The sequence below is a fragment of the Cydia strobilella genome, chromosome 9, assembly GCF_947568885.1.
Source record: "Cydia strobilella chromosome 9, ilCydStro3.1, whole genome shotgun sequence".
NCBI classification, from domain to species: domain Eukaryota; kingdom Metazoa; phylum Arthropoda; class Insecta; order Lepidoptera; family Tortricidae; genus Cydia; species Cydia strobilella.
In genome coordinates, this window is record NC_086049.1 from 15,831,431 (window position 1) to 16,119,788 (window position 288,358).

A 288,358-nucleotide genomic window follows, 5' to 3' on the forward strand; every position below is an offset into this window, starting at 1 on the left:
GGAATTATGTAAAGATGAAATTCCTCGTTTTTAAAGTTAGCTTTCTTGTTGCTAAGAAATACAACGACCAATCTTGCTGATTCCTAAGAAACAACAAAGAAATTCCCTAATGTACAATTTCATTCATAATTGCATGATATTGGTTAATGATTTCAATGTTAAACCCATACCGGCATAATATTTATGTAAACCATCGACTACAAGTCCAGTTTGTCGTATAAGTTCCTTTTAGGATTATGAATAAATAAATTCCTTGTTTTAATGTTAGAAGTATACATAAAGAGTGTAAATGGGTATAATACAACCCACTTACTAGGTTAGTAACTTGGAAACTCTTATAAAGCGTAAATAAACATCCGCCATTATTCCAACAATAATCTTTGTGAATTTTACTCACATGTACAATTGAATATATTTCACAATCTCTTACCAGAACCGCTATTCACTTATTTCTGGATACTCTTGCCTTCCACCATAATTTTCCTTAAGAATTAATTAAATCCGTTTACTAATAAAGAAGCTTGCTTATATTTTAATTTTCCGTTCCTTGAACTTGACGACATGACGACTTACGACAATAGATATATAATTACGATGGATGGATGGAGCTAAAGCTCGCTGTGAGCGTCGTCTCACTCTTTCCTTGAACGTCTTACTCTCACCGAAATGCTAGTATGAGATGTCAGATTTCTTATAGCCGTAACAAATAATCGACCGCCATCGAACCAATCGATCAAATGAACGAGTCCATTCTCTATGTAAAGGTTGTACGCACGACACAATTTCAACAAAATCGTATGCGATTTATTGTGAATGTCGTAAGTCCTCTCCAGACTACGCTCCCGAGTGTGGAGGAGACTTTAGACCATTACGTTTGTTCCGTGTCTTTTGCAATTGTTTTGAACATGATCATTAGCTTTTAAACGATTACCATGTAGTATAAAATATTAAGTTATATATTTATTCATCACATGAACACATTCGAGAACATTTTATAACAGATAGGAGTGACCAAGACTTCATTTGATCACCAACACTTCCTTACCTATTTCCGTTCACCATTTCGCTTCCTTTTAATTTAATTAACTTTATTTAGTCATAAGTAACACTTAAAATCATAACAGAGAAATTTTATTTTAGTTATATTGTTTTTTATGAAGTTGATTTTCAAATACAAGTACTATATATCATTAAAAGATCACAACTGTATCGATCTGACACCTGTGATTCCACTTACCGCCAACAGATGGTGCCACCATCCTATTAAATCATGAAAAATTTCTATAATATTTATTTTTATTATTTGCACAGACAAGAGTTAATAATAGTTAACAGCTTATATAAAAACAGCCGTATGAATCACGTCTCCCTGACTCCGAACCTGACACCTTTGTTCAAACACGGTTTTAAGTAAATTATGGTATTTAGTATGATCAAACTATATTTTTGAGTTTAATTTTACAACCAGCAATCCTGACAACACCTTCCCCAAAGTGCTGCCAAGATCCCTGCATCCTCACACCAATTTGTGCCCATCGCTGGGGAAAGTACGATAGCCACAAAATGTATATCTTGCCTAGATTCATCTGATGTAACTCAACTATCTTAACATCACTAATAAGGAATCTATTTACTTCTATTATTATGCCGATATGTGTCAGTTCAGTAGCAAAAGGACATGACTCATACCTGATAATTTTACTTCCACGGCTGCAATCTCCATGTGCGCTCCTCTTTGTACTTTGTGATGACCATATTAGTAGAACAGCTGGGCCTGTATTGTAAAAGGTACACATTGACTCCTCAATAGTCACTAAGTACATCACGATTTTATAATTATAGATGTCTCAGAATTTATTATTATACCAAAGCACATGTATTAACAGTTTATGTATGTACATGACTCAATCAGGCACCTTAGTAGTGCGTGACCCATTCATGTATTTGATTATTGTAATATACACAGTAACTTGTTTGTTACAATGTCCCATTTATTGTGCTGGACTCCACACATCGTCTGTTCATAGCTCGTCAGCCATGAGGAGTAGCGCTAGCTCCTAACAGAAACTATTATCATTAACCTCTCCTCAGAGCAGGTTACCATCATTGAATTAACTTTCTTATAGTCGGCGGACTTCTATGCCCCTTACCCGACAAAACCTCGCAAGGCATCTCTGATCTAACGCTGTCAAGACCGACCGAATCTTTATGTCTTCGACCCCGACAGCGCTAGCAACAGCATCTCTGGTCGAGCGTTCTTATGGCCGGCATGCTTTTCCTCCGACCGCAACAGCGCCCGACCCAGAGGAAATCAGTAAAATATTGACTTGAGTCTGTCCACAACCAGACTCCTTTATTTGATATAAGCAAGATTATCATGACAGCCTTCCCGCAGACAAGGCGTCTTATGCTAGTACATGGCTTTATCATTCGATTTTATTGAAACTATAATGTACTTGTATATCAACGTCAAATCTTTCATAGGGAATCATATTTGTTTTATTTCCCTTGTGACTTATATTATTATCTTTTTTACTAATTATACTTAGCTCTCAATTTGCAGTGTAGCGTCTTGTACTTTACTATATATTTATTGACACACTCAAAGAAATACTTTTTCATAACAGCAAGTAGTTGTACACCAGTCGCAACAGGAAAAAGCGTCCTTTATCATAGATAATATAACAGAAGGAAGTCTTACCATAGACAGTGTGAAACGGAAGGAAGGTTTTTTATAGTAGGTGATTCGCGATATGTCGCGACATGTCAAGTTGTTACAGTTGACACCTACTTGTGAAATAACGAACTTATATTTTATTTGGCTGGATTATATTATAGAACCACATAGGACCATTTGACATTTCCCTCAGTTCATCTTATGACAATACTGAAAAAAACGAAAGAACTTGCGGATTGTTGTCTCACTCACTCATAGACAAAAAGTAATAACGTGTTGTGAATACGATATCTTTTACCAAGCTTTTATTTTTGCCCGGCTTCTTTGCTTTAGTCATTATTCTGAGGTGCTAGTACTAGTGTAAGACAAAGATAGTATGATTCTCTCCGTCTATTTTTGAAATGAGACAGTCCTTTGACAAACTATAGTTTGCTATTTAAAAAAATCTAAAAAAATGCCTTCGTGAGTGTCACTGTCAGTTCTGTCACTTCTGTCAGAGTCAAACAAAACTCGCGGCGCCTTCGCCTTTGTTTATCCGTATTCTGCTTATTTTTATGACAGTATTTAATTTTAGTATTAAATTTAAAGATCTTAACTAAACTTGTATCTTTATTGATAGTTTCTTAAGAATAATTTGATATTGGTTACGTCATAACTATACAAGTTATACGAAATCCGCTCTGTGGCGAACCGGTGGGGCGGTTGGGAAAACAACTTTTTGAACTATTTAGTGTATGCTGCGACCTTGGTCATTATCATACTTATCGTATATTTTACTGTCAACTGTTATTTCATATCAGATTCGTCGTTGTCCGATATACTGTGTTTTATCTTCCTGAAACATGTCAGCAGGCGGCCTCTTAAAATCTACAAAACTAACTTGTAAGTATATTTCGGAAATTTCATTTTTCTTCCTCAGACATTTATCTAAATATATATCCTTTAATTAAATACTAATAAATTTTAATAACATTTACAGTGCACACTCTCTTTTCTCTTTATCATTAATTAAAATGATCTTAAGGCAAACTTGATAACCCAAGTTAGCCCAGTAGGCACGTATACATAAACATACATAATTATACTACAAACACAGAGCCGGTTATGTCAGAAGGGCGCATAATAATCATGACCCAAATACTTATAAATTCTGAATGTCAGGTTGGAGCTTAAATTTATTCTTAAATTACCCGAACTTACAAGATTAATTTACATGTATTATAGCTTGTTTAGTTTAGTTGAGAATGTTGGCATTTGAGTAATTAGTTTTTTATTTATTTTGAGCACAAGGGTTCTGGTAAGATTTCCGTCAAAAAATAAAAATACTGGCTGTGTCTGTGGCTCTGCTTGTGTGAGAATTGGTCTTTGTCATTACCCCTCAATTACTAGTTTGATTGTTATCCCATTATCTGTAATAGCAATAAGCGAGTCAATGACAAACATATGTATGCCTTATTTCAGTGATATAAGGTGTCATATACTAATACTGTCTTTATGTCATGCTTACTAAACACTGTTGTCTATAGGCATAATATTACTGGTTATTTGAAACAATTACTTGGACTATTACTTTAACAATCATGTGGTTGTAAATATTTTACACAAGGATGTCTATTCACCTTACTAAAACATGTGACGTTTTCAACTAAAAGGTACCACATTGTCTGTTGTCGATGAGGTTGATTTCTAATTGAAGCTATATGGAAATAGTGCCTTACTGACAAGCGACAATAACTACCCTTTTGGTTGAAAATGGCACATATCATGCTCAAAGAAGAAATTTAAGTATTTTTTCCTGACTACTATTATATTGCACATAGCTGTACATTTGAATGACAATATTAATAATATTTTTTTCCAGTGTGCTCTCTCCAATCGGCGAAGGCAGCAGCATCACAATGCCGAGCCTTCACTACTCAGCTGACGGAGCAGCAGAAGGAGATCCAGGCCCTGGCCCGCAACTTCTCCAAGGAGAACCTCAAACCGCAGGCCTCCCAGCTTGATATAAAAGCCAGGTTTCCGTTTGATCTTGTAAGTACACTGCACTAGTGTATGATACTCAAAAGCTGAAGGCCCTGGTTTGAACCTAGTCTTAACCACTGGAGGGCTTAGTCACTTTTTAGGGTTCCGTACCCAAAGGGTAAAAATGGGACCCTATTACTAAGACTTTGCTGTCTGTCTATCTGTCCGTCTGTCACCAGGCTGTATCTCATGAACCGTGATAGCTGAAATTTTCACAGATGATATATTTCTGTTGCCCCTATAACAACAAATACTAAAAACAGAATAAAATAAATATTTAAGTGGGGCTCCCATACAACCAAAGTGATTTTTTGGCCGTTTTTTGCGTAATGCTACGGAACCCTTCGTGCGCGAGTCCGACTCGCACTTGGCCGGTTTTTTTCTTTAAGTATATTAATTGCCATTCATCTATTGCGTAAGACGATTTTTGCTAGTTTTTGACCCCTCCCACCCTATAGGCAGAATCACTCCCGCGTTTTTTTAAAGTAAGAATTTAAAGGAATGAATACATACATGTAATTTTTATTTTTTGATAATAATCTAATTTGGTTTTATTTTAAAGTTTTTCTTACGTAAGAATTATTAAGGCTCCTTCCCATCCCTTTGTAAGAAAAAATAAAACATGATCGACCAACCTCCCCCCCCCTTATTCACATGTAAAATGCTTATTTTCTTACACTTACATATATTATTATCTGTGATCTATCAATGTTTTTATCTCAAGTCATAACTTTTATTACTGTTGTTATTACTATCATCCATGGAAAGATTTTTTTTTCAGATAAAAAAACAATCACAAAGATAAGGCCCAACACTGTTGTGTGTATTAAGTACATTAAAAACTTGAAAGAATTAGTTTGAAACGAAAACGGGTATTTTCAATACAATTTTTATTAGTATGCTGTATGGCTGATATTTTGCCAGCATTTATTTTCGATTAAGCCGCTCCTTATAACTCTTATCAGTCATACGTATCTTGAGTATGTATGTAGTGTGATCTGTATTTGCATTGTCTTGTTTGTTACATAAGCCCTTATCTATTTTCCGATAGATAAAATATAATTATAATATTATATAATTATATTTTGTGGTGGTAGTTGCTATAAGTCCAAAAAATTGTCCAAATTTGCTTAATAAGATCTCTTAATGTTCCGTCAAGGACGTTTAGGCATTTTCGTCCCATCAGTAATTACCAAGCTATTACTAGGTATAGAATAAACAGTTTCTTATGCAGGGCAAGCATGAGCTTAAATAAAGCTTTTATAAATTGTAATATCGACATATTTAGTGATAGCATATCAATAATAAAAAATAAATAAATTAGATACTTTATGGGTGACAATGATTCTGGCGCAGGTCAGGGCTAATGTACTGTGGCTAAATGTACTACCTAATAGATTTTACCTTCTTTTCTACTTATTTTTTGTAATGATCGATCATATTCATATCGATCCTCTGTTCTTGTGCTGTATGAACTTGTACATGTGTAATTAAGTCGGCCAATAAGCTTGTTATATTTTATTCTGTTTCTATAAGTGAAAACCTATAATTGGCTTTCTAATTCTATTATAGTTTTCTGATATGTATAGCGCTGTTGGTTTTCCATTGTACCAAAATAAAATAAATAAAATAAATAACTTTTCCTAATTTTAGGTATCTACGTCAAACGATCTTTGAGAAAAACGCATTTATCCGATTTACAAAACGAAATTATTCCATAAGTGTTCCGTGAAGTCTTGGAGCACTAAAAATAGGCAAACCATTACCACTGCTATTTACTCAATATAAATAACAATAAATTATTTGACGCCCTTTATATTTCAGATAAAGAAGTTAACAAAGTTAGGCCTCATGGGGGCCTGCGTGGACTCCGAGTACGGAGGCCTAGGCCTCGACTACTTATCCCTCGCGCTCGCCGTTGAAGAGATCTCTCGAGGCTGCGCCAGCACGGGCATGATACTGTCGATACACAACTTCCTTTATGCGAACTTGGTTAACGAGACAGGGACGGAGGAACAGAAACAGTTGTTTTTGAAGAATTATACGGCGGGGAGTATTGGGTGCTTTGCGCTGAGTGAGCCAGGTGCGTTAAAGTTCAGTTTGTATTGAAACAGAGATAGATAGGGTCCAAAATCATAACATTTGGAGACTCCAGAGAATAAAATGATTAGAATGCATGTTCTCTAAATTTTGTTTTTGGTCATTCTTTACATTCTTATAGCTGGGGAGCCGGCGATGCTTAATGTGTAGTTACTCGAGCGTCGTAGAGACCTATTAGAATCGAAAGATTAGATGATAAGAAGAAAAAAAGGTTATATAGTTTTTTTTCCCGCGAGCAGGAAACCGTCTACAGTTTTTTTTTTCGGGGGGTTGGTGGAAGGTTAAAAAAGTTTTTTTTTTTTTTTTAATTTATTGAATAAGGAAGCAAATTACAGTTTTTTTTAGATCATTACAAGACCCATCGTAGGCAAAACCTTATGGAGGTTTGTGTGCCGATGGGGAGTTCGAGAATAACATAAAGAAAAACAATATTATATCCTATATCTTATCATAAATATGATTCTTAGTATACATAGCTTGTGTCGTTAGTTTTTAATAAGTGCATTTTAACGACATTTTTTATATGTTTACCATTTAAATATTTAGCACAAACAACTTCTGGCAGATCATTCAATATTTTAGGTAATATATATGTGTACAGCCTAGTGCCATATATGTTGTTATATTTGGGTATACAATATTTGTTTTGGTTCTGTAGACATCTTAGTTTTGTACATCTTTTGTGTTCTTTTAGTTTAGTAACATGGTGATATTCTTCTGTTAGTATGGCTAGTTTACACATATTTTGAACTGGGAGTAAATTACAGTATTTGAAAAGTTGGGAATAGTCTGTTTCGTACTTCTTTTTGATATGCTTAGGTACAAGTGTCTTCAATAATCTTATTTGTAAGTTATATATTTTTTCTATATATGTTTTATAGGTTTTACCATAAGTACTCAGAGCGTAACCGATCACAGAGTCAGCAAGGGCTAAGTACAACATACGTAGGGTTTTGTACGGTAACTTATATCTTAATGTTGACATTTTACTTAGGATGGCTCTCAACTTATCGCACACATAATTAATGTGTGGTCCCCAGTTGAATCTGTGGTCGATTATTAACCCAAGGTACATGTGCTCTGTGACCACTTCAATTTTTTCACAGTTACACGTTGTGATATTATGCTGGTGCAGGCAGCTATGTTGGTGTGCAAATACAGTAATATTATGAGTAGTTTTATTGTGAGCTGAACGAATATGCATTATCTTGGTCTTTTGGGCGTTAATTACTAAACCGACATCGTGCGCCCATTTGCAGAGGGTGTTAAAGTTGGATTGCATTATGCGTTCTGCGGCAGCTATGTCACGGTCGGCTGTGATAATGCATGTGTCGTCCGCGAACTGATAGACAGAGCCCTCAGTTATTATGTTGCACATATCATTAACATATAGCAGGTATTCCGTTGGTCCAATTATGGATCCCTGCGCCGTGCCTTTTTCGGTTTTTATTTCGTCACTGTATGTATTGTTTATTTTTACTCGTGTATGTCTATTTTTATGATAGCTTTTCAGCAAGTTAACTAGAGGACCCTGTATACCGCTCTGCTCTAATTTGTAATATAACGTTTCATAATCTAGCATTTCAAAAGCTTTGCTGAAATCAATGAAAACAACGAGCACATGCCTTTTTTCATGCATGTGCTCGTTGATTTCATTGTTGAAGTCGCGAAGTAGCTGAGAGGTACTTCGATTTTTTTGAAAACCGTATTGTTTACTGTTAATTATATTGTTTTGAGTCAAAAAGTTACTGATTTCGTTACCGAGGTATCTCTCAATTATCTTATCGATACACGACAATATAGTAATTGGTCTATAGTTATTACAATCACTATGCGCTCCTTTTTTATAAATAGGGCGTATTATACCCGTTTTGAGTTCGTCGAAGTCGTTAAGTAGATTGTGGATTTAGTAGTTTTGGGTCTCAACTCAATCCGCTAGCGTCTAGTCCGCAGCCATACCTTATGGCGTTGCCCTGGAAGCGAGTTTTCATAGGCTACGCAGCTACGGATCTAATTTCCAAAATGGCTTCCGTTTTTGTACATGACAATTTGATGACAATATAAATATTTTAAACTTCATTCTATTAATATTTTATTTTCAGACGCAGGCAGCGACGTCGCCAACATCAGAACAACAGCGAGACGGGACGGTGACCACTGGGTGCTGAACGGCAAGAAGAGCTGGGTCACCTCCGCCATAGAGGGCCACGCTACGGCGGTGTTCGCTACCTTCGACCCCGAGCTGCGCCATAAGGGATTGGCTTGTGAGTACACTCGACGTTTTTACGGTTCCGTACCCAAAGTGTAAAACCGGCCAAGTGCGAGTCGGACTCGCGCACGAAGGGTTCCGTACCATTACGCCAAAAAAATCACGTTTGTTGTATGGGAGCCCCACTTAAATATTTGTTTTATTCTGTTTTTAGTATTTGTTGTTATAGCGGCAACAGAAATACATCATCTGTGAAAATTTCAACTGTCTACGGTTCATGAGATACAGCCTGGTGACAGACAGACAGTGGCGTCTTAGTAATAGGGTACCCACAACACAAGCCTTCTTGAGCTTACTGTGGGACTTTGTCAATTTGTTATATGTTATTAAGCTTTTAGCTAGATGTTCTTTACATGGATCTGGGAGAATATGCATAATGACTGAATGTTTCAGGTTTCCTGGTGCCGCTGGACGCGGAGGGTGTGTTCAGAGGAAATAAGGAGCCCCTAATAGGCGTCAGGTATGTGCTAGTTGTTTTGCACCAATGTTATGTACGGTTTCCACCGACCGGACGGCGTCGGAGCGCGTTTCGCATTAGTACGGCCGCAAGCCGGTCAGCTCCTCGCGGACGCGGACGGCTCCGGACGGACTCCTTCGCGTCTACCATACATAATGTATAGGCACATTGTGAGATGCCTATGTGATAAAACAACGCAGCCAAATTGTATTTGGGTTTATTAGAATCGTCTCTGAACTGAAGAAAAGTACAGTCATTGATAAAAGCTTGTATCAAAAATGAAGTGTTTGGCAAAAAGCTTTTTTTATTTTATTTGGTGTAGGTTGTTTAGCCCAAGATTTGCAAATCATGCTTATTTATTGCTAAATTCTTGTTTTTCCATCCTTATCTGGGGCTATAAATTGTATGCCCGAAAAGGGTAAAACTGTTGATACTCATCAAAAAATTTACCTAGTTATACTTCTTGTACCTACACAGTTTACACAATAAATATTTCTGATTTTATCCTTAGGAATCTAATAGAAGTAGCGACAGGTACTCAGCGTGAGGTTTTAAGTATTTATATATTATATATATCGTTGTCTGAGTACCCATAACACAAGCCTCCTTGGGCTAACCGTGGGACTTAGTCAATCTGTGTAAGAATGTGCTATAATATTTAATATTTATATTTCGGGGATCTCGGAAACGGCTCTAACGATTTTGATGAAATTTGCCATATGGGCGTTTTCGGGGGTGAGAAATCGATCTAGCTAGGTCTTATATATATCTGGGGAAACGCGCATTTTTGAGTTTTCATATGTTTTCCGCGCAAAGCTCGGTCTCCCAGATATTTATTATTATTTATTTATATGTATCTTTTGGATACTAATACGCCACAACGAAAAAGTAACGAGATCACTAATATAGCTTTCCAAGCTTTCGATGGCCTCACTGTGATCGTAGTTTCTATCTTTTGTATCGTCCCTGTAATGTATGTACCTACTTACGTACCTAACGGTACTTGTCATGTATCGCGGTGCATTCGGATGCGCCCTCTGCAGACCATTTAGTCTCGCAATAAATAGCTAAGTGAACGGACGTGCGTGTTTCTTTTATGCATATACCTCAGTGGCGAACGAGGATTGGATTTAATTTCAAGAACCGAGAATTGGCTGTTCGTATAAAAAATGTCCGTGGGAAAAATAAAAGCGTTCGAGGTCTCGGCGGGCAATTGGAGTACTTATGTGGAGCGTGTGAGTATGTATTTCAAAGCCAACGACATCAAGGCCGACTTGCAGCTGCCGACCTTGATTGCCGTTATGGGAGAAGAAGCATATGAGCTCCTCAGGAACCTGACAAGTCCAAAGAAGCCAGCAGACATGACTTATGCGCAAGTTGTGAAGATAATGTCTGAACACATCGAACCCAAACCATCTTTCATGGCGGAGCGATACCGGTTGCGTCAGAGGCGACAGGGAGATAAGGAAACGGTCGCTCAGTATCTAACGGACCTTAAAAAATTAGCCAAGCATTGTGAATTCTCCACAACATTAGAGGACAATCTGCGGGACCAATTTGTGTGCGGGTTGAAGAATGACACAATTAGACAACGCCTTTTTGCTGAGACTGAGTTAACCTATACTAGGGCCGTACAGCTAGCCTTTTCGTTGGAAGCCGCCGAGAAGGACGCAGCGATGGTAGAACGCCCGAGTGTGAGCGAGAAGGGCGATGCGGGAGAGAGAGCCGAGACGGTACATGCACTCACATCGTGGCAGCCGCGTGGCGGTAATGGCGCTAGCAATGTAATTTGTGCAGTGTGCGGAAGGTTAGGTCACCGTGACGTCCAATGTCCTTACAAAGATTTTCAGTGTAACAAATGTGGTAACGTAGGTCACTTAAAACGCGTGTGTCCGGCAAGGATGGCAGGTGGTAGTGGCAGCGGCGCCCGTGGCTCGGGCGGCGGCGCTCGTGGGGCGAGCGGTAGCAGCGGTGGCGGCGCCCGGCGCCGGGGCACCGGCGGCCGCAGGGGCGCGCGGCGCCCCAGTCGCGCCCTACACCATGTCCTGGCAGAGGATGGCGAGACTCAGTATGAAGGAGAGGGTACGTCGGGGTCCGACGTCGAAGAAGACCTGTATCATCTCTGCCTAAACGATTATAAATCGGTAAGCCTATCGTTATGTGTAGATGATGAAGTTTTGTCTATGGAAATCGACACAGGGAGCGCGGTGTCGTGTATAAGTAGTGATACTTATAATAAGTACTTTAAATACAGACCGTTGGAACAGTTTCCTTTGGTGTTAAAAGTTTATGATGGCCGCCGTGTTAGACCCCTAGGGGTCATAAGGCCCGTGGTTAGATTTGAAAACCGATTGAAAAAGTTAGAACTGTTTGTTATTGAGGGTGGCAGTACCCCACTATTAGGCAGACACTGGCTAACAGAGTTACAGATTCGGGTTCCTAGGTTTTATAAAGAGTATTTATTTAACTTTAACGAGTCCCTTAATAATGATTTATGTACTTTGCTCGACAGATATAAGGAGTTATTTAGCGGAGGACTCGGGCGGTTTAGTGGTGGAAAAGCGACACTCCGAGTGCGTGAAGGGGCTACGCCGGTGTTCTGCCGTGCGCGGCCGCTGCCGTACGCGCTCCGCGATCGCGTCGAGGCGGAGCTGGACGAGATGCTGCGCTGCGGCGTCATCGAGCCGGTCGACACGTCGGAGTGGGCCACGCCGCTGGTACCGGTACGTAAAGCTGATGGGAGTTTGCGAATCTGTGCAGATTACAAAGTGACCTTGAACCCCGCCTTGCTGATTGATAGGTATCCGCTTCCTAAGATAGATGACCTTTTAGTGAGACTCAATGGTGCCCGCGTATTTTCAAAAATTGACCTGACGCAGGCGTATAATCAGGTGGAGTTAGACGATTCTAAAAAGTATACCGTCGTCAACACGCATAAGGGATTATTCAGATATAATAGACTTGTTTACGGATTGTCTTCCAGCCCTGGTATATTCCAGCGAATTATGTCCAACTTGTTGAAAGATCTACCTCAAGTAGAAGTATTTCTCGATGATATAATTATTGGTTCCGCGGACATAAATTCTCATTTGGGGACATTAGAAAAAGTTTTGAAACGGCTTCACGGTCATGGATTGAAATTAAAGAAAAGTAAATGTTCTTTCTTATTAGAAGAGGTACAGTATCTGGGATATGTAATTTCAAAAGACGGAATTAAAGTAGATTCCACCAAGATAGAAGGTATCCTTAAGATACCTCGACCTCTCAATGTGAAAGATGTAAGGTCATTTTTAGGGGTAGTTAATTTTTATGCTCGATTTGTACCGCATTTGAGTACGATTCTATCCCCTTTGTATGACTTACTTAGGAAAGGTGCCGTATGGAATTGGAATGAACGATGCGAAAAATCATTTAAAAGTATTAAAAAACTGTTAGTGAGCGCGGAGGTGTTAAGTCATTACGATCCCAACAAACAGCTGACGCTGACCACTGACGCGAGCAGCCGCGGAATCTCCGGCGTGCTGACACAGCCCGGGGACAGCGCGGGCGCGGGCGCGGGCGGGGCGCGCGAACGACCAGTGGCTTACGTCTCGCGTTCTTTAAATGAGGCGGAACGTAATTACTCGCAAATAGATAAAGAGGCGTTAGCAATCGTATTCAGTTTACAGAAATTACATCAATTCCTTTATGGCAGACATTTCACATTACGAACGGATCACAAACCGCTCGTTAGTATTTTTGGTTCCAAGCAGGGTATTCCCGCGATGGTGGCTAGCCGATTGCAGCGGTGGGCGATTAAACTTTCCGCATATACTTATGATATAGAGTACGTACGCACCGATGCAAATGGCGCAGATGGCTTGTCGCGCTTGCCCGTGCCGATCAAAAATGCCGAGTCGCTAGACGGTCCGCCGCCCGAGCAAACGTATTTACATTTCGCCCACAACGAATTGTTATTAGATTATCACGATGTTAAAAAAGAAACACAACGCGACCCGACTTTGAGCAGAGTGTTAGGATATATACGGTCCAGTTGGCCGACGGAAGTTGAAATGCGAAATTTACAACCGTACTTTAACCGTAGGCTAGAACTGTACGAAGAGTTAGGATGCGTAATGTGGGGCCATCGCGTGGTTATACCGGAAGGTTGCCGAGATAGGGTTTTAAGCGTGTTACATGAGAGCCATATGGGAATCGTAAAGACAAAAGCGTTTGCCCGGAGCTATGTGTGGTGGCCGGGCATAGACGAGGCGGTGGAGCGCACGTGTCGCGAGTGCGGCGTGTGCGCCGCCGAGGCGGAGGCGCCCGCGCGCCACGCGCCGTGCCCGTGGAGCTGGCCCTCGCGCCAGTGGACGCGGGTTCATTTAGACTTTTTAGGACCTCTTTATGGAGTAACGTATTTGGTTATGATTGACGCTCGAACAAAGTGGCTCGAGGTATTCCCGGTAAATAGTACCTCGGCTAATAACACCATTGAAAAGTTGTGTGAAGTTAACGCTCGATGGGGTTTCCCTAGACAAATAGTTTCGGACAACGGCCCTCCGTTTACGAGTACACAGTTCGCGACCTTTTTAACAAAAAACCGTATTGAACATGTACACTCAGCTCCATATCACCCCGCGTCTAATGGAGCCGCCGAAAATGCGGTTCGAATAATTAAACGGGTTATAAAGAAAGCCGTGCGACAAAAACACAATGTTAATTTAGCTATCAGTAATTTCTTATTACATTACCGAAATACGCCACACTGCACAACAGGAGAAAGTCCAACTACGCTTATGATTGGCAGGCAGGTTCGTACCCAATTAGATGTACTGCGTCCAGATTGTGAAGATAGGGTTCGTAAGGCACAGAGGAAACAAGCGGACATACGATTAAGCCCTAATCGGGTTCTCCAATCAGGAGATAAAGTATGGATAAGGCAATATCAGGGAGATACGAAATGGCTTCCTGGTCGTATTACTCAGAGGACAGGTACTACGGACTATACAGTGCGCGATAACTTAAATAGGGAGGTACATAGGCACGTTGATCAGTTAAGGCGGCGATCAAGTATGTTAACCTGCCCAGGTGACTCATCAGCTTTGCAGGTACCTCGGCCCGAACCAGTGCAACATACTGGCGATGCCATCCCTGACCGTCCCGATACACCGATAGCCACAAGTACGCCGCAGCGCAGTCATCAAGGTCGACCGCCCACTTCGAGCGGAGCGAGTCCAGGTCCGAGCCGGCCGGCGGACGCGCGGTCCGTAACGCCGCAGCCCTCGCCAAGGTCAGACGGCAGTGAAGACCTCTTTTTGTCGCCTACAACAATTTCCACCCCACCATCTAAACCGCCCCAGTTACCTAGACCTGTCAGAGAATGTAGAAAAAAAAATCCACCAAAATATAAACTTTAAATTTTTTTTTTGTTAGACTAGTCACTGTAAATTGTGCCATGTAACGTTTTGGTATAGGGTTGAGGATCACTAGTGCCATATTAAACTGTTCTAAACAAATGTACTTAAGCATAACTTGTGAAAGACTATAGGTATTGTACCATTATGATCGTAGTGTTAAAAAAAAAAAATAGAAGCTAATTTTCTCAGGTATTTCTGTAACTGTATGGATTATATCATTCATAATTAGATATCTAACTATATTCTTGATATTGTTATCATTAATAAAGAAAACACTAATTAGTGCCAGAAATGCCTATGTAATTCGAGTGCGTAAACATTTACATAGTTCGCGAATTATATTTAGGCTCTAAGACTGTAAATAATTATCGTAATATAATACTTGAACATCCGATAACTCCCTTATTCATATTCCCAGCAACATTTTAATGGTGTCAATTAACGCTCCTAATGACCCAATCTCAAATAAACAATATTTTTGGTAATTAGATAAAAGAAACCAGTTATAATATCCTTCACTTGGAACAAGAAAAAAATATCTAGATATTGTAGATGAACATATTTTATGAATGACGGCGTTATCGAACCTTTTTTTTATAGTAGGTAGTTAAAGTTTTCCTCATATAAGGCATGCTATTTTTATACCTACTTACCGTAGACTTAAGATTCACCTAAGAATATTGTTTGGTTTACTGTTTCCCTTGAAACATAACAGTAGTGTTGTGCATTCCTTTTTGTTATATATAGTTACTTACCGAGTAGGTACTTGGAAAGGAGAAGGCATGGTGTTTAAAGTATGTAGTATTTAAATATTTAAATAATGTTTAAGAAGAGAGTGATGTAATGTATGTACCTACTTACGTACCTAACGGTACTTGTCATGTATCGCGGTGCATTCGGATGCGCCCTCTGCAGACCATTTAGTCTCGCAATAAATAGCTAAGTGAACGGACGTGCGTGTTTCTTTTATGCATATACCTCAGTCCCCAATCCCGCATACAAAAAGAGCTTATAAAACAGCAGTGAAGCGTATGTCACAGAGCGGCGACTGCCTGCGACCTGACGCTAGAAGACGTGCGAGTGCCAGCGACGAGTCTGGTGGGGGAAGCGGGGGAGGGGTTCAAGATAGCCATGGCGCAGTTGGACCAAGGCAGGATTGGTATCGCGGCGCATGCTGTGGGTAAGTGTATAAACTTCTGTGAAGCATGTGAACTTGCATTAGAAGAAGTGCGGGTCCCAGCCTCCAGTCTATAGGGGGAAGCAGGGTTGAAGATAGCCATGGCGCAGTTGGACCAAGGCAGGATTGCCATCGCGGCGCATGCAATGGGTAAGTGTATAAACTTCTGTGAAGCTTGTGAACTTGCATTAGATGAAGTGCGGGTCCCAGCCCCCAGTCTATTGGGGGAAGCAGGGTTTAAGATAGCCATGGCGCAGCTGGACCAAGGCAGGATTAGCATCGCGGCGCATGCTATGGGTAAGTGTATAAACTTCTGTGAAGCTTGTGAACTTGCATTGGGTCCCAGTCTATGGGGGAAGCAGGGTTTAAGATAGCCATGGCGCAGCTGGACCAAGGCAGGATTGGCATCGCGGCGCTTGCTATGGGTAAGTGTATAAACTTCTGTGAAGCTTGTGAACTTGCATTAGAAGAAGTGTGGGTCCCAGTCTATGGGGGAAGCAGGGTTTAAGATAGCCATGGCGCAGCTGGACCAAGGCAGGATTGGTATCGCGGCGCATGCTGTGGGTAAGTGTATAAACTTCTGTGAAGCTTGTGAACTTGCATTAGAAGAAGTGCGGGTCCCAGCCCCCAGTCAATAGACCCCCAATAGGGGAAAGCAGGGTTTAAAATAGCCATGGCGCAGCTGGACCAAGGCAGGATTGGCATCGCGGCGCATGCGCCGCGATGCCATAACATGCCATGGGTAAGTGTATTTAAACTTCTGTGAAGCTTGTGAACTTGCATTAGAAGTGTGGGTCCCAGTCTATGGGGGAAGCAGGGTTTAAGATAGCCATGGCGCAGCTGGACCAAGGCAGGATTGGTATCGCGGCGCATGCTGTGGGTAAGTGTATAAACTTCTGTTAAGCTTGTGAACTTGCATTAGAAGACGTGCGGGTCCCAGCCTCCAGTATATTGGGGGTAGCAGGGTTGAAGATAGCCATGGCGCAACTAGACCAAGGCAGGATTGGTATCGCGGCGCATGCTGTGGGTAAGTGTATAAACTTCTGTGAAGCATGTGAACTTGCATTAGAAGAAGTGCGGGTCCCAGCCTCCAGTCTATAGGGGGAAGCAGGGTTGAAGATAGCCATGGCGCAGTTGGACCAAGGCAGGATTGCCATCGCGGCGCATGCAATGGGTAAGTGTATAAACTTCTGTGAAGCTTGTGAACTTGCATTAGAAGAAGTGCGGGTCCCAGCCCCCAGTCTATTGGGGGAAGCAGGGTTTAAGATAGCCACATGGCGCAGCTGGACCAAGGCAGCATTAGCATCGCGGCGCAAGGTATGGATAAGTGTATAAACTTCTGTGAAGCTTGTGAACTTGCATTGGGTCCCAGTCTATGGGGGAAGCAGGGTTTAAGATAGCCATGGCGCAGCTGGACCAAGGCAGGATTGGCATCGCGGCGCTTGCTATGGGTAAGTGTATAAACTTCTGTGAAGCTTGTGAACTTGCATTAGAAGAAGTGTGGGTCCCAGTCTATGGGGGAAGCAGGGTTTAAGATAGCCATGGCGCAGCTGGACCAAGGCAGGATTGGTATCGCGGCGCATGCTGTGGGTAAGTGTATAAACTTCTGTGAAGCTTGTGAACTTGCATTAGAAGTGTGGGTCTCAGTCTATGAGGGAAGCAGGGTTTAAGATAGCCATGGCGCAGCTGGACCAAGGCAGGATTGGCATCGCGGCGCATGCTATGGGTAAGTGTATAAACTTCTGTGAAGCTTGTGAACTTGCATTAGAAGTGTGGGTCCCAGTCTATGAGGGAAGCAGGGTTTAAGATAGCCATGGCGCAGCTGGACCAAGGCAGGATTGGTATCGCGGCGCATGCTGTGGGTAAGTGTCTATTCATGTAGTCTTACGTACCATTTTCTTTTAATTTTTCTAGTTGAAGCGAAGTTCAATACTTATTTTTAATTTGCCACATGTTTTGTGACGGAATTGGTTGGTTGCATTCTTGTCAGTCACAATGGATGAATTATATTTAAATCTGCGATCATAATCCAATATCTTCTAAGAGGGGCACATGTAGATAATTGAGAACCTCTAACGTCAATTGTGGTGATAGCCTCTGAACGGGTCTCTATTGTTTCCCATATTGTTTTAAGTCATAATGTATTGTTTGTCCTCATTTTCGTTAGTCATAATTTGGTTTTTCTTAGAAACGCGTAACTTTTCAGAATTGCCATAAAACAAACCTAACTTAACCTAATTTATCTATAGGATAACCTCGGGAAAATCCTAAAAGTCAACGGTTTCAGAATTATGACTAATGATAATATGACAATCATTACATTATGATTATGACTTTCAATAATTATGTCAAACAAAGGGACCCCCCTCTGAACATGTTATGCTTTTATTTTTCAATGAACTTGTCTCAGATAAAAATGGATTTTTAATTTTGTATTATTTCACAGGCATCGCACAAGCCGCATTAGATACGGCGATCAACTATGCTAAAGAAAGGGTGGCATTCAGCAAAAACCTCACGCGACTTCCTTCAGTGAAGGTAGGCTAAAAGTTTGTATTCACTCAATAATCTACACTTTCTTACAATTTTTTGCCAACGGAACCCCATTAAAATTCCTTTTCTTATTAAAATTGCAATCCATTTAAAAAATCTATAGGCTGAAATATTTTTTCGTCATTGTCACGAGACGAGGCTTGTGTTATGGGTACTCAGACAACGATATATATAATATATAATAAAAAAAATGACGAAGACTGTTGCGGATATCATCATTGGTATTTTTGGGACGAAGCATGCTCCTGATTTGCATTTGTAGCCACCTGACGAAGCCTGCGTTGCGGATTTTTTTACATGTAACTATATTATTTTTTAAGATTTTCTCAAATTCTGTATTTTATTTTTTATCTAGTGTGCATATATAAATACTTAAATACATATAAAACACCCATGACTCAGGAATAAATATCTGTGCTCATCACACAAATAAATGCCCTTACCGGTATTCGAACCCAGGACCATAGGCTTCACAGGCAGGATCAGGTACCCACTAGGCCAGTCCGGTCGTCAAATCCCGCTTTATTTGTTTCAGGATCGTCTCACAGACATGTGCATCCTAGTAGAGACCGCGCGTATGCTGACATACCGCGCCGCGACCGACGTGAGCACCAAGAACAGTTCTATGGCGAAGTACGTGGCCGGCCGCAACGCCGCCGCCGTGGCCGACCACTGCGTGCAGATCCTCGGCGGACGCGGCCTGTCCACCAACTACGACGCCGAGCGACACTTCAGGTATGTTTTTTACCAGTGGTAACTTCTGGGATTTTTTTCCCCACCTTTTACACTGTAACTACTGGGAAAAACAATCCCAGTGGATACCACCAAACCAAGTTGGTGAAATACTAATTGACTTATATAATTATTGATTAAAGCACTCTATATTTATACTGTTTTTATTAGTATTGAACGCTAACAAAATGTTGGTGGTAACAACTGAAAAAAAAACACCTTTTACCAGTGGTAACTACTGAACCAACTCGGTTTGGTGGTAACTACTGGGAGTTTTTTCCCAGTAGTTACTAGAGGTAAAAGGTGGGGAAACAAATCCCAGTAGTTACCACTGGTAACAACTTGGTGACAACTAGTGGGAATAACCCAATTTTGAGAGCAATCTGTTCTCTATAATTTGCTACACTATGTTTATTATTAGATCTTTGTGGCCAGAAGGGACCGGCCAACAAATATTTGGGTAAAAAAAGTAACCTATTTCTATTTATTATTATTTATTCTATTTATTAGGGATGCGCGCGGCACGCAGATCTATGGCGGCGTCACGGACATCCAGAAGCGGCTGGTTGGACATTTCCTGCTCAAGGAACACGACGCACTCTGATACTGTTACTAACACTCCTAAACTGATCCCATTTAAAACTATTAGGGCCACTTGCACCATTCACTAACCCGGGGTTAACCGGTTAAACCTTGAGTTACAATGGTTACCAGTGCAATTTGACACTGGGTTAACGATTTGACCGGTTAACCCCGGGTTAGTGCGATGGTGCAAGTGGCGCTAAGTGTTCGACTCAGTGGCGAGCGACTAGCGGTGCGTGCAGCGTTGCTCGCGCTGACGACTCGCATACGTTTGCATTTGTTTAAAATGGACGCCGCGCCGCGATCGTTTACAGTTCTTGTATATATATATTACAGTACATATGGTGCTACTTTACCGCACTAGTGCGATAATTAGCACATTACGTAACTATGTCGAAAATGTAGAGGAAGTAATTCGCACTAGTATCGTAATGTACTATTGCGTTTTACTTGAAAAAAAAAATGATATTAAGGCCAGTGAATCCAGTGACTAATGTATTTATTATACCAGTTCATTCTAGTTTCAAATGCATATCGTTTATAACTTTAACATTTTCATTTTAGTACGTCACGGTCTTGAATCGTTGTGCCATTTTGGATTTAACTAAGCCAGATTGTTAACCCCTCGTATACTTGGACACAGATCCGTGCGTGGGAATTTAAATCTATGCGGACTAATAATGCCTGATCTGAAATGTTCAATACAAAGAAAACCTTGCTTGATATTTTAAGTACGTGACTGTACTTATGACTACAGATGTAGTGAATAATCCTATCCCATCGTATTTTCACGGAAACGTATGAACGTGTTGTGTGTATTTCAGTCAGTCTCAGTACGAAAAATACTGAGGTTGATTGAAGTAGCATGACAAATACGAACGATTCCGAGAATATACTATGGAAAAGGATTATTTACTACAGATGTAGTGCATAATCCTTTACCATCGTATTTTCACGGAAACGTACGAACGTGTTGTCTGTATTTCTGTCAGTGTACGAATACGAAAAGTACCGAGGTTGACTGAAGTAACATGACAAATAAGAACGTGCCTAGGAAATACGATGGAAAAAAGGATAATGCACTACATTTGTTCATCTGTACCTATGTACTACATCTGTAACTCCGTAAGTGTAAGTGTGATGATGTTCCAATCAATGCTAGATCTATGCCATAATAATAATATGTGACGTTTACAATCAAAAGGTACCACATTGTCGCTTACCATAAGAACGAAAATTGCTTGTATCTTTATACGAAAAACGACAATGTGGTACCTTTTGCTTGAAAACGACACATATATGCTATAAGCAATCCATAGATTTAAGCGTATTTGAATTTTATTTCATTAATCATTTTGTGGCTATTTGAAAAAGTGTGAATGTTAGTATCTTTTGAAGTATTGCTATTCTTTAAGCTAGTCGCAAAAGTTACATATGAATTATGTATCTCTTTTTATTAAAGGTTCTCAAAACAGTTTTTGCACTTGTTAAAAATGAACTTATACTAGTTAACATTCCAAAAATTATGTTATAAAAGTTTGGTTGGTATATAAATAATTGTATTATTTCAATACATATTTTATGTAATATGTCTTCCAAGTCATTTTAGTCGTTTTGGTCTCGCTTGTATTGTAAATACATATAAGACAGTTCTTTTTTATATAAAAGTTGGTGAATATTTCGTAAGCTATATGAGAAATATTTGCCAAACAAAGACAATAATCTATAAGATATAACTGTGTTTATAAGCATTTGTATTCCAAAATGTTATTTAAATATATATCTATTTTTCCCAATATATTTTTTAGTATTATCCAATTCCCGCTTCGTATCCTTGTTCGTAAAAAAAATATGAGTTGAGAAGTTGACAGCCTACCTAAAATATGAGTTGAGAAGTTGACAGCCTACCTAAAATATGAGTTGAAAAGTTGACAGCCTACCTAAAATATGAGTTGAGAAGTTGACAGCCTACCTAAAATATGAGTAATACTAATAGTAATAATACTTTTTGATCTGGTGCCATCGTCTCGTTTCTATCACCGCACCTCCCGCCAAAGGAGCAAAGCTCATCCTCACTTCTTAGACACATGGCACACCATGAATAAGCGGGCATCCCGCTCGTTTCTTCCCAGAACGTGCAGAATGTGGAATGAGTTGCCTCCTGAGGTATTTCCTTTGTGCTACGACATGGGATTCTTCAAGAAGCGGGTATTTAGGGTTCTCAAGGGTCGGCAATGCTTAAGTGGCTCCTGTGATGTTGCTTACGTCCATGGGCGACGATGACTGCTTCCCATCAGGCGGCTCGTCTGCTCGTTTGCTGAATATCACATAAAAAAAAAAAAAAATGAGTTGAGAAGTTGACAGCCTACCTAAAAAAAGAAAAATTACACAATCAGAATAACCAAAAACTAGGTATCTTTAATATGTATTCTTGGAAAGCTAATTTATTTTTATCATGGGTCTGATTTGATTGACTCTAACATTCATTAATTCTGTTCAACAAAAAATATATCTTAGTAAACGTTGTGCTTTGTTGGCGAACAGTTTTCATAATAATTGTGATTGTGACTCAAAATGATCGCATGTCATGCCGAATATTCGGCGCTTCGGCCGAGAGAGATGCCGAATATTCGGTATTCGGCAAACACCACTATTCGAGGCATCTCTAGTATGGACACGAACATTAAGCGGTGCCTCATTAGGTTGATGCGCTAACAATCCAGTTACCACCTACATAAGGATAAATTTGCAACAGCAATATATTAATTTCTTTAGGTTTACCAAAGATAGATATAACTCCGTAATAGATGGATACAGTCTAAGGAAAAAACGTGTCTCGAAAATCACGAAAATTTGATTCTCGATCAGATGGCGCCACTAGTTTTGGCCAACTCTCGTATAGAGGGCGTTGACTGTTTCGTTTGTTATTTATAATTTTAACGCATACCAGTGAAAGAACATGGGTCAAAATCATATAAAAATAATTAATGCAAATAAAAAAATCTTTTATCCATATTTAAATACATTTTAACGTATTTTTATAAATCTTCATTCTTAGTTCTACAGTATGTCGATAGATGGCAGTGAATTTACAGTGGTTACAAAATTTACTATGACAGTACCGCTCTATCTTATTATATCCTCATTGGGTTTACTATGCAATTCAATTCAATATATTCTTTAACAAACACTTTTAAATGAACAAGTATCATCATCATATCAGCCAAAGGACGTCCACTGCTGGACATAGGCCTCCCCCAAAGAGTGCCACAATGACCGGTCTTGCGCCACCCCCATCCAGCGGACTCCCGCGACCTTTACCAGGTCATCAGTCCATCTTGTGGAGGGTCTACCCACGCTGCGCCTTCCGGTACGTGGTCGCCACTCGAGAACCTATCTGCCCCAACGGCCATCGGTTCGGTGAACAAGAATGATTTAAAGTTAACTGGTTCCCTAATTTGATTAATCCAACTGCCCCATATACACACGTAGAATCTAAAACCATATCGAACGTGGTTAAGCCGATTGCTTCAATTGAGCGTGGTTCCCACTGCGTTATCGCGCGGGATCATCTGTTCGCGAAGCTAACGAGTGCGATTCATGTTGTGGGAAATGTGCGTAGTGTTGCACCTATTGTGCAACAGGTAAGGTATGACCAAAGAGGATATAATATGATAGAGTGGTACTGTCATAGTAAATTTTGTAACCGCTTTAAAATTTTTAAATTCACTGCCATCTATCGACATACTTTAAAACTAAAAATTAAGATTTATAAAAATACGTTAAAATGTATTTAAATATGGATAAATGATTTTTTTATGTGCATTAATTATTTTTATATGATTTTGACCCATGTTATTTCACTGATATGCGTAAAAATTAAAAATAACAAACGAAACCGTCAATCCGTCGTATAAAGGGCATACGAGAGTAGGCCAAAACTAGTGGCGCTCTCTGATCGAGAATCAAATTTTCGTGATTTTCGAGGCACGTTTTTTCCTTAGACTGTATCCATCTATTACGGAGTTATATCTATCTTTGGGTATGACATATTATAAAGGTTAGGTATATGATATAATTCGCCATGGTTTTGAGAGCGGTCGCAAAAACGTTGATGGCCTAGCGGTAAGGAGAGTGGAACCCCAAGGGGACCCGGGACTCTCGGCTCTGGCTTGCCATAACTGGCCGTTCAGAGAGGAGTCGTTAGAGCTATATGCTTCAGGGGTGGAAGTGAAAGATGCATAAGACGCGAGTTGGCACAGTGGCTGTTGACAGCAACAGCCACTGGGTAGAAAGCGGCGCGCACCTCACGACACCCCTGAGCCGCTCATAGTTGCTCCTGGTCGTCTTTATCGTCGGACCTCTTTGCAATAGCCCTCCGGAATAATCCGGACACCTGCCATAACAATGTTTTACACGTTATCGAGGCAGGCGATGACTTGCCGCCCACTAGATGGGCTCCTAAAACTGCCGTCGTGAAGACGACCAGGAGCAACACCGGTGTGAGCGGCTCAGGGGTGTCGTGAGGTGTGCGCCGCTTTTTACCCAGGGGCTGTTGCCAGCCACTGTGCCAACTCGCGTCTTATGCATCTTTCACTTCCACTCCTGGAGCATACACCTCTAACGACTCCCCTCTGGACGGGCAGTTAAGGCAAGCCAGAGCCGAGAATCTTGCGGATCCCCTTGGGGTTCCACTTCGACCGACGAAGACACGCCGCGGAGACGGAGACCCTGATCAACTCTCTGGAGCACTCGGGTCCGTGGGGTCGTTACTCCCCAACCCCCACCAGCTCGCCACAAGCTGCCCTGCGGGCTTATTATTATTTGTATCTCTTATTTATAAACTCACGGATACCCGTGATACATCCCAGTCATTTGTTTATTATTATTATACTAGTGTTAGACAAAGATAGTATGATTATCTCTGTCTATGTTTGAAATGAGACAGTCCTTTGACAAACTATATTTACCAATAGCTAATGACGGCAATTCGTAATGTTGTCATTAGATCCCGGCACTCGCCGCGGCTCGCGTTACACGGCTCATTTTACACGTCACTGTCATAAACACCTAATCATTTGTAAATCTTATTGCATTGAGATAAGGTGCAAAAACGAATACATATTAATGAACTTGACCGTCTATTGAACGGTAGCCTATGAAGTATGAATACTACGTTACATGATGGTCATTGAATCTACGCGACTGACGCGCTCCGGTCCTGTTATTGTTTAGAATTTCTCATCAATATCTTGTTATGAAGTGTTTTAGACCGGCTTTCGGAATTTCCTTAAATGGATCATGTTTGTGTATATGCGTACCGTAGAACACTCACCAGTTCCCCTTAATTCAACATTATCTATCGTCTGCGTCACTTTCAGCAATGTACACACCCGATACAAAGATAAGGCCACGATAAAGAACCTTATCATTCCACCTCGATCGAAAGTCGAACGCGCATGCCGCGCCGCGAATTAAAAATAAAACAATGCGCGCCAAAATATATTTGACGTTTTTCTTTTTTCTTTTTAAATTTACAAGTGGCCAGGATTCCGTTACGGAAAAGGAGAATGTAATCAAATTGTGTGCTGTTTGCACGTGCAGTGAGATACCTGAAATCGATGGTACGGATTTGGTGTTCAATATACAATGTTCGGAGCTGGACATGATTGAAAATGTCCCGGATTTGGATAAAATCGAGTGGCCGGAGAATCCTAACGGGCTGAAAGTGTCCGCGGCATTCGAAGGTTTAGGCCTTTCGACTCTGAGCAAGTAAGTACAATTAAAAAAGTATTACTTGTCATTGTCACTTGATTTGTCTTAGTCGCTTATCGTTATTTACTAGGCCTTTAGGGCTCGTTTCGTTGTTTATTCGTTGATAACTTTTATGTAAGTATTATTTACAAACCATGAAATATACTTTTACGATCATTAATGTGCCTAGAGTTACTTTGTTATTTGATCTTTATAGTCTGTTTTTTGGTTTATATAAATCATAGACAAGACGAACTGTACCTACGAAAAAGCACATCCATACCGGTTAGTTACACAGATGAGGGAGTTTTTGTGACTGTTGAACAAAAAAGGTTTAATTGGTTTGAATCGTAGCGGTCGATATATTTCATTGTCAGGTTTAATAACAGGCTAGGTAATTTAGAGACTATCATTGCTTATAACAAGTCTTGTTTCACCAAACTGCGATGCTGCCTTGTATAATAATTAGGGTTATTTAATAGTTAACAATTATGGAATTATTATGACATGGTTCTATAAATCGTGATGTGAAAACAGGGCAACGTTAATATACACTACTTATACATTTCGCCGTTCTTCAATATGGTCCGTCGAACCGGACTTCTGTCCGTAGTACATAGTGTAAGTATAGATGAGTCAAACATTTCACAATGCAACTAGATTAAAAGTATTATTATCTTTACACACTGTTGTCTACAATCACAATTATCAAAGACGTATCCATATCCACCACATAAATAATATAATTTTGCTACTTTTCAGTTAACTCTACCTGATTATTCAAGCGTTAATAAATATACACTCAATACAAGATATCTGATAATCTAATAGCGCTGATAGTGTGTCCGAAGCTATTTTAAACACCAGTTGATTCATAATATAAATAAAAATCCGGACAAGTGCGAGTCGGACTCGCCCACCGAGGGTTCCGTACTTTTTAGTACCTATTTGTTGTAGCGGCAACAGAAATACATCTGTGAAAATTTCTGTCTAGCTATCACGGTTCATGAGATACAGCCTGGTGACAGACAGACGGACAGCGGAGTCTTAGTAATAGGGTCCCGTTTTTACCCTTTTTGTACGGAACCCAAAAAATATTTCATTTTTAATTATCTCCGCCGGGATTACCCTAGTTCGTTTTTAAGCTCTCTTTTCGTCAAAGAAATGTCTTATTTTAGACTAAATGTGACATTTTCAACCAAAAGGTACCACATTGTCGCTTGTCAATAAGGTTGATTTCAAATTGAAGCTGTATGGAAATATCGCCTTATTGACAACCGACAATAAGTACCCTTTTGATTGAAAATGGCACAAATGTTCCAATCTTTGGATATTAGATGGTTTTTGCCGTTTTTTTTTCATAAATTATATTTAATGTCACCATTCGTACCAATTAGTCAAGGCGAAGTTATGCACTGAATACGAAATAAGGGTACGCAGTATAGCATTCATAATAATTGTATTTGATTCAATTGTGAGATATCCGGCTCGAAGGACCACCTAAATTAAAAAATGAAACATACATTACTGGCCTGCTTCTCAGTGCTTATCTTCGCAAATTTCCTAATGATTTTCGAAGCAAGGTGAATGTCCCATATTATCTGGAGCCATGGCGTGTTTGCCTGTTTGCCCTCCTGTCTTTCATCAATCACGTCAAGCGTTAACGTGTTGTTTGCGGTTGGCCGCAATTGTTTTTTAAATTACAGACTTTTTTTATTTAACAAAATAGTTGATTATCAAACTATAAGATCAAAGAGCGACAGACAAAATATCCCGAAGTAGCGGACGAAGTGTTGAAATCACGTTGAAATGATCAGTCAGGGTTCTGGACTTTTGAGGGAGTAAGAGCGAGTGTAGGTGATTTTAGTTATTTCACATACATATTCTCATTCGCGCGTAAAATCTTAAGAACTGCATTGAAAGCATCAAAATAACCTTGTCAATTTAACGGATTTAACCCATTTATCAAGTTGAACTATCTCACGACTGTTACTCATTACTTTTAGTTTATTAATTCAATTTATTCATAAATAATCAAATACGAGTACAAAGGTCCGCCGCATGAATTATACTTTGGTGAAAGTCGCTTGTCAGTGAAGCAAAGGCAAAGAGAATCATAATGTCTTTTACAGTACATATGGTGCTACTTTCTCGCACTAGTGCGTAAAAGAGTAGTTTTCGTGCATATGTCGAAAGTTTAAAGGGCCATAATGTACTGTAACGTTGTACGATACACATGCGAATGGGTAATTCGCAACTCGTGTCGATTTAAAACACTCCCTGCGGTCGTGTTTTAATTTATCACAACTCGTTTCGAATTTCCTCTTTTCCGCACTTGTATCGTAAATAACTAATTTCTTATGCCAGTATTATAACATTTATAACCCCGAAAATAGGGATGAATATAGTCCTTTTTCTACTGTTACTGATAAAATTTGTTGTCCAGGCTATAACATAATTTGACAAGATCCAAGCCGTCTTAGCTTCACGCGACATTTTGCAGGAAATGACGGAGATTATCCAATGTCAGTCGTTAGGTATTACACGATGAGACGGAGGCGTTTTTATAGCTAAATAACTCGCCTACTTGAGACAATAGGAAAGAATGTCGGTTTGATTAACCAAGTGTCTGTATTTAATGCTAATTTTGCTCTTAATATTTGCGGAATTGCAAGCTTTGGTGTGTAAATGCTAGGTTTCGCTGAATGCTAATAATCTTAATTTACAAATAGGTAGGTAAATGAGACACACTTAAGTAAATATGAAGTTTTAATTTTTTTTATTTTGTATATTCACATTTCAGTTGCATTTTTTAGGACACCCGTGTAATTATTCAGGTAATGAGGGCTAACGCGTATGAATTCGCCGCTAGGGGCGCTAGTGTAGATGGTGGTCTTTTCCATAGTTCGAAATGTCAAATGTCACTTGTCACTTCAATGACTGACAGCTGTTCTTTAGTCTTTTGGACCACCATCAACAGAGGCGCCAACTGGTGAGCGAAAAAACGATAGCCCTCATTAATACTTACTCTAGAAATGTTGTACCTACTATGTACCTACCTATTTTACTGACCTGTAAAACATTAACTTTTACCAATAAATGTCTTGTATCCTGTATACCAAAAACCACCTACTTTATCTTGTTAATGAGGATTATTTGTTCAACGATGATACATCGATATAGCTATGACGTATGAATAAAGGCAGGTTTGGAACTGTGGCTAAGTAAACCATCAGAGTGCCTAGCCGGCATCCAAAAAATGGATTGTGAAACCTAGAATACCTACATACATAAATTGTTCCTACACTTACCTAATCTTCGAGTAAAATACCTATCAGAAAGGCAGCTCGCCAAAAATATTCATAGAGAAGTCTGAGATAATTTGGCTTTCCTTTTCTTTATGAGCCTTCAGTAGAACTAATCTACTCTACTGGCTGAAAATTAGGCAAGCTGGTAAGAAACGAGTTCTATGGACGCTCCGCTATACTATGAATAAATGAATTTTATTTTTATTTATTCTATATTAAAATCTTACATTAAATCACACAGAAAAGTGCCGTGAAACCCTATCGGGTTTGTATCGACACTGAAATTGTATTATTAAGTAGGTATATGATATGATTCAGAACAGCCCGTAGTAGATATATAAGTAGGTATATTGAATGGTAATTTGTATCTAGATTTATGTCTTGACATGGTCTTTTCATTATGCATTAAGTAAAACAACTTTCTACGAATTTATTTCAGGCTACCATCGAATACGCAAGTAGAAACCCTGCGTTTCAGCAATAACGCGATTCAAACATACTGGCCGGATCCGTTTAGCGAGGTACCAAATTTAAAAAAGCTATCGCTATCCCAAAACGACCTAACAGAAATCACCCCCGATCTCTTTACAAAGATACGAGCTTTAGAAGAATTAGATTTGTCGTATAACAAGCTAGCTGATTTTAATACATTGGATTTTAAATCTTTAGCCCATGTCAGAAGGTTGAATTTGCAAAGTAATCAGTTGAAAAAGATACCCGTACGTGCCTTAGACCCGATGTCCGCATTAGAAGACTTGGATTTGAGTAAGAATGGCATATACGACGTTTTACTGCAGAGGGTCGATGGGAACACTATGAAGGGTTTGAAGCGGCTTAATTTGAACGGGAACCGAATAAGATCTATTGTGAGGGATTCCTTTCCCACTGATAACAGCATGTAAGTAATTTGTCTAAAAGCTTTTTCAGATCAATACAAAGGTTATTTAAATGTTAATATTTTTTTCACGTAATTGGGAACAAATTATAAGTCATACGTATTATTTTACAGTGAACTCCTCGATCTATCCAACAACGTAATCGAAATGGTAGAACCAGATGCATTTTCCACGTATACGAGTCTACGCGAACTGAACCTTGCGCAGAACAACATAACGTTCACTTTCGCACTGCCGCCATCTCTTCAGATCGCCATCCTGAAGATCAATACGTTGTATCATTGGCCATCGTTCCCTAGTGGGATTACGTACATAGATCTCTCATATAATAGGTTATCGGAAATGTATGATGAGATTGAAGCTAAATTCGAAAATTTAGAGGTGGGTCGAATTTAAACTGAACGTCATTGGTTTAAAGTTCAATTTGTCTAATTTCTTAAAATGGCTTAAAAAGTACGATTATTTTACTTTCTTTTTTTAACACTGGCTCGTCTATAAACACAGAAGTCGTGATGAACCTACATGAATTCAGTCAAATAAGTTATTTAAATATCCACAGTTGCGAAAACGATAGTCTTTTGTTTGTTTGTTGTATGCAAGATGACTGAATAATTTGGCCCCAGACTAGATTGCCATATGACATTACACTATGAACATGAGTATGATAATCTAAGCTTGAGTTGAAAGAATCAATAGATTAAATACTTATTTCATTTCAGGTATTAAACATCGCTGGCAATCAGATAAAAGAATTGAACATCGAGAAAAAACTACCCAAACTATTCAGTTTAGACATCGCCTATAATCAATTCACCGAAATACCAAAGAGTTTAAGCAGACTAAACCTCCCTAATTTAGAAGAACTACGCTTAGATGGCAACCCTTTAGAAAGCGTTTATTTTAAAAATATAATCGCTGTAAAGAGTTTGTACATGAATGATATGGTTAAGTTGGTAGTAGTGGATGATAAAGCTTTTAGCAATGTGGTTGGTCGCGGGATAGATGGGAGCGATGAGAACTGTTTCTCACTCTTTCTGTCTAACTGCCGGCATTTAAGCGAGATAAGGGATGGAGCGTTTGATGCTACAACGTTGTGTATGGTAAGTGAATGTTCCTTATTTAAATAAAACTAAAATCATGTAATTTTTCTACCGAAAAAGTGTCGACGAAGGTGCAACGAAGCAAAGTTTCATAGTAAATGTAGCTGCAAACCGATGGATCTTTGATAGCTTAGTTTCTCGGTATGGCAGAAGTTTGTTGGATCGAATTCTTTTCCCTACCTGCCTGAGCGTGAATTTTGTTACAATTTTTACTTTCCTAATACGTTTCGTCTACTTCGGGCCCTAAATGTGTGCATTAGATTTTTTTTCGCAATTTTGTGGTCAGTCCTATAGAGGAATTTGAGGATTTGATTAAATATGACCATTTTAACACATTTTTGACATTCAGGATTCGATTCGTGATTTTGGGGTCGTGACCCCAAAATCACCCAATAGTTAAAAAGCAGGTACATACATTAATCCTATTGTAAATAAAATAAATAAATAAATATTATAGGACGTTCTTACACAGACTGGCTTAGTCCACAGTGAGCTCAAGAAGGCTTGTGTTGCGGGTACTCAGACAACGATGTATATAATATACAAATACATAAAGACATAGAAAACACCCAAGACTCATAAACAAATATCTGTGCTCATCACACAAGTAAATGCCCTTACCGGGATTCAAACCCAGGACCAACTACTTCATAATCAGGGTCACTACCCACTAGGCCAGACCAGCCGTCAAACTCTATCATCTGTTATCTGTATTGTAACTCTTCAGTTGGACGTAAGCAAGAACAACCTAACGAGCCTCTCGAAGGACCTTCTGGATTGGTCCACCATCTCAGAGGGCATTGACCTCCAGCACAACCCGTGGGACTGCGCCTGCGACCTGCAGTGGTTCCTTGATGATCTGCTGCCGCAGATGTATGTGAAGCATTCTAGGCTGTTGGCTGAACTTCGGTGAGTGCTTCGTCCGTCCTTGGATTCCTTGCTTAAACATGTCTTTAAACCTTGGACCCGGTTACCGAACCAAAACATTCGAGTATTCCTAAACCTAACTAAAGAGGTCCTTCGAACCGAGTCGGGATACTAGTGCGGGCCTTCGAACCGAACGGAACAGGGAAAAATAACAAGATTGCTCTTTCGAACCGGATCCGAACTAGAAACACTTGTCACTTGAGTCCATAACTCTAGTGGTCCTTCGAACCAGATGTTCGAACCTTTAACCCGGACAGATCAATAAAGTGGTCCTTTTAACCAGATAGCAAACTATCAAGAGTCACCTTGAGAACCGAATAGTCATCATACGACTGGTCTGTGGTACCTACCGAATTTTCTTCACTAAATTCAAACAGTGGGATCATCACTGGAGTAATCCTTTCTCTTTTCTTTCTTCTCTCTGGTTACGGTTATGGGTTACTAATAATTGTCTCGTTTTGAAGCAAAAGGTACCACATTGTCGCTTACCATAAGGACGCTCTGACGGGTTATTCATATAAAGATACAAGCAAATTTTGTCTTTGTGGTAAGCGACAATGTGGTACCTTTTGTTTGAAAACGTCACAATTTACGGTAGATACATATCCTAGAAACTTAGTATAAAAAATAATGGTATGATTTCAGATGCGGCTCTCCACGCGCGCTTGAGGGGCTCCGCCTGGTGCACTGGTACAACTGGACTGAGAAGGCCTTCTGCGGGGACAATTACATGCACAGCACTTATTTCGTAAGTCAAAACATTCTTAATAAGTGTTACAGTGAACAGCACAATTTTAACTACAAACTTCCGTGAAACTCGGAATTATAAATTCAAACGGGACACTCATGTTTTTTGATTCGAAGAGTTGCTCAACTTGTTTCGCTCCATAACGAGGAGCTTTACCAAAAGACACACGCGTTAGTTTATCCATGCAGTCTGCGTCGGCCCCGTTAATATATTTAATATGACAAATAACAGTTTCTAAAAGAGTCCAGCATGTTGTTTTCTGAGTATGTTGAGGCAATCTTATTATGAATACCTCCCTACTGTCGTTCCAAAGCACAAGATACATTATTATATCCGCCATAAATACTTTTAACCCTCAAATGCGGACGTCACTTTTTCCATAGGTTTTGAACCTTATCACAAACACATAAAGTTCAAAATAAAATGGTAAATTTATTCCCCTTGTCCTAACTTTAACATTAACTACTTTCCTTTCAGCTTCAACCATCGACCGAACATGTCCCAACCATCAGCCGCCTCGGTATCATATTGGGTTCCTGCGTCATAGTATCCCTACTCATAGCCATAGCGCTATCCGTGTACTTGGTGAAGAGTAGGAAGAGGTACCGAGTGAGACAGGCGGCGCTGAAGAGAAAGAGACAGAGCGCATATGATGCAAGGAATAGTAAGGAGCAATTTAAGGCTTTGAACAAAGCATAGTTTTGATAGTTGAGGTATTGCTGTGGTATGAGGTATTAAGGTGTTCTGAGAGTAGTTTACCGAACTGTAAGGAGTTTCTGATATTTTATTAGCATAATTATTCAACAGCCTTTACGTAAATATACCCTAATATAATACCCGGGTACTAAAACGACACGAACAATTGCCAATCTACACAATTTGCCCCAATCTAACTGTCATTTTTAGTATTGTTTTATATTGAGTAGTTTATCAGCCGGCATCATACTGGGCTGCTGCGTCATAGTATCCCTACTCATAGCCATAGCGTTATCCGTATTCTTGGTGAAGAGTAGGAAGAAATACCAAGTGAGACAGGAGGCGTTGAAGAGAAAGAGACAGAGCGCGTATGACGCCAGGGTAAGGAACAGTTCAAGGCGTTGAACAAAGCGTAACTTATAGAAGATATGAATTATGTTTTGGAGTTACCAAAGGTAAATAATCAATGTACCGCCCACCGCTAAACGTTAAGTGTTAAGGTACTAATTACTCAGTATAAAAGTGCGCCACGAGGGAAAGTATTTGTGACGTTTGCAAACAAAAGGTACCACATTGTCGGTTGTCGATAAGGTTGATTTCAAATTGAAGCTATATGGAAATAGCGCCTTATTGACAACCGACAATAAGTACCAATAAGTAGAAACGCAAGCTTATGGTCGGTATTACCGTAAATTTTGTAAGATTAGTCTGTACATAAATAAGTCATAGTTTAGACACAACTGTATGAGCAATATTTATTTTTGTATAGATATTTTCTGTAAATAAAGACAATTAGTGTTTAGGTAGGTATAAGATTAAAAATATTTTATGTAGACAGGTACCAATATCAAGATAAAATAGAGTTAGTTTCAAACCAAAAGATCACAATTATATTATGTATGTAAGTTTAGATATTACCTACATATGTAAGAAATTACTAAATATAACACAGTTTTAACCTTTTTGTAACTATAATAGGTACTGTTACTATTTTTTGACAATATTTATTAAAAGGCAAAAACCTTAAAAAACATACTGAGGTTTTATTTCTTCGTCCGAAAAGGGTTACTCAATCTGGGTAATTTTTTAGGTCCGTTCCACTTTCCTTTAATGATCTTATTCCAATAAAGATATGGGAAATAATCTCGTTTCATGTAGTAGAACAGTTTTCGCTCTTTACTCTGAAACAATACACTATAAAGTAGCAGTTTTGAATGATTCCGGGTTAGTTTCACTATATCGACAATACAAAAGGTAATCACACATGCGGAACTCCTTTTCTTATAAGTGAAATTAGAAATCCTTTTCTGTTCCGCTTGTTTAGTTGTAGTTTATTATGCAACACGGCCCTAGTCGAATGGGATAGTTTCACAAAGCTCCTTAATTCGACTTCTTTGTCTGTCCTGTCATCCTAATTTGAACTTAAACGTGCTAGTAATAAGGGCTACCTGGACGAACGGCAAGGTCTCACAAGGCTGCTTGTCGTAGCACTCGTAGCGCAATCATAGCACTCGTAGCAGTCGTGTCAATTGTCAGTCATTATATTTTGAACTTTAACGCGCTAGCACTAAGGTCTACCTGGTCGAACGGGAAGGTTTCACACGGCTGCTTATCGTAGCGGAACTCGGCCAGGATGCCGGTGCGGTATGACGTCATCATGGCGCATGCGCCGTAGCCGTCGTACTTGGCTGACGGCTGGCGGCCCTGCATGGTGGCCCAGAGGTTTTGTTCTACCACGTGGCTTTGGCGAGCTGAAAACGAGAATTAGAAATATTGGTCAGTTGTCATTAAAAATAAATCTACGACTTACTTGTATGTTTAGAAGTGTTGAGGTTCTTTTGGACGTTATGAATATATTATGTATCATAATAAGTGATGCAAATAGGGTCATCATCATATACTTAAGAGTAAGTCTCTTGTCGGTGGAGCAATTTCCATGTTTCGCGGTCCTCTGCCTTCTCTTTGACAGCCTGATACGACACCACGTTGAGTTTTTCCTTTATCTGATGTATGTACGCTCTCCTTGGTCTTCCCTCCTTCCTCTTTGCTTCAACTTTCCCTTCTATGATGTTTTTGATAAGGTAGTTGATAAACTTTTATTAATGGTATCAGTCGATCAGGTTTGTTTTGAGGATCAAATGTCGGGACCCATTGCTGCTATGCTAAAAGCTGGAGTTGCAGGCGTACATAGGATACGGAGACTGCTTAACACCAGGCGGGCCGTATGCTTGTTTGCCACCGACGTAGTATTGTAAAAAAACCTGCCAAGTGCGAGTCGGCCTCGCGCACCGAGGGTTCCGTACTTTTTAGTATTTGTTGTTATAAATAAATAAATAAATAAATAAAAAGCCTTTATTAATTCTCTACATATTTTTTTTTAAATATGTTTATAAAAGTAAAAAAAAAAGTTTTCTATTGTGTAGAGACCCCTCTACGGGTGAAGGCCTCCTCCAGATTCAGCCAGTTTTTTCTGTCCTTGGCCTTCTGTGACCAGTCTTGACCGGCTGTAGCCACGATTTCGTCGAGCCATTTTTCTTTAGGTTTCCCTTTGTTTCTTGTCCCCGAAGGGCCCCACCATAGGGTGGTTATTTTTGCCCATCTGTCCCTATGCATACGTGCTGTATGGCCACACCATTTCCATTTTATTTAATTTTATTTGTTGTTATAGCGGCAACATAAATACATCATCTGAGAAAATTTCAACTGTCTAGCTATCACGGTTCATGAGATACAGCCTGGTGACAGACAGACGGATGGCGGAGTCTTAGTAATAGGGTCCCGTTTTTACCCTGTGGGTACGGAACCCTAAAAAAGTAGGGTAACTTACCAACGGCAGCAGCTGTTTTGCTATTAGGCGTATTAGTGCAGTCTCCTAAGCCGTACACGTTGCTGAACTGGCGGTGCTGCAGGGTGTACTGGTCTACATCAAGGTAGCCGGTTTCGTCGGCGAGTTGGGACTGCGCCAGGCCGGTGGGTGGCGACATGCGAGGTGTCACGTGGAGGAAGTTGTACGGGAGTGTTATGGGCTGTGGAGGAAGGAACATCTGTGTATCAGAATTAAATATAACGAGCTTTTAAAGGCTGTTCTCAAAATATATGTTACGGTCGGGTGCGGGTAGTTACAACTTAAAACAACCTTACCTTATCACCTTTTTAGGGTTCCGTACCCAAAGGGTAAAAACGGGACCCTATTACAAGACTCCGCTGTCCATCTGTCTGTCTGTCACCAGGCTGTATCTCATGATCCGTGATAGCTAGACAGTTGAAATTTTCACAGATGATGTATTTCTGTTCCATTCTGAGAGAACTAAAAATCACCAAACGACTCTCAACAATCTGCCAGGAGAGGGCTCTCAGATTCTTTGGGCACATAATGCGATCGCCACACTACAGCCTCGAACGTGACATCATAATGGGGCAAGTTGAAGGCAGGCGCGCTAGAGGAAGAGCCTCTGCAAGATGGTCGGATTCCATTAGACAAGCATGTGGTTCCATGCAGAGGGCAGCCCACATAGCCCTTGACCGCGTTAAATGGAGGGATATAGTTGTTGGTCACGATCCTCAGTCATGAGGGAACGACGAAGAAGTATTTCTGTTGCCGCTATAACAACAAATACTAAAAACCGAGGTTTTTTAAATACATTTTTTATGAACTATACTGGTAATATCAATCAGACTGCCGAAATTTTTTCTGTTAATGACCGTTTGACTAATGAAATTGTTGTCGTCTGTCGACTGTCGTAAAATGAACTCAACTAGAGGAAGGAGGAGTAGGAGATGTAGTGTAACACTTATTCCTGCCATAGGCATATCTCTTCGTTGGGAACAAATCCGCCGCCGCATCAAATTAACTACACAGCAACAGCGATGACGTCCACCGTCAAGTCACCGGACCAGTTAGCCGGCGACGGGCCCGGAGGCCGGTTTGCGGGGGGACGTCAGAATCGAAAATAACGGCTCGCGGAACGCACACATATCGCGTCGCGACGAAATAAATTAAGATTAATTATTTTGTAACTACTGCACTTAAAATTAGTGTTTAGTCCCCTATCGTTTTATTCCGCAGTCTAGATCTCCTGGATTCATTAAATACGAACTAGGCACTAGACGCAACATCATCTTTGAAGTATTGAGGATGAAGATGTGGCTTGACTTTTCAACCTTTAAAACTCAGAAAATAAAGCATAAGATGCCTACCATTCCAGAAGCGTCCACAAAAACAGCATGTTTCGGCGTGACCTCCACCAACTCGCAGCACGTATTAACGGCCACGGTACGCGCACTGGCTACGCGCTCTAGCGCTTTGGCGTATTTCGGGACGCCGAAAATGGCATCGGAGCCAGTGTTGTAGGTTATGTTTAGAAGATCGCGTTTTTTGTTCTATAAATACAGAAAGAGTGAGACATTAAAGTTAGGTACATATGTCAGCGACAAATATTTTCATCACTGACTCCTGCAACTTAGAAGCATGGAGAGAGCTACTAAAAAGAAGATGAAATTTACAATTAAGGGCATTCCATATAAGTTTGTAGAGTTGTTAGTCTTAAATATGTCCATTGGTAAACGGGGGCAGGTCTGATCCTTTTTGCTTGTGGTTCCTGTAGATATTAGGTAGGTACACTTTTTTACGTGTCGTAACGTAACCAGTATTTTGCTTCATCAACTTACGAATGGCGTGACAGGTCTTCTGGCAGTACTCCGGTGAGTGATGAAGGTGGATGTTGACAAATCTTCCTAAATAAAGTAGCCATCAGGTACCCCTACGAGTACATGATTTTCTGCGCGGCTTCTAAGCATTTCGCCCCGTCTCGAGGGAATGTTAACATAGCCAATGCACCTAATGGTAAATTTTGTAACTGAGATGTTGACGAACCTTTCTAAAGTAGTCATCAGCGAGGTACATGATCTTCTGCGCGGCGCCAGAACATTTCGCGCCATCGCGTGGGAATGTGAAGATGGCATGACCCCCGGCTGTACGCTGAATGGCCGACCATGTCTTCTGGCAGTGTTCCGGAGAATATATTGTGGTTACGCAGCTGCACGGGTCGTCCAGCGCTGCTTTCAGGCCGCTTATCTGAAGACAGGTTCATATTAGCAAGAGGAGTTACTATTACCACGAAATAACTAAATTACAGATTCTCTGGCATAGTACTAGGTACAAATAGAGTTGGAAGAAGTAAACGTCAGTGCTGCACAGTAAAGAGAGGCTTTGTTTCATGTTTAGGTATCTGTTACCTGTGGTTAACACGTACAAAGCATATAATTTAAGGATCCTAAAATAACACCACGATCATGGCAATAGAAATGCAGATTTCTCGCAGTCTACAAAGAAAATATGACAAACTTAACTGCGATTCTCTGAAGAGCCAAGGAGCTTCCTTAGTTAATCTACACCGAATTTGACAGGTAAAACTTGCTGTGTCTTACCTTGTAATAATCATTAATAAGCCCCACAGATACCACCAGGAAGTCATAATAAATTTCATCCCCACCATGCATATGGACAACGTGGTTGCATGGGTCGAAATGCCACGCGTAGTCTTTGATGCAACACACGCCGGGCGGCAACACGGAGCGGAGGGGTTTCTTGCTTTGATCGAACTCCTTGATACCGGCGGCCACCAGGGGGAAGAGGGGTTGGTAGTAGTGGAACTGGATAGTTTAAGTTAAAAAATAATTAATATTGCAGGCGCCTTAAATGTATGGCGTTAAAAAGCCATATAAGTGAGAAATGTGCAGTTTTCAAGGCGAATAAGAAATCTATTAGGGGCGCCGACTAGTAGTTAAGGTTAATGTTCAGATTGCCATATTTTCATTCCATGCCATTCCTACCTTCAACCTTAGCAAAAAACTAAGAAGCAAAAAGCAAACATGTTTCTAAGTGAAATAAGATTCGAAATTGAGTGTCTTGATTAAAACGGCAAAATATATAACGTTTATATTACTTACTTCTGCTGGGTCTATGACACAAATTTCACTGTTCTTCAATTTGTTGGAGAATCGCCAGGCGACGCTACAGCCACCCGTTCCTCCCCCCACTATCAGTAATTTACATCTAAAAGCACAAATTAGATAAGGTACCTGATGTAGGAACAAGTAAGCCTATCGCACAAAAAAAAAACACGTACCTGAGTTGGTATTCAGGCCGATAACAGTGTATATTTACCCTGATATTAAAATTACCATTGCCATTTTAAAATAGGTACTATTCAAAGCGTTAAAAAAAGTGTGTGCGTGTAATATTTACGCGCGATTGAAGTAAAACTTCTTTGACGATGACGTTTATCGCTATGTTGGCACTTTAACGTGTGTCCTGATCCCGCCCGCTTTAAAGGCAATTTTAGCGTGCTACACATAGGGCTCAAATTTAAGTAACAGTTTTTTGCTGTCTTCAAAATCTTCGAATATTCTTACACGTCGTCCTACATTACCCGTGTTAGCTCCGAATGCTGTTATCTGAATTTGAACCATAGAATTAGAACGCTAAAATTGCCTTTTAACCGGGCGTGAGGCGTGATCTTTTTCACTGATGAGTAATGAGGTAGCCACCGCGGCGCTCAAAAGAAACAATGCCTTTTGTTTAACAGCTTAAGAATTTGGGCGAAAAAATAATTTGAGATAATTCATACTAGTCATTATTGACACTCAAACATAAATAAAGTACTCACTTGTATTTATTATTACTAGTGCTTGAGGCGAACCTGTAGTGCAACTGTGACGTCACATGTCGGTAAACATTCAGCTTGTTCAGAACGATGGCCATTTGTAAACATCAGCTATAACTATTTATATAAATTTGTGTTTGTCATTGTTGATTGCGTTTAGCTGAAATTTTGACGGCGAAGCCAACTAGATTCATGAACATAGGGATTATGGGGGATTAAAATCAAGGTTGCACACGTTACAGTTACTTAATACAGTTTACAAACCTAAAAATGTGTTCCAGGTACTAAAGATTCAGCCTACCTAATACCACAGAATAAATAATAGTACTAGGTACAGAAGATTCACTCTCTAACAAAACGGTAGCGGTGCGCGGCAACTACTATGGCTAAACACCAAAATTGGTGTGAGCCGCATGTACTTGTAGCGACGCGACCAAATCGCGGAGTGAGCCACGCATAATACCTAAATACGGTGTTCTGTACCGAAACGCAATAATTTGTCATCAGAAATGTACAGGAGTGGTATTTGATATAAATCTGTCATCAACTGCAATGAATCTCGTTCGTTTTTATATAATAATATTGGTGCGAGCAAAATGCAATGCGACAGCTGTGTGATGAGATCAAATGTAAAATCTGAACGCCCCTCCTGTCGATTCACCAAAGCTGGCGTGAATTGAACACGTGACAGAAATTTTATACTACAATGAAACGATAGGTTTATGTAAAAATATATATTTTATTAGAGCATCTGATTATGTACATAACATGCCAAAAACGTAATTTAAATTGATATAATATAGTTTAAGGCGGTTCCCTGAGCCAGAAGGCGAAAAATCTCCTTATATGATCCTGTTTTTCTAAGAGGCGTTGATATTAGCTTCCGATACACGAATTATGACACTTCGCTCGATACAATTAATTCCCAAAGTAACCTCTAACTCGGACTTTTAATCCAACTTTACTCGGTTATTTATTATGTGATACTATAAATAAAAAAAGAAGAAAAAACAATCTTAACTTAAATAATCATTTCATAGCTTTCGAATTTCGATATTGTAAGGTAACGTTTTTAAAATAAATAAAAATCGACAAAATTCGATCAAAATTGACACTTGGCGCGCTTGATCTTTCCCGTTCTTTCTTGCGAAATGTGACAGAGACAGCGGCAAACCGACGGAACGGCCTTAAATAATTTATTAAAATTGTGTTATAATTCACTAGTTGGTGATATAACATTAAAAATGTGAGTATAGAACGTTAATCCAAAATTTACAGTTAAAAGCGGTGTACAGACTACACAACAATCATAAAATAACAAAAGTAAATATAATATACATGTATACAAATTCGATGACTTTCTAGTAGAATGAAACTATAACAAAATATTATTTAAATTCACCAAAAAAAAGTCAAAAATATTGGTAGAAATATTTACACCAATTGTAGCAAATAGACAAAGTAATAAGTTTGTCGATCAAAATAAAAATGGCAACGTTAGTTAATTCACGCGATAACGTCGACATCTTAATATCTAAGTATGCTCGTTTCAACCTTCCAATATAACTAATAACTTAAAATAAATCCGATATATACATACTAAATTATGTAATTTCAACCATTTGCGCTCTTCTAAAAGCATAATATTATGCTTTGAACTCATAGTCCTAACTTTCTTATTTTGTTGCGAAGTTTTTAAAGCACCATCATGTAATTTTTCCTAATCAAGCTTTGCACCAATTCTTACTTAGAATTTGCACCAATTCTTACTTAGAAGAACTCTGCAAGCTTTTTGTGCGTAGTGGGCATTAAATCAGGGCCGTGTCAAAATAAGAGTTAAAATCATTCGCACACCAATAAACTTCTTAAACATTTCCACCAATAAAGTACATTATAAACTTTATAAATGAGTAAAGTTCCATCTAAAAAAACATTATTAAAAAAATATCACACCCGGTGGCATAACTTTAGGGCAGCAAAGTGGCCAAAATGCCAAAGCCTTGGCCCAAGAGGATCCCCAAATTGTCTGAAATGACGTGAGCTTTGCCCGCATTGCCTGCCTTCGATGAATTTGCCACGGTTCTCAGTATAATTACGACATGATCATATATCGCGTAAGAAAAATTTAACCTTAAAAACTGCAACTCGACTAAATTGCGCTTACGTTACCTTCTCTTACGGACGTTATGGTAAACTTCCTAATGCTCGACATTTTAATGCCCGGTAGATGTCACCTGGGGGCTGAGCACGGTCGCATTTTTATCGCCTGTCACCATGCCTGTCACGTTCTAACAAGTATGGAAGTGCGAAAGTGGGAATAGTAACAGGCGATAAGAATGCAACCATACTGCCACCGCTGGAACGATCACGACGACAACTGGTGGCGAGCACTTGGACGTCTACCTTACTTGGCGAACGGGTTGACGATCTTTCTGATGAATTCGGGCCCGTGGTAGTAGCCCTTCAGCATAAGGTTCCAGTATATGAAGGGGAAGAGGTGGCGTTTCATTTGGTACGCTAACCGGCTTTCCGTTGCCTGTGGAAGTGTAAAACAAATATTAGGAAAGGGAATAATAATAATCCATACCAATATCCACACTAATACTAAAAATGCGAAAGTCTGTCTGTGTGTTACCTTTTCACGCTTAAACCGCTTTAGTTGAAATTCAGCATAGAGATAATTTGAGTCCCGGAGAAGGACATAGGAGTTTTTATCCCGAAAATCATCCCTTAAGAGGGTCAAAAGCGGGGTGGAATTGAGATAATTAATGAATTGCCTGAATTTGTGTGCATATTCAATGATTGCCATGAGACTTTATTCAGGCGCTATACTTACTTTAGCTGCTGTTACTAAGTCCACGCAGACGAAGTCGAGGCGCGGGCAAAAGTTAGTAAATAATAATTCAGCCTATATACGTCCCACTGCTGGGCACAGGCCTCCTCTCATGCACGAGATTGAGCTATAGTCCTCACGCTAGCTCAATGCGGATTGGGGACTTCACATACACCTTTTGAATTCCTTCGCTCGCAAATGTATGCAGATTTCCTCACGATGCAAGAAAGGGAAAGTTGACAAAATGAACAAAAAATGACGGATAAATATTTAAAGTAGCTATTTTTAATCACAGTAGCTCTGTATGTAAATTGTAATGTAATAACTTTTATAGTTTAACGTTACCGTAAATCCAAAATTTTAACGTTATATTTGCATCCAACAGCCGCCCATTAGCGTTCTGTCAATAAATGAACTATAAACAAATATTTGCTTTGAAAAAAGAAGAAACTAAAGGCAGGGATAGGTAATAAAATACTGAAAATACTTCTATGGTATGGACTATCATTACAAAATTATGAATACAATTAACTACAAACAAACTAACTTTTTATGTACATGCAGTTATCATCAAATGACTACTTAATTAGCAAAGTATCAAAGTAAGTAATTTTATAACCTCATATACTTACTAAGCATACTTAGAGCTGTTACGCACTGTCGACTTGTCGCCCGCGACTTAGTCGATGGCGACTGTAATTCTCTATATATTATACTAGCGACCGGCCCCGGCTTCGCACGGGCAGTTCAACTAATTTACACAAAACCTTTACAAATTATACTGTATAAACCTTCCTCTTGAATCACTATTTAAAAAATCCGCATCAAAATCCGTTGCCTAGTTTTAAAAATCTAAGCATACATAGGGACAGACATACAGACAGAGCGGAAAGCGACTTTGTTTTATACTATGTAGTGATGGGCGTTTACGCACTACGCACGTCGCGTTTACGCACGCCGGTCGCCAGAGCGACTCTACGACTCGCTGCGTAGCGGCGACGCACAAGCGGCTGCTGGTCGCCGGCGACCACTAGGAACACGGGTTCAAATGGAAGCGTTTACACTGCGAGGAACTGTCGAGACGACCAATTTGTATCGGTCTCTCTCTTAACCTTTTGGACGCCAATGACGGATATATCGGCACCATAGGTCCAATGCCAACTTACCAATGTCATAGACCACACAGCAACATAGACCTACGTGCATGTGCATAAAGTTCAATTTCAGTTTTGACACTTTGGTGACGTGACGTCCGAGTGACAGCTTTTGTGTTTGACACGGCGTTGAAAAGGTTAAACATAGCTGTGAAGAACACAACATATTTTAGTAATGCTTGAGCTCGGTTTGGTCCAGGGATCGTTACCGGTATAACTTAAAATCATAATATCACGTAGCATTTGAAATATTTCTTTGATATTGTAGAATGGTGTTTAAGTAAGAACAATGAGATCAGATTACCTAAATGAAATGGAAAAATATACATAAACAACCGAGATACCGAAATTGAATACCGGTTAATTTGTATGAAAAATATACCGGTATTCGATCCCTGGTTTGGTCTCCTGGCCCTAGTTGCCTATGTTTTGGTCGCCGAGAGACCAAGTCGCCGAGACTAGTCGACAGCGCGCAACGGTTCTAACTAAATATACCTCTAGGCGGCTACCCAACTGTCAACTTACTACCTGGTTGAACGGCATGGTCTCATGCACAACGCCATCGTACAAGAACTCAGCCAGTATGCAGGTGTTGTATGACGTCACCAGCGGGCAGGCGCCGTATCCGTCGTACTTCTGTTTCGGGTTGTCCTTCGCCATCGTTGATAAGAGGTTGTGCTCTAGGACGTAGCACTGTTTCGCTGGAATTAAGGGAAAATGGGTCTCTTTTCTTTCACATAAAGTTTTAAGTCATAATGTATTGTTTGTCCACACTTTCGTTAGTCATAATTTGGTTTTTCTCAGAAACGCGTAACTTTTCAGGATTTCCATAAAACAAACCTAATCTATCTATAGGATAACCTTACGAAAATCCTGAAAGAATTATGAATGATGATAATCTAACAACCGTTACATTATGACTTTCAATAATTATGTATAAGGGACCCCAGGGAAAATTCATATTATAGGAAAAAAACCGGACAAGTGCGAGTCGGACTCGCCCACCGAGGGTTCCGTACTTTTAGTATTTGTTGTTACAGCGGCAACAGAAATACATCTGTGAAAAATTCAACTGTAGCTATCACGCGGTTCATGAGATACAGTTTGGTGACAAACACACAGACGGACAGAGAAGTCTTAGTAATAGTCCCATTTTTACCCTTTGGGTCCGCAACCCTAAAAAGAAAGTAAAACGGGCGCGAATTTATTATGTTTTTCGACGGCAGAAGCAGCATTAAAAAATCTTGAAGCAGATAGGGAATGAAAATATGGTACATTAAAATATGACTGGTTTGCGGTATAGCTAGAAAGTCGCGGATCGTGCGTAAGGAGTTCATTTGTCTATTTAGCTGATTATTATTTATTTAATAAGGATGAATGTATTGTTTTAAAAGAGCGGGACCCAACACTGAGCCCTGAGATACTCCGCGTCATTTCCAAGACTTTAGAAGGTGGCCTGACAGACAAAGTTTAAATTTAAATAAAGTAGATATGGAATAGGCATGTGCAAATATTCAAAGTAGTCCTTTATTTGTGTACTTACAACTATAAAGGTTACTCAGTCATAATCCTCTTCAATATCTACGACTCACCAATATCAGCAGCAGTTTTGCTATTCCGCGCAGTCTCCGATCCCGTAAATGTTGGGGAACTTGGTGTGTTGTAGAGTGAACTTACCGACAGTTACAAGCAAGCCGGTCAATTGTGTAAATTACATAGAACAAAGGCCCCAATACTGAACCCCAAGGCACTCCGGTTTTTATTTACATTGAACCCATAAGTCTTGTCAGTTTACGTAAGTAGTACAAAGTGTCATGACAGATAGGATTTACACAAGTTAAAGCAGATATAGGACAGGTATGTGTGAGTCCGCAAAGTAACAATTTGTGAAAAATTACTTTATCAAAAGCCTATTGAAAGTCTACAACTTACCAATTGCAGCAGCAGTTTTACTATTTGGCGTATTAATGCAGTCTCCGATGCCGTACATATTGGGGAACTTGGTGTGCTGTAGAGTGAACTTGTCGACCTCTAGGTAGCCACTGGCGTCGGTGATGTCCTTGTTGTTATGGAGGAAATCCGGCGTCTTCATTGGAGGCGTGACGTGGATCATGTCGTAGGGCTGGACAAATGTCTGGGGGAAAATAATTTATAACGAAATACACATTTTTAAATTATGTGTAGGTATAGAACATATTTGTCACCAAAGACTATTTGAATGTACCTTCGCAGAAAGCGCACAAAGATTCGAAAGTAAATAAAATTCTTATACTACGAAGAGAAGACGTTGGTCTTACTATGCTTTCTTGGGCCGCTTATATTAAAATGACATTAAGTCTAAGTCCTCAATTGAAGAATAATAAATAAAAGTTCCCGATACCTTACTCTTATCCTTAGTGCTCACAAATACCCCTTCCTTCTTGTCTACATGCAGTTCCTTCAGCACCGTGGTGTAGTTAACCTTGATGTTCTTCCGTTCCACCACCTTAAGCAGCACGTCTGCGTACTTTTTCACGCCGAATATGACGGGCAGGCACGTGTTGTATGTTATGTTGGTTTTTGAACGGACGTTGGCCTGAAATATGACGATTGTAGTGTAGAGATTATATTTTCTTTACCAAAAGTACCTGCTTCTTTCATTGGGGGTACTAACAGGTCTTTACTGACTATTGTCATTGCAATAAGATTAACAAATTGTCAGTTAACAGTTTCGTCGATGGTACATTAGTTAAACATATTAATAACGGGTCACTCGCGTATTTTAAGTCTAAAAACGCTCGACATGTTTCACTCCGTACCGAGGAGCATCATCAGGAGCTTGCGTTGACGGTGACGGACCGGCGCAGACTGCGGGCCGCAGCCGCGTGAGTGACCCGTTATTAATATGTTTAATATGTCTGTGTCCCACGGAAGTTTTGGTACATTAGTTACACTGCATTTCAATTATGACGACCGCTGAATGTCATTCTGATTTTATTTAGCGTTCAAAATGGCGCGACGACTTCAAATCAACATCATTGTATTATAGCTAAATAATTACGCGTTGTTTTGAGACAATGGTGATTGTTGACGATTTTAAACAATGGTTAATAGTTGTAAATACTCTAAGTCTATATTATAATAGATCATTGCAGTTTCCATATCTATATCTATTAATTTTTTTTTTGTTAGTTCGGCCTAAATATAGTGTGAACTGATTATCAATTTCTAGTCAAAGACGACCGTTCTAGATATAAATATGTATACATTTTGGATGACTATTCTAATTTGAAACCCTAAAATTGGCAGCAAGTTTGAACAACTTTTATCTCTTGAAACGTTCTACGTTTGAGAAAAGATAAAAATAAATGAATGATCGCCGAATAAGATCCACATTCCCACAAAACAACACATAACAATATTTTCGCGACAACGCAGGCAGAGGCAGAGGCAGAGGCAGAGGGAGAGGCGAGAGGCTTTCTCGAGGCAGAGGTGTAGGGTTAGAGCCGGCGTAGCTTCATTTGACTTTCATAAGCGCATTGTCATAACTAATATGCCTACTTGAATAATAAACTATTATCTTTAACGGTTCAAGAAAAACCGGCCAAGTGAAAGTCGGACTCGCGCACGAAGGGTTCCGTACCATTACGTAAAAAAACGGCAATAAAATCACGTTTGTTGTATGGGAGACCCAATTAAATATTTATTTTATTCCGTTTTTAGTATTTGTTGTTATAGCGGCAACATAAATACATCATCTGTGAACATTTCAACAGTCTAGCTATCACGGTTCATGAGACACAGCCTGGTGACAGACAGACGGAAAGCGGAGTCTTAGTAATAGGGTCCCGTTTTTATCCTTTGGGTACAGAACCCTAAAAAGTATACCTGTCGCTGTCGTCAACGGCACTGATTACATTGCCGGTCGATTATTTAGCCAAAGACAGCTGTTATCACTGAACGAGTTGATAAACTTCAGGCCGCAAGCCTCGTTCAAGATTTAACCGAAAAAGTAAACGTTTTGACTGAATTGAGAATTTATTAAACAATTCACTTATAATTTCCAATACTTTACTATATCATTTACCAACTTTTATCTTATAAAGTTACGATTCAGGGTAACAACATTCGGCGTACCTACACTTTCCTTGTCAAAATAAAAAACATCACTCCGTGTTTTTCCGCAGTTAGAGAATATGGCTACTGGATTTGGACTTATAAAAGGAGTGCCTCAGGGAACTGTCATAGGTCCGCTATTATAAACAATTTTTAATACAGTTGCTCAAAAAGTGGTACTTTTTGTGGCTGCGTAGCGTGCGAGAAGCTCAATTTCTCGAACTAGTGCTTTTTACTTTTTAGTTCCAAACTATACTTTCGAAACGCAGTTAAAATGTAATTTAGCTTGAGCAGGTACCAGGGCCTCATGAGTTATGAGGAGGTGTCGTTGACCAACCCGCGCCGGGCCCGCGGCGGCCGCGGCCGGGGCGCGCACGAGTATGAAGGTATCGCGGGCTGCGGCAGCTCGCGTATCGCGGGCTGTATAGGTACTTTTGGTTTTGGTTTGGTTTGGTGGTATGATTCTACTAATGATATATTAATTTATTATTTTTTCGCAATTGTATTAAAAAACGTCGTTTACAACACGTGTGAAATGTCTTTTCACACTAGTTGTAAAATGTACTATTACCTTGTTAAACCAGGAATCAGCTAGATACGCGATCTTTTGCGGAGCTCCCGGGCATTTGATGGGTGTGTCCGGATACGTGAATATGGCCTCGCCTCCTTTGAGCTGTCGCATGTCACTCCATGTTTTTTCGCAGTAATCCGGGGAATATATTGTGGAGACGCCGCTGTCTTTATGCTGGAGCGCTTCGCTAAGGCCAGGGACCTGTAGAAGGGTTTTTATATAATTAGTTGAAAGTTCTATGTGTAACTTGTGTGTTTTATTAATGTTAAAGTACTAAATTATACATAATTCACGTTCCATAAGTATTTACATTGTTACAGTTACGTTGTTACTTGGGGCTAACAAGTCTCAAGACTTATGACACAAGTGATGGTAAGCGGACTATGCAACCTATGGACGCTTACAATTTTAAGGGTGTCACATGCGTGTTTCTGTAAGAGGTGTTGCATAGTCTTTAAACGTTTTGCAGCAGCTCTGGTTACCTACTTTTTGTTACGGCGCCTATACTAGCGTCCTAGTATAGTAGATAGGTGTAGTGGGTGGTAGTAAACTGACAATGCACCGTTTGTACCCTTACAATTCAAAGGGTGATACATGCGTGTTGCTGTAAGAGGATACGATAGCTTATGAACCCTTATGCGTAACAGCTCTGGTAACCCTAATTTTTTTAATAGAATGGTAAAAACAAGCACACAGCCCACCTGAAGATACAGTAATCTAAGGACGCTTAGAACAGAGGTGTCACAAGCGCGTTTCCCTTCACAAATCAGTGTATTCTTGAGGAAATCTGAAAGAGAATTTCACTAAATGATTAAAATTATGACTAACCTTGTCATAATCGTTCTGCAGCCCGACAGAGACCACGATGTACTCATATCTGATCTGGTCCCCATTAGCCGTGGTGACCTCCTGGTTCTTAGGGTCGACGCATGCAGCCGAGTCCCTCAGCCACCTAGCTCCTGCAGGGAGGACGCTGGACTCGCTTCGACGAGTGCTGGCTACGCTGGTGATACCGGCGCCAACTAGCGTCCAGAGCGGTTGGTAGTAGTGGTCCTGCATAGACGGTAGAAGATGAAACTTAATCTTAAGGCCGGTAATGAAAGCAGGAAAAAGCACAGTGAGATATAGGTTCTAACAACAACAATGTTTAAGGGGCAAAACACAATTACACGATACGACTTCGTGTTGCGACGTCGTGTCGTGGAAATCTATGTCCGTAAATTACTGATGAAAAATCAAGTCTTTGTCATTTCAATTGTAAGTTTTTATAGAGTCCAAATGGGAATGTAAAATGAGGGAAATATACAGGGGTAAACTTTGATTTTGTAAGTGTTATTAAATTATTTAACGAATCATTGCTAATCAGAAGACCTTGAAACAGAATTATCTGTTGACGCGCTGTAGGTACGACATAGGTTTATTTATAGTTATTCTTTATTATAATATACATATACCTAAGTGCCTAGAAATAAGTTATTTATAACAATAGTAATACTTAACTTAACTTTCTTGTAGTGTGTATTAGCCAAGCAGGGTTCATTTATTATAACCACTGTAGGTCTGTTGGTACATACAGGTAAAAGAAATACAAAATTTAGACCCCACAAAACCGGCTGCACTAAACCGGTTGCAGCCGGTTTTACAGTTCACTTTCGATAATACCAATAATGACATGTAATTCGGTCATAAAAAACCAATACTATGATTAAATATTCGTATTTTTAGTAATGACGTAACCCCTCTAACTCTTATCACTCCTATACATTTTGGCGTTCAAAAATGTATTTGCTTTCCTTTTTGATTTGAACGCGTTTTTACTTAGCTTATTTATTTATATCTTTATTGATCCCTCTTGAATAACAAGAACAGGCCACGTAGCCAAAATGGAAGAGTGGTAGAGGGACACAAAGCGTTTCGTTGTCGAAGCGATAGCGATTGTCACCTTGGCTAGTCCGGCAGGCCTGCTTATGGCCTGCTTAGATTGCTTGATATTCTAGGAAACTTACGCAACTTGGTTCCAGTACAATGACAGCATCTTTCCCGAGTCTCCGAGCAAATTTGGCTGCAATGGTGCAGCCTCCGGAGCCTCCCCCCACCACTAACAATTTACATCTGCAACAAACAAAATCAGAATTAAACATTCAAACCAAATTGTCAGTAAGTAAGAACAAAAAAAAACTATAGTCATCCTTTCGTTTGGGTGCTAGTACTAGTGTAAGACAAAGATAAGTATGATTTTCTGTCTATGTTTGAAATGATACATCCTTTGACAAACTATATGCTCATTTTTATTATCTTAATTGAATTTACCTGCAAGAGATTACTTAACTGCTGTGTGCAGAAATACAAGGGCAAAATTCAAACGAAAAGTTATTATTGTATACAATAGTAGCCAAAGCTATAACATCCAACTAAGTGTTACTAGGCATTCACAAATACAAGTAAATATGATTGCTCAGTAGTCATAAAACAGTATTGTAGTTATACTGTTTTATGACTTCTTAAAGATGATAAAATTCCTAAAGCGAATATCCTATATTTAAAAACTTTTACTTACGAATGAGTGGCGTTGTCTGGCGCCGTAACAGAGAAAGACCTTTGCCATCCAGAGTTGAAACATTTTGACCGCAACGAACGAGTTACGCTATTCATTTTTAGGACACAAAACACAAAAACGAGTCTTGGTGAATAGATTTCAAATTCGAGTGTGCAAATGACCGCAGAGACCGGCGGGCGCTTAGGAAGTAACCAGCCACCTTATTCGCAATTTCTATTTTGTGTTTTGGTAATGTACGTAGTGCGTACCGGAGAAATCAGCTGTGGAAATGTGATGTGAGAAAATAACAATATCAGAATTAACTGTCATTGTCAAATGTGTTATGTCATATGGAAACGTCAATGATAAGGGTTTGTATCTGGCGTTTTAAAAGGTATCTTGATTGATAATATTATTTCAAGACAATCTGTAAAGTACAAAAATATTGTATTATTTTATATAGTGATTATACTGATTATTTTGTAAATATATATAACTGCTATTGGCTTGTTAAAAATACGTATTTCGTCTTTAGATGAAGTACAACGTTTTTAAAAAAGCTTCAAACAATCTGAATTGTACTGACATTGACAGATTTGTGTGTCACTGTCATTTATTGTGTTTACATTTGCATTTGCTGAAACAATGTAGACTTTATAGCAAGGTAATAGAGATTATTTTGTCAATGAACCTCATTTCGATATTCTCAAGCGCTCATTACATAGACCTAGCATTAATTTATGTTTATTTTATGTTGTTTTGCAGATCGCAGTAATATGTTATGGCCTAGTTATGCCAATTATGCTATTGTAGCAAGTGTTTTGACTTTTGCTTTTATCTAAACGTTGTATAGTAACCTTCAAGCACCTTGATTTCATTAGCCGCTATGGTGTAAAATGTGTGTAAAGTAGGAAATACAAATTTATTAAAAAAATGCGCTGTTTGCCACCAGTAAAGGTATGTATTATGGTTTATACTGATCTTGGCGTGTTCTAGAAGTTTTTTCTATATACTGGTTATTGTTATGTTTGAACCGCCTTGATGCATCAATGTCATATCATCTCTGAATACTTGCATAGAGTAACTTATACTAGAGCGGTACTGTCATAGTAAATTTTGTAACCCCAGTAAATTCACTGCCATCTGTCGACACACTTTAAAACTTAAAATGAAGATTTATAAAAATACGATAAAACGTATTTAAATATAGATAAATGTTTTTTTTATTTGCATTAATTATTTTTATGATTTTGACCCATGTTCTTTCACTGATATGCGTTAAAATTGTTAAATAACAAACGAAACCGTCAACGCCATCTATACGACAGTAAGCCAAAACTAGTAGCACCCTCTGAACGAGAATCAAATTTTCTTGATTTTCGAGACATGTTTTTTCCTTAGACTGTATCCATCTATTACGGAGTTATATCTATCTTTGATACTTGTCAAACCGAACATTGCAGTAATATCCTCTATTAAATAAGCTGACATATGTTTTTTTTCTTCTGTAGACATTCTACATCAATGAGTCGAGTAATATGCACCAGTTTGGACGCCAGACATCCTCTTACTCACCGTCTTATTAGTTTTTGCCTCCATAGGCCATATCTATAATACGACTGAACTCTACGAAACACGTTACAGACGTTACAGTACAGACGTGATAAATATTGCACGTGAAGCCTTGCTTGCCATTGTATTACGTGAACAGAATGTGATCCATCAGTATTTACCATATATCAAAGTATGTATGATACGTCTAGCCTTCGCCAGTCTCAGCCCATATTGTACAAGGAGCCATGCAGCATGCTGTATATGTATAGAATTATGCAATGTACCCTACTACCTAGAGTACAGTCGCCATCAGATATATCGGAGCGGCCGAGAGACTCAAAAATTCCGAACACGCACCTAGCGCCATGACAATAGAGGCGTGTTCAGATATTTGTGAGCACCTTGGCTGCTCCGATATATCTGATGGCGACTGTACCTAGCATAGCTGGCTGGCTGTAGATGTAGCTCAATTTATCGTCCTAGCAAAACGTGACCTGTTTCCAGCAAAACCGATCGTGCAGTTAACCTGATCAGTATTACAAAGGATTAAAGTCTAATTCCGTGTAATATATTTTGTGGTGGGTTGCAGTGTCGCGAGCATTGATTGAATAGAATGAGTAGGTACTCTGCACGTGCAGCGATGGAAATAAATTTGCTAAAACTGCGTGTTTTCATTCCTTTTTATGTACATACTAGCTTTTGCCCGCGACTTCGTCTGCGTGGAAGTAGTAATTTTATACCGCGAACACCGAAGTACGCAAATTTTTACTCCAATTAAGGCGTAATAACAGCGACAGTTGCTCGAAATTTTCAAACTTCGATTTTCGCGGTTGTAGCCCTGTAATAAGATTGACGATTTAAGCTAAATACTTGTCATACGCAACGTAAACGCATGACAAGTATGTTTCTAAACATACACAGGGTTCAGATTGTTATAATTCATTGCATACGTTGAGTACGTGGGGACGTGGGCTAAGTGTGTCCCTGCTTTTACTTGATCGGATTACTCTTAGTGACAATTTCTAAAACTTGTATGAATTGGTTTTCACTTCTCATACTCTAAAAGTGCTTCATATTAGAGGGCAAAAATCGTATTTTTACATCACCAATTCGAAAAAGGGCTTTTTCTTCCCTGCTAGGAGGGATCAAAGTGGCACTTTTCTTCCCTGCTAGGAGGGATCAAAGTAACACTTTTCTGTTCTAGGACACTATTTCAACATTTTTTTGCGCAGTATTTTTTTAGCTTAAATAATATTTTTAAACATTATAATTACCTCATAGGTGATGTGAAAAGCAATATGTGTCACATGGCAGCAAAATTATTTCCATCTTGGGCGTAACACACTTGAATCCCTCGCTACTCTCGGGATTCTATTATAGAATCCTTCGCTTCGTTTAGGATTCAATTGTACGCCCTCGCCATAAATATGTCATTTTGCTCCCTTGTGACACAATCTACTATTTAGTCGCTAGGGAAAATATGTATACATATTTTTGATTTCACCTACATTTATTCCCGAATCGAATCAGAATTCAATAAATCTGCCCGGAATACCTCTTTCGCCCCCCCAATTGACTCAGAATACAATTAATCTACCCGGGAAAACATAGCTCTACATATTAAATATTGTAACAATTGTACTTTTAATATTTCATAAAATATAAAATAAGTACCTACTTAGAGTTTTGAATGATTCACGGTTAGTTTCACTAGACTTATATTGAGCTTGGTTAGTTATTGGGGAGCTCATAAATAATACAAAAGGTAATCACGGTCTATATCCCGGTCAGTATAAGTCAAGTACCTACTTACCTGTTGTTTTTTTTTATTTAAAGTAAAAGTAGATTGTATAACTCGGTAATAAAACCCATTTTAACCTCGCTGTGCCTATCGACCCTCGCCGTTTCGGCTCGGGTAAAATGGATCGTTTTATTCCCTAGTCATACAATCTACTATTACCTAACCATTAACTACCGACCGACCGACATTAATGACCGGTCTGGCCTAGTGGGTAATGACACTAGTGACCCTGCCTGTGAAGCCGATGGTCCTGGGTTCGAATCCCGGTAAGGGCATTTATTTGTATGATGAGCACAGATATTTGTTCCTGAGTGATGGGTGTTTTCTATATATTTAAGTATTTATATATTATATATATATATATATCGTTGTCTAAGTACTCATAACACAAGCCTCCTTCGGCTTACCGTGGGGGCGTGGGACTTTGTCAATCTGTGTAAGAATGTCCTATAATATTTATTTTATTTATTTATTTATTTATTAACTTGTTATGTGGTCGTCGACGGCTAAAGAAGTATTCTCTCGAGGATTTTCCAATTCTAGAATGAATACGTAACAGTCGGGAATAAATATAGCCCTTACATTTATATTGCAATGCAATGGAAAATTTTCTAGCTTCACGTAAACGGTTGGTGAACTTCAGTTATGTAAAGGTGATTGTGATAAAAAACCAACCAAGTGCGAGTCGGACTCGCGCACGAAGGGTTCCGTACCATTACGCAAAAAGCAGCAAAAAAATTACGTTTGTTGCATGTTGTATTTGTTAGTATTTGTTGTTATAGCGGCAACGGAAATACATCATCTGAATTCATCTGTGAAAATTTCAACTGTCTAACTATCACGGTTCATGAGATACAGCCTGGTGACAGACGGACGGATAGACAGACAGCGGAGTCTTAGTAATCGGGTCCCGTTTTTACCCTTTGGATACGGAACCCTAAATATAACGCTTATGTAGGTATTATTTTACTTATTTTCGTAGCGACATTTACTTAATAAAAGCTCCCAGAATTGAAAAGGTACAATATTTAAGGGGTCCTTTTATACTTGTTCAATTCTTTCAGAGGCCATATAAAGTAGGTACCCAATGAATGGTCCCGTAAAGTACGCTCATTGGGCCCTATTTTTGCAGAAAAGGTACAACTGCTGTCTTTACGACCGGTCTGGCCTAGGGTAGTGACCCTGCCTGTGAAGCCGATGGTCCTGGGTTCGAATCCCGGTAAGGGCATTTGTTTGTGTGATGAACACAGATATTTGTTCCTCAGCGCTCTACCTTTCTGTCAGAATCAGAATTATGTAAATACTAGCTTTTGCCCGCGACTTCGTCTGCGCGGACTTAGTAACAGCAGCTAAAGTAAGTATAGCGCCTGGAAAAATTCTCATAGGAATCTAAATTTCAGCATATTATGCACACAAATTAGCAGGCACTTCGTTAATTATCTCAATTCCACCCCGCTTTTCACTTTCTTAAGGGATGATTTTCGGGATAAAAACTATCCTATGTCCTTCTCAGGGACTCAACCTATCTCTATGCCAAATTTCATCTCAATCGGTTCAGCGGTTTATGCTTGAAGAGGGAACACACAACCGGCGTGAAGTTAGCAGCCTAAAGCTGGCAGCCCAAGATAATCCAACCAAATTAAGATGTCATTTTATATACCTCCTGTACACTCACATATTAAGCATTTTCAAGAGCATATACAACATGTTTTTAAAAGAAATTTGACTTTTTTATCACAACTGAAAGTGTTAAGCCCAAAAAGGGCCAAATTATTCACAAAACACATAGGGCAGCTAACTTCACAAACAGGCAGCCTACAACGTTTCTTAAATGGTTTCGTTATTTTTAGGGACACTGTCCAGATTACACATTGCTTCTAGTATCGTAAGAAGCGTCATAAAAAACTCTTTCAAATGAGGTATAAGTCGTGAACATTGAAAGAGTATGGCTACCTCAAAATCCAGAATAACACCCAGCAGCCTAAAACTTTTTCAGAGTTTGTCAAGATTTCGATGAGAAGCTGTCTAGATTACACTTTGTGTCTAGTATCGTAAGAAGCGGCATCAAAAACTCTTTCAAATGAGATATAATTCGTGAACATTGAAAGAGTATGGCTACCTCAAAATCCAGAATAACACCCAGCAGCCTAAAACTTTTTCAGAGTTTGTCAAGATTTCGATGAGAAGCTGTCTAGATTACACTTTGTGTCTAGTATCGTAAGAAGCGGCATCAAAAACTCTTTCAAATGAGATATAATTCGTGAACATTGAAAGAGTATGGCTACCTCAAAATCCAGAATAACACCCAGCAGCCTAAAACTTTTTCAGAGTTTGTCTAGATTTCGATGAGAAGCTGTCCAGATTACACTTTGTGTCTAGTATCGTAAGAAGCGGCATCAAAAACTCTTTCAAATGAGATATAATTAGTGAACATTGAAAGACCGTGGCTACCTCAAAATCCAGAATAACACCCAGCAACCTAAAACTTTTTCAGTTTGTCAAGATTTCGATGAGAAGCTGTCTAGATTACACTTTGTGTCTAGTATCGTAAGAAGCGGCATCAAAAACTTTTTCAAATGAGATATAATTCGTGAACATTGAAAGAGTATGGCTACCTCAAAATCCAGAATAACACAAAGCAGCCTAAAACTTTTTCAGAGTTTGTCAAGATTTCGATGAGAAGCTGTCTAGATTACACTTTGTGTCTAGTATCGTAAGAAGCGGCATCAAAAACTCTTTCAAATGAGATATAATTCGTAAACATTGAAAGAGTATGGCTACCTCAAAATCCAGAATAACACCCAGCAGCCTAAAACTTTTTCAGAGTTTGTCAAGATTTCGATGAGAAGCTGTCTAGATTACACTTTGTGTCTAGTATCGTAAGAAGCGGCATCAAAAACTCTTTCGAATGAGATATAATTCGTGAACATTGAAAGAGTACGGCTACCTCAAAATCCAGAATAACACCCAGCAGCCTAAAACTTTTTCAGAGTTTGTCAAGATTTCGATGAGAAGCTGTCTAGATTACACTTTGTGTCTAGTATCGTAAGAAGCGGCATCAAAAACTCTTTCGAATGAGATATAATTCGTGAACATTGAAAGAGTATGGCTACCTCAAAATCCAGAATAACACCCAGCAGCCTAAAACTTTTTCAGTTCGTCAAGATTTCGATGAGAAGCTGTCTACATTACACTTTGTGCATTACATTACATTACATTACAGTACATTACAGTACATTACAATCAATTTTTTTTTTACGATAAGCAATTGAAATTAGAGTTTAAATGGATTTGTTATACAATTTCCATTCTGATATTTGACTCTCCATTCCATAAATAAAGATTCTTTTGCTTGAATTGTTAATTGAAAGTACCCTCAACATATACTATAAAAATGTATACATAGTCATGTTTTTAAAAAAACATGCATTTTACTTTCCTCGTATTCGAAATGAAAAGTAGAGTGTTTAACTCGGGTGAAAGGCATCCTTTCTGCCTCGGACTATTGGCGCTCTCACTGCGTTCGAGCGCCAAAATACCTCGGTAGAATTTAATGCCTTTCATCCCTTGGTTAACAATCTACTATTCTGTAACTCTTTGAACATTTCATGATTTACATTTAAACGAGGAACGTACCCGCAGAGCTTAGACTTGTCTCGCGCAGTCATTGTACGTTGAACCTTCTTATCCAAGCTTGCTACGGTGAACTCGTAGGTATAAAACAGTTCCTTTTTAGTTTCGATCCCGACAAAAAGACAATTCGACACGATTTCTTTGCCAACAGGCTTCAAATTTAAACTTTCTATTATATCGCGACGTAAATAAGTCTTCTGTGCGCCCGAATCAATAAAGCATCGTACCGGTATACATTTCTTATCGTATTCCTGGGTTCGAATCCCGGCAGAGGCATTTATTTGCGTGATGGGCACGAATATTTGAAGGGTACACGGAAAGAACATGTCTAGTCACTTTTTTCGGAAAATGAGATTTTCATTTCAAAATGTAGAGCTCTTAATGAACTATTAGTGACATCTTTTGCTACCACTGTATAATATATGTAACACAACTTTTTTTTTAGTTAAAAAAAACCTGGTCACGGAATTACCATACATTTTGACATGGTTCCAAATTTTAAAACCGCGATTACTCAACATGTTACTAAATTGACTAGACATGTTCTTTCCGTGTACCCTTAATTTGTTCTTGCGTCTTGGATGTTTTTTATACAAATTCATTTGAAGTAAGAAGCGGCATGAAAAACTCTTTCAAATGAGGTATAAATTCGTGAACATTGAAAGACCGTGGCTAGCTCAAAATCCAGAATAACACCCAGCAGCCTAAAACTTTTTCAGAGTTTGTCTAGATTTCGATGAGAAGCTGTCCAGATTACACTTTGTGTCTAGTATCGTAAGAAGCGGCATCAAAAACTCTTTCAAATGAGATATAATTAGTGAACATTGAAAGACCGTGGCTACCTCAAAATCCAGAATAACACCCAGCAACCTAAAACTTTTTCAGTTTGTCAAGATTTCGATGAGAAGCTGTCTAGATTACACTTTGTGTCTAGTATCGTAAGAAGCGGCATCAAAAACTCTTTCAAATGAGATATAATTCGTGAACATTGAAAGAGTATGGCTACCTCAAAATCCAGAATAACACAAAGCAGCCTAAAACTTTTTCAGAGTTTGTCAAGATTTCGATGAGAAGCTGTCTAGATTACACTTTGTGTCTAGTATCGTAAGAAGCGGCATCAAAAACTCTTTCAAATGAGATATAATTCGTAAACATTGAAAGAGTATGGCTACCTCAAAATCCAGAATAACACCCAGCAGCCTAAAACTTTTTCAGAGTTTGTCAAGATTTCGATGAGAAGCTGTCTAGATTACACTTTGTGTCTAGTATCGTAAGAAGCGGCATCAAAAACTCTTTCAAATGAGATATAATTCGTGAACATTGAAAGAGTATGGCTACCTCAAAATCCAGAATAACACCCAGCAGCCTAAAACTTTTTCAGTTTGTCGAGATTTCGATGAGAAGCTGTCTAGATTACACTTTGTGTCTAGTATCGTAAGAAGCGGCATAAAAAAACTCTTTCAAATGAGGTATAAGTCGTGAACATTGAAAGAGTATGGCTACCTCAAAATCCAGAATAACACCCAGCAGCCTAAAACTTTTTCAGAGTTTGTCAAGATTTCGATGAGAAGCTGTCTAGATTACACTTTGTGTTTAAAATCGTAAGAAGCGGCATCAAAAACTCTTTCAAATGAGATATAATTCGTGAACATTGAAAGAGTATGGCTACCTCAAAATCCAGAATAACACCCAGCAGCCTAAAACTTTTTCAGAGTTTGTCAAGATTTCGATGAGAAGCTGTCTAGATTACACTTTGGGTCTAGTATCGTAAGAAGCGGCATCAAAAACTCTTTCAAATGAGATATAATTCGTGAACATTGGAATAGTATGGCTACCTCAAAATCCAGAATAACACAAAGCAGCCTAAAACTTTTTCAGAGCTTGTCAAAATTTCGATGAGAAGCTGTCTAGATTACACTTTGTGTCTAGTATCGTAAGAAGCGGCATCAAAAACTCTTTCAAATGAGATATAATTCGTGAACATTGAAAGAGTATGGCTACCTCAAAATCCAGAATAACACCCAGCAGCCTAAAACTTTTTCAGAGTTTGTCAAGATTTCGATGAGATGCTGTCGAGATTACACTTTGTGTCCAGTATCGTAAGAAGCGGCATCAAAAACTCTTTCAAATAAGATATAATTCGTGAACATTGAAAGAGTATGGCTACCTCAAAATCCAGAATAACACAAAGCAGCCTAAAACTTTTTCAGAGTTTGTCAAGATTTCGATGAGAAGCTGTCTAGATTACACTTTGTGTCTAGTATCGTAAGAAGCGGCATCAAAAACTCTTTCAAATGAGAAATAATTCGTAAACATTGAAAGAGTATGGCTACCTCAAAATCCAGAATAACACCCAGCAGCCTAAAACTTTTTCAGAGTTTGTCAAGATTTCGATGAGAAGCTGTCTAGATTACACTTTGTGTCTAGTATCGTAAGAAGCGGCATCAAAAACTCTTTCAAATGAGATATAATTCGTGAACATTGAAAGAGTATGGCTACCTCAAAATCCAGAATAACACCCAGCAGCCTAAAACTTTTTCAGAGTTTGTCTAGATTTCGATGAGAAGCTGTCCAGATTACACTTTGTGTCTAGTATCGTAAGAAGCGGCATCAAAAACTCTTTCAAATGAGATATAATTAGTGAACATTGAAAGACCGTGGCTACCTCAAAATCCAGAATAACACCCAGCAACCTAAAACTTTTTCAGTTTGTCAAGATTTCGATGAGAAGCTGTCTAGATTACACTTTGTGTCTAGTATCGTAAGAAGCGGCATCAAAAACTTTTTCAAATGAGATATAATTCGTGAACATTGAAAGAGTATGGCTACCTCAAAATCCAGAATAACACAAAGCAGCCTAAAACTTTTTCAGAGTTTGTCAAGATTTCGATGAGAAGCTGTCTAGATTACACTTTGTGTCTAGTATCGTAAGAAGCGGCATCAAAAACTCTTTCAAATGAGATATAATTCGTAAACATTGAAAGAGTATGGCTACCTCAAAATCCAGAATAACACCCAGCAGCCTAAAACTTTTTCAGATTTTGTCAAGATTTCGATGAGAAGCTGTCTAGATTACACTTTGTGTCTAGTATCGTAAGAAGCGGCATCAAAAACTCTTTCGAATGAGATATAATTCGTGAACATTGAAAGAGTACGGCTACCTCAAAATCCAGAATAACACCCAGCAGCCTAAAACTTTTTCAGAGTTTGTCAAGATTTCGATGAGAAGCTGTCTAGATTACACTTTGTGTCTAGTATCGTAAGAAGCGGCATCAAAAACTCTTTCGAATGAGATATAATTCGTGAACATTGAAAGAGTATGGCTACCTCAAAATCCAGAATAACACCCAGCAGCCTAAAACTTTTTCAGTTCGTCAAGATTTCGATGAGAAGCTGTCTACATTACACTTTGTGCATTACATTACATTACATTACAGTACATTACAGTACATTACAATCAATTTTTTTTTTACGATAAGCAATTGAAATTAGAGTTTAAATGGATTTGTTATACAATTTCCATTCTGATATTTGACTCTCCATTCCATAAATAAAGATTCTTTTGCTTGAATTGTTAATTGAAAGTACCCTCAACATATACTATAAAAATGTATACATAGTCATGTTTTTAAAAAAACATGCATTTTACTTTCCTCGTATTCGAAATGAAAAGTAGAGTGTTTAACTCGGGTGAAAGGCATCCTTTCTGCCTCGGACTATTGGCGCTCTCACTGCGTTCGAGCGCCAAAATACCTCGGTAGAATTTAATGCCTTTCATCCCTTGGTTAACAATCTACTATTCTGTAACTCTTTGAACATTTCATGATTTACATTTAAACGAGGAACGTACCCGCAGAGCTTAGACTTGTCTCGCGCAGTCATTGTACGTTGAACCTTCTTATCCAAGCTTGCTACGGTGAACTCGTAGGTATAAAACAGTTCCTTTTTAGTTTCGATCCCGACAAAAAGACAATTCGACACGATTTCTTTGCCAACAGGCTTCAAATTTAAACTTTCTATTATATCGCGACGTAAATAAGTCTTCTGTGCGCCCGAATCAATAAAGCATCGTACCGGTATACATTTCTTATCGTATTCCTGGGTTCGAATCCCGGCAGAGGCATTTATTTGCGTGATGGGCACGAATATTTGAAGGGTACACGGAAAGAACATGTCTAGTCACTTTTTTCGGAAAATGAGATTTTCATTTCAAAATGTAGAGCTCTTAATGAACTATTAGTGACATCTTTTGCTACCACTGTATAATATATGTAACACAACTTTTTTTTTAGTTAAAAAAGACCTGGTCACGGAATTACCATACATTTTGACATGGTTCCAAATTTTAAAACCGCGATTACTCAACATGTTACTAAATTGACTAGACATGTTCTTTCCGTGTACCCTTAATTTGTTCTTGCGTCTTGGATGTTTTTTATACAAATTCATTTGAAGTAAGAAGCGGCATGAAAAACTCTTTCAAATGAGGTATAAATTCGTGAACATTGAAAGACCGTGGCTAGCTCAAAATCCAGAATAACACCCAGCAGCCTAAAACTTTTTCAGAGTTTGTCTAGATTTCGATGAGAAGCTGTCCAGATTACACTTTGTGTCTAGTATCGTAAGAAGCGGCATCAAAAACTCTTTCAAATGAGATATAATTAGTGAACATTGAAAGACCGTGGCTACCTCAAAATCCAGAATAACACCCAGCAACCTAAAACTTTTTCAGTTTGTCAAGATTTCGATGAGAAGCTGTCTAGATTACACTTTGTGTCTAGTATCGTAAGAAGCGGCATCAAAAACTCTTTCAAATGAGATATAATTCGTGAACATTGAAAGAGTATGGCTACCTCAAAATCCAGAATAACACAAAGCAGCCTAAAACTTTTTCAGAGTTTGTCAAGATTTCGATGAGAAGCTGTCTAGATTACACTTTGTGTCTAGTATCGTAAGAAGCGGCATCAAAAACTCTTTCAAATGAGATATAATTCGTAAACATTGAAAGAGTATGGCTACCTCAAAATCCAGAATAACACCCAGCAGCCTAAAACTTTTTCAGAGTTTGTCAAGATTTCGATGAGAAGCTGTCTAGATTACACTTTGTGTCTAGTATCGTAAGAAGCGGCATCAAAAACTCTTTCAAATGAGATATAATTCGTGAACATTGAAAGAGTATGGCTACCTCAAAATCCAGAATAACACCCAGCAGCCTAAAACTTTTTCAGTTTGTCGAGATTTCGATGAGAAGCTGTCTAGATTACACTTTGTGTCTAGTATCGTAAGAAGCGGCATAAAAAAACTCTTTCAAATGAGGTATAAGTCGTGAACATTGAAAGAGTATGGCTACCTCAAAATCCAGAATAACACCCAGCAGCCTAAAACTTTTTCAGAGTTTGTCAAGATTTCGATGAGAAGCTGTCTAGATTACACTTTGTGTTTAAAATCGTAAGAAGCGGCATCAAAAACTCTTTCAAATGAAATATAATTCGTGAACATTGAAAGAGTATGGCTACCTCAAAATCCAGAATAACACCCAGCAGCCTAAAACTTTTTCAGAGTTTGTCAAGATTTCGATGAGAAGCTGTCTAGATTACACTTTGGGTCTAGTATCGTAAGAAGCGGCATCAAAAACTCTTTCAAATGAGATATAATTCGTGAACATTGGAATAGTATGGCTACCTCAAAATCCAGAATAACACAAAGCAGCCTAAAACTTTTTCAGAGCTTGTCAAAATTTCGATGAGAAGCTGTCTAGATTACACTTTGTGTCTAGTATCGTAAGAAGCGGCATCAAAAACTCTTTCAAATGAGATATAATTCGTGAACATTGAAAGAGTATGGCTACCTCAAAATCCAGAATAACACCCAGCAGCCTAAAACTTTTTCAGAGTTTGTCAAGATTTCGATGAGATGCTGTCGAGATTACACTTTGTGTCCAGTATCGTAAGAAGCGGCATCAAAAACTCTTTCAAATAAGATATAATTCGTGAACATTGAAAGAGTATGGCTACCTCAAAATCCAGAATAACACAAAGCAGCCTAAAACTTTTTCAGAGTTTGTCAAGATTTCGATGAGAAGCTGTCTAGATTACACTTTGTGTCTAGTATCGTAAGAAGCGGCATCAAAAACTCTTTCAAATGAGAAATAATTCGTAAACATTGAAAGAGTATGGCTACCTCAAAATCCAGAATAACACCCAGCAGCCTAAAACTTTTTCAGAGTTTGTCAAGATTTCGATGAGAAGCTGTCTAGATTACACTTTGTGTCTAGTATCGTAAGAAGCGGCATCAAAAACTCTTTCAAATGAGATATAATTCGTGAACATTGAAAGAGTATGGCTACCTCAAAATCCAGAATAACACCCAGCAGCCTAAAACTTTTTCAGAGTTTGTCAAGATTTCGATGAGAAGCTGTCTAGATTACACTTTGTGTCTAGTATCGTAAGAAGCGGCATCAAAAACTCTTTCGAATAAGATATAATTCGTGAACATTGAAAGAGTATGGCTACCTCAAAATCCAGAATAACACCCAGCAGCCTAAAACTTTTTCAGTTCGTCAAGATTTCGATGAGAAGCTGTCTACATTACACTTTGTGCATTACATTACATTACATTACAGTACATTACAGTACATTACAATCAATTTTTTTTTACGATAAGCAATTGAAATTAGAGTTTAAATGGATTTGTTATACAATTTCCATTCTGATATTTGACTCTCCATTCCATAAATAAAGACTCTTTTGCTTGAATTGTTAATTGAAAGTACCCTCAACATATACTATAAAAATGTATACATAGTCATGTTTTTAAAAAAACATGCATTTTACTTTCCTCGTATTCGAAATGAAAAGTAGTGTTTAACTCGGGTGAAAGGCATCCTTTCTGCCTCGGACTATTGGCGCTCGAACGCAGTGAGAAAAAATTGATTGTAATGTACTGTAATGTACTGTAATGTAATGTAATGTAATGCACAAAGTGTAATGTAGACAGCTTCTCATCGAAATCTTGACGAACTGAAAAAGTTTTAGGCTGCTGGGTGTTATTCTGGATTTTGAGGTAGCCATACTCTTTCAATGTTCACGAATTATATCTTATTCGAAAGAGTTTTTGATGCCGCTTCTTACGATACTAGACACAAAGTGTAATCTAGACAGCTTCTCATCGAAATCTTGACAAACTCTGAAAAAGTTTTAGGCTGCTGGGTGTTATTCTGGATTTTGAGGTAGCCATACTCTTTCAATGTTCACGAATTATATCTCATTTGAAAGAGTTTTTGATGCCGCTTCTTACGATACTAGACACAAAGTGTAATCTAGACAGCTTCTCATCGAAATCTTGACAAACTCTGAAAAAGTTTTAGGCTGCTGGGTGTTATTCTGGATTTTGAGGTAGCCATACTCTTTCAATGTTCACGAATTATTTCTCATTTGAAAGAGTTTTTGATGCCGCTTCTTACGATACTAGACACAAAGTGTAATCTAGACAGCTTCTCATCGAAATCTTGACAAACTCTGAAAAAGTTTTAGGCTGCTTTGTGTTATTCTGGATTTTGAGGTAGCCATACTCTTTCAATGTTCACGAATTATATCTTATTTGAAAGAGTTTTTGATGCCGCTTCTTACGATACTGGACACAAAGTGTAATCTCGACAGCATCTCATCGAAATCTTGACAAACTCTGAAAAAGTTTTAGGCTGCTGGGTGTTATTCTGGATTTTGAGGTAGCCATACTCTTTCAATGTTCACGAATTATATCTCATTTGAAAGAGTTTTTGATGCCGCTTCTTACGATACTAGACACAAAGTGTAATCTAGACAGCTTCTCATCGAAATTTTGACAAGCTCTGAAAAAGTTTTAGGCTGCTTTGTGTTATTCTGGATTTTGAGGTAGCCATACTATTCCAATGTTCACGAATTATATCTCATTTGAAAGAGTTTTTGATGCCGCTTCTTACGATACTAGACCCAAAGTGTAATCTAGACAGCTTCTCATCGAAATCTTGACAAACTCTGAAAAAGTTTTAGGCTGCTGGGTGTTATTCTGGATTTTGAGGTAGCCATACTCTTTCAATGTTCACGAATTATATCTCATTTGAAAGAGTTTTTGATGCCGCTTCTTACGATTTTAAACACAAAGTGTAATCTAGACAGCTTCTCATCGAAATTAGAGTTTAAATGGATTTGTTATACAATTTCCATTCTGATATTTGACTCTCCATTCCATAAATAAAGACTCTTTTGCTTGAATTGTTAATTGAAAGTACCCTCAACATATACTATAAAAATGTATACATAGTCATGTTTTTAAAAAAACATGCATTTTACTTTCCTCGTATTCGAAATGAAAAGTAGAGTGTTTAACTCGGGTGAAAGGCATCCTTTCTGCCTCGGACTATTGGCGCTCTCACTGCGTTCGAGCGCCAAAATACCTCGGTAGAATTTAATGCCTTTCATCCCTTGGTTAACAATCTACTAATCTGTAACTCTTTGAACATTTCATGATTTACATTTAAACGAGGAACGTACCCGCAGAGCTTAGACTTGTCTCGCGCAGTCATTGTACGTTGAACCTTCTTATCCAAGCTTGCTACGGTGAACTCGTAGGTATAAAACAGTTCCTTTTTAGTTTCGATCCCGACAAAAAGACAATTCGACACGATTTCTTTGCCAACAGGCTTCAAATTTAAACTTTCTATTATATCGCGACGTAAATAAGTCTTCTGTGCGCCCGAATCAATTAAGCATCGTACCGGTATACATTTCTTATCGTATTCCTGGGTTCGAATCCCGGCAGAGGCATTTATTTGCGTGATGGGCACGAATATTTGAAGGGTACACGGAAAGAACATGTCTAGTCACTTTTTTCGGAAAATGAGATTTTCATTTCAAAATGTAGAGCTCTTAATGAACTATTAGTGACATCTTTTGCTACCACTGTATAATATATGTAACACAACTTTTTTTTTTAGTTAAAAAAGACCTGGTCACGGAATTACCATACATTTTGACATGGTTCCAAATTTTAAAACCGCGATTACTCAACATGTTACTAAATTGACTAGACATGTTCTTTCCGTGTACCCTTAATTTGTTCTTGCGTCTTGGATGTTTTTTATACAAATTCATTTGAAGTAAGAAGCGGCATGAAAAACTCTTTCAAATGAGGTATAAATTCGTGAACATTGAAAGACCGTGGCTAGCTCAAAATCCAGAATAACACCCAGCAGCCTAAAACTTTTTCAAAGTTTGTCTAGATTTCGATGAGAAGCTGTCTAGATTACACTTTGTGTCTAGTATCGTAAGAAGCGGCATCAAAAACTCTTTCGAATGAGATATAATTCGTGAACATTGAAAGAGTACGGCTACCTCAAAATCCAGAATAACACCCAGCAGCCTAAAACTTTTTCAGAGTTTGTCAAGATTTCGATGAGAAGCTGTCTAGATTACACTTTGTGTCTAGTATCGTAAGAAGCGGCATCAAAAACTCTTTCGAATGAGATATAATTCGTGAACATTGAAAGAGTATGGCTACCTCAAAATCCAGAATAACACCCAGCAGCCTAAAACTTTTTCAGTTCGTCAAGATTTCGATGAGAAGCTGTCTACATTACACTTTGTGCATTACATTACATTACATTACAGTACATTACAGTACATTACAATCAATTTTTTTTTTACGATAAGCAATTGAAATTAGAGTTTAAATGGATTTGTTATACAATTTCCATTCTGATATTTGACTCTCCATTCCATAAATAAAGATTCTTTTGCTTGAATTGTTAATTGAAAGTACCCTCAACATATACTATAAAAATGTATACATAGTCATGTTTTTAAAAAAACATGCATTTTACTTTCCTCGTATTCGAAATGAAAAGTAGAGTGTTTAACTCGGGTGAAAGGCATCCTTTCTGCCTCGGACTATTGGCGCTCTCACTGCGTTCGAGCGCCAAAATACCTCGGTAGAATTTAATGCCTTTCATCCCTTGGTTAACAATCTACTATTCTGTAACTCTTTGAACATTTCATGATTTACATTTAAACGAGGAACGTACCCGCAGAGCTTAGACTTGTCTCGCGCAGTCATTGTACGTTGAACCTTCTTATCCAAGCTTGCTACGGTGAACTCGTAGGTATAAAACAGTTCCTTTTTAGTTTCGATCCCGACAAAAAGACAATTCGACACGATTTCTTTGCCAACAGGCTTCAAATTTAAACTTTCTATTATATCGCGACGTAAATAAGTCTTCTGTGCGCCCGAATCAATAAAGCATCGTACCGGTATACATTTCTTATCGTATTCCTGGGTTCGAATCCCGGCAGAGGCATTTATTTGCGTGATGGGCACGAATATTTGAAGGGTACACGGAAAGAACATGTCTAGTCACTTTTTTCGGAAAATGAGATTTTCATTTCAAAATGTAGAGCTCTTAATGAACTATTAGTGACATCTTTTGCTACCACTGTATAATATATGTAACACAACTTTTTTTTTAGTTAAAAAAGACCTGGTCACGGAATTACCATACATTTTGACATGGTTCCAAATTTTAAAACCGCGATTACTCAACATGTTACTAAATTGACTAGACATGTTCTTTCCGTGTACCCTTAATTTGTTCTTGCGTCTTGGATGTTTTTTATACAAATTCATTTGAAGTAAGAAGCGGCATGAAAAACTCTTTCAAATGAGGTATAAATTCGTGAACATTGAAAGACCGTGGCTAGCTCAAAATCCAGAATAACACCCAGCAGCCTAAAACTTTTTCAGAGTTTGTCTAGATTTCGATGAGAAGCTGTCCAGATTACACTTTGTGTCTAGTATCGTAAGAAGCGGCATCAAAAACTCTTTCAAATGAGATATAATTAGTGAACATTGAAAGACCGTGGCTACCTCAAAATCCAGAATAACACCCAGCAACCTAAAACTTTTTCAGTTTGTCAAGATTTCGATGAGAAGCTGTCTAGATTACACTTTGTGTCTAGTATCGTAAGAAGCGGCATCAAAAACTCTTTCAAATGAGATATAATTCGTGAACATTGAAAGAGTATGGCTACCTCAAAATCCAGAATAACACAAAGCAGCCTAAAACTTTTTCAGAGTTTGTCAAGATTTCGATGAGAAGCTGTCTAGATTACACTTTGTGTCTAGTATCGTAAGAAGCGGCATCAAAAACTCTTTCAAATGAGATATAATTCGTAAACATTGAAAGAGTATGGCTACCTCAAAATCCAGAATAACACCCAGCAGCCTAAAACTTTTTCAGAGTTTGTCAAGATTTCGATGAGAAGCTGTCTAGATTACACTTTGTGTCTAGTATCGTAAGAAGCGGCATCAAAAACTCTTTCAAATGAGATATAATTCGTGAACATTGAAAGAGTATGGCTACCTCAAAATCCAGAATAACACCCAGCAGCCTAAAACTTTTTCAGTTTGTCGAGATTTCGATGAGAAGCTGTCTAGATTACACTTTGTGTCTAGTATCGTAAGAAGCGGCATAAAAAAACTCTTTCAAATGAGGTATAAGTCGTGAACATTGAAAGAGTATGGCTACCTCAAAATCCAGAATAACACCCAGCAGCCTAAAACTTTTTCAGAGTTTGTCAAGATTTCGATGAGAAGCTGTCTAGATTACACTTTGTGTTTAAAATCGTAAGAAGCGGCATCAAAAACTCTTTCAAATGAGATATAATTCGTGAACATTGAAAGAGTATGGCTACCTCAAAATCCAGAATAACACCCAGCAGCCTAAAACTTTTTCAGAGTTTGTCAAGATTTCGATGAGAAGCTGTCTAGATTACACTTTGGGTCTAGTATCGTAAGAAGCGGCATCAAAAACTCTTTCAAATGAGATATAATTCGTGAACATTGGAATAGTATGGCTACCTCAAAATCCAGAATAACACAAAGCAGCCTAAAACTTTTTCAGAGCTTGTCAAAATTTCGATGAGAAGCTGTCTAGATTACACTTTGTGTCTAGTATCGTAAGAAGCGGCATCAAAAACTCTTTCAAATGAGATATAATTCGTGAACATTGAAAGAGTATGGCTACCTCAAAATCCAGAATAACACCCAGCAGCCTAAAACTTTTTCAGAGTTTGTCAAGATTTCGATGAGATGCTGTCGAGATTACACTTTGTGTCCAGTATCGTAAGAAGCGGCATCAAAAACTCTTTCAAATAAGATATAATTCGTGAACATTGAAAGAGTATGGCTACCTCAAAATCCAGAATAACACAAAGCAGCCTAAAACTTTTTCAGAGTTTGTCAAGATTTCGATGAGAAGCTGTCTAGATTACACTTTGTGTCTAGTATCGTAAGAAGCGGCATCAAAAACTCTTTCAAATGAGAAATAATTCGTAAACATTGAAAGAGTATGGCTACCTCAAAATCCAGAATAACACCCAGCAGCCTAAAACTTTTTCAGAGTTTGTCAAGATTTCGATGAGAAGCTGTCTAGATTACACTTTGTGTCTAGTATCGTAAGAAGCGGCATCAAAAACTCTTTCAAATGAGATATAATTCGTGAACATTGAAAGAGTATGGCTACCTCAAAATCCAGAATAACACCCAGCAGCCTAAAACTTTTTCAGAGTTTGTCAAGATTTCGATGAGAAGCTGTCTAGATTACACTTTGTGTCTAGTATCGTAAGAAGCGGCATCAAAAACTCTTTCGAATAAGATATAATTCGTGAACATTGAAAGAGTATGGCTACCTCAAAATCCAGAATAACACCCAGCAGCCTAAAACTTTTTCAGTTCGTCAAGATTTCGATGAGAAGCTGTCTACATTACACTTTGTGCATTACATTACATTACATTACAGTACATTACAGTACATTACAATCAATTTTTTTTTACGATAAGCAATTGAAATTAGAGTTTAAATGGATTTGTTATACAATTTCCATTCTGATATTTGACTCTCCATTCCATAAATAAAGACTCTTTTGCTTGAATTGTTAATTGAAAGTACCCTCAACATATACTATAAAAATGTATACATAGTCATGTTTTTAAAAAAACATGCATTTTACTTTCCTCGTATTCGAAATGAAAAGTAGTGTTTAACTCGGGTGAAAGGCATCCTTTCTGCCTCGGACTATTGGCGCTCGAACGCAGTGAGAAAAAATTGATTGTAATGTACTGTAATGTACTGTAATGTAATGTAATGTAATGCACAAAGTGTAATGTAGACAGCTTCTCATCGAAATCTTGACGAACTGAAAAAGTTTTAGGCTGCTGGGTGTTATTCTGGATTTTGAGGTAGCCATACTCTTTCAATGTTCACGAATTATATCTTATTCGAAAGAGTTTTTGATGCCGCTTCTTACGATACTAGACACAAAGTGTAATCTAGACAGCTTCTCATCGAAATCTTGACAAACTCTGAAAAAGTTTTAGGCTGCTGGGTGTTATTCTGGATTTTGAGGTAGCCATACTCTTTCAATGTTCACGAATTATATCTCATTTGAAAGAGTTTTTGATGCCGCTTCTTACGATACTAGACACAAAGTGTAATCTAGACAGCTTCTCATCGAAATCTTGACAAACTCTGAAAAAGTTTTAGGCTGCTGGGTGTTATTCTGGATTTTGAGGTAGCCATACTCTTTCAATGTTCACGAATTATTTCTCATTTGAAAGAGTTTTTGATGCCGCTTCTTACGATACTAGACACAAAGTGTAATCTAGACAGCTTCTCATCGAAATCTTGACAAACTCTGAAAAAGTTTTAGGCTGCTTTGTGTTATTCTGGATTTTGAGGTAGCCATACTCTTTCAATGTTCACGAATTATATCTTATTTGAAAGAGTTTTTGATGCCGCTTCTTACGATACTGGACACAAAGTGTAATCTCGACAGCATCTCATCGAAATCTTGACAAACTCTGAAAAAGTTTTAGGCTGCTGGGTGTTATTCTGGATTTTGAGGTAGCCATACTCTTTCAATGTTCACGAATTATATCTCATTTGAAAGAGTTTTTGATGCCGCTTCTTACGATACTAGACACAAAGTGTAATCTAGACAGCTTCTCATCGAAATTTTGACAAGCTCTGAAAAAGTTTTAGGCTGCTTTGTGTTATTCTGGATTTTGAGGTAGCCATACTATTCCAATGTTCACGAATTATATCTCATTTGAAAGAGTTTTTGATGCCGCTTCTTACGATACTAGACCCAAAGTGTAATCTAGACAGCTTCTCATCGAAATCTTGACAAACTCTGAAAAAGTTTTAGGCTGCTGGGTGTTATTCTGGATTTTGAGGTAGCCATACTCTTTCAATGTTCACGAATTATATCTCATTTGAAAGAGTTTTTGATGCCGCTTCTTACGATTTTAAACACAAAGTGTAATCTAGACAGCTTCTCATCGAAATTAGAGTTTAAATGGATTTGTTATACAATTTCCATTCTGATATTTGACTCTCCATTCCATAAATAAAGACTCTTTTGCTTGAATTGTTAATTGAAAGTACCCTCAACATATACTATAAAAATGTATACATAGTCATGTTTTTAAAAAAACATGCATTTTACTTTCCTCGTATTCGAAATGAAAAGTAGAGTGTTTAACTCGGGTGAAAGGCATCCTTTCTGCCTCGGACTATTGGCGCTCTCACTGCGTTCGAGCGCCAAAATACCTCGGTAGAATTTAATGCCTTTCATCCCTTGGTTAACAATCTACTAATCTGTAACTCTTTGAACATTTCATGATTTACATTTAAACGAGGAACGTACCCGCAGAGCTTAGACTTGTCTCGCGCAGTCATTGTACGTTGAACCTTCTTATCCAAGCTTGCTACGGTGAACTCGTAGGTATAAAACAGTTCCTTTTTAGTTTCGATCCCGACAAAAAGACAATTCGACACGATTTCTTTGCCAACAGGCTTCAAATTTAAACTTTCTATTATATCGCGACGTAAATAAGTCTTCTGTGCGCCCGAATCAATTAAGCATCGTACCGGTATACATTTCTTATCGTATTCCTGGGTTCGAATCCCGGCAGAGGCATTTATTTGCGTGATGGGCACGAATATTTGAAGGGTACACGGAAAGAACATGTCTAGTCACTTTTTTCGGAAAATGAGATTTTCATTTCAAAATGTAGAGCTCTTAATGAACTATTAGTGACATCTTTTGCTACCACTGTATAATATATGTAACACAACTTTTTTTTTTAGTTAAAAAAGACCTGGTCACGGAATTACCATACATTTTGACATGGTTCCAAATTTTAAAACCGCGATTACTCAACATGTTACTAAATTGACTAGACATGTTCTTTCCGTGTACCCTTAATTTGTTCTTGCGTCTTGGATGTTTTTTATACAAATTCATTTGAAGTAAGAAGCGGCATGAAAAACTCTTTCAAATGAGGTATAAATTCGTGAACATTGAAAGACCGTGGCTAGCTCAAAATCCAGAATAACACCCAGCAGCCTAAAACTTTTTCAAAGTTTGTCTAGATTTCGATGAGAAGCTGTCCAGATTACACTTTGTGTCTAGTATCGTAAGAAGCGGCATCAAAAACTCTTTCAAATGAGATATAATTCGTGAACATTGAAAGAGTATGGCTACCTCAAAATCCAGAATAACACCCAGCAGCCTAAAACTTTTTCAGAGTTTGTCAAGATTTCGATGAGAAGCTGTCTAGATTACACTTTGTGTCTAGTATCGTAAGAAGCGGCATCAAAAACTCTTTCAAATGAGATATAATTCGTGAACATTGAAAGAGTACGGCTACCTCAAAATCCAGAATAACACCCAGCAGCCTAAAACTTTTTCAGAGTTTGTCAAGATTTCGATGAGAAGCTGTCTAGATTACACTTTGTGTCTAGTATCGTAAGAAGCGGCATCAAAAACTCTTTCAAATGAGATATAATTCGTGAACATTGAAAGAGTATGGCTACCTCAAAATCCAGAATAACACCCAGCAGCCTAAAACTTTTTCAGTTTGTCAAGATTTCGATGAGAAGCTGTCTAGATTACACTTTGTGTCTAGTATCGTAAGAAGCGGCATCAAAAACTCTTTCAAATGAGATATAATTCGTGAACATTGAAAGAGTATGGCTACCTCAAAATCCAGAATAACACCCAGCAGCCTAAAACTTTTTCAGTTTGTCGAGATTTCGATGAGAAGCTGTCTAGATTACACTTTGTGTCTAGTATCGTAAGAAGCGGCATAAAAAAACTCTTTCAAATGAGGTATAAGTCGTGAACATTGAAAGAGTATGGCTACCTCAAAATCCAGAATAACACCCAGCAGCCTAAAACTTTTTCAGAGTTTGTCAAGATTTCGATGAGAAGCTGTCTAGATTACACTTTGTGTCTAGTATCGTAAGAAGCGGCATCAAAAACTCTTTCAAATGAGATATAATTCGTGAACATTGAAAGAGTATGGCTACCTCAAAATCCAGAATAACACCCAGCAGCCTAAAACTTTTTCAGAGTTTGTCAAGATTTCGATGAGAAGCTGTCTAGATTACACTTTGTGTCTAGTATCGTAAGAAGCGGCATCAAAAACTCTTTCGAATGAGATATAATTCGTGAACATTGAAAGAGTACGGCTACCTCAAAATCCAGAATAACATCCAGCAGCCTAAAACTTTTTCAGTTCGTCAAGATTTCGATGAGAAGCTGTCTACATTACACTTTGTGCATTACATTACATTACATTACAGTACATTACAATCAATTTTTTTTTACGATAAGCAATTGAAATTAGAGTTTAAATGGATTTGTTATACAATTTCCATTCTGATATTTGACTGTCCATTCCATAAATAAAGATTCTTTTGCTTGAATTGTTAATTGAAAGTACCCTCAACATATACTATAAAAATGTATACATACATAGTCATGTTTTTAAAAAGCATGCATTTTACTTTCCTCGTATTCGAAATGAAAAGTAGAGTGTTTAACTCGGGTGAAAGGCATCCTTTCTGCCTCGGACTATTGGCGCTCTCACTGCGTTCGAGCGCCAAAATACCTCGGTAGAAATTAATGCCTTTCATCCCTTGGTTAACAATCTACTATTCTGTAACTCTTTGAACATTTAATGATTTACATTTAAACGAGGAACGTACCCGCAGAGCTTAGACTTGTCTCGCGCAGTCATTGTACGTTGAAACTTCTTATCCAAGCTTGCTACGGTGAACTCGTAGGTATAAAACAGTTCCTTTTTAGTTTCGATCCCGACAAAAAGACAATTCGACACGATTTCTTTGCCAACAGGCTTCAAATTTAAACTTTCTATTATATCGCGACGTAAATAAGTCTTCTGTGCGCCCGAATCAATAAAGCATCGTACCGGTATACATTTCTTATCGTATTTATTGTAGTATATGTTGAGGGTACTTTCAATTAACAATTCAAGCAAAAGAGTCTTTATTTATGGAATGGAGAGTCAAATATCAGAATGGAAATTGTATAACAAATCCATTTAAACTCTAATTTCAATTGCTTATCGTAAAAAAAAATTGATTGTAATGTACTGTAATGTAATGTAATGTAATGCACAAAGTGTAATGTAGACAGCTTCTCATCGAAATCTTGACGAACTGAAAAAGTTTTAGGCTGCTGGATGTTATTCTGGATTTTGAGGTAGCCATACTCTTTCAATGTTCACGAATTATATCTCATTCGAAAGAGTTTTTGATGCCGCTTCTTACGATACTAGACACAAAGTGTAATCTAGACAGCTTCTCATCGAAATCTTGACAAACTCTGAAAAAGTTTTAGGCTGCTGGGTGTTATTCTGGATTTTGAGGTAGCCATACTCTTTCAATGTTCACGAATTATATCTCATTCGAAAGAGTTTTTGATGCCGCTTCTTACGATACTAGACACAAAGTGTAATCTAGACAGCTTCTCATCGAAATCTTGACAAACTCTGAAAAAGTTTTAGGCTGCTGGGTGTTATTCTGGATTTTGAGGTAGCCGTACTCTTTCAATGTTCACGAATTATATCTCATTTGAAAGAGTTTTTGATGCCGCTTCTTACGATACTAGACACAAAGTGTAATCTAGACAGCTTCTCATCGAAATCTTGACAAACTCTGAAAAAGTTTTAGGCTGCTGGGTGTTATTCTGGATTTTGAGGTAGCCATACTCTTTCAATGTTCACGAATTATATCTCATTCGAAAGAGTTTTTGATGCCGCTTCTTACGATACTAGACACAAAGTATAATCTAGACAGCTTCTCATCGAAATCTTGACAAACTCTGAAAAAGTTTTAGGCTGCTGGGTGTTATTCTGGATTTTGAGGTAGCCATACTCTTTCAATGTTCACGAATTGTATCTCATTTGAAAGAGTTTTTGATGCCGCTTCTTACGATACTAGACACAAAGTGTAATCTAGACAGCTTCTCATCGAAATCTTGACAAACTCTGAAAAAGTTTTAGGCTGCTGGGTGTTATTCTGGATTTTGAGGTAGCCATACTCTTTCAATGTTCACGAATTATATCTCATTTGAAAGAGTTTTTGATGCCGCTTCTTACGATACTAGACACAAAGTGTAATGTAGACAGCTTCTCATCGAAATCTGACAAACTGAAAAAGTTTTAGGCTGCTGGGTGTTATTCTGGATTTTGAGGTAGCCATACTCTTTCAATGTTCACGAATTATATCTCATTTGAAAGAGTTTTTGATGCCGCTTCTTACGATACTAGACACAAAGTGTAATCTAGACAGCTTCTCATCGAAATCTTGACAAACTCTGAAAAAGTTTTAGGCTGCTGGGTGTTATTCTGGATTTTGAGGTAGCCATACTCTTTCAATGTTCACGAATTATATCTCATTTGAAAGAGTTTTTGATGCCGCTTCTTACGATACTAGACACAAAGTGTAATCTAGACAGCTTCTCATCGAAATCTTGACAAACTCTGAAAAAGTTTTAGGCTGCTGGGTGTTATTCTGGATTTTGAGGTAGCCATACTCTTTCAATGTTCACGAATTATATCTCATTTGAAAGAGTTTTTGATGCCGCTTCTTACGATTTTAAACACAAAGTGTAATCTAGACAGCTTCTCATCGAAATCTTGACAAACTCTGAAAAAGTTTTAGGCTGCTGGGTGTTATTCTGGATTTTGAGGTAGCCATACTCTTTCAATGTTCACGACTTATACCTCATTTGAAAGAGTTTTTTTATGCCGCTTCTTACGATACTAGACACAAAGTGTAATCTAGACAGCTTCTCATCGAAATCTCGACAAACTGAAAAAGTTTTAGGCTGCTGGGTGTTATTCTGGATTTTGAGGTAGCCATACTCTTTCAATGTTCACGAATTATATCTCATTTGAAAGAGTTTTTGATGCCGCTTCTTACGATACTAGACAAAAAGTGTAATCTAGACAGCTTCTCATCGAAATCTTGACAAACTCTGAAAAAGTTTTAGGCTGCTGGGTGTTATTCTGGATTTTTAGGTAGCCATACTCTTTCAATGTTTACGAATTATATCTCATTTGAAAGAGTTTTTGATGCCGCTTCTTACGATACTAGACACAAAGTGTAATCTAGACAGCTTCTCATCGAAATCTTGACAAACTCTGAAAAAGTTTTAGGCTGCTTTGTGTTATTCTGGATTTTGAGGTAGCCATACTCTTTCAATGTTCACGAATTATATCTCATTTGAAAGAGTTTTTGATGCCGCTTCTTACGATACTAGACACAAAGTGTAATCTAGACAGCTTCTCATCGAAATCTTGACAAACTGAAAAAGTTTTAGGTTGCTGGGTGTTATTCTGGATTTTGAGGTAGCCACGGTCTTTCAATGTTCACTAATTATATCTCATTTGAAAGAGTTTTTGATGCCGCTTCTTACGATACTAGACACAAAGTGTAATCTGGACAGCTTCTCATCGAAATCTAGACAAACTCTGAAAAAGTTTTAGGCTGCTGGGTGTTATTCTGGATTTTGAGCTAGCCACGGTCTTTCAATGTTCACGAATTTATACCTCATTTGAAAGAGTTTTTCATGCCGCTTCTTACTTCAAATGAATTTGTATAAAAAACATCCAAGACGCAAGAACAAATTAAGGGTACACGGAAAGAACATGTCTAGTCAATTTAGTAACATGTTGAGTAATCGCGGTTTTAAAATTTGGAACCATGTCAAAATGTATGGTAATTCCGTGACCAGGTCTTTTTCAACTAAAAAAAAAGTTGTGTTACATATATTATACAGTGGTAGCAAAAGATGTCACTAATAGTTCATTAAGAGCTCTACATTTTGAAATGAAAATCTCATTTTCCGAAAAAAGTGACTAGACATGTTCTTTCCGTGTACCCTTCAAATATTCGTGCCCATCACGCAAATAAATGCCTCTGCCGGGATTCGAACCCAGGAATACGATAAGAAATGTATACCGGTACGATGCTTTATTGATTCGGGCGCACAGAAGACTTATTTACGTCGCGATATAATAGAAAGTTTAAATTTGAAGCCTGTTGGCAAAGAAATCGTGTCGAATTGTCTTTTTGTCGGGATCGAAACTAAAAAGGAACTGTTTTATACCTACGAGTTCACCGTAGCAAGCTTGGATAAGAAGGTTCAACGTACAATGACTGCGCGAGACAAGTCTAAGCTCTGCGGGTACGTTCCTCGTTTAAATGTAAATCATGAAATGTTCAAAGAGTTACAGAATAGTAGATTGTTAACCAAGGGATGAAAGGCATTAAATTCTACCGAGGTATTTTGGCGCTCGAACGCAGTGAGAGCGCCAATAGTCCGAGGCAGAAAGGATGCCTTTCACCCGAGTTAAACACTCTACTTTTCATTTCGAATACGAGGAAAGTAAAATGCATGTTTTTTTAAAAACATGACTATGTATACATTTTTATAGTATATGTTGAGGGTACTTTCAATTAACAATTCAAGCAAAAGAATCTTTATTTATGGAATGGAGAGTCAAATATCAGAATGGAAATTGTATAACAAATCCATTTAAACTCTAATTTCAATTGCTTATCGTAAAAAAAAATTGATTGTAATGTACTGTAATGTACTGTAATGTAATGTAATGTAATGCACAAAGTGTAATGTAGACAGCTTCTCATCGAAATCTTGACGAACTGAAAAAGTTTTAGGCTGCTGGGTGTTATTCTGGATTTTGAGGTAGCCATACTCTTTCAATGTTCACGAATTATATCTCATTCGAAAGAGTTTTTGATGCCGCTTCTTACGATACTAGACACAAAGTGTAATCTAGATAGCTTCTCATCGAAATCTTGACAAACTCTGAAAAAGTTTTAGGCTGCTGGGTGTTATTCTGGATTTTGAGGTAGCCGTACTCTTTCAATGTTCACGAATTATATCTCATTCGAAAGAGTTTTTGATGCCGCTTCTTACGATACTAGACACAAAGTGTAATCTAGACAGCTTCTCATCGAAATCTTGACAAACTCTGAAAAAGTTTTAGGCTGCTGGGTGTTATTCTGGATTTTGAGGTAGCCATACTCTTTCAATGTTCACGAATTATATCTCATTCGAAAGAGTTTTTGATGCCGCTTCTTACGATACTAGACACAAAGTGTAATCTAGACAGCTTCTCATCGAAATCTTGACAAACTCTGAAAAAGTTTTAGGCTGCTGGGTGTTATTCTGGATTTTGAGGTAGCCATACTCTTTCAATGTTCACGAATTATATCTCATTTGAAAGAGTTTTTGATGCCGCTTCTTACGATACTAGACACAAAGTGTAATCTAGACAGCTTCTCATCGAAATCTTGACAAACTCTGAAAAAGTTTTAGGCTGCTGGGTGTTATTCTGGATTTTGAGGTAGCCATACTCTTTCAATGTTTACGAATTATTTCTCATTTGAAAGAGTTTTTGATGCCGCTTCTTACGATACTAGACACAAAGTGTAATCTAGACAGCTTCTCATCGAAATCTTGACAAACTCTGAAAAAGTTTTAGGCTGCTTTGTGTTATTCTGGATTTTGAGGTAGCCATACTCTTTCAATGTTCACGAATTATATCTTATTTGAAAGAGTTTTTGATGCCGCTTCTTACGATACTGGACACAAAGTGTAATCTCGACAGCATCTCATCGAAATCTTGACAAACTCTGAAAAAGTTTTAGGCTGCTGGGTGTTATTCTGGATTTTGAGGTAGCCTTACTCTTTCAATGTTCATGAATTATATCTCATTTGAAAGAGTTTTTGATGCCGCTTCTTACGATACTAGACACAAAGTGTAATCTAGACAGCTTCTCATCGAAATTTTGACAAACTCTGAAAAAGTTTTAGGCTGCTTTGTGTTATTCTGGATTTTGAGGTAGCCATACTCTTCCAATGTTCACGAATTATATCTCATTTGAAAGAGTTTTTGATGCCGCTTCTTACGATACCAGACACAAAGTGTAATCTAGACAGCTTCTCATCGAAATCTTGACAAACTCTGAAAAAGTTTTAGGCTGCTGGGTGTTATTCTGGATTTTGAGGTAGCCATACTCTTTCAATGTTCACGAATTATATCTCATTTGAAAGAGTTTTTGATGCCGCTTCTTACGATTTTAAACACAAAGTGTAATCTAGACAGCTTCTCATCGAAATCTTGACAAACTCTGAAAAAGTTTTAGGCTGCTGGGTGTTATTCTGGATTTTGAGGTAGCCATACTCTTTCAATGTTCACGACTTATACCTCATTTGAAAGAGTTTTTTTATGCCGCTTCTTACGATACTAGACACAAAGTGTAATCTAGACAGCTTCTCATCGAAATCTCGACAAACTGAAAAAGTTTTAGGCTGCTGGGTGTTATTCTGGATTTTGAGGTAGCCATACTCTTTCAATGTTCACGAATTATATCTCATTTGAAAGAGTTTTTGATGCCGCTTCTTACGATACTAGACACAAAGTGTAATCTAGACAGCTTCTCATCGAAATCTTGACAAACTCTGAAAAAGTTTTAGGCTGCTGGGTGTTATTCTGGATTTTGAGGTAGCCATACTCTTTCAATGTTCACGAATAATATCTCATTTGAAAGAGTTTTTGATGCCGCTTCTTACGATACTAGACACAAAGTGTAATCTAGACAGCTTCTCAACGAAATCTTGACAAACTCTGAAAAAGTTTTAGGCTACTTTGTGTTATTCTGGATTTTGAGGTAGCCATACTCTTTCGATGTTCACGAATTATATCTTATTTGAAAGAGTTTTTGATGCCGCTTCTTACGATACTGGACACAAAGTGTAATCTCGACAGCTTCTCATCGAAATCTTGACAAACTCTGAAAAAGTTTTAGGCTGCTGGGTGTTATTCTGGATTTTGAGGTAGCCACGGTCTTTTAATGTTCACGAATTATACCTTATTTGAAAGAGTTTTTCATGCCGCTTCTTACGATACTAGACACAAAGTGTAATGTAGACAGCTTCTCATCGAAATCTGACAAACTGAAAAAGTTTTAGGCTGCTGGGTGTTATTCTGGATTTTGAGGTAGCCATACTCTTTCAATGTTCACGAATTATATCTCATTTGAAAGAGTTTTTGATGCCGCTTCTTACGATACTAGACACAAAGTGTAATCTAGACAGCTTCTCATCGAAATCTTGACAAACTCTGAAAAAGTTTTAGGCTGCTGGGTGTTATTCTGGATTTTGAGGTAGCCATACTCTTTCAATGTTCACGAATTATATCTCATTTGAAAGAGTTTTTGATGCCGCTTCTTACGATACTAGACACAAAGTGTAATGTAGACAGCTTCTCATCGAAATCTGACAAACTGAAAAAGTTTTAGGCTGCTGGGTGTTATTCTGGATTTTGAGGTAGCCATACTCTTTCAATGTTCACGAATTATATCTCATTTGAAAGAGTTTTTGATGCCGCTTCTTACGATACTAGACACAAAGTGTAATCTAGACAGCTTCTCATCGAAATCTTGACAAACTCTGAAAAAGTTTTAGGCTGCTGGGTTGTTATTCTGGATTTTGAGGTAGCCATACTCTTTCAATGTTCACGAATTATATCTCATTTGAAAGAGTTTTTGATGCCGCTTCTTACGATACTAGACACAAAGTGTAATCTAGACAGCTTCTCATCGAAATCTTGACAAACTGAAAAAGTTTTAGGCTGCTGGGTGTTATTCTGGATTTTGAGGTAGCCATACTCTTTCAATGTTTACGAATTATATCTCATTTGAAAGAGTTTTTGATGCCGCTTCTTACGATACTAGACACAAAGTGTAATCTAGACAGCTTCTCATCGAAATCTTGACAAACTCTGAAAAAGTTTTAGGCTGCTGGGTTGTTATTCTGGATTTTGAGGTAGCCATACTCTTTCAATGTTCACGAATTATATCTCATTTGAAAGAGTTTTTGATGCCGCTTCTTACGATACTAGACACAAAGTGTAATCTAGACAGCTTCTCATCGAAATCTTGACAAACTGAAAAAGTTTTAGGCTGCTGGGTGTTATTCTGGATTTTGAGGTAGCCATACTCTTTCAATGTTTACGAATTATATCTCATTTGAAAGAGTTTTTGATGCCGCTTCTTACGATACTAGACACAAAGTGTAATCTAGACAGCTTCTCATCGAAATCTTGACAAACTCTGAAAAAGTTTTAGGCTGCTGGGTGTTATTCTGGATTTTGAGGTAGCCATACTCTTTCAATGTTTACGAATTATATCTCATTTGAAAGAGTTTTTGATGCCGCTTCTTACGATACTAGACACAAAGTGTAATCTAGACAGCTTCTCATCGAAATCTTGACAAACTCTGAAAAAGTTTTAGGCTGCTGGGTGTTATTCTGGATTTTGAGGTAGCCATACTCTTTCAATGTTCACGAATTATATCTCATTTGAAAGAGTTTTTGATGCCGCTTCTTACGATACTAGACACAAAGTGTAATGTAGACAGCTTCTCATCGAAATCTGACAAACTGAAAAAGTTTTAGGCTGCTGGGTGTTATTCTGGATTTTGAGGTAGCCATACTCTTTCAATGTTCACGAATTATATCTCATTTGAAAGAGTTTTTGATGCCGCTTCTTACGATACTAGACACAAAGTGTAATCTAGACAGCTTCTCATCGAAATCTTGACAAACTCTGAAAAAGTTTTAGGCTGCTGGGTTGTTATTCTGGATTTTGAGGTAGCCATACTCTTTCAATGTTCACGAATTATATCTCATTTGAAAGAGTTTTTGATGCCGCTTCTTACGATACTAGACACAAAGTGTAATCTAGACAGCTTCTCATCGAAATCTTGACAAACTCTGAAAAAGTTTTAGGCTGCTGGGTGTTATTCTGGATTTTGAGGTAGCCATACTCTTTTAATGTTTACGAATTATATCTCATTTGAAAGAGTTTTTGATGCCGCTTCTTACGATACTAGACTCAAAGTGTAATCTAGACAGCTTCTCATCGAAATCTTGACAAACTCTGAAAAAGTTTTAGGCTGCTGGGTGTTATTCTGGATTTTGAGGTAGCCATACTCTTTCAATGTTCACGAATAATATCTCATTTGAAAGAGTTTTTGATGCCGCTTCTTACGATACTAGACACAAAGTGTAATCTAGACAGCTTCTCAACGAAATCTTGACAAACTCTGAAAAAGTTTTAGATTACTTTGTGTTATTCTGGATTTTGAGGTAGCCATACTCTTTCAATGTTCACGAATTATATCTTATTTGAAAGAGTTTTTGATGCCGCTTCTTACGATACTGGACACAAAGTGTAATCTCGACAGCTTCTCATCGAAATCTTGACAAACTCTGAAAAAGTTTTAGGCTGCTGGGTGTTATTCTGGATTTTGAGGTAGCCATACTCTTTCAATGTTCACGAATTATATCTCATTTGAAAGAGTTTTTGATGCCGCTTCTTACGATACTAGACACAAAGTGTAATGTAGACAGCTTCTCATCGAAATCTGACAAACTGAAAAAGTTTTAGGCTGCTGGGTGTTATTCTGGATTTTGAGGTAGCCATACTCTTTCAATGTTCACGAATTATATCTCATTTGAAAGAGTTTTTGATGCCGCTTCTTACGATACTAGACACAAAGTGTAATCTAGACAGCTTCTCATCGAAATCTTGACAAACTCTGAAAAAGTTTTAGGCTGCTGGGTGTTATTCTGGATTTTGAGGTAGCCATACTCTTTCAATGTTCACGAATTATATCTCATTTGAAAGAGTTTTTGATGCCGCTTCTTACGATACTAGACACAAAGTGTAATGTAGACAGCTTCTCATCGAAATCTGACAAACTGAAAAAGTTTTAGGCTGCTGGGTGTTATTCTGGATTTTGAGGTAGCCATACTCTTTCAATGTTCACGAATTATATCTCATTTGAAAGAGTTTTTGATGCCGCTTCTTACGATACTAGACACAAAGTGTAATCTAGACAGCTTCTCATCGAAATCTTGACAAACTCTGAAAAAGTTTTAGGCTGCTGGGTTGTTATTCTGGATTTTGAGGTAGCCATACTCTTTCAATGTTCACGAATTATATCTCATTTGAAAGAGTTTTTGATGCCGCTTCTTACGATACTAGACACAAAGTGTAATCTAGACAGCTTCTCATCGAAATCTTGACAAACTCTGAAAAAGTTTTAGGCTGCTGGGTGTTATTCTGGATTTTGAGGTAGCCATACTCTTTCAATGTTTACGAATTATATCTCATTTGAAAGAGTTTTTGATGCCGCTTCTTACGATACTAGACACAAAGTGTAATCTAGACAGCTTCTCATCGAAATCTTGACAAACTCTGAAAAAGTTTTAGGCTGCTGGGTGTTATTCTGGATTTTGAGGTAGCCATACTCTTTCAATGTTCACGAATTATATCTCATTTGAAAGAGTTTTTGATGCCGCTTCTTACGATACTAGACACAAAGTGTAATGTAGACAGCTTCTCATCGAAATCTGACAAACTGAAAAAGTTTTAGGCTGCTGGGTGTTATTCTGGATTTTGAGGTAGCCATACTCTTTCAATGTTCACGAATTATATCTCATTTGAAAGAGTTTTTGATGCCGCTTCTTACGATACTAGACACAAAGTGTAATCTAGACAGCTTCTCATCGAAATCTTGACAAACTCTGAAAAAGTTTTAGGCTGCTGGGTTGTTATTCTGGATTTTGAGGTAGCCATACTCTTTCAATGTTCACGAATTATATCTCATTTGAAAGAGTTTTTGATGCCGCTTCTTACGATACTAGACACAAAGTGTAATCTAGACAGCTTCTCATCGAAATCTTGACAAACTCTGAAAAAGTTTTAGGCTGCTGGGTGTTATTCTGGATTTTGAGGTAGCCATACTCTTTTAATGTTTACGAATTATATCTCATTTGAAAGAGTTTTTGATGCCGCTTCTTACGATACTAGACTCAAAGTGTAATCTAGACAGCTTCTCATCGAAATCTTGACAAACTCTGAAAAAGTTTTAGGCTGCTGGGTGTTATTCTGGATTTTGAGGTAGCCATACTCTTTCAATGTTCACGAATTATATCTCATTTGAAAGAGTTTTTGATGCCGCTTCTTACGATACTAGACACAAAGTGTAATCTAGACAGCTTCTCATCGAAATCTTGACAAACTCTGAAAAAGTTTTAGGCTGCTGGGTGTTATTCTGGATTTTGAGGTAGCCATACTCTTTCAATGTTCACGACTTATACCTCATTTGAAAGAGTTTTTTATGACGCTTCTTACGATACTAGAAGCAATGTGTAATCTGGACAGTGTCCCTAAAAATAACGAAACCATTTAAGAAACGTTGTAGGCTGCCTGTTTGTGAAGTTAGCTGCCCTATGTGTTTTGTGAATAATTTGGCCCTTTTTGGGCTTAACACTTTCAGTTGTGATAAAGAAGTCAAATTTCTTTTAAAAACATGTTGTATATGCTCTTGAAAATGCTTAATATGTGAGTGTACAGGAGGTATATAAAATGACATCTTAATTTGGTTGGATTATCTTGGGCTGCCAGCTTTAGGCTGCTAACTTCACGCCGGTGAACACACAGACAGAAAGACAGAGACTTTCGCATTTATAATATTAAGTATGGATAAGTACAGTGATATCACATAAACAATTAGTCAATTAGTTCTTAAGTAGTATTTAATTTTGTACGCAATATGGGTAAATGCCTGAAATAAAAGCTTTTTATTTATTTATTTATTTAAAGCGTTCATGCACCCCTGAATTGGCTAAATTTTAGGCTGTGACCAGTGTAACCATACTTAACTATTTATCATGATGCCGAATTGGTTGTATCGTTCGTATAGTATTGTTCATAATTCCGTAATTACGGGATTGCTCCTTTTAATTACGTAGTTCAATAGTTATACGGAATTACGTAATTACGGAATGGAAGCCGTAATAATGCCGATTGTCGATTGTACATTTGTTTTTGTATAAAAAACATTTTATAACTTACATATAACTGAAACCTTCTAACCTTCGAATAAACAAAGACCTCCTTGTACAATGTACAGCTTGTATAAGTTCTGGAGGATTCAAGAACTTACTCGAAAGTAGCGGAAAATGACGACGCAATTTCACTGTACCCGCGGGGCTTGAGACGGCCAGTTGTGCTTTGATTTTAATTCCATGTTTTATTTCCAAACCAGTGTTTGTCGATCATGGTTTATAGTGAATTTAATTAATTAAGGCAATTTATTGTCTTGAGTTTTTTGTATCGCTGATTTGGAGTAAGCATTTTGAATTTTATTTAATCGTATGGCATACATTGAGGGCAATCAGAGTGTAGCCTTGAGGTTGCCAAGCCAAACAACCAACTCAGGTGTCACGGTGCTCAGATCCTCAGCAGGCCTGCTGAGGATCTGAGCATTTTGAATTAATATTTTGGATAGGCTTTTCCGTTTCTACATGTGGATTTTTCCGATTCGTGGAAAATCTTTTTATTCCAGTATTTGTTGTTTTGAAATATGAATATTTTTAAAATTGATATTTAACATATATAAGGTTATTTATAAAGTTTATTATGTTAGTAACATCTAATATAATTTAAACTGTTCTGAATCATGTTAATAACATTTTGTTAAACAAATTTAACGTATTAATTCACGTCTTTTTATGCTCAGCACTGTTAGTGCTTGAACCTATAAACATATCGCGCGAGTGACTAAAAATCCGTGAGTTCAACCGTAAATTTAATTTCATACTACCTACTACTCGTACCTACTTTGATCTTTTATTCAGACCTAGTGGCTCGATCAGTATTAAGTGGTCTTGTCGTGGTCTTGTCCAATATAACGCGTTCTTGAGCTGAAATAAAGCCCAGTTGGTCATTGTCTAGACGACATACAGTTTATCTGTTGACTAAATTGTTTTTACGCTTAGTGTTTCTAAACGAATGGGTTGTCATAAACTGTTTTCATCGTTTCTAGTAGGTAATCTAATTGTGATGCGGTAATATATGACCCTTAAAACCTAATAGGTCTGATTGGGTAGCTACTCGCCAAGTCACCACGCACATTCAATACTTATATATAAATTATACTGCGTGGTGACCTGGTGACGGATTATAATGGCTTCCTATTCGCAAAACAAATGATTTCACAATAGTAGGTGCACCTAACACCTAACCAATCATTGCGGTGCTCGCCATTGTAATTCTCTGTAACATCTCGGTTATATACACAATGTGCCCTATGATTCCAAGTATTATTGCAACCGCATTAACCGACAATCACAATAAAAATTCCTAAGTCTACCATGTGTAATTTTAAGTGCAATTGTATATTGTGAGAAAAATAAATCATATCATATCATATCATTTTTTGAAAAGTAAGGTTTAGATTTCAACACCGCTCTAAAGTTTAGGTAGGTATGACGATAACTTCATAGAACGTTTTATCGTCTTTTGCTAATTTATTAAAACCGTGGAGCAAAGTCGTTTTTGTAATGGCCGTGAAGATGCACTCATAAGCATTTATTTCACTTATTTTCCTAGTGTAAAACCATTGATAAGTATAAATTTTACAACTGTAAACAAGGTCAGTATCATTACCTGTTACGTTAGAGATTAGTAAGCATTAGATGTAAGAATATAATCTGTAAGGTTTAGGTTAGGTAATGTTACAACTTGGCAACGTTGGCAACTCATTTATGTTTGTGACAGTGACGTCAATGACAATAGGTACCGATATTTATGTAACAAGATAGGGAAAGGTGGGGTGGGACTATCGCCGGGATAAGACTATCACTTGTATGGAATCCTTATATTGTTTGTCTCGACCCTAGCAAAATAAACTATGTTAGTCTTACCTCACCTTTACCTTACTGGTTATATTCGCTGATGTCGGGCATCAACAAGATTTTAATATTTATGCCATTTACTTCAGCGGTTAGATGCCTAGATGGGTGCCTATATTACCACGAAACTTATGTGAATATGTACTTTACGTGAAACGAGGGATGAATAAAAGGAAAGATAGATACTTAAAGTTTAGTAGCTATAGTATACGTTACGCAATTTGCCTCGTCGTCGTAATTTAAACGGGGCAGCAAAGAGTTATGTACGTATATAGAAACAGGGCAGTCTGGGGTCCATTCTAGACATCGATATATTAGCTTAGCTATAGAAATTTTGAGATCTAAAAAACCTAAACCATGCCATGGCCATGCACTGATTGCCAAATTAAAAAGCTTCTGAAATTTAAATCGCATAAAAACTACTATCTCATCTCATAGTATCTTTCTTCTTCAGAACTGCTGATAAATGATTGGTGGAAGCGTTCTCTGGTTCCGCCATGGCTTGCGGCTACACGACAACCCGGCGTTGCACGCAGCCCTGGAGGATCATACTGTACCGTTCTACCCTATGTTCATCTTCGATGGGGAGACGGCAGGTACGTTAGGACCATTGGCTGTAGAATGTTGGGTGGTTGTCAGGCACCCAACATTCTAGTCTGGTGGTCATCTTATGGTTCTATAATATGCGTCACTCCGAGTTCACCCGGCCTTATCTCACATTAATCTACGGTACGGGGACGGGGGAGCATGAAGGATTCTAGATCGATGGCGAAATATGTAGTTGGATGATGCATTACTTTAGTTATATAGTTTACTAATCCTATCTTTATATTTAGTTAAGATAATCACTAACAATATTCTATGGACTTTAATGGTTCGAAATAAAGATTTTATTATTATTTATTTAACTTCTGCCTGATTTTTGAAGCGATCTCATATCATTATTTATCATAGTTTTGAGACTATTACCATTGGCTACTCTGAGAAAAATGTAGATCTGAACAAGTTTTCCGCCACCATGAAAACATATAAAATATATCCTTTCCCTCAACAATGCAAATCTGCAAATGTCTTGGTAATTTGTATAAGTTTACGCGTCTGAGATACGTTTTATATCATATTTAGGAACAAAACTGGTGGGCTATAATCGCATGCGGTTCCTACTGGAAGCCCTGGACGACCTGGACCAGCAGTTGAAGCGGCACGGCGGGCGGCTGATCATGCTCAAAGGCCAGCCCAATGTGGTGTTCCGAAGGCTCTGGGAGGAATTTGGTAAGTTAACTTATTGTGCTATGTTATATTTCCACGGATTGGTATCGAATATTTGTATTAATTAATATACTTTATTTAGTCGTATGGCATTTTTTTTACAAAATACGCAATTACATAGATAAATTTATTATAGATATTACTGTCTCCCAATTTGTGCCGCTGTGGCTCTAGCTGTTAAGGTACAATTGTCAACTTAAATAATAATAAACAACAAATAATAATAAACAAATAAAATTTTACAGTTTTATCGCGAAATCTAAAAAGTTATAGGTCAACATTTAAGCAGTTGAGCCACGCTGCTGCATCGGGTCTTGCAGCAGGTCTTCAATTAATATACTGAACTGGAATCTAATTGTATTCCGAAGTAACTCTTTCTAATTTACTTTATTCCATCCTCTAATAATCCAAACTCCGCCAGGCATCCGCAAGATCTGCTTCGAACAAGATTGCGAGCCGGTATGGCGCGCCCGCGACAACAGCGTGAAGCAAGCCTGTCGCGAAATCGGCGTGACCTGTCACGAACACGTGTCGCACACGCTCTGGGAACCCGATACCGTCATCAAGGCCAATGGGGGGATACCACCACTCACTTACCAGATGTTCTTGGTAAGTTAACAATATCTACTACAGCTCAGTCAGCCAAAGATCGTCAAGATGGCGTGTCGTGAAATCGGCGTGACCTGTCACGAACACGTGTCGCACACGCTCTGGGAGCCCGATACCGTCATCAAGGCCAATGGGGGGATACCACCACTCACCTACCAGATGTTCTTGGTAAGTTAACAATATCTACTATAGCTCAGTCAGCCAAAGATCGTCAAGATGGCGTGTCGCGAAATCGGCGTGACCTGTCACGAAAACGTGTCGCACACGCTCTGGGAGACCGATACCGTCATCAATAGACCTGTACCGCTGGCTATATTTTGACCCCTAGGTTATAAAAATATTAAAGTCAATTCTGTTTTCGCTTATGAATACTTTGTTAAGATGTAAATCTTACATTTTGTTTTGTGTCATATATATAATTTGCTTTTCTAGTAATTTGTTATTTTGTGGTAATTATTTTTTATTTTGAATTATTTTGGAGAAAAAAATATTCGAGAGAAAACATGTAACTGTGTTGCATTTAGGATAGTGTTTTTAGTGTGAAAACATAGTTTGTGTCAATTACGTCCACTGCAATCTGATACTATGTCATAATATTCTAAATGACACAAAAAAAAATAGTTAAAAAAAATTACTTAGGTCGAATTTAATCGTTTAAATAGGTCCATTAAATGATTTTGTGTCTTATTAAGGCATAGCTTCATAAGATATTTGATGATTTTGTTGTAACAGGCTGTCACCGTTACAAAAGAATATTAAAGATATTAGAGTTTACATCTTATTAATTTGAAATGCGGGATAAATAAGATGTATGAATTTGTGTCACTTGCATCCACTGCATAAACAAATATTACAAAAATATTATTTGCGTTCAAACGAAGCTAGCGGGCCGTCTGAATGGGCAACGGAGGCCGTGCAGGGTGGGGCCGCGGCGTGACCTTGCCGTACGCAACCCATGTTTACTTCGCCTGTGCGCCAAATTAACGCAACTTATTCAAAGAAGTTACGCAAACAACACAACAAGCAACAAGCAAACAAAGAATGCGTCGAATTATCTTTTACCTATTTAAAACTCATAGATATTGTACAATGTAAGAAGAAGTAGGAAATAGGATAAGAAGTAGTAGGTTAGCGTGGTATGGGCATGTGATGAGGAGGGATGAATGCCATATAGGCAAAAGAATGTTAGGGATGAATGTTGATGGACGGAGAGCGTATGGTAGACCCAAAAAGCGATGGATGGATTGTGTAAAAGAGGATATGAGAAAGAAAGGAGTGAGTGCTGAGGTGACGAAAGATAGAGGAGAATGGAAGAGAAAAACATGTTGTGCCGACCCCACATAACGTGGGATAAGGGTAGGAAGAAGAAGAAGATTGTACAATGTCACCATTATGCAAAAGAACTGTAAGTACATGTTTGATTTGCGAGCGAGCTGGCAACATTGCGCAGGGAAATCTTAAAAATATCGCGTTTACGTGAACGCCACATACATTTGTGACAGTGATAGGGAAAAGGTACCACTAAAGTAAAATTTGGTTATTAATACCGTGACTTTCTTTCATTCTTTGATAAAAAAAAATGCTATTTACGCAACAAGTGCGGAAATCATCTTTACGCACGTGTATCATACAATGTTTTACTATGCATTGTGCGAGTAAATAAAAAAAACATATCATGGCAAATAAGTTTACTTATTAAAAGGAGTGTTTTAAATCGACACGAGTTGCGAATTACATTACATGTTTTACAGTACATATGGCCCTTTAAACTTTCGACATATGCACGGTAAGTGCTCTTTTCCGCACTAGTGCGAGAAAGTAGCACCATATGTTCTGTAAAAAAAAAATTGAAAACAAAAAGCACTAGTGCGGAAAAGCAGTACTTTCCGCACGATATGGCTCCGTAGGAAAGGCACTTTTCGAGCACATGCATTGTAAAAAAATATATAGGACTGTATCTCCTAAACCATGCGTCGTAGCGCAAAAATAATAAAATTTTCGTTCCCCTTTATGTAACCCAAAAGTAATACATGAAAAATACAATGAAAAAAAAGAAACAAAATCTTTATAGGGCTGTATTAGCTGTATCTCCTATATCGTGCATCGTAGCGCAAAAATAATCAAATTTTCGCTCCCCTTTAAGAAGCCCCTAATTAAGATTTAAAAACGCAAAAAAGAAAAAAAAGAGGAAAAAATCTTTATAGGGCTGTATCTCCTAAACCGTGCGTCGTAGCGCAAAAATAAACGTTTCGGTCCCGTTTATGTAACCATTAATTTATATTAAAAAAAACGCAATAAAAATCTTTATAGGGCTGTATCTCCTAAACCATGCGTCGTAGCGCAAAAATAATAAAATTTTCGTTCCCCTTTATGCAACCCATAATTTATATTTAAAAAAAAACGCAAAATTTTAAAAAAAATCCTTATAGGGCTGTATCTCTTAAACCATGCGTCGTAGCGCAAAAATAATTTAAAAAACCCCTTTAAGAAACCCGTAATTAATACTTTAAAAAAAAACAAAAAAAACCAGGAAAAAAAACTTTATAGAGCTGTATCTCCTAAGCCGTGCGTGGTACCGCAAAAACAATAAAATTTTCGTTCCCCTTTATGCAACCCATAATTTATATTTAAAAAAACGCAAAATTTAAAAAAAAAATCTTTATAGGGCTGTATCTCCTAAACCATGCGTCGTAGCGCAAAAATAATAAAATTTTCGTTCCCCTTTATGAAACCCCAAAGTAATATACAAAAAACACAATGTAAAAAAGAAAAAAAACAATAAAAAATTCTTTATAGGGCTGTATCTCCTAAACCATGCGTCGTAGCGCGAAAATAAAAAAAATTTCGTTCCCCTTTATGCAACCCATAATTTATATTAATAAAAAACGCAAAATTTAAAAAAAAAATCATTATAGGGCTGTATCTCTTAAACCATGCGTCGTAGCGCAAAAATAATTTAAAAAACCCCTTTAAGAAACCCGTAATTAATACTTAAAAAAAAAACAAAAAAAAAAACCAGGAAAAAAAACTCTATAGAGCTGTATCTCCTAAACCGTGCGTGGTACCGCAAAAACAATAAAATTTTCGTTCCCCTTTATGCAACCCATAATTTATATTTAAAAAAACGCAAAATTTAAAAAAAAAACTTTATAGGGCTGTATCTCCTAAACCATGCGTCGTAGCGCAAAAATAATAAAATTTTCGTTCCCCTTTATGAAGCCCCAAAATAATATACAAAAACACAAGAAAAAGAAAGAAAAAAATAATAACAAAAAAACCTTATAGGGCTGTATCTCCTAAACCGTGCATCGTAGCGCAAAAATAATCAATATCCGTTCCCCTTTAAGAAGCCCTTAATTAAGATTTAAAAACGCAAAAAAAAAGAAAAAAATCTATATAGGGCTGTATCTCCTAAACCGTGCGTCGTAGCGCAAAAATAATCAACTTTTCGGTCCCCTTTATGTAACCATTAATTTATACAAAAAAAACGCAAAAATAAGAGTTTTTTTTATAGGGCTTGATCTCCTAAACCATGCGTCGTAGCGCAAAAATAATTAAATTTTCGTTCCCCTTTATGAAACCCCAAAGTAATATACAAAAAACACAATGTAAAAAAGGAAAAAGGAAAAAAAAAATAAAAAAAACTTTATAGGGCTGTATCTCCTAAACCGTGCGTCGTAGCGCAAAAATAATAAAATTTTCTTTCCTCTTTATTCAACCCTTAATTTATATTTAAAAAAAAAACGCTTTCACTAAACTGCTGTAACTCGGAAAGTTAGAATCCACAAAGGGGACTTTACTAAATTATGACACATATTAAAGCCTGACCAGTAATATATGATCATTGTCAAGAGGGCGCTGTTCATTCTCATGTATAGGGTGACAGTTCAGTATAGTATGAAAAAATATTGTATTTAATGAACATCATCATCAATGTAATTAATGTTGCTTGCCACGCTTAAACATGACAAAAATCACAATAAATTGCGTCTTAAAATAAACTTAAAAAGTCTACTAAAAATTGAAACAAAAGTAATTTTTAAGTCGCTGATGTGACATTCTCAATCAAAAGGTAGGTACCACTTTGTCGTTTACCATAAAGACGAAATTTGATTATATCTTTATACAAATAACCTGTCAGAGAAAGTGGTACCTTTTGATTAGGAACGTCACAAATGTTGGTCAGTATGAGGAGTGCAGCCTACAGTTTATTTTTAATTATATTTATATACCTACTACGGTAAGATTGATAAGACAATGTAATTATGCCTCCGAATGAAATAAATACACTGTATCGCAAAACTAAGTGGCGAGACAGCTCATAATGCCATCTCTTGGTTGGTCTTAACAAGGGTAAAGGAGATAGATAGTATTAAGATCTCAGTCGCCAGCTGATATTGCGGCAAGTATAATAAGCACCCCACCCGCGTAGGTACCCTTCCCCGCGCACGCCCTTCTTGCTCAATTGAGTTTTATTTTGCCAGATAGTAAAAAAACCGTGGATCAAAATGACCCAAATTATGAATGATGTCTCAATGTGGTATTATAATATTGTAGACGTAAACTTAATAATATGTTTTTTTTTTGTGGCAGATACAGGTTGTTAATTAGAAAAAAAGTTTTTTTAAATAAAAGCGGTGGATGAATTTGACACAGATTTGTTTGAATAACATATAACAATGTTCTGTAAAGTACAACACTTCACTTACCGACTCTAATATTTTTTTAGGCGTTTTAGGATCAATATTAGGTATTTATTAAATGCCATTATACCCGTGGATGAAAATGACACAAAATGCGTGTGTACGTCGGAAGCCACTTTGCCTTTACAGGGAAACAAAGAATTTCGTCTCTAATATTTTTTTACAGAATGCTGATTGAAAAAAGAAATACCTAAATTTCTACCTAAGCAAATACCTAGGATGACACAAAATATTATTTTTAGGTTTAGTATATGGTCTGGAAACTATATATAAAAAATAAGCAACATTAATATTCTTATAACCTCAGAAGTTATTGGTACAGGTCTACAATGCCAATGGCCACCACCACCACTCACCTACCAGATGTTCTTGGTAAGTTAACAATGTCTGGAGCTCGCATACGCTCTAGGAGCCCGATACCGTCATCAAGGCCGATGGAGGGATCCCATTGCTCACCTAAGAGATGTTCTTAATAATGTTTTGTCTCGAATTTCTCGGCCTAAAATGTACACGCTTTTAACGTCTGGTCATCGCGTTCTAACAAGTATGTAAGTGACACCGACACCGTATGCCGCATACGTTTTGGTAAATTACCAAATGGTTTTGGTAAGTTAACAATGTCTCAAGTTTGCACACGCTCTGGGAGACCGATACGGTCATCAATGCCAAAATGCCACTCACACCAGATGGTTTTGGTTTGTAGTTTCTCGAGTTTTTCGGCGTTAAAATGTGCGCGCATTGAGCTTCTGTCCTCTTGCCCGTCACGTTTATCCATTTTAAGAATAAAAAAGTATATCTAAAGGCGTCCGTTAGCAGGCGCGGAATGGGTGAGCGGCTTAACGAAAAATAGTATGAGCAACGCTAACTGGCGCATACGCGTTCTACGGATTTTACCTACAATGGCACCCGCGTGCGTGCGCTTGCTCCGTGCACCCGCGCCATCAATCCTATCAGTCATCTGCGAGCATACCACACGCATTTGACTTCTGGTTTCAGGTTTTTTTTAAACTAGGAGTACAGGCGTAATTTAGTATAGACTTCCAATACAAGTTGACGTTAGTGCATTCTAATTTCTATCTTGTGTGTTCCTCCTACTGAAACCTGCTGCAAAATCTAGTCCTTTTTTTCTTCCATTTTACTTAATATTATACTAAGTATGTAACTTGTAAAATCTATGTTATAGCATACGGTAGCAACGATCGGAGACCCGCCACGGCCGGTCGGGGATTTAGATCTGAGCGGCGTTAAGTTCGGCACCTTGCCGGAGTGCTTTTACAGCGAGTTTACTGTCTTCGACAAGGTACGGATTGTATTCTGATATTGATATTATATATGTGACTGGCAGAACTGCATGTTCACATTAGAAATAATGATGAAAATACATATATCCACGTCCCTCAAAGTACTTACAAAGTTTTTTGCGACATCATTGTGACTTTACATGTGACTTTCAGACTCCTAAGCCGGAAGACTTCGGGGTGCACATGGAAAACGAGAATATTCGGATGATCCGCTGGGTGGGAGGGGAAACCACGGCTCTTAAGCAGATGAAACAGCGCTTGAGCGTGGAGTACGAGACATTTTGCAGGTAGAATTGATTAAATTTATACAAATTAATTAATCTCTGACCTAACTAACCTACCGACTGCGCCAGTGTGTGTTTTACTTATATTTTATCTTTTAATATTAATTTACTTGTAATATACAAACAACTTTATACATGGTGGCTAAAAAATGCATTCCCGTTGCCAGGGAGCTTTTAATATGATACTGAGCAACTTTTACTAAGGGACCAACCACGAAGTCGCGAAAAAAAATTTAGTGAACCAGCCAAAATGTATGAAACAGCAAATTTTTTTTCGCGATTTCGGAGTTTGTCCCATAGTAAAAGTTGCTCAGTATAATCCCAAAACCTCCCTGGCGACGGGAATGCACTTATCTTTTTGCCATCCTGTATAAGAACCGCTCTACTAACTGAGTTACTGAGTTCAAATATATGAATATGAATATACGCAGAGAATATTCCATCACATTCTTCATTAGCAACACATTTGTCGTCAACATTAAATTGCGAATATTCTTTTACTGATTTAAAAAAATGTGTATTATTTAGGGGCTCGTACCTGCCGACCCACGGCAGCCCGGACTTGCTCGGGCCGCCTATCTCCCTGAGTCCGGCGCTACGGTTCGGCTGCTTGTCCGTCCGGAGGTAAATACCACTATGTTGATTTTTGAGTGATCGAAGTTAAACTTTCGTGAGACATAGGTATTTGTGTAGATTTTTGAGTAATTGATTTCTGAGTTTCCGTTATGTTTACGAGACGTTGGCTTTCTGTGCATGTTCTACCGTCTGTACAATGGGGAATGTTTCGAAGAACTTTTTGATATGATTTTGTCTCGGTTCTATCACCGCACCTCCCGCCAAACGAGCAAAGCTCATCCTTACTTCTTCGATACACCCCGATGCCCGCTTATTCTTGGCACACCAAGAATAAGCGGGCATCTCGCTCGTTTCTTCCCAGAACGTGCAGAGTGTGGAATGAGTTGCCTCCTGAGGTATTTCCTTTGCGCTACGACATGGGATTCTTCAAGAAGCGGGTATTTAGGGTTCTCAAGGGTCGGCAATGCTTAAGTGGCTCCTGTGATGTTGCTTATGTCCATGGGCGACGATGACTGCTTCCCATCAGGCGGCTTGTCTGCCCGTTTGCTATCACATTTAAAAAAAATGTTTCAGTTTCTACTGGGCCATCCAAGACCTGTACCGCCAAGTACACCAAGGCCGACTTCCGTCCAACCAGTTCATAACAGGTAACATGAAAACGTCAAGCATCTAATAGGTATTAGTATATAGGGGTGACACTTTTTAGGGTTCCGTATCCAAACGCGGCCAAAGGGCCCCCTATTGATTTAAACTAACACGATTTTCACATAAAGGCAATAAATAAACGTAAGTTTGTACGCGAATTACGCGATTAAGTCCCGTGTTGGTTTTAAAATTTTGGTTCCCTATTGCTTAATAAGTCTGTCAACGGCCTATATTTCATAAATCCTTTTGAACTTGAAAGTGTATTAGTGTACTTATATTGCAACAATTGGCGTTTTTTTTTATACCACGTCGGTGGCAATCAAGCATACGGCCCGCCTGATGGTAAGCAGTTACCGTAGTCTATGGACGCCTGCAACATCGGAGATATTACACGCGCGTTGCCGACCCTTTAAGAACCTGTACACTCCTTTTTTGAAGAACCCCATACTGTAGCCCCTCGGGAGAACCTCGGCAGGGAGCTCATTCCACAGCCGAAGCGTACTCGGGAGGAAATCGCTTTAGCAACAAACAATTCATATTAAAAACTACATGTAGGTAAACCTACATGAAACATTTGTTGTTTTAGGGCGGGTAGTTTTATGGTTGACTGGTAGAGAATGCCTATAATGGCATTAAGTCCGCCTGTTGTACACTTTTTATGTGCAATAAAGTTTAAAATTAAAATAAATAGAGTTAAACATGAAACCTAGTGTAATTCATAAAATAATAAAACCGCATAGCACCAAAAAAAGCGTGAATCCGAATTGTTACCCATAATTTAATGAGAGAAACGTTAAATTTAAGTAATACAATACTTTTATTAACTTGGGTCCTGGCTTTTGTGGCGCTTCCTTGTAAAGCTTTGGAAGTTTCGGTAAGAAAACTTTTGACCAAACTTATACTTTTGCCGTTCATAAACAACAATTAAAGGTACTTTTTTTGGAAGAACAGAACGATATAGGTATGTTTTACATTGTAAGGATAGGCCGTGTTCATAATAACCATAGACATTGTATATACAAGTAGTTATATACATGAAACCGAGCAACCAGGGGTAAGAGAAAGACATATTCATGTATTGATAGTTTCATGTATAGCAGCATAATCCTTTTTCTCTTTCACTCTTATACATTTCGGTATTTCGCCATCGCCTCCTTGCTATGATGCCATAACCCGACCATGAAAAAAATGCCCGGTCGGTGATAAAGACAAAGGATGGCACTATTTTCTCTTTCCTCTTAAAGGAATCGCAATAAGACTATCTGTCTCTATCAAAGAGTGTCAGGCCCTTGATAATAACACATCGTGTATAGACATTTTAAAGTTCTTACTTCGCTCCGTAGGTTTACTAAGTATTACAAAATAGAATTGATTTTATTTTGTTCATAAATCGAACGAAACAAAACAAATGCAACTTTGTTCCAATAGGGATGTTAACTATTTTTTAGAACTGTTTTCATTTTATAGATAGACACGTAATTATTGTAAAAAAAAAAACAATTTTATTCATTAATAATAAAAAAATCGACGTTAATTAGTTTAGTGTTTAAATTTCGCGAAAAACGCTCCAAGTTGTCACGTGATCTGGATGACGTAACGAGGTAATAAACAAACGACTGTCAGTGCCAGAGGACCACCAGTATGTGCGTGTTTCTCACACCGTGACGTCACGCGCTCCGATTTGCGTTTGCAGTCACGTGATGATGGGCATTATTTTAATTAATTTATTACGCATATTTATACTTACAAAATATGATTTTCAGCATTCGAATATTCCCTGCTATGGTAAAAACATAAAGTTTTATAAATTTGCGACTCATGTCAACATCCCTATTAAAAGTAATATTAGGACATTTAGGACCGTGGGACGCTAGAAGCTAACCCCTTAAGCCCTTGATGTAACACAAACGTTCCACCTGTACAGGGCAGCTCATCTGGCGAGAGTACTTCTACACGATGAGCGTGAACAACCCGCAATACGGGCAGATGGCAGGCAACCCTATCTGCTTGGACATCCCGTGGAAGGAGCCCAGCGGTGACGAACTCAATTGGTAAGGGATGTGACGCAAACGTTCCCCCTGTACAGGGCAGCTCATCTGGCGAGAGTACTTCTACACGATGAGCGTGAACAACCCACAATACGGGCAGATGGCAGGCAACCCTATCTGCTTGGACATCCCGTGGAAGGAGCCCAGCGGTGACGAACTTAAGAGGTAAGGGATGTGACGCAAACCTTTCATGTGTGCAGAAAGCCATCTTACGAGAGTTATTTTACGTAAAGGCGCATTCTAAACATGGACTGAATCACGGGTCAAATCTTGCAAGTTAAATTTGACCCACTTCCTAACTTCCAATGAAGCTGAAAATTTTGGGGTTTTTAGAATTGTCTCTGATGAATATTAGTTGCCTGTGGAAAGAAAAGTACAAAATTAAATTTTTACCAAAAACTTATTTTTTAGGGTAAAAACTGGACCCTATTACTAAGACTCCTCTGTCCGTCTGTCTGTCTGTCATCAGGCTGTATCTCATGAACCGTGATAGCTAGAGAGTTGAAATTTTCACTGATTGATGTAAATCTGTTGCCGCTATACCTAACAACAAATACTTAAAAGTACGGAACCCTCGGTGGGCGAGTCCGACTCGCCCTTGTCCGGTTTTTTTATCTACTTGTATTCTTTTCCACATTCGAACACGTATTTAATTACTTAACGTATTTTAAATAAATGATATGTTCTTCGATATTCCTATTCACGTCACAGACGGTGTTTAAACATGGCGGGTCAGTGCTAAAAGACACCGACCACTCGATCGCCTCTTCTAAGTCTTCTAACACTTAGTGTAAGGCCTGCGTGGACGCTCGAGTTGAGCGTGCGTTGGGGCGACGCGTGCGGCGTGCATGTTAAACAAATGCAAACGTATAGGAGCGGCCTTAGTGCACGCTGCTCACATCACTTGTGAGCCCGACGACGACGAGAAAGAGCTCATTGTGACAATCTCAAATATATTTTTTATATAATTTTAAGATGAACAGTTTAGAAGTTATTCAAGAAAATAGGCAAAAAATTACCATTCCCCCCCCTTTATCTCCGAAACTTTGAAAATTTTTGAAAAAAACGCACAAAATAGATCTTTACCTATAGATCACAGGAAAACCCATTTAGAAATGTGCAATCAAGAGCGAGTCCGACATAATTACTTAGTTTTTGATCCGACCCCTACGGGCTTTCTAAAGACATTTAACATAAAAAATACATTTTTTAAATTGTGTAATGTACGGAACCCTTGGAACGCGAGTCCGACTCGCACTTGTTTATTGCTTATTTTACTTAGGCCTTACACTTAAACGTGCAATTGATTTCTATTGTTGTACAGCTGGATGGAAGGCCGCACCGGCTTCCCATTTATCGACGCGGCCATGCGCCAACTCCGCATCGAAGGCTGGCTCCACCACGCTGTGCGAAACACTGTGGCTTCATTCCTTACCCGAGGCACCCTCTGGCTATCCTGGGAACACGGGCTGAACCACTTCCTTAAATATCTACTTGACGCTGACTGGTGAGACCATTATACAGTGGTATAGAAATCTGGTTCCACGCAGTAACCTAGGTTATACCATCAGCTTTTCTAAGCTATCTGGGTCTTCACGAGCGACGTGTCCGAAATACATAAGGATTCTCTGGAAGCAGATAGTGGACAGCCTTGTGGTTATTCCGAGCTTCTTGAGTATGATCGAATTTAAACTATCGTGAGACATATTAACTAACTTAGCCTCCTTGAGTGTGGACACGTTGGTCCGACGTGCGGTCCAAGGAATTTGCAGCATACGTCTCGAAAAATCGGTCTAGGCCTAACCTTACGTTTAGTTACAACCTTCGCTTCTGTCCACAGGTCCGTATGCGCCGGCAACTGGATGTGGGTCTCCTCCAGCGCTTTCGAGGCATTACTGGACTCCGGAGAATGTGCCTGTCCCGTACGACTAGGTCAACGACTGGACCCGAGCGGCGAATATGTTCGCCGCTACGTACCCGAGCTCACCAACATGCCGCCGCTTTACATGTGAGTACAGAACAACTACTGGACGTTGGAGAATGAATCAAATGATATTTCGTACAGTCAGCTGCAGAGAAAAGATACCACCCCTGTATAGAAGTTTGTATGCAAAGGTGCTAAGCGAATAGTATTGCAGACTGTACATAAAGTTCCGAAAAACTCCACGAGTATTATTATTACGAGCCTATTGTGTCCCACTGCTGGGCAAAGGCCTCCCCCCTCTTCTTCCACTTCTCCCGGTTTTGAGCTACATCTGGCCAGTCGCTCAAAAAGGAGTCCAAGTTATCCCGCCATCGCCGACGAGGTCTGCCGGATCCCCGGTTTGACTCATGGGGCACCCACTCTGTGGTTATTTTGGCCCACATGTCATTCGGCATGCGGCAGACATGACCAGCCCAGTCCCACTTTAACTTACGTAATACACTACGTATACATTACGTAATACACTACGAGTATGTATATTTAAATTCCACGTGTAATTGCAGCTACGAGCCGTGGAAAGCGCCGATCGAGGTGCAGGAGCGCGCCAAGTGTATCATCGGGCAGCACTACCCGGCGCCCATCGTCAACCACCTGGACGCCGCGCAACGCAACCGGAACGCTATGCAGGTAAGATCATCTTGCTCTGACACTCTAATTACGCCTTAATTGGAGTAAAAGAGAAATGCCCGCAATTTGCCAACTTCGGTGTTCGCAGTAGGCCCTCAGTTTCCTATAGGGTTCGACAGATTCCTCCGTTCAAGGTTTCACATATAGCATTCAAGTTAGTTTTCACAGAAAAATTCTCGAAAACGAGTCGATTATTGTCCTAGTGGGTATGTAGTTACAATAATTGGGCGTGTCCTGGGTAAAAAAATATTAGGTAGGTATAGTTGGTCAAGCAAATCTTGTCAGTAGAAAAGGCGCAAAATTCAAGTTTTCTATGGGACGATATACATACCTTCTCGCCTACATTTTTTTAAATTTCTTTTTCTACTGACAAGATTTGCTTGATCAGCTATATTATAAAAATTACAATACCTACCTGCCTCAAGGGCCTATTACGATTTAAGCAAACATTTAGTTTTATTCTTGGTACCATTGTGTAGGCACGTTTTTGCATGAATTCTATAGTAACTTCAATTGTATTTTTTTCTTATTTACTTGTAATGCATGTTAATTATAAGACGTAATGTTTTGAAACCGCCGAGTTTGTTGCCGGGCCCATATTGGGATACCCTCCTCCAATTGAGGGGGGGATTTAAATCTTCTCGAGGCAGAGCTGTAGGGTTAGAGCCGGCGTAGCTTTATTTGACGTTCATAAGCGCATTGTAATATGCCTACTTGAATAATAAACTATCTTTATCTTTTTATAAACTGTAATGGATGTCATGCGGTGGCGAGGTGGGTTCATGGCGTTAGCTAGACGCCGGTTCGAATCCTTTCACCACTGAAGGGCTTCGTCACTTTTTTCTTTAATATATGACATCTATTACAGTTTATAATTTATATATAGTAGTGTACCTAAAAAACACAAATTAAAAAAAGTTGTTTATCATTTTAGTTCAAAATTCTCTGTGCACCGAGGAAAGAAAAATAAATTTCCACGTATATAGGCAATGTCTTTGTTGAAAAACTCTAAATAAATACCTACTTACATTTTTTTATTTTCAATGAAAAGTTACAACACTTGAAATTTGTCCGTGACACAGTACCTCGCTGCCGTCTGCAATGCGCATTATAGCGAGCGCGATGTGGGCTGTCCACATCATAATATATTGAAGAAAACGTGACCCACGGACGGCCAGGTACTGAAGCCCTTCCATTCAACTGACACTTGTACGGTGCGCGGTATTGGCCTTTTAGCTTTTCTAAGGTGGTTTACCATTAGCCTATTTCTACACTCTGTTGCGACAGAATCACATTAAGAAAGCGGGCATGCTTGGTATTACGAGGCAAAAGTTGACTCCTCCGATAAAGGCCCTGGGAGTTACTGACGTAGCCGTGTATTAATGGACTTGTGCCTGGAATAAACTCAATTCCAATTTAGCTCCATGCATGAATTTATTTTTATTTTTGGATTCATAATTTATATCGTTGGAACACCGGAAATGATAAAAATACTTTTGTAAACCTTAACATTATTTTATTAAAAAATATTTAAAATTTTGAAAATTTTTGAGCGGTAGAAACGTTCATAATTTTTGGCGCGAATTCGACAGAGCGTGATGACGTCACACGTTGGGCGGCCCAACTGACGTTTGCTACTAATGACACTAATCTGTCGAACGCGTGACGTCACGTGGCGTTTCGAGCGTTTCGCTCACTAGCTTTTCGCGGGCAAATTTTTGTACTTTTTATTTATAATTTTAAGTAATTAAATGGTAATTTAAAAACGGAAATGCATTTGTAACATGATATAACGGTAACAAACATCCGAACAAAACATATTTCGTTCAAATATAAACTTCATGCATGAGGCTAATTAAAGATTTTTGTACTCCATAATAAGTGACGTGCCCGCTTTTACGCCTTCCGAATGTGATGTTATCCTATCGCGTTATCCGCTCCACTCGTTTTACTAAAGCGACGTCTTAGTTAAATGGTAAACCCATAATGGGTGTAATATATGTACATATAATTATCAATATTCAATACAGTACCGGCCAATCATACATACATATGTATGTGATATACACGGTGGCTAAAGAATAAGAGCATTCCCGTTACCAGGGAGGTTTTGGGATTATACTGAGCAACTTTGACTATGGGACCAACCCCGAAATACCGAAATAAAATTTGGCTGCTTCATACATTTTGGCTGCTCCATTTTCTCTGGGAGGGTAAAATTTCAAAGTTGCTCAGTATAATCCCAAAACCTCCATGACAACGGGAATGCACTTATTTTTTAGTCACCCTATATATATTATTGGCCGTTACTGTACTTATACGGTCACTGCATGTTTCAATTAACAAAGCAAGAAAGTCCCAGCAAGATAACAACCGACTATGACTGTATTGTTCTTGGGCCATGATTTTTTTCTTACATAACAATGACCGTTATTTCTCAGGAGCTACGTCAAATGCTTCAAAAGGCGACGCCGCACTGCTGCCCGTCGTCCGAGGACGAAATTCGCCAGTTCATGTGGCTGCCCGACGATGCCATCGCTCAGGTCACCACTGCTTAACAACCCAAGGAATAAACTCCTAAATCGCGTGGCAACTGGTTTTACTCGTAGCTAAGGAGGGTATTAGCAGGGGCGTAGCTAGAGGATATGGCGCCCGGGGCAGTCACCAAATTTGCGCCCCCTGACGTCTGACAAAAGTTGCCCCGCTGCTGCCTTTTGCCCATTTTGGTGCCACCCTTGGATGGCGCCCGGGGCTCATGCCCCCCCCCCCCCCCCCCCTAGTTACGCCACTGGGTATTAGTTAGACAACCGCGGTAGAAATTATCAGTTTCAGGAGGAGTTGTAGTGACTACACTGCAGTCTATGGCCTCATCGCTTGAGATGTGAGGTATTTATAGTATATTTGATTGGTTAGGCTAGGACATAAACGTAGTGGCGAGCGACTAGCAGCGCGTTCGGCGGAGCGTGTAGCGTTGCGTCGAGCGTCAAAGGGATTGGAGCAACGCGCACTGAGGCCATGCGTATATGCGTTTGCATTTTATTTGAAGCTTTCGCTGACAGTACTACCAGTGTACACCGATTTATACCATGTAGTCCAACTTCGAACAAAACAAATGATCCGCTCATCCGTGTTACGCGTTTCGGTGGCTGCCATTCCTCAACCCACCAACGGAGCGGCAGCTGACGTTCACGAGGGTTCATCATACATAGCCGTTAACTACTATAAGAGTTTTCGCCCGGGAGGCGATTGGTCATTTTAAGTTTCGAGCGTGGATTATAAATTTTTCAAAGTTGGACTACTGGATCTAAAAAGACACCTTCCTTATACTGTGGTAAAGCCTGACCAGAAATATATGATGATTGTCAAGAGGGCGCTGTTATTCTCATGTATAGGGTGGCAGTTCAGTATAGTATGAAAAATATAGTTCCAGTGAAATTCCGCAACCTAGTGCGTGATCATATATTCCTGGTCAGACGCGCCTGTCAACGTAGTGTCAGCGTTCAGCGAATGCCGCCCTGCTTGAATGTCCACTCAGGCTGCGTAGTCAACATGCCAATAGTTATCGCTCCGCAGCGAACGAAACGCAACTGTCATTGTCATACTAATATGGAAGAGTGATAAAGTTACGAACGTTAACGATTGGCACGTCTACGCACCAGTTTACCCTAATTCCTCGACCACGAAACGCACGCTCGAAGCTGATGCCGACCGCCATAGATCGGTTAAAAAAAAACAAATGTATGGGACTCGGCTCGGAGCGTGAGTTCCGTGGCTCTCGGCGTGAGGCGATTATGTACATAAAACATCGGGCCCATTTCTCGAACGATATTAGTCTAATATTATTAGTGTGTTGTCATGGCAACCCATACGATTTGACAGTTCGTGGACTAATAATATTAGTCTAATATAGTTCGAGAAATGGGCCCCTGGCGGCTTAGTCGAACAAAAATTATATAAAAATTTTATGACATTATGTCTTGTTGATGCCAAATGAATATTGTAATTTATTGTAATCGAGCAAACTAATGCTTGTCTTAACTCTTAAATCTCAAAAAAACTGTGTTGTATCGTTTTTTTGGTGTTATAATGTGAATGTGGTTGGTTATTGTAGAAAAATCATGAAAAAGTCTATTTATAATAGTTGCCAGGTTCGGCGTAAAGTAATGAAATAGCCGCAAAAGGAAAAGACGTCCAATATCTTGGACGTTGCCGAGTATACAGAAGTCTATGTGCATGAGGTTTTATTAGTCAAATTCATGTGTTTTTAAAATTAAACCTAATCCAAGTCTTATTTGTACGTCACTGGTTCTTGTAACTGAATGAGGCTTGGGTTAGGTTCCGACCCGAAATCTAAGAACGCACGATTGTTGCAGCCCTTTCTTTTGGTTTAAAACTGAAGACGCATGATTGAAGCTACTTATTTTCTGGATATTCGCTCCTGAAGTTATTATCTACTATAAGAACCTAGTTTTCATTTTCTACCGCAAAACAAAGAAAAAAGGTATAGGTATTTTCAAACGGGACTGGGTTCAGTCATTCCGTTTAGGGATCAATGTAAGAGTTTAAATACTTTAAGTGCCAGTTTCACCATCCGCACTTGACAGACTGATCAACGTCACCCGGCGCGCCGCGGCGGTTTAATATGAAACTTTCCATACAATACAATACAATTTAGCGAACTCTTTAACGATGACAAACAGTTGGTGCAGCCGACCCTAAATGTAGTCAGTAGTTAGTAGCAACAAATAACTTTGTATGAAAAAAAAAAAGTGATCTCAAATAGGTAATAAAAAAATTTAGATTTTAAGACAACAATTTATTAGTAACAAGCCAAATTACAATATCAGGGTAAATCTAAGGCACCAATGAAGATACATGCCAAAGTAAGCCTTGTGTCAATGAGACAAGGTCTATATCGAGGTGTCTTCATGTGTACATTATTTTGTATGTATTTATAATAAAATATATTATGAAAATATTGCTGTTAGAAAAACCAAATGCATTTTGTAATGTTTATATACAATTAAATGTTATTCCTATTTACATCTAATCTTAGTAGTTTCATAATAAATGCCAATGCGTTTTAGAAGTTCTTTTTATTTTTATTACAATCACACATAAAAACTAAAGGAATGGTTTTGAAAGTTTTGTTTAGTGTATGGATATCGACGATTTACAACTTTTTAGAACTACTTTCTGTACATTTTAGGATTTATGACAAAAACATAACATTGGCTCTAACAACCACATACGTATATTATGTAACGCAGTCGTTATTCAAAAAATATTGACCATGACATTGACAATTATATCTGAACAGAATGATCTTTTTACATCACACATTTAGCCCGTGTGGTGTAACCAATTTAGCATAAATTCATTCTTCATCTTTTAAACTCGAGAGCACGATTTTTGCTTAGAATCAATCTTTGGTACAGTCAAGGTATTAAATATCGAAACGAACAAAATGCCAAAAAAATTTACACACTACCTTAACGTGTGGGCAATAAGGTCGTAAGTATACAAATATTTTTAATACCTTGACTGTACTAATTACTTCAACTTAATTTAAATCATATTCAAGTAAAACAAAGATGCAAAATAAAATATTTTCAACCTTATTTCGTACAGCATTCATTTCAAATTCAATTGCCAATTATTATTGTGGCCTATATCTTCAAATAGAGTATTGCATGTAGACCCATGTCTAATACTCTATCACTTTGCTAGCGTCCTCACCAGCTCATCAAACACTTTACTTGTAGTAGAATCTGGCAGCTCCGTGACGGCAGCTAGTCCCTGCCCGGCCAGCTTGCCCACTCGTGGATCGATGGGTACACTGCCAAGGAATGGGATCTTGGCATACTCGGCTAGGGACTTTCCGCCTCCGCTGGAGAAGATGTTTGTGCATTCACTGCAGTTAGGACATTCATAGCTGGAAAAATTAAGTAAGTATCATATTTTACCTAGTGCGTTAATTATTGCAATACGTGCCTATGTCGAAAATTTAAAGGGCCATAAAATAAAATGTAAAACGTTGTACAATACACGTTGTACAATAAAAGTGTGCGAAAAGGTCGCAATTCGTGTCGATTTAAAACACTCCCTTGGGTCATGTTTCAATGGGTTTGGCAACTGTCAAAGGTTTGCAGAGATGGCGCCATAGCATCATAGCTTGCACCTTTTTCTATGAGATTTGGCTTAAAGGGCTGGCATCCAGGGCATTAAAAAACAAAAATTTGACACAATTCTAGGGATTGACAGGGCAAGCTATGCAGGCGCCATCTGCTAATTATTTCGACCGGCCAACCCCATTTATCGCCACTCGTTGCCAATTTCCTACTTTTCGCACTTGTATCATAATGTACTATTACAAGTTTGAAACATAATATATGTTATGTGCGTTTTCAAAATACAGTTTGTAATTACTGAAGTAAATTTAGGGTAACTTGATTGATTTAGAATCTAAATTTTAGATAATATAGCTCATACAGAAAGCAAACAACATAATATATGTAATTGAAAATAATATAATTTGACGACTGGTCTGGCCTAGTGGGTAGTGACCCTGCCTGTGAAGCCGATGGTCCTGGGTTCGAATCCCGGTAAGGGCATTTATTTGTGATGAGCACAGATATTTGTTCCTGAGTCATGGGTGTTTTCTATGTATTTATATATTATACCTAGTCGGCTCATAAGTTCTGTCATATACATAGTATCAAATAAAATCAAAAGTTTAAGTTTATTCCGTATAATTTGTACAGCGTTTGAAAGCTTATAAACTAGAGAATCTAAATGTATAACATTTATTCAAAATGACCGCCATAATTATCTACACAGGCTTGAAGTCTTCGTGGCCAGTCGTCAATGGATTCACGCACCACTTTCATGTCGATATTGGCCACTGCCGTAGCAAGAGATTTTTTCAGCGAGTCTAGATTTGCATGAGGTTTTGAGCACACCTTTTCCTCTAAATACTGCCATATTTTATAGTCTAAAGGATTAAGATCTGGGCTAGAGGAGGGCCAATCTTCATGCCGTATAAAGTCGATTTTATTGGAGGCGAGCCAGGCTTGTGTAGACTTTGCCTTATGGGCTGGAGCAGAGTCCTGCTGGAAAACCCAATGCTGGTTTAGAAACATCGTATGGGATAGTGGTTTCACAATATTAGTCAACACCGTGTCTTGGTACACTTTGGCACTAGTTTTTACTCCTTTCTCACAAAAATGCATACTAGTGACGCCCGCATAAGAAACTCCCAGCCAAACCATCACAGATGAAGGGTGATGACCTCTTTGAATACGGGGAATGCTATTAGACGCTTCTTTACTATTGCGAGCGTACACTCTATCATTTTGTTTATTACAGTTTTCTTCTATGTCAAAAATTTTCTCGTCCGAAAACAGTATACAACGGTGCTTATTTTTAGCGTACTTCTTCAATAAAGCTTTAGATCTTTTAAGCCTTAAAGCTTTAAGCCGACCATTGAGAAGATGGCCAGTTTTTCGTTTATAAGCACGAAGTCTCAGGTCTTGATTAAGCACTCTTTTCACCGTGTTTTTGCTCAAACCCATCTGGAGGGCCATAACTTTTTGTTTCCTAGCGGGATTTCTGGCAATGCGTGCCCTAATTGCTTGTACAACCGCTGGAGTCCTAGCTGTACGCGGACGACCGCTTCTTTTCTTGTCATTTAAACTAGAGACCTCACTGTATCTTTCTATGGTACGATACACAAATCTTAGAGAGAAATTTAAATTTTCAAGTAGCTTAAAAATTTTGACCACAACGATATAGTGCAATTATTGCGGTACGGCTATCTTTAAGCGTCCACTCCATGTTGAAGAAAACAGAAAATTGCAAAATTATACTACTCAAATATTTAATAAAGATTCGAAATTCAAATGCAGAACGGTTTTTGTTTTAGGAGTTCCAAATTTAAATTTTAAAGGCCAGTGACAGAACTTATGAGCCGACTAGGTATATATCGTTGTATGAGTACCCATAACACAAGCCTCCTTGGGCTTACCGTGGGACTTAGTCAATCTGTGTAAGACTGTCCTATAATATTTATTTATTTATTTAAAATAATATTTTTATAAAAGTTGCGGAGTCCCAGTCAGCACAAAAAAGGTGGGACAGTGCTATGATTGATGGGCTTAGTCTTTAATAGTCCTGACTTCTGATTACTCTGATTAGTTAAAAGTTTTGTTGCTAAGTTTGAAACAATAAATGAGTCCCTTAACTTCAAACTTTGATAAATCCAAATTAATTTTTAACAAGCAGAAACATCTGCGAACGATGCTCCAACTGACCCCCGATGGATAAATCCAACTGTCACATTTTGTGATTTTGATATTAAGAAAAGGTAATAGGGTAGATTATTTAGAGGGTCGAATGGATTTATCAGTTTGAAGTTAAGCGACACAAATAATTTACAAGCAAGTCATCAAAGCACTGTGTCAGTGGATTTCTTCTTGAGACAAAATACTTGAGATAAATACTTGAGACTATACCAGATCTCATTTTTGTTGTTTGTATTAACCTTTTGGACGCCAATGACGGATATATCTGCACCACAGCGCAAGTCAAACGCCAAAGACGGATTAATCGGTAAAAGACCGCAGAGCAACATGGACCTATGTGCATGTGTATAAAGTTCAATTTCAGTTTTGACACTTTGGTGACATGGTGTCCGAGTGATAGCTTTTGTGTTTGACACAGCGTAGATAAGGTTAACCCTGACTCACCCACTCATATTCTCAATGATACCCATGATGGGAATGCCAGTCTTTCTGCAGAAGGTGATTTCTTTCCTCACATCCTCGATGGCGACTTGCTGCGGAGTGGTCACCAATATGGCGGAACACTGGGGCACTTGCCGCAAGTTCTCCATCACTGTTATGTGCTCATCTGAAGTGCCTGAAATACAGAATAAAAGTAAATAAAATTATATAATTTGTTAATGTTTCATTATTAGGAATAAGGAATTGTTATTCCTTCAAAAAATATGAAAAAAACATGTCAGACAACAACAACTAAACAACTATACCAACTATAAAAGAAGGTCTTCCATTCCATTGTATTTTAAATCTTTTTTCTGACAGATATAAATGTTTTTGGATAGTGGCCAGCTAGAGCTTTAATAAAACAATCCGTCATTTACAGTATACAGTAGTATCCTACTTAAAACACACTACAGTAGTATCCTGTTATTTCTTAATCCACTACACTAAAATAAAATAAATAAGTTGCAGAGACGTATTGCTTTGTCATGCTATAAAAAAAATATAACTTCATTATAAGTTTATTTAAAACTTACTATATAAATATTACCTACCTGGTGGCGTATCGATAACAAGATAATCAAGCTCCTGCCACTGCACATCCTCCAAAAACTGCTTAATCATGGAGGTCTTCTTAGGCCCCCTCCACACCACCGCGTCGTTGCGAGAACTTAACAGAAAGCCTATGGACATGACCCCGAGCCTCTGTTCTGGGTCTGTGTACACGGGGACCCATCCCTGCGGGCCTTGGTGGACGTTTTGGTTCTCAAGATTCAGCAGATAAGGCACACTGGGGCCGCATAAGTCGACGTCTAGAAGTCCAACCTGATGAAATATTGCGAGTTAAGCCAAAAAAGTTATATGTACTTTAGAAGAAAAACAGTCAAAAGTTCTCACCTTATAACCTCTTTCCTTCAATGTTAAAGCTAACTGAGTGCTCACAGTAGATTTTCCCACTCCGCCTTTTCCCGACAATACCAATATGACACGTTTCACGTCGTCTAACATAGTGAAAAGTATAAAATAAATATAAATCGTAAGTTGTAGCAACCGATAACAACACGACGATGAGACGTTTTTTGACAGTTCAATAACTACAAGCGTGGTTTTTACCTTGCTTATGCTTAAACACAACGCTCTCAAGCCCGCTCTTAGTAAAAATAACATAAAACGCCTCACGTCATTACGTTTCATTATACGAATGTTTCGTTGTTGTTTTAGTTATATAAATACGTTAAATGTATTTTAACTCAGGAAATAACAAAATGAAACTAATAAAACTTAAAAAATTAACAAAATCTAAAACATTCATATTTTTTTTGTTTCAATATTTATTTCAACGCGGGATTTTTTTTATTTGAAGTTAAGTCCCAATTTTGACAGCGCCTGCGCGACGACTGTGGCGCCGCTGTGGTAAATCAAAAATTCTAAATTCTTCAGTTTTGTAAAGATTTTTGTAGTGGTGGCTGTGTAGTATGCGAACCGGTATTCTTATTAGGAAATGAATTATTTTTCTCAATACACACAGGATTATTGGACGTTTTATGACATAATTTGTTTGTGATATTGTTTTCTGTGTTCATTTTCCGTAGAATAGATAGTGTTTCGCGGGTGCAAGTGTATTTCTTTTGCGTAGTTTGAGTTCATTTTGTGGTTGTGCAAGGATTTTGTTCTCGAATTCGGCTCGCGGCGGTCGGCGTTGCAGGATATTTGAGAGGTAAGGTTGTATTAGATTATTAGTATAGATTGTTGACGATGATCGTGGAAGAGGCAGCGTGGTGTAATAAACACGTCCTGCGGTGCGGGCGTAATAATAAATGCGGGTCTCGTAGTACCGGGATCGGGCGACTCCCGACCCACCCCTTGTTAAGCCCGGTGGAGGGCAATCTCGCGATGACTATAAACTGCGAAATATACTTTTACCCTTCTTTATTAATTATATCCTCAATGCCCACGTATGTTATCTCGTGATTTGCTGTGATGTCTTATTATTCCTCCTTATTATTTCGGGAATTTACACTGACTAACTTATTTACTATGAGATGACTGTTTGCGAATTAATCAATCTTACTGGTTTACAATTATTACATGTCTCAGTTTTATACTTGCATACTTATGTTTAATTGAACTGAATTTTTGCCAGGTTTTATGTGAAGATAGAAGCATAGGAATAGAATAGAAGATAAAGATATTCAAACATAATAGAAATATGATGAAGCATAGGAAATGGTGACAGGAATAAGGTATGGAAAGAGAGGATGGACAAATGCAATTGTAGAAAGTTATGGGAAAATATTTGTTTATACCTATGTTTAGCACTTTTTACAATGTTAATAAGTGTAGCCATTTAAGTTTCTAGGTAAGTCCACAATATTTACATCAAATACTATATGAACATTTATTTTTAGCTTAGAATTTAGATATTTTTTACTTTACTAGTTTTAAATTTTGTTGCACTAATGACAAAAGCTTAGCTATTACTCAAATTATTAATAATTCAGCCAAAAATCTGCTTTACTGTCTAGGCAGAGGTTCAGATTGTAAAAAAACTAGTTTTTGTAACTTGTTTAGATAGTTTTCTAACACTCAACCTTAGGACAGTTAGGACATGACAAGATTTTGTAACTAACACTTATTTCCCTCATAAAAATCAAATTCCTTATTTAAATGTTATTTAAATATTTGCAAATCCTAGTCATGAATTAAAATATATTAAATCACATTTAGAAACGGGTCTATCGCGAATTTATTTTGTTACCTTTATTTACCGACGTTTCGACACAGGTTTCACTGGTCATATTAAATGTGATTTAATATGTGTTCAAACCGCGAAAGTTTTATATGAATTAAAATATCTACACAACCTATGCATAATATCTGCATTGAACCAGCAACATGTAAGCACTAACAAGCACATAGAAATTAAATACATAAAGTAATGTTCATCTCTCTGGCTATTACTATGCCGCAACATTCTGAATACTAAGTGACGCCACACTGAGAGATATGCAAATTTTCAAACTGCTTTGTATGTATCGTAAAGCATGGCCCAGATCTTACAGACCCTGAATTTGTAATTTAATTTTTGCCAGTCAAAACACTTGTTAAGATTTGTTTCATATTTTTCCTTTTTTTAAGATCATTGTTTCAAGTTAATCCGTTTGAAATTCGGTTTTAAAATTTTTGTTATTAAATATAAATCCCGGTTGACATTCATCATGCAGCGTGCATCAGACAAATGTGTATGCAATCATATTAAATGTATGAAACTGATATGCGTCACGACACAACACGACACGACAGACAAAATATGTGAACTGGGCTTAACATTTTGTGTTAGTGTAGTAAGTCTCTAAAATACATAATTTTTCACCTTAGTGTGAATGTTTATTTCCAAAATTCAACTATTAAATTCAAGTACCCTTTATTCAACAATCAAATGTAAATAATGTCTATCTTTGTGTACATTTTAAAATATTGCAGTGTAGGCAGCATGTATGTTATCATTATAAACACGAGATTAAAGATAGGAATGTTTTCTTCCGAATGCCGTTGTTAAAGTCTAAAATACAAGTTTTAGTACAATTAAAGCAATTTGGTTCTTACGGGAAAATCTAGGTTATCTAGGACTGCTTCCCTTGTGTAAAACACACACAGTACTTAGGTATGTTGAAACTATTCCAAGGCCCGTGAAAGAAGTTATCAACAGGCATAGCAAACTGCGAGCGAAATCCATTGAAATGACGTACTTTGACTTGACTCGACTAAGTAACAACCCTAGTACTTCAATGGATTTCGCTCACAGTTTACGATGCCTGGTTATCAACCTGTACCTACTTCCGAGGTGGGTCTATAGGTCTATTTTACATATACTTTATAGTTTAAGTCATGAGTATCCATAATCCAAACTATAGCACGTTACTTTGGGCTCGCTTAAAAGAAGCACGAGAGCCAAAGCCCATACATTTCGGGCTGTGATAAGCAAACGACAGCATCGAAAGTCGTCATGGCCCTAGGGCCAAAAAGTTTGTTCCCTTGTCTGTCTATGGCGGTTTAATCACATTGCTCCGCGGCGTCCAGTGTTGCGGTTTTTAGGGTTCCGTACCCAAAGGGTAAAAACGGGACCCTATTACTAAGACTCCGCTGTCCGTCTGTCTGTCTGTCACCAGGCTGTATCTCATGAACCGTGATAGCTAGACAGTTGAAATTTTCACAGATGATGTATTTCTGTTGCCGCTATAACAACAACTACTATTACAAACAGAATAATATAAATATTTACGTAAATGGGGCTCCCATAGAAGCATAGAACAAACGTGATTTTTTTGCTGTTTTTTCCGTAATGGTACGGAACCCTTCGTGCGCGAGTCCGACTCGCACTTGGCCGGTTTTTAACTTTGTACTGTAGAATCTTGATTTGTATGCAAAATTCGCATGGTATAACACACTGGCTCCGTCTCTCGGTGCGAAGCTCCGAATCGCACGACGATTCGCGCTTTCGGACGGAGATGCGGTTCGGGCCGCAGAGTATGCCACACCGAGTACCTACAAAAACGCAGCTCCGAACGGAGATACGGAGCGGTGGTGCGTCGTCGCCGCACGCGAATTCGTCGCTCCGCAGTGTGATAACAGCCTATAAGTAGGTACAATTTAACCTGCTTATATATATATCTGTAAAAATTATATCCCGCGCACATATCAATGTGGTTCAGTAAGGGGGCGGACTGAAAATCAGCGCTGTGCGGTCAATTCCTGGTGAAGTGGCTGGCGCAGCATATGCTGAGCCCGCTCCTTTTGTCGCGCATGCCAATTTTTTATGTTATTCGTTTCCTGTAATTTCTCTTCTGTTGTGTGGCAATAAATGTTTTCTTATTTCTTACATTCTAATACAAACAGTACGCGATTTGATCACTCCTTATAACGCGGAACCCAATACGATCAAGCCCCACAGTTGTCCGTAAACCCAATTCGCGTTAATTACAGGGGAAGCCCAAGGCCACATTTCCGTTGCTATGACAACGTCCTATCTTCATACTACTTCCATACCGACTTACGACCTTTTCGCTTTAAGTTAGTTCTCACCCCCGCGAGGGCTGGTCCCCTGGTGACACGTGGCCTGCTTTATGGCTACGGGGTTGCCATTATTGGTATTTTAATTAACATATTAGTGGCATTATGTTGGGAACACTTTTTTGTGCTGCGTAGGTCGGTAAAATGGGGTATGCAACTGTCAAAGGTTTGCAGAGATGGCGCCATCATATCTTGCCCCGTTTTCTATGAGATTTGGCTTAAAGGCCTGGCATCTAGGGCATTAAAAAAACAAAAATTTGACATAGTTCTAGGTTTTGACAGGGCAAGCTATGCTGGCGCCATCTGCTAATTATTTCGACCGACCAACGCCATTGGGAAAGCGCAGTGAAATCCCATTTAAAGTTCACGACTTCACGTCCCTCTTCAGAACAGAAGCAATCTAACCTAACTAGCGAACAAATCAAAATATTTTATAAAATATTAACCCAATGGTTTCTTTTCTACAGGGTGCCCTTTTCAATAGTGGAAAAATTAACTGTTTTGAGAAAAACGCTTTCGATCAAATGCAACATCATAAACACCAGGAATATATGATCATTGTCAAGAGGGCGCTGTTGTTTTCATGTATAGGGTGACAGTGCAGTATAGTATGAAAATATTAGTTCCAGTGAAATTCCGCAACATGGCGCGTGATCATATATTCCTGGTCAGGCTTTATATGAATGGCATAGGCTTCGGTGTGATCGGTCTTTAACCTTTTCGACGCCGTGTCAAACACAAAAGCTGTCACTTAGACGCCACGTCACTGAAGTGTCAAAACTGAAATTGAACTTTATGTCTATATTGCTTTGTGGTCTGTGACGGATTAATCCGTCTTTGGCGTTGGAAATGCGGTGCCGATATATCGGTCATTGGCGTCCAAAAGGTTAATTCGACTGAGCGCAACTGATATTTTCCTTTGATTCAGGTTATCATTATGTCATCTTCGAAAAAGGTTATCGTCTCGTCATTCGACGTAACCTTGTACCCGATGCATTTAAAAGTGGCAGCTACTAAACTAGGTAATAACGAGTAGTTTCTACTTGCTCATTAGGTAGTTAAACGTATAGTCAAACAAATAGGTGTACTCACGAGTATGATTGTCATAATTCTGGGTTGGACTAACTAAAGCAAAGGGCCAAGGGGTGCCGACACTTAGAAAAATTTTCATCGGAGTGATGTTATTATGACACCTATTTTTTATTGTTTTATCGTAGAGAATACGCTAAAATAAGCATGTTTTGTAGGAAAAACTTTTCTCTAAAATCAAAAATGGCCGAGATATTTGACCCGCAAGTTGAAACCACTACTTGACAAATAAAAATAAAAATCAATCATTTGGAACAGTAAATTTAAGTAACAGAGACAAGATAGGTGCGAGGACGAGCGAAGCGAGGAGGAGTGTGTTAGGTTGACCGCGGTGATCGCGATCAAACAGAGCGCGAAGCCGAGCGAGCGAAGCGAGCGTGCTGCGGTAGCGGCCGGCGAGCGCCAGAACAGACATGTTATTGTACCTACTAAAAAAATTCTAAGTCTTTTTTTGCACCCCCTTTGCTTTAGGGCAACCTAATTCTGTCATTGTGATAACAAATGTAGGAGCATAATCCCGGGAGTCGTATCGGGTACTTGCTGCTGTGGCTGTGGCTCTTTAGCTCGTAAATGTAATGATAATGTCAGTAACTGACGAAGTACGGTTTATTTACTTTAGTTGTAAGTGGAAGTTAAAGCTCTATACAAATTTATGAAACTGAGACCTCGCCAATGCGATACTATTAACAATAATGATCAGGAACGTCTTTGTATGGGATACTAACAATCTTTATTACTAACTTGTCTCTGTTTTAATCCAACTCAAACATTTATGACGCATAATAAACCGTTGATTAAAAGTTTCACAACTCAACTTAAGCCCTTTGAGAAATTAATCCCAAACTAAAACACTTTAAGCACTTCGGAGTTGCGTAAAAATCGAATTCCAGTCCGTGTATTCACAAAACGAACACTCCGCTGTAATGTAAACCAGATCATAGAGTAACTTATACTAGAGCGGTACTGTCATAGTAAATTTTGTAACCCCAGTAAATTCACTGCCATCTGTCGACACACTTTAAAACTAATAATGAAGATTTATAAAAATACGATAAAATGTATTTAAATATGGATAAATTATTTTTTTTATTTGCATTAATTATTTTTATGATTTTGACCCATGTTTTTTAACTGATATGCGTTAAAATTGTTAAATAACAAACGAAATCGTCAACGCCATCTATACGACAGTAGGCCAAAGCTAGTAGCGCCCTCTGAACGAGAATCAAATTTTCTTGATTTTCGAGGCACGTTTTTTCCTTAGACTGTATCCATCTATTACGGAGTTATATCTATCTTTGACCAGATTAATATGAGGTTTTAGGTTTTTTCTTAGTTGTTAACTAACCTCACCAAGTCACCACTGACTTAATTCTAATCTAATCACTAGCTTATTAGAGAAGTGAAGAAAAACGTGTCAAAAATCTTAAAATAATGCATTTGCAAAGAAATTCAAAAATCGACCGCTAAAGTCACAAACCTCTTATCTCCGCCGAAGGAATAAGGTGTTGGCAAGTTTAGGTATTGTTAGTTAAAGTAGTAGAGTGTAGACCTGCAGCTGCAGAGGGTGAAAAGAGAAGTCAGAATTATACTGGTCATGTATATATGTATAGCAAACTGGTAGTAAAGGTTAGTGAGTTGCAAACAGCTAGACCTTACGAAACGCCGCGTTGCGCAAGCCTGCGCTTTTTTGATGCCCTGGTTCTGGTAGGTACAATATATACTATACTAGATTCTGAGCGCGAATATTGTCGTCTGGGTGACAGGCTAGGTACTATGCAAGGCAAAAGTTACAGTGCGAGAGAGACGGAATGCTTTGAGAGAGTTAGTATACACGGTGGCTAAAAAATAATTCCCTTCCCCGTTTGCCAGGGAGGTTTTGGGATTATACTGAGCAACTTTTACTATGGGACCAACCAAAATTTGGCTGATTCATACATTTAGGTTGGTCCATTTTCTATGGGAGATGAAAATTTTTTTCGCGATTTCGTGGTTGGTCGAACAGTAAAAGTTGCTCAGTATAATCCCAAAACCTCCCTAGCAACGGGAATGCACTTATTTTTTAGCCACCTTGTATAATAAATAGGTCAATCCAGTTCTCTTTACAGTAATATACAAATTTTTAAAACATCGCTCCCTTAATGCTACTGGATGCTGAAGGTTGTACTTAAGTTAAATACATATTCGTATTTATTCATTTGAAATTTTGGTTGTAAGATTATTTATAAAAAACCGGCCAAGTGCGAGTCGGACTCGCGCACGAGGGGTTCCGTACCATTACGGAAAAAAACAGCAAACAAATCGCGTTTGTTGTATGGGAGCCCCATTTAAATATTTATATTATTCTGTTTTTAGTATTTGTTGTTATAGCGGCAACAGAAATACATCATCTGTGAAAATTTCAACTGTCTAGCTATCACGGTTCATGAGATACAGCCTGGTGACAGACAGACAGACGGACGGAAAGACGGACAGCGGAGTCTTAGTAATAGGGTCCCGTTTTTACCCTTTGGGTACGGAACCCTAAAAAGTATAAATGAGCAAACCATTAAAATAACAGTAACTTTCATTCATAAAATTTAGAATAATTTATACCTAACACAGTACCTAATCTAATTTACGAGTAATATTCTCTCGCAAACGTCAATTTAATCAATTTAATTTAAATTAAATTGTGGATCTTATATCTAAACATTAAACACTCTTAAATTAATGTTCTTCGTTCAATCATCCACGATATAATCTTATCGCATGCATCTAGACGTGGGCGGGTCTAGTATTCTAGTCTAGTTAAATCAATTTTAAGAGCTCATCCGTCAATAATTCTATTAGCTAGCTAACTGGTTCAATCAACTCGATCATTTCTAGCGATTAACATATCGGCTCTAATCATCTTAGACTTTAGTTTATCGATTGATTCGTTATTTAGGGTCCCCGTCCCCGGCAAGCTCGGTTGTCCAAACTCATACTTTATTGGTACTTGGTATATAAATTACAGGGCCCCATTTCTCGAAAGATATTATACTAATATTATTAGTCCACGAACTGTCAAATCGTATGAGTTTCCATAGCAACACACTAATAATATTAGTCTATTATCGTTCGAGAAATGGGCCCGTCAAGATTTATGTACATTTCCATACAAACGTAGTTACGCTCTCATTTTAAAAACGACTAGCTAGATTGCTCTTAAAATTTATACTTACAATAGGATAAGCTATATCTGTCTATAATTAGTTTATGTAGCTTCAGATACCATAGTTAAAAAAAATACAGCGAATTTCAGTTTTTCGTACAAAACTTGTTTTTGCTCTATTTCGTTTGTTTTATAAACTGGAGCTATATAAACTAATTACAGACCTAGATATACCTCATGTCATTGTACGTACAAAGTTTCATTACAATCCAACACGTAGTTTTAAAATGAGAGTGGAACTACGTTTGTATGGGAAGATGCAATTCGGCCGAGCTTGCCAGGGACTCTTAAGAAAAAGTGGAGTACGACTGAAACCGGATTTTTTGCCGAAACGCCTACCAATCCGCAAGTAATTTTCTCTACGAACGATGCATTTAATGCAGGATTTTCTCCATTTCAGAACGACTTAACTGACGATCATTGCCTTGACAGACTGCGCTTGTAAAATATGCGACTATTATCCTTATCAGCCTAAAAAATATATCACTTCAGTATCCTGGGTGGTATTGACATTTAAGTGATCTGTAAATCTTGTTAAAATAAGGTATATTACAGGTTGTTTTAAAGTGATTTGTATTCTTGAACCCAACCGGGATTGTTTTCCTTTCAACGTCTTCGATGATTTTTGACGTTTGTCGACACATACAACGTCGGCAGCGAATAAAAAGCTACAATGTTCCCATGGCAAGCAGTTATACCGTACCGTAGCGTATGGGCATTTACGACTGACACAGGTGTCAAATGAGCGTTGAAAGATTTTAAAAGTTTGAACACATCTACAATAAAAAAAAATACTTTCGTAAGGACCACTTGCACCATCCCACTATCCCGGGGTTAACCTGTTAAACCGTTAACCCAGTGTTAAATTGTACTGGTAATCATGGTAACTCCAGGTTTAACCGGTTAACCCCGTGTCACAATCCTGTGTCTTCGTCGCTTAAAGGATTGACATATGATGAAACGAATATCCTGGAAAAAGCCAGGACGTCACCCTAAGCATCCTGAATTTTCCTTGATGGTCATTTCTCCAAAAATCCGTGCACCACTAGCCCCTTAAGTCACCACCTTATCCTATATCTACAGCACAGCATAACCTTACCTTTCCTGTGCAACTCCAAACTTTCAGCTAGTTTCTAGTGGTTAGTTGAGGTACAAAAAACCCTGACACTCGCCAAGTCCGCACAATCCTGACAAAGGACCAAAAATCCTGACGTGTCAGGGGAAATCCTGGCGTACTTATGGCAACCCTAGTCGATTACGATTCGCCGATAGTACAGTATGAGTCTGTTAGTATTTTATTGTGTAAATACGAAGTAACACATTTAAATAGAAACAAACTTAAGAAATCATTATTAAACTTCTCTTATTTAACTTATTTTTAATGCAGTAAGGTAGCTTCAATGTGCATTCAACTGAAACAAAAGAAATTCAAACAAAAGATATTTAGTCGCAAGTTTTGTAAATAAAATTCCAAACGAGTAAATTAAGGTCAGGCCTCGGTCACTTGTCGCTATAACGCGACACTCGCTCTGCCACTAACGAGAATGTTGGCGGGAGAAAAGCGCCGAGACTCATAACATGTGGAGATAGGAATTCAGAGTGGGATCTCACCTGTGCACTGGAGGTTCCGTTGGAAATTTGAAAGTGAAAATTTGGTTATGTGTATGTATACCTGCGACCTGCATATCACAATACAGATGTTCTGAAATGCTTGTCCATTATATTAAGGTCAGGTCTCAGTCACTTCTCGCAATAACGCGACACTCGCTCTGGCACTAAACAAGAGGTTGGCGCGAGAAAATCGCCGAGTCTCATTACATGTGAGATAGGTATTCAGTGTTGGGATCCCATCTCTGTACTGGAGGTTCCGTAGGAGATTCCTCTGCTCGTTGCCTCTTATATCATAAAAATAAAATAAAAATACAGCTAGGTCCGTTCGATCGGCAGCGATCGGGTGCGAGGTGCGAGCTTTTCCTTCGCGGACTAGTGTGTCAGCTTTAGGTTTCGCCGGCAATGTGAACAGCCAGCGACGAACGAATAGATTTGTGTTTCTTTTTCTACGTACTAACAACGTACGTTCAAACAATTGATCATTAATCTTTGTAACAGCGTAGCTAGTGTACCTACTTTCGGAAAACCAATAGAATGCTCGAAATTGTATTTCATTTTCTCAAAGAGTATTGTTCGTTTATTTCCATCGGTGCATTCGTGCACGTGCTATGTCCGTTTTCCGTCTCATATGTATTTTGTAACAGTTGTTTTGTACGTCAGCTAGCCACAAATAGCGACATAAACATCTGTTCGTTTTAGAACCGTGTCGCTTTAACTCCTTTGACGTACCTAAATTGAACACGGACACCAGGAACTCAGCTGTGGCAGAGCATGCGAACGATATAGGCGCGTCCCATTTCATTCGTTTCGATAAAGCGAGATTACTGGTACGGGAAAAATGTTTTGTGCCGCGTAAGATTCGCGAGGCGATTGAAATTTCACGCCGCCCTAATTTCAATCGGGACGGAGGCTGGATGTTGCCACCTGCATGGAAGCCTATAATACCTAGGGTCAAGCGGCAAGTGTGTTGTGACGATCGCGGGGACATAGTGAGTGCAGTGTGCTTGACTTCGTTCGATACAGCCGCCCTACCAGACCTTCACTTGACGACTCCATCTGCGGACTGCCCCGCGCCCCCCGCCCCCGCCCCATCAGCGCGTGCGCAACGAGCGACGAGGCGGGCGGCGCGGGCAGTGCACGACGAACAACCGCCGCGGACACTCGTGCCTGAGGATGGATTCCCAAAGAATCCGAAACATGTCGCCAAAAGCGACTAAAAATAATAGTGAGTAAAAACCGTACTGATAAATATTTTGTACCTAAATTATTTTAATAACGTTAGCTTCGTAGTAAAGTGCTGATTTTTGCAGATGTTGAAAGTACCGACCACCAATATGTGACGACTTAATGGATCAACAATCATTGGAAATCTCTGAAATAACTGTTTCCAGATACTCCTTTTACAAAGCTACATGTTACTAGTTAACAGGTGTAAAACGGCTATGGCGGGGGCTTTTCGATTAGTGCAGCCGTAACCGCTTTAGACTTAACTGTCAATTGAGGACTTTTTACAAAAAGTATTTTAGAAGTTGTTCAAGATCTAAATGAAAATACAGTCTGGAAAAAAATTATGGGCCCTGGACCATGGAGGAAAGTACCTTAAAACCTTAAGTTAGCTTATCACTACATACCTAGTATAAATATAAAACAAAGTCGCTTTCCGCTGTCTGCATGTCTGTCCCTATGTATGCTTAGATCTTTAAAACTACGCAACGGAATGATGCGGTTTTTTCAATAGATAGAGTGATTCAAGAGGAAGGTTTATATGTATAATTTGTAAAGTTTTTGTATAAATTAGTTGAACTACCCTTGCGAGGCCGGCGCGGGTCGCTAGTTTTACTTAAAAGGAAACATTCTTTTATTTTGAAAAAGAAACAAAAGTGCTGTTTATGTTTTGTTTAGAATACTCGAGAACCGTGGCTGTCAATTAAACATTAATCAACATAAATATTAGATGCGATGCGACACCTACAAAGCTTTGTAAAGGTTTTCTTCCCCGCGTAACCCCAACGAAAATACTCGAATTTTAAATCGGAGACTCGGTCATTGTTGCTCTCGCTGTGACACGAATAAAATATGTTCTTTTCGGAATTCAAATGGGCTGGTAATTTGATACCGGCGTACTGCGTAGGTATTGGATTCCAAGGCTTTATAGCAGGACTTTACGTTCATGTTTTATGTTAACCCGTTTTATTTTATTGGGCTTTAAAAAAAGTGGGACTTTAATTGGGCGTGATTAAATATGTATAAGATTAAGTACCTTTTCTCAATGACATTTATCTATCGATAGATTTTTTTTTTGTTAGACAGACATTACTTCCTAGTTGGTCTTATTGTCACGAGGTCTGGATCAGGAGAAAGCGAGGGAATTCTTCAAAATGTTTTAAACAGACTTGTAGTGATTGGTTATTTTTATCAATTCCGGTAATTTTTTTATTAAAGAGGAGGCAAACGAGCAGCCGCATCGCCTGATTGTAAGTAATTTTGAACGCTTTATGTCATAAACACAAACATTAGTGCCATTTTCAACCAAATTGTCGCTTGTCAGTAAGGCGCTATTTCCATATAGCTTCAATTAGAAATCAACCTTATCAACAAGCGACAATGTGGTACCTTTTGGTTGAAAACGTCACATTACTCAAACGCCAAGCTCCCGGGTGGAAGCGAGCGAATGTAAACCTTACTTGAAAGTGTGAAGGTTACTTGACAGCGTCCGCCATAACACCTATAGTGGTCCTTGGCGCTGTGAGCACGACTAGTAACGACACCTTTAGGGGTTCTTTGCGTTCAAAGGGTTACTGGCGCTCGTGGACACCTGCAATACTAGAGGGGGTACAACGTGGGTACAACGCACTTAAAATGGGAGTACGCTCTTTTCCTGAAAGTTTGAAAGTCGTATCGGTCCGGAAATACCGCGGGCGACATTTCATTCCACAGTTTTCACTTGCGTTTAGGTGACTGTCCATTTGTAACTACCGCTGCACTGCAGTTGCGACGTTACGCGGTGCCGCACTACTGTAGCAGCACGACTGCGGCTGTTGCGGCGTGCAGTCGCGACAGCGTTCGTTGATGGCTTGTCAATGTCAAGTCATATAATGTCAGCCGTACAAATAAAATACTAATTTACTTTTGTATTTTTTACGTGAAGAAGCGAGTGACGATAATGCTACATGCTACATGAAAAAGAAGACCAGTTTGCCTTTCTACAATAGTCAGAGTCCGACGAAGGCAGCTACGCAATATTAATAAAAAATCTGATATTTAATGGTGATCCTTTATTCAGATAATATTGCCGATTAAATGAAAAGCAATTCAACATTGAATGAGACTTAATAATTGACGAAATACAATCAAATTACTCAAATAAAATTAATGCAGAGGAAAAATTATTCTTAACATTAAGGTAAGTTCACAATGTGAAATTTTCTTCCCCATCCTCTTGCCTAAATGCGTAACCACCGCACACAGCAATCCGACGGAAACGGGACTCATGGAGTTCGTGATATATACGGGGGGAGTGCGCACTTGATCCACCTGCATCACGTATAGGTACTCGGCCGTCAGAAACGTGCGGCTGGATTTAGAAGTCTGTAATAAACGTCCCCTCAAAACCATGCCAGGTAGGCTCTTTTAGCAGGCCTTTTATTGATTTCTGCAAAGTGATTCGTGGGTTCTGGAGATGACGATGCGACACGTAAGAATAAAATTATCCAATGGTGGGCAGGCAGTCGTTCGGTGTTAGCAAAATATTACAGATTTATCTTTCTAAGTATCCATATTAAGCCAATTTTACTTTCTTTAGGTACCAAACAGTGAAGTATGATGAATAAAATAATTTGTAATTTACACTTCATATTGTCCAGTTGCAGGTGTGAATGGGCGACGGCACTCTATGATATGACCGCACCATCCATATAAAACTTGACGGGCGAGACAAGAAATCCTTTATGAAGAAAGATATTTCCCTCACCTTGGCCGATAGAAAGAACTTTTAATAAATTAATTTGAATAATAAATGGTTTCCTCGTGTTGGTGTGAAGAATTACGTGTTGCACTGTAACACAGTTTGTTTAACCCTCATGCCTTGAGACCTCCGCAACTGTCAATATTCTAAATTTTAAACCATTCGCTTCTCTCGTGGTTCAATTTTGTATCGTTTCGTATGTTTGGATATCAATATGTTACCATGAGGTATTAAATAACATCTTTGCCCCTTGTAATAAAAATAAATAAATAAATCTGCCTTAAGTTATATACCTTAGTTTTATTGGATGTATATAATGTACAAATTTCTAGAGAAGGCGGAGAATGTAAAGTTATAGCAAGAATAGTGCCTGGGCGTGAGCATAGATTTAATAATAAACTATACAATTATTTTCTGGATCAACAAGAGTAGAACCTAAATCAACTTCAACTGAATGCTACTAAACAAAGCCCTCAATGTCAACCTTACGTGCAGAACATGTTGAACATATAATGTATACACTTTTTTGGGAAACAGGTTTTTCGTAAATTAATAAAAAAGTAAAAAATAAGACATGTTTTATTTTTCACAACTCTTTATTAACTTTAGTTTTGTCCGCCATGATCGTGATATCAGCAGCTTGAGCCTTGAACTGCAACTTGTAGGTACCTGGAAATTAGAAATTATCTTTTCAGTTTCATGTTGTATTTTGAATATAACTATGTATTTTTGTATGTATATGATTTATTGCTTGCAAGATGGTTATAAGTTACATATATGTATGTCTGTTTGTTGAATTTAACTTCAAATCAGTAAAACGGAGCTAGTAGCGGACAAGCTGTGTTAAACGGTTTGTCTTTAGATATTCTGGCCACATCATCACAGAAAATAAATAGGTAATAGTGACCCGACCACCAAAATGGACTTTTAAATATTCGTAGTAAAATAATATTAATTTTATACTTACATCGACGTGATCCTCACAGCAATATTGTGTGTAACACTTGAAGTATTCCATTCCACATTTACTTCACGACAACACCGTCTTTTACGTAGGTCTTCGCGGACTATAATTTTTGTAAATCATTCCCACAAGTGGAAACAAGGTTTTTGATATATTAAGCAATCAAAATCTACTGTTTAGGTATTAAAAATTATAAATGAAATCGTAAGAAACTAGCGGTTTAACTGAATTTTTTTATTATGACAATTGATGACAATGACATCTTTGACAATTACGTGAGTGACGGATTTATTTACTATGGTTCGATAACTTTTACTATACGATGACATTATTATATTCAGCCTCGCGAGAAGGTCAAACTAAGGTCATCAGTATATTTGTTGAAATATCTTCAATCCTCGATTATTATATCGCAGCAAATGTCGGAAACTGTTTAAAAACCTAATATCTCGAAATGGTTTTCGAAATAGAACATTAAAAAAAAAATGAACAATCCTAATTAGAGATTGGATTTTGCAAGTAGTGAGTGAGAAGTGCGACTGTGTGCACGTTTTCCCCCGCAAAAAATGGCAGAACGATTTGTACGGTAAGATATCGCTTGGGCTCCTCCCTTCCGACGTGTCGGAAGCCGGTGTTGCTCGAAGGGTTTGCCAGACTATAGTTAACTTCCGAATTTGACACTCTCTTTTTCGGACCTATCATTCTAGTTTCCTAAATGGCTTTGTGATACTCGTATGGCTCAATATAGATTAGCAAAAAAGTTTACAGTAGTACTACAGTCGCCATCAGATATGTCGGAGCGACCGAGGTGCTAAATATATCTGAACATGCACTCTAGCGCCTTGACAATAAAGGCGTGTTCAGATATTTGTGAGCTCCTTGGCCGCCCCGATATATCTGCGATATATGGCGACGGTACCATCGGGGTTGTTTATCCGTGGGTGTAATAACTCCTTAGAACGTAGTGGTTATATCCTCTTTGCTTAGAACTACTCATATCTGTGACCCAAAGACATTTCAGTGCAGGTGACAGATTTGACGTGCGGTCTGCAGCCGCAGTTGCAATAATACACTAAATACGCAAAAATGGCCATGCTACGTGCAGTCGGCCTTGTCATTTATTTTACTATAGAAATTGACAATAACACCGACGTGTCGGAGCAGTAGTGCAGCTGCGGTTGGGAAAACGTTAAAATCACCATATTACGTGCAGTCGATATCGTCATTCATTTTACTATGGAAATTGACAATAACACCGACGCGTTCAGGCCGCTGCAGTAGTGTCGGAGCAGTAACGCAGCTGCGGTTGAAAATGGACAGTCACCTTTTCTATGTGTGAACGGCACGTCTGTACACGCGTCATGCGTCATATGGTGTAAGTTGCTTAAAAATAGTACTGAGCGGCCGGCAAACGGCCGTCAATCTGCTGTCGCGGGGCCGAGGTAATTCGAGTCGGGGCGGGGCGGCGCGTGGCCGTTCTGTATGATAATAATACTATTACATATTCTGTGGTTTTGCTGTGGTAGGCAGGAAGTTCCTGGAGAATTTTAGTTAAGAGGAAAATAACTGCTGCTGTATCTTAGCCGTATATGGGTTTGTTAGGTCTGTTAACTAAAAGTCCGTTTTCTTTAATTTTTATTAAAGGGTCATTGCGCTAGTTTCCGTCCATGCTCTAGTTTTCGTCCACTCGACGGATTAGCAAATAATATATATCATTTTGAATTTGCTAATTGCAAAATATCATTATGTAGATATATTGTTTAGACATTAAGAATTGCAGTAAGTCCAAATTTGTGCAGCGATGTAGGCTTATAATTATTATATTCAAATTTCGTCAAGTGGACGAAAACTAGCGCAATGACCCTATATCATTTCATAGTTAGCGTGAGTTCGCAGCAAATTGAAAGGAAAATTGTGTCACAGGCTAACATTATCGATTTGCATTCTTAAAATAGCAACACGACATTCGACTTTGAAGTACAGGTTTTTAACGCAGTCTAAGGTATTTTTTGCTGCATATTTTGCTTTTTAGGGTTCCGTACCCAAAGGGTAAAAACGGGACCCTATTACTAAAACTCCGCTGTCCGTCTGTCTGTCTGTATGTCACCAGGCTCTATCTCATGAACCGTGATAGCTAGACAGTTGAAATTTTCACAGATGATGTATTTCTGTTGCCGCTATAACAACAAATACTAAAAAGTACGGAACCCTCAGTGGGCGAATCCGACTCGCACTTGTCCGGTTTTTACTACTCTACGTTATAAGAATTGCATACTCAATTGCAAATTATGCAGTTTTAAAAACTTATTTTTGTCTTTGTACAAAAAACTCGAACCTTTTTTTTTACTGACTGAATCAACCTTTACGTTTATCAAATGGTTAAAAATAAACACAAAATATTTTGTCCAACATGGATCGAAGTCAGTTACATTGTCATTAAAAAAGTTCAACACCATCTGCCGTACCTTGTACATTTACAAATGGGTATGTCCATGCATTCATGGCCTTAGTAAAATAACTCGGGGAAAGTAGGTCGTACTGTATAAAAAGGGACCTAATGAAGCGTCTCATTTCTTGAAGCATTGTTAGTAGACTCGTTAGCAGCGCCAATCGCTTTAAGGTTCATTTGGTTCGGACTTCGGAGTGACACAACCATTAAAAAAAATACACCTAAAAGTTACAAGAACTTAGTCGCAGTCGAAGTTATACTCTCAATTTAAAACGCTATTGCTATTCTACTCGCTTTATTTTCTTTGTAATAGAGATATATGTAAATTCTGACCAGGAATATATGATCACGCGCCATGTTGCGGAATTTCACTGGAACTAATTTGTTCATACTATACTGAACTGTCAGCCTATTTTTTTTTTTTTAAGCCTACTAAGTGTCCCACTGCTGGGCAAAGGCCTCTCCCCTTGATTTCCACGACTCCCGATTTGGTGTTTCCTCCGGCCAGTTGTTCAGGAAGCTGTCCAGGTCATCCCGCCATCTCCGTTTGGGCCTGCCCCGTCCACGCCCCTCTACCGGCATCCACTGTCAGCCTATACATGAAAATAATAGCGCCCTCTTGACAACGATCATATATTACTGGTAAGGCTTTATTTTACTTTAATATTCATGTCAAGTTTCATATTATTAAAGCATGTCATCTTAAAATGAAAGCGCAATTTTTTGTGCGCGTTTAACATCTTGTGACTCTTAAGCAAATTTGAAACACCCCATCTTTTTATCATGCATAAAAATGACAACATATACCAGTACGAATAACATGCACCTCTATTATGTAAATACTCGAAACTAATTGCATCAGATCCTCTCAGTTCGAAGGGTAAGTTGATTGCATTTGGGTCCCCAACGCCCGGGTTCCCCTATGATTGAGTTATATAGGATGTATAGGAGCCCGGCCGGTGAATAAATGTATTAGACAATCATGTAAATTATTGCTGAATTACTATTGGTACGTCTGAAATTTAACTAGGTATACATAGAGAGATAGAAAAACGAATATACGTTGGAAATATTCAATTGTTACGTCTAAAATTAAGATGATCGCCGCTCTAGTTTAGACCTTTAGGGCCCTCCGCACTTATGCGCGAACGGCGCGAAGCCGCGAGCGCGAGTCTAGTTCGCTAATCAGCGAAATCGACTCCACACTCGCGTTCGCGGCTTCACGCCGCCTAGTCTGGAGCGGCCTTTTAAGGATTTGGTGGATTTGCCACACTGGATGCGTTCTGCGGGCAGCGGTCAGGTCAAACTTAAACTTCAAAGGTTGCTTTCAATGTTGTTCATACATAATGCGGGTTTGACCTGACCGCTGCCCGCAGAACGCATCCAGTGTGGCAAATCCTTAAGCCTTTTAAATTTCCGTTTTAATATTCCAACGCACTTAGCCGGTTTTTTGGCTCAATCACGAAGCCACGACCTTTCGCCACATCTTGAATGCGTTAACCTTTCACAGACGTTTATGGCTCTCCCACACAAATTCCGTAGACAAATCACTTAAACATTATTACTTTCATACTTTAATTTATTATCTATAAGCTTTGGATGAAAGTTATTTATGACTCTTAAAGCTATTGGCTTGTTATCAGTATCAACCATAGAATGCTGGTCAAAAGACCTAAGTACCTACTTAGACCCTTAAGATTTGTATGTTATGTGAGTTTAGAAATAACAAATATAAGTAAGTCTACCACAAAGAGGGAATTCAAAGTCAATTTGACATCATTTCAATGCATGAGCATCCACTTGTACCTATTTATTGGCGTGAGGATTTTTTTTAGGTTCGACTGTCGCTTAGGCGGTTCCCGAAGCCAGAAGGCGAAAAATCTCCTTATATGATCATCATGTTTTTCTTAGAGGCGTTGATATTCGTAGACGTGGAAAAAATATATGTATTTCTTGTCTATATTATCTTTAATAACATAGCTTCCGATACACGAATTATGACACTTCGCTCGATACAATTAATTCCCAAAGTAACCTCTAACTCGGACTTTTAATCAAATTTTACTCGGTTATTTATTATGTGATACTATAAACAAAAAAAGAAGAAAAACCAATCTTAACTTAAATAGTAATTTCATAGCTTTCGAATTTCGATATTGTAAGGTAACGTTTCTAAAATAAATAAAAATCGACAAAATTCGATCAAAATTGACACTTGGCGCGCATGATCTTTCCCGTTCTTTGTTGCGAAATATGACAGTGACAGCGGCAAACCGATGGAACGGCCTTAACTTAATGGAAAATTAAATGTTTTCAGTTTAACAAGTCATCACACCGACGTTCTTTATGCCTTCGATTTTGTAACCAAATTAAAACCGATAATCAAATCATCGCGCACCACCTACATTCAATCTCAGTTATGTTACAAAACGAAACTTTTTGTCAAAATGTCTCAAGTCGCTACGTGTTTCGTAAAATCATAGGACTTTCTGGTGAAGCATGAAGCTAGAAATCTAACCGCGCCAATTTCAAACTATCTTATTCCCAGTTTCAGACACATAGGGCCTAGTATTCTTAGCATCGTAGTGGCAGTTACGCCGTTTTTATAATAAGAAACGTTACGTTCCCCAAGTGTGCAAACCAAACACGGTGTTACGTAACTCAAGTAACGTGACCTTTGCGTTTGGGGTCACGGATTAGTACCGATCTTGCCCTTACTTCGTTAAATATAGGACGATACGCGTGGTATACGAGATGATGACTGTGTGTCATCATCTCGTATCTCGTATACCACGCGAATCCATATTCCTACGGTTAGTCATTTAATGTTTTTAAATAGAGGTATTCTACACTCGTATCTCAACTTTCAAATCATGTTTTTCGGCTTATTTTACTTAGTGCTTACAATCGTGGTGAGAATAGTGATGATAAAACGTGGAATGTTCGCCCTCTTTGGTTAATGAATGAACAATATTTATTTCAGATTAATAAAAATCCATATTCTTGTTAGTACACATATTTAAAAACGGTGGTTAGTGTTGTGTTGGTTGCTTAATCTCTGCCTAGGCTTACTAGATAATCTCTGGATTCTCCCGATACTTCGTATAGGTACCTAACTCTCGACCAGATATAAAAATCTCCTGACAAAAAGCAAAGCTGAAGGGCGATTTGTAAACTCCGAATTACGGACATTTTGAAAATGTATCCTGATATTTTTGTCCTTTAAACTGGCAACCCTGTGCGGTCGCCATCCTGACTTTAATATTCCTGACCTACTTGGTTTAATTACAATTACAATAGCTACGATTGTGTAAAGCTATCTAGGTCCGACATGTCTGTTCCCATTCGTGACGCAAAAATGCAATTACAAATGCAGTTAGACATAACAGCGGCCATTTTATTGTTAGAGAGGCACGAGCTTGATACAAGCTAGATTAAGCCTGGGCTGTTTCGGGCCAACCATAGACTAATAAATAAACCTGATGATTTCCATATGACGGGGAACGCAACTGGAACGGGCCCTACAGTCCCAACTGTAACAAAGAAGGCGTTGGTTCTATTCGACGGCCTTTGACCTCCAGTGCCTTGGTCACTTTTTAGGGTTCCGTACCCAAAGGGACCCTATTACTAAGACTTCGCTGTCCGTCCGTCCGTCGCTAAGTTTAAATATGTTCAATGTCTATTGCGATTTTGCCTTGTGCCTGAAGGAGATGAAGAAAGTAAGTAATTCAGAAAAAAATAAAAACGTATGTAGTTGCTGCCGTTAGGTATTCAGTTGAGTCTTGAAAAACGTAATTCGACATTTTGTCTTGATGGTGTTCAGAGTTTTAATATCGGATAGGATTTTTTATACATTTACTTATTGTTTTATTTAAAGAGGTAATGCAAAAGTAAAAGAACTTGATGCCATAGCGCATTTTTACTACCACCCGTATTTCTCCAAAGGTCATCCGACATCCGATATCGGACCAGACAATGTGAGAACACTCATAATGCAGGTGTATCTGAAATACGGCCATTTATGGTTAATTTAAATCATACGATATACCAGTCTTTATAATATTTGCTTGTCTCTGCTTGGGACGATGGAATTTAGCTAGCTGCATACCAAGCTCAGACAATTGTCAGATTTCCAGCAAAGGTCGCGTTTATGGCTCTTCTGACTTTGCCATATTTGGTTTGTCCTAACTGAATAATAGTAGAAATCAGCCTGTTACATAGAGTTTCGTAACTTCCTTTAGATAATGACTTATAGTATAGGCCTTATAGCCGGTCAAACAACGTTGTCAGTAGAAAAAGGCGCGAAATCAAATTTTCTGTGGGACGATAACCCTTCGCGTCTACATTGTTTAAATTGACCGGTCTTTTCTTCTAATAGAAATGACGACACTCTTGACAGGCGTTATATTTGATTGTATTTCTGAATCTTTGATGTGAAACAAATACAAATAGTTTATTCGCAGTAATATGGGTAAAAATATAATACTTGACCAAATAAACAAACCTGAAATCTTGTGTGGTAGCAAACGACATCTATAAGTAAACCATATACAAAATGTTAGCACCAGAAATTTTTTGTAAAATAAAACGAGCTAGGTACCCACACATAGTAAAGTTTACACATAGTTCACCAACATCGGCAGTACGTTAAAATAATGACTAAACATATAACAAAACACCCGTGTCTCACATACACGACCTCATATCTATTACTTCAAGGTTTGATATTATGGTCAATAAACTGACGCCCGTAACGCGGCAATCGACCCTCTGCCTTTGCCCTCTTTATAGACGAGCAAATCGAACATTATTTATGTCTGTGCTATACGCTGAGCAAGGATTGTAAATTCTTTGTACGATTTATTGAAGTATTAGATAGATAGTCGTTGAAAATGTGTTAAAATGCTTTGGATAGAAGTGACTGGGGCTGCGGATATGATATTGAAGGCAGCTTATTTTAACAACAAAATTTCCGTGAGACAAAGACATAATTATTAAAGGCCTGTGCACACCGGGTGCGTGTGCGTAGACGTGCACGTGCACGCGTTGTGATATACAGATCATTATGAGAGATGATACACCGCTTGCGTGACGTGTACGCGCGCGGCTTAAACATTTTAGCGCAAATGCACGTCTATGCGGCGTAGTTCAAGTCGAAAATTGCTCGACATGTTTCGCTCCATTTATTCGTCTCATAAGTGGCAAGTAGCTTATTCAGCGGGGCTAAGATGGACGGCTGTCTATCATTTGTCACCATACCTGTCACGCTCTAACAAGTACGTAAGTGCGAAAGTGACGCATGATATGAAAAGTGACAAAAACGCGACCATGATACCGGTGCTGGACTCTACTTGGACATTGTGAAACAGGCCCTTAATATGGCAGCTAAGTTATTAAGCAGTCAATGTCTTAAAACCTCGTGCTTGCAATTCTTGGGATTACGTCGCCAACACGAGCCCTGTCTTCTATGATGCATAGACATTGCAGCTCTAGATGTTTCTTGATTGGACATATACAGTACCAACATTTGTTGTGAAATATCAAATTGCATGGAGCTACAGATAGGTTTATCCTGTGGGACTGTTTCGCGAGTCTTATCTTATCTTATGCGCGGGCGACCGGGGTTGCGCCGCGTCCGCCGATAGCGGATTGTTTGCACTCATTATCTGTGTATTACAAAGTACAAAAATTGCGCCAATATATGCAAACGTTTAATACGTGTCCACAAATTGGAGCTAGTCCAGGATAAAGAATAATCCCATTTGTTGGCTATTGCCCCTAGTTTTTATAAGTCCTCGCGTGTGTTACGTCCAGCTAGTGTATTGGCTCCACCGCTATCGTCCGCGCTGTGAACTGACTTCGTAAGTGTTATTGCAAAGATAATAAGGCCTACCAAATAACAGGGGGCCTAGCCAAACAAAAATTGTATCGGGATAACAGATGCTACGAAAAGTCACGTGACTATTTCCATACATCATTTAAGTTTCGACTGGCGTTTTCAATCAATGACTATCATCTTTGTTAGACCCATCATCTTCATCTTCATCATCTTTCTTTGTTTGTTTGTTTGTTGTTGTGTTTGATCGGTGTTTGTTAGTCTTTGTTGAGTTTGTGTGTGGTGTTTGTTAAGAGTTGTTTAAGTACCTAATTCAATACCTATTCTATATCGATGCATAAGGGCTGAGGGCTTGTGGGCAATTTGTAATTAATCAATATTTTATCATTATGTCTAGACACATGATAATAAAATGTGACGTTTTTAACCAAAAGGTGAAATAGCGCCTTATTGACAACCGACAATAAGTACCCTTTTGATTGAGAATGGCACAAATAGTCCCCCCAATTTTTTTTATCATTCTGTAATTGCATCTTTGGTTTGTAACTCACATAAATAATATATGACACATATGATATGACATAAAGTAAGTTATTATTAATTAAAGCATTATTTTATTTTGTCTGTTTCTCTTTACTGCTTTATTATTTCTCATAAAACGGAAGTTCACATTGTCTTTCATAATTTTCATATTTAAATTTTTTTATTAAAAACCACACCAATAATGAAATAGGCCAATAAATTAAAATAATCCCATCAATATGATAGGACTCAAACAAAATGATTGTAATTAGACAACCAAATTAAGACTAAACGATTCAGGCATGAAATTGACTTAATATCGCAAATTAAACCATTAAGGTACAATATCAAGTTCAAACGGAACTCGTAAAAACTAGATTACAACGTCACCTTTGCCCTTTCCAACCAACCTTTTAAATCCTCTTAATACACCTGTCGCCACCTTGTGATTTGCACTCTATTTTGTTTAAAATAGAGTTGGTTTTAAGAATCAATTGCTCTCAATTCTCTCACCATGCTCTCTAGATACGAGTTTGGGAAGGTAATATTTTACTCAACAGTCAACACACAATCTTACTATTTTCGCTAGCGCTTTCAAATTTGAACTCTATTCTGTTGTCAGTAAGGTTGGTTATAAAATGACAGAGTTAATATAGATACGAGTTTGTAAAAGTGGTTAATTGATCAATGATTTAAATATTCAGCGACAATCAAGATATTCGACGTAATAGCGATGGCGGTTGATAATAGGTTTAGGTTGAGGCCCTTTATGCTGGCTAGCGGATTTGACAGGAATTCGTTAATCAATCAGAGTTGGGCTTTATTCGAATAATATTTCATGAAGAATAAACAAAATCATTCGTCGTGGGATTATTCGCGAATAATCTCACAGGAAAAAGTGCTCTAAGAAAATAAGCAGTGTCTCAAAATTTTGCGCAACGTTTTAAGGTAGAGAAAAGGGCATCGCACGATCTAACGTAAACTGTGGTCTCTAGGAGTCTCTAGAAGTCATTTAATTTGTGATCAATGGGTAGACGCGAACAATTTTGGTTAGTAGTAAATAGTAAATACATACTTTTCGTGGATATACCACTTCACATTCCTACAACTTAAGTACAATCGGGGACATTCCCGGTGAACCACCTTAAGGGCAAAAATCATAAAAGTGATGACCAATAGCATGGCACTTAAAAATGTGGGTGTTAAAAAAAAAAGGTTAGGTAAATTGTATTGCCGCGCATTGTCTTTGTGACGGGCGGCATTTGCAAGCTAAGATAAGGAATCCAAAATGCATCTTAAGTGGTTATCCTTATGAGGAGGCGAAGCTTAGCCTAACCAACAACAACTAATAAACGGCCCTTACTACCTATTGTTTGTCTCATTACCTGTTTTTACCCATTTCATTATTAACATAAATAATCCTAAATGCATCGTAATTGGCGGTTATCTTATGGAAGGCGGAATTTAGCTCGCTCGTAAGGATCGAGGAAAAAAAATTCTGAAGTGGTTCACCGGGAATGTCCCCTATTCTACATACCTAAGGAGATTTTTTCTTACTGTCTATTAATTGAAACTATAGTTAGTCTGCAACCAATTTTATGCCCTAATTGAAATGCTATGCTAACAACCAGGTGTCTCAACCGGATGACGACCAAACATTGATCCCTTATTTTGGTATTCAGCAGGAATCGACGGGCAACAGGAAGTTATAGACAAACAAACATAGCCAAGCCTCCTAAATCTACCGGACGCAGAGTGCATTGAACACGCTATAAATCTATAATACTCGCATCTCTCCATGACGAGCCGTTTAAATTTGAGCTTTGTTACATAGAAGCTAAGGCTTTATTTAGGTTTATAAGTATAAGTAAGATAAGTGTTTGCGAAAATAATTATGATATCCGTCGGCCAAAAACGTCCATCACATCTTTTCATTACGACGCATCAAAAAGTGAACTTTATGGAGCTATTATAAAGGTTCGATTATTGTTGATGCAATTGAGTAAGATAAGAGTTTGTGAAAGTAAGGCTGATCCGCTGGCCAAATATGTATCTACGCTCAGCTATAGGAAGTACATACCTTCGGTGCGAAGATATAATTCGTTGAGTGAATTATATTGAGCCGGCATTTTTGTTTGTATGCTGAGTAATCCTTTACACGTGTTTAGCTTAATGGCAGGGCTACACGTCAAACAAACCTCGATATCCTCCATCGACGTACAATGTTTATTTATTAGAAATGTCACTTTATTTTATAATAATCAATGAGTTGTAATTAATAGTTATAATAAATTAAGTTATTAAACTAATTTAAAGCTAAATGATCAAATGTTAAATTAATTATGCCAAGTATCGGCTTCTTAGCTTTATCAGAAGTATTGTCTTCGGTTACCGCGATAGTTACTCATGAAATAAAACTATGAAAACGGATTATATCGCGTATATTGAATTTATAATACATCCCGACGTTCGCTGTAAAGGGTTCGAAACGTCGGGATGTATTATAAGTTCAATATACGCGATATAATCCGTTTTCATAGTTTTATTTTATCAGAAGTGTTAAAAAAATTGCGTCACGTACCTGACAATTTTATGGAATTACCCTGTTTGCTGCTAACTTCTAAAACTGTGATGTATAAAAGGTCTGTTATACTGAGAACAATAAACTTCATCATTTTAAAAATAAACAACGACCATAGAACAACGATATGTTTCATTGTCACACATCCGTGAGCGACATACAGAGTACGCCTGGAAATTAACATATACTTGTACAAGTACATCCCCGTTATATTGACATGATATCGTACTGGTGACTAGTCAAATAATTTTACAATAAAAACATACAACACGCATATCATTTACATACGATTTTTGAACATGTTTGAGTATTGTAAGGTGAAATGGGACGCGGTGAAGTGTTAAAAATGTGATAGCGTCCAAATATAAATCTTATTGCAATAGGTACAAGTTTTAAAATGTATAGACAGTGATTACCAATATATATTTGATATTTTAGTATGGGCAAAGAAGCGGCTGCGTCTTTGATCTATCTTTCGTATTAAACATACATATAATCACGCCTATTTCCCGGAGGGGTAGGCAGAGACCACGGATTTCCACTTGCTACGATCCTGACATACCTCTTTCGCTTCCTTCACTTTCATAACATTCCTCATACACGCTCGCCGGTTTAGGGTGCTCTTGACCTGGCCTTTCTTCAGGATTTCCCCGATCTGATCAGAGAAAGTCCGCCGAGGTCTGCCCCTTCCAACTCCCGTTTCTACCTCTCCCTTATACACTCTCTTTGTTAGCCTTCTTTCACTCATTCTTTCCACGTGTCCAAACCATCTCAACATACCTTTCTCAATTTTTGTCACTACAGCTTCGCTCAGTCCACACTTATAGTCCCTTATCACACTATCGTTTCGTTATTGTTTCGTATTAAACATGATATTATATCATGAGTAACGAAATATAACCATTCTAAGTCATAATTGTAAGCGACGCGAACTTGGTTTTGTATTTATTTTTTTTATTAAAAAGAGGGTGCTTGGAAGTCTGAGTAGTATGTTGTGCCGGTTCTGGGACACCGAGGGGAGCGGCCAGGGGAGGGGGGACAAACGGAGATTTGTCATTGGCTCCAAGCGGTCAGTCGATCTATACGAGCGCGCGTTAAGGTACATGTTTCTCGCTGTCCAAACACCCTTACGTTATTTTGCTTTAAAACTGCATATTATTTCACCACGTCCCTTACAATAATTATAAACATTATTTTAAATGTAATAAGGTTTAGGTAATAATGATAAGTGTAATAACGGCCACTCATCTATAATATTTTTGTTACAGGTACATATAGCGTGATAGCGAGGTATGTAGCGGAGATGAGAATGTTAAGGTGGATGTGTGGCGTGACGAGAATGGATAGGATAAGGAATGAGTATATAAGAGGAAGCCTGAAAGTTGCACCCATAACAGAAAAAGTAAGGGCAAATCGCCTAGCATGGTACGGGCAAGTGATGCGGAGGGATGAAAGTCATGTGACGAGAAAGGTATTAAGAATGAATGTGGAGGGAGGTACGAGGAGAGGAAAACCGAGGAAAAGGTGGATGGACTGTGTGAAAGATGATATGAAACTAACGCAAGTGAATGATGAGATGACGGGTGACAGAGAGGTATGGAAGAAAAAGACATGCTGCGCCGACCCCAAGTGAATGGGACAAGGGCAAGCGAATGATGAGGTACATATAGCGTGAGCAATGCAGCTATTTGTAAAAGTTATAACTTTATCGTAAGTTGATGGTAAAGCTAATTCTTATCAGCGTGCACACATGCACAGTATTTTGAAATTATTTTGTCTTACAGCGAAAATTGTTTAATTGTCTTGTTTTGTGTCACTTAAATTTGGAAAAAGAAATAGACTTACACATTGAACGATGTTCGCGGTAGGTGTTTGTGCACAATCCCAGATGGAGAAGAAGTCCGAAATATCCGGAGGATATATGGAGGGCAGAGCTCGACGATGCAAAATATGGGCTGATAACGGTAGACGCAGTACTGCCGCATCTGGAACGTTGGGTGGAAAGGAGGCATGGTACGCTAACTTTCCATATGGTGCAGATACTTACTGACCATGGATGCTTTGGTAAGTACCTGCGCCGCATAGAGAGGGAGGAATCCCCCATGTGTCATGAGTGTGGCGCACCGGTAGACACGGCGCGTCATACTCTCGAAGAATGCCCTGCATGGGGGCCCCAGCGGGCCATCCTTCAAACTAAAGTAGGAGCAGACCTTTCGTTGGCGAGCATTGTTAAGGCCATGCTCGACAGCGAGGAGGCATGGAAGGCGATGGCCTCCTTCACTGACGAAATTATGTCGCAGAAGGAGGCAGCGGAGCGTGCGCGTGAGAACGACCCTAACGCGCATCCACTCCGCCGACGACGGGCTGGGGGCAGAGCCAGGCGCTATGCGCGCCTGCTGCCTCCACCGTAGCGGGCTGCGCAGGGCTCCGGGGGAGTCCCTGCGGTTTTTCTAGCTCACAGGACGGGTCACTCACCAAGTGGCACCCAAAAATGCTCACGGCCTGCGGGCCGCCCGCCGGGGCGCTTGCGGTCGAATGCTTTTAGCGACCCTGCGGCACCCCATCTAAGGCGGATTCGGCACTCGTTGGTGGTTTTAGACGGTAGTCCTCTGGTTAGTCCGTCATCCCTCCTGGTTCCCCCGGACCAGGTGGTATGCGTAAACGCATTTCCCCAACGTTAAAAAAAAAAAAAAAAAAGGTGTTTGTGCACAAACATCAAACAGTAGTGCAAAACAGCTCTTGAAACTTCATTTCACTGATGCAGTGATCGATACTCTCCAGACAGTCCCAGGGGAATGGAACGTAAAGAATCTGATTACTGATAAATCAGATCAGGCGCGCTTAAATTGCGACAATAGGTGAGGAAGTTGATACTACTAGTAGGTATAGGTACCTAAGTTATTTACTTGACTTCGGCCGTGATTTAGAGTGTACATCAAACGTCAAACGTCATTTTGTGTTGTTTGAACGACAATCAAATTTCATTAAATTAGTCGTCCCAAATGAAGCCGCCTAAAACTTTGAGAGGCTACCAACCATCCATCACCACCATAACCATTGTAACCATCGGTGCCTACCGCGAATACATCCATAAAGTGTACTAACAACAGTGCACTGCTGTCTGCTGTGCATCAGCCCAAGCTTTGAAGCTTCATTTCACTGATGCAGTGATCGATACCCTCCAGACAGCCAGGGGAATGGAACGTAAAGATTCTGATTACGGATCAATCAAATCAGGCGCGGCAAATTGCGACAATAGGTAAGGAAGTGTTAAAATAAAAGTACTCCTATATTATTATTTCTATACGACGTCAGTGGCAGACAAAGCTTCCTGATAGTAAGTAGTTACCCGAAGCCTATGGACGTGCGCGTTGTCGAACCTTTAGAAACCTAAACTCCTTTTATTTTGAAAGAACCCCAGCATACTCTAAACCTTTCAGGTGTGAATTTGTATGCGATGAAATGATGTGCTCCAGAAAAAGGAAATCCTATCAAGTCATTATTTTTGGGGGTGGTTCCAAAAAGGCACTTCGTAGATTTTTATGATGTTTTGGTTCGAATTGGTCAGATCATCAAAAATGTGTCCATGGAAATAAAGCTGTTAATACAGATAAAGACCCATTTGGAAATCGGTTGTACATAATATTAAATGAGAGCTAAATGACGTTATGTAATTGGTCATGTCATGATGCAATTAATGCAATAATTACACGCGGTGATGTTCTAATTAAGGGTAGGTAACTATAAATGTGCCTCAGTCATCAAACTGTAGGTAAAGTAAAGGTGACGTTGGTATGGCAAATGCAGCTGCATTATTGTTGCGACAATACTGCTGCGACCTTTACGCGGGCGCTGTCGTTCACACGGCTAGACGCCTTACCCCGCATAGACGCCGTGTGAACGACTTTGAACGTTTCCTTACTAATTTTGCTGTCACTACGGTATTCGATAAAATCCCGTATACGGTATACCTACGGGACAAGTTAACGCCGTGTGTACCTAGCCTAACTGTAAATTTGCTCGCTGCCAAATTATGACGAATGTGACGTCACACCAGGGGGGAGGGGTTTGCGGGGTCAAAAAACCTCTAAATTCTTGTGACGTAATTAATGGATGAACCCTTTCCTCTTATAGGAATCGCAATAAGACTATCTTTCTCTATCAAAGAGTGTCAGGCCCTTGATAACCATGCATGATTTTATTTCGATTGCCTTTTTCTATCGAGGATTATCATCTTGGCCTTGGATTGCCTTTAACAGTGTCGACAATGTACTTACAAATATCACCCAGTATCATTTGACATTCCCGACACGTTCCATTAAAATTTCTAGCCAAGGGTGGAGATAATGATATCGCACTACTAAGTGGGAAACCGTTACCTCCTAGTACCAGTAACGTTCGATAAAAATTACGAGTAGATTGGTATTAAATGGGATTTAATCGACCATGGCCATGAAATACAGAGTTTTATTTAAATTAAGCGTAAGAAATATTGGACTTTCTAATTTGATTTCTTTCTAAGAAAGCTATTTTAGAAAGAAGCATCATCGTCTGCAAGCTGAATTAGCGCGGGTTTTTTTCCTTCCAGCGTTTTTTTTCTTCAACGTAAAGTTAGTAGAAACTACTAGCCTATGAATTTTAACTATATCATCAACATTCTTATTTACACGATTCGAAGCCATGCCCCTCTGATTACTACTTCTGCTTCTGACTGTACATTCGTAGTTATTATCTATTCCGTGATTACCGAAGCTCTATGAAATTAACTAGAAATGAATCATTAATGGCGATCAAAAAGCACCGGCAACCGAAAAGATTCGCTTCATCGAATTCATTTAATTAATTGATTCGTGTCATCCTCAGAGGAATGACTCGCCAATTTGATATTTTATTCCTGGAACATGCCTATCGATATTCTACCTTATTTGAAACCCATAAGAGTCCATAATCCAGTGTATCTGATTCGAAGTTTTCAAATAAACTGAAGTCGTTCGCTTTCAAAAAGTTGTATGTCATTATGAAATGCATATTGAGATATGACCTTTTGGGTTAGCGTGATAGTTTAGTGGGCTTTAAATTGACGATATGATAGAGCAGCGGAAGTAGTCTTGATCTAAATATATTGCGATGGGATTTGTATGGATATTAATATACGAATAGTTCCGTTTATGTTTTAGTGTTTAATAGTATTGTAAACATGGCGGAATAGAGTTTAAGTGAAAATAAAAAATGAATTGGGCTGTTATTTGATTCAATTTTGGGATTTAAATCAATCGTTTTTTCTTCGCAATAATATAAACAAATTGCAGAGAGCAGAGAGGCAAACGAGTAGACGAATCGACAGATGGTAAGCAATTACCGTTGCATATGGACACCTGCAATACCAGATGGGTTGCAAGTGCGTTGCCGGCATTTTCAGATTGGAGTACACTCTTTTCTTACACTCTTTTCTTACTTCTCTTTTTTTAGCACATATCAATGTGCTAACGTGAAGATCAAAGACTATGTTCTTCATTTCATCCCTTTGCTAGAACCCTACAGGGTTCAAAATTTTCCACTGGCCTCGATTCTGGACATTTTGGGTAAATCAACTTTTAGAACACTTAATTTCGTGTCCCTAGACTCCTTAGTTCTAAAACTCGAAATTAGTGTTCTAAAAGTTGATTCACCCATTTGTGTTTTGATTAAATACTATGTAAAGTCGAAGGCAAAAATATCGATCTAGACAAATGGGTCAAAAATATGTGAACACGACTTTATTGTCTAAGGTGTAAGATAAGAGCGTATACATATTTTTGAAACTTTGGGAATGTATATATATTTATGCCCTTGACTGTATACCCACACTTACGATAAATAAGAGTGTGCAATATTATGTCACTTTGTTTGTGTTATGTTATACTTAGAAATAGTTTTATAAATATTCTATTATGCCTCTAGTTTACATTTTGCTACACTATCGCATTGGGCAACTGTTATGATAGCTGTATCGTTATTAATAATAAATAAATAAATAAAATGTATCTACTGCGTGGGATTAACACCTAGGTAGCGTAATAGTTTCCGTTAAATGATTCATCTTTATCAATTTTATACCGCTACTGCATGCAATAAAATGCAATGAAAAATCGTTCTTATTAACCTACCATAAAGTGCCATTTCTAAAAAAACATTAGAAGTCATTAGACGACTGATGGCCGGAAACAGAATGTTCTCGTCTAAAATCAAATACCATTAATACGTTTATAATTGGCAGCACACAATTAACATTCCTGGTAAAAGTCCATTGTCTAATAGAGCAGCGAGATAATGGCTAATAAATTATCGCCCGAGTGGGCGGGTGCGTCGATATTTAGGGTTCCGTTACCGTTTCTACGTTTGCTATATTAAATCTGAAAGGTATAGTGGGAAGGGAATTGCTCGTAACATGGATGATAGATGAGAGCTAAAACTTTTGCAATAACGACCACGTGCCCGAAAAAGCTCCGTGGGTGGCCTACTACGATCTGGCGACAGGGTTCGATAGGATAATTATCAGTGATAGTTATCTTGACAATTATCGTGATTTTTATGCCTGATAATTATCGATTTGATAATAAACTAAAATTTACGAAATATAATTAGATTGTTACATGATGATTATCTTATATTTCAATGGTTAATAAAAAAAGCTCATCGATATTATGTCAGTTTTTATTTGTACAGTCGAAGGCAAAAATATTGATCCAGACAAATGGCTCAAAAAAATGTGAACACGACTTTATTGTCTAATTTTTTTAAACAAGTTACGCTTCGCTTACGTTTTCCTTAATTGGCTAAGATTAACACTGCGTCTTACCACAGAATAAGTAATAGTATTATCATACAGAACGGCCACGCACCGCCCCGCCCCGATACTAATGATCTCGCCCTGCGACAGCGATTGACGGCCGTTTGCCGGCCGCTCAGTGCTGTTTTTAAGCAACTTACACAATGACGCATGACGCGTGTACAGACGTGCCGTTCACACTTAGAAACGCAAGTGATTTTTGATGTATAGCGTGTCCGTGCTGTCCTGTGGTCTTACCGTAACATTGACAAGCCATCAACGAACGCTGTCGCGACTGCACGCCGCAACAGCCACAGTCGTGCTGCTACAGTAGTGCGGCACCGCGTAACGTCGCAACTGCAGTGCAGCGGCAGTCAGAAATGGACAGTCACCTTAAGAGTCTTACGTAAGCGAACAACTCGCGAACGCGAAGCGGCACGGCGGGACAACGGCGTTCGCGTTCGCAACGAGATCGCCCACGTAGGACACTTCTATAGGTATCAAAGGATTGATTCACCCCGCGTCGCATCGCTTCGCTTCTCGTTCGCGTGTTGTTCGCCTACATTGAAAGTAAGCTTGGCACTGAACCCTCAGTACAGTTCTAGTAGTACTTGGTTGTATAAATAAAATTTATTTGAAGTTTATTTTTGAAAGCACAACACAATGCAAGATAAAGTGGCTATGTTCGTTGGAATAGGACAATGATGTATGGGAGAATGGATTGCATTGCATATGCAATTGTATGTAGACGTTAAATTTACTGAGAGTAGGTTTTAGGCCTACGATACATTACTTTTATTGTAAGTTATATTAGTTTTACTTACGTAAGTAGGGACACAGCTATACTACAGAATGAGAGATTAATAACATTCTCATTCTAACAAATAGTTTTGTCCCTTCTTACGTAAGTAAAACTTTTAAGTTTATTTTAGAAGGTATGTAAGGTGTATTTAGATTTTTGGTGTTCACGGTAGGCCCTCAAATCATGCGGAGTTAACACTCTGAACACAAATTTTTACAATTTATTTATTTATGAATGAATGAATGAAAATCTTTATTTTCAGTCAACTATTGGCCCATACATACCTTTTTAGCATACATATGTTATTGTAAAATATATCTTAAAACTTAAAACACACAATTATGGCTGCACTGTCATGAAGCCGGCCGCGGAACCGCCACCTATCTATCTCGCCGTCTATTTAATTATCTACTCGTACATTCCATGAAATACGTATTTTACGTACGTACGAATGCCAATAAATCTGTTACCGTATGTGCATCTTTGAAACTGAATGTGCAGCGTCCGTCGCTGCTCATATTTCATTCATAAATCGCCAATGAATTTATATTCGCGGCGCTCGGAGTTACAAATTTGCTGAAGACTTGTGTATGTGAAGATGTGAGGGGTTGCCAACCTTGTTTGCATCACGCTGTTGGTGTTTTATGTGAATGTATCTTATCTTATTATTTCGAAGGCTCTAGCGGATACACTTCTACCCATTAGGATGTGATCTCCCTTAAGGACAACCTACTCAAGAGCTTCTTTTGTCTACTCAAGAGCTTTTTCGACCTCCATGTGTCGGATGATGGAGCTCAAGGGCAGCGCTTTGATTTCATTCAGTTCCAGATAGCCTGCTCCTAATTATAAACTGAAATAAATGTCATACACTAAATAAAAATTGACTAGTAGTATGCTGTCCTCTAGAGCTGTGCTGAGCGACGATAGGTAAATGAAGTGATTCTAATGGTTCTTAACAAACACATCCCTCGGTACGTATCCTCGCACATCCAGGTGGAAACGCAGCCTAAGCGAAGTAATGGAATTCCCAGTGAAATGGAACCGAAACACGGAAAGTTTCCCATTATTCCCCGTCTGTCGAACGTTATGTTTAACTTGTGCCTCGTATACATTACGTATTCCTCTGTGCGAAGTTCCGAATTTCCTAGTTTGTCGGAAAGGTCTGAATACAAATTAAAACGTTTGACTTTTAGTTTTATTACAACTGAAATATGTTTGTGTTTTTTTGTCAGTCTGCTATGTATGTTTCCTTCTACTTTTATTTCATGGCGATCATACAAAAAACGCAGTCGGACAAAAAAAACTTGTAAAGTAAAATGAAATCTGTATTTTTACCTAATGTGTATTCTGGTAATTCCGAATGTCGAAAATCGTCGGTAAGTTCCGAAAAGGCACTCATATTATGATGGGATTTTGGGTGATTTTCATCTCATTTTCGGAATTATCCGACATATGAAATCATCCGGTTACATCCTATATAATTTTCCCGAATGCTGTTGCCTAATTTCTTTTCTTCTTTAAGGTATCGGTATGTATTGCTTTGGTTCATCTTATTGATAAATTAGTAAGTCCAAGCGAGCATTTTAGATGATAGATAGTCTATCATCTAAAATGCTCGCTTGGACTTACTCGTGAAAGCAGAAATTGACAAATGGATATTATGAACTCATCCTAAATTGAAGAATTTGAACTAACTGGTTTAACAATTTAAAAGTGCTTGTTGCTAGGCCTATTTGAATAAAGATTATATTGACTTTGACTTTGACTAAAAATAGTGTGAATAAAACCCGTTGAAATAGTTTTATTTCATGACTTTCACGAGTAACTATCGCGGTACCTAATTGAAGATAATTTTAACGCTGACTTTGATTTACATTGTGATTTGCCTGTATACTTATGCCTTTGCCTCATTCATTAGCTTTTGATGCGCTTTTTCTATATGATGTATACGTACATTTAACAGTACAGTTGCAATCATATATATCAGAGCGGCCAAGGTGATAACAAATATCTGAACAAAGCCTCTAAATTATCAAAACGTAAAGGTGCATGTTCAGATATTTTTGAGCACCTTGGCCGCTCCGATATATCTGATAGCGACTGTATACACTATAAGGTCAACTACGTTGATATCACTACCATATTCGACATTATTGCGTTGCCTCGCCATGTTTTTACAAATTCTTTGACAGCGTATGTCATCGATAATTGACCTTCGTCAACGCTCAGTAAAAATAAATACAATCCAATTCAAACGTACGCTGACATCACAATGATATCTAAATGATGTCATTCGGTTATCGTGCATTTCGCTGTCCGTACATGTATTGGCGCGAGTGAGACGCACGATAACTAAATGACATCATTCAGATGATGATGATGATGATGATGATGATGATGTCCTCCCAGCAGGGACCGGCCCGCTATCCCTTATCGGGGTTTTATAAGGGTATTGCATAAGGCTTAACTCACCATACCCTTTGCCTGACGAAACCCTTTGTTTTGCTTTTAAAAACCCTTATATAAAGCTACCACATTTGAGTAATCGGTAGCCCAAATACCCTTACAAAACCCTTATCATCCGCTCACCAACACCTTGCATATTGCTTATAAGGGTTAGCCTTATAAAGGGCTTCACTTTTAGCATATAAGCGTGCTAATTTAAGTCGTCTACCTTGTTCATAAAGCACACATTACTTCGAATCCGAGCGATCGTCGGCGGCGACGGCGGCGTTCTTTGACTAGGCACGTATTTTCTTTCCTTTTCATACACTACCGTAGATATATACTAATCCTGTCTCTTTCACGCAAAGGGAAACCTTTATAAAAAGCGCTTAAATATAAGGGTAACCCTTATTAAGGGCTAGCCTTATTTTTGGTTAGCTTTTCAGTAAGGGTTAGTCAAAGGTAGGGGTATGAATGGGCTTGCAGTTCAAAAGGGAAAGTCTTTTAATGTGTTAGCCGTGTTTAAGTGTCGCCCATTGAAAGGGTTTTATCGCGGAAAGGGTTGTCAGGTCCCTGCCTCCCAGTCCCAGACGTATCCGTCGACGGCGACATCCCGACATTCCCGACAAGCGTTTTATTTTTGTATTATTAGGGTTCCGTACCCAAAGGGTAAACTAAAAACGGGACCCTCTATTACTCCGCTATCCGTCTGTCTGTCAGTCTGTCACCAGGCTATATCTCATGAACCGTGATAGCTAGACAGTTGAAATTTTCACAGATGATGTATTTCTGTTGCCGCTATAACAACAAATACTAAAAAGTACGAAACCCTCGGTGCGCGAGTCCGACTCGCACTTGGTCGGTTTTTTCATTTAGATATCATTCTGATGTCAGTGTACGTTCGAGTAGGCCTGAAAGTGGCGTTAAAATGGTTACATAATTCCTATTAGTGGGCAGACAAGTCTAGACGGGCTATTTTGAGCTAAGTCACAGTAAAGTAATAAAATAGCGATTCAAGTGAACTGAGGAATAATTTTCAAAGCATTTTGAACGACTTTACCTCGAGATCAGCAAGATAGTAAATGTCTCAGGGCTTTTAGATTAAGTTATTTGTGACATTTTTAATCAAAAGGTACCACATTGTCGCTTACCATAAGGACGAAAATTGCTTGTATCTTTATACCAAAGATAGATATAACTCCGTAATAGATGGATACAGTCTAAGGAAAAAACGTGCCTCGAAAATCAAGAAAATTTGATTCTCGTTCAGAGGGCGCTACTAGCTTTGGCCTACTGTCGTATAGATGGCGTTGACGGTTTCGTTTGTTATTTAACAATTTTAACGCATATCAGTGAAAGAAGATGGGTCAAAATCATAAAAATAATTAATGCAAATAAAAAAAAACATTTATCCATATTTAAATACATTTTATCGTATTTTTATAAATCTTCATTTTTAGTTTTAAAGTGTGTCGACAGATGGCAGTGAATTTACTGGGGTTACAAAATTTACTATGACAGTACCGCTCTAGTATAAGTTACTCTATGTTTATACGAAAAACCTGTCAGAGCGTCCTAATGGCAAGCGACAATGTGGTACCTTTTGCTTGAAAACGACACATTTTATGATTTATACGATTACCGCGAAAGGATTATTATGGTTGGCTTTGAAAGACAGCTCATGAACAAGCAATATACAAATTTACAGATTTTATTAAAATTTATGATTGGCTTTGCCCAGTTAGATAGCTTAGGTCCTTAAAGATATTATAGAATGCAATTAAAAATACAGATGTAGTGAACAATCCTTTGTATGTTAATTAAGTTTTTTTAAATAGGTAAAATAAGGATTTTTTACTCATTTAAGTCCTTCATAGTTAAAGAAAATAAAAAATAAAATAGGAAGTTTAAAGCAAAAGCTTTGTATTGTATTAGAAGTTGGCGAAAGTACGCGAGCTTCGTTCATGCTCGCGGTTGAAAAATTCTTAAGTACCGCTCTGGACGACTTAGCAGCTCAGACGGATGTTTTTGTAACTTTTTATAAGTTAATTTAAATTATAAATACTTGATTTTTTTTAGTTTGAACTAACAATACACCAATTAGACATCATCATGAAATCATAACATAAACGAGTTCGCATACAGATGTTGTTACATACGAACTAAATAATGATTGACATGTAATATTTAAAATATTATTATGAATAAATAAATGTCTGTCTATGATGTCAGTTACCATAATATTTTTAGACAAAATCATTTTAAACATATTAATAACGGGTCACTCACGTATTTTAAGTCGAAAACGCTCGACATGTTTCACCCCGTTATTAATATGTGACGTTTTCAATCAAAAGGTACCACATTATCGCTTGTCGATAAGGTTGATTTCTAATTGAAGCTATATGGAAATAGCGCCTTACTGACAAGCGACAATAAGTACCATTTTGGTTGAAAATGGCACATATGTTTAATATGTCTGTGTCTCACGGAAGGTTATCAAAATCATTTTGATACTCTTTATCGGGCACAATCCATTTTTTATGGGAGAAACAAGACCTCACATAGAAATAATCCCGACATGTGCTCGATTTTTGAAAACTGAAATTAAACTGAAAACCATGACAAAATTTTCTTTTCTCAATATTTCACAGCGGAATTTACAAGCATAACGACGTTATATGGTATTTAACATAACGAGTATGAGTTTTGGAATTGAAGTATGTCTAAAACTTACCACAAAGGCGCTACAAAAACCAGTTATCATTTGGCCTAATTCTTTGACCAATACTCGCTGGCAGGTTGTATCAAATGTCACTGTAAATTGTTCTAACCGTAATCCTATCACAGCATTTGATTGCAGCTGCGCCTCGATGCGCGGGTTTGATTGGACGTCAGTGGACTGAAAATTCGACCAAATACGAACCAAAGTTCTATCGGCCGTTGTCGGCACGAAAACTGTACCCTTACCATGAGTTTACCGTAGACGTTTACGCTAACGACTTCGTAAAATCACTCGCAGTGTATCTCGCTAGTCGCTATTATTGTTTGTAGCTTTCCCAATCGCTAGCGGATACGGCCGTGATAAACTCATGGTATATCAGTCTTCTTCTTCCTGCCCTTATCCCACGTTATGTGGGGTCGGCACAACATGTTTTTCTCTTCCATTCTCCTCTATCTTTCGTCACCTCAGCACTCACTCCTTTCTTTCTCATATCCTCTTTCACACAATCCATCCATCGCTTTTTGGGTCTACCATACGCTCTCCGTCCATCAACATTCATCCCTAACATTCTTTTGCCTATATGGCATTCATCCCTCCTCATCACATGCCCATACCACGCTAACCTACTACTTCTTATCTTCTCCGTTACTGGTGCTACTTTCAAATTTCCCCTAATATACTCATTTTTAATCCGATCCTTTCTCGTCACTCCACACATCCATCTCAACATTTTCATTTCCGCTGCGTGCACTCTTCTTTCATCCGTTACTTTCATCGCCCAGCATTCTGATCCATACATTACATACATCCATACATTACAACTCATGGTATATCAGTATTCTACCAATATTCGAGGAGTCCGTTACTAACGCCATCCGAAATCCTTCTTTACAACGCATCCCTTCTTTACAACGCATTCTTTAAAACCATATGACACTATCACTATTTGAAAGTATCTACCTAATTTGATATCTCTGATCTGAATCGGATCTATTTACTTTTGTAGTTCTTAAGTATTAACCGATTGTTTCTCCAATCGTAATCCTAATTGGATTTGATTGCAGTTGCACCAACACTCTAGCCAGACCAGAAACTCGACCAGCAACGAGCCAAAACTCTGCGATTGTCGGTCCTTAACCAAACAGCGATTTAACACATTTGATTGTAACTCGTTCTGGTGATCCGGGTCAGATCAAATGTCAACACTTCAGTAGCTCGGTTCGTTTTATGAACCTAAATTACCTTATCCTATTGTTAGTAGTTACAATGATCTTTAATCGCCAGAGACATAAACAGTTTGATATTTTAGACACATTGTTTTAACAACCAACATTAATAACTCGTAAACTTTCAAGTGTCTGTATAAATTCTTAGGTCTTCTGTGCTACGTACGTCAAAGCGATTGTCACTGATTGATTATTGATTGTTCAATATAAAAGCCACTACGGATCTATTATATCTATATTATTGTCACTGTGACAAAGAAATCAAGTTCCTTGTCCGTACTTGCTGAACTAATCTCACAAGTAATTACCGAAGAGCACAAAGATATCTGACACAATCTCATTTGTAGAGCCCAAAGAACGTATCATACTTATTTCGTTCAGCATTATATTGTCAAAACTATACCTACCACGCGTAAATTCAGTAATCAAACACATCAATTAAGTGACCTGAATCGTCAATAAATCGCTGCATCGGAATAATTAAAAGCGACACAAAATTGCTATCACCAATTTGCCGATTGGTCTGACGCGCGTTATCTGTCGAAGTGTACGCCCTTTATATGTGTCGGGCCCGATAACGAAATTGCAAATGTGACTGTGAACGTTCAGTTATGTCACAGTTTGAGGAATAAAGTCAGTAGTATTATATTTGCCATCTTGGGCAGCCATATTTAGGAATTCAAATTCGACGTTAAAATCGCGGACGCTACCATTGTTTATCCAGGTTAGGGATGTTCGTTCCTTGTTCTTACAGTCTGTTTCTTTATCTCAGATACTAAAATTACATTTCGTGTGATTAGATTCTTATTTTTGGGATATTATTATTATTAATACTTTATTTCAAGCAACATGGCTCATAAAAGCAGTGAAACATTAAAATTGAAAATAAAAAATTAAGAATAAAATTTAAATTAATTAAAATTAAAATACAAATTCTATTGACCTATGGGAAACATGTCAGAAAATATAATTAAGATTTAGAAAAATATAAACATATTATTATTGATTGTATTCTTATTTCAATTTAATTTAATGTCAAAAGTAAAACAAATCAATTAATATCCGATTAATCTATTAATATACATTAATATAAATTATTATACATATATCTTTTTACTATAAATATATCTCTTATTTCGCCCAATTTTGAGACACTGGTGCATGCAATGACAACCAGTGTCTCACAAATGGAGAGTCAAGTCGGTCCGCGACAACCGCTAGTAGGGCGCTGCCACTGGTGCGCACGCGACAGGCAGCTGACCAAGCCCTCTTGCGCATGGTGGCGTAAAAACAATCCACGCGCGCCTCCGCGAACATACCTGAGGCGCTGCAAAACCGCGGCAGCCGCAGCAGCGCCCTGAAGGCATCATTGTATTGGACACGGAGGGCGTTGTATGCCTTTTGTGTATACTTAACCCACAGGCTGCATGTGTAAGTAGAATGATGTGCAAAATGCACGGAATAGTGTGACCTTCACGTTATTCGAGCAGCTGGCAAAATCATCATCAGTTTAATATTATTTTGTTGTTTTTATTTTTGGGGACTAGGACTTCTTGGGGACTTTTGTGATAAAAAAATCATTGGAAACTGAATAATTCACAACTTTGGGAACAAATCAAATTACTTTTAAATACTTTGATTTGTGTTTTTTTAAGTAGTCACACCACTACATATAACTGATAAATTATCAATAAATTCTTAGAAATCGATAACCTTATTGTTGTTTTCAGGGAAACTGGTATGATATAAAGACACTGTTTTGCTGCAGCTACATTATCTGTGATCTGTGACTGATAAATCAGCCTGTCTTTATAATGTCTAGGATATAGAAACATGGTTCTTTATGTAAATTGTTATTGTCAAATTGTTTTTGCCGCACTTATTGAACCTGTAAAATAAGCGTGCAAAAATATGTGACACGTTCCTATGGCTCTCGGAAAAAGATTAGCGTCAAGACATTTTAATGACGGACTACTTTATAAATGTATTTACTCTGGTAATCAACTTAGGAAGTTCTTAATGAAAAGGGGTATGCCTCAGGTAGCTCGGACGGGATTGGGTTGAATTAATTTAACATCAGGAATCGAGAAATTTTCGCTCGGATATTGGGATAAGTTGCAAGCGCTAAGTAGAAGCTAAATGGCTGCAGAGATTGCGATGTTACTACATAATGAAATATACGATTATAATGTTGGGGAAATCTTGTATTTGTATTCGGAGATGATTGTACCGACCGATAATCTACCAAAACGGGATTTACTTTGATGTAGATGACCTAGCCGATGTGACATGCAAGTTAAGCTTCTCTGATTGACAAGTCGTTTGACAGTAGCGTTGTGATTGGTGGAATTGTACATTGTCAAATATAGCAATTATTGACGTTTTAGTGTACTAGTAGGTATTGTTTTATGTGGTCTATTTGGATTTTGGGCATTTCGGACTACATCCGGTTTGTCACGAAATCTAGGATTTTTCTATAATATTGTAGTACATTTAAAAGTTTAAAGGATAACGTTTATATTTACTTCGCCATGGCTAGTCATAACTTCTTACGGCCCGTCCACGGCGGCGGCAGCGGCGAGCGGCGGCCATAGGTGGAAACGAAAGGTCCGATCGCTGTGTCTCGCTCCAACCTATGGCCGCCGCTTGCCGCTGCCGCCGCCGCGCGATGTCGTGGCCGGCTTTTATTCATGCAATAAACGCCTAAACGGCATATTTGTGTTGACAATACAGCCCCACGTTTGGGCGCCAATTTTAGTATGAACCACGATTCACCTACGACATATGAAATAATTTTGTCCTTTTGTCGGCAGTCGCTGACAAACATATCGAAGCGGTTAAGGTGTATACTATCATTCATAATATCTAACCTTTCACCCTAACATTTGATGGTGACGTTCATATAATTATGTATAAGCACCTGCTGAAAAACTTAAAGCATAAAAGACAGGGCAGGCGTCCTCAAACCATTCAAACCGGTGGCCTCACCTCTAGAAGCTCAATTTACACATACATGCGACATATGCGGCAAGAAATTTCGCGATAGGCTTGTAAGTATAGCAATAAAGTGGAAATGCATCGACCGTTTCAACCGCTCTTGACATAGCGTAGCAACAATCATCTGCCAGGGATGCAGTGGCCATTGACGATGATGGCCACTCCAATGGAGACTGTGTGAAATTTTTGGCCCTCACGTGGTGTGCCGGTGAATGAAGCACGTGGGCCGGGCCGCTCGATACTGCGGAGGCTGCGCGCTAAGCTCCGCCCGGACGTCCGCGCGCCATCTTACCCGGACCTCCATCTGCGTTGCCAGAGATGCTGAAAAATCTGGAGATTTGCAGATTTACTGTACTCCCAAAATCTGCAAATCCTCGAAAAAATCCTCAAAAACCCCTCACGCCCAATGGATGCCCCCAAATATAGATGTTTAAAACAAAATGGTAAGGAGGAAGAGGACGTACTATTGTATTGTATCTAATATAATATATATACTGGAGTGGTGTGAAGCCATAGTTCTACACAATCTGGCTGTTTGAAGCTCCCAGTGCTGAGCTATTGATAACACATTGTAGTAACTATTTGTGAACCTTATTCCGACGTAATAAGGATTACTTTAGGTCTGATTGTTATACGTAATGACAGCAGTTTTGATTTACGATTATGGTTTTCACTCGCAAATCGCTAGGAATATTTTTAGGCTTCTCCGGTATAAATAAGAACTTTGCTAGTAGCGTAAAAGTTAGCAAGAGCTTTTCTTTTGTTTCAGTGTCACATATTTTATGAGCTCTTGAAATAAGTCGCTTTGTAAACTACTTAGGACTTATGATTCGTCGAATTAACATAATATTCTTATTTCTGATTAATGCGCTTACTCACTATTGACTATGTGATGTTTTACGCAATGTATCTTGCTTACTGTTGTTACAGTAGAAAGTTCTAGTTCAAAATTAACCCGCTTTCGAAGTTTTTTCAATGCACCTTACGGATGCTATGATACGATGGTCGCACTCGTCTTAACAATGTTTGTCTCTTTCAATCACGCGGTGTTAAAATTGACGTTTATATTATTACGTGCATAACGCCATCCGCCTGCTGGCGGGTTTTTTTTCGATGGTTTAATTAATAACACACTAGAGTTCACTGTAACTGGTTCCATGCCAAAAAAAAAAACTAATCGGGAGCAGTCAACTAACACAATTTTAAAAAGTCCTAACCTTCTTTAAGTCCTATGCAGTTACGCTTTTTAACTACACACCAGTGTTGAAAAGGCGTATGCGCCGCTGTAATTGGTATGCAGAAAAGCTGTTTTATCAATACAGAAAAGTTCTCTGCCTGTTGTCCTGCTCTATTTTTAGGTCGTCCTGTGCAGGGAAGCGGTTCCGTTGGGGGCCGACGTCATTATTCGCTTACGAGCACTCGTACATGTCGTAGTCTGATAAAAAAAATACTGTATAGAGTTAGACCAAGCTAAGTTGGCAGCAATTTTGATAGCCCAGACAGTGCAACTGTTATTTAAACGTCATAATTTTATAGAAGTTTAACATTTAAAATAACACTAGCACAGGCTGGGCTATCAAAATCGCTGCCAACTTAGCTTGGTCTAACTCTAGTATTTTGTTAATAACTAAACCACAGGGCGGACATGCTATACATCAAAAATCACTTGCGTTTCTATGTGTGAACGGCACCTCTGTACACGCGGCATGCGTCATTGTGTGAGTGTTGCTTAAAACCAGTACTGAGCGGTCGGCAAAAGGTCGTCAATCTGCTGTCGCGGGGCGAGGTGATTCGAATCGGGGCGGGGCGGTGCGTTGCCGTTCTGTATACTATTACTTATTCTGTGACTAAACTAACCTCTGCCTGCGACTATCCTCGAAATAGTCGTTAGTATTCTCGTAATACCTAATTCCGGGGTCAGAGTCCAATGGGGAAAAAATCATATGTCCCTTTCCCATGTCATAAACTATTTGTGCTCCTAATTTCGTCGTTCATTTGTTTTTGCGTGATGGAGAAACGAATATTCAAGTATACAAAACTGTGCCTGCAAGTTTGTCAGCGTAGAAGTCGTCAAACTTATATACCTATTAGAAAATAAACACAGCCCATGACCAACACCATAGACACCTCAACCATTAAAATGCATCGAACTGTGTAGAAGAGGTAATAAAGAATTTGACATGAATATTCGGCCAAAACATAAAATTATGAAATATCACCACTGCTCAAATAGTTAAATTACGTCGGAGATTACTGTTAATCTTTTATCAAACAGTACAATAGTCTGTTTCGACCCTCTGCTATTTAATCTTGATAAATATTGGCACTGTTACCATCGCCAAATCCACCTAGGCCTTATACAATTGTAGACTTTTATTCGAAATGCATTTACCTCAAAATCTTTACGCTGCCATGGAAATACCACCTTATTCTTGAAGTTTTAAGGTTGTATTTTGTTCAGGTTGGTTGTAGATGTAGGTATATCGTGGATAGATAAAGTTGGTGTCCGAGATAAGGCGGGGTCATTGAACTCTCTCCAGAAATTCTTTCGATTCTTATGTAAATTATTCGATTGAAAAAGGTTAGTATTACGTTCACATTGGAATGAATATCTTCTTCTTCTTTTTCCTGGCTGTATATGTCCCATATCATTTGGGGTCAGCCCTCCTTGTACGTTTACGCCACAATGTACGGTTTTGTGTTGTCTCCGTATCTACCTCCACCAATTTCAGGTCCTTTTTAATGGTCAGACTCCAAGTCGCGGGGGGTCGGCCTGAACCTCTTTTTCCCTCCTGAATGGCCATTACTTTTCTCGTCATGTGGTCTTCACTTCTTCTCATGACATGCCCATACCATCTCAGGCGGTTTTCGCGGAGTTTGTCTTCGATTTTAGCGACTTTGAAGGTTCCTCTTATGTATTCGTTTCTAATCTTATCCATCCTAGAAACTCCGCCAGCCCAGCGCAGCATTTTCATCTCTGTAGTATGCAGTTTCTGTTCATCTGTCTTTTTCGATGGCCAACACTCAGAACCATACAGAAGAGCGGGTCTTATTGCTTGGAATGAATGAATGAATGAATATTCACATTGGAATGAATATGTGGATAGAGTAACAAGTGTATACTTTGTTGTTTGGCGTGATGTTGACATTGTTGAGCTATGTTTGTCGCAATAAGATTTCCATTAGAGGTGCCCTGAATAGTGGTTTTGGCCGAATACCGAATATTTGATCCCTCTCTCGGCTGAAGCGCCGAATATTCAGCATGACATGCGAACTCTTTGAGGCCCATTTATTATGAAAACTGTTCGCCAATGAGGCACAACGTTTGCTAAGATATATTTGTATTTGTATATTTGTGTTTGTATTTGTAGTATTAATGAATGTAGTTAGGGTCATTCATATCAGACCCATGACAAAAACAAAATATTTTGTAATCAACACAGGCTCAAAAAAGGGTCTTCGTTTTATAACTTTCCAAGAATACATTTTAAATGTTAAATATATAATATTTCTTTTTAGGTAGGTGCAACAGATATTTTTTATTGGGCCGAATAGTAGGCAACATTCGGGCGAATACCGAATATTCTGCAAAGTTGCCGAATACCGAATAGTAAAAGTTGTTCAGTATGACCTACTTATTCAACCCTCTGGTTTTCTATACAAGATCAGTCTCAGATCGACTATACAGTCAAAGGCATAAATATCGATACAGACAAATGGCTCAAAAATATGTGAACAAGACTTAAGTAAGAGCGTACACATATTTTTGAAACTTTGGGAATGTATATATATTTATGCCCTTGACTGTATAATTTATGATAAGTTGATAACGATTCAACGCCGTGTGTAAATACTACTCGTAATCTTATAACGCTATGTAATTTGTAGTTGAACTTTGACTTTAACAATGTCAAGGCCCGCGGTTGTCAACAAATTAATCATTAAAGTCGTTTAAATGAACTACGCATTTGTTTAATTAGAGGGTTTAGAGACGATAAACCGGTCTCGACTTTAATGCTCCCGCTTCTGTTTTTTGGGTGAAGGACTTAAATTTTTACGTAGTTAACTACGCATATTCGTCATTAAAATTATAATTACGAATTATATGGATTATTTGTTTATTTATTATATTTTATTTATTGCTAAAGTCTGTCTAAGTATTGTAATATAATTTTTAAGACTCAACTCAGTTTTTAAAATGTACCTAATCATTGTCATTTTGAGTACCTAACTTATTAGACTTCTGTAAGTAAAAACTAGAGACCTTTCTTTATACAGAAGGTTTAAATAAATATTAAGTTATCCTTAAGGAGGGAATGGTCTAATACGGAACGGAACCAACGTCATTTTAAAATAAAATTTTAATAAGCTCCTCTTTTGGCCGGTACAGACGGACTGCAACCCGACTGCAACTTGTTTGGCAATTGCACGCCGACGCTGCAGTTGGTGTGCCGTCGGCGTGCAGTTCTCATATAAATTGCAGTCGGTTTGCAGTCCGTCTGTATCGGCCCTTACTCAAGACACTATTTGTGGTATTTTCTATAAAAAGGGACCTTATTTTCGATGGTGCTTACGCCATTATTAACGATGCTCCGATATAAATACAATGCCGCGCGACGCTGTGCGGCGTAAGCGCCATCGACAATAAGGTCCCTTTTCATAGAAAATGCCCCATTTTACACAGGGGTAGTACTTAAGTAAAAACAGCGCAAGAAGATATTTATGTATTTATTGTCCGTTGTCAATAAGGTGCAATTGCCATAAAGTTTTAATTAGAAGTCGACCTTATTAACAAACGACAAATGTACCTTTTCAAACGTCACATACAGCATTCGATGGAAATGGCTACGGCAGATTACTTTGGGGTAAAATTAACGATTACCTACCCACTACCCACCACTTTGACAATGGCTATGATTGGGGGCATTGACGATCTCTTTGATTGCCTCCCTTCCCTCCCTTTCCCTTTGACGACATTATGATTTGGAAATTAAGTATATTTGCTGACATTTTTCCATTTAGCAAAAAAATATGGATTTGAATTAGGTATAGACATTTGGGTATGAACGTATTTAGGTTAGGTATCTGAATATTGTGTGTGGAATCAAAATGTAATTGTATCTTTCCCGCCCGGCTTATATTATTATGTACTGCAGCTGAACCTGTATGTTATTATAAACTCACCCTTCCTTGTCAGAATTCATTAAGTATCGGAAAAGAGATTCACAATTTTTACAAAGAAAGACAACTTAAAATCCTTGTACCTAACATAAATATGAGGAATTGATGATAAAACTACAACCCCTCATTTGGTGTTATTTTCAAAAGTTAAAACATTAACACACATGTCATGTTTAACGATCAAGATATCGTATCTTTAAACATCCCCTAAACAACCCTGCTACCTGGCCCGACCTGACCTTTTCTACCTAAAAGCCGTTGAAAAAATGCACTTTTTGCCGCGCCCTGCAGAAACGGCAAAAATGTGGTATTTTCTATAAAAAGGGACCTTATTTTCGATGGCGCTTACGCCATTATAAACGATGCTCCGATATAAATACAATGCCGAGCGACGCTGTGCGGCGTAAGCGCCATCGACAATAAGGTTCTTTTTTCACAGAAAATGCCCCAAATGAACCGTCGAGAAACCCGCGCACAAGATGTGCATTTCCGACCAAACAATCCTGCTAGAGAACAATACTGTGATGTTCCATCGTTACATATCACCTCATTTCAACATTTTCAACCAGTAAAGTGATACCGTGACCCCTAACAACTAGTAATAATTGGAGTTGCAGTTATACTAGTTCACCGGGACCACGCGCTACTCTAGCTTAGCGATGGAAACAACGCTGCCCATTCACATCAAAACGACGCAACGTACGTACTTTTCATATCGACATACGTCGTTTTGTTACTGCGCTAAGAATATGACACACGATCGCGTAAAAAACCCACCCTATTCCTAACCCGTACGTTCGAAATTGAACTCTGACTCTGTAGCTATAGAGCAGAAATTGCATGATGATTTTAATCTTTGCACACATTGCGTCCCAGTTTGAACTTTGACTCGACGTCGACGCTATTTTTCGGAAATCTTTGCCTATTGATTTGCACCTTAGCTGTGAAATATTAAGGTTAATATTCCATTGTGTATGTGACTCTTTGTTATAATTCATGTCGGTTTCGGTAAAATGTGCCCACGGCACGTGCGTACCTTTTGTTGTACAACTTCGCATTACTTGACATTTTCTTTTGTGGCTTATTCTAAAAGATTGCTATTATGGCCGTAGTTAGTGTGTGTCGGTAAGGGTTGGGACATTTCACACTTGACTTCTTTGTATGTTGTAGGACTTACCCAATCTGATTTGCATATTTTAGGTCGCCCTTTTACACGCGCAAGAAATGGGAAAGCTTATGGTGTCCCATTAGTCATTGTAGCTAGTTGAGATTTCGAACCTCGCGAAACGATTCAAACGATAATCGATTTGCGTACTTGTTTGTTGACAATCGATTGCTTTCAGCGATTGATTGGCAAAGCCTTCGAATAATTGTTACATTTTTAATTCAATAGGCATTGATGCGATTAATTTTGATTTCGGACATTGGTTTGCAATGATAGCCTCAACTCAACTTCATGTACTTCATGTTCATGAACTTTTGTATTGTATTATTGTATTGTTGTATTGCTATTTTTTGTACTATCATGTTTTGGCAATAAAGTGATTTGGATTTGGATTTGGATGTGTTTCCACAGAATACCTAATTAGAGCTGTAGACCCCGCGAATCCCTATGGCTCTGCTATATAGAAAACAATACAAAAACTTAATTGGAAAAAAATCTATATATGTAGGTACCTAATTATCGAACCTGTTCAGAAGAAAATATGAGAAGCCGTTGAAAAATGAGACTCATATAGGAGAATAGCCGAAACCGGACTTTCGAAGGCATTTTTGCCTAAGCTGAAATCGATGCCTTCACTCTCCCTCGGTCTAATTATCGCGGAACTTATTTTTTTTTGACTAATTAAAATATGTATTAATTATGCTTAATTTGAAAACAATACCTACTTTAAATTAATGTTGTACAGTGGAGTTCAGAAATGTGCCATTTTTTTCAGCCTGTTTAATTTTGCATATATTTTAGTTGGCACTTTTTTTAAACCACTAACATTTATTGAGCTATATCTATTGTTTACCATGATTAAACAAAGATGGACAAAGATTTACCACAATTATGAACAAGGAGTGAAAATTCCCGATAAAAAAACTTTAAACCCCCAAAACTTCTATGCATTTGACATTTTGAAAGACCTCCATCTATCTACACTAGCGCCCCTAGCGGCGAAATTAAACGCGGTAGCCCTCATTATATAACGCATGTATGTAAATTCTGTTTTCGCGGCAATTAGCGACACATTTTTTTATAAATCGTTTACACTCGTATAGTTTTACTATGTAACAGTTGCTTATAAAAGTTATAATATTCTAATCTGTTGTATAGGTATATATTACAACAGATAGTTGATAGTTGACTTGACATTCAGTTTGAATAGTGCTAGATGCCAAATACAGTTGCAAAATGTAAGGAAACCATGATGACTATATCGGGAGGACAATGGTTGGTAGATAATTGTTCGGGACAATGGCCTTGCTTTCCATATGCAGATGGGCGTAAATCACCAGAATTCCCTATTAAGGCCAGGTTCTTCGGCCAATGCAAGCGACCATCATTCGCTTGCCCTTATCCCATTCATTTGGAGTCGGCGCAGCATATCTTTTTCTTCCATACCTCTCTCTCGCCCGTAATCTCATCATTCACTCGCATTCGTTTCATATCATCTCTCACACAGTCCATCCACCTATTCTTCGACATTCATTCGTAATACCTTTCTCGTCACATGACTTTCATCCCTCCGCATTACATGTCCGTATCACGCTAGGCGATTCGCTCTTACTTTTTCTACTATAGGGTGCAACTTTCAGGCTTCCTCTTATATACTCATTCCTTATCCTATCCATTCTTGTCACACCACACATCCATCTTAACATTCTCATTTCCGCTACATGCAATCTCTTTTCATCCGTCACCTTTTTAGGGCCCAATACTCTGACCCATACATGACGACAGGTCTTATGACAGGTCCAGTGCAAGCGACCATTTGTAGATATAGTTAACGCTATCTCTACTGAGCTCGTTCACTTACCTGTACTAACAATGGCATTCTGTTAAACAAAAGCCATTATTTCTTTTGAGTGAGCGCGTGGCCTTTGTGATTGGGCGCGTGGCCATTGTGTGTGAGCCTCAGGCACAAAGGCCAGCACGCGCTCACACAAAAGAAATAATGGCTTTTGTTTAACAGAATGCCATTGTTAGTACAGGTAAGTGAACGAGCTCAGTAGAGATAGCGTTAACTATACATATTTGCAGCTAATTTTCCTAACGCGCAGCGCAACGCGGGCTGGAAAATATTTTTGCAATAAGTTTTTTATTATAAAAAAAGTTATTTATGAAAGATTGTACCTATCGAATAATTATACTAACTTTATAAGCTGTTTTTATGTCGAGTCAGTGGTTTTATATTCGTAAGTTTGTTTTATTATACCTATATATTATGTTATAACAAGATTTGCTTTCGTATACTTATGATAAAATCAAGCAAAGTTTTATGTCTCGTGTTTAAACCATCAGGTATACGTAAATTAAAATACTATTGTAAATAGGTATGTGTACTATTTATACCATAAAAAAATGGTATATAAGTAATTCGGCTACCGTAGAGCCAAAAATACGTTAATTTTAGTGCCCGACCTAAACCGGATTTTTTTGCCGAATCCTAAGATTAGGTTTTACTCTAGTTTCGACCAAAACATGGTTTTTATGTCGAAACCTGCCGAAACCGAAACTTCGGTCGGACAAACTTAACTTGGCCTTAATATACTTCCCATTCTATAAACAGAGTTAGGTACGTTACATACCTGCCTAGTGCCTACTTATACTTACGTACATTCATTGTATAAATTACTCTAGAACCTAAATGCATTAAACGCCTTAATATTGTATATAGACTTACCGCTTTCCCAATTGGCTGGTATTATATCAACAGTACTAAACAGCTATTATCTCCGATTTATTGTTCTACACCTCCGTGAAGTGTGTCAGGGGTCGTAATACTCTGATAGATAGAAATAAATGTCTTTATACTGTAAGTCGTCTTTATGTGGATGAGATGTTTTATAGCGTCTTGATGTTAAGGCCGTTCCATCGGTTTGCCACTGTCTTTGTCACATTTCGCAAGAAAGAACGGGAAAGAACATACGCGCCAAGTGTCAATTTTGATCGAATTTTGTCGGTTTTTATTTATTTTAAAAACGTTACCTTACAATATCGAAATTCTAAAGCTATGAAATTACTATTTATGTTAAGATTGTTTTTCTTCTTTTTTTGTTTATAGTATCACATAATAAATAACCGAGTAAAGTAGGATTAAAAGTCCGAGTTAGAGGTTACTTTGGGAATTAATTGTATCGAGCGAAGTGTCATAATTCGTGTATCGGAAGCTATGTTGTTAAAGATAATATAGTCAAGAACTACATATATTTTTTCCACGTCTACGAATATCAACGCGTCTTAGAAAAACATGATCATATAAGAATATTTTTCGCCTTCTGGCTCAGGGAACCGCCTTAAGACAAGTTATTTTTATCTAACATTAAGCAGCGTTTTTATATATCAGATAGTAAAATAACAGTACTTGCATACAAGTAAATATATTACAATTATAATGTGCCATTTTATATTATACTAGCTATTGCCCGTGACTTCGTCTGCGTGGAATCAGTAACAGCAGCTAGAGTAAGTTTAGCGCCTGGATAAACTGTAATAGCAATTATTCAATTTGAGCATAAGCTTAATTGCTTGACATCAATTATCAGGCAATTCATTAAATCTCTCAATTTCACCCCCCTTTTCACTCTTTAGGGATGATTTCCGACATAAAAACCTATCCTATGTCCTTCCCCGGGACTCAAACTATCTCTATGCCAAATTTCAACTAAATCGATTCAGCGGTTTAAGCGTGAAGAGGTAACACACAGACAGACAGACTTTCGCATTTATAATATTAGTATGGATTATTTAGATTCGAATTATTTGTAACAGAGAATCTCATTAAAGCCCATCTCAACATCTCTACTTTTCTTCTGGAGCTAAAAAAATTGTTACTTCGTCTAAAAATTAGGCAAGCTAGTATGAATCGAGTTCTATGCAAGCTGCCACGAGTTTATCTAGGTCACTAGAATAGAAGCATCCTTGGCCATCGTTCCCCCTTTTCTGTCGTATGCAATTTTTCATTTTGTCTTGTTAGTCTGTAAAAGGATTCCTCGCGCAAGAGCTTAATAACGCTGACATAGCGTTTATTAGCGGCATATAACGTGTCACATCGTGACTGTTATCTCTGACCAAACTCTGAGTGGCGCATATGTATTATGTATGTAGGTCATACTCATACTGACTTTTACCATAGAGTAACTTATACTAGAGCGGTACTGTCATAGTAAATTTTGTAACCCCAGTAAATTCACTGCCATCTGTCGACACACTTTAAAACTAAAAATGAAGATTTATAAAAATACGATAGAATGTATTTAAATATAGATAAATGTTTTTTTTTTTTATTTGCATTAATTATAAAATATTAAATATAACGTGTCACATCGTGACTTTGTTATCTCCGACCAAACTCTGAGGGGCGCATATGTATAGGTCATACTCATACTGAACAACTTTTACTACGAGACCAATCCCGAAATCGCGAAAAAAAACAGCGGTTCCATAGAAAACATTGATTCACTGAAATCAATGGACGGCTGATAATTTTTTCGCAATTTTGGGGTTGGCCCCATAGTAAAAGTTGTTCAGTTTGACCTACATATTTACCCCTCAGAGTTTGGCCAAAAATAACAAAATCATTTTGTATTAGACTTATAAATGCCCCGTCAGCGTAAGATTTTCAATAGCTGGTGTTACATATTATACCTACAGCGTGTGTTTTCGATATAACATAACCGCAAAAAACGAGATGTAGATATAATAATTGTAATAACGAATAGAAAATAAATATAATAATTGTAATAATGAACTTTATCAATAGAACTACGAACACAAATTGTATATTGTAATGTAGTATAAATTTATTATAATTATATGGTTTTGACATTGTATATTATAGTATGGCTGAATTGTCGTGTAAAATTTGTACAATTTTATCAATAAATGTATCTTATCTTATCTTATCTTATCTTATCTTATCTTATCTCATCTTATCTTATCTTATCTTGTAGACTTTAGGGATATCAGACGATTTTTTAAAAATGTTTTATTTAGTCTTAACTAACAAAACGTATTTTTTTTGGAACGGCATTGTATTGCTTACATCTAGCTATCACTTTTGACAGTTGTGACGCGCTACTAGTAAGTTCGACGGTTTGAATGAAAACCAATAGACCTGTACCGCTGGCTATATTTTGACCCCTAGGTTATAAAAATATTAAAGTCAATTCTGTTTTCGCTTATGAATACTTTGTTAAGATGTAAATCTTACATTTTGTTTTGTGTCATATATATAATTTGCTTTTCTAGTAATTTGTTATTTTGTGGTAATTATTTTTTATTTTGAATTATTTTGGAGAAAAAAATATTCGAGAGAAAACATGTAACTGTGTTGCATTTAGGATAGTGTTTTTAGTGTGAAAACATAGTTTGTGTCAATTACGTCCACTGCAATCTGATACTATGTCATAATATTCTAAATGACACAAAAAAAAATTAGAGTTAAAAAAAATTACTTAGGTCGAATTTAATCGTTTAAATAGGTCCATTAAATGATTTTGTGTCTTATTAAGGCATAGCTTCATGAGATATTTGATGATTTTGTTGTAACAGGCTGTCACCGTTACAAAAGAATATTAAAGATATTAGAGTTTACATCTTATTAATTTGAAATGCGGGATAAATAAGATGTATAAATTTGTGTCACTTGCATCCACTGCATAAACAAATATTACAAAAATATTATTTGCGTTCAAACGAAGCTAGCGGGCGGTCTGAATGGGCAACGGAGGCCGTGCAGGGTGGGGCCGCGGCGTGACCTAGCCGTACGCAACGCATGTTTACTTCGCCTGTGCGCCAAATTAACGCAACTTATTCAAAGAAGTTACGCAAACAACACAACAACAAGCAACAAGCAAGCAAAGAATGCGTCGAATTATCTTTTACCTATTTAAAACTTATAGATATTGTACAATGTCACCATTATGCAAAAGAACTGTAAGTACATGTTTGATTTGCGAGCGAGCTGGCAACATTGCGCAGGGAAATCTTAAAAATATCGCGTTTACGTGAACGCCACATACATTTGTGACAGTGATAGGGAAAAGGTACCACTAAAGTAAAATTTGGTTATTAATACCGTGACTTTCTTTCATTCTTTGATAAAAAATTGCTATTTATGCAACAAGTGCGGAAATCATCTTTACGCACGTGTATCATACAATGTTTTACTATGCATTGTGCGAGTAAATAAAAAAACATATCATGGCAAATAAGTTTAATTATTAAAAGGAGTGTTTTAAATCGACACGAGTTGCGAATTACCTATTCGCACGTGTATCGTACGTTTTACAGTACATATGGCCCTTTAAACTTTCGACATATGCACGGTAAGTGCTCTTTTCCGCACTAGTGCGAGAAAGTAGCACCATATGTACTGTAAAAAAAAATTGAAAACAAAAAGCACTAGTGCGGAAAAGCAGTACTTTCCGCACGATATGGCTCCGTAGGAAACGCACTTTTCGAGCACATGCATTGTAAAAAAATATATAGGACTGTATCTCCTCGCGTCGTAGCGCAAAAATAATAAAATTTTCGTTCCCCTTTATGTAACCCAAAAGTAATACATGAAAAATACAATGAAAAAAAAAAGAAACAAAATCTTTATAGGGCTGTATTAGCTGTATCTCCTATATCGTGTATCGTAGCGCAAAAATAATTAAATTTTCGCTCCCCTTTAAGAAGCCCCTAATTAAGATTTAAAAACGCTAAAAAGAAAAAAAAGAGGAAAAAATCTTTATAGGGCTGTATCTCCTAAACCGTGCGTCGTAGCGCAAAAATAAACGTTTCGGTCCCGTTTATGTAACCATTAATTTATATTTAAAAAAAAACGCAATAAAAAAAAACAAAAAAAAACTTTATAGGGCTGTATCTCCTAAACCGTCGTAGCGCAAAAATAATCAAATTTTCGTTCCCCTTTATGGAACCCCAAACTAATATACAAAAAACACAATGAAAAAAAAAGACAAAAAAAATCTTTATAGGGCTGCATCTCCTAAACCGTGCATCGTAGCACAAAAATAACCAATTTTTCGTTCCCCTTTAAGAAACCCTTAATTAAAACTTAAAAAAAAACCAGGAAAAAAACTTTATAGAGCTATTATAGCTATATATATATAGATATAATATCTCCTAAACCGTGCGTGGTGGCGCAAAAACAATAAAATTTTCGTTCCCCTTTATGCAACCCATAATTTATATTAAAAAAAAACGCAAAATTAAAAAAAAAACATTATAGGGCTGTATCTCTTAAACCATGCGTCGTAGCGCAAAAATAATTTAAAAAACCCCTTTAAGAAACCCGTAATTAATACTTAAAAAAAAAACCAGGAAAAAAAACTTTATAGAGCTGTATCTCCTAAACCGTGCGTGGTACCGCAAAAACAATAAAATTTACGTTCCCCTTTATGCAACCCATAATTTATATTTAAAAAAACGCAAAATTTTAAAAAAAATCTTTATAGGGCTGTATCTCCTAAACCATGCGTCGTAGCGCAAAAATAATAACATTTTCGTTCCCCTTTATGAAACCCCAAAGTAATATACAAAAAACACAATGTAAAAAAGAAAAAAAGAAAAAAAACAATAAAAAAATCTTTATAGGGCTGTATCTCCTAAACCATGCGTCGTAGCGCAAAAATAATAAAATTTTCGTTCCCCTTTATGCAACCCATAATTTATATTTAACTGTATCTCTTAAACCATGCGTCGTAGCGCAAAAATAATTTAAAAAACCCCTTTAAGAAACCCGTAATTAATACTTAAAAAAAAAAACAAAAAAAAACCAGGAAAAAAAACTTTATAGAGCTGTATCTCCTAAACCGTGCGTGGTACCGCAAAAACAATAAAATTATCGTTCCCCTTTATGCAACCCATAATTTATATTTAAAAAAACGCAAAATTAAAAAAAAAACTTTATAGGGCTGTATCTCCTAACTAAACCATGCGTCGTAGCGCAAAAATAATAAAGTTTTCGTTCCCCTTTATGAAGCCCCAAAATAATATACAAAAACACAAGAAAAAGAAAGAAAAAATAATAACAAAAAAACTTTATAGGGCTGTATCTCCTAACCCGTGCATCGTAGCGCAAAAATAATCAATATCCGTTCCCCTTTAAGAAGCCCCTAATTAAGATTTAAAAACGCAAAAAAGAAAAAGAGAAAAAAATCATTTTAGGGCTGTATCTCCTAAACCGTGCGTCGTAGCGCAAAAATAATAAAATTTTCGTTCCCTTTTATGAAACCCCAAAGTAATAACAAAAAACGCAATGACAAAAAAAAGAATAAAAACAACAAAAAAAACTTTAGGGATGTATCTCCTAAACCGTGCATGGTAGCGAAAAATAATCAAATGTTCGTTCCCCTTAAGAAGCCCTTAATTAAGATTTAAAAACGTAAAAAAGAAAAAGAAAAAAATCTATATAGGGCTGTATCTCCTAAACCGTGCGTCGTAGCGCAAAAATAATTAAATTTTCGTTCCCCTTTATGAAACCCCAAAGTAATATACAAAAAACACAATGTAAAAAAGGAAAAAGGAAAAAAAAAATAAAAAAAACTTTATAGGGCTGTATCTCCTAAACCGTGCGTCGTAGCGCAAAAATAATCAAATTTTCTTTCCTCTTTATTCAACCCTTAATTTATATTTAAAAAAAAAACGCTTTCACTAAACTGCTGTAACTCGGAAACTTAGAATCCACAAAGGGGACTTTACTAAATTATGACACATATTAAAGCCTGACCAGTAATATATGATCATTGTCAAGAGGGCGCTGTTCATTCTCATGTATAGGGTGACAGTTCAGTATAGTATGAAAAAATATTGTATTTAATAACCATCATCATCAATGTAATTAATGTTGCTTGCCACGCTTAAACATAACAAAAACCACAATAAATTGCGTCTTAAAATAAACTTAAAAAGTCTACTAAAAATTGAAACAAAAGTAATTTTTAAGTCGCTGATGTGACATTCTCAATCAAAAGGTACCACTTTGTCGTTTACCATAAAGACGAAATTTGATTATATCTTTATACAAATAACCTGTCAGAGAAAGTGGTACCTTTTGATTAGGAACGTCACAAATGTTGGTCAGTATGAGGAGTGCAGCCTACAGTTTATTTTTAATTATATTTATATACCTACTACGGTAAGATTGATAAGACAATGTAATTATGCCTCCGAATGAAATAAATACACTGTATCGCAAAACTAAGTGGCGAGACAGCTCATAATGCCATCTCTTGGTTGGTCTTAACGAGGGTAAAGGAGATAGATAGTATTAAGATCTCAGTCGCCAGCTGATATTGCGGCAAGTATAATAAGCACCCCACCCGCGTAGGTACCCTTCCCCGCGCACGCCCTTCTTGCTCAATTGAGTTTTATTTTGCCAGATAGTAAAAAAACCGTGGATCAAAATGACCCAAATTATGAATGATGTCTCAATGTGGTATTATAATATTGTAGACGTAAACTTAATAATATGATTTTTTTTTTGTGGCAGATACAGGGTGTTAATTAGAAAAAATTTTTTTTTAAATAAAAGCGGTGGATGAATTTGACACAGATTTGTTTGAATAACATATAACAATGTTCTGTAAAGTACAACACTTCACTTACCGACTCTAATATTTTTTTAGGCGTTTTAGGATCAATATTAGGTATTTATTAAATGCCATTATAGCCGTGGATGAAAATGACACAAAATGCGTGTGTACGTCGGAAGCCACTTTGCCTTTACAGGGAAACAAAGAATTTCGTCTCTAATATTTTTTTTACAGAATGCTGATTGAAAAAAGAAATACCTAAATTTCTACCTAAGCAAATACCTAGGATGACACAAAATATTATTTTTAGGTTTATTATATGGTCTGGAAACTATATATAAAAAATAAGCAACATTAATATTCTTATAACCTCAGAAGTTATTGGTACAGGTCTACAAGTAGTGATACATTGAGAGCTGAATTATTCTATATGGAAAAATAAAAGTTGTAAATGATTAATAAATGAGGCGAATATTTGTTAATTAGGGCTTATACTAACTACCCTTACGATTTACGGTCGTATCGAAAATACACGCTGTTTAAGTCCTAAACGCGAAATTCCCCATATTGCACGACGCCATATACATGTGTAACGTATGCGTTTCTTGTTACAGCGCGGCGTGACACCGCGGATTTCCTGCTATTGTTAAGGTGAGTACGACTCATGTTTTTCGTGCTTTGGGGCTTCCATGTGACGGGCATTAAATCGGGCATGATAGCAGAGTACAATGTTGATTATTGCTCCTATGATAGTTTGCGCAAAAAGTGTATTGAATACAATAGCTTTTCCCGTCTGATCATCCTGACAATAGGGTATTTGACTGTATTCAAAATAAATTATTTTACACCATGAATGAAATAAAGCACCAGAAGATTAATAGAGAAACGTAGACAGCAGTTTTTTTTTAGACACGATTTCTATTTTAAAACCCGTGTAAAACTATAAAGAGTAGGTAATTTGATTGTGACGTCACATGCAAGTGATTCATATAAATTTCATAGTAGCAAAATCGTTTTGACAGTTCGAAAAAAGAAACTGATTTGACTAGTAGTGTCACGCGGGCAAAACTATCGATGTATGACGAGCGGCAAAGGACAGGCTTCCTTCCGTTCTGACAGGCAAAATTTTTGCCTCCTTTTCCTTCATAGTAAGATATTTAATATAGGTATTTATTATAATTATCACTTAAATTACAATCGAAGAAATCATGCATGCAAAAATTTATTATCATTGCACTTATCAAACGGAAGAGCGGGGTTTCCTGACTTAGATGTATACAATCATCTACTAGGAAATTCCAGCCATTATATTGTAATTTATTTGTTACCCAAATAAACATTTTCATTTTCATTTTTCATTTCATTTTCATTTATCAGGATCAATATTATTTCCCGAACGTTATTAGACTCCATCTCAGCCCTTAGTTTGGGGAAAAACATCGGTCTTTTTTGGAGATAAATAAAACCGTATGAGAAATAGACAAAAGGTGTTTTAAACCAGATCAATTTGCATCATGCTAGTCTAGCCTCTAAGCCGTAACTACCAATTTCTCAATTGCGATAGCACGAACAAGTGGGCGTTTATTTATGCCGGGGCCGGCGAACGGTGCGTTTACCCTAATACCCGGCTATTGAGTTATTGGCATAGTTAGATGCCATGGATGGTTAAACTAAACTATGATGATTGATGATAGATTTAGTTGTCTTTGTTGTTCTAGGTCTCATATTGCAGGCGACTGGCTTTTGATACTAGAGGTCATGAGTTTAAATCCCGTTTTATGCTTCTAAGCCTAAAACGCACTGCGTTCTAACGCACTGCGATTAATTTCTTGCGGTTTCAGAACATGCGTTATAAGCAGGCATCGTAAACTGCGAGCGAAATCCATTGAAATGACGTATGACAACCAGTTACAACCCTAGTACTTCAATGGATTTCGCTCGCAGTTTATGATGCCTGATTATAAGCACACGCACTTGCAAGACTGCATGAAACCGCAGGAAATTTATCGCAGTGTGTTCTAAGTCTTATTTGGATATTTCTTGGTCTAACTCTATACAGACGGCGTGCTGTAACTATCCATGGCATCTAGTAACAGTACTATAGCTCTGCCCGGCCATTAGGGTAACTGCACCTATCAATAACCGCCCACCTTGCGCCCACGTTACTATCACTATCACTATCGTATAACGTTTACGGACCTCGCTTGTACCGTCCATACTGTTAATTATTTGTAAACTTTATTGTAAAGACATAAGACCCATCGATGGTCAATTATGAGTGCACTTACCACCCAAATAGCTATACTTGATCAAAGTGACAGTGGTGATCATATTGCTATATTTTTAACTTTTAATTTGATATAGCCACCAAGTGGATGCCGCAAAAGAAGCGCGGACGTGGTAGGCCCAGACGGAGATGGCAGGACGACTTAGACACCTTCATCGGTAACTGGCCGGAAAAAGCACAACAGCGGGAGTTGTGGAGATCAAGGGGAGAGGCCTTTGCCCAGCAGTGGGACACTTAAACGGGCTATTAAAAAAAAAATTGATTATTAGTCTTTATTCCTCAGAAAGTGACGTCCTAACAAAATGACGTCCTCAAAAAGTGATCTACCTCGAAAGTGATGTCCTCATGTGACCTATTCCGTCTAAAGGGACTATCCAAGTGTGAAAGTAAAGTGCGATAAGTGCGATCCCAATTAAGAAATGATAAATCCTGAAATCTAGGTTTTGTTCAGACAAAAAGCCGATTTCCTGGTGATGTTTTCTTTCATTGAAAGGGCGAGCTAGGCAGATATCAGTTGATATTTCAAGTATAGCTCCAACAAACTGAATGCTCTTATCTTTCGGGAACAGGAGAGAGCACTTTTGCTTCTGTGCTTGTTTTATCTGTAGGGGAGACCGAGGTGAGTTGTGACAGAGGAGACTTGTGACACTGTCGAATTTTTGAAACCTGTTAAATTAACTGTTAGCGAGCTCGCAACAGTGCGCGTTGGTTAGCTAATAACTTGAATTAACAAACGCCCGCTATTGCGAGCTCGATATTAGTTAATAGACTCCAAAAAATCGACGATGTCACAACTCTCCTCTGTCACAACTCACCTCGGTCTCCCCTATCACTTAAAATCAAATGATATTCCAAGTTTGTAGAAACTCGTTGCTCTTAAAGCCGTATCCGGGAGTTCTAGTGCTGCCAATGCGCATAAATCACGCATTACTTTAGAATATGCAGGCATATTTGACAGGCAAATCGAGGAAAGTTAGTTCCTGCCAGTTCTGGGTTATACCACAGAATAAATAATAGTACTTGGTACAGAAGGTTCACTCTCTAACAAAACGCGTCTATTACGACAGATATGACCGCTAGGTGGCGCAAGCGCGAGCAGGCGTCCGTTCCGTAGCGGTGCGCGGCAACTACTATGACTAGACACTAAAACTGGTGTGGGCCGCATGTACTTGTAGCGACGCGCCGAAATCGCGGAGTGAGCCACGCTTGGTTATACCGAGAATATCTCGTATCCGCTATAGGTACTTTGACTTTAGGTACGGTCGGTGCCCCAACTTAAGTACCCAAGTTGCCATACTAATTGTATAGAAAAATGGATACTTATGATAGGGATCCGACTATATATATGTACATATCGGTATCGCACTGGACACGGCTAGGTATGTATAGACTTAAAATACAGACCTAATTTAGGCTAGATTTCTTCAAAATATGTACCTATTAGAAAAATTGAAAGGTCATTTACATGATAAGATAAGATAAGATAAGATACATTTATTGATAAAATTGTACAACTTTTACACGTCAATTCAGCCATACTATAATATACAATGTCAATCATATAATTATAATAAATTTATACTACATTACAATATACAATTTGTGTTCGTAGTTCTATTGATAAAGTTCATTATTACAATTATTATATATATTTTCTATTCGTTATTACAATTATTATATCTATATCTCAGTTTTTTATCTAATGTCAGGGCTTATTACACTTCCTTAAAATAAATTCATTCACACTGTAGCAACACAGGTCAAGCAACATTTTTTTTATCTTATTGTATCATATTTTATCGCTCGCCGATTATATGTAGGTAATGTAGATATCGCAACTTCGAAAGCCCATTTTAGCCCACCATCTGAATTTTGGTGTGCCCATTTCAAGTTTCAATTAATTTGCGAAACATGGTGGATGGAACACCATTTAAAATGACTGCCTGTTACTATTTGTCGCCCATGAAATGAATTCTGTGCACAGCCAATGATTATGACGATGACATTGATGACTAACAGACGACAGGTAAATGAGGAGGAAACAAATAAACTGTAATAGGTTGGTAATAGGCAAATAGCCGTCGAAATTGCGTTTAAACCCGTGCCTCAAACCTTTCCCTAATTATGGACGTAATCAAAGCTCGTTTAACCACAGCGATATTACATGGAATTATCACGTTTTTTGGAAAACTGGATATGGCATTTCTATTCATAACAGAAGCCGTAGAAACTGTTTTATCATACATAAGATCAACTTTTGCAAAAAGTGCAGTGGAAGGCATACTTTTGGGTACGAGTATAAATTAAAGTAAAGAGAAAGTTAAAATGATCACTGGGACTTCCATTTTGAACTCTACTTCGAATTCGACATCTAATCTTTCAATCAATCGACTCAATTTGACTTCAAATCTTGGCTCCCATTTTTGAAGAGGATTCTGTTATGTTCTTGCTGCTCAGGTGAAAACCTGTCGTTTGCCACATAAGGTAAAGTTTTAATGCAATGTAAACACCTGCCTTTTAGTCCTTCGCTACGCTCAAGGTTATAAATAAAATTTGTTCGTGATTCTATCAAAGAAGTTATCTCTTGCTCGGAACTTTAAAAGAGCACACAAAGCTTTCGTTTTTTTATTAAGACCGTTCCCTGAGCCAGAAGGCGAAAAATCTCCTTATATGATCACATTTTTCTAAGAGACATTGATATTCGTAAACGTGGAAAAAATATATTTAGTTCTTGATTATAATTATCTTTAATAACACAGCTTCCGATACAAGACTTGTGACACTTCGCTCGATACTATTAATTCCCAAAGTAACCTCTAACTCGGACTTTTAATCACACTTTACACTGTTATTTATTATGTGACTATATACAAAAAAAGAAGAAAAAACAATCTTAACTTAAATAGTAATTTGACAGCGTTCGAATTTCGATATTGTAAGGCAACGTTTTTAAAATAAATAAAAATCGACAATATTCGATCAAAATTGACACTTCGAGCGCATGGTCTTTCCCGTTCTTTCTTGCGAAATGTGACAGTGATAGCGGCAAACCGATGGACCGGCCTTAAAAAAAAAACTAAGGTCACTGTAATAGCGCTTTCCAGTTGTACGTTTATTACTAACTCCATGTGATATAATCGTCCCGCTTAATGGAACTGTCTGTCACATTACTCACATTAGCCGCACACGTCATATCCAATCCTCGATGGGTTTTCAACTTTAATCCCATGGATCTGGGTATATTTTCCAAGTGCATTGCGGGATATATACGAGGTTGGGATAGTTGGGATGTCTATTGTCAGAGATAACTTTTACCGAACTTGATATGTTTTCATAAAGGTTTGGATCAACAATGGCGCGTTAATTAATTTGCCCAATTATTAATAATCATGTACCAATATTATTGGTTAATTAATTTATTTTAGCTCGTAACTGTTTCCCGAATGTGTTTTTTTATTTAACAAATATTATGTCAGATTATTTCTTTTCCGAGTCAAATTGTTAAGTATCTCCAGCGGGCTGAAGATGGTTGCGCTTCGCGATTCTATCATCTGTCATCATGGCCACTTTCTAACAAGTATGGAAGTACAAGTTTGGAAACAAATCAAATTGTTTTATTAAATATTTTGATTATATATAAATTAAAAACTGTAATAGATGTCATATATTAAAGAAAAAGTGATCCGGCCTTCACCACTGGAGGACTTTGTCTCTTTTTCTTTAATATATGACATCTATTACAGTTTTTAAGTATGTAAGTGCAAGAGTGCATGACGATAAAAGTACAATCATATCCGTACATGTTTCAAGGATACTTACTAAAAGTCTTATATGACTAAATTCAATATGTTCTAAATAAAACGATTCCAGAAAATCCTTAATAAATAATTCATTCAACAAATTACGCATTTGGTTAAACGACAGTCAAAATATAATTAAGGAAGTTTATGATACAGTCCAATTATAACGGCAACTGAATCATCAAATGGCTTCTCAGAACTAAAGAGAAGTAAGTATGTTAGATTGAGGAAGCTTATAGGACATTTTAGATTCGCATGGCGAAATATTCGTACAATATGGCATATGATATGGGCGAAATTAAGGTGTTGCTCATTAAATATACCGTTTCATTCAATTTTCCACGAGGGTCGTTTTCGAACGCTACTCTTTTGATTTTATAAGCATTTATTTTTGGCGTTCCATATTTAAAGGGCGATTTAAATCGCCACAGAGTAGGAGTCCGAAAACTCAAATCGGGGACATGGCAGACCCCGCCGGCGATGACGGGTTGAACTAGACTCCTTTTTGAAGGAGTGGCCAGACACAGCACTGGACAGAGATCTGTGGAGGAATTGGGGGAGGCCTTTGCCCAGCAGTGGGACACGTAAGGCTCCAAATAATAATAATAATATTTAAAGGGTCCTTATGCTCCATGCGCATAAGTCCAGACCCTTATGCATGGAACCACAGAATAAATAATAGTACTAGGTACAGAAGATTTACTCTCTAACAAAACGCGTTTATTACGACAGGTATGACCGCAAGGTGGCGCGGTGCGCGGCAACCACTAGGGCTAGACACCAAAATTGGTGTGGGCCGCATGTACTTGTAGCGACGCGACAAAATCGCGGAGTGAGCCACGCCTGATGGAACGTAACATTAAACTTGCCGTGTTTGTTAGTATGTTAGTAGATATATGGGTCAAATCTTGGACGCTAAATGATTTCCTGATGTCCGATTGACCTATTTATGAAAGACCGGCGACATGCAGTATTTAGAAAACTCGGAATCGACCTGATCAAATGATGGAGACTGAATTCGGTTTTAGGAACTGACGCAATCCCATTGAGTTTGATTCGATAGTAGGCGACCGTTGGGGCTAAAGTATATGGCGATAAAATCTTATTTTTTTGATACAAGCCGAGTTTGGGTTTGTCACTGTTATGTTTTTAAGCCATGTCATGTTATATCATTTGCTCCAAACTCATACACCTTTTCACCTTTTTCTTGAAACAGCAGTAAACATTAAGATACACAGTGGTTGGTGTTATGTACAGTCGCCATCAGATATATCTGAGCGGACAACGTGTTCACAATATCTGAACAGTGAACACGCACTCTAACGCCCTGACAATAGAGGCGTGTTCAGATATTGTGAGCGCCTCGGCCGCTCCGATATATCTGATGGCGACTGTATTTAATAGGAAGCGGCAACAACATCATCATAGGTTAAAAATAACACAAAAAAGCATGAAAGGTCGGCATGGCTAAAAAACTTAATGAAAACTATGACATCGAGAAAGCAGGTTTTATTATTGTTTATTACAATAGATGGGAACAATGATTACCTATTAGTGATAATAATAAAATCCTCTTGAACGGCCTCAGAAAATAACGGCATTAGGCGCCAATCGTGACTAATCTATAAAAAATGACCCCCATTTACCGTTCTAACTAAAAAACCCTATATCCAAACGAACATAGTAACATACTACTTTTTTAAGTTGGTTTCTTCAAAGCACAAAAATTTTCTGACTCACGCGACGGAACGGAATCCAAATTACATTTTATGTCCATTTGTCCTGTGTGACTCAGTTGGGATTTTTTACTGAATTAGTCATTAAAATGATGATAATTATAATTCTAGTTCGAAACATTATTCCTAGAATACCAGACTTAATTGAGATATAACAACAGGGGCGTAGCAAGAGGATATGGCGCCCGGGACAGTCACCAAATTTCCGCCCCCTGACGACTGACAAAAGTTTCCCTGCTGCTGCCTTTTGCCTATTTTGCCCTGTCTGCCCCCCCCCCCCCTAGGGGGCCCCTAGGTACGCCACTGTATAACAAAACATATTCTAAAGAGAAAGACTCATATTTGGAGCTCAAGAAAGAATGAACAGCGATATAATGAATAACTTTATAATATTGTAAAGTTCATATACTTTTTGGGAGAATTGTTTAGGCATAAGATTCCAATGATTGTTAGGCCAGGTCGAAACTTGTGAACCAGTTCCTAATAGTTTCCGATTAGGCTCTAATCTGGCTTACCTCGTAATTTAGTAAATATTACAAAGATATATTGCAAAAAATGGTGTGATGATGAAGGTTTTGAACTAATTATTAAAATTAAATCTCAACGAGGTATATCGTAATAACCTATCTTGAAGATTAAAAGCTCATTCAAACTATATTTTCAACCATTAAAGATCGAAAACTTTAACTTTAAAAGCTTTAGGTCATTGCACTTTCGCCACAATCCATCATCAGTTCATCAGTCTTCTAAATCGCCTTAAGCACACAACAATTGCAATCGTCACGAACCGCAATCGCAATGCGTTTGCGCAGATAAAAATCGCCGACGATTTGCACTCGTCAATTGTCAGTCGCACGCGCTTTGATATGTCCGCGTTTATTGCACTCTGTCTCTATACACGAATAACCATTAGTAGACTTTATGTCGTTGCAATAAGGCTCACGTTCAGTTAACTGTGACAGGGATGGTATTCTGTACAATTTAGATGTCCGCGCGCACAGCCTATAGTAACTTGAATAGGATAAAATCTCTTAGATAGTTACTTGAAACGTTTTTTGTACTCTTTGATAACTGTCAGCGACATCCCTTATTTTAAAGGTTACATTCCGATTGTGAAAGCCGGGGACCGGACAACCCTTTCCGCGATAAAACCCTTTCAATGGGCGACACTTAAACACGGCTAACACATTGAAAGACTTTCCCTTTTGAACTGCAAGCCCATTCATACCCTTACCTTTGACTAACCCTTACCGAAAAGCTAACCAAAAATAAGGGTAGCTCTTAATAAGGGTTACCCTTATCTTTAAGCGCTTTTTATAAAGGTTTCCCTTTGCGTGAAAGAGACAGGATTAGTATATATCTACGGTAGTGTATGAAAAGGAAAGAAAATACGTGCCTAGTCAAAGAACGCCGCCGTCGCCGCCGACGATCGCTCGGATTCGAAGTAATGTGTGCTTTATGAACAAGGTAGACGACTTAAATTAGCACGCTTATATGCTAAAAGGAAAGCCCTTTATAAGGCTAACCCTTATAAGCAATATGCAAGGTGTTGGTGAGTGGATGATAAGGGTTTTGTAAGGGTATTTGGGCTACCGATTACTCAAATGTGGTAGCTTTATATAAGGGTTTGGTGAGTTAAGCCTTATGCAATACCCTTATAAAACCCCGATAAGGGATAGCGGGCCGGTCCCTGGTGAAAGCATTAATGTACAGCTTTGCAGCAGTGGGACACGAAAATAGGCAAACAAAAAAAATCTAAATATATTTAGATTACGATTGCGGTATACCGTACTTATAAACGTAAATATTTTGGAATATGTCTCACGATAGTTTAATTTCAACAAAAAAAAGGTTTGCACATAGCCAAAGGATGTTCCAATGTAAATTTTCTTCCTATAAGTTTATAGTTCATTGGAGATATAAGATTGGATTGGATTCATGAAGGATTAATTAAAGAAACATTTGCTTATGTTATTAATTATGAACTAATCTTAAACAAAAAGCGTTCTTTATTTAGACTTGGTTAAACAAAATAAAATACTCGTCCAGGAGCTCATACCGAGGAAGAATAATAACAAGACAAAAAAGCATGGCGTGAAAATCGAATGAACTTGAATTGAAATTGGGGCAAATTTTTTTTCGTTGTCTTGTTTCTGACCACTGTCACGCGTGTATTTCCGTCTTCTATCCAATAAATAAAAAAAGTCGATTGCTATCGCATGTAGCTAGCTGTAGATTATATTTTAGATGAGAAAAATTAAAAACTATATTTCATCCCATACAAAAAGCTCCATTCCGTCACATGTTTTGAGGATAAAAAACAAGACAACGAAAATAATTTTGACCCAATTACGCGAGAAATTTTGCCTTTTCAGGTACCCGGAAATGCTATAAATAAAACTACGTAAAGTCCTTAAAGAATCATTGGTTCAAAAACGATTCTATTATTGTCGGGCACTTAAATTCATTATCACGAATCATCGATACTAAATCGAGTCACAATCGACTGGGAATCTGAGCACTCTGATTGTCTCGGTCGCGCTTCGTCTGTCCTGATATTTACAGAGCTTGCGGTAGTTATCGTCTCATGGAACCAGTTTAAAAATGTCATGTCTGATTATTATATTTTTCACCACAGCAACTCGTAAAGCGTAAAGGCTCTCTCTATTCTTCAGAAACAGATGAGAAAGTTGTATTTTATCCACAAGAGTGGAAAAGTAATTAGATGCAAATTTGAGTAGTTTGCTCGTGTTGGCTGGTAGAATTGTCTTCTGAGTAATCATTCAATGATTAGTATTAAAAATCAATGAAAGATATTTTTTAAGAACCTAAGTAGGTTAAGAAGAACCTAATTAAGTACCTATTTATTCTGCTTACTACCCTTCGCCGATAAACAAGACGCAAAGTTCTTTAAAATTGAAATTCCGAGATCATACTCGTATATTATACTGGGGAACTATCTCACAGTCGAGGTGAATTTTTTTACAAATCGAGCAGCTCTGACAATGAGAGCAACGTGCTGCCAATATCTAAACGCGTCACGTTTAGAACGCACTGATTTGAATTCAGAATGCGATATATTGTTCGATATTTGAACGGATACTGGCCAGTAAGCATTGGAAGTCTTCCAAAGTCGGCTTTTGTTTCTAACAATTTCAATCTGACGCGCTGGTTCCATTTAAATGTGCTTTCGAAGAGTATCGTTTTATATTATATCACTAAATTCCAAACGTTTTGTACACATATTTAATGAGAAGTCGGATAAAAGGTAAAATAATGAAATTTAATCGCGTTAGACCTGTTAATAACATTAATTATGAGTATAGTTTTGTTTTTGACGAGACGAGATACGGGGGCAATTTTATTTAGTCGTACACTACACTATTGTCTCTTTTTTATATGGTTTAATTTTATATTATTTCTATTAATTCATAGACTGTATGACGGATGACGGTAACTGAATGGAAGGACAAATGTATGGAAATATTGGAACATTTTTTTTCTACATAAAATTCCCAAATCGGACGTGTTTCAGTCAAAATGGAAAAATAGATGGTGTGCCTGATGTGTAGTTTCTGCCAATGCCGTCTCTTGGCAAGACATAATATGGGAGACCGGACGCAAATTGCGCTATCAAACATCTCGCAGTGCATGTTCTCCTTCCTTGTAATATTGTGATGAAAAAATTCCAGTGATTTTCATGTTATTTAGTTTATTATTATTTTGGTTAACGTAGTATCACTGTATATATCTTGTATGTAAATAAAGTGTTTATTTAAATAAAAAAAAATTGTTTATATGCAAACTTTGAAGGTAAAATTTTGAATAGATAGATAGGATGGTTACTTATTACTCTGCTTAACACCTACAGTATTTGTATTTAAAATACACATGTAAGTACCTTGTTGTCATCATAGCCCGATCTGACGGGGACATTTTGGTTTTACGTTAAATAGTGTGAGGGCAAATGAAAGTTGCTTTATAAGTCAATATCGATAAACTTTGACATGTCACCATTGTCACCGTTATGATGTAGGACTGTAGGTTGGCAAACAAAAACATGATAGAATACTTATACAATCTGAGAAAAATCTTAACACCGCGATGTACAGAACAGCGCGGAGGGAGTAGCGCCATCTAGCGGGACATTGGTTCACTAACATTGCTATACAAGTGCTACAATATTATAATATTTATAATCGTGATTACAATAATAAGAGCTGAATTTATATTGAATGTAATTTTACACTTTTGTTACATTGACACGAATAAATGAAATGATGCGATTAACGTAAGGACGAAAGAGATGATAAGAGATTTTACTCTTCTTTCTAATAAAGATCACATTTTGAAACTAAAAGCTTTTGTCCATTCGATAAACCGTAAATATTTTTTCTCGTTTTCGTAATTGTAGCAATAATCGGTCCACAAATATCAGAACAAAACGAACAAAGAAGAATTACTGCCTGTAATAGCAAGTCCGTTCTCAGAAATGCCCCTTAATGTTGTAGAAATTTGAATAAAAATGCTGCTATCGTTACCCTTAAACGATCATATCAGGAGGTAGATTCTGATTTAACTATGTTTGATTTTGTTTTGATACAGCCTTGACCGTAAGAAATAGTGGTTTCGACATATTCGTTTTTTTTCTTTTTGAAATTTACAGTGCTTGGCAAAAAATGCAGAAATTTTGGAATCCTGATTTAGGCCGTATAGATAAATATAATACTTTTTATTGGCACACCTGAGTAAAAGATACAGCTTATAGAAAAACAATTGATTAAATATAGAGGCAGACAACGGGCACAGGTATTTAGATATTTAAGTTCTTACTCGAGAATAAGTAGCCGAATTTCACCCACTTACCTATGTATGTATGTATGTATGTATGTATGTCCTTTCGTGGTAACAGCGACGTTCTGGGTTCGATCCCCGTAAACATGTCGGGCTTACGCTGATTGGTGCTGACGAAGTAGCCTCATAGGCATCTCGCTCGCACTTATTGGTGCGCGTGAGATGCCTGTACCAGAATGTACACCTTACCCAAATCTAAAATCTCTTACAGCATAATATACACAATTTTATATAATTGAGATGTCTGAGTTGAGAGCAAGAACATATAATTATAATTTAGCTATTACTAAATAAAAAAATTGTAAATTGTAAAAATATGACGATAATTTATACTAAGTAAATGTCAAAATACCTAAATAATAAATTATTAAATCAGAATCAGCCTCCGCGTCATATCTGGCGAGGCTATAAAGGCGGTTCGAAGCTCCCAGATAGCCCAATAAAAGGATAGTTTTTCAGATATCTAATAGAGCCATTCCGATATGCTGGGTTCATTTTTTGGGTTCCGTACGCAAAGGGTACAAACGGGACCCTATTACTAAGTCTCCGCTGTCCGTCCGTCTGTCTGTCTGTTCGTCTGTCACCAGGCTGCTGTATCTCATGAACCGTGATAGCTAGACAGTTGAAATTTTTACAGATGATGTATTTCTGCCGCTGCCGCTATAACAACAAATACTAAAAACAGAATTAAATGAGTATTTAAGTCGGGCTCCCGTGCAATACAAACGTGATTTTTTTGCCGTTCTTTGCGTAATGGTACGGAACCCTTCGTGCGCGAGTCCGACTCGCACTTGGCCGGTTTTTTTTTTATTTGCCGCCTTTTTCTACTGACAAAGGCGGGCTTTTCATTGAAAAGTTAACGCTTACTACTTCCGGCAACTCAAGGCGTTTATCTTATTGTTTACTTTTAAATTCAAATGTCATCCAATTTAGCCGTCCTAAAAATGTGGTATTTTCTATAAAAAAGGACCTTATTGTCGATGGCGCTTACGCCATTATAAACGATGCTCCGATATAAATACAATGCCGCGCGACGCTGTGCGGCGTAAGCGCCATCGACAATAAGGTCCCTCTTCATAGAAAATGCCCCAAATAACTTTCACCACACAATAAACTGGAATATTAACGTTTAAATGTCAACCGACGTTTTTGTCAAATCGGCTCCGACGTGACTTAATGGATCGAGGTAAGATTTTCAAAAGAAAGTAATTGGGAGAGAGCGAAACGAGACTGCATTAAAAATAATGCAACAGAAATCGCGTTATTTTCAATAGGATGTCTTGCCAAAAAAATCGGACAAATGCGTGTCGGACTCGCCCACCGAGGGTTTCGTACTTTTTAGTATTTGTTGTTATAACGGCAACAGAAATACATCTGTGAAAATTTCAACTGTCTATCTATCACGGTTCATGAGATGCAGCCTGGTGACAGACAGACGGACAGACAGACAGACAGTGGAGTCTTAGTAATAGGGTCCCGCTTTTACCCTTTGGGTACGGAACCCTAATAAAAAGCTGTCTAATATAGAAATCGGAAGCTGCTAATTTCATTGTTCAATGAAGTTTTTTAAAATGACTAGAAAAATGAAAATAAATATTAATATAATATAATTTTCTTTATTAAGATAACTAGGATCCATTGGGGTTAGGTACACGGTGACTTAAAATCTATTGTTAATATTTAAAATACTAATTAAATTAAATTTATTTTAAAATTTACAATAAAATTAAATGAATGATTTTTTTACAATAAATCAAATTAATACAATCAAAATTCGCAATAAATTATTAAAATCAATTAAAATAGAATTCACAAATAAATAAATAAAATCAATTAAATTAAAATTTACACAATTAATTACCTACCCACTACTTAATGTCTCAGTAACTCTTATGAATAATGTATGAAACCCCCCTGCTCGTAAGCGGACACCGAGGCCTATGGCCGTTTGTTACTTTAGACGTACTGTCAGCATCAAAAGTAGCGGATCAAACGACGCGTCATAAGTATCTATAATAAAAAAAACAACCCAATCACGGGATCAGATCAGATCAGATTTTTTATTTTTTTACGCTTTCCAAAAATTTTAATAATGTTCGTGACTCCTGTCCTATCATCACTAATTTTAACTTGGTGTAATTTATGTTGTATATAAATTGCTACCCTATAGCATGCATGCTGCATGCGATCAAAAATTTGTATACCTGCATCCGTGGGTAAAACATAGAGAAACCTGTACTGTAATAACTTACCACCACGATTTTATTGTACGTATGTTTTCACAAATAAAAATATTCTGATTCTGATTCTGATGACATCCCCTTTTTTACCGCCCCATGGTCCTTCGAACCGGATCGTAACGCAGAGGTCAACGACCGGGAAATTAATACCCAGGTTATTGGCAGACAGTTTGGCTAGGTTCTAGATGTTCGTATAAGCCAAACGATAATGCGTTCTAGTTATAGACTAATTGCGAAATGGAGAATTGGAGATAATGGAATTAGAATGGAATGGAGTTAGAATTAAACTGCAGTCCTTAGATCCCTTAACGCCGGACGGCACCTAGCGCCGGACAGTGGTCCAATCAGAGTCAAGTGAAGTTTGATTGATTCAAAGTAACAGTAAACAGGGTGCGGGGAACGCAACGATACATGAGTGGTAATTGCTCAGCTCTGATAAGACCACTTAGCACTGATAAAACCACTGTCCGGTGCTAGGTGCTGTCCGGTATTAAGGGACTTCCCCCTCCATGTAATAATTCTATGATCAATTTGTTTGTGTGCTTCATTGCATACAAATCATCTAAATTCCTCGTGGTGGTATTAGCGAAAGCCTTTTGCTTTTTCTATTTAACATGTAAATTAATTCGACTATTTTTTTTTCAGGTAATCAAGCATTCTTCAAGAATCTCTATTACAATTTAGCATCTGGTAAGAAAAGTAGCTGTGCAAGAAACTTTCTAGATTTCGAACTAAATGGGTAGGTAGAGATAGAGATAGGTCAATACAGAAAAATCTCAATAATTAGTCTCATGCATGAAGTTTATATTTGAACGAAATATTTTTTATTCGGATGTTTGTTACCGTTTCATCATGTTACAAATGCATTTCCGTTATTAAATTATCATTCAATTGTTTAATATAATAAATATACAAAAATTTGCCCGCGAAAAGCTATTAGTGAGCGTAACGCGCGAAACGTCACATGACGTCACGCGTTCGCCAGATTAGTTCACATAAGTGTCATTAGTAGCAAACGTCAGTTGGGCCGTCCAACGTGTGACGTCATCACACTCTATCGGATTCGCGCCAAAAATTATGAGCGTTTCAACCGCAAAAAAAAATTCTACGTAAATATTTTTTAATAAAATAATGTGAAAGTTTACAAAAGTATTTTTATTTTTTCCGGTGTTCAAACGATATAAATAATGAATACAAAATTTAAAAAAAATCATGCGTGGAGCTAATTTTAAAATGTCAACTAAACTAATGCACTGAAGTATACTATCCAATTTAAGTTAAGTCCTGTTTTAAGATTTAGTTTTAGTAAATAGCTCTTGACCTAACATCAGGAAAGTCAATGAAAGACGCAAAGCGCATTGAAATACGCGAGTTACTTGCCTGTGAAGAGTGTGAAGACAAGTCTCTATTAGGCACCCTTTAAAATGATAACAAAATAAACGCTTAATAAGTATTATTCAATTAGTTCTTCAAGTTTTAAGTCCGGTTTCAAGATCTCTTAAAGGGATCTTGATGAAACAGCAAGGCCAATGAAATATGCAAACCGCATTGAAATTCAAGTTACTTGCCTGTGAAGACAAGTTCGGCAAATGGCCAATTCTGTGCGCTCTCTAGGCACCCTAAACTCCCTAAAGTTCCAGGACAAACTTGTCGAATATTCCTAGTTATAACTTGGTAACTTCTGAATTTATAGCTAGAAATTAATTATAAGCAGTCCAGTGAAGGATGATACAAGTTGTTCTAGATCTGGCACAACTTTTCTTCAATGATACATTAATTAGCTAAAGTTTTCTCGAGACCTATTTTTCTGTTGCCTTTTAGAGGCACTAGAGGGAGTAAAAGTTTTGTATGTACAACTTCTACTCTCTCTAATTTCTTTGTATTACAATTTTTAGCCACGAAAACTAGTAACAGACATAGATATATATGTTACTTGAATGTTCATGTTGGATTTCATGTCATTTCAGAATGTCGTTCGATTGTATGGTGGCGTCTATAGGTTCGTGTGACTGACCTGAAATCTGAATACTCTGAATGCTTGTCGTATCTGATTGGCTTGAAACGTTTAGCTCCGATAATAAAACAATGCAACAATAAACATTGAACTCAGCTTTTGGCATTGATATTCGGAACGTCGGTTTTAATGCCAAGAGCCGTAATGGAAAATGGAACACGACTTTCCTTTTTTGTACAGATTTGAACTCTGATATCCCATTTGGCAACAGCGCTACGGGTTATTGGAGGTCATTGGTATAACTTTAAATTGCATATATAAGTGTAAGTGGCTAATTCTGTTTTCTTCTTATAGTGTCATATCCTATCGGATGTCTGCGATCATGCGAAAGTTTTCTCTCTACTCTTCGCCGTTCTAGAGTGGCGTCTTTAATACCGGTCTAATCCCTAATAGTTCTACTCTATGTTGTTCTGTCTTCCTCTACTCCTCCTACCTTCTATTTTACCTTCAAATATTACTCAATATGTAATTTTTACTATTTCTGTAAATATGGCCAAAGTAAGCTGTTTTAACCTAGGAGGATATAACCAAACGGAGTAGCCATTAACAGGCATTCCACTCTGTCGAAAATAGTCGGCCAATGGTCATACACAATGTATGGACTGACGTTCATCTGACATGGCTATTTTGACGTTACGTATACATTTGACGTTCCCCTCCCCCGCAAAAATTGGCAGACTTTTTTGTACAGCTAATTACAGACGTAGCGGCTCCGTTTGGTTTTATCGTCCTATGATTAACATATTGATATGGTTGTAATATTATTTTAATACGACCTTTACCGTGAGTTAGATTATATGGGTTAGAGTACTGTTTCCTTTTATGCTTTTTTTACTGAAAACGGATCCTTACAGTGAATAAGCCGCAACCATCGAAACAAAGGCTAAAAAATCAAGACTGCAGAATGTCACTTATCAACTTGCAGTTTGTAAAGGTCATAAACAGCTGACTTTACGGCCGATGGCGTCTGATAATTGACAATAAGCGCTTATGTCCGATGTCCGAAAGATGGGGCTTAGGAAGCTTGCAAAATTCCTTTTAGGACAAAAATACGGATGAATATTTAGTTGGTTTTATGTTCCAGTAACGAATGAAAAATATCTTAAAACAGTATTCAGGGAAATGGTAAAGTCGGCTGCAGATAAAAGTACATGGAACCGTTATAGAAGCTAACAAGCAGTGTGGGTGTTCCGAGTCCGTGAAATACTTGATAATATTCGTATCATCGAAATAGTAAAATTTTAAATCCTTAATATAAGGCTTTAGGCTACATAAAATAACAGTCGTGGGACTATCATCGCCATTCTAAATGTAGACTATCACCTTTTATTTACCTTTTTAACCTGTGTGTGTAATTCCAGTTATTTATTTTTTATTCCATTCGTCTTCCTCTAAATTTCAATTATAACCTTATCATTGGGTTAGGCTAATCAATCAGTCGATGTTCTATTCTACAACATTTAGATAACACCTTAGTTTGTTTTGAGTTAAAAATAGCTTTGTATCCAGGGTATTGACTCACCTCAACATATTGGTTACAGCTTTATCTTATTCGGTTCAGTGGTTCGACTGAACTCGTCTTTATCCATTTATTTAAAAAGGCTTCGTGCTTTTGGTTCCTCGACATGAACGCTTCTCGACTAAACATTAATGGGTAGCTTGTAAGTACTAAAAGTATAAGAGAATTATTAAACTAATGCAGATAATTGGTGGGTATAGCATAGCGGTTCAACAAAATAGCAACAGTATAAGTATTTGTAAGCCATTTTTCAGAATCAGGGTGACAAAAAGGAGTCACCTACCTAAATCACGGGTCTAGTAGCCCGAAAAGCTTTTCCCGGGCATTTCTTATTCAACCGCTCCCAGCAAACATTGATCGTCCATCTGACACGTAAACAGGTTACACTGTCCACTTTTATTCTCAAAATTCGACCAAATATAACTTTGATCGGTGAGCTGTATACCCCGAGCACGAATCCCCATGGCTCCGCCATTTTGAAAAAGAATCAAAATCGGATGAAGAAAAAAAATGTTTCATTATAAAACTTGCTCACAAAATTTCAAAAGATTATAATATTTAGAATAAGACGGGTAGTTTATGCGCTATACTTAACTGTCGCAGCGCTCCTGTGCTAAGTCCTCTGTAGAAGAGAATAGCCGGACACGGACACATATACGAATCCATTTTTCCCAAGCTGAAACGGTGACGCATCCCTCGCAATTCTCGCTCGGTGAAATATAAATACAAAACTAAATTAAATTAATTTTTTACCTGAATTTCCAACATTTTAACAGAAAACGCTGCACAGCGCAAATGTTTTTATATTCACCGAACAATAAATTCCGCATACTCATATATCCGGATTCCCATTTCTGACACTGAATAAACATGTTCAAATCGGAATCCTGACCATAAGTCAACGGTTCCAGGCCAGTGAGTAATGGCTGGTGGGCGCCAATTATTGGCCTGGCTTGGCTTATCGTTTGATCGCTGTCCACTGTTTCCTGAAATGTAAAAAATATCTAGTATTTGAATAAATCAACCTGTAATAAACATGTTGGCCGGCTTTGAAAAGATATGTTGATTTATTTTAGATCAAATGTTAGAGATATTTTCCATTATGATAAACGACGGTTTACTTATCTTAATATTTAATATAGTAATTAGTAATACATTACCAAAATATATATTATTTTAACAGACGCTATGTCGCTATGTCATATTCCGTAAACATAAGACTCATATGAAAATATAAAGACTTAAATGGCGCCCAACGTGGGGCCAAATGCGTATTCAAGTACGTCGGCGTCGTAAGAAAATATTATTTCTTCCCCAATACCGTGTTCAACTTAAGGCAAATCCTTTGAAAACGGTTCATTGGGTCCTGATTCCGCTTACTTAGCAACCTACTCATACATTTTCCCATTTCCCCGCATTAAAACGACACAATAAGACATATTAAACTTCTTACATTTAATTGAATTTTTAACAAGCAGAAACGTCTGCGAACGATGCTATTAAGCTTAGAATAAGTGGAAAAATTACTACCTTGGGCTTCGGTGGCCGTTTAATAAGTGTAGTGGGAAGATTTGATGACGATGGATGAGGTCTTGGTGGCTCAGTTGGCAGAGCGCTGGTGTATCGATCCACAGGCTGTAAGTTCAAGTCTCACCCAAGGTAGTAATTCTTACATTTAAACCGTTTTGTGACGAGTTCGAATCTACGAATTGATAGTCGATTTATGTGCTTAGAATTATAAAGAACAATAAACACATATTCCATAGACATTTTATTTCCTATTCGCACGCTTTTTTAGATCAACCTGCATTGATGATAAATTCACGCAGTTGGAATTCCACAGCCGTTCAGAGCCATAAAGCTCCGCGTTTTCCGCTATCATTCAAAACAATAAAGCTTAATCCTGTGATTATATCCTTCTAGTTATGACCCTTCGGATTTGAGGACACCCACGCACAGATAAAATAGTGCCCTGCCGTATTTAATTTAACCGATGCACGAGCCCTGATACCCCAGTGCCGTGCGTTGCCCTCGACGTGATTTGTGTCATAGGCTGGCAATCGATCTTTTCAGAGGGAACGCGAACCACATCGTTTGTTCCTCTATTTGCCTTTCTGTCGTTCAAATATGAACGAGGGATAGAGAGGCAGATGACGTAATTTTGATTTTCGCGGTAGGCCTCAAGTTCTATGCGAGAATAACCTCTTTGTTGGCTTCGTTACAGTTGGGTGTTGGGTGAGTAGCACTTAAGAGTTGGCCCAGGCCAGGCAAATCATGGCGTATAGGTACAGTCGAAGGCATCGATCGAAATATCGATCCAGACAAATGTCTCGAAAATATGTGAACACGACTTTATTGTCTAAGGTATAAGAGCGTACACATATTTTTTAAACTTTGGGAATGTATATATATTTATGCCCTTGACTACAGGTCCAGACCTGTACCTTATACGCCATGATTTAATTTGATTTCGTTTATTTCATAATAATAAATTACAGTATAAATTATGCTATGCCAATCTTCACGTATTTATTTTGTGGTCGTCAGTATATTAAGTACAATTTAAATTTCAAAAATGGAAATAATACAAAATAATAAATAAGTAAACAAAGTAAAATCTTGTCAACTTAAAAAATTGGAATATATCTCCTTACGATCGTCATCTTAAAAACTAAGAGCAATATATCAAATAAAAAATCATATCAAATAAATATCATGTCTATGATGTTTATGTCATTATCCGCATTCAGGTTATTTAAAGATCGGTGTTACAGATAAAAGAATACCTTAGCTTCGATATTGCCCATAATCTTTATCATGGAGGGTTTTGTAGCACCGTTTTTTTACAGTTTCAACACTTTCAACTACGCAAGCTTCAGCAAAATATTTCGTTTTATGTACTCGCAATATACGTACTTGTAAATTTTTAATGTATTTGTTATCATACTACACTACACCTCGTTAATAGAAATTGGCCATAAAAAACGCCGAAACAGATTTCTTAATAATTTGGTACTTAAAAAAATTAAAATACAATCTTGAAACAATTTTTTTTTCATGCAGAACGAAATGCCAAATTAAAAACCTATATATTAAATATAAATTGGTTACTCTTGGTCAGTATTAAACTACGAATACATATCACACCATTCTCCATTTTATTACTGATGTCTCATTAAAAAACTAAGTATACTCATAGAGAAAAAAAACAAAAACACCCCAGAATCACTTCGCTACTCGCACATAAAATTTAATTAGTAAAACAGAAGACGTGACATCCCTACGTCCACTAGTAATAGTACAGAGCCACCGAGAAATGAGCTGTGACCACTCCGCCATGCACTCTATTGCAACGGCACAAGGTCTAGATTAACGTGACAGCTACAACAAATTTTACTAGGCTCTGACATGCACTCTATAGCATCGGAACAGGGGTTATATTAGCTTGGCAGTTACAACTAATTTTACAAGGGCTGCAAGCGGTTAGTTGCACTAATGATGTGTCGCATCAATGTCTTGAAAGCTGTTGCAGATGTTTGAGAGCCTGAAGCAATTTCGGTGGCTCGGAAATTTTAGGTCATATAATATAACATCGTATATATAATATCTAAGCATGATTTTCTTTAAAAAGCAAGCAAGTGCGAGAGAGACCGGTGATATCGACCAACGCAATGTTATGTTACATCCTATAATTTCAATGTCATTACCATGTCAAAATAAAATTATATTACCTAACGATAACCAGTGATATTTTTACGAGTAAATCATGTCTAATCAAATATTGTACTGACGTTTATACTAAGCACAAATTACAAAATTTATTATGATAATACATCACACATAATGCAACAGTCAACAAAATGCAAATCTGGAATGAAGCTATCAAATAACATACTTACGTCGCACATAAAACTACATGATGAATGTGATCGTGACAGATCACTTATAGATGGAGGAATGAGATGCGTCCTTTCCCCCTGATTCATTGGGGCCATGCCAAAAGTCAGTACCCTGGTTACAAGTTTTGACAAAATGGCTTCTAAATGATGATAGTTGGGCACTGTATGATGTGTGTGAGTTTGCTGATGAAAACACATAAACAATTACTCATTTTAGTAAATAAAATCAAGGTAAAAATATTGAACACAATTGCAATGACATACAAAGGCAGACTGACAGAAACAAACTGACGCAGTCAAAGAACAAGAAGAAAAAGTAGGTATAAAGATTTACCAAAGAAGTGTATAAAAGAGGTTGCAAATGTCGCAATGCCAGCCAGTCGCCATGTCGCCAACAATAGAAAATTAGACAAACAATCAAAACACTCGTAGTGTAAATAAATGTGCATATAAGATCGTATATTTTTGTGAAGATAATCCGGCAGGTAAGATACGCCGGCCGGCTGTTGCAACCTCATACTAAAATATGACTTTATTCGGATTGAAAATGTTATCCAAGTCTAACAATTCTGAATAAGAAAAATCCAATAAAAGCAAAACTTTTTGGTAAGATCATTCAATTTCTGCTAACCGTACAGAAGTGAAAATGAGAAAATAGTATGGAGTCCTACTAGCCTCTTGAATTACGTACGATTATGCTGCCCCGGGCGGCTGTAGCAGCCCTGCAGCGCGTAGCCTCCGCGTTATTATAGAAAAAAAAATATTGCAAATATAAAAAAAAAATGACAATTTAGCTCAATAATTCGATATTCACACATAAGTGAAAACGAGATAATAGTATCCCTTCGGCTTGCGTTAGATTACATCCCGGCCGGCTGTAGCGTAAGGTATCATAGATAAAAATATTGCAAATATCAAAAAAAAATATTGACAGTCGCTCAATCCATATCCATACTAATATTATAAATGCGAAAGTGTGTCTGTCTGTTACCGATTCACGCTTAAACCGCTGAACGGATTTCGTTTTTGTCATAGAGGCAGTTTGAGCCCCGGGAAAGGACATAGGATATTTTTTATGTCCGAAGTCATCCTTAAAGAGGGTGAAAAGGGGGATAGAAATGAGAAAATTAACGAATTGCCTGTTAATTGGTGTAAGCAATTAAGCATAGTATGCTCAAAATTATTCCCATTAGATTTTATCCACGCGCTATACTTACTCTAACTGCTGGAACCATTGGAACTAATTCCATCACGCATTCGCGGGCAAAACCTCGTAATCAGTTAATCGCACGTAAGGCCAGGATTACACTTGTAAGTTTTACTTACGTAAGTAGGCACAAAGCTACTTGCTAGAATGAGAACGATATTCATATCTCATTCTGTAGTATAGCTGTGTTCCTAGTCCCTAGTAGGGACTCCCTACTTACGTAAGTAAAACTTACAAGTGTAATCCTGGCCTAAGTGAAAATGAGATAATACTATCGCACTCTCCTACCCTATCCGACTAGCCTCTTGGTCTTGGATTACGTACGGTTACGCGTTACGCTGCTGCCCCGGCCGGCTGCGGCGCGCAGCCTCCGCGCTATCGACCGGCCGCGCCCACCACGTGCTCCATTCAACCACCACGTGCCGCCGCCGCCGGCCGGCTCTCGGACTATACTCCCTATTTTAATAACAAAACTTCCGTGAGACACAGACATATTAAATATATTAATAACGGGTCACTCACGTATTTCACCGTCGACGCAAGCTCCTGATGACGCTCCTCGGTACGGAGTGAAACATGTCGAGCGTTTTCGACTTAAAATACGTGAGTGACCCGTTATTAATATATTTAATATACTCCCTATTCCCCATGACGGTTCATTTTTATATGGAGTACTTAGTTGTCACGTAAAAATAGATATTTTTTGGAAGATTAACATTTAATCCGTGGAGCGCCCTACTATCACACGTGTGACAGTGGTTAGTGTAGGAGTTCCATACTAATGTGATACTAAGGCGCTACACGGGTTAAGTAATAAAAATACGGTAAAAATATGTTTCTTCAATTATTTTTTATATTAAGTAAGTAATCAGACGCGAGAGGTATAAGTGTGTACTGCGTTCCTAGTACCTACTTTATTTTATGCAACAGTTACATAACAAGAATTCTTAAAATTATTAACCGCTGTAGAAACATTTTACGACCTAATAAAATTAAATTAATTAATTGTTAAAATGTTCTAGTTTTTATTAGTTATTTTAATATGTTAATTACCTGCATGCTCACTCATATTTTATGTTATATCTTGTATTTTCTCTATTTAAGTGAAATGTTAAATTTCTTTTAAGAAAATCCATTTCTTTTACCATGTATGGAGTGAGCACTAAGCTTAATATAGTTAACCTCTGCCTGCGACGTTATCCGCGTGGTAACCGTTGGAAACATTCAATCCCATTTTTGCCCCAATGGGGTTTTGATTTCAGTGCAGTACACTTTACTACTGCCATGTTAGGCTTCCAGCTTAAATTTCAGGAAAGATGAACATGTTGCTAGAATTTAAGGTAACCTACAACTAGGACTAATTTACTAAAAATTAATTAATTAGCTTGATTCACGGCAGTCATGATATTTCTATGTCACCGTCTTCCTGGCATTGTCCTGCATTTTTGCCAAGGCTCATGGGAGCCTGGGGTCTGCTTTGCAAGTTTGCAACTATTACCAAAAAAAGCTATCACTGTAAGATTATTATGATTCTAAGTAGATGATGATGATGGTGATGTATTATAAATTCAATATACGCGATATAATCCGTTTACATAGTTTTATTTCATTCTAAGTAGATTATCTCTCTCTTTCAAGTCTTTCATCTCTTTGAAGTCTTAATGAAATGGATGTTCCCTATTGTCAATCGGCGGGGATATCACGAACCGCAGTAAAATGCATTGGATGGCATAAACACAACCATAAAACTGGTCGTGTGTTCTCCCTGTTTACATCACCCTAGCGAGTCCAACGTTATGTGTTACTGGGTCATACACAGATTTTAAAACCAAAGTTGTGGTTTTGAATCCTGTGGACAATAAATAACAGCTTGTGTCTAGGCACAGGGCGGACACGATATACATCAAAAATCACTTGCGTATCTATGTGTGAACGGCACGTCTGTACACGCGGCATGCGTCATTGTGTAAGTTGCTTAAAAACAGTACTGAGCGGTCGGCAAAAGGTCGTCAATCTGCTGTCGCGGGACGAGGTAATTCGAATCGGGGCGGGGCGGTGCGTGGCCGTTCTGTATGATAATACTATTTGTTCCGGCGAGGAACAGATTAGTAATAATTAATTTCTATGCATATTTAAATAGGTATTTTTTCTTACATACAAAGCAACACAAGTAGGAAAGAATATAATTTTCATGTATGTTAGCAAGATATTTTTGTGTTGGCAACTGCATTTGTCCCAAAGCCCTGCTTTCCGGCGCTGTATCGACATACGCGCCACCTAGTGAAGAAAAAAAAAAAACTTCTCCTGCCGTTGAAAGCGAACGCACGCACCGCGCCGCGCTCCGGTTAAACTAATTCATATTTCGAGTTCTGTCGCTGCAATTTAAGTGAAAATCAACCAAAGACTCCTTCGTAACCCAGTGCCTATCTGATATATGCCAGCTGTCGAAAAGGCCGAGGATCTTCACACATCAGCCCAGCACGCGGTCTGCCAGGCGCTACTGGATGTAATGTAAGTTTGCCCTCCGAATTATCTCAGCTACATAGTTTTTTGATCCGTTCGAGCCGGATATTTCTTTCTCTGTTTGTGTTGCTCTTGTATTTTGCGGTATTACGTACCCAGTTTTTCGTTAAGACACGTTTGTAGTTCAATTTAGTATTGTCATTTCCGCCATCTTTGCTTCGCAAAATGGTTCCTAACCCTACAGAAGGCCTTACTGAAGCCGACACATCGTGTATTACACAAGACATATTCGAACGAGATTTAATTCTCGACGAATTAAAGAGAACATTACAATTCGCAGCGACAAATACAGATCAATTTCGTTCAAGAACCACAGATTTAACTGTGCATCAGCGAAAATTTACTAAGATTCAAACTAAAATCGAAAAAGCGTTAATTAAATTGCAAAGTTTCAACAAAGAAGCTAATATTAAGATTCGTAACGATTTTAATGACTTGTATTACGCGATAGTTATCCATTTAAATAACCTAAAGGAGGTAGACGTGGAAAGGCGTCGCGCTAGTCGGGCGCTGACCCCCAACGAAACGCTTAGAAACGATTATCGAAATTTACCTAAACTATCGCTTCCCGAATATCACGGCGAACCGACTGGTTGGCCTGCCTTTTTCGATTTATTTCAATCGCTGGTACACAATAACAATGCCTACACGGATGCGGAGAAGTTTAGGTATTTGTTACTTTCAGTCAAAAACGAGCCACATAACCTGATTAAATCAATTCCCATAACGGAAAGTAATTATTCAATTGCGCTCGATATTCTAAAATCCCGTTATGACAATAAACGCATTATTGCATCACAACATCTGGATAAGTTGCTCGATATAGATATTTGTTCCGCGCGGTCAGCTGTTGCTATCCGCAATTTACTAAATGTTTATCAGGAAAACATAAAGGCGTTGGAAGTAATGGACTTTCCGGTTAAAGAATGGGACTTCGTTCTGTTAAATTTATTATTACGTAAGATTCCCGTCAATACGCGAAAAGAATATGAACGTTCTTTAACCAACCCGAGTGAAATACCTAAAGTTCAAAGCCTAATTACTTTCCTCGAACGCGAACTTTCGGCGGAACAGATGATTTCAGTTTCTAATACACAGTCCACTCGAAACAATTCCTTAAGTGGTAAAAATAACACAAATTTAAATTCAAGTCAATCAAGCCATAATAAACATGTGTTTGCTACTAGTACGGCGTCAGCCCAAAGTCGACCTTACGACGATACAAATAAGGTTCGATCTTGCTTGAAGTGTAAAGGAATGCACACTTAGTAAATGTTTGCAGTTTTTGGATTTATCAGTTAAAGATAGATTTGCATTTGTTCAAACAAATAATGTATGTTACAATTGTTTATGCCCCGGGCACGACTTAAGGAATTGTAGATCAAGTTTTAAGTGTCGTAAGTGTAATAAACGACACCATACGTTGATTCATTTAGAATCAAACATTCCGCGATCGCCTATCAACGAAGCTGCGGATTTCGTTGCTGTTTCGCTCGCTCTTACGGAGCAGCCTGGCACGAGCAGCCCGTCCGCACTGTCCGCAGTCCACGGCGTAAACGCACCTCAGAGTTTAGGCATTTTAGGTAAGCTGCCTAGCACGGTTCTATTGTCAACAGCATTGGTTGACCTTTATTACGAAGGCAATAAAATTGCTACTATTCGCTGTATGCTAGATGGGGGTTCACAAGCAGCTCTGATTACAGAATCGTGTATGCAACGCCTTAATTTGCCGCGGCAACATGTTAGCGAGCCGCTGCTCGGTATCAGCGACTTGCCGCTGAAACCTAGGGGTACCTTTGTGTGCTCAATTTCGCCTAAGGGCAAACAAAATCCTATTATTCCATTAGAGGCGTCTATTCTGGCGAAGTTAACCCGCCAAATGCCTAGTGTACCACTAGCACCTCTCGCTGATTGGCCTCATTTGCAGGGACTCAATTTAGCCGACCCTGAATTTCATAAACCTCAGCCGGTTGATATGATACTCGGCGAGGACATTTTCATGGATATTGTTCGCGATGGCATTGTCAGGGGTCAACCTGGAACGCCCACCGCAATAAATAGTGTGTTTGGTTATTTGCTAGGAGGTAAAGTGAACTTTACTTCCAATGTTTCGACTCCACGCCATACTTGTTTTACGTCGTTCGACAACGACAACCTTCAGAAGTTTTGGGAGCTGGAGTCAGTACCAGAGATGCGGAGTTACACTCCCGAAGAAAAGCTATGCGAATCCTTTTTTCAAAAGACGCATACGCGCGATGAAACAGGGCGATACGTTGTCGCTCTGCCATTCAAGCCCGATGCACCGCCGCTCGGTGAGTCTCGGCAAATTGCTTTAGCACGATTCCATAAATTGGAATACCGTCTAGAACGTAACCCCCAGTTGAAGGCGGATTATCACGCTTGCCTCCAAGAGTACGTGGATCTTAACCACATGGAGCTCGCGGACGATAACCCCCCCGCTGGCGCGAGTTACTACATACCCCACCATTCTGTGTCAAAAATTTCCGAAACTACCCGCACGCGCGTAGTTTACGACGCGGGGTGTCGCACGACAAGTGGACACTCCTTGAACGACACTTTGTTAACGGGTCCTAAGTTACACTTAGACATCGTTGACGTTCTTCTAAAATTTCGAGTGCATAACATAGCATTTTGTTCCGACATCAAACAGATGTATCGTAATATTCTTGTGCGTGAAAGTGATAGGGACTTTCAGCGCATCCTTTGGCGCCAATCGCCCGAGGAACCTCTGCGCGATTATAGGCTTCGTACCGTTACATTCGGTGTAAGTAGTTCCCCTTATCTCGCATTACGCACAATAAAACAGCTGGCTGACGACGAAGCTGAGCGTTTCCCGCACGCCTCACCAGTCTTACTAAATGACGTCTTTGTCGACGATGTGGTAACCGGTGCAGATACCACAGCCGAGGCCCTCGCTCTGCAGCAGGAGCTGATAGGTATTTGTGCCACGGCCGGGTTCGAATTACGTAAATGGCAAAGTAACTCGCCCGCTATTCTCGCTGCTACGCGATCCCCAGATTCTCATGGTGAGCGGCGCGAAAATGTTCATTTTGCCGAAATGGAAAATGATAAAGGGGTCAAAGTCCTTGGACTTCAATGGAATCCGGGATCAGACTCATTTAGTTTCAAAGTACAGAGTACTTCTCAGGCCAGTACGAAGCGGGCAATCCTATCTGAAATTGCAAAAATTTACGACCCCCTCGGGTTATTATCTCCGGTAACATTGTTTGCCAAACATTTAATTCAATTGCTATGGTTAGCAAAGGTTCCGTGGGACTCAGAAATCCCTATCGATATAGTTAACTCATGGACGAGTTTTGTTCGCGAGCTCCCGCTCTTATCTCAAATTTCATTTCCGCGTCATATTTTTAATACTGACGACTTCGATTCAATCGAAATTCACGGATTTGCAGATGCAAGTCAAATTGCGTATGCCGCATGTGTTTATATACGTCTTACGGACAATACCGGCAAGGTTCAAACTTATTTAGTTATAGCTCGGACCCGCGTAGCTCCACTTCGGCTTCGCCTTACTATCCCGAAAATGGAATTAATGGGATGCGTGATCCTGTCAAAATTGATAGAACGAGTAATACGTATTTACGGTGATCGCATTCGCCCCGACCAAGTTTACGCGTGGTCAGATAGTTCCGTCGCGCTCGCGTGGCTTAAGTCACCCCCGCACGAATGGAAAACGTTTGTCTCTAACCGCACCAGTGAGATTTTGTCCCGTGTCCCGGCGAGCTGCTGGCGTCACGTCCCGTCACCTGACAACAGCGCTGACCCGGCGTCGCGCGGTCTGCTGCCCGCCGCACTCGTACAAAATGACTTGTGGTTCCATGGTCCTACATGGCTCCAACTAAGTCACGACTCCTGGCCTATACAAAAACCGGTAATAAACACAACGGAGGAAAAACGTAATAAAATTGAATCAACAAATGTTCATTGCGCATGTGTGTCCACACTGCCTACTTCCCCGGACGATGATACCCTTATCACGCGATTTTCGTCGCTAGGTAAATTAGTTCGCGTCACGGCATTAATATTTCGTTTCTATAAAAAATGTAGAAAACATATACAAACGTTCCCTGAGTACGTCACCGTACCAGAGTACCACTTTGCATTAAAACGACTTATATTCATTACGCAACAACAAATGTTCGATGACGACATTAAAAATATTTCGTCAAATAAATCCCCTTCTTTACGTTTGCGGCGTCTCGCACCTATTCTAGATAGTGAGGGATTATTACGCGTCGGCGGACGTATTCATAAATCGTTTTTACCTTATGAGTCAAAACATCAATTGATTTTACCTAAACGACATCATCTTACAAATCTTATTATTGACGATGCTCATATAAACGAATTGCACGCCGGTCCGCAGTGCGTGCAAAACTCGCTTTTACAGCGATATTGGATTATTTCGGGTCGCGATATTGTGCGTCTGCGCGTGCATCGTTGTATACCATGTTTCCGCGCACGGCCCACTCGCATCCAGCCTCGTATGGGCATGCTACCTTCGGTTCGCTTGCGCCCCGCGCGCGTATTTAGTAAAACTTCGTGCGATTTTTGCGGGCCATTCTACGTTCGCGCTAATAAAGTTCGTAATGCAAAAATAATAAAATGTTATGTTGCGGTTTTCGTATGTATGAGCGTTAAGGCTGTACATCTCGAGGTAGTTTCTGAACTTTCTACTGAAGGTTTTTTAGCCGCGTTGCGACGTTTCACGTCCCGTCGAGGATATTGTACAGATATATATACCGATTGCGGACGTAACTTTGTTGGTTGTAATAATTACCTTAAAGAATTATACGCGTTCTTACGTAACGATTCGGTCATGAGCGTTCTCAACCAACAAACCTTAAAACAAGGATTAACTTGGCATTTTCAGCCACCGTATGCTAGCCATTTCGGTGGACTATTCGAAGCGGCTGTTAAGAGTTTCAAAACCCATTTACATCGCGTAATAGGTACACAAGCGCAAACGTATGACTCTTTTCAGACTATGACCTGTCAAATTGAAGCGGTACTTAACAGTCGTCCGCTCTGCGTGTTAAGTTCGGACTCTTCTGATCCGTTGCCCCTTACGCCGGCCCATTTCTTAATCGGAGAGCCCTTAACGGCCCTACCGGACGTTTCTTTGATCGACGACAACCCTAATCGTCTTACGCGTTGGCGCTGGGTACAACAAGCTGTCCAGCATTTCTGGCGTAGATGGAGCCGTGAATATCTCCATCAACTGCAACAGAGTACAAAGTGGCTTCAAGATCGCGGTCCCGCCATCCGTGAAGGCATTGTTGTTGTGGTATGCGATGACCACTTGCCGCCGTTACAGTGGAAACTCGCGCGCGTTCATGCTGTCCATCCGGGCACTGATCAAGTTATTCGCGTCGTAACTTTAAAAAGTGGGAACACATTGTTCAAACGACCCGTAGTTAAGGTCTGTCCCTTGCCCTTAGAATAATTCGTACATTCGTTACGACTCTTAATGTTAGCATTTAAGTTAGGTATAAGTTTCTTATCTTGCTAAACTTTCGCATGTTCTTTTAAAAGTCACTACGTGCTTTTAAGGTGAGCGGCATGTTCCGGCGAGGAACAGATTAGTAATAATTAATTTCTATGCATATTTAAATAGGTATTTTTTCTTACATACAAAGCAACACAAGTAGGAAAGAATATAATTTTCATGTATGTTAGCAAGATATTTTTGTGTTGGCAACTGCATTTGTCCCAAAGCCCTGCTTTCCGGCGCTGTATCGACATACGCGCCACCTAGTGAAGAAAAAAAAAAAACTTCTCCTGCCGTTGAAAGCGAACGCACGCACCGCGCCGCGCTCCGGTTAAACTAATTCATATTTCGAGTTCTGTCGCTGCAATTTAAGTGAAAATCAACCAAAGACTCCTTCGTAACCCAGTGCCTATCTGATATATGCCAGCTGTCGAAAAGGCCGAGGATCTTCACACATCAGCCCAGCACGCGGTCTGCCAGGCGCTACTGGATGTAATGTAAGTTTGCCCTCCGAATTATCTCAGCTACACTATTACTTATTCTGTGGTCTAGATAAGAGTAGGTATAGGGAAGATTATATTACGCGGTTTAACACATTCAGTGTCAGAACGAGCTACGCGCTACGAGCGTAGCCGATAACAAGGGAAAACCCCGGGAATTCCCGTAGGCAGTGGATACATAATATAATGGATTGTATTAACCAGTGGCAGCGGCAGCATCTACCTGCGGGCTAAGCAAGGTCGCATTTTTATCGCCTGTCACCATGCCTGTCACGATCTAACAAGTATGTAAGTGCTAGTGACAGGCATAGTGACAGGCGATAAAAATACAACCATGCTGCCACGCCTGGAGTACCACGCGCCTTTCAACGCGTGTCAACACTGTCAACCACCCTCTACATCTAATTGTCCATTTTGAATCTACTATGGATGCATACCATGATAATTAATAAATAATTAACACTGTTGCGACCCTTTTTTTATGGCATCTCCGGTTTGTTGCTTTAAAAACAATGATGAATATATTCTTCGGACCAGCTCACATTTTAAAAACTATAGACTATATACACTGGTATGGGTAGAGCGTTCGACAGAAAGCGATCGTAATATTCGTAATATCTTCTGGTACGACGTGCGAAAGAATCGAATTCAAAAGTTTTATCGACATATGTCGAATTGAACGTGACTGTAAAAGATTGATAGCGGTTACAGATACGAATGTGTTTGATATAGTTCTTATCGCGTTGTCGTAAAGTTGGTAATTCAGTGGCTAGTGCGGTTACTCGACGTTGGCGCCCAACGAGGGCTATAAAGTGTTATTTACTTATTTAATAGCTTATTTTAACACTGGTGTATATAAAACCATTTTAGTGTTATCTTATTTGAATTGCAGATGATTTATATGTTTGTTCTATACTATAATTTAATTTAATCACTAAAAAGAGTACAGGGTACTTACTTTTATAAGATTTGATCAATCTTTAAAGTGGGAAACTTATTGTACATAGAGAATTATAAAACAACTTGTGAATAGACATCTCAGAATTGGCTCATTACTAATGTACTTTCCTAAAACGGCACCGATCAACGCTTCTCAAAGTTTCGGTTTATTGATAAGTTTATAATCTAATTCTGTTGGAGAATAGATTAGCTGGCTATGAATAAATTGTCTTTTGAATATAAAATAATTTTATTAATGCTACCAGCCTTCTGGGCAACTTAAACTCCATCCGGCACCGAGCTAGCTCCCATTTTTTACTTGTAAATATGTGTACATAGGTAGATATTTTTAGTTAATTTAATTTTGTATTCTTTCTGTTTTTATATTTTTATGTTTGAACATTAATTTCTTATATATTACGAATAATAGAAATAATACATTAAAAAATTAAGGATTAAAGTCGAGCAATTATATTAAACATTGGAAACGGAATAGACAAAGCACTGTGGCGAATTTTAAATCTTCTCGGGGCAGAGGTGTAGGGTTAGAGCCGGCGTAGCTTTATTTGACGTTCATAAGCGCATTGTAATATGCCTACTTGTATAATAAAACTATCTATATTCCTAACGTCACACATTAGAGTACCTACTGTAGCCGAAGGGCTATAACCGCGAAAATCGAAGTTCGCAAATTGCGGGCATCTGTCTCTGTCTCTCTAATTACGCCTTCATTGGAGTAAAAGAGAAAGATCCCCGCAATTTGCGAATTTCGGTTTTCGCGGTAGCCCCTCAGTTTAGTATATGAAACTTCGTTCGTAATGAACTGATATCAGTAGCTACTTATTTAGTTGAGTATTTTTACTACGGCTCATGAAGAAAATGAAAGCCAAATAAACTCCGGATATTTTTGACCAGGGTTCGAAATTATGCAGATAATAAATATCGGATAATTATCCCAGGTATGGATGGTGCTATATTTATTTTCTTTGAATTCTTTAGTAAATTTTAAAATCTCGTCTTAGAATCTTCGTAAATTTTAGGTTAATATCAAATCGATAATTATTGGGCATAAAAATCACGATAATTATCAAGATAATATCAAGATAAGATTGATAATTATCCTTTCGAACCCTGTTTTTGACGCTTCTCCACTTCTAAGTAGGTAGTTTAGATTGGGTAGAACCGATTTAATTTAAATCCCTTTGGTCAGAACTAGGTAGTAGGTACCCTATAGTTAGAACTGCAAGGAAGTGCTCAATAAATCGTGACCGATGCTTGAATACCTAATTGAGCTAGGTATTGTCTACGGCTGGCCTTGGCTGAATTAGGATAACGCCAATTAGGGGTCTCGGGACGGATTTGTTACGTCTTCTGTTGCTTCCGTCTACCAAATCGTATGGTTGTACAGTAGAACCTGGATTATCTAAACTTATTGGGACTTGGGACTGAGACTGGTTCGGATAATCAAAATTTCGGATAATCGGTACGTGGGTTTTTGGGACGAGATCAAAGAAAACCAATACCTTTTACATTAACGTACGCTACATAAAACCGTACAGTATATTAAAATTTGTAGAACATTTTAACGTTAAATATAAAACACCTGATCAAAATATTTAGATAAGTACGGGTTTTACTCACTATTATTTTTAGTCGCTTTTGGCGACATGTTTTGGATTCTTACCGTTCCGTACTTATCTAAATATTTTGAAATATGTCTCACGATAGTCTAAGTTCGACACCTGATCAAGTCTAAAACATATATATTTTTTAAACCGTCTATTTTTAATGAGGGCTATCGTTTTTTTGCTCACCAGTTGGCGCCTCTGTTGATGGTGGTCCAAAAGACTAAAGAACAGCTGTCAGTCATTGAAGTGACAAGTGACATCTGACATTTCGAACTATGGAAAAGACCACCATCTACACTAGCGCCCCTAGCGGCGAATTCATACGCGTTAGCCCTACGGCTGCAGCGTTCGGATAAACTAATCAGCATCAATTCTTTGGTTAGTTCTTCCTCGTGTGAATGGATCAAATTCTCTTGCCAATGCCTCGCCATTTCTATCCCTCGGGGTGCAGCTTTGAAAAGATCTTCAGTGGACGTGGTTTCAGAAACCAATACTGTGCCGTAAATTGAGGTCCCGGATTGATTCTTCACAACCTCATAAGTGAAGTAACGCTTCAATTCATTCCCGCTGAACCTTCGTTTGTTTTTCTTTTTAACGTGACACAGTTGCTTTTGCCCACCGCGCATGCTCCACCGGGGGCTATTAATTTTAACGGCTCTTGAAATATTAACAGTGTTGCCAGTGTTTCTTCATTAGAGCCTTTTCTCTTAGCGGCCAGTATCGCAGGTCGTTGGAAAGTGTGAACGGAAAAACGCCTAATTTATTTTTTAATTTGGTTCGTCGTAGTTTTGAACAAGGGACAAAGGAAGTAGGGTAATCAGCAAGGCGCCTTAGTGGTGTGATTGACCGGTACATATATAGTTGGTCAAGCAAATCTTGTCAGTAGAAACAGGCGGCACATTTAAAAAATGTAGGCGCAAAGGGTTATCGTCCCATAGAAAATTTGAATTTCGCGCCTTTTTCTACTGACAAGATTTGCTTGACCGACTATAGTTTGTCAAAGGACTGTCTCATTTTAAACATAGACAGAGAGAATCATACTATCTTTGTCTTACAATAGTACTAGCACCCAAGAAAAAGGTATAGTTTTTTTTGTTCTTATTTACTGACAATTTGGTTTGGCCAACTATAGTAGATAAATTACTTTGGAATAGCAAATGGCTTATTAATTTGTTATATCGAACTTAATCATAATAATGTGTTACTCATTTGGTAGCCGTGACTTTGGCGTAGTGTGTTGTAATTATCATCTAACATTCGTCAATGGCTAATTAATAAACTAGTAGTTTATGAAATTAAAAAAACCTTCTTTGTTTCCTCACTCCATAACCTTTCCACTCATGTTCAAATATACCTCCTCTTACCTAAAATAATCACAATCACGGCATAATGATGTCCATAGTTCCAAAACCCCCGTTGCTATCAATATCATATATTTTAAATCTAAATCTTGAAGACGTAAAACCGAAGCTTCGGAAATTCTGCGGCAACTTGACAAGGAATTTAATCAAACGCGGGATTAGAAACTTTACACTGAACGTTAACCAACTTGCGTTCAAACGGGGACTTTGTGAAACGTACCTGGGGACTGCTACTTTAGGTGCTCAAGGATTTAAAGACGCGGAGATATCTTGTTATTTATTTATTACTTCTTGAGTCTAAGTAGAATCCATACTAATCCATACTAATATTATAAATACGAAAATCTGTCTGTCTGTCTGTGTGTTACCTCTTCACGCTTAAAACGCTGAACCGATTTAGATGAAATTTGGTATACAGATAGTTTGAGTCCCGGGAAAGGACATAGGATAGTTTTTATCCCGAAAATCATCCCTTAAGAAAGTAAAAAGCGGGATGGAATTGAGATAATTAATGAAGTGTCTGCTAATTTGTGTGCATAATATGCTCAAATTGAATAATTGCTATAAGATTTTCTCCAGGCGCTATTCTTACTCTAGCTGGGGTTACTAAGTCCACGCAGACGAAGTAGCGGGCAAAAGCTAGTAACTTATATTGTCAAGTAGAGGTTAGCTCTATTTTTTTTTAAATCATAGCTCGGCGATGTCGCATTTTCCAATAAAAGATATTTCTGTGTATTCGCACAGGGCGTACACGCTATACATCAAAAATCACTTGCGTATCTATGTGTGAACGGCACGTCTGTACACGCGGCATGCGTCATTGTGCATATAGCTTCAATTAGAAATCAACCTTATCAACAAGCGACAATGTGGTACCTTTTGGTTGAAAACGTCACATTACTCAAACGCCAAGCTCCCGGGTGGAAGCGAGCGAATGTAAACCTTACTTGAAAGTGTGAAGGTTACTTGACAGCGTCCGCCATAACACCTATAGTGGTCCTTGGCGCTGTGGGCACGACTAGTAACGACACCTTTAGGGGTTCTTAGCGTTCAAAGGGTTACTGACGCTCGTGGACACCTGCAATACCAGAGGGGGTACAACGTGGGTACAACGCACTTAAAATGGGAGTACGCTCTTTTCCTGAAGGTTTGAAAGTCGTATCGGTCCGGAAATACCGCGGGCGACATTTCATTCCACAGTTTTCACTTGCGTTTCTATGTGTGAACGGCATGTCTGTACACGCGGCATGCGTCATTGTGTAAGTTGCTTAAAAAAAGTACTGTGCGGTCGGCAAAAGGTCGTCAATCTGCTGTCGCGGGACGAGGTAATTCGAATCGGGGCGGGGCGGTGCGTATGATAATACTATTACTTATTCTGTGATACTATGGTTGCACTTTTGCACCTTATTCCGTTGCAATAAGATGTAAAAGTGTAAACATATCCTTGACGTCGACCGTCCTAGTGGCTGATTGGTAACCAGACTCCTACCCATCGCTACTTAGTACTAATAACAGTAAAATGATGAAAATCGAGGTTCGCATATTGCGGGCATCTAAGCTGTCTCTGTCGCTCTAATTATGCCTTCATTGGAGTAAAAAGAAAGATTTTCGGTTTTCGCGGTAGCGCCTCTGGCCTCAAGGTTTGTTACAGAAGTAAGCTCTACTATGCAGAGGTCGGAAATTAATCTCCTAATTGAGCACTAATTTTAGCTCGCTTTTAAATGTAATAGGTATGCACTTGTAGAACTGCGAAATGTTGGAATCCTACATTAAGTAAGGCTAATTCATAACACTGATTTAAACTTTCACAATTTTTACTCATTATTATGAGTCATCATTATTAGTCCCGTCGTTGTAAAGAATAATAAGGCTACTTCATACCAGCAGTCTGTGATGTTGTCTGATTACCTACCGTGGGTATTATAAAATTAACTATTGTTAAAATATTTATCAGTACGGTTTTTACTCACTATTGTTTTTCGGATTCTTTGGGAATCCTTCCTCAAGCACGAGTGTCCGCGGCGGTTGTACGTCGTGCACTGCCCGCGCCGCCCGCCTCGTCGCTCGTTGCGCACGCGCTGATGGGGCGGGGGCGGGGGGCATGTCGCCAAATGCGACTAAAAATAATAGTGAGTAAAAACCGTACTGATAAATATTTTGAAATATATCTCACGATAGTTTAAGTGCGATTAACCATTGTTTTTAATTATAGCCTGGTTACCGTCGTTTCATTTCCTAAACACAACCAACTAGTATAAGACTATCAGCATCTGAACGCTACTACAGGAAAGTGGGAACAGTCATTTCCCACTGTATTTTTACACAAACCCAATCTCAATAAATCCCGGACAAGCCGGGAACCAATAGAGCCGCGATACCGAGATCCGGCATCCGGTCAGCATCTGACGTCCGGCATCCGGAAAATGGCTTACTGGCCGACTAGGCCGCGATCTAATTCCCACCGGGCTCTAATAGCGGCACACATTTCTACGTCGTTATAGCGCGAGCTAACAATACAATCTGGTTAATTAGTTCGGCTTTTTGATGTAAAAATGTTCATGTTTGCGAATGAATGAAGCTAATGCTAAACATCTTTGCTCAAAACAAACTAAGTTATATGTAGTAGGGTTTTTCGGTTTGGGCTTGTGGAGTGAGAAGATTTCATCTGATATGAATAGGCTTCTAAACTACAAATTGCTAAAATAGACTTTTTTTGAGACTTGAATGTTGGTACCGCTCGTGCATGTTTTTGCAATTTATATCAATATTTAAAATAAGGAACGTCACTTATGTATAAATCACATACCTACACTTTCCTATTTCATTATTTGAGAGCTCTAATGCTGTACTTAAATAAAATCAATAAACTATAACCTTATTATTAATAGTTCCCTTCATTCCCGTCATAAAAACATGGCCAATTTTACACGGAATGGAAACTGAATAAATCAATGTAAGAATCAATAGAGCTGCGATAGCGACGCATAGCGGGATCCGATATCCGGCCGAACATCCGGCGGCCGGAACGTCCTCGTCCTCGGCCAGTGGGCCGCGCGCTAATTCTACCTCCATATTGTCTATACATTCTAACACTATTAGTTTACCTGGAAGATACCTTTATTGCGATTAGACCGCCTGTAACATACATGCCGGTATGCTACCCAAATAAGTATAACGGGTAAGCACTGATTGATTATTAATTCCCGGATTAGCAAAGCAATACATATTTTTGTTTTAATTAATATGGATTAAGCAAAGTTACGCCTGATCCTATTAAGTGTTTTGTATTTTTTGTGGTGCTATACTTTTTGACCCAGTGCTCGGTTTTACTTAAACTAACATTATTTTACGATACAGTTGGTAATTATTATATTGCTAAACATTATGTTTAACCGCAAACGAGCAGACGGATCACCTAACAAACAATGCATCAGACAAATGTGAACGCAACCGTATGAAACCGATATGCGTCACGACACAACACAACACGACATGTCAGACAAATGTGAACTGGGCTTGTTTTTAGGGTTCCGTAGCCAAATGGCAAAAAACGGAACCCTTATAGATTCGTCATGTCTGTCTGTCTGTCCGTCCGTATGTCACAGCCACTTTTCTCTGAAACTATAAGAACTATACTGTTGAAACTTGGTAACCAGATGTATTCTGTGAACCGCATTAAGATTTTCACACAAAAATAGAAAAAAAACAATAAATTTTGGGGGTTCCCCATACTTGGAACTGAAACTCAAGTTTTTTTTCATCAAACCCTTACGTGTGGGGTATCTATGGATAGGTCTTCAAAAATGATATTGAGGTTTCTAATATCATTTTTTCTAAACTGAATAGTTTGCGCGAGTGAAACTTCCAAAGTGGTAAAATGTCCCCCTCCCCCCCCTGTAACGTCTAAAATAAGAGAATGATAAAACTGAAAAAAATATATGATGTACATTACCATGCAAACTTCCACCAAAAATTGGTTAGAACGAGATCTAGTAAGTAGTTTTTTTTCAATATGTCATAAATCGTCAACCGCAATAATAATAACCCAGACTGACTATAAGCATCGCCACGACCAAGTTGCAGCCATTATACACCAATACCTCGCATTTAAGCTCCACCTTATTAACAACAGGACTGCCTACTACAAATACTCTCCGCAGACTGTACTAGAGTCATCCGATTACAAACTTTGCTGGGACAGAACTATAATTACAGACAGAACCATCCACTACAACAGGCCTGATATTACCTTCCATGACAAAACCGCAAAAAATGTATATCTGATCGACGTTGCTATTCCTAACACCCACAACCTTACCTCTACACACACCGAAAAGATAAGTAAATATACAGACCTGTCTATAGAGATTAAAACCCAATGGCCAGTGAACACAGTTAAAATCATTCCGATTATCATTTCATCCACAGGTGTTTTCCCCCGTACTCTGCATTCCAGCCTCAAGACTTTAGACATTCACCCACTCACGTACATAATCCTACAAAAAGCTGCCGTTATGAACACATGTAGAATAGTTCGGAAATTTCTAGCCCTAGAACAATAGTCTAAAATATATTTCTATATTCGTTTAGCCAAAAGCCCGCGGATATGGAAACAAAACTTCCTCCAATTGGAGAGAAAAATAAAGAAATACCAAAAATAATAATAATAAGCCCGCAGGGCAGCTTGTGGCGAGCTGTTGGGGAGTAACGACCCCACGGATCCGAGTGCTCCCGAGAGTCGGTCAGGGTCTCCGTCTCTGGCTTGCCTTCATTGGCCGTCCAGAGAGGAGTCGCTAGAGCTATATGCTCCAGGGGTGGAAGTGAAAGATGCATAAGACGCGAGTTAGCACACATGGCAATATGGCAATTCATCGGGGCAACGCTGCCAGTGTCATGGGGACGTTTGGGCCGGCTACGGTCCGGGGTGGCACCATAACCTAAATAGTTTAATTTAGTGGTTAAGCTAGACAAAGCCTGTTGCGGATTACATCATTTGTAAGTCGATGACGAAGCCTGTTGCTGATTTGATTTTGTGTCCACTTGACGAAGCCTGCGTTGCCGATCACGATCTATGCATGGATGTTATTTACTGTTTTATTTATTGTGACGTGAAAATAAAAGAATTATATTGAATTTAGATACATATTTAACATAGCGAACTAAGCAACAACAGGCGGTCTTATCGCTAAAAAGCGATCTCTTCCAGACAACCTTCAGGTAGTAGAATTTACCGTATGGAAGAAATAAATACAATTTACCTTTCACTCACGTTTCACATAAAAAATACATTGTTAAAATTATGTAATGTACGGAACCCTCGGTGCGCGAGTCCGACTCGCACTTGGCCGGTTTTTTTTACACATATTGATGTTTTCTAACGATTATGTTTACAAGGCTAAACTAGTTCTTCTACGCAAGATTACTCCTACCTAGATGTGTTTATCTACAGATTATCTACACACCTTTAAGGTATTGGCGTATCATTACATCGCGGAAAAGATCAATAATGTTTACACCTCCAATCGTGAATATTGCTCGTTTCCGTAGTATAACGCTGAAATTATAATCTGACTTATTGTAAAAACTATGTAACACCAGTAGGTACGATTTATCGTGAGTTTCCGGAGAGGATGTAATCAAAAATAATTTGACTTTAATAAAAACATACTCTGTGCAAGGCAAATTCTCGTAAACATCGTAACACTTAATGAAGCAAAATTTACTTTTTAGATTAATGCATTAAATAATTCCATTATAGATAAATATGTCCTATACCTTATATATATATAAGGTATAGGACAATTTTACATAACATACCTATCGACCTAGCCCTAAATTTCATTATAATCCAACACGTAGTTTTAAAATGAGAACGAAACTACGTTTGTATGGGAAGGTGAAATTCGGCCGAGCTTGCCGGGGACTCTTAATGAACTGTGATTAAGAGTCCCCGGCAAGCTCGGCCGAATTTCACCTTCCCATACAAACGTAGTTTCGTTCTCATCTTAAAACTACGTGTTGGATTGTAATGAAACTTTGCACATACAATGACATGAGGTATATCTAGGTCTGTAATTAGTTTATATAACTCTAGTATATAAAACAAACGAAATAGAGCAAAACAAGTTTTGTATGAAGAACTGAAATTCGCTGTATTTTTTTAACTATTGTATCTGAACGTACATAAACTAATTACAGACCTAGATATACCTTATCCTATTGTAAGTACAAAGTTTCAGAGCAATCTAGCTAGTCGTTTTAAAATGAGAGCGTAACTACGTTTGTATGGAGCACCGAGCTTGCCGGGGACTCTTAAGGCTTGTGGTGAAGAATATGTGAAAATTAAGTAAGTGCAAATAATATATTTCAAACCTTTCAAAGTGCATAGGTAGCTGTGAAGGTACCTTTGGCGCTTATAGGGTCATTGCGCTAGTTTTCATCCACTTGGTGAAATTTGAATATAAACTTACATTGATGCACAAATTAGGACTTATTGCGATCCTTAATGTCTAAACAATGTATATATCTACATAAAAATCATATTTCCTAAGTAGCAAATTAAAAATGAAATATATTATTTGCTAATCCGTCAAGTGGACGAAAACTAGAGCATGGAAGGAAACTAGCGCAACCCTAATATCATAGAGTAACTTATACTAGAGCGGTACTGTCATAGTAAATTTTGTAACCCCAGTAAATTTACTGCCATCTGTCGACACACTTTAAAACTAAAAATAAATATTTATAAAAATACGATAAAATGTATTTAAATATGGATAAATGATTTTTTTTATTGGCATTAATTATTTTTATGATTTAGACCTATGTTCTTTCACTGATATGCGTTAAAATGGTTAAATAACAAACGAAACCATCAACGCCATCTATACGACAGTAGGCCAAAGCTAGTAGCGCCCTCTGAACGAGAATCAAATTTTCTTGATTTTCGAGGCACGTTTTTTCCTTAGACTGTATCCATCTATTACGGAGTTATATCTATCTTTGCTAATATCAATAGGATAGGTGTACAAAAAAAATATAATTTTACGTTTTTAGGTACAGTTAAATACTTACTTATTCTGTGGTACAGTAAAGTTTCTGTATCTTGTTTTGATTATTAACATTTGAATTTAATTAGTTAAAAAAAATTAATTATCTCGACGATCATCAAAGATTTACTAAAATAAAAACAAATATCTTCCTCCATTAGTTGGCCCACTTTAACACTTTCCTTTCAACTGGCGTCAAATTAAAAATAACAAAAGACATTCGTCCCGTTCATTTTAAAAAGCATTACATTTTACCGTCTCGCTCTAGTTGGACGGAAGGAGGTGTGTGCGAAAGAGAACACTGTACTATTGTGGTTTTGAATGAGTGATAATGTTGGTGGGAGACCATTAGTTGTGATGTGATTAATAGGTATTTTAACGGTGTCGGCGAAGATTGATTTCGTATTTTTATTTGGGTTTATTGCTTAACGGAACGTTATAAGTATTTTATGGTTTATGTATATTCAATACAGTTCACTGTGGCTATGAACTTGTGGTGGTAATTAGTGACTATGTAGGTGGTGCGCTGACGTGCCCAAAATGTGCTCGAGTATTTAGCAAGAAGATAGGGTACGTGAGCCACCTAAGGGCGCACCAGAGAGCGGATCAGCTACACGCTAATAACGCGAATTAAAAATTGCCTACTCCAGAGCACACAGTCGCTGTGGCCGAAATCGGTCAAGAGAGCATCATATCGGATCATCGACAATAAGGTCCCTTTTTATAGAAAATACCGCATATGATTATATAATGCTAGCGGCAACAGAAATACAATATCTGTGAAAATTTAAACTGTCTATGACGGTTCATGAGATACAGCCTGGTGACAGACGGACAGACAGACGGACCAACAGCGGAGTCTTATTAATAGGGCTCCCGGTATCCGTGTTACACGCCGAAACGAATACCCGTGTTCTTAAGCCCGGCGGTACTAAGAACCCGGTTTACACGGAACCGCCGGGATTCGAAAACGTTTCGGAGGAACGTTCCCAAGAAACGTATCTCAGACACGTATCTCCGTTTACACGGGTACTTAAGACCGTTCCGAATGGGTCCAAATACTCCGAACCAGTTTGAGCCAATGTACAATGGTAACAAGGTCCACTATTATTATGTTGACTTCAGATGAATTCGTTTGTCGTACGATTTTTAAAGCGAAGCTTTTATTCTATCGCCCCAATTTATTAAGTTAAGATTAAAACCGCGATTTTAATACCGTAAATCGAATTAATTTCCGATTTTTTTTAGTTAAATGCCTACAATCCGAAAAAAAATTCACTTGCATCGTGGTTTCATAAAACCGCACAATAACTTTTTTTTTTTATTGTTTTTAACCGTATTGATAAAACATAGGTACTGAGCCATCTTCCTATGTTTAATAGTAGGAATACATAATTTTTATTTTAAACTATTTATATCATTTAATAAAACCGATTGCTTCTAAGCTAATTACATAAATTTGATATCGATCATAGATTTTTTACAATTACATAATGGTATAGTATTTTCGTTAATAATAGGTGTGCATACAGAATACAATATTAATTAAAAATAACAGTTTAATTATTTCGTGGTTATTTTTATCTCGCTGCTTTTACTGCTTTGCGAAAACAACAAACCAGCCAACGGCGCAAAAAAGTTATTAGTAGGTACACAAAAGCGAGATTATCGAGTAATTATGCTCAAATGAAAAGCAGAATTTTACCCAAGAACCATAAAAACCCATACTACCTTGGATAACTTGCGATAATATTGCTAAATACATTAAAATAGATCTTTAAATTGGTAATCATTCATAATTCACTTTGGTCACTTTCTCACTAGCGCTCAGGTAATAAACTTAAATGCGCACGTTGCCGACCGGTGGTCCATCCATCCATTGTTTTCCAATATCCTTTTGTTTGTCATCGTCGAAAACATGTAGGTTACCAAACTACTCGTATTATCACAAGTGTCACCGCCAATTACAAGCTTTATGTCGTTGTAATAAGGTCAAAACATCTGCACAAGAAAATGTTTTCCATTGTTTTGTAGCTGCACCGCACTAAAAAGCGTTTTACTGTGGTAAGAGGTACCTAAAGCAAAAACAATTAGAATTTATTGAGAAGGTGCAATTTTATCAAGTTGATAATTGCAATTGTTGTTGGTTGAAGTGTTTATTAATAACTATAGCGACCCGCTTAGGCTTCGCATGGAGAGTCAAGCATAATAAAATACATTCTGTAACAAGTATTCACTTCGGAAGCCTAATAATACTAAGAGTTCACTGTCCATTTGTCTGTCACCTCTCACTAGGCTGTATGAACCGTGATAGCTAAACAGTTGAAATTTTGAAATAAAACTATGAAAACGGATTATATCGCGTATATTGAATTTATAATACATCCCGACGTTTCGAACTCTTTACAGCGTTCGTGGTCAACTGGTGACACTAGTAGCACTAGGGCTAGTTGAAATTTTTACAGATGTATTTGTACGAAACCTTCGGTGGGCGAGTCCGACTCGCACTTGTCCGGTTTTTTTAGAAGTTAATAATGGGTTAATTATTCTTAAAATATAGACAGACAGCCATCGCGCACTTTTTTGTAGACCAAGGAAAGAGAGACAAGTCCACCATACATTGATATCAAATAGATTGGGCAGCGTTTTCGATTAAGCCAGCGTGATTTTTTCTAACTTCATTAGCAAACATCGTCATATTTCTACCAATTTAAACAAAACCTTAACAAAATATACACATAAACATTCCCAAAGAAAAACTTCATTCATAGGTGAGGTCTGGTTATCGCGATAATACAGACAGACATACGGACGCGGCGGGGGACTTTGTTTTATAAGGTGTACCTACATTATATGTCAAGAAATACAATTTCATATCATGTTCTTAAATTAAACTAAAATAAAGAAGCAAGTTAAAATTGTATTTTTTTATAAATACTTACTTAATGCCAATTTCGAACATTAGTTTGACTTCCTGCCTACATACTGAACTCGATGGTTCTAATTTTTTTTTAAATAGGTACTAGCAGGTTTTTTTATTACCTATATATTGCTAACCCGCAACGTAAAAAAGTAGCTATTTAAAGTGCTATATAAAATACTATACTATGATAAGAAGCCTGAATACTTGTTCAATACCTATTGCAAGCAAAAACTACCTGCTCAAGAAAGGGGTTTCTAAACCGTTTATTGAATTTCGACTCTATGACCTATGAATAAGGCTAAATATGACAGAAACTCGTCATGAATCTTTTGTCTATTCATTTGTAGCTGGCGTTCGTTCCTTCGCTACTATCGTCAAGGACGTGTCCGGAGCCACGGATAAATAAGATACGTATCTTCGAATACCCGTTTATCCGTGTACACGGGTCTTAACTACACGTTTCTTAATTAAACGTGCGGAACGGGCCAGAAAACCGTTTACGTATTATTCGGAAACGGGTATTCGAAACGTGTAAACGAAACACGGATTCGACCGCGAGCCCTACTTATTAATAGGGTCCCGTTTTTAAACTTTGGGTACGGAACCCTAATTTATAAGCAAAATTGTTGAGTTATATTTGACTGACGTGAATATCGGGTATTTATTTCGATCTTCATAATAGTAATTTTACAGGTTTTCATGACTTCACATGTAAAAAGTATGCGCGAGTGCACGCACACTTTCATTTTTAGGGTTTCGTACCCAAAGGGTAAAAACGGGACCCTATTACTAAGACTCCGCTGTCTGTCTGTCTGTCTGTCTGTCCGTCTGTCCGTCTGTCACCAGGCTGTATCTCATGAACCGTGATAGCTAGACAGTTGGAATTTTCACAGATGATGTATTTCTGTTACCGCTATAACAACAAATACTAAAAACTGAATAAAACAAATATTTAAATAGGGCTCCCATACAACAAACATGATTTTTTTGCCGTTTTTTTGCGTTATGATACGGAACGCTTCGTGCGCGAGTCCGACTCGCACTTGGCCGGTTTTTTTTTCTTGTACTTGTTCATGAACCTACGGAACCCTAAAAACGCTGTAGCGTGGTAAGTACTTTCTATATATGTCTTAGCAAAAACCCACATTACCTAATACATTCTAGACCAGCAGGTGAAGCGTATGACATATTTTCCTTCCTTAAAGGGTATCCGATAAAGTATCTAAGTCAACCTGTTTCATTGTAAAAACAGTTCTATTTTTAGACTAGTTAAGTCCATATTAGAAAGCGTAATCGTTGAACGTTTCTTTTCCATTATCGCGTATATTCCTTTTGGCGTTCTTATAAACTATTAATAAATGGTACACGGCACCAATCTTGGAACATTTAAGAGAAAAAAACCGGCCAAATAAGAGTCGGACTCGCCCACCGAGGGTTCCGTACTTTTTAGTATTTGTTGTTACAGCGGCAACAGAAATACATCATCTGTGAAAATTTCAACTGTCTAGCTATCACGGTACATGAGATACAGCCTGGTGACAGACAGACGGACAGCGGAGTCTTAGTAATAGGGTCCCGTTTTTACCCTTTGGGTACGGAACCCTAATAATAGGGTAGATATTTGCTGACAGGGTCGAATGGATTTACCCGAGTTTAAACTTATGCGACACATATTTAATTGATACATGTAAATTTTCTACCGCTTTGCGCATTAAAAGTTGAATGTCCTATTTTTGTATTATGTTTCTGACTTGTTTAATGAAAGATACAGGAACTTAAGGGTCCCCGGCAAGCTCGGTTCTCTTCAGCCCTTTAAGCCAAATCTCATAGAAAAAGGGGCAAGCTATGATGGCGCCATCTCTGCAAACCTTTGACAGTTGCCAACCCCATTGGCGCAAGAAACCTTAGTGTGAATAAAAAACCGGACAAGTGCGAGTCTGACTCGCCCACCCTCCGTATAAATTTAACATTTTTTTTTTTAAATTGTCTTAAGAATTTTCCTGTACTTGTAGTGTAAAACGATATTACTTGCCAAATTTCATAGTTCTAGGTCAACGGGAAGTACCCTATAAATTTTAATTCCCTTGAGAGTGTCGAAATATACGTTTTTTGAGGCATAAACGGCCGTATCTTTTTTCTACGTTGACTTAGAAGTTTCATATTTTCACAGCTTCAAGGGACTGTAGACCTGAGTATATATGTTTTGAATTCCTACTCGATACCTCTACGCGTTCTCGAGATAAAGGGTCTTGACAGACAGACAGACGGACGTACGGACGGACAACAAAGTGATCCTATAAGGGTTCCGTTTTTTCCTCTTACGGCACGGAACCCTAAAAAAACGAAAAAAGTTAGCTACACGACACTTAAATATATTCCTTAGCGTTTTAGAATAAAACTATGAAAACGGATTATATCGCGTATATTGAATTTATAATACATCCCGACGTTTCGAACTCTTTACAGCGTTCGTGGTCAACGGGTGACACCCGGGTGTCACCCGTTGACCACGAACGCTGTAATAATCCGTTTTCCGTAAATCCGTAAATATAATCCGTTTTCATAGTTTTATTTCATGAGTAACTATCGCGGTAACCGAAGACAATATTCGTTTTAGAATACTTTATCTGTTTTTACCTTGTTTATACTAGATAAAAGCAAAATTCTCTCAAAGTAATTCTAATTACTTTCACGCGTAGTTAAAATTAGAAATGTAATAAAAGTGTTGAGTAATCATCTCACTCTATTCCATATTGCATCCGTCACAATGCGTCCGTTAACGGGATTGCAATTGTTGTTAGAGCAATGAACCGTGAGTGGGAGGCTTTATTTACGCAACTGTTTATAATTAATACGTACTTCATTTACAATCTGTTCTGATAAACTTCATCGTAAAATAAGTGATAGCCCAAGGGCCTGACACTCTTTGATAGAGAAAGATAGTCTTATTGCGATTCCTATAAGAGGAAAGAGAAAATAGTGCCATGCTTTGTCCTTATCACCGACCGGGTTTTTTTTTCATGGTCGGGTTATGGCAGCATAGGTAGAAGGTCTATAACTACTATATAATAAACATTTGGTTAACAATTGTGTACCGAATTTATAATAATGCATTGTAATTTTAATAATTTAATGTATGTGAATAATAATGTAATTTAGAATAGCATTGTAAATTACTATGACGTGTAAAATTTTAATTTTATTAATAAATGATTGTATTGTATTGTATTGTATTGTATTGTATACTATGTCTATGTGATAGCCTGATCGGTTATCCGTACTGAAAGTGACACCTTATAAGTAATGTGACGTTTGGCATGTTTAAAAAAAATAAGATGCCAATAAAATTAAAAAAGAAAATATTAGATACTTGTCGGCTGCCAAGTCTCACTTATGCATGCCAAACATGGACACAACAAGATGACGCGAAACCAATGGGGTTGGCAACTGTCAAAGGTTTGCAGAGATGGCGCCATCATACCTTGCCCCTTTTTCGATTTGGCTTAAAGGGCTGGCATCTAGGGCATTAAAAAAAACAAAAATTTGACACAATTCTAGGGATTGACCATGAATCTAGTATAACTGGATCGGTCATGAGGGGTGGGGGAAAATGACCGAACGGGATAGTCTTATGTATCTTTCAGTAGGAGTAGCAGAGAAAGCGCTGTTATTGTTTGTCCTTGTCATAGTTTCACTTTTCCACCGCTGCCACAACCGAGGTTGTGGCAAACAAATAAGTACGTGACATGTCATGTTTGTTCATTGCTTGTTTAATTATCGTTGTTTTGTATGAAATTGTGCTTTCTCTTATGAAATATAGTGATGGTTAGCGTTTTGAATGCTTGAACTTTGATAAAATACTGGTGAATTGTTCTGTAATCGGCTGTAATAGCCGCTCTGAGCAAAAATATGAGATCATAACCTTTCACACGTAAGTACGGTATTTTACACCTTCCTCTTAACGCAATATGTGAGAATAACATCGTAAAATTACGTTACACTCAAAGCAATGTAGAATCAAACTATTTCAATAAAAATATCACAATTATTTACGCAAATTAACAAAACATTATTTGTAAAATTATCCGCCCAAATTACGTAGGTAGGTAGGAGTCTGAGGTCAGCCATTTTTAAACTTCTTCTTAATTTAGCTGCATAACAATCATGTTAGGGATACCAGATGAAAATATCATAATTTTATGGGTAATTTTGACCTCGAAGTTTTTTCGTACTTCTAATTCCAAAAAATAAATAAACAAATGTTGTGAAGATTAAATGTGGTGTACATTAATTGGTGTGATTGCGATTTGTGATTTCTTTAAATTAAAACCCATAATACATTTTATTTTACGATTTATTTACTAAACATGTTTAGTTTTGTACCACCTGCGCGAATTATAGGAGGTATTTCATTGTTTATACGCCTAAAAAGAACGGCCCATTGACATTTTATTAAACAATTTTTTAATTCCGTCAAACAAGCTAACTTTGCCTCCAGGGTAATCGCACCAACGTGATATCAAATATTGGGATAATTTTTACCAATATGGTATCCCCACGTTTATGACGTCATCTATGTCTATCCCTTACAGGCGCACGCATATAGCTGGTCTATATAATGCTAGGTCTATGGGATTGACAGGGCAAGCTATGCTGGCGCCATATGCTACACATACTAATCTATGTGCTACACTTCGACCGGCCAACCCCATTACAGTGCTGTCAACGTGCTTTGGAAAGGTGTATTTTAAACTTATTAATCCATAAAAATAGAAACACGGACATACGATAGAAAACTGGCATATAGACGCTCTACTATAGGCGCAAAAACTGAAATGGAAATGGTTGTGACCACGTAGCACGTTCAAGCTTGTAAAGTGTTGTAATTCATCAAATCTTATAATCTAGGCATTCACAGATTGGGCATTGGTACTTCCATCATTAATTCTAATTTCATAAAGTCCTTCCAACTCCGTATACACTACATTCAAAGCCTGCGGTTTACTCGTACATCATTTACACTTCCACAAAAACCCCTAACATTTGTTTATGTACATTATGTGGGGCAAGTATGACGAGGGTTCCTGTACCAACTGTTTGAGAGGGGACTTGAACTGACATACAGTTCTAAATACAGCCTTAATTAAAGGGTTTAAAGTGCAGATTTGAATGGTAGGAAGATAGAGGAAAATGAGAGAAAATCGAGATTATTCTATTTTTGGAATATGTGACATTATTAAAACGTTTTAAAGCGTAAAATCAGACGATATGCATTAAGCTCCCTAGAAGTTTACGATAGGACCAAAAACACAAAAACAAAATTTATCAGTGTTTTAAACCTCAGTTTGGTAGGTACAGTCGCCATCAGATATATCGGTGCGGCCGAGGTGCTCAAAGATATCTGAACACGCACTCTGACGCCTTGACAATAGAGGCGTGTTCAGATATTTGTGAGCACGTTGCCCGCCCCGATATATCTGATGGCGACTGTACTGTAGACTGTAGGATTAGGTAGCTTCATCATGAATAAAATTTTACTTAGGAAGGCTGCTTTCTATAAAACTGGTTAGGTTTCTACTACATTTCATACTCTTAACAAATCAGAAAGAAACAATTGTTTGGCTTAAGCCGATTGAAGCGTTAATGTTAAGAGTGGCCAATTATTATGTAGTGGCCAATCATTGTAGCAGTCACCCTAGATCTGCTCAGTGTTGGCCGAAACGTTAATGCAATTAACCATTAACCAGTACAAATTGAACCGTAAACTGTAATCGCCCGTTACGGCTTACGATTCAATTTGTACTGGTTAATTGCAACTAACGTTCGGCCAACACTGTCTCTGCTCTTTATTTTATCGCTGTGATCTATGACGTATCAAATTTGAAGAAAAAAGTAATGTTTTTAACTATGTCTTTGTATTGTCCACAGATGTCCTCAGTGAGGGCGTGACTCACTGGCTGCCATGTCGTCGTAGCCTAAATCTTCTTGCTTCTTCTGGTGAGTCTATGTTGTTATTTTAATTTGGCCTCTGACTTTATTTTAATAGTATTTACAAAATATAAAGGAGTAAGTAAGCTTTGGTAGGTCAGTTGGTCCGCGTTTGAAGAAACTTCAGTTTAAATTTTTAAACAAAACCGGCTAAGTGTGAGTCTGACTCGCGCACCGAGGGTTCCGTACTTTTTAGTATTTGTTGTTATAGCGGCAACAGAAATATATCATCTGTGAAAATTTCAACTGTCTAGCTATCACGGTTCATGAGATACAGCCTGGTGACAGACAGACAGACGGACAGACGGACAGCGGAGTCTTAGTAATAGGGTCCCGTTTTTATTTTTTTACCCTTTGGGTACGGAACCCTAAAAAGGGAACATTGTTATCGAAAACATACGCACGTGGCAATACTTTGCACAATTTTAATAGTAGCAGTAATCTTTCTATTCTTGAGATCAATCGAAACCTATAAAACGGATACGGATGTTTACAATCATCACTCGTTTCAAGAGCTTTGCTGAAATAGCTATTTATGCAACAAGTGCGGAAATCATCTTTACGCACGTGTATCATACAATGTTTTACTATGCATTGTGCGAGTAAATAAAAAAACATGTCATGGCAAATAAATTTAATTATTAAAAGGAGTGTTTTAAATCGACACGAGTTGCAAATTACCTATTCGCACGTGTATCATACAACGTTTTACAGTACATATGGCCCTTTAAACTTTCGACATATGCACGAAAAGTGCTCTTTTCCGCACTGGTGCGAGAAAGTAGCACCATATGTACTGTAAAAAAAAAATTGAAAACAAAAAGCACTAGTGCGGAAAAGTAGCACTTTCCGCATGATATGGCTCCGTAGGAAACGCACTTTTCAAGCACATGCATTGTAAAGTACTAAAAAAACCGGCCAAGTGTGAGTCGGACTCACGCACCGAGGGTTCCGTACTTTTTAGTTTTTTTTGTTATAGCGGCAACAGAAATATATCATCTGTGAAAATTTCAACTGTAGCTATCACGGTGCATGAGATACAGCCTGGTGACAGACAGACGGACGGCGGAGTCTTAGTAATAGGGTCCCGTTTTTACCCTTTTGGTACGGAACCCTAAAAACTAGCTATTATAGGTGTTAGGTACTTTCGATAAATACGGTCTATTAACAATTCTCCGTTCATAGAATCTCCACACAATTACATGGGTAGGTAAATTATTTAAAAAGGGCCAGCTCCACCACTCCTTGTCACGCGACAGATCACCCATCTCTTTCTACACAGTAAAGAACGAGAGAGACTCATGTCAGTTGTTACATCTGATAAGCTCCACGTGGGTGCCACGCGGTGGCCCCGCCAGATGGGATGTTCACGGCGTTCACGCCACCATGCTAATTTGGTGTGTACTTCTGAGAAACTATGTTTTGTATATCGATAATGTTGGTAATAATGTGAAGAGTAAATCTATTTTAGCTGTGAAGCCTTTGATAATTTTGTAATAGATTTTTTGCGTTCCAAAATGTCAATGTTTTAGTCACTGGTGGTGGTGTGACATAAGTAGGTACCTACTGCGTCTTCATGCTAACTCGCAACTCGCAATGTCCTTTAGCGGCGGGAGCCATTACTTATTCTGTGCCAATAGCAAGGGGAGCTTCTCAAAATCTACCTCTCCAAACTGGAGATAAAGATATACGTGTGTTATTTAGATATTAACAGTTTGGAGTGGTAAAAGAGGTATGGAGGAGCGAATTCTAAAATTAAAATGAAACTAACATGCTGCAGTGTCATGCCATATCGGCCATCCATTTGAGCCATAGACCTAGCATTACATAGATGAGCTATACGCGTGCGCCTGTGAGGGACAGGACATACGCAATGCGACAATATGATTGGTCGAGTAGATAAGCCCACCATAAACCATACTAAATTTACGGTGGGGGAAAAAAAGGGAGACTGTGACAAGGACAAACAATAACAGCGCTTTCTCTGCTACTCCTACTGAAAGATACATAAGACTATCCCGTTCGGTCATTTCCCCCCACCCCTCATGACCGATCCAGCTAGATTCATGATTTGAGCGGTTACTCCCAGTAACCAAATTTGGATTTGCAAGTCATCGGACTCACGCACGCAAGGGAATACTTGCCCCAAATTAATTTGTCAGGCCAGTAGAATTATTATTGTTATGATTTTATATGTATATAGTAAAAGCTTTCATAAACTGAAATAGATGTCATATACTAAAGAAAAAGTGAATAAGAACTCCGGTTGGCTGGGGCCAGAATCGAACGCTCGTCTTCAGCTTTTACTCGGCTAGCGTCCTGATCACTAGACCACCCGGCTACGGCGTTATCCGTCCCAAATTCTCTAGTAATATGCAATCTTTGAAAGGCCATACTCCTTTGACCAACTCTAAGGGGCCAATACGTGCCTGCACCCCCTATACTTACGGGATTATTAGTATAGGGAGTAAGATATGGTGCTGGTGCTGCTATCTATACACCTAGGGCCTGGAGAACAAATCAAATTATTTTATGAAAGACATATGAAAAGAAAACTAAATTATTAGATTTTTTTCCCTAGTAGGTAATTAAAGCTTTCGTTAGAAATACTGTGTGTATAATATATATTGTAGAAGTTGTACGTTTTCCAGTCCATCAAGCATCGATCTATTCTATACTCGACGCCACCATTAGATTCCAATAATCTAACCTCACTTTTTCTCTTTTTCCGTATGTTTTAAGAACCTAAATAAAGCTAAAAGGATACATCTATATTTATTTTAAATGCTTGAGTATGCAAAAGGGAAATTTGAGTTTACTTCTTTACATATTTTCCATTATTACGAAAGAAAAAGGATCCGAGTGAGGTTAGTTTTTTGGAATCTAATGGTGGCGTCGAGTTTAAGTGAGGCTTGTCGTCATTCTATGCATCTCGTGAGGATAAAAATAGAACTAACCGCAAATTAATTTTCTCGTTCTCGCCCGATATACCTGATTGTCTGGTTTAATCTGATCAAGCTGTCATCAGTTGCGTAGGTACGTTCGTAAGTACAGTCAGAATCAATAGTAGCGTGTCAGAATACGCGTCAAAAGTATTTACCATTCTCTAATAATTTAACAAAAACAAATACTCGAGTTTCTATGTGTAGAACATATACATAGTAGGCTATAACAGATACTATTGAACGCAAACTGTAAGAGCGTTTTCACATTGTCCGATCCGATATCGGATGTAGGATCCTACATCCGCGTTGCCAGGCCGCGGGGGCGCGCCCGGGCCCTTTAGCGGTCACGCACACTATAGGTACAATAAACATTATGCCTGCACAAACAAATATTATCGCGCCGACAGCTGACGGGGGGCTCCGACATGGCTGAATTTATCGGAAGCGCCTTTCCGATATCGGATCTCGAAAGGCGTCTATGACAAAAACAGCTTTTAATTGTCATATTATTCACAACGACGGGACTTCATCGCGTAGAATAAGTTTTATTTGCCATTTTCAACATTATGCCGCTTTTGAAGCTGTCCCAGTACCTACTCTTTGAATAAACCCTAAAAAAGCGAGGCTCATATTTCCAAGATAATGTTGTTAGTTTGGTTAATGAAGCGTGAACGGTACCTGTCTTATCTTCCATCTTAATTGATATTTAACGACGCACCGTTTGCGCATTAACACCAAATTAAATTACGATAGAATACACAAACACTTTTAATCACCATATTTACCTTGTGGAAGTATCATATGGAACGAAGCAGTCTTTTTGGGAGAGATATTTAATGGAAATGACAAGTAAACAAACGTTCTTGCGATAATTTGTATGTTAATATTACAATTTAGAGTCTTGTTCAAGTTTTGCAAGTGTGGTTCGCCAGTTAAGAGCTTTATTCAATAATATATTTATCAAATAATGAATATTGTAATATATAGGTAATTTAAGTACCTAGTATTAAGACATGACATGTAAAAAATTTTTTTATCAATAAATGATCGCATCGTATCGTATCGTACTGCTTAATTTCTGTACGGCAGATCTCGTCTGACCAAGTTATGGACTCCACGATGGTCTCTTTGACAACATTAACCTTTTCGACGCCGTGTCAACCACAAAATCAGACGCCACGGCACCGAAGTGTCAAAACTGAAATTGAACTTTATGCATATGCATGTAGGTCTATGTTGCTCTGTGGTCTATGACCGATTAATCGGTCTTTGGCGTTGAACCTACGGTGCGTATATATCGGTCATTGGCGTTCAAAAGGTTAATATCGGTAACTTGTCCTAAGTGGACTAATGTCCATCTTTCGTCATTCCTTCCCGCTCAGTGTCCTGCCTTCTATAGTTGGTCAAACCAAATTGTCAGTAAACAAAAACAAAAAAAACTATACTCATCCTTTTCTTTCGGGTGCTAGTACTAGTGTAAGATAAAGATAGTATGATTCTCTCTGTCTATGTTTGAAATAAGACAGTCCTTTGACAAACTATATCACTGTAGCGGGGTGATCCGTTTGCGACGGTCAATATAATTAGCTGTCAAACGTTACCTTATGTCGTAACAAATTACTTATTTTAATAATATTTGTTTGAAATTTAAAGTTAATTGAATACCTCTTTAGTTATGCTTTTCTAAAATGGTTATATGAATGAAGCATGCCCTTGTCCCCTTTCGATCTACCGATCTAGCAAGTGCCAATTTTGTTCGTTTTGCGATCTTATCGTCCGTCGGTTCTCATTTTCGAACTTGGCACTCTCGCTTCCATTATATAACGTTAAACAATATTAGTCAATTTTACTTCAATGCCGCGTATTTTTAATGCCATGCCATAAATTGGGACGTTTTAAACTAAAAGGTACCACCTTGTCGCTTGTCGGTAAGGTTGATTTCAAATTAAAGCTGTATGGAAATAGCGCCTTATTGACAACCGACAATAAGTACCCTTTCGATTGAGAATGGCACAATTGATAGTCAAATTGATTGTGTCAAGCGTTAGAGGCCAAATTCATTGACAAAATGTTTCAATTGTAAGAGGCCCTACAGTAATTAATTGTAAAGGGGCCCACTGATTACCAGTCCGCCGGACGATATCGGCCTGTCAGTTGTTCAGAACTGTCAAATTTTTGTTCTGACTGACAGGCTGATATCGTCGACTGATAATCAGCGGGCCCCTTTACAGTAGGGAAACATCGGCACAATAAAAACCGGCCAAGTGCGAGTCGGACTCGCCCACCGAGGGTTCCGTACTTTTTAGTATTTGTTGTAATAGCGGCAACAGAAATACATCATCTGTGAAAATTTCAACTGACCAGCTATGGTTGATGAGATACAGACAGACAGCTTTTACCTTTTGGGTATACGGAACCGTAAAAACATTAGGGATCTCATATTATCGTCAGTGTGTAGGTACATGAACGAAGTGGCCAAGAAAACAAATTCCTTGACAAATATCTGAACAGGAACACGCCTTAACATATTGTCAAGGCGCTAGAGTGCGTGTTCAGATATTTTTGAGCACTTTGGCAGCTCCGATATATCTGATGGCGAGTGTAAATACTACCTAATTTTGCCCTTTCGCGGGGTTACATACCTCACTAATCCGTTGTCTGTAACAGTACACTCACACATCAAAGCGATTGGCGTGTCGTCGAGATCCCTTCGATCTCTTGACAGCGACATAGACACATTGCCCTACTTTCTCAACGCGGTGAGAATTAAAAATAAACTGGGCAAAGGACGCGACTTTGTCACAGCATAAACTAGTTAATTTTCGTTCGTTTACCCCAATCACACAAGTTATACGTGACGTTTTCAACCAAAAGATACCACATTATCGGTTGTCGATAAGGTTGATTTCAAATTGAAGCTTTATGGAAATAGCGCCTTATTGACAACCGACAATAAGTGCCCTTTTGGTTTAAAACGGTACATATGTTTACAAACATTTTACAATTATTTGTTTTATAAGAATATTCGAGTCGTGTGATGGTGTACACTTAACAAGAGCTCTGGCATCACTATAACAACATCTAAATCATACCCTTTTCAGTAAAAATAGAAAGGAAACTGCTAAAGTCCAAGTAAAACGACTTAGAAACAGTGTACAGTGGACCGTGAGCTTAACACACTCGCTACGGTATGATTAATGAATGCCTACAGGTACTGCATGTGTGCCTTATAATTTGAAATCAAACCTGAATTAATCTCCAACCTATTTACATCACTCGCACTTATAATTAATCTAAGATATTTATAGGTAAGTAATAGTAGGTATGCCCTAAAACGATGACTTTATTTTGCGGTCTTGACTCTAAAAGGTTTTAGAGCCTGTTTTCGACAACGTTTTCTTCAAAAGAATGGAAGAGACCTTTGCCCAGCTATGGGACACTAATAGAATAGACAAAAAACCTCTGAATGTACTTTGAAGCCTGGTTCACATTTGTCTGACGTGTGACGCAGCGTGCATCAGACAAATGTGAACGCAACCATATTAAATGTATGAAACCGATATGTGTCACGACACAACACAACACAACACGACACGTCAGACAAATGTGAAACGCGCTTAACAGATGTCTTACTTTCATTTCCAGGTGTGACACAGCCACCATGGGCGGCTCGGGCGTCTCCGACGAGTACACCCCCCCGCGGCTCTCGCGGCTGCTGCACGCGCTCCCCCATATCAACGTCACGCTACACCGCGTCAACGACACGTTCGCGCCCGACTCGCCCGTCTACCTCGAGGTTAGTGCTGTGACGTCACATGTTCCAGGTGTGACACAGTCTCCATGGGCGGGAGCGTCTCTGGCTACACCCCCCCCCCTCCGCGGTTCTCGCGGCTGCCGCACGGGCTCCCCCACATCAACGTCACGCTACACCGCTACACGCTTTAAGAAAGCCCAGGAGACGTAAACTTTGTCGGAGCAGTTCTTAGGCCCACTTGCACCATCCCAATAACCCGGGGTTAAGTGGTTAAACCGTTAACCCTGTCTGAAATTTTACTGGTAACCATGGTAACTCCAGGTTTAACCGGTTAACCTCGGGTTCGTGAGATGGTGCATGTGGCCCTTACACGACAAGTGTACGATATCAAGTGGATCGGTGTGTTGGTGTCAAGTGCGCTTTGCCACTAGCACTCAAAGGTGTTATTGATTGCTTATGTTCTGTCAAGCTCAAGTTGTATGGACAAGTGCTTATTCTGCCCTCCTGTTTGTTTGAGTCTTTGTACAGTTTCGATTGATACATTGGAGCACCGTTTGCTTATAAATATTTCGTTCTTAATCTTTCTTTGAAGTAGAGACCATACTGATAGAAAAAACATTTGCTTACCACCAGTAGTGTTATTAATTTAGGGTGAGTTTTCCTTGCCACACATATATACACAAGAGTTGGGTTTTGTTGTTATTGATTGTTAACATGTTCAGAATTTGTATGTACAGTCAGCATCAAATACATAGTGACGGCCAAAGTGGCCAAATATATGGTATCACAGCCTAGTTCAGTTAACTCCGACTGGTGATCCAAATATTTAATTGTTGTTTTTCTCGTTTTCAGAGCCTGGGTATCCTCGGCTCCATCCCTGGAGCATGGCTGATCCTGACCCTGACGGTGTTGCTCATCTACCTGCTTACGAGATGCTGCGACAGGAAGCAGCGCCCGCCCAGGAGCATCACCGCCCTGAAGGTCAGTTCAGAACTTGATGGCTCCATACCTGGAGCATGGCTGATTCTCTGACTAAGTTCTGTTGTTGCTCCGTCTGATATTTTACTTTTGACTAGAAATCCACGTTAAAAAACGCATTTGACTAATACAAGTTTCATGGCATTTCAGTTCGTTGACATAGATCCGATACACGATGCACGTTGGAACAATCAAAGTAATAAGAATAACACTCCATTAACACTGTGAACACGATCAGCCTTCTCACAGAACGGTCACCATATGCTTAACATTGCAACGCTTAACATAATTAAACGTCGTATCTGGATCTAAAAACTCATTTTATTACATACCTTGTGGTCTTAGGGATGTTGCATATTCAAATGAATTATCAAATGTAGGTACGTTGGATATGTTTGGTGTTGCAGCAATATGGGATTGTTCAAGGTTTACGTCCTATTTAATGGCCCTCAATGTGTCAGCGATCCGTCCGAACCCATTAAATGCCGTCGGTATAAACATTAACATGGTAATGTGTTTTAGGTTAAAGTTTTTGATGAAACTTTCTCGTGTTGATTGGCTGTAAAAGTTGGGGCAGTGTAAAAACAATTAACATGTAACATGTAGAGTTAAATGTATGTCATAAAGACTTGATCGTTTCGTAATTTTCGTAACGAAACTTCGTTTCTGATGAGTTTAAAATGAGAAAGAATAATAAATAATTATCAAGTTGAAATTGTACAACTGGATAATTATAAATTTTCCGCTCTGTGACAGGTTTGAAATATTATTCATCTTTTCTGATGTGGCCTCAACCTTGTTAAAGCTCTCAAATCAGGCTTTCATATGTCTTCCAACTTGCAAAACCACATGTTCAAAAACGCAGTACAGGACCATTTGTTTAACAACTAGATAATATCTCATTCTGTACAGATATGATGGTCGTACTTGACTACGTGATCTCCGTGAATGACGGTGTCCCTCTCTTTTAATTGCGTTGTGTTAAAAAGTGACACTTATTCTATCACGTGGATAAAGTTATCAATAATACGCCTGCTGGTTATCTTTAACCTTAATCGTATTCAAAATATTTAAATCAGTACGGTTTCACTCACTATTAATTTTAGTCGCTTTTGGCAACATGTTTCGGATTCTTCGGGAATCCTTCCTCTACTAAAAATAATAGTGAGTGAAACCGTACTGATCTAAATATTTTGAAATATGTCTCATGATAGTTTAATTTCGATTAATCGTATTCCTTTGTCTTTCAGGTAACTCTCATGATCTTATCAGTGCTGTGCTGCGGCGCGATAGGCGTAGGTCTGTTCGGCAACGACGATCTGCACAATGCCATGCTGCAGAGCATCCAGGCCGGCAATCAGCTCGCGGCACTGGTGAACACTGTCAAGAACCAGGTAAGACGGCGTTTTTTTCTACTTTATGCTCATGACTGTCATGGAGTAATAAAGCCACTGACACTTTGCCGCGATAAGTATATCGTGTCGTGCTCATGCGCTTGTCCCTTCTCGCTTCTCTGCCTTTAAAGGCAAACTATAAACTGGGTTATACCTCTGTCCGATGCCCAAGGTTGCCGTGAGAGCTGCGGCAGGAGTTATACTCAGGAGATTCAAGATAAAATATCCTTTATTCTAGTATTAGGCCGTATAGATCGGGCAGAGGAATGTGGGCTTAATTTCCACGCAGTGATCTAAAATTGGTAGTCAATAATTATTCCAGATAGGACCAGTGTTTTAATCTTTTCTTCGTTCACAGTCAAGCATCCTGGAGGAAGCGATGGGGTCACGCGCGCGCGCGCCGCTCGCGCGCCTCGCGGACGCGCTGGACGCGCCGGTCTCCAACCAAACTGCGCTGGGCACGTTGCTGCGAGCGCTGTCCACTTTGAGGAACAATGCCTCCGCTGCGGCGTCTGCGGCGGATAACCTGAGGAGGCCGCTGGCGCAGCTCAATTTGGATGCTTTTATGAAGGTAGGATTTGACGAAGATCTGAATTGCTATAAATTATGTTTTTATTTGGTTGCTGCAAACACACACAATTTACAAATGTGTACATTGAATAACATAAAAAAAACTAAAATACACAATAACAAAATACATAATTAACAAAAATATTCTAAGATGGTGAGGTGTGCGTAGTAATATAAGATATAGATATAAGTTGTCGATGTACGTTGGTTTAGTTACATTATAGACGCTCACGAGCAAACACGTGTGTTTCTATTCTCCTCCGAGTCCCATACTTACCACAATAGCTCTTCATTAAGAAATGATAGGATCCAGTGCCCGTGCCTCGCTGACGCGTCAGATGCGCCGGATAGACAGCACTGATGACGTTACTGCGAGTGCAGTAACATCACCATCACCAGCGCAAAGTCGACACGAGTCAAGGAGTATCCTCAAGGGTCCCCATATCCTTAAAGATAAGATAAACTTTTCCAAGAACTCCCATTAAGTTTAAGTTTAGGATTGCTTAGTTTAAAGTCCCAGGGTGTCAAACAAGTAATTCAATCCTTTTATAATTTCAGCGCGCATGGGTGTGGGAGGCGGCGCGCTGGGCCGGCGGCATGGCGGGGTGGTGCTGCGGCGGCGCCGTGTGCGTGGCGCTGCTGGCTGCTGCTGCAAGACGCTCAAGGCGCGCCCTGCTGCTGCTTTGTGTAAGTGGAAAATGCCCAGCGCCTAAACCAAAATAACTGTGTCTGTGTGCTCTGGCAGTGTGTTTCACTCATTTTTTGAGCACACTTGAGTTGCGACTCTTCCTAGAAGTAGTTAAAATACGGCGTTGCGACCGAAATAAAAAATGTCATGGGCTAGAGAAGAACAATGACTCGTGAATTTCCGATGCGAAAGATCGGTTTTGTAGAAATGATAATTTTGTACCTAGTACAGTTGGTATCCTAACGTAAGTATCCACTTTTTTATACAGCAAGTACTTATAGCAATGTCCGAATATGAACATTTTTGTTTACCATTTCACCAGTTCCTTACGGGTCGACGCTAGCTGGGCTAGCACATGATTGGCGCGACGGTATCTCGCCCGCGAGATAGACTACTCGTCCCTACTTAATTAATAAATACAGTTAGAAAAAGACGGGTAGTCTATCTCGCGGGCGAGATACTGTCGCGCCTAATTGTTTGGGCTCGACACTGACCGTACGTGTGTTCCAGGTGGGAGCGCTGGGCGCGCTGGTGGCGTGCTGGCTGGCGGGCGCGCTGCTGACGGCGGGCGCGGTGGCGGCGGCCGACGCCTGCCAGGACCCCGCCGCGGCGCTCGCCAACTACGCCTCGCACAGGCTGCCGCTGGACGTGAGTACCGTCAACTTACCAAAACCCCAAGAAGAAAGAGACATATATATTGTTATCAGTTCTCACTCCACTTGTTAACTTTTCCAGATGGTGCACTACTACTTGTCGTGCAAGGTGTCCCGCGAGAACATCCTAACGGCCGAGCTGCGGAACGCCCAACGTGCGGTGGTCGCCGTCCGTCAGGCCCTGGCTATACTGTCGCGCGGCGCGCCCCAACTTTTCAACGACCCTGGTAAATATTTTAGTTTGGTTTTCCATTTCTACTAGCGTGACACCAGAACTAAGGGCCGTCAGCCGTTCAACGGTTTGAGGAGGCGCCGTTATCTTCTTGGCATCAGTTCCGCATACTGTTTGCCGGAAGATGAAAACTTTGTCATACTAATTATGAATGTATAATTTCAGCGCTCCAGCCAGCATTGGGTGCGCTCGGCGCTGGGACCGGCGAGGCGGAGCGCGCGCTGGTGTCGCTGAGCGGCGCGCTGGAGTGCCGCATGGCGCGCGCGTACTTCGTGGCCGGCGCCAGGGCCGCCTGCGACGCGGGGCTGCAGGTAACGGCAACCTAGGGGTCTTAAGGCACGAGTGAATAGGATGGCGTTTACAGTATGTCCTTGCTCAAGTAGTAGGGCAATCTCTGTCGTCAACGGCATACTGTTAAACACACAGTGTAACATTCCATCTAATGGTTGATCTGGCAAATCTCCCTGACGTCGGTCTCTGACGTTGGTCCCGTAAGTTCTGCAGAGCGAAATCGATCGTAACTGAGACTCTTCTGTTCGCGTGCGCGCCCCGCTTGGGCATACAACCGGTCGGTCAGCTTTGTACTGAACACGCGATGATAGTGACATGTGGGACCTTTGTTCTGACGAGCGGAACTTGCCATCAGTGACTGGTAGCAATAAATAGAATAGAATAGAAATAATTTATTCGTAAGCACAAACACAAAATATAAAATCATACAAAACAGAAAAAGGAGAAAGGGCCAAGAAATGGTCATCTCAGCATGTTGCTGGCGACTACCAGCTCTGATCTTCCGGTGAGACCGCGAAATCTGCCGCGAATATCGGCGTCGCGGTGTTGTGATCACAGAACATTGTGTTTAGTAGACCGCTCGACCTACATGAAATCAATCCCTAGACACATCTTATAAACAAGACACAACTATACTCTTCTCCTCAATATACTCTTAATATATTTTACATATATGATCGTATTATTCCAGGCGTTATCGCTGCAGCTGCTGGCGGCCATCGCGGCCGGTTTCCTCTTCACGGCCATCGTTCTCGTCGACTCGCATGCCTGGATCTACATTAACACCAAGTACGTAGTGTTTTCTCACCATTTAGACATTTGTCATTCTTTAAGGCACGAGATTTAAAAGCTATTATATAGAGGTCAATCGAAATAATCAAACACACGAAGTGCAGTCCGAGCGGTAAGAAGCTCGTTAATGTCTTTTGTTCTTACGTCTGTCGTCTGTCTGTCGTTTGGGAATTCTTGTCCGTGGCGGGAGGATATTAATTACATTCATTATAGTTCACTAAAGTGTTGTACAATTATATAATATTATTGTGTCGGGAGCTCCATAGAAAATAGTATTTTCGTCTGAGAAGTCTTAATTCAATGAAGAGTATAAAAAAGCGCTTGTTATATTTGTATAGTTTATCAAAGTACCGTCTCATTTCAAACATAGACAGAGAAAATTATACTATCTTTGTCTTACACTAGTACTAGCACCCAAAAGAAAAGGATGAGTATAGTTTTTTTGTTCTTATTTACTGACAATTTGACCAACTATACATTTTCATTTCCAGACGCGCCGGAACTGGCGAAGAGCAAGCACCTTTCCTCTCAAGCGGCGGCAGCAGCGCCTGCAGCCGCACCTTGCCCCGCCCCGCGCCCTTCCCCAACGGCAAACCGCCGAGCTACAGCGCCGCAGTACAACTGTGTGATTTGGACCAGCGACCCAGGTACCTACCTAATTAAATCTACACTGATTGGGTTCAACCCACTCTTTTTGTACCGTCTACGGCGCGCGACGCGTAGGCATCAATCCGAGGTCGCGCGGAGTTACATAGGGCTGGTGCAGCGTATTGCAGCTGTGTAACCTGGACCTCGTGGCTGTGCCTGTAGTCACATTGTTGTTAATTATTCAATTATCGGTAATTTAATCTATATTGCGTGAATAATATCATAGAGTAACTTATACTAGAGCGGTACTGTCATAGTAAATTTTGTAACCCCAGTAAATTCACTGCCATCTGTCGACACACTTTAAAACTAAAAATGAAGATTTATAAAAATACGATAAAATGTATTTAAATATGGATAAATGATTTTTTTTATTTGCATTAAATATTTTTATGATTTCGACCCATGTTTTTTAACTGATATGCGTTAAAATTGTTAAATAACAAACGAAATCGTCAACGCCATCTATACGACAGTAGGCCAAAGCTAGTAGCTCCCTCTGAACGAGAATCAAATTTTCTTGATTTTCGAGGCACGTTTTTTCCTTAGACTGTATCCATCTATTACGGAGTTATATCTATCTTTGATAATATGTTCAAAGTAAAACTAACCTTGAAACTTGTTATCCACAACAGTAGATCGCGCATGTCGGGCAGCGCGACGCTCGGGCGCGGCGCCAGCAGCTCCATGGGCGTGGACGCGCTCGGCGGCTCGCACACGCTAGGCCGCGCGCCGCACAACGGCAAATACGCCACCCTCAGCAAGCAGTGCAAGACGCTGGAGAGCAACGACTTCTACTGAGATAGGCCCGGCGGCGCGCTCAACACCGAACTTAACAAGGGTGAGCTAAAAACATTTTTAACTCTAACCGTGGAATTGAAGTAAACTTTAATGGCGACACTCTTGCTTTATTTTGAGGTTAGCACACTAACGTAAAAGTTACTGGTGAAAGTATCAAATAGTTTTGTAAGCTATTCCAAATCTAGGCAGGCGCCACAACGGCAAATAAGGGTGAGTTTGAACCTTACTTGGATGTGGCACGGTCCGTAATATAGTTATACAAGACAAATATGTCACGCTCAAGAAACAGTGTTCTTAAAAGTTTCGTCACACTACAGCGGGACGTGATCGAGATCCCTAATTGTGACATAACTGGAGGACATCAAAACAATTCAACTCTAAACGTGGCATTGTAATGGGCTTTACTGGCGATACTCTCACTTTACTTTGAGTTTAGTGTGTGTGAAATAGTAATCCATGAGGCGTCAAATTATTTGTTCTACTGTTGAACCTATGGCCGATGACTTTTTTGGTAATATTCATGCTCATAACGGCAAGTACTCAACTCTATACCGAACTTAACAAGGGTGACCCTTATTATAGTGTAGTAAGGTTGATATTAGCTAGCATACTCCATAACGGCAAATACCTCAGCAAGCAGTGATAGAAGTTGGAGAGTAATGACAATGACTTATACTGAGATAAGCCCAGCGGCGCAATGATCTTAACAAGGGTGATCTTATTTACTCTAATCGAGGAATTGAAGTAGACTTTAGTCGAGTCACTCTCGCTTTACTTTGAATTTAGTGTATAATTGAGGTAAAGTTTAATTATTGTTGCATTAGACAGTCCCTTGTTCTCTTGGATTTTTGTAAAGGAGTAATCAAACATTTCTGAAATATATTAAAGCGTCACGTATTTTTAGTCGAAAACCATTCAACATGTTTCACTGTTTGAACGTTATTGCAGGTCAGGCAAGCCGCACCGCCCTGAACCGCTTTGACCCTAAGTACGCCTCGTTCGGGCCGCGCGCGCCGCGCCTGCGCCCCGCCGCGCCCGCGCCGCCGCTCGCCACCTTCACCCCGCACCAGCCGCACCCCTCCCACCCCTCCCACCAACACCCACAACACCCACAGCACCACAACCCGCACCCGCCCCGCCCGCAGCTGCCCCGCGAGCTCCCGAGAGAGCCGAGAGAGCAACGCGAGCAAAGGGAGCAAAGGGAGCAACGAGAGCCAAGAGAACAAAGGGAGCAAAGAGAGCAAAGAGAGCCGAGAGAGCTGCCGCGGGAGCCGAGGGAGCAGGACAAATATGCTACGGTGCGACCGCCGAGGCGAACGGAACCGCAGCCGTTGTCGGCCGCCGCGCTCGAGTATAGGTAAGTAATAGCCATACAACATCACCGTCTGTCTGTACAAGCCCTTATAAGTCTGATGCGGCTGCTCACCCGTCGCATATGATCTAATAATAATAAATAAAATCTTTATTCTATAGAATTACAAAATCGACAATTTACCAGAGGTCTCCGCACTAGGCATGGCCTGTATCGCGGTGAACCAGTTACAATTAGAGTATCAGAATTTAGTTACAAATACAAAGTGAACTTATGATAAAAATTAACTAAGTACCTAACACATGAAGTCACACAGTTTGGCATCTAAAACTAAACAATACCTTAAGGTACAGGTATCTACACCTAATGACAAGTGGTATTTTCGGACCAATAGGGCCTTCAAACATTCAAGCAAAGAGCGTACTCCCATCTTAAAGGCCGGCAACGGCCTTTACAACTCCTCTGGTGTTGTGTCAGGCAATTTATCTATGCCCTAATTGCACCCTTTTAAATTAATAAAAAATCCAAAAAAAGCCTAGTCGTTTTACAAGAAATCATAAATAAAAAAATAAAAATCCATATGAAGAATCTCCTCTATCAAAATCTTGAAGTCGGTTACTATTTGATTTCCGATACAGAGTATTTTAATTTAGAAACATCCAAATAATACGTGGCTACCCATCAGAGAAGGGTTCTTATGCTTCATGCGCAATAAGGATTATTTATTCTATCAGAATTTCTGTTGGAATTGTAGATAAAATAGTACATTTCACACGTGTTGTAAACGACGTTTTTTAATACAATTGCGAAAAAATAATAAATTAATATATCATTAGTAGAATCATACCACCAAACCAAACCAAAACCAAAAGTACCTATACAGCCCTTGATACTTGAGCTGCCGCAGCCCGCGATACCTTCATACTCGTGCGCGCCCCGGCCGCGGCCGCCGCGGGCCCGGCGCGGGTTGCTCAACGACACCGAGGAGTAACGAGTGAGGCCCCAGTACCTGCTCAAGCTATACAGCCCGCGATACTTGAGCTGCCGCAGCCCGCGATACCTTCATACTCGTGCGCGCCCCGGCCGCGGCCGCCGCGGGCCCGGCGCGGGTTGCTCAACGACACCGAGGAGTAACGAGTGAGGCCCCAGTACCTGCTCAAGCTAAATTACATAAAAACTGCGTTTCGAAAGTATAGTTTGGAACTAAAAAGTAAAAAGCACTAGTTCGAGAAATTGAGCTTCTCGCACGCTACGCAGCCGCAAAAAGTACCACTTTTTGAGCAACTGTATTAAAAAGGTCCTTATTGCACCTAATTATATGTATATCATAATGTTATATTAAAATGAGAAACACAACATAACCGCTGATTTGTCTCGCAGATCGCTCCAACGGCCGCGGCGCCAGCAGCCGGCGCCCAACACGGGCACCACGCACCGGCGCCGCCCCGACCGCCCGCAGCCGCAGCACGACCACCGCGACCTCTACGCCGTCACCGAGCTCTAAACTCCATCCCAAGCCTGTAAGGTGCAAATTCGAAAGCAACGCAAACGGCGCTTACGACCTTTATGAAGCGACTTATTGAACTCTAAGCTTTATCCTCAACCCGCAAGGTGCAAAACACGATGCAGCGCAAATTGTGCCGCCGTCTAGTTATCATTGAACTTTAAACCCTATTCTTTTCTTCGCGAGGTGCGATCTCCGGCGCGACACGAACGACGCATACCACCTTCTCATAGTGCAGTGATTCGGATTTCGATTTTTAAATTTCGAACGCCTCCGTTCGAGAGGCGTTGAAAGTGCTAGGAGTGAAAACGGTTGGTACTAAATTATTAAAAGACTTTCAAACGACCCCGTGTTTTAGAGTAAATACGGTAGTCTAAGCGATACTTAATGATTTTTCGAAATAAATGTGACATTTTTATCTAACTGTTCGTAAACGGTCAGTATTCTTTTCGTCACGTTTGTGGCGTCCGAAAGTTTTTAGCTAAATTAAAAAAAAAAAACGTTTAGTAGAGTGATTAATTATAAAGGATATCTTATTAGAACCATAGGAAAGCGGTTTTTCTTGCCATAAGCATGCAATAATTGTAATTTGTGTTGTTGAAAATGGAGACTATTAAGTAAGGATGCTCAAATCTCAAGGAATAATAAATGTACTTGGTCTAATGTGTGTTTCTGAACGGCGTTAATTTATTCAAACGTTAGATAAGAGATTTTTTTAATAGCACAAATATTTAACAAAATTTTGATGCGGTTTTTACCACTTTGGAAAAGGCCTATTGTTTTTACTGGTTTTTCATAGCTTAGGATGATTTTTGGTAAAAGTGTGACCTTACTTTTTCTCGTATCATTTGATCATGTCCACATGAAGGCTGTGCCAGTAAAGTTTAACGACCAATAACATAATTTTTTGAAAACTTTCTTATTAAAAAAAGTAAAAATACAAAAATTTCTCAAGAGTCCTCTCTTGTCTGACTGTGTTTTTGAATCGGTTTTCGCTCAATAGACGTAAGTAACTCTGGTTAAGACAACGGATTTTGAAACTTATCCGATGGTATTTAGACGCTTTTTAGCGGAAGTGCTAGAAAGATGCCAAATAGTAGCGAGTTACACTTGGCAACTCATAGTAGCTGAAATCGGAATCTTTTTTGCGAATTTCAAATGTGAAGGTAATTGAAACATGATGAATGCAAAAACTATGATTTTCGACCTTGTGCCATTTGAAATTCGTCTCAAAATTCCTGCACAGCATTAGCAAGGCTCGAAGCCTGTAGGAACCTGTCTTAACGTGTATATAACTGTAACATACGACACGAAGTTACTGTAGTGTGTGTGAACGTTTTATTGACTTGTATATTTGAACGGATAACCTAGAACCTCTTATGATGCTCCGTGATCCATCAGCTAGGTTTTCCAAGCTTTTATCTTATTGCAAAAGCAACCTTGCTGTAAGCAAAATATTGTTCAAAGTCAAATGCGTAAGATACCAATTGGAAAATTTAGGTGATTAAGAGTCCGCAGTAAGTTCGGTTCTCTGTACAAAAGTAGTTACACTCATTTTAAAACGACTAGCTAGATTACTCTGTAATTAATAAGATTAACTGTACTTAGGATAAGGTATATCTATGCCTGTAATTAGTTTATGTACCTTAAAATACCATAGTTAGAAAAATACAGCGAATTTTGTAGTTCTCTATTTCGTTTGTTTTATAAGCTGAAGCTATATAAACTAATTACAGGCATAGATGTACCCCATGTCATTGTATATGCAAAGTTTCATTACAATCGAGCACGTAGTTTTAAAATGAGAACGAAACTGCGTTTCATTTTCTCCGTTTGTATTGGAAGGTGAAACTCGGCCGAGCTTGCTGCGGACTCATAAAGTCAGCTCAATACGGACTGGAAACGTAGCAAACCTTTTGTAAATAGATTGTAGTCTTCTTAAACTTAAATAACGTAGACTTTTTAATTTAATGTTTAAACTAAATGAACATTCCATCTCGAGGGTATTGGAATTTCAACTTTGACCTTCTGTAAATAAGGTTCAAAATGAACTGTTATGTGACAAAGTAGGGGATGATATCTAAGATAATGAACGTACTGCTATCGCTGTAACACCACAATTATATTAATTATAATATTTAAAGAAATGTGATCATGAAAGGTTAGAACAATTTTGACGATCATTTTTGATTAGTCTTAATTTGTAAGTGTTTAAGTTATTATTTTTCATTTTTAATACTTATCTGATGACTAAGCGCTTAGAAGTTGTGCGTTTAGTCACTCTTGGTGCATTTCTCTTTACAAGACAGTAAAGGAGGAAAAAAAAATACTTACTAATAGTACCCTAACCTAAGTAAAGTAACCTAACTTATTTTAGATAAGTACAAGGTAAAAAAAAGCAAGATGGCGCAGGAGAGCTGTCAAAAGCATGTTTTGTATAATTTATATCTGTAAAGCCATTTCCTGGTCACTTTTCTTATGTATAAAATAGTCTTATTAGCTATTATTAAAGCGTAGTTTTAAGTGAAAAGGTACCACTTACAGAGCGGAAATGTTTTGTACTTCAGTATTAATAGAGAATTTTGTGAGACTTTACAACGAGTTTAGTACATTTTTTAAGATCTTTTTTTTTTCATAAGTTTCACGGTACCACAAGCAGTGTATTCGCCAAAGATAATGCATAATTTAATTTAATTAGAGCTAAGAAGTAAGGTTAAGCTTAAAATATAGGCTTGAGGACGGTCATATTGCATTTTTCTCATATACTATACACTAAACAGACCGCATTATGAAGCATATAAGAAGAACGCGAGGTCACCATACATAGGTGAATTTCTCCTATGTAAAATGCTACACCGCGACGTATCTTACATTATTTTGCAAAGGTTGACTGCAAGAGATCCCTTAAAGGGATAAGTTCGCCTTTGTACATTGTATATATTTTGTTTTTATTGTGTTTGTAATTTGTCTTATGTACAAGAAAGTGTTTACATACATGCATACATATGTTTATCCATATATTATCCACAGATGTGCAAGTTGCGGAAAGTTTCCAAAAAAGTTAGAAAAGTTCTTGGAAATTTCAGGGAAATTTCATCGCAATCACGTCAATACCTACTACTTATTTTTTGTTTTTAATTATAATATGGTATTACACTGTATTTAAAATAAATTATTTCACACCATGCATGAAATAAAGCACCAGATAATTACTAGAAAAACATAGAGAGCAATTGGGGCATTTTCTATGAAAAGGGACCTTATTGTCGATAACGCTTACGCCGCACAGCGTCGCGCGGCATTGTATTTATTTCGGAGCACCGTTTATAATGGCGTAAGCGCCATCGACAATAAGGTCCCTTTTTATAGAAAATACCACAATTATTTTTAAACACCATTTCTATTTAATCAATCGGATTGAAGTTTAAAAAGTAGGTGAGTTGACCGTGACGTCACTGTGTAATCTTTCATATAAATTCCATATTAGCAAATCGTTTTGACAGTTCTAAAAAAAGAAACTGATTTGACTAGTAAGAAAATACCCTATTTACATAAGTAAGGGCCAGTTGCACCAACCATAATTAACAGACTGATCAACGTCAGCCAGCACTATGAAACTTCCCATACAATAAAATTTAGCGAACGCTAAAATGGTGACAGACGGTTTGGTGCAACCCTACCTAAATGTCATAAAGGTGGACGCAACTGAAATAAAGAGTCGCGCTCCCATACTAAATTAGTAAGCCAGCGCCTATGCGTGGTGACCGCATTGTCTTAAGGTACATCCACACCGCAGTTAGACCGCGGGCCAGGAACAGATTTCCATGACCAATCGCCTCCCGGGCGAAAACTCGTATAGTGGTTAACAGCTATGTATGATGAACCCTTGTGAACGTCAGCTGCCGCTCCGTTGGTGGGTTGAGGAATGGCAGCAAATAGTCTATAATTTTTTTTTGTCATTGCCTTCTGCTTGATACTTTGTCAGATGATAGTTTAGATGCTATTGTGAATAAACAAAATCGTCAGCCGATTGTATCGCTGTGGAAAGACCGTAAGCTGGTCACATGAACATATTAAAAAGAAAATTCTTTTCAGTCATTGGCGTCATCGCCTCCCGTTTGATACTTTGTCAGATAGTAGTTTAGATGCTATTGTTAATAAAACAAATAGTCAGCCGGTTGTATCGCGGTGGAAAGACCGTGTTACGCCTTTCGGTGGCTGCCATTCCTCAACCCACCAACGGAGCGGCAGCTGACTATCACGAGGGTTCATCATACATAGCCTGTAACCGCTATACGAGTTTTCGCCCGGGAGGCGATGACTGACGAAATTTGCGCCTGGCTCGCGGTCCAAGTGAGCTTTTGTGGAGCAACACTGCAAGAGGATAACATCAGGTATAATATGGAAAACCCAATTTGTCAGTAACAAAACTATACTTATCCCTTTCTTTTGGGTGCTAGTACTTTCCGTTGCACAGTGTTGCTCCACAGTTGCTACACAAAAGTTGACTGCGGTGTGACTGCAACTTTATATGCTCCATCTTGTATGAGGTGATTAGTGATTTCTCTTTAATTTGTAAAAATGATTTCATGCGCTATGGCCGTCTTTGACATGTTTCAGACTTTATGTGGTTTGTTTCAAAAATACAATCCTGCTAGGAATCATTTTCTATGCTTTTCTTTATCTTTTCTTGATATTATGTCCTGGCTGTTTCTTTTTAATTTATTTTTTTCTCAACTGGCAAGCATGTGTTTTTGGAACAAGCCTCTTGTTAGCATTCTAAGATTATGACGACAGTCGTAGGCATTGGTTAACTTTATATTATTTATGAGTTTAATACCGTATTTATTAAGAAATTTAATTTATTAATTGAACAAATCTTCAATAAGTTAAATAAATGTTACGTATTCCATCTTTACTAAGTTTACCATAATATTCTTTTACAGTTTAAACACATATTATTTTGTTCCTGATCAATGCATTGTTAATAATGAGAAACCAGGTCAATCAAGATATACATTTTCATAAAAATAACGCAGGTGATAATGTAACATTTTTAAATAATACAATATATAGTTTGTTATAACCATACTCGGTGTACGACCTGCGTGGACGCTCGAGCGGGGTGTACAGCGGAGCACAGCGGTGCGCGTATTAAACAAATGCAAACAATACATATGCAAGCGGCACATTGCCGCTTGTCGCCACGCTGCCCGCCCCGCCGCCGCACGCTCCGCTAAACGCTAGCTCATGCCGTACACTTGTACGACTGCCGAGCATAATCTGAGCATTCTGGATTCTGAATGCAATAAATTACCTATCTGATAAGTTACACCGTTTCCATGTAATTACTGCACGATATTTATCACAGTAACTATCTATTAAATAGTTGTAATATTTGTTACAAGCACAGAGCTGAAAGATAGGCAGAGGTACAGTCGGTAAGATAGAACTGTGATTTTATAACACGCCGATTTTGTCGTGTTTACGCGCGACACGCACACATCGCTTGACTCCTTGGCGCTTCGTAGAGATGTAGTCTCGCCCTGAATTTTCTATCGCATGTATAGGTAGGTGTACCTGTAAAGTGGTGTGTCCGAGGAAATGTTCGGATTAATCCCTGCCGCTTATGTCCGCCATCGCTCTACCCGACAACATTTTTATATTAATCACTTGGGGTCGGTTGCACCAAACTGTTTGTCATCGTTAAATAGTTCGCTAAATTTTATTGTATGGAAAGTTTCATAGTAAACCGCTGCGGCGCGCCGGGTGATGTTGATCAGTCTGTCAAGTGCGGATGGTGCAACTGGCACTTAGATGTTAGATGGTTGGCGGTCCTCAATTGTGTGTTTCTTCAGAAACTTCCTGCCTCGCACAGCTAAACTGTGGAATGAACTGTCGCCCGCTGTATTTCCGAACCGATACGACCTTCAACCGTTCAAGAAAAGAGCGTACTCTCTTAAAGGCCGGCAGCGCATTTGCTACCCTGGTATTGCAGGTGTCTGCTCGTTTGCCTCCTATATCAGAGCGGTTAATGGCTCAAACCCGATAAGTTTAGTATGTGTGCGTGCGAAATCGGCGTGTCATGAAGTTACAATTTTTATCTCAAGCGATCCTACCTCTGCCTGTCTTTCAACTCTGTGGTTACTAGATTACTTTTCTAATTTGAAATTATCTTACAATTTTATTTCCTCAGTAGAGACATTGAAACTATAATAGTTACCATAGTACATTTTATTTTGCATTATAATATAAAATAAAAAACGACACTGCCGATGTCTATAAAATTGAGTGCCATATTTTTGTTGATTCTTTGAAAATCTCAAGTTTTGATGATTGTGCATATAATTTATGAATGAAAATTAATCTGATTTTAGTATTGGTTATTTCTTTTTAGTTTCCGCTTAGGGGCGTTGGTTTGCTTTTTCAAGTCAATTATGGTGCGCTCGATAATCTATAAACTATGTATTTATTCTACGCATTGTGATATATTAGATGTAGTTTGTAATAAAGACCTTATAAATAATATTTAATAACTACGAGTACATTCACAAAAGATTGTAAAAGATCCAAAAGAGGGGAATCCCAATTTTGGTCACCTTATAGAAATAACACAAAAAGGGGATACTCTTCTCGCTTTTGACATTTTGACTAAGGTTGAAACGTCGAAATAAGCGTAGAAACGGGGTTGGATTTATTTTAACTTGTCAGCATACATTTCAGTGGAATATAACTGGGAAAATGGACTCTACACGACAAACAATAAGGTCTTTTATCTAATATATTATTGTGCGTAGGTGTTTGTAAGTAAGTCTCATTTCGTGATGTAACGGCGTGTATAACGAGGATAAGTGGTTGAATAGATCAAGTGTATGAGTTTACAAAGAATTATAATAAATGGATAAAATATATATATTGGTTTTAATCACTAAGAATATTTTAAGTATTACCTTTTTTCTTTTATTTTACTTGGCTAAGACCCAAGTTAAATAAAGGGTTAGGGTTTTACAATGCGAGTATAAAAGTACAACATAAAAACACTTACAAAACATTACTAAAATTATACACATTATAAAAAACCTAACCTAGGGTGCCCCGCCAGCGGCGGGGCAGAGTCCAAGCTGCCGGTGGTCAGGGCCGCAGAGTGAGGAACCGACGCTACTACTGCTACTACTGGTAGTACTGGTACTACTATGGCGGTCAGCAAAATATTATCGGCGCGTGTCGATAACTTAGTATAGGTTAGAGCACGCGCTGATTTGATTAAGATAATGTCTGTACCGCCGTAGATTAGAAATGTATAAAACACTTGATTATGGTTTAATAAATCAGTAAGTCTACCCTTCAACGGTCGCTTTTACTCACCTAGCCACGTTCCTCTAAAACTACTATACGCGCCGTGTCCAAAATTACCGCCTTCTGCATCTGACCCTCGATCCAACCACCCAACGACTCTCTGGGTGTTGGTCGAGACTTCGCTATTCTCATAGTGAAAATTTCCGTTCGCTGACACGACTATAGGATCAATGATCGTCGAGTCAACATACCACATGGCGGTTATCTCGTCGGTAACCCGCGGTCGGACTCGCCCACCGAGGGTTCCGTACTCCGTACTTTTTAGTATTTGTTGTTATAGCGGCAACAGAAATACATCATCTGTGAAATTATCAACTGTCTCACTATCACGGTTCATGAGATACAGCCTGGTGACAGACAGACGGACAGCGGAATCCTAGTAATACGGTCCCGTTTTTACCCTTTGGGTCCTCCTAAAAACGAAATGTTAGGTACATTGAAATGTGAAATGGATATCAACATTTTTATATTCCAGCGCTATTCCGATTCCTATTGCGATAGTTCGGCGGTTTACGTGTCATTTATTTTGTTCGATATCTTGTAATCAAAAATCTTTGATAAGTTACAAGAAATCAAACAAAAAACTGTCTTGTAAACCGCCCAAGTAGAGTAATATTATGTAGAATGAAAGTACACGTACGGATGCGTATGTAGATGTGCACGCACACATACATAGTTAGTTTCAGGAGCAAATCAGGGATATCAAATGAGTTTCCGTAAAATGCTTCAAGAGGGCTCTCTTTACCTATTATACTTACTTTTACTCTTTGGTTTAATCAATAAAGCGCTTTAGTTTATATCGTAAACTCAAGGCCAGCAAGTTACATATAACGTCAATCAAACCCATCATCCGATATCGAGGGTCCGTAGATATCAGGGCCTGAAGTGCCTTATCGCAACTTCAGAGCCCGGGGTCTTATGACCCTAATACTGTAATATATGGGTGGGTATCGACTATCTATTTTATATACATCGCATAGGTTTTGGCAAAGATAGATATAACTCCGTAATAGATGGATACAGTCTAAAGGGGCCCACTGACTATCAGTCCGCCGGACGATATCGGCCTGTCAGTTAGAACAAAAATTTGACAGTTCCGTACAACTGACAGGCCGATATCGTCCGGCGGACTGATAATCAGTGGGCCCCTTAAGGAAAAAACATGCCTCGAAAATCAAGAAAATTTGATTCTCGTTCAGAGGGCGCTACTAGCTTTGGCCTACTGTCGTATAGATGGCGTTGACGATTTCGTTTGTTATTTAACAATTTTAACGCATATCAGTGAAAAACATGGGTCAAAATCATAAAAATAATGAATGCAAATAAAAAAAAACATTTATCCATATTTAAATACATTTTATCGTATTTTTATAAATCTTCATTTTTAGTTTTAAAGTGTGTCGACAGATGGCAGTGAATTTACTGGGGTTACAAAATTTACTATGACAGTACCGCTCTAGTATAAGTTACTCTATGGTTTTGGTAATGTACAGGACGTCCAGCGGCAGATTTCCGATTACAAAATTTGATTAATAAACTAAGTCAAAACTGTTATTTATGAAAAGGAGATGAATTGTTTGTCTGAAAGATATCGCTCTTTAGCCATAAGACCGCCTTTTGTCTGCCTTTTATCTTTAATCAATTGTTTTTTTATAAGATCCCCGGCAAGCTCGGCCTAATTGCACCTTCCCATACAAACGTAGTTCCGCTCCCATTATAAAACTACGTGTTGGATTGTAATGAAACTTTGCACATACAATGACATGAGGTATATCTAGGTCTGAAATTCGTTTACATAGCTCCAGTTTATAAAACAAACGAAATAGAGCAAAAACAAGTTTTGTATGAAAAACTTAAATTGCCTTTATTTTTTAGCTATGGTATCTGAAACTACATGAACTAATTACAGGCATAGATATACCTTATCCTATTGTAAGTACAAAGTTTAAGCGTAACTACGTTTGTATGGAGAACCGAGCTTGCCGAAGTCTTTTACTGAGGTGTGCCAATAAAGAGTCTAAGAGAATTAACTATACCTACCTAGAAGAGATACCCCAGCAGGGGGTAACAGGAAAAGAAGAAGACCTAGAAGAGATACTTATAGGTATATATAATTTTTATTAAAAAATCTATAGCGAATGAAATGCAGTCACAGCTCAGATAAAATTAAATTATCCTTATCTTATACGAGCATAATATTATTTGTATATCAGTTTGAATTTTGACATTACCGGCCGTCGTAAAAAATTATAACCATCCTTTAGACGAGCAACAGCCATTACTAGTCCTAAAATATGCATTATTTATGAACAATAACATTGACTACGGCCATGCATTTTTCAAATCTAATGTTTACAGCTCATTAGGGTTCATCCATTAATTACGTTACACAAATTTTGAGGTTTTTTGACCCGTCCCCCCCTCCTTGTCACACTTGGTCACATTTGGCCCCTGGTGTGATGTCACATTTTTTCAATGAAATCGTCAAATCGAATTAAGTATTATTAATATTTTATCAAAATATTTGTGAAAAAAGAAATATTAGTAATTTTATTACTTATTCAAAATTGATTAGTAAAGAAAATTAAACTATTAAAAACGATTATCGTTCCAATAACTTGTTATTTAACTGTACAGTGAATAAAATAATTTAAATAAGTTATAGTGACGTCACAAAGTTTGTGACTACCCCCACCTTGTCACATCATGTCACATTTTCTTGACCCCACCCCCTCTCCCCCCTAAACGTGTGATGTAATTAATGAACCCTTAGTCATTAAGTATAGACAAAGTAAGTGAAAATTTCTATACAAATTGACCCGTTGTCATTTCCGCAGGTGTTTTAACTTTAGCCTACATGCAAACCAAAAACCCGTCGCTATTAGCTCCATGGAGACTGTATAAAGGAGCCAAATCTCTATGTATGAAAAGTGTCTATCAAAAAAACAGTAATTAGGCGGCGCCACCATACACCGAAATACTACCAAAAACAACCTACGTAATTTGGTCGGGTTATTTGTTGCCTGATATGGTTCATGTTATACTCATGTCCCAGAGCCTAACTAGCGCCACCGGAGAGATTAGGAACTATTATTTAAAGCTTAACGCGGTCACTTTTACAACAAATCTGCCATAAGAGATTGCGATCCTTTCTATACCATCCATAATTAGCTCAATCAAAAGTATGACATTGTCAGTTAGCGATAAGACCGTTTGTTTAGTGAATCTTTATGACATATGCACCTTATTGATGCGTTACCACCACGGTTGCTACCGAGTTCTCATCTCACCTGTCCTCAATGGTAACAAGTGAGAAAAATAATTTCAAGTAGTTTAACTAGTGTGAATTTATTCTCAATTTTTCCCAGCTGTAAAATGTGAGAAAACATTCTTAGATGTTACCAGTGGTAACAACTTGGTGGCAACTAGTGGGAACAACCCTATTGACTACCTAGAATCGGTACCGTAAGATGGGGTGAGTAGGAGCAAACTGAATTTCAAACCTCCATAACATTTTATTTTTACATATGCACTGAATGGTGCAAACTCAATAAGTGTTCCGGAAGTTTGTATTTTAGTTTTTATTTTATTTTGGGTAGTTCCAGTTCATAACTTTGACGATGAACAGAAAAAACCACCTCACCCCGTAATCCCTCGTAATTGGGGTGAGATGGGTTTTCATACAAAGGTGATTTTGGAAGATTGTTGGATCGTTTTTATTTTATTATGAGTATTACTATACCTCTATTTTAAATTGGAATACATTATTTTTGTAGCAGTAGCCCTAAAAACCCATCTCACCCCCCTTTCAAACCTTCTCTCCCCATTCATAACCCAACTCTCCCCGCGAAACCTACTCACCCCATTTTACGGTACTTACCTACGCTTTTCCTTGAAAACGGCGCATAACACAATCTAATAGCGTCCAATCGATCCACTCTATTCCTGTAGGCAAACTGTGCCGACGTTGAGAAAGCTTCGTTTAATACTGTACCAGTTAAACTTAAAAGACCAGCTTAAGTTAAGACCAGACCAGCTTAGGCTTTTTACCTTTGCTGGGCTGCCATTCTGACTCACTGATTAACAGCTGCCAGACGCCCGGGTCTATATTTTTTTTTTTCGTATGGCTTTTTGTGTTACTCTACTTAGATTTACAGTATTTAGATATTGTACCGCTTCCTTGAGTTCCTTGGTTAAGATGGTGAAATCCTCCACTTGCCCGTGGTATCTGGTTAGCGGTCTGGTAGCGGTAATACCGTGTGGTGTACGGTGTGCTCGGGTGCTCCACACCGGCATACTGGTTATTAATAAGAATAACAATCAAACTAGAGGGGTTTCGTTGCTTTTAATTGTGACCATACGGGTTGTCCATAGCCAAGTGACAATAGTTTATAGAAAACGCAAATCAAAATTTAAATAATGTATGGAAACGATCAAGTACTTAACTTTGCGTTGCATCTGTCATTCCGATACATTTTTAACCGACTCCTTCGCCCAGAAGGAGGAGGAGGAGAAAGGAGGGGTTCTGTATTCGGTTGTGGGCTGTGGCTTTTTTTGTATTGTACGTTCACCGATTACTCCGAGACCCGGGGTCCGATTTGAGTAATTCTTTTTTGTTCGAAATAAGCTACCTCTAAGGTGGTCCCATATTAATCTTGTTCTGATCTGATAATGGGATCCATGAGGAATTGAGGGAACTCCTCAATTTTTTTACTTTTCGATTGGCGTTTGTCAATACATATAATTATCCTCATGGCTAGGCACCCAGTTAACGTTTTGTTACTTTGGCTATGTCCTGCGGAATTGCATTTTGACAAAAATGTAACGTATCTGGATCGTTCCAGTATAGGATGACTCACGTTAGACTGGGCCAGGCCCGGGCCGGAGCTTCCGGCGCTTACTTTTCTGTGACAGATGACCGGTGATCACGTGATGCTTTGATGCGTGAACTGCCGGAAGCTCCGGCCCGGACCCGGCCCGGTCTAACGTGAGTCATCCTTAATGGTGAAGTTCTACGGTGTTTGTGAATAGCCACCTCTGTTTGTGTTTGCCGACGAACGAGTTAATCCGAAGACATCAAATATTCAACAGTTTGCGCAAACCTACATTTTGAAGGCAGTTAATATAGGCTAAGGCAGGGTCGGCAAACTTTTCAGAAAAGCCAATCGCAATGGAAATCACCAGCTTTAGGAATCAAAGAGCCGCAAATACTGTTTTCACTGTGTTCAGTGGTCTAAAAACAACTCAAATGTTAATGCTTGAAGAGCTTGAAGAGCAATTGGGAATTGGGACATACACATTTTATAGTACCGGTGCTTAACTCGTTCGCGTCTTTCTTGTAGACATCGCAAACTTAAGGGAATCTAAAGCTAAATATAATCAAACTTTTCAGTATCATACCTTACTTAGGTTACTAAGCAAGCTTCGTGTCAACACGATACTCGACTGAAAAGCTCTCATATCACGATTGTATAAAATACTATTAAAGTTTTTAACGAATTTGAATGTGGCGAAGTCGTGGGCAGAGGTCTAATTTTCACCACACCAAGCTCGTATAGGCTCTCTTGCTTGTTCAAAAACTGATGAAAATGTTGCAATTTATCCACAACGTTCCTGACAACATACCAAAAGCAACCTACGTAATTTGTTCGGGTTCATTCACCATAGAAACGGTGGGCAAAAAAAACCTCTACTTGACTTTTTAGAAGTAGGCAGAAAGGAAAAGTGAGACACAAGGACACACAATAATAGCGCTTTCTCCTACTCCTACTGAAAGTTCCATAAGAGCATCTCGTTTGGTCAAATGGGGGAGGGGCCATTCCCTCTATATTATTGTACCTCTATGTATACCTTCTTTTTGCGTAAAAACGATCACGATTGCTGTTAGATCCAGCAAATAAACTATTTGTTTTAGCCTTTGAGTCGACTAAATGTTCTCCTCTAGTAACGAATTGGAGTAATTTCGCCGAGCGCATTTTAACAATTGTTTACACTGTAGGACAATGAAAAGTAGAAATCTGTTACTTTAAATCTTAGTATGTAAAAATACTAAAAATGTAAAACAGACTACTTTGTGAAAAAGTTTCTTACAATAGGGAATATCACGCAAAACTCTGCGTAGAGGGCGTCATTAGCACAATCACAGGGCCTGCCGCGAAACACGAAAATTGAAAGTTCGGTTTCTGCCTCTCTATCACTCTTGCATATTAGATCGATAGAGAGGCAGATATCGAAATTTCGATTTTCGCGTTTCGCGGTAGGCCACCTTTGATGCATCAATGTCATAGTAAAAACTGGTCAAAAAACTATTTAAGGCAAAGTATGTATATAAGTTTCTCTATGGTTTAGGATTTGGACTAGTGCTGCACTCTGGTGGCAGAATATTGCAGTAATATTCCCTCTTAGATGAAGTAGAATCCGTCTAAATTAACTTTGCACCGACTTGATTAATTTGACTTGAATAGAAAAAAGTGACTGTGTTATTAATAAATGTAATATTTTCATAGAAATTTGACATTAATGATACCATAGCGACACTTTGTCATTGGCATGCAGTTAGCTTGGCTTACTATGCATTATATTATTATACTCTTTGGCTTGGCCCGACTCTAAACTAAACTGTCAGCAGTCGGAAATAATGTTTTCTGATTTTGACATTTTTTTCCAAATAATGACGAAAAGGATTAGTAATAATTTATAAAAGTGTGTAAGTAGGCATAAAGAGTAACGTGTACGTTTAGAGGCCATAATAGAGCCCATAGAAGTAAATATGCATAGTATTTGTAGCACCGCCCACAATCTCTATGCTTAGCCTTAAGGTTGACTGGTAGAGAATGCCAGAGAATGTAAGGTTTTTTTCTTTTGTGCAATAAAGAATAAATAAATAAATAAATAGTGTTAGTAGGTACATACTTTGTCCTCCACTGCAATCCAAAATGAAACTCTCCCGGATAGTTGCTCAATTTTAATTACAAGAAAGCTAAAATTCTATCGATCCATTTCGAGATCAAAGCGTTCGGGCGACAAGGGTGAGTTTGCTTTGAAGTGTCGTCGCATTTAACGAGCCGCCGCCACTGCGTCGCGCACGCGAAACTCGACCTAATTGTAGTGAGTTAATTGCTTGATGGTTCGCTCGTTTCTTTGAGTGGTTATTGCTTTCTCATTAAGTGTTTCTGAGTTGAAATGTTGGAGGTTAGAATAGAAGGAAAAATGAGTAAAGTTTCTGGCGTTAGTATGAGACTGTCTCTTTTTTGAGCAGTATTAATTACTTCTTGAACGCGGATTAGTTTGAACGTAATTAGAAGACGGAGGCTTGGTATTTACTTATGACTTGTTTTAATGTGCTAATTGGACTACTTATTGACATAGTTCAGAGAGTCACCAGCTTAATAAAGTCTAAAAGGTCTAGAGAGAGGTAGGTAGGTTTTGAACCCCGTTTTGTCCTTAAACTACTATGTCAAAAAGAGGTATGGGCACTATGAATGTCATCTCGCTTTGTGTGGTAGGGCACCTAGAGCATAGCCCAACTGGGGAAGTACCTTCACTTTACAGAAAACCGCAGCCAAATAACACTAGACCCTGATAGTTGTTATGTTCCTGACGGTGAGTAAGGTTGCCAGAGCTGAACGAGGGTGCACAGTGTTAGGGTCGGCAACACACATGTTGCAGGCGTCCATAGGCTGCTTACTATCAGGCGAGCCATATGCTTAAAATATTTGCCACCAACGTAGTATAAAACACATCTCTGGCAGTTAAATAAGTTAGTACATGTATCATGTCATTTCCAACTGAGTGCGTTACAGTAAGGCAAGGTGAACAAGGTAGTTTGCTCCAAGTATGTCATAATTTGAGTGCATCCGCTTGAGTGCAGGCGCCTGCATGCTGCACCCGTCGCCAACATTCTTAGAACTTGACATGAATGTAGTAATACCTACTTGAAATACATCTTAGGTATTCCTTAGAACTGAACAGGAAATTATACCTATACTAGATTATGACGTGTAATTTTTTTATTCTTTTTACCACTAAATAATCTGAATCTGAATCTAGACTAGAGGTTAGGTGCAGGGGGCAATTTCTACTGCGGAATAATTTAAACTAATCAAAATATCTTCCATGTTTTACATTATTAACTAGAGTCACACATAACACATTTTCGGTATCTGGACATATATGGCACTCCAAATCTTTATTAGATCCCCAAGAATTATGACATTTTATTTTACGGGATTCAAGTAATTTGCGGGTGATGAGTGAGTACGCGTACAAAAGTGGCTTCTACCAAACACACAAGTATCTCCATTTAAGACAAAAAGTCTTAATACTAACGTAAATAAAAATATTTTAATTGTAATGTTTTTTTATTTCTTTGATGGTCGCATAAGTATTAATAAATACAAAATGATGTAATTATTTTCATTAAAAATATATATTAATATTGGCAGTTCGTTTAGTACGACGTCCGGTTATTACGACGTAATATGAGATGATATGAAACTAACGCAAGTGAATGATGAGATGACGGGTGACAGAGATGTATGGAAGAAAAAGACATGCTGCGCCGACCCCAAGTGAATGGGACAAGGGCAAGCGAATGATGATGATGAGCGGTCCCTTGGGCGTCGTTATGACCGGACTCTACTGTACATAGGTACAATATGAACAATGTATCGCCTTATTTTATAGCAACTTCTATGTGCTAAAACGAATGCATTCTTCAGACCCGACAGTGCGAAGTTGCAACTTGTTTCCGTTGCTGGAGTTACTCAAATTTTAAAGAACTAGAAAGGAAAGTTACACTTTTCCACTTGACATTTCAAAAGTTACGCCACCAGCAAGAGAGCAGTATGTTTTATTGCGAAGTTGGAAACGAAATACGGTCGGTTGGTTTTTAATATATATACAGTTTTGAATACCGTTCGAAATACACAAGAATTTTAACATTTTCACGGAGGGGCAGTGCAACTGCACCTGAGGGCCTAGCCAAGATAACAAACGTTGATAGAAAACGGTAATGGAAACTTAAATAATGTAATATTTAATAATTAACGCAAGTGAATGATGAGATGACGGGTGACAGAGATGTATGGAAGAAAAAGACATGCTGCGCCGACCCCAAGTGAATGGGACAAGGGCAAGCGAATGATGATGATGATTTAATAATTAACGTTAGACATTCGTTTAATTAAAAAATAATGTCGTAGTATCAGTCATCCTGATCCATTTCGTAATCATAATCAAAATCATTTATTTGCACATAAAAAGGGTTTTACATAGATATTATAAAAGTTACATGGTCTAGCCTTTTTAGCTGTTTTTGGTAGCATGCAAATGGGTCCTTATAATACATTAAATTTGTATTACATAAGACTACCTTAAATTAACTTTGATGCTTGTAAAGCTTTATGAATAAGGGGGTAGGTCTTTATTTGTACGCAGCGTGCGGGCAACGTGACCGGTACTCAGCACTATTAGCATTTAAAAATTTAAACCTCTTATGCTACGTATCAAAACATATTGCGCGAGTGACTAAAACACGTGAATTTAGTTTAATATTGGTATTATTCACAACAGTTAAAAATTAATTCATTTTCCATAAATAAATCCTGTGAAATTTCGGAAACGCAGGTTGTTATTTCTTATTAAAATCGCGCCCATTGAGCTAAGTTTATTAACTCATTTATTACGCATAGAAATACTATAGGACGGGATAAGTTCCCTAACGACGAAGTCTCGGCAAACAAACTCCGACTCGAGCCCGGCCCACGCTCGCACAGAAGACTAAAATACAGTAATATGACTGGTTATGGCCGCCAAGAATAAAAATAAAAAAACCGGACAAATGCAAGTCGGACTCACCCACCGAGGGTTCCGTACTTTTTAGTATTTGTTGTTATAGCAGACACAGAAATACATCATCTGTGAAAATTTCAACTCTCTAGCTATCATGGTTCATGAGGTGCAGCCTGATGACAGACAGACGGACAGACAGACAGACAGACAGAAAAGTCTTAGTAATAGGGTACCGTTTTTACCTTTTCGGTACGGGATCCTAAAAAATAAACATCCCTATCACTTACTTATATTTCATGTTTTTTTATAATTCTTCGACCATTTTTGTACCATATTTTAAGAAATAAACAGCTGTATTTGTATTTTGGTAAAAGTATATCTGATTTGGATTAGCAATTTTTTTATGTAAGTATACTAAAGTGCAATTTAAGTTACGTATTGTTTACGTTAAAGGGTTAGTTTTCGCGATTATACAGAAATTCTGTGTTTCACTGCGACATTTTGCAGAAGGCAGAAAAATATATACCTACATGAAACCTGGTTAATTGGGACCTACCTACTCGGGAAAACTCAATAATTGCAGTCAATGGCCGGTCCTTTGCTTCCAAAATATCTCGAAACATTGAAATCATGAAACCTCTTATTATAGACTTTTTCTGATACTACTACTACTACTACACCCATAAAATAAAAATAAATGTCAATAAGTTTTCTTTTTATTCTCTTTTCTTATTTAACACTACACCCATAAAATAAAATAAAATGTCAATAAGTTTTCTTTTTATTTTCTTTTCTTATTTAACACTACACCCATAAAATAAAATAAAATGTCAATAAGTTTTCTTTTTATTTTCTTTTCTTATTTAACACTACACCCATCAAATAAAATAAAATGTCAATAAGTTTTCTTATATTCTACTGTAAAATTTTATCTCTTCACAACTCTGCCTCAATTCTATCACGGTGTAACTACTTACTGGACAGATTGATAAAAAATGGCGATATAATTTCGAACACAATATTGTATTGTTAAATGAAAATAAATGAATTGGGATGAAAAATTATATATTAATATATGTCCAATCGAAATTTGAACTGTCATAAGCTTTATTCTTTATTCTTTATTTTATTGCAGTCATGTTCATAATACATTAGGTGTTACAGTTTGAGGATGGTAGGTACATGACACCCTGTCAGGGCACTCAATTTTCTTAAGTCTAGGTAAAATTACATGCATCTCATACAAATAGCAATAAAATAAAATAAAAAGCAATAAAAAGCAAGCTAATTTTATATGTCGCGCGAGTGACTAAAAATACGTGAGAAACCGTAAAATTAGCTTAACCCTCTGCAACTGTGGTGACTTTTTTAGAGAGACTACTGATGTGGAGTCTATCAGACCTCATTTTCGATAATTCATTAAAAATAAACTAATGGCAAAATGGTAACTATTGTTTTATCAATCGATTATTCCATTAATAATTTAATAAATTAAATTGTAAAATGGGTTTAAAAACAAAATACATAAGAAAAATATAATAAATTTTAATGAGTTCACAGTTTCTTACAATTTGTACTAAGGCTCACAAAAAAATTATAAAAAAAACTAAACAATCAACAACTTCTAGTAAATTCAATAATTTTGCTACATTTTAACATTGTATTTATAACTGAAAGAAAAATTGAGAAAATCAAAAGACGGAATAAGGCAATAATTAGTCCTGAAGTTGGTACTTATTTCAAAGGTTTTCCCTCGATCAGCCATCTAAAATAGAATTATTTATGTGGTTAGGTATCTCAGACACTATAGAAACATTAATATTTTTATGTGGTGACGTCTGATAGACACTATTCACACTATGGACAAGTACATAATTTTATGAGGTGAGGTCTGTCAGACCCAGGACTTATTGCTGTACTCACGTCTGTGGGACACCCACAGCTCATATCTCCCGGTGTGTGCACCGCATCGCCACACGGTCATCACTGTCTGATGCCGCGAGTCGTTTTAGGAAGGTAATGAGCGAGACAGAGCTATATCGCGCCATACGCCGACATACCAACAAAAAGTTTATTTGGCGGTGTCTGACAGACCGCACATCAGCCGCAGAGGGTTAATATTGATACAAAGTCGAGCTACTGGTAAAATTATCCTGCTCCCGGGCACTCATAATAAAATAAATTAAATCCCTCTCAAATTAGCCCGACGCCTGCATAAATATTTACTCTGTTAATTGAAAAATTATCTAACTGAAATGGCGAAACAGAGATTTTCAGTTCGTTGTTGCGAAGAAATGTCAAAGTCGTTCGCGGTAATTGTGTTTTCTTGTTAAATACTCAGTTGTTTTCGGGAGAGGTGTTTTTGGAGGCTACCTTAGTCGGATTAGAGAATTGTTAAAGTTAGATTGTTAATTAATATTAAAAAAAATTTTTTTGTTTGAGACTTTTCGATACATTTTATGGTAAGGAGAAAGTCACAGGAAAGTTATAAATGGCTGTAGTAAACTAAAACAAATTGAGCGAATAAAAAAAATAAAAAAATCTTTATTTATCAATTAATACAAGTTCACAGGCACATTGTAGTGAACCCCGCCCTAGGCATGGCCTGTGTATGGCGGGGTTCAAGGTCATTACGAGTTATATTAAACCAATAGTATTACATATATTAAACATAAGGATAAAAGAAAAAGAGGAGTGTGAAGTGTGAACTTGTATGTGTGTAAGCTTGTTGTGAGGAGGGAGTGAGATGTGTGTGTTTGTGTGAAATCTAAAAGTGTAATGTATTAATTGTGTTCGCGCGTAATAATAGAAATAATAATAGAAACCTCAACGTAAGTGGCACTTCAACCCAAAACTAATTAGGTAGTCATCTTCGAATCGCTTTGTAGACCCATAAGAGCGTGTTACACATTTTTTTAGGCCTTCGAAGAGTAACATATTATTGCAGGTGACTGTACAACAGTCTATTTGTTCTACATAATATATACATCTCTTTTTGTAAGCTATTCGAGAATTATAGGTACGCTTGACGCATAGTAGGTACGGTACTTTTATTGTTAACTGTACCTACTTTAGATAGGTGCCAGAATGTTGCAAATTGCGACTGAGATTTATTCTAGTAAATGCTCTAAAACTCGTTTAAAAACTGCCTCAAAACTTATGGTAAAAACTCTCAGAAAACAGTAATTTTTATTAATAATTGATGAACTCACTCGGAATAATAATTGACCCACAGATTTATTCATTTATTCATGAATATTCACTTCATTGAATAAGGAGTGGCTTTGCTTCGTTATTTCGAATACTTTGATGAATAAAAGAGCTTAAACGATTTTAATAAAGTGAGAAATGAGACTGACAGTTACTTTGATGGGGGTGGAGACGTAGTGTAGGAGAAGGTGCGGAATAAAGGATGACTCACGTTAGACCGGGCCGTGACCGGGCCGTGACCGTGCCGGAGCTTCCGGCGCTTACTTTTCTATGACATGAGGGTGGACAGGTGATCAAGTGATGCTTTCCATAGAAAACAAAGCGCCGAAAGCTCCGGCCCGGTCACGGCCCGGTCTAACGTGAGTCATCCTTAAATCGGTATTTTTATTTTGCCTACTTACTACTACGGTATTTCGACACCTAATCATTTATATCGTCTTGATAAATGGCTGAACCGTGATAGCTAGACAGAAATTTTCACAGATGATGTATTTCTGTGGTCACTGTAACAACAAATACTAAAGACAAAAAAAATAAATAAATATTTAAGTGGGGCTCCCATATAACAAACGTGATTTGTTTGACGTTTTTTGCGTAATGGTACGGAACGCTTCGTGCACGAGTCCGACTTGCACTTGGCCGGTTTTTTTTATATATTTATAATACTTAGGTAATGAGGGAATTTATGTACCGAGTTGTAAGATTTGCATTCTTGAAACATCTAGGTAAATTACAGCAACTAGAACTTACATTAATTTCCGTGTTGTCGATAACAAACTTATCGATGTTTCATTTTCTCAAAAACTCATTTTTGCCACGAAAAGTTCTATGTTTGCTTATTATCATTATATATGTTTCATTGAATCTACTTCACGAAAAAAAGACTAACTCTTGGCCTATCATAATATTGGGTTTTATGACTCGCGAAGAATCTTTTGATATTTCCGAGTTTCGAATTGGAATTCCATTTAAAAGGAAGCGATTTGTAGAAATTGCAATCCGTGGCTAATGTTGTAACTCTTCTTTCTTATCTCGTAATTCTCTATGGCTATTTTACGAAATAGATCCCTATTTGTAATGTAACAAAGTTTGTTTTCCATGGTACGGTTGGGTGAGGTGCGAGGTCGTTGTAGTTAGTTTTAGATTGTTTTTCGTGATTTGACGGGGACTGATTGTAAATGTCCAATCGCTACGTCGAATTGTTTGTAGCAGGATATGGATTTATTTGTGAAGGCTTTAATGAGAAGGTTGTATTGCTTGACAGGTAATTTCAGGTTTGTAGACTGAATAGAGAATGAGGTATTAGGATGTTCATTGTCCACAGATGAAAGCAAAAATAAAGTAAACCGCACCTAGTTAATTAATTAATTAAAGCAGTGAAGGCAACTTCGAAAACAAAGTAAATTTTAAAAAAACCGCTCAAGTGCGAGTCGGACTCGCCCACCGAGGGTTCCGTACTTTTTAGTATTTGTTGTTATAGCGGCAACATAAATACATCATCTGTGATAATTTTAATGTCTAGCTATCACGGTTGATGAGATACATCCTGGTGACAGACAGACAGACAGACAGACGGACAGAATAGTCTTAGTAATAGGGTCCCGTTTTTACCCTTTGACTACGGAACCATAAAAATCACTTTTTTATGATATAGGACGGACGAGCAGTATGATCGGCTGATGGTAAGCGATTACTGCTGTCCATGGGCACCCGCAACATCAGGGGGCTTGTAAGTCCGTTGCCGGCCTACATTATCTACTAAACCAGACTAGAGGCACTTCATACTTTGGCAATACTCACGGTACTGCAACGCTTACCAAGGCATCTTGCTTACTGTTGCTTTGCTTCTGTTCACTAGATATTTGTTATTTTCACAAATAATCCGTTTTCGAAGTTATCCCAATAAACCTTATTAGCATAGAGTAACTTATACTAGAGCGGTACTGTCATAGTAAATTTTGTAACCCCAGTAAATTCACTGCCATCTGTCTGTCACTTTAAAACTAAAAATAAATATTTATAAAAATACGATAAAATGTATTTAAATATGGATAAATGATTGTTTTTCTTTGCATTAATTATTTTTATGATTTTGACCCATGTTCTTTCACTGATATGCGTTAAAATTGTTAAATAACAAACGAAACCGTCAACGCCATCTATACGACAGTAGGCCAAAGCTAGTAGCGCCCTCTGAACGAGAATCAAATTTTCTTGATTTTCGAGGCACGTTTTTTCCTTAGACTGTATCCATCTATTACGGAGTTTTATCTATCTTTGTTATTAGTTAGGGGATATCCCATGTAGTGTGTGCTACGCCTTACCCTCACACGTGTATACAACTCTACTATACTGTCACTTATGTTATTTAAGACAATATAGATCTATACTCCGAGTAGTATCATTTCAACGTCCCGCCTCACATGGCGATCCTGGCAAGGTCGCCAAGTGATGTTGGGCGTTAATGAGACAACCGATAGGTTATAAGTACGGCTTTATTGTGTATAATATGACATAGCACTCGTATATATATTAGGTTACGCATGTAGTCTGTGGTTACGCCATAAAGTAATGTGGTTACGCTAAGAGAGTGTGAGGCGTTGCACACCACACCTAGCTCACTAGTTTTAATCATATTAGCAATACGAAGTGCGTGGAAATGAAATAAATATAAGCGAGAATAGCTCACTTTATGATCCCATATATTCATTTTTACTTTACTATTCGACAGTACCTATTATCAAATAACTAATGTGACCCATAGGCACCAGGCGCGCGCCACTGGTCACGCAGACAGCCAATAAGAGCGTTTTCACATTGTCGGAATATCGGATGTCGGATGGTCCTCGGAGAGAAGCAGGTACTAGGGTGCCTGGCATCAAGTCTTTTTTTGGTTTAAGGTTATCTTTTAAACAATAAACATGTAAAACTATCCGAAAACAATATTAATAAACATGTAGGTACCTAAACAATAAATAAATATACTTACGTACTACTTACTCCGTTGGCTCAGCGACCCAAAATGACTTGTCCTCCGACACAAGACAGCGCCACTTTTCTCGGTCCTGTCTGACCTGCCAATTGCTGACTCGCAGTTCGCGCAGATCCGCCTCCAACATGTCGCACCAGCGATACCTGGGGCGTCCGATAAATATAAAAAGGCGCTTTTTAAATTTTTACTTCTTTGTGGTCGCGTCTGACATGTCTGACGTCTCGGATCGGACAATGTCGAAACGCTCTAAGCATGGAGACTGTATAAAGGAGCCAAATCTCTATGTATGAAAAGTGTCCATCAAAAAACAGTAATTAGGCGGCGCCACCATACACCGAAATTCTACCAAAAACAACCTACGTAATTTGGTCGGGTTATTTGTTGCCTTATATGGTTCATGTTATACTCATGTCCCAGAGCCGAACTAGCGCCACCGGAGAGATTAGGAACTATTATTTAAAGCTTAACGCGGTCACTTTTACAACAATTCTGAAATAAGAGATTGCGATCCTTTCTATATCATCCATAGCTCTAAGCCTAAGCGAAAATGTGGAAAATGTATGTCAGTTGACCGAGCGGCGGGTGGCGTTTCAGACACGGCACGTTTCTGTATTCATAAGAATTTCAAAATGTTTTTGAATTATTTCGACTAGTTTACTTAGCTCCCAGTGTTTGTAAATGTTCTTTGAAATAATAAAACTGGTCCCATGGGGCATGCATCACGCACAGTGGATACTTTAATATGATACGAAGTCAAAGGCACATACGGTATTGAACCTTTAAGTCTAAGGAGAGACTTTGCCTCCTTGTGTGTGTTCTACCGCCTGTACAATGGGCTGTGCTCTGAAGAATTGTTTGACATGATGTCAACGGCCGCTTTCTATCACCGCACCGCTCGCCATCGGCAGGGTGTTCATCCTCACACTCTAGCACCTAAATGGTCGCGTACTGTGCGGTTTAAGAGGAATTTCCTCCCGCGGACACTTCGGCTGTGGAATGAGCTCCCTGCCGAGGTTTTCCCGAGGGACTACAGTATGGGGTTCTTCAAAAAAGGAGTGTACAGGTTTTTAAAGGGTCGGCAACGCGCATGTAATATCTCTGGTGTTGCAGGCGTCCATAGGCTACGGTGACTGCTTACCATCAGGCGGGCCGTATGCTTGTTTGCCACCGTCGTGGTATAAAAAAAAAGTTCTTTTATTACGAAGGGCACTCAACCAGTTTTATTATTACTGAAATATATTTTATTTCAGAAATAATGCAAACTTACACAAACTATAATGTTTTATTTTTATGCTTCTTGACTATATACTACATTTCATTTCTTTTTTTTTTCATAGGCGCATAATTTGAAAATTGTAACGCTCCACGGGTAAAGGGACATTAGTAGGTATTGGATCGAATTAGCATTGGAGTGTAGTTAATAGCGTAAGCGCCGACCTCCATAAGGTACCTTTTCCGTGGGACGTCACAATTAGAGGTGGCCATTTTTTGCAAATAGGTATTTGTGGAATAAATTATTTTTGAGAACTTCGAATGAAGGCCACAAATTGATGTTTCCTATTTTTAGGGTTCCGTACCCAAAGGGTAAAAACGGGACCCTATTACTAAGACTCCGCTGTCCGTCTGTCTGTCTGTCACCAGTCTGTATCTCATGAACCGTGATAGCTAGACAGTTGAAATTTTTATAGATGATGTATTTCTGTTGCTGCTATAACAATAAATACTAAAAAGTACAGAACCCTCGGTGGGCGAGTCCGACTCGCACTTGTTCAGTTTTTTGGCATGGCACCCAAAAAAGATATAATGTTATCTTTTATAAAAGCTTACATTACAAATTACAGTTTGCATTACAAATTAAAATTCCAACGATGAAATTGGAATTTTCTTAAAAAATATTTCAGAGCAAAAGTTAGCTATTATAAATTATCACATTAGGAGTAGGTAATTGAATTTTCTTGAACTGTATTATCTCAACTATCAGAAAAATCTCGAAAGCCGTCTAAAGGACAGGCATTAAAATGCAAAGCCCGACTTTAAGTGGATTCTATCCACCAGAAAACGAATAAATCTTGCGTCTGTCTTATTTACTATGCAGTGCCTGTAGCATGTTAATTTATTAGGAAAAGACAGCTCGATAAAATGCTGAATGGTTCCGCTGCTATAAGAATACGTTACAATAAACCGAACGTACAAATGCAAAATATTTATCAGTACGGTTTTTACTCACTATTATTTTTAGTCGCTTTTGGCGACATGTTTCGGATTCTTAAAGTAAAAACCGTACTGATAAATATTTTGAAATATGTCTCACGATAGTTTAAGTGCGATTGCGTACAATCTCTTAAGACTCCCCGGCAAGCTCGGCCGAATTTCACCTTCCCATACAAACGGAGTTTATATAGTTCTCATTTTAAAACTACGTGTTGGATTGTAATGAAACTTTGCACATACAATGTCATGAGGTATATCTAGTCTGTAATTAGTTTATATAGCTTCAGTTTATAAAACAAACGAAATAGAGCAAAAACAAGTTTTGTATGAAAAACTTAAATTGGCTGTATTAGAGCGTAACTACGTTTGTTTGAGATCGACTTTTTGGCGGCGGGTTCATAAGACTCAATCCTATTTAGGTACTGTCTTTTTTATTTCATAAAAATGACGTCTTGTATTATAATATTATACAGCCGTTTAATACGGAACCTTGTATTCGAAGCCTGATAATGAATACAGAATAGATTAAGATAGTCCAGTCTTAGAGAAAATACTAAGCATTGATCTGTGTAATACAGACACGTAGGCGTCACTTGCACCATCCTACTAACCCGGGTTAACCGGTTACTATGGTCACCAGTACAATTTGACACTGGGTTAACGGTTTAACCGGTTAATCCCGGGTTAGTGGGATGGTGCAAGTGGCGCTAGGTAATTACACGCATACGATAATTTTCGAATGCCTAAAACTAGAAGAAGCAGAGCAATTTCTATTGTAAAGGGCATAGTGTGCGGTGCGATTATGCATAGTTACCTACTTATGCTACAGTTTGTTCCTACTGTTTCCTTAAGGGGATCCCATGCCGCAATGACCTTTGATCGGAAGCCCTTAGTTTTCTAATGTTTTTTGTAGCTTATCATAATAACAGCAATCGCTTTAAGCAATATAGTATCCCATATTTACTTCAAAGTTCATTGTTTTCGAGATATTTGGCATCAAAGTTGAACAATTTTAGGCCAAAAAACTGGTTTTCTGGACATAACTTTTGGGTTAATTAGTTTAAAATTAAAACCATTTTTAGAGACATCATAGTCGAACCCAAATATGTAGATTTCGTATCTGTAAGATCCTTCACAGCAATCGAGATACGAAACAAGTGTTTTTTTAGACAATGTTTACAAAAATCTTAAATAAATAAGTATTCATTTCTTTCAAAATCCGGTAGACAAAAATTGAGATAAAAGATTGAAGAAACGATAGCCGTTTGTCTTATAATTCTATATGTAGTACAAAAGTAGGAGATACGATTCAAAACTTGTCAAAAATCGATGAAAACCTCGGGTGAAACCTTCCGTGACGATTTGAAAGAGTAGTGTTAAGGGGCCTTAACACTACTCTTTCATATCGTCACGGAACACATTTTTTTGGCGCGAAGTAATAAAATGAATGTAAATTCCTCCGCGTTACAGCGAAAACCTCCCAATCTAAGCTCACCCATAAAACATCTTGATAAAGTAACTTTTACAGTCAACTAAAACACTAGCACCGCAACGGGGGAGGCCGGGGCAAAATGGTAAATGGCTAAAGTGGGTACTGAATAATATTCCTATTAAACCCCCTTTAGTGGCGTTCCATAGACTATCAAGCGTTGCTCAGCATCTTTGCGGGCCTTGGAATGACGTCATTAATGTTAGAAGCCATTTTCCCCCCTCTACCCAGCTTGGGGATAAATTTTCTTGAATATCGTATTGATTTCGTGCCTTCATTTGATGCTTCGCCTATTTCCTATATCACATTACTTGTCTGATGAACGGAAAATTTGATTTTGTCGTCGGGATTATTTATTTATTGAATCAAACGACAATAATGCTGCCAAGTGGAAGTATTTGTCTTTATTGATTGTATTACAAAAATGCGTAGGTACGTATAACAAATTTTGTAGGTAATACGTAGGTATTTACATGAGGTAATATTAGCTTTCACTTACTCGTATACTCTTAACGCATGCCAAAAAATTGCCATATAACGTGAGTCATCCTTAATAGCAATCGTGACAACTTCATTTTTAAATTTATATATGGAGCAGATCTGATCCTAAGCATACGATAGGTTAGTGCACCCACACAAAACAATATAGAAGGCACATTCAGTTAGGTAATTTCTTGTTATCAATTTTTTTTTTATGATATAGGAAAAAAAAATTGTTATGGATATGATCTGTCAGTTAGAGCCCGTCTAAGCTGACTTCGCACCAACTTGTACACAACTAAGTGTGGGACTTTTGTATAATTCACGGTTAGTTTCACTAGACTTATATTAACCGGGAATTAGATCGTGATTACCTTTTGTATTGTTTTTGAGCTCCCGATATTTCGACGCACCCGTCACCCGTGAACAAGATGCATGTAACTGCGTCGAAATATCGGGAGCTCAAAAACAATACAAAAGGTAATCGCGGTCTATATCCCGGTCAATATACCTATAAGTGTGGGACATCAAATTTGACATAAAATAAAAATAAAAACATTCATGGGATAAGAGTAAGATTTTATAATAAACTTCCAAACCATACTATACTGAATTATCAATTAATAAATTTAAGAATTATGTAAAGCGTAAACTTATTTCTAAAGCACAAGACTACATGAATGATAAAATAACCTGGGATTAATAAAACTGTGATTCGAAATGATTAATGATGAGGAAATGGATATTCCAATGTAGTCAAATCAAAGTAAAGTCACGGTCAAAGTCAATATATTCTTTATTCAAATAGGCCTAGCAACAAGCACTTTTAAATTGTACGTGTTGAAGTTATTTTGTAGTTTTTTTTAACATTTCTAGAAACATTATAAATTAGTATCTTTTTGTGAATTAAAAAATATTAAATTTGATCTGTATAATAATTCAATACTATTTATTACTATTTATGAATCAATAAATTGCTCTGATAATTAGCATAAGATAATATACCTATAATTATCTCGCCCGAGTCTTCAATCAGAAATGTTACTGTTGACAGCTGATCATATCCATAACAAATTGATGAGTGATGACAATAAATTACCTGAACTAAATAGGACAAATTTAACAATATTTATAAGTTCTTTACGGTGAAAACATAAAAAATATTGACTGCAACGGCATCGTGTTAAATACCAAGTAATTTTTTAATTTCATATCTAATATGAAAATGTAAGGTGCAACCATAATTCTTACAGAATATAACGAATCTTTAAGAATAATGATTTATGCCGTCTAAATGCGAATAAGTTACTGTAAGGTAGGTGAATGTTTAAAACATTCAAGGCCAAGATGTCAAGCACCTAGCCAATATGAAATTCAAACCCGAATCTATTTACTCTACAAGGTTTTATTAAAATACGCCCCAAATTATGTCCCGAAATGAATAAATTTGGGCCTTACCCCCCCTTTCTTTATGACGCTCTTAGGTTTTTAATAAAAAAGTCCACGGTGGGTAAATTTTATTTATTCGCTCCTGTTTTCCGTGTTACTGATTTTATTGCGTTCCACCATTTTGTTTCTGCCGCTCAGGTGAATTTACAAGCTTTTTAGGAGTTTTTTTGAGTGCAAAATTTACGAGATTTTTTATAAGGTATATTTTAAAGTACGTATTTACGCGAAGTTTTTTATGAGTGACGGACAATGGATTTCTAAATATATTCATCAAAGCAGACATTGAAAAGGAAAAAGTTTTTTGATTTAAAATATCGGTACTTGCAGCTCTTTTTACGAAGGTGTAAATTCAAACGGCGCGATTCGAGAAATAAATTAAAGATTCACTAGATATGAAATAGTAAAGATATGTGACATTTCACGGCAAAAGGTACCTTATGGCGGTTTAGTTATTGTTGTAGACTTAAATTTTAGACTTTTAAAGGTATTTTTTTTTTCTACTGCTAATTAGTTTTTTGCACCTCCAAATTGGTTAATTTATATATGTGTGTAATTTCTGCACTACCCAAAAGTTATCTGGAAGAGATTGCTTTTTAGCGATAAGGCCGCCTGTTGTTTATAGCTCGCCATACACGCACGGATTTGCCCGTCGGATCTGCCTGAAAGATGTGTCTGGCGGACACATCCGTCAATGTGTGGCGAGAAATAGACACAGATTTGTCCGCCGGATGCCCGTCCGCTGCCCATCTGTGTCTATTTCTCGCCACATATTGACGGATGTGTCCGCCAGACACATCTTTCAGGCAGATCCGACGGGCAAATCCGTGCGTGTATGGCTAGCTAATGGTACCCCTTCCTGCGCGAGTCCGACTCGCACTTGGCCGGTTTTTTAACATCACATAACCTTTAACCTTTCATATGTATTGTCTTCGGTTACCGCGATAGTTACTCATGAAATAAAACTATGAAAACGGATTATATCGCGTATATTGAATTTATAATACATCCCGACGTTTCGAACTCTATAAAATGCTTCTATAAAAACATATTTCAAGCCAATGAAGAAGATGTCACAATTCCTGAGGCCTGTAAAATGCAATACCCCTCTACAGACTGCAGGAGTGTACAGGCTGGACTGTGAGTGTGGCCTATCATATGTCGGGCAGACGAAACGGAGCATTTCCACTCGGGTGAAGGAACACATAGCTGATGTCAAGCACCGTCGACCTAGGTCTGCTGTCTGTGAGCATGTCATGGATAAAGCCAATCACTCAATCAAGTTTGATAAGCCTCTGGTTCTTGCCAAGGAGAAGCGTTACATACCCAGAATGCTGCGCGAGGCCATTGAGATTAAGAAATATCCAAACTTTAATAGGGAAGATGGCTTTTCTCTACCACCAGCTTGGGATCCTGTAGTCCACCTGATAAAGGAGCAAGCGAGACATAGACTGTGAGACCGTAGTGTCGGATGATGCTGGACATTCTGATGTTTTGAAAAGATGTGTCCCGCCGAGTTTGTTGCCGGTCCCATATTGGGATACCCTCCTACAATTTAGGAGGGAATTAAATCTTCTCGGGTCCGTGGTGTAGGGTTGGAGCCGGCATAGTTTTTTATCGCGTATATATATATATCTTTACTTGAAAAATAATTATAGTGTATAACTAGCCTTATGAACCGATTTTGCATGTACAACCAGCCTTAAAGTTTGTAGTCTATGATTGTTCATTATTTTAGTATGTGGGTATTTTTGCATTTTGTAATTTTTCCTCAGTCACCCGTTGACCACGAACGCTGTAAAGAGTTCGAAACGTCGGGATGTATTATAAATTCAATATACGCGATATAATCCGTTTTCATAGTTTTATTTCTTTCATATGTATACAAAGTTAACCAAAAAATAGTTCTCATTCAATTATCCTAAAAGACAACAGAATCAACTACTATTTAGAACTTCATTGACAGTGACTACATCTTCTTGACAGTGACTACATCTTCGCCCGGCGTCCGTAATCGAATGAAACGTGAACTATAGACCGCGAGTCAGACGCAAATTTCGTCAGTCATCGCTTCCCGGGCGAAAACTCGTATAGCGGTTGGTGGGTTGAGGAATGGCAGCTACCGAAACGCGTAACACGGTCTTTCCACCGCGGTACAACCGGCTGACAAAGTATCAAGCAGGAGGCGATGACTAAATGTTTTATAGACTTTATTTGCTGCCATTCCTCAACCTATCAACGGAGCGGCAGCTGACGTTCAGGAGGGTTCATCATACATAGCCGTTAACCACTATACGAGTTTTCGCCCGGGAGGCGATTGGTCATGGAAATCTGTTCCTGGCCCGCGGTCGACTAGATTCGGCCCTCGTGTCGTGTTCTATAATAACGCGACTGACACTCATGTGCTTGATGCACAAATGGCTTAATAAAATAATGTGTAGACCAAAGACTGCGATATATAGATGACGCAAGGCAATGAGGGCTACCGCGTTTATATAATTTCGCCGCTAGGGACGCTATAGTGTAGATGGAGGTCTTTCAAAATGTCGAATGCATAGAAGTTTTGGGGGTTTCAAGCTTTTTTATCGGGAGTTTTCACTCCTTATTCATAATTGTGGTAAATCTTTGTCCATCTTTGATTAATCATGGTAAACAATAGATATAGCTCAATAAATGTTAGTGGTTTAAAAAAAGTGCCAACCAAAATATATGCAAAAAACAGGTTGAAAAAATGGCACATTTAGACGTTAAAATACCTTTAGAACGTATTGATTTTATAAAAATAAGCATAGAACAATTTTGAGATCTGTTTTTCTGGACCTACATCGACAGTGGCGCCAACTGGTGAGCACAAAAACCTCATTCACAAGTTACGTTAACTTTGAGAAATTGTTAGATTGCCCTTACTTGTAGGTTCTACTTCTGTCCCTAATCGAATGAAACGAGAACAAGATACGGCCCTCGTGCTCTACGTAACTAACACTCATGTGCTCTTGATGCTCAAATGGCTTAATAAAATCATTTGCAGACCAAATACTGTAATAAATTAGATGACGCGACGCGATGCGCAAGTTTCATTAATTTTGCTAGATTAAGAGTCACACTAACCCGCCGCAAAAAAAAAGGCGCTCCCATACAATCGACGTTACGTTCACATTTTCAAACGACATGCTTAAATTACTTGAAACTTTGTATAATCATTTAGATAAGATAAGATAAGATTAGTTCTTTACTGTACAACCGTGTTACAGAGGTGTTATGTGATGTGATACATGTGAGTTTCAACGGTAACCCAATTCGGGTATACAATGGACACTTAAATACTAAATTAAAACTAAGAAACACGTAACTATTATACACGTACATAGCATAGCTATCTGTACAGGGGACACAGTATCATGAAGAATGTAATTCAAAGAAATCCTTTAGTGAATAGAATTCATTCTTAATAAACCAGTTTTTTAAACTATGCATAAATTCTATGCCATCTAACATTTTCAATTCATCTGGAAGCTGATTAAAGACGCGAATGGCAGTAATATATGTGCTTTTATAGTAAGTTTTATTATTAACTAGAGGTAGCTTTAAATTATACTTATATTGAGAGCGAAGGTCGTCGCGGAGTAAAGCTAATGTTGTGAAATAATTCTTGTTGCTCTTAATAAATTTACAGAGTTCGTATATATATATGCCAGTTAAAGTTAGAAAACCTTTGTCCTTGAAAATATTTCTCAATGATTGTCTGTAGTTCATACGATAGAGTTCTTAAGCACCTCTTTTGCAAAATGAATGTGGATTGCACGTCTACGGAATTACCCCATTATAATGACACCATACGTCAATAGAGAATATATGTTTGCATAGTACGCACTAATAACAACATCTTCAAGACACGTTTCGGAACATATAGATAATGCGTAACATTGACTGGAAATTTTGCTATTGATCTTCTCTATATGATGTTTTCAGGTCAATTGAGGATCTATTGATAAACCTAAAAAACTTATATTGTCTACTTATATTTACGTTATATATTTCCATGTCTGGTATTACTTTTCGTTTCCGAAAATTGTAATACAAAGAAAATAATCGCGTCGAAGTTTGTATGTAAAGTAAAACTTCTTTTCGCTCACATTTCATATTATTTCAGAATAGAGGTAGAACGTATTAGCCTTTATTTCTAAAATTATACGTTAAAATATAGGTAGTTTACATGTATGTAAAATGTATAATTTTGGTGCAATAAAGAATATTTACTTACTTACTTAAAATGCTGCAAGAAGAACTTAATGACCAGAAATACGACTTAAAGTTAACACAGTTATTCAAACATTTAACTTCAGTTCCGTCGGACACTAATAACTGGCAAAACGTTGTTTCGCCAGATCTAAACATGCGTTGTCTATTTCCACAAATCTTTGACATCGGGGTAATAAGGTCAACTCTGTTAAGAGCTCCGTGATTTTTTTTTGTCTATTTATAGAATATGGAACGGAAGTTGATAAGTAGCGACTTAGGAGAGACAAGAATTAACCATGTGCCTACTAAGTTGTGTAGTATTTAGTATAAACCAGCCTATATGCGTCCCACTGGTGGGGACATGCCTCCTCTCATGCGTAAAGGGCTTGGGCTATAGTCCCCATGCTGGCCCAATGCGGGTTGGGGACTACATAGTACATATACCTTTGAATTTCTTCGCAGATGTATGCAGGTATCCTAACCTCACGATGTTTTCCTTCACCGAAAAGCTAGTGGTCTATATCGAAGATTTTCCGTATCCGATTTGAACCCGCAACCCCTAGATTGAAAGTCGGACGTCAGATCCACTCGGCTATCAACGCTCTGCTAATGGTTTAGTATGATTTGGAAATATCAAAAGTTTTTACCAATAGGGGATATTACTGCAATGTTCCGCCATTTTAGTAACATACATACTGTACCTTTAACAGGTTTTTGACAATTCAGAGATAATGAAATATGACATTGATGCATCAAGGCGGTTTGTTTACAGTATGGATGGTATAGAAAGGATGCCAATCTCTTATGGCAGAATTGTTGCAAAAGTGACCGCTTTCAGCTTTAAATAATAGTTCCTAATCTCTCCGGTGGCGCTAGTTATGCTCTGGGACATGAGTATAACATGAACCATATAAGGCAACAAATAACCCGACCAAATTACGTAGGTTGTTTTTGGTAGTATTTCGGTGTATGGTGGCGCCGCCTAATTACTGTTTTTTGATGGACACTTTTCATACATAGAGATTTGGCTCCTTTATGTAGTCTCCATGGTTTACAGAGGACCTACCGGGAAACACGAATCCGAAACTTCGCTATCTGCCTCTCTATCGCTCGAATATTTATGCAAGAGTGACAGAGAGATGTTAGATAACGAAACTTCGATTTTATTGCCTCGCGATAGACCCTCAGATTGTGGTAGTGGCGCCCCCTACGCAGAGTTTCGCGTAATATTCCCTAATAGGTGCCGGATTGAAAATTAAGTTTCCACATTACCTGCTTGGGAATTTTCACCGGTTACTAATAATGTATTACCATTGTTAACTGCCAGTATTTTCCCACTAAGGCCTAGGTTAGAAGGTCAGATGGCAGTCGCCTTCGTATAAACTAGTGCCTACTCCAATTCTTTTGATTAATTGCCAAGCGAACCCCCGGCTCCCATGAAAATTGGAGATGATGCTAACAGTCACGATTTTTAAACACTCCCAATCAAACTCCCAGAACAGTTGTAAATACATAGGTAACCTCTTAATTCTTTTGGTAACTTCTATAATTTTTACCCAGTAGCAAGTTATAACTTCAGACTTCGCAAAAGTTATTTTGCACAAAACGACCAGTCATGAATGCACGACACCCCAACGATTTCCCGACGTGACACATTACGGCCATTTCTCGCGACATTCTTAAAATTTCCAAACTGTCACGTCGGCCATTGTCGCGACGTTTGCTATTGCGATCACGTTTTTCACAGAAATCTCTAACTCACCGTCTAAAGAGCTTTCCTACGGTGTTATAGCTCATCTTTTGTGGTATAAGTTATAGGTTATAAGTTATAATCCTAGCGTATCGGGTAGAAGAAAAATGTATAACATCTGTGTTTGTTTGATTTATTCATTGAATAAATCGATATTGCTAAAACAACATCAACGCAAAAAGGCGGACTTCATGCCACAGGGCACTCTTTAACAGTTGTACTTCTCATAGGGATCAACTGCCGGCCTAGCTAAGGTGACAATCGCTATCGCTTCGACAACGAAACGCTTCGTGTCTCTCTATCACTCTTCCATATTAGTGCGACAGTGACAGTTGCGTTTCGATCGCTACCGAGCGTTGGCGATTGGCGTGTTGGCTACGCGGCCTGATATTTGATATTGGATTGGTACTTCCGATAATTTCACCCATGTCGGACTCCTGTCAGCTGTCGGAGCGATGCCTAATTTTTGTTTGTGTGCATACGCACTTTGACGCCGCCGTATTACTGCCGCGATTATGACGTTCAATCCGTCATTCATTTACTTAATCAAGGAAATTGACAGATACAGCGGGGAAATACGACGCCACAACAGTAACGCAGCTTCAGTTGACATTCGAACAGTACCTATAGTTAAAAAATACACTTGCTTTTACCGTCAGAAACAAAATAATGAGGGAGCTGGTATAATTCCATCTTAAACCCATCAAATAGAATAATAACTTCACCAAAATTAAAAAGGAGACTTGATTTTGTTGCTCGGCACCTAATCCCGGGCACGGGCACTTGTTTAAAAATAAAATTGCGACTGTTATTTGAGGTTTGCGTCCAACCTAGAGTGAAAACTAACTTGTGTTCTTGTTGGCACTGATCCTGGTTGGCAGTGACGACCGGTTTGGTCTAGTGGATAGTGACACCTGCTTATTAAGCATATCCTGGGTTCGAATCCCAGTAAGGGCATTTATTTGTGTAATGAGCATAGATATTTTGTTCCTGAGTCATGGGTGTTTTCTATGTATTTGAGTATTTGTATATTATATATGTTATAATTGTTATATCGTTGTCTGAGTACCCACAACAAGTCTTCTGGGGCTTACCGTGAGACTTAGTCAATCTGTGTAAGAATGTCCTATAATAATATAATTTATTTAATGATTGGTCCGGCTTTAAATTGTATATTTTTCACGGAGACCAAATGGTATATAAGTAGAGCTTATTTGAAATCAACTTTTAGACCAACGCTAATCTGTTCACGACATTTAAACTTCAATATAAAACTTCGCTTATAAATAATACATTACTTTTGTAACATTTAAATATTAAATTGGAAACGTGATCTCTTGGTAAGTAACCCCAGTAGCATTTATACGTCATTATGACGTCAGTGACGTCATTTTGCTACCTGGGAAGAGACGGTGTTCTGCCTTTTCGCCGGTTTTATCGTCCGAATCTCACTTGCCAACCAACATTTCAAATTCAAATCTTATAGGTATTATTGTTATCTATGAGTATTGACGTCATAATGACGTAATAATGCCGTCATTATGACGTCGATGACGTCATTTTGCTACCTGGGAAGAGACGGTGTTCTGCCTTATCGCCGAAGTTTTATCGTCCGAATCTCACTTGCCAACCAACATTTCAAATTCAAATCTTATAGGTATTATTGTTATCTATGAGTATTTTCTCTGAGATTAGGGACTTTTTACATCTCCAAATTTAATGAATCATCTATATTGTAGCAATTATTTATTTTAAGATCGTTATACATTATAATGTAATGTTTATAAATGTTGCTATGTATGCCACTGTAAAAAATGTTAGTATTGACTTGTGAAAGAGTTCTTAAGGCCTACTTACATAATTATTTCTTTATTTTATTTTATTTATGAAATAAAACTATGAAAACGGATTATATCGCGTATATTGAATTTATAATACATCCCGACGTTTCGAACTCTTTACAGCGTTCGTGGTCAACGGGTGACTGAGGAAAAATTACAAAATGCAAAAATACCCACATACTAAAATAATGAACAATCATAGACTACAAACTTTAAGGCTGGTTGTACATGCAAAATCGGTTCATAAGGCTAGTTATACACTATAATTATTTTTCAAGTAAAGATATATATATATACGCGATAAAAATAAACTATGCCGGCTCCAACCCTACACCACGGACCCGAGAAGATTTAATTCCCTCCTAAATTGTAGGAGGGTATCCCAATATGGGACCGGCAACAAACTCGGCGGGACACATCTTTTCAAAACATCAGAATGTCCAGCATCATCCAACACTACGGTCTCACAGTCTATGTCTCGCTTGCTCCTTTATCAGGTGGACTACAGGATCCCAAGCTGGTGGTAGAGAAAAGCCATCTTCCCTATTAAAGTTTGGATATTTCTTAATCTCAATGGCCTCGCGCAGCATTCTGGGTATGTAACGCTTCTCCTTGGCAAGAACCAGAGGCTTATCAAACTTGATTGAGTGATTGGCTTTATCCATGACATGCTCACAGACAGCAGACCTAGGTCGACGGTGCTTGACATCAGCTATGTGTTCCTTCACCCGAGTGGAAATGCTCCGTTTCGTCTGCCCGACATATGATAGGCCACACTCACAGTCCAGCCTGTACACTCCTGCAGTCTGTAGAGGGGTATTGCATTTTACAGGCCTCAGGAATTGTGACATCTTCTTCATTGGCTTGAAATATGTTTTTATAGAAGCACGCTTCAAGATGTGGCTGATCCTGTCCGTGACCCCCCTGACAAAAGGCAGAATGGCAGGCCTGCGCTCGACTGTGGGGATCTTAATGTGGGACCTCTAGTTGACCCGCGGTATCCTGAGCTCGTTTGCCTGGAGCGCGCGCCTGGCATGCTGGAGCTCCGCGGCCAGATGCTGGTCATCACATATCCTCTGGGCTCTCTGAAACAAAGATTTGCCTACTGTAACAAGTTGACTGGGATGGTGATGCGATTTGCCATTTAAGTACCTATCAGTATGAGTAGGTTTCCTATACACAGTGCGACCTAGGGTGTTATCAGGATTTCTTTTTACCAATACATCTAAGAAGGGGAGAGAACAGTCTTTTTCCAACTCCATAGTAAATTTTATTTTGCTATGGATGGAATTTAGGTGATCCAAGAAAGTTGAAACACTACTTTTTGGAAGTATAGTAAAAGTGTCATCTACGTATCTTTTAAATATCTTCGGTCGCACAGGAGCCAATGAGAGTGCCCTCTCCTCGAAGTCCTCCATAAAGATGTCAGCGACTACTGGAGACACTGATAAATAACCGAGTAAAGTAGGATTAAAAGTCCGAGTTAGAGGTTACTTTGGGAATTAATTGTATCGAGCGAAGTGTCATAATTCGTGTATCGGAAGCTATGTTGTTAAAGATAATATAGTCAAGAACTACATATATTTTTTCCACGTCTACGAATATCAACGCCTCTTAGAAAAACAGGATCATATAAGGAGATTTTTCGCCTTCTGGCTCAGGGAACCGCCTTAAGGCCTACTTACATAATTATTTCTTTATTTTATTTTATTTGTTAGGAAAACTTACAAGTTACTAACAATTACAAGTTTCCACAGATAGAAACTGCGAGTACATGGCGTGAGAAATTACAAATCTACAAATCTAATAATACATTTTTAAATGTAACATTCTCTTATATCTCGCACCCTACGTAAGGTATGAGACGGCAAACACATAATATCTGTTCCGACTACAGCGGGTAGATCACGTAATGCAGCTTAGTACGAGACGTGCGCGAGCGCGTCTGCACTCATATCTATACTAGTGTCACATATTGCTAAGGTCTCGTTCAAAAACCTAAAGGCGATTAAGTAACACGTTACGGACACAGCACCATTCTCGAAACTGCGTGATGTGGCACTTGTAAATCCCATACAAGATGTTTTCCCGTCTATACCATAATAGTACATTTAGCAACATGGGGCGTAAGTTAAATATTATATTGCCAACGACAGTATAGTTAAATCGCGACATCTTTCCGGAGCGATTTACAGACTCGAGTTTGCAATATTATTACGCCCCGAGTTACACACAATGTTATTCATCACACTTGCGATACAAAAATGAAGTAAAAAGACAAAAAACTGTTAATTATAATACTAGAAACTTCATAAATCCCTAGGGAAAACGCTTTTTCTATAGTTTCCGCTAAGCCTGCGTGCAATTTCACATTTACTGAGCGAGTGTGATAAAATAGTTATTTGTTATACAAGGGTGCAAAGTTGTATTTTAACCGCGAGTGTTTCAACACACGAGAAGTAAAATACATTTGCACCCGTGTGTAACACAAAACTTTTCACCTCACTATAAAACAGCTCATAAAAAACAAGTCTTTATTTGTACACATTCTAATCATCATTAGGTTAATTATAATCATCATCAATAAAAGTAAACTTTTTGTTGACAATGTTGACATTTCTGACGATGCGTTTTGAAATTGCATCGACTCAACTTGTGCGTTCAGAATTATATTCAACATTATTATACAAAAAACAAATGTTTATTTTGGAATTTTAAGGTTGGTAAGGTTAGGTGCTGATGTAGTGTTTGGCGAGTGTTTACTAGCTAAGACAAAAAAGGTACTGCAGCGAGTACAAAACGCATGTGCACGGTTTTGTTTCCCTGTCCCACGACGAGCACATGTTTTTAAACCAGCACGATCTCCTAATTATGAATTCACGTAGACATCTACACTTTTCCACATTGTTGTTTGGAGTCATAAAAAATAAAGAACCCTCGTACCTACATGACAAGCTTAACTTCTCGCAGCGCGCCATAAGACACGCATCACGACTCACTTTTCCTCCACACCGCACGGTTGCCTTCCGTGGCAGCTTTCGTTTCGCTGCCACCAAGTGTTGGAATGATTTACCACCACCAGTACGTAATTCGAAAACCGTGTCCACCTTTAAAATTCACCTCCGTAAATTCATACTGGCTAAGCAAAAATGCAACACTTAGCAACCGTGCACACTCAGTCACTCACACACAAATCGCATAGACACTTACATACATACATACACACGAACATTCATAAGACTTAGGTATAGGCTAATTTTAATTAAGTAATTTGATTGTTATTTGTATTTAAGCTTTCCCTTATTTATTTTTTTACATTGTGTTTACTAGTCCATCTACTGGGCCTTACTGAAAATCAGCGTCGCGGAGTGTGCCATGTTGGCTCACACCGTGAGATCAAGCTGAGTAAGGACCATTTAGCGCAACCTCATTCTGTTTAATTATTTCTAGTTTTAGTCTTGTTATGTTGTGCTAATAAATGCTTTTTCTTTCTTTTCTTTCTTTCTTTATGCTTTAAAATCATGAAATAAAGCTAATACATAAATTGTTAAATTAATTAATTAAATTACAATTATTTATATGTTTAAAATGTACCGTACTTCTTTAAAAAATAAGTTATCTTAAATTATTCCTTTAATCACACCAAAAGTTATCGTCAAAGTCTGCCGTTAATTAGTAAAGAAGTCGAAATTATTCCAAAATAAGATTTATTTCAATAATAAATCTCCCTAGCGGAAAAATTATTCCGATCTCAGCAGACAATTATGGGAAAATAAATTTCATCCGCAAAAACTCGTAATTAAGGTCGGCACAGAGAGAAGTCGAGAAGGTTAAATAGATACGATAGCAAATGCTCTACATATTTCTGGACTAAAAAGTGGACACACACGTTAGTGGACACCCGGGCTAGGGTGTGAAAACCTAGTGACCTGTCGGCAGTTTAATCTTTGAATTGGCTTAGATTTGACCTCCGATGAATAATTGACCTTCGTTAAAGTTTCCGTCTTGCCCTCATGCTGAATTGATTTTCGGCACACACTGCTCATTGCCTGCCCCAGAACCCTAGAAGTTAGTGTGTGGACTAAAGCATGGCAAGTGACAGTGTCAGCTCTCATCATCATATTCAGCCGTTATGGCCCATTTCTAAGCATAGGTTAATTTAATACGCCACTAATTTCGGACTAGAGTGAATCTAAAGAAGTGGCCTGCCCACTTTCGAATGTCTCAGTGTGGTCGACAGACGCTTCTCTGTCATCCAAAAATGACCATTACTCGCAATATTTTGGTCCGCCTGCCATCACTCTCGTTAAGTTTATAAGCACCTCTAGAAACATTAAGGTTAGTTTGTTCACCTAATGGTGCAGGATCTATTTTTCCGTTATACAAATTAATTAACGTTCACAAGTCGGGTTATCAATGGCTTTGTAAAATTGCAATAAACTATGCATCGGCACTTTTATTACATAACATTAAAACGCAGCCCGTCACCCGTTGACCACGAACGCTGTAAAGAGTTCGAAACGTCGGGATGTATTATAAATTCAATATACGCGATATAATCCGTTTTCATAGTTTTATTTCATTAAAACGCAGGCATAAACAAAAGGATAGGTTAATGTTTTGATGCTAAGCGTGTCACGAAATTAACATACCATTAACATAACATTGAAGTGACAATGTTATCTGCATTACATTATGATTAACGACTAAATACCAATAATCCGGTCAGTGATACTTGGTGCTTCATACAGGTACGATGCCTGTCATGGTTGCAGCCACTGTAATTATTATAATTACTCTGCTATACATTCACTTCACAAAACACAACGATGATTGGATTGAAAAAAATGTTCCGGGGCCAGAACCAACTTTTATTTTCGGAAATGTAGAAGACGCAGTGCTTAGAAGAACACATCTAGGCGTTGTATTCAAGAATATCTATGATGCGTATCCTGAGGAAAAGGTATTGGGGATGTTTGTTACGAGAAACCCAGAATTGCTGGTAAAAGATCTTGATGTTGTGAAGAATATATTGATTAAAGACATCGATGTTTTCGTCGACCGTGGTGTTGAGTTTGAAAATAACCTTGGAGCTGATTTGCTACTCGATGAAGATACTCGGAGAATGCTGCGAAGTCGCTTTTATTTGTTGTTCACTAGAGCAAACCTTCAGAATATGATGCATCACTTAATTGAAAATGGAAACACATTTGTGGAATACGTCGATCAGATCACTCGGTCAAAGCAAGAACAAGACGTCCATGGTTTGGTTCAAAAATTCACGCAAGCAAGTGTTGCCAGTTCACTCGGTGTAAAACTTGACACTTTTAACAAAGAATATGATACGCTTCTTACCGACCAAAAGGTAACAACCCTCAACTTTGGCCGGGAGCTTGAGTTGATGTATCCCGGCATTTTAAATAATGTTAAACACTTCTTTTTACCAAAAAAGAACAGCTTATTTTTGTTTAAATTGATCCAAAACTTTATATCACAAAAAACTTATGAATCAAGTAACAGAAAATACTTCATGGATTTAATTTTAAAATTAAACAAAGAGGAGCATAATATATTTAAGCCAAAGCCTGGTGATACACAAAGTTTAGATATAACCGATGAAATGATAGCAGCACAAGTGTATACTTTTTATGCACTAGGTTACGAAGCCATTACCTCAACTTTAGGTTTCCTGCTGTACCAGCTAGCTCTGAATCCAGTCATCCAAGATAAAGTGGTAGCAGAAATAATAGAAATGCTAAAAAAACATAACGAAGAAATTACTGTACAAGGTATTTTAGATCTATCTTACACGGGAAAAGTTCTCGACGAGACTTTAAGAATGTATCCAGTAGTTCCCAATTTGAGGAGGAAATCTACCAAGATTTACAAGATACCAAATACCAATTTAAAAATAGAAAATGGACAGTTTATTAGGATTTCGGTGCTTGGTATCCATTATGATGAAAAAATCTATCCGAGGCCGGAAGTGTTTGACCCTGAAAGATTCTCTCTTGAAAATGTGAAGGCTAGACACGAGTGCTCATATTTGCCTTTTGGACTTGGTCCTGGCCATTGCATTGGTGAGTAAAGCTTACTTATACAAACTTAGGAACAATACAACGTTTATCTTAATTTCTCCTCTTGTTTTTTATTATCTTTGACTTATCTTATTGACTTTTCTTTTAATTAACGTCTATAAACAAAATCTACTTAAATATCTACCTCATCTGATATGGCTTCCCTTTTTCCAAAAAGTTTAGTTTATTTTTGCATATAATTTCGGAGACAACAGCAGTGGCGCCTGCCGTTTCAACGGAGTTTTCTTCGTAACTCTTCTTGTACGTCTATTTTCTCTTAAAGAGATCGGCTTTGTTTTAATATAATACACTCGCTGAATAGGTATCTGTTTTCTATTGTTTCAGCTAAGCACTATGCACAAGTGTTATCGCGGGTGTGTCTAGTGAAGCTCCTCTCCCAGTTCCAAGTAGAACCCTCCAAGAATACGCCTCGGCAAGTCGAGTATGATCCGATACGTAGTGTGCTGTACCCTAAGGGCCGCTTCCCCCTTCATTTCGTGAAGAGGAAAGCTTCCTATTAGCTTAATTTTATATAAACTTAAAATTTTATTAACTTTACAGCCTATATTAAGTCTTTTAATGTTACACAAGCTGTGAAAAGCTGTTTTTAGTATAAAAGCTGCAAAAGTGGTTACCAACTTTAGAATGAATTCCATTCATAAAGTGGGTATCGACTTTTGCATCTAAGGAATTCGTCTCCCACCATGAATATTCCAAAAGACATTATTTTTATCTACGTATATGCATGTGCAATTGTGCATGAAGGTTCATTTTTGACAATTCTCACCTAAGTACGCGTTATCGAATACAGCGGTCAGCGGCAATGTAATTGAAAAATGAGTATTTAAATAAGTAATAATAATTAATTAATTAAAAACTGAAATATATATCATACACTAAAGAAAAAGTGACCAAGTCCACCGGTGGCCGAGGCGGGAATCGAACTCGCGTCTTCAGCTTAAGCGGCTAACGTCCTGACCACTAGACCACCCGGCCACGGCGGTACCCGTCCCAAATTCTCTGGTGTATGCTATTTTTGAAAGGCTAGGCGCCTTTGACCAACTCACCATTTATATTATGTATCAAGTGTGACTACTTAAAAAAACAAACCAAAAAAATATTTCCCAAAATAATTTGATTTGTTTCCTAGTTGAATTAATTAATTCGTTAATTAGTAATTACAACAAGGCATTGACGTCATCAGTATAATGATTTATATCTGCGCCAATTTGTGTCAAATGTAAATGAAAAATGATTAATAATTTTTAATTAGTATTTAATTTTTAAGTAAATAGTTATATTTATTGTTAATTTAGTTTTTTATTCGTGTTTTGTTAATGTCCTGTGAATAAAAGCACTTTTCAACCAGTACATTTACAATTATGCATGATGATTTTTTATTGAAAAATAAAACTCTCGGAAATACTCTCTGGCGGGGAAAAGATATCGTTTAAAATGATACATTTTTTGTCATAATGAGGGTCATTAGCTAAATAGTAAACAACGCAGGGCAGCCATCGCGTGATGGCAGAAATTACGCTTTTGTCCGTAAAAACACTTTGCCTATGATTTTGCATTTAAAGTTTGTTTGCATTGTTTCCAGTCCATTTAATGTCGGGACTTTTGGGACCTCGCGAGTGTTTTTTTGTTGTATTATTATCGTTGTTTTATTACTACGAAACCACGTAACGAAGTGAATCAATTTTGGATATGGGCTGAATGTTTATTAATTTAAAAAGTTAAATGAATATGACTTTCTTTTTTTGCTTTAATGACTTTCATGTCGGCATTGCTTGTGAGTAGTTACTGTTTATATTCTTTTTCACAGACTTAATTTTTTACAAGCTTTTATTTAGTTTCACCTGTACCTATGTCTGCTGTAATCAACTCTTGCAAGTTAAATTTGACCCACTTCCCGGTTTACAATGAAGCTGAAAATTTGTATACATGTAAGTTGGGTGACAATGCGATATTGTGGTACCATCGAGCTGATCTGATGATGGATACAGGAGATGGCCATAGGAACTCTGTGATAAAACAACGCAACCTAATTGTGTTTGGAGTTGTTAGAATTGTTTCAATGAGTATTAGTTGCCTGTGGAAAAAAGGTACAGTCACCGATAAAAGCTTATACTAAAAATGTTTTTTTTTTTGCCTAATCTTCATTAAACATTATTAATTTATTAGTCAAACCCCAACAGACCGAAATGTTGCGTTGTCACTTTAATTTTAAGCCGTGTTTAGTGTTAATTCTACCTAAACATGATCACATTCGTTGTACCGTAAAATGGGGTGAGTAGGTTTCGCGGGGAGAGTTCTGTTATGAATGGGGAGAGAAGGTTTGAAAGGGGGGTGAGATGGGTTTTTAGGGCTACTGCTACAAAAATAATGTATTCCAATTTAAAATGAAGCTATAGTAATACTCATAATAAAAAAAAATCGATCGACCAATCTTCCAAAATTACCTTTGTATGAAAACCCATCTCACCCCAATTACGAGGGACTACGGGGTGAGGTGGTTTTTCCTGTTTATCGTCAAAGTTATGAAATGGAACTACCCAAAATAAAATACAAACGTCCGGAACACTTATTACATACACCATTCAGTTTCCATATGTAAAAATAAAATGTTATCGAGGTTTGAATGTCAGTATTGCTCCTACTCACCCCATTTTACAGTAATGTTTTTCTTTAATCTTCACTCAAAACACAGCCAATAAAAATTATTAACTGCGATTTACGTCGACTTATTTCCATTGGCATACCTACTCGTATTTTCAACTATGTTGTAAAGAAAACGTACAAAGTTTTCGAAGTCCGCTTAGATATTAGTTTGTCTCCTGGCCAACCTTAGCCATGTTGTATTCTATGTTATCGTTCGCCGTAAGTCCCCTGTATTTTGTCATGTTTGCGACCTAAGACCTGCCACAGAAAACAGCGGCAGCAGAAGTTGAATATTTACCTGAGATTAAATATTTGTTTAGAGGACGAGAGTTATACAGACAACTCTTTTTTTTTTTTTTAGTATTAGATATTTATTATTCGTATGCACCGGTGGAATCTTTCGGTTTTGTCCAACGGTTGACTAGTAGAGAATGCCTTATCTTATTAAGTCTGCTATTAGTACTTTTGTGTATTATGAAATAATTATTAAACAAATAAACCGTGACAGTTTTCTTCCTAAGGCATTATTGTATGCCGATTACTCTCAAATGATTTTATTCATCATTTTAGGTGCTGTCTTAGAAAAAATATTGTGTGCAACGGTACATAATTAAAATTCTCGGGCCTGTCTACAAAGCTCGACTTCGTCTCGTTTTGTAACTTGAATTTTAAGAACCCTTATTATGCACCTGTTGCACAAAATACTATTAACAAACTGCGCTACTATAGCCTCCTGGCTGACGGGACATAAAATCAACAATAAATAGTTGATCCACCCAAATATTATTATTTATTTATTCATTAATAGATTATATTTTGAGAATCTACAACCGTTAATTTTATTCATTAACAATCTTACAATTGTGTCTGAATATTGACTATATCTAATACTTAATCTAACATGCGTCAATTTTACTACGGTAAAAAGAAAAATCACAAAATGTCATAACAAAATATCACAAAATTCATTACAAAATAATTTTTAAAATTTATTGAATTAATTAACGTTGCCAATTTTCGGTAAATTAATTAATAAACTTCAATGGAATAAAAGCACTACCGCAACAACAGGGCTCTTAATCTGTTTAAAAAAATATTCGGGCTAGTAATGTTCTTCCACTCACCAGAAAGTTTGTTTTACAGTTGTACACCCTCGGGCCCGTTTATCAAAAGCTTGTAGCTTGTAATACAAGCGGAAGTCCCTTTTTGCCAGCTTTCGTTAGAAAGGGACTTCCACTTGTATTACAAGTGCGTAGCCAAGGGTCCTACTTTTAAATTCGGCTGCAATTTACAATGTAGGTATTTCCTTCTTGTTTTCTTCCGCATTTGTCTCTCTTCGCCTACTGCTCTCATGATACTTGTGCCGTGGCTTTTCTTTTCACAGCATCGACTAAGTCCGGCCGGGCCCGGGCCGTCACGAACGGATTACGTTTATTGTGTCGACTATACTTCGACTATACATTGACTGTCCTGTATTTTGTAGTTTACAAATTGCAAAAATTTTCTTTAGAATTGTTGGAAATTTTGGTCGAGATAATTAAGACTCGACTGTGTTAGTGTATGATATTTATTTCAGTTTATATAGTAGTAGCTAGACTACTTAAAGACACAAATCAAAATATTTAATAAAATTTGTTCCCTAGTTGGATAGATGGCAGCACCATCTCTCTCGATATACCGTAATTCAGTAAAGGACTCGTATTAGGAGGTGCAAGCACGTACTGCTCGCCCTTAGAGTTCCTTCCTTATTGGGAGATAATCGAATCGAGCCTTAAAAAAAAAAATTAAAGATTCCTAGAGTTTTTCGCTATAGAGTCAAAAGCGCGTAGTCGTTTAAAGTTAGAATACACCATAGAATTTGGGACGGGTACCGGGTACCGCCGTGGCCGGGTGGTCTAGTGGTCAGGACGTTAGCCGCGTAACCTGAAGATGCCTCGGCGCCTCGGCCACCGGCCACCTGGACTTTTTCTTTGGTGTATGATATATCTATTTTAGTAATTAAGGTTTTCGTTTCGTAACCCCGGGTTAGTGAATGGTACAAGTGGCCCTAAGGGTAAGTGACATTCAGAATTAGAATGTGAGTGAGCTTTTATATTTAAGAGAAGTAGAACCTTAAATTTCAACGTAAAACTCATAAAAAGTATATATATATATATATATATATATATATATATATATATATATAGTGTCCTCCTCATCGTTTTCGATGACGGCGACCCCAAATAAACATTATGGACGTTGTCTAGCGTGAGCCCTAATGTGGCTGGCCAGGCCGAACTTGCTCTTAAATGCTCTATTGCACGCGTGACAATAAAGTTGGCCAGCTGCGTTTGAACGTGTACACGTAGGAGGGCTTAGGTTTTTCTTTCCGCAACTAGCGTTTTATGTCTAGGCTGGTGAGGCGGTTATCTTCAAATATTTTGACACCGTTATGGATGGTAGAACGCCAAGATGACCTTCTTCCAGCAAGCTCCTCCCAACGCTCAGGGTCGATGCCGCAAGCGCTCAGATGCCGTTTGAGCACGTCGTTGTAGCGCAGGTGCTGACCACCGTGCTTCCGCTTACCCACCGCATTACGTATTACGCAATTACGTATTACGCAAAGTATTACGTAACTAAAGTAATAAAACCGCCGCGTATAAGACCGCCTGTTGTTACCTGGTTCTATTTTTCTTTTTAAAATTTCTTTGTAGTCTTACATGTATGTAAAATGTATAATTTTGCTTGCAATTAAGAATATTTACTTACTTACTTAC

The 288,358-nt window shown here is 38.3% G+C and overlaps 8 protein-coding genes and 1 non-coding gene across 11 annotated transcripts; 6 read left to right on the top strand and 3 right to left on the bottom strand.

Moving 5' to 3' along the window:
• The first annotated feature begins 3,315 nt into the window (after window positions 1–3,315).
• On the top strand, window positions 3,316–20,041 carry LOC134744375 (short-chain specific acyl-CoA dehydrogenase, mitochondrial-like). Of its 2 annotated transcripts, none has more exons than XM_063678156.1 (9): window positions 3,316–3,559; window positions 4,539–4,708; window positions 6,524–6,782; window positions 8,902–9,063; window positions 9,462–9,528; window positions 15,953–16,104; window positions 18,548–18,639; window positions 19,190–19,389; window positions 19,897–20,041. In XM_063678156.1, exons 1-9 carry the CDS (start codon window positions 3,520–3,522, stop codon window positions 19,988–19,990), a joined length of 1,236 nt encoding a protein of 411 aa, XP_063534226.1. In that variant the 5' UTR covers window positions 3,316–3,519; the 3' UTR covers window positions 19,991–20,041. The 2 variants fall into 2 exon arrangements, with proteins under 2 accessions (XP_063534226.1, XP_063534227.1); XM_063678157.1 differs by having other exon boundaries at window positions 3,317–3,559; window positions 15,965–16,104.
• LOC134744374 (uncharacterized) lies at window positions 10,584–12,176 on the top strand. Its single transcript, XM_063678155.1, has 2 exons — window positions 10,584–11,669; window positions 12,038–12,176. The coding sequence occupies exons 1-2, from the start codon at window positions 10,695–10,697 to the stop codon at window positions 12,041–12,043; spliced, it is 981 nt and encodes a 326-aa protein (XP_063534225.1). The 5' UTR covers window positions 10,584–10,694; the 3' UTR covers window positions 12,044–12,176.
• Window positions 20,042–25,129: 5,088 nt separating the features above from the next.
• Window positions 25,130–33,444, top strand: LOC134744390 (protein artichoke-like). The gene is made up of 7 exons (XM_063678192.1): window positions 25,130–25,740; window positions 29,470–29,928; window positions 30,040–30,307; window positions 30,646–31,026; window positions 31,754–31,935; window positions 32,599–32,701; window positions 33,179–33,444. The coding sequence occupies exons 1-7, from the start codon at window positions 25,457–25,459 to the stop codon at window positions 33,398–33,400; spliced, it is 1,899 nt and encodes a 632-aa protein (XP_063534262.1). The 5' UTR covers window positions 25,130–25,456; the 3' UTR covers window positions 33,401–33,444.
• A 968-nt stretch (window positions 33,445–34,412) lies between these two features.
• On the bottom strand, window positions 34,413–51,446 carry LOC134744426 (sulfide:quinone oxidoreductase, mitochondrial). Its single transcript, XM_063678239.1, has 15 exons — window positions 51,273–51,446; window positions 50,722–50,827; window positions 49,544–49,768; window positions 48,716–48,916; window positions 46,430–46,624; window positions 45,982–46,183; window positions 44,588–44,750; window positions 43,524–43,526; window positions 39,347–39,452; window positions 38,825–39,049; window positions 38,271–38,471; window positions 37,595–37,777; window positions 36,225–36,423; window positions 34,976–35,148; window positions 34,413–34,578 (listed from the first exon to the last, which is right to left on the bottom strand). The coding sequence occupies exons 1-15, from the start codon at window positions 51,365–51,367 to the stop codon at window positions 34,441–34,443; spliced, it is 2,415 nt and encodes an 804-aa protein (XP_063534309.1). The 5' UTR covers window positions 51,368–51,446; the 3' UTR covers window positions 34,413–34,440.
• Window positions 51,447–86,742: 35,296 nt separating this feature from the next.
• Window positions 86,743–105,177, top strand: LOC134744393 (cryptochrome-1). Of its 2 annotated transcripts, XM_063678195.1 has the most exons (13): window positions 86,743–86,879; window positions 88,901–89,042; window positions 89,572–89,718; window positions 90,137–90,324; window positions 96,211–96,327; window positions 96,482–96,615; window positions 97,141–97,236; window positions 97,762–97,835; window positions 99,758–99,884; window positions 101,206–101,388; window positions 101,722–101,889; window positions 102,369–102,492; window positions 104,934–105,177. In XM_063678195.1, exons 2-13 carry the CDS (start codon window positions 88,913–88,915, stop codon window positions 105,048–105,050), a joined length of 1,605 nt encoding a protein of 534 aa, XP_063534265.1. In that variant the 5' UTR covers window positions 86,743–86,879; window positions 88,901–88,912; the 3' UTR covers window positions 105,051–105,177. The 2 variants fall into 2 exon arrangements, with proteins under 2 accessions (XP_063534265.1, XP_063534266.1); XM_063678196.1 differs by lacking the exons at window positions 86,743–86,879; window positions 88,901–89,042; window positions 89,572–89,718; window positions 90,137–90,324 and adding an exon at window positions 90,367–90,492 and having other exon boundaries at window positions 104,934–105,170.
• Window positions 105,178–108,087: 2,910 nt separating this feature from the next.
• Window positions 108,088–112,362, bottom strand: LOC134744411 (cytosolic Fe-S cluster assembly factor Nubp2 homolog). Its single transcript, XM_063678221.1, has 4 exons — window positions 112,173–112,362; window positions 111,830–112,100; window positions 111,240–111,411; window positions 108,088–108,427 (listed from the first exon to the last, which is right to left on the bottom strand). Exons 1-4 carry the CDS (start codon window positions 112,281–112,283, stop codon window positions 108,211–108,213), a joined length of 771 nt encoding a protein of 256 aa, XP_063534291.1. The 5' UTR covers window positions 112,284–112,362; the 3' UTR covers window positions 108,088–108,210.
• Window positions 112,363–112,630: 268 nt separating this feature from the next.
• LOC134744394 (protein tweety) lies at window positions 112,631–238,327 on the top strand. Its single transcript, XM_063678198.1, has 15 exons — window positions 112,631–112,992; window positions 172,108–172,144; window positions 223,434–223,502; window positions 230,084–230,234; window positions 231,045–231,173; window positions 232,421–232,564; window positions 232,923–233,135; window positions 233,693–233,821; window positions 234,333–234,470; window positions 234,558–234,702; window positions 234,873–235,018; window positions 235,690–235,787; window positions 236,282–236,437; window positions 237,074–237,279; window positions 238,188–238,327. Exons 4-14 carry the CDS (start codon window positions 230,100–230,102, stop codon window positions 237,237–237,239), a joined length of 1,599 nt encoding a protein of 532 aa, XP_063534268.1. The 5' UTR covers window positions 112,631–112,992; window positions 172,108–172,144; window positions 223,434–223,502; window positions 230,084–230,099; the 3' UTR covers window positions 237,240–237,279; window positions 238,188–238,327.
• A 44,126-nt stretch (window positions 238,328–282,453) lies between these two features.
• On the top strand, window positions 282,454–283,459 carry LOC134744001 (cytochrome P450 6B4-like). Its single transcript, XM_063677633.1, has 2 exons — window positions 282,454–282,941; window positions 283,284–283,459. Exons 1-2 carry the CDS (start codon window positions 282,482–282,484, stop codon window positions 283,457–283,459), a joined length of 636 nt encoding a protein of 211 aa, XP_063533703.1. The 5' UTR covers window positions 282,454–282,481.
• Window positions 283,460–283,862: 403 nt separating this feature from the next.
• On the bottom strand, window positions 283,863–283,934 carry Trnak-cuu (transfer RNA lysine (anticodon CUU)). Its single transcript has one exon. It is a non-coding gene; the product is annotated as a tRNA-Lys (tRNA).
• Window positions 283,935–288,358: the final 4,424 nt, after the last annotated feature.

Bases quoted from the DNA above. Each gene is read 5' to 3' on its own strand.
- LOC134744394 (XM_063678198.1), top strand. From the start codon at position 230,100: ATGGGCGGCTCGGGCGTCTCCGACGAGTACACCCCCCCGCGGCTCTCG. The intron at 233,822-234,332 runs GTAAGTGGAAAA...CGTGTGTTCCAG, and splicing joins GCGCCCTGCTGCTGCTTTGT to GTGGGAGCGCTGGGCGCGCT. The intron at 235,019-235,689 runs GTAACGGCAACC...GTATTATTCCAG, and splicing joins CCTGCGACGCGGGGCTGCAG to GCGTTATCGCTGCAGCTGCT.
- LOC134744411 (XM_063678221.1), bottom strand. From the start codon at position 112,283: ATGTTAGACGACGTGAAACGTGTCATATTGGTATTGTCGGGAAAAGGC. The intron at 112,101-112,172 runs GTGAGAACTTTT...ATATTTCATCAG, and splicing joins TGAAGGAAAGAGGTTATAAG to GTTGGACTTCTAGACGTCGA. The intron at 108,428-111,239 runs GTGAGTCAGGGT...TAATTTTTCCAG, and splicing joins ATCATTGAGAATATGAGTGG to CTATGAATGTCCTAACTGCA.
- LOC134744375 (XM_063678156.1), top strand. From the start codon at position 3,520: ATGTCAGCAGGCGGCCTCTTAAAATCTACAAAACTAACTT. The intron at 18,640-19,189 runs GTAGGCTAAAAG...TATTTGTTTCAG, and splicing joins CGCGACTTCCTTCAGTGAAG to GATCGTCTCACAGACATGTG. The intron at 19,390-19,896 runs GTATGTTTTTTA...TCTATTTATTAG, and splicing joins GACGCCGAGCGACACTTCAG to GGATGCGCGCGGCACGCAGA.
- LOC134744001 (XM_063677633.1), top strand. From the start codon at position 282,482: ATGATAGCAGCACAAGTGTATACTTTTTATGCACTAGGTTACGAAGCC. The intron at 282,942-283,283 runs GTGAGTAAAGCT...CTATTGTTTCAG, and splicing joins TGGTCCTGGCCATTGCATTG to CTAAGCACTATGCACAAGTG.
- LOC134744393 (XM_063678195.1), top strand. From the start codon at position 88,913: ATGATTGGTGGAAGCGTTCTCTGGTTCCGCCATGGCTTGCGGCTACAC. The intron at 96,616-97,140 runs GTAGAATTGATT...TGTATTATTTAG, and splicing joins GAGTACGAGACATTTTGCAG to GGGCTCGTACCTGCCGACCC. The intron at 101,890-102,368 runs GTGAGTACAGAA...GTGTAATTGCAG, and splicing joins AACATGCCGCCGCTTTACAT to CTACGAGCCGTGGAAAGCGC.
- LOC134744374 (XM_063678155.1), top strand. From the start codon at position 10,695: ATGTCCGTGGGAAAAATAAAAGCGTTCGAGGTCTCGGCGGGCAATTGG.
- LOC134744390 (XM_063678192.1), top strand. From the start codon at position 25,457: ATGCGCGCCAAAATATATTTGACGTTTTTCTTTTTTCTTTTTAAATTT. The intron at 30,308-30,645 runs GTGGGTCGAATT...ATTTCATTTCAG, and splicing joins CTAAATTCGAAAATTTAGAG to GTATTAAACATCGCTGGCAA. The intron at 31,027-31,753 runs GTAAGTGAATGT...GTAACTCTTCAG, and splicing joins ATGCTACAACGTTGTGTATG to TTGGACGTAAGCAAGAACAA.
- LOC134744426 (XM_063678239.1), bottom strand. From the start codon at position 51,367: ATGAATAGCGTAACTCGTTCGTTGCGGTCAAAATGTTTCAACTCTGGA. The intron at 49,769-50,721 runs GTAAGTTTCCTA...CCGTCTATGCAG, and splicing joins TTGTACTGGAACCAAGTTGC to GACCACTACTACCAACCGCT. The intron at 39,050-39,346 runs GTAAGTAATATA...TAAACTATCCAG, and splicing joins GTGTCATAGACCCAGCAGAA to TTCCACTACTACCAACCCCT.